This window comes from Dama dama, chromosome 33 (genome assembly GCF_033118175.1).
Source record: "Dama dama isolate Ldn47 chromosome 33, ASM3311817v1, whole genome shotgun sequence".
Taxonomy (NCBI): Eukaryota; Metazoa; Chordata; class Mammalia; order Artiodactyla; family Cervidae; genus Dama; species Dama dama.
The window spans coordinates 49,938,040-50,226,397 of NC_083713.1; the positions used below are offsets into that span (position 1 = coordinate 49,938,040).

General features: G+C 36.8%; 2 protein-coding genes and 2 pseudogenes across 8 annotated transcripts; 1 reads left to right on the forward strand and 3 right to left on the reverse strand.

The window, feature by feature from the left end:
- Window positions 1-21,870: 21,870 nt before the first annotated feature.
- Window positions 21,871-107,906, forward strand: ORC4 (origin recognition complex subunit 4). 5 transcript variants are annotated; one of them, XM_061135131.1, is made up of 15 exons: window positions 21,871-21,889; window positions 22,772-22,854; window positions 61,015-61,088; window positions 66,639-66,715; window positions 67,160-67,250; window positions 76,430-76,505; window positions 77,063-77,148; window positions 78,533-78,581; window positions 80,428-80,579; window positions 87,005-87,178; window positions 96,144-96,230; window positions 101,420-101,528; window positions 102,232-102,327; window positions 102,414-102,481; window positions 104,951-107,906. In XM_061135131.1, the coding sequence occupies exons 3-15, from the start codon at window positions 61,032-61,034 to the stop codon at window positions 105,137-105,139; spliced, it is 1,311 nt and encodes a 436-aa protein (XP_060991114.1). In that variant the 5' UTR covers window positions 21,871-21,889; window positions 22,772-22,854; window positions 61,015-61,031; the 3' UTR covers window positions 105,140-107,906. The 5 variants fall into 5 exon arrangements, with proteins under 5 accessions (XP_060991114.1, XP_060991113.1, XP_060991112.1 ...); XM_061135130.1 differs by lacking the exon at window positions 21,871-21,889 and having other exon boundaries at window positions 22,717-22,854; XM_061135132.1 differs by lacking the exons at window positions 21,871-21,889; window positions 22,772-22,854 and adding an exon at window positions 29,407-29,424.
- On the reverse strand, window positions 81,198-81,374 carry LOC133051387 (U2 spliceosomal RNA; annotated as a pseudogene).
- Window positions 107,907-107,908: 2 nt separating the features above from the next.
- ACVR2A (activin A receptor type 2A) lies at window positions 107,909-199,077 on the reverse strand. 3 transcript variants are annotated; one of them, XM_061135126.1, is made up of 11 exons: window positions 198,462-199,076; window positions 145,750-145,957; window positions 139,006-139,115; window positions 138,665-138,819; window positions 124,205-124,348; window positions 122,193-122,336; window positions 121,032-121,177; window positions 119,273-119,387; window positions 116,713-116,851; window positions 112,359-112,489; window positions 107,909-111,626 (listed from the first exon to the last, which is right to left on the reverse strand). In XM_061135126.1, exons 1-11 carry the CDS (start codon window positions 198,514-198,516, stop codon window positions 111,432-111,434), a joined length of 1,542 nt encoding a protein of 513 aa, XP_060991109.1. In that variant the 5' UTR covers window positions 198,517-199,076; the 3' UTR covers window positions 107,909-111,431. The 3 variants fall into 3 exon arrangements, with proteins under 3 accessions (XP_060991109.1, XP_060991110.1, XP_060991111.1); XM_061135127.1 differs by lacking the exon at window positions 198,462-199,076 and adding an exon at window positions 149,452-149,467; XM_061135128.1 differs by lacking the exon at window positions 145,750-145,957 and having other exon boundaries at window positions 198,462-199,077.
- Window positions 199,078-280,242: 81,165 nt separating this feature from the next.
- Window positions 280,243-281,296, reverse strand: LOC133051008 (NADH dehydrogenase (ubiquinone) complex I, assembly factor 6-like; annotated as a pseudogene).
- Window positions 281,297-288,358: the final 7,062 nt, after the last annotated feature.

Here is a 288,358-nt window from a genome sequence, read left to right on the forward strand (position 1 = left end):
AACTTTGTTAGGGCATCACTTATGGACTTCAGGTTTTTCTGCCAAGGAATTATTCTCATAGGGTGTTTCTGTTCCTCATAAATACTTTATTAATGTAAATTTGTAGATGACATATTTACTTATTTACATGTCTATTTTCCCTATTCACTCGGAACTTCTTTTTCTCTTTTTTCCATTTATTTTTATTCATTGGAGGCTAATTACCTTACAATATTATAGTGGTTTTTGCCATACATTGACATGAATCAGCCATGGATTTACATGTGTTCCCCATCTCGATCCCCCCTCCCGCCTCCCTCTCCATCCCATCCCTCTGGGTCTTCCTAGTGCACCAGCCCTGAGCACCCGTCTCAAGCATCCAACCTGGGCTGGTGATCTGTTTCACTCTTGATAGTATACTTGTTTCAATGCTGTTCTCTCTGAACATCCCACCCTTGCCTTCTTCTAGAGTCTAAAAGTCTGTTCTGTACATCTGTGTCTCTTTTTCTGTTTTGCATATAGGATTATCGTTACCATCTTTTTAAATTCCACATACATGCGTTAGTATACTGTTTTGGACTTTCTCAAAAGCAGAGCCATTTTCTTACGCATCTTCATACCCTTAGTGCTTGGGTAGCAAGAAGCCATGCATACATCAAGGTGTTTAGTAAAAATATTGGTTAGTTGAATTTCTGCCTCCCAGCTGGGCCTTCTGTAGGTTTTGAGGTTATTACCTGCCTCTAACCCCAGCCAAGCAGGAAGGAAAAAAATATCCAGACTGGCCATTGCCCAAGTTCCTTCCCTTTAAAAACTTCCCTTTTCTTTATACAAAATGTATTCTATTCTTTTTGGTTGCCTCATTCCAATCCAGGTCTGTCTGACTCTCTGCAAAGCCTATGTTCTTAATGATTACAATAAACCCAGGACATGCACCTATTATGACTTGGGCTGGATTTGAAAGTACAAATAAAAACAAAGCAAACACTTCATAATCTCAGGGGTAGATAGGCACTAAAAGTAGAGATAATTACCTTATATGATGATAAAAGATAAATGTGCATGCCATTAACTAAGAGAGAGTAAATTTATTCTGCTTGAGGAGGGTTAGGATGATACGACAAGAAGTGACATCTGAGTTAGGACTTGAAGTAAAACTACATCCTTTTGGGTTATTGGGAAGGGTAGCAGGCAAGGCAAGAGGCATTATACAGAAGACAGAACCTGAGTAAAGGTAAGGATACCTGAAGAAGCACAATGTAAGGTTTGAGAGGAATCAGATGAGTGAGCTGCAAGAAAAGATAACAGGAGGAGACATATGGGAGAGAAGACTGGAGGTCTAAGCTGAAGGAAAACAGTGAAGATAGAAGGGCTTTTGTGTCAGACTGAAAATTAGACTGTATATAAGACAAAATTAAAGGGCATCCCTTAAGGTTTTTAATCAGGGTAGCAACATAAGCAGATTTGTCTTTGGAACTAATTTTAGTAAAAGACAGAATATGGTCTAGTGCATACAAAGCCAGAGGTAGATGAATTAACTAAAGAGACTACTTACTATCATTACTGAGCCAAGGAATGAACTAAAGAAGATGCAATAGGCTTAAAACGAAGACAGAACTAAAGAGACTTACGGATTAGGACAGAAACACTCTATAATATCTGGTTAATCTAATGACTATAATGTAGAAAAGGAAAAAAAAAGCATGCTTTTTCTGAACCCTGATATCATCCACTTAATAGGTCTTATAATGATGCTTACTATCTATATTTATATACATTTTTATAAAACAAATTGTTAAAATAAGAATACTATGTGCTAATCACTTATTTGCAACTAAACTGCTCACCTGAGGTTTAGTAGGTAAACACTGTACATATCTTCTTTGGGAAAGTAGTATGACAAGGCTGTCAGCTACTTTCATACTACAGTATGACGTAGTACGAAAGTAATCATACTACAGTCATACTATAGCCATCGTACTGTCATAACACAGTACGACCCCACTTACTTAATTTACATGCAGAGTACATCACGTGAAACGCTAGGCTGGATGAATCACAAGCTGGAATCAAGATTGCTGGGAGAAATATCAACCCTGGATCGGCAGAGGACACAGCACTAATGACAGCAAGTGAGAGGAGCTAAACAGTCTCCTGATGAGGGTGAAACAGGAGAGTGGTAAAGGGGGATCAAAACTCAACATTCCAAAAATTAACCTCATGGCATCCAATCGCACTACTTCATGGCAAACAGATGGGGGAAAAGTGGAAGCAGTGACAGATTTTATTTTCTTGGGCTCTGAAATCACTGTGGACAGTAACTGCAGCCATGACATTCAAAGACGCTTGCTCCTTGGAAGGAAAGCTATGACAAGCTAGACAGCTAATTAAAAAAGACAGACATCACTTTACTGACAAAGGTCGTATAGTCAAAGCTATGGTTTTTCCAACAGCCACGTAGGAATGTGAGACTTTGGACCACAAAGAAGGCTGAGCACCGAAGAATTGATGCTTTTGATCTGTGGTGTTGGAGAAGACTCTTGAGAGTCCCCTGGGCTGCAAGGAGATCAAAACAGTCAATCCTAAATGAAATCAACCCCGAATATTCATTGGAAGGACTGATGCTGAAGCTCAAGCTCCAATACTTTGCCCACCTGATGCAAAGAGCCGAAACAGACCCTGATGCTGGGAAAGACTGAAGGCAAAAGGAGGAGGTGGCAGAAGAGGACGAGATGGTTAGATAGCATCACCGACTCAACGGACGTGAATTTCAGCAAACTCCATGAGACAGTGGAGGACATAGGAGCCTGGTATTCTGCAGTCCATGGGGTTGCAGAGTTCGACATGACTTAGCAACTGAACAACAACAGGTCTTCTTTATCTGTTTGCAATGAAAGCCAAACAGCAAACCAGGAAGGGAGCAATCCCCTTTAGGTGGCAAAGCTTTTCTATCCATATCACTGCCAGAGTAAAATATTGGCTAAAGATACGTTTAACTGGGTTGAGTCTGGATGATTGTTCTCAGTTATCTAGCTCTTGTCTCAGAGTTCTAGTCTGAAGTCGAGTCGAGGATCCAGAAACCATCCTCACAGGATTTCATCACTTAGGTGTCTTCCAAAACAAGTTACAGAGTTCAGATTCTGCAGTTTCTCAGCACTCAAGCACCCTGTGACCCTGATGTTTACAGATCTCTAGAGCAAGGCATAAGAATTTGAAGATAGTGGATCTTAGCCCTTACTAAGAACAATAATTATTAATACCTGCTGCACCTTAGCATCATCTGAGGAACTTTTAAAAATAACAATACAAGGGTCCCCCACTTTCAGAGACTCTTATTTAAATGTAAGAGGTTGCCCTGAATGATTTTAATGTGCACCCACCAGAACTATCTTAGAACTAGAAGAAGAGTATATAAAAGCATTGCTTTTACATGACAAATTGTTAAGGATGGGGTAAGTAATTAATAAGCTAATAAACTAATGAATTATATATGGTAAAGATTAAATTGTATGTCTTATGAAAACTGACAGTATTGTTTGGACAAATAAAATAGAAAAAACAACTCTTTAAAAATCTATGACTGTTTTTACTATTGCTTACAGTAATTATCTATTATACTTTCCTAATTATCATGAATTTCAACAATGATTATAAATACCATTAAATGTACATCAAATGGATTTCCCTGGTGGCTTAGCTTGTAAATAATCTGTCTGCAATGTGGGAGACCTGGGTTCAGTCCCTGAGTTGGAAGATCTCCTGGAGAAGGGAAAGTCTACCCACTCCAGTATTCTGGCCTGGAGAATTCCATGGACTGTATAGTCCCTGGGGTAGCAATCGGATATGACTGAGTAACTTTCACTAAACTATACATTACATTAACTGTTAGTTGTATTTAATCAGATGACAGGACTGTAGAAACAGAATCACAGGGCTAGATGCTTACCTCTAGATGTACTACATGCTCAGACTTAAATGGACATGAACTTACATATAATTTAGAAAAATTAAAGAATGCATTAGCTAGCAGGTTGCTCTGATTAAATATCAAACCAGACAACATCCCCTTATAGACTACTGAATTACCTGTTATTTAAGTGAGAAACAACAGCAGGTGCCCAAACTATCAAATATTTTGAAATATAACTGACAGGCCAGTACTCTTGTGTTTAACTGATACTCACATAATAATGTCTTTTTTTACATATGAAACTCGTTACTCTGTATACTATTTCTGGATAGAATCTACAAATTAATTTCAAAGTTAATAAAATAACATAATATATAGTAGTAACTTACTTGATGAAATGAACATATTCGGAAGTTAGATACAAATGGGGTACTTTTTCATTAGTTTAAGATTAAACTTTCTGAAATGCGATTTTATCCTCATTTCTCATTACTATTCAAGGAGCAGTGGCTTCTGACCTTTCAGCACTGAGTTTTCTTGTGTTTCTTTTCAGCCAAGGGTAGGAAATAATTTCTAAAAACCTTAAGTACATCAGAAGAGCTTTCTATTTAGAGGAACTCTTCAGTGAAACTTTTTCACCATTTACTTTTCCACCTTTCTATGTTCAATTTTTCATGTAACAAATTTTTAAAAATCTGGCACAACAATAGAGTGCAAATAGTATGTGTCCCTGAGAGACAAAACCACAAATATGTACCAGAAAAACAGTGAAGTTTTACAGGAGACATTACACTGTAACTATAAATGATGTATAAATATGAAGATACTTTCAGAAAAAAAATTTTTCTTATAAATTTAAATGTCTACATCATCATATTATATCTGAGAAAGAGATACAGTACTATTAGTTCTGAGATGACAGATCTAAGGTTGTAAAGCAGAATATGCATTTTTAACTTCCAGTTATTATTTTTGTCTGTAGTCTGTTGCACCATATTTCTCCTTTGCCATATGCATTGTAGGTGGGATGTTTCTTGTTGTTACTACATCTAGCTTTGCAGACTCAACTTTCAGTTTATTTATTTCTGAAACTATGATCCTACAATTGTGCTTTGCTATCCCTAAGTAATATCCTTTAAAAAAAACCCAAAAAAACAAAATTCAAATCTTTGTTAACCTAAAGAAATTAAATAGTAACACTGAAAATGTAATAAAAAAATTACAAGGAAACAAAGATGAAATATGTAACTTTTCCCCAATCCTTATATCATTTAATCAAAACCTTGTAAGTGACTGGAATATCCTTTAATAATTTATTACAAAGAATTTTTTTTTTTATCAGCCATAATCAGAATTAGTCTATAGTAACAGGTATTCAAACCAGTGTTAGATCAAAACCATCCCGGACAAACTTGTGCCTTTTATCTTGCACCATCCCTTGCTTTTCTCTTGCTTTTTTTCCCCCCAGAAACAAGTAAATTCAAGATAATTAAAGAAAACAATTTTATTCACTGAGAAAAAGAAAATACCCCTGAAAAGTTCTAGTATACAAGCACTTCAGGAATCACAGGACCAACATTTAAGTGTCTTCCAGGGGCACAGGACACCCTTTTGAAAATTTTGTACATACATGGATTTAGCAGAAACATTGAATGCAATGTTAAGGAAAACAAAAAGAAATTTCAAAAAATTTAAATAACATAAAAACAAGCATATAGAAATGAGCTTAAAAAGTACAGTTCATCATATTATATTAACTATATTCAAGTCTAAAGTGGCTGGTCAGAATTTCAAGGCATCTTATTTTCTTTTTTAGCTTCTTGCTTTAATCCAAGCGCCAAATATAATGGGGAGGAAGGGGACCTTGGTCCTAAATATACCACTTGCTATAGGACCTGAGATAAATCGTTTACCTATTCTGGGTCTCTATTTCTTAATAAAACTGAGAGGTTGAAAATTACATGCATTTATTATTATCACCTACAAGGTCTGTCTTTTACAACTCAACTGATATCTCCATTCTCTAAGTACCTGAGAGAACTGTTCTTTCCAGAGTTGATCACTCCTAAGCTCCATGGTCCCTGCCTGTCTTACCTATTGCTGAATATCTGCCTTACAGCAAGCAGTTAACATATGTAGAACATACAACTGAATGAATATTTATGCTTTTTTATACCACTACAAAAAACCCGAGATTGCTTCTGAGTCCTAGACCTCTCTTTACCTAACTGAATATGTAATATGAATATACAGACAATAACATACATCTTTTATCTCTTAGAGAAAAATTCCTGCTTCTGAAAATAATATTATATTCCTGAGTCAGGATTTGACGTCCCTTGGCAGCTGATATAACCTTAATAATATTCTAAAAATATCAATAACATTCTTATTTAAAGAGAATAATCCTTTTCACAAGCCATAACTTTTAAAAAGATTACTTTAAACACAGCAATATTTTTAGTAGAAACTTAAAAGTAGTTTAATCACATCAGGATTTACAAAATAATTTGAGTTTTCAAACTAGTTTATTAGATGATTAGGTTCCCTGAGTCTATGCCCTTAATAATTGGCAGAGTGAATATATGAAAACACCAAAAAGAGAGAGAGAAAACATTTTGCAGAACTTGTTTAAAATTTAGACATTATTTCACGTGGAAAATAGTAAAGACATTTTATCTTTGAATCTATATCTTGCTATTTTAAACATATATAGAGTTATATTTGTTTAGTTTTCTGAAATAAAAGTGGCATTTACATGAAAGTCCCCACAAAGGCTTGCAAAGTGTTAGAGTAAAACACTAATTTTAAGTTTTGTTACTTTTAAAGAGAAAATTAATAATAAATTATTTTACATAAAATACTTCCTAAGCAAGAAGCATCCTTCTATTATTTCTCTAACCAACCATTTACAATTCTCTCTTAAAGAGATGGTTTTGAATTTTCTGGTCATCATCATTTATTATTTTCTAGATTGCAACCAAACTGTTTATCACTTTCTTAAAATGATGAGTTATAGACACTATGCAATATTTTAAATGAGAAAAAACAAACATCTATTCTATTTAAAATGTTTCTCTAATATCATTCTAAAAAACAGAAAGTTCTTACAATCCTGCTGCTTTTCGAAAGTTCATTGTTCAATAATTTATTCTTTGAAACTTAGAATCACTTTCATAGAAACAAAATATTAAGAATGATGGTTAAATTTCTTGGGTGGCTCAGAAAAGCACACTGAAGTGATAGCACCAGCTATTTAAAGGTACTATGAGAAACAGGAGAGGTTTCCATCTAGCTCATCAAAGTTGGGGGGAGGAGGTAGGAGGAAGTCAGTTGATAACTTAAAAAAAGATACTTAACCCTTAAATGTCCTAAGGGATAGTAGGCCACCTCTTAGTTTTAATTAGTCTAATCCTACCTAAGACAAAATTTTTCATACAATCTTTCCAGTGAATCCACCTTAAGTAAGTTAAGTTCTAGTTACTCAGTCATGTCCGACTCTTTTTGACTCCAGGGACTGTAGCCTTCCAGGCTCCTCTGTCCATGGAATTCTCCAGGCAAGAATACTAGAGTGGGTAGCCATTCCCTTCTCCAAGGGACACAGTGATTGAACCAGGGTCTCCTGCACTGCAGGCAACTTCTTTACCATCTGAGTCATCTTAGGTAAGAGGACATTAAAGGAGACACAAGCCAATGAACGTTTTGAAGAATAGAATAATACATCTTTAATGTTAGTTTGCCAACTAGTAAGTTTGTTGTTTCAATATGTAACAAGGAGTAGAGATGTGTGGCTCAACAAACTGACACATGGATTATTCTGATTCTAATGTCAGTCTTCCTACTGACTTTAAAAACTGTCAGGTTTTAGAAGGTCCTGAACTTTATGTCTTTTTCTTTATGGGATATGACAGGGATTTCCAACCCCCATCCCCCACTCTCTCTCAATAATAGATTAAGAAGTAAAAATAATGTAAAGAATTTGGCAAATATAAAATGCTACATAAATGTAGATATATTTTTCAAGTAACTGTAGATTAAACTGAATTTGTCCTACCCTGCCAAATGAGAAATTATCAAATTAGACCCTTAACATATTAGTCAAAATTTTAGATACAGATAATACATATAATCACTATTAACACCTAACACTTATATGACACTCAATATATCTGAGGCATTTTTAAAGATGAAATATATTAATATATACATACATTCAAATCCTTACTCTACCACTTACTATGTAGCATTCTGTGCCTCAATTTCCTTATCAGTAAAATATGTATAATAATTGTACCCACTTAGGGTAGTCTAGAGAAGTGGCTCTTAATTTTTTTGCAATATTGTTGTTTTACTGTGCCATTGTAACATTGTCTATTTACAACTGCAATTAAGATCAAAAAATAAAAAAAGGAAATTTATTCAATATTATTTCACTTAATAAGAATTACCAAAAGCACAGCTGTGAGCTATCAGTAGAGAATCTACATGAACAAAATGTGACCATTTACTACCTCTATTACCTGAGTTCAATAACATTTATAAAAATACCCATTTTATTAACAAAGTACAGAAAACCAAAAAGATGAAGTAAATCAAGCCCTCATCTACAAAATTACAGAAAAGTCTTAAAACATTTTTAGGAGCCAATTTAAAAATTTAATGCATATATAATTTCAGAAAGATTCTAAAACAAGATTGCTACTACTAGAACAAGCAGAGAAGGAAAAGGAAAGGAAACTATGTTTTAGTGAATGTTCACAACATGCTAGGATTTTATATGCACTTGGTACGCTATCATTTAATAGTCACAACGCTCTGAGAAACTCCATCACTATACTAACTTTACAGACAAACTAAAGTTTGGAACTCTTAACAGTTCACAGTTGAATACTACAGAAGTTAGTATATGGAACCTGTGTTCAAACCCAGGCATGTTTCTGAAGCTCTAAAGGTTGTTTCCTATTTATAAAAAGAGTATAAAGGTTAACACTGATAACCTGTGAATACTGTGGTTAGAAGAATATAAAAACAACTATTAAATTCAATATTTATATGAAGGACAAATTTCATAATTATTCATTCCCAAAGTTGCAGGATTTTTACTAATAACAGAAAATGGTATCTGTCTCACTTTTACCCTCTTATCAGAAGTTCCAGGATAGGTACATACAAGCTGTGAAGAAATATGAGGAAACTTCCTGAAGTGTGTTTCTTGGAATGGTGCGTGACACAAAATAAATAAGCACTCAATAAATGTTAGTGATTACCACTGCAGTAAAAACCAAAACAAAACCTTCTGTAATCACATTATTAAAATTTTGATGAAGAAATCTTACTTGGGGGAGAGGGGAGTCAAACCTATTATCATAGAACTAGGGATCTTTGGAACAGACTTTGACAGAAAGAGAAGTAGAAAGTTGTATTAATAAAACAGAGGAAACACATAAATGACAGAATAATTCCCAAGTCATTCCCTGGTTTTGTTGATGACCCCTTAAGAGTTATCAGATAAATTTAGTAAACTGGCTTTTCAAACACTAGTAAGCTTTCCAAATACTTATGGCCTATGAATCATCAGTAATTTGCTAGACACTGTAGTAAAATAAATCAATGCTAGTGATACTGTCTAACCCTAACCCTAACCCTAACTCTTATAAAACATTTATAAAACTCTTATAAAACATTTAGAATGTTTTATAAATAAGTAAAAATGCAAATACATAAGTAAATAAACAATAAGCTCAGTTATACAGTTCTTAATTTTACATGTTTATCTGTTTTAAAAATCATACCTGAGAATGCCAGAAAGGTAACTTTAAGATCACCCGACTGGGGCTTCCCTGGTGGCTCAGTGGTTGAGAATCCGCCTAGCAATGCAGGGACACGGGTTCGATCCCTGGTTTAGGAAGATTCCACACTCCATGGGGTAACTAAACCTGTATGCTGCACCTATCAAGCCCATGTGCCCTAGAGCCTGTGCTCCACAAGAGAAGCGACCACAATGAGAAGTCCATGCACTGCAATGAGTGGCCCCCTAGATAAAGCCCCACAGCAACAAAGATCCAGCACAGCCAAAAATTAATTAATCAATTTAATTTTAAAAAAAGCTCACCTGACAAAAGATACATTGGCAGAATTCATCAACCAAGAGCAATGTGATGGCACCCTGTCTATTCAGCGAATGCTTTCATGTATTTTACCTTTTCCTTACAATGTAACACGTTTTGAGATATTTTGGTCTTAATAAAATTGAAGTAATTTATCTGTCTTTTTATAATGTTCTTAATACTTGGGGCATTTCACGAAGCTTTAGTTATTAATTAGATTGTTTATTAATACAGACAGAAACTGGTGTTCAAACAAGCTTCAAATTTAAACTTCAACGAGAAATGAAAATATCTTATTGACAATGTTCTAAGTTAAATGGAATATAAGAATTAAAAACTAAATTTCTTCAATTTTGTCTTTAAGAGTAGGACTTCAAGACAGATACACATTTTCAAGGGCCTGAAATAGTTAACTTAGAAATTTGTAACTACTTTTGACTGCTGAATTACTCTTAAAAAAATAAATATAGTTGGCATTGTATTGTTACCATTTTGCAATTCTACTTTTTTTGGCCATACTACTGGGTCTGTGGGATCTTAGTTTACCAAGACCAGGGATTGAACCTGTGCCCTCTAGAGTGGAAGTTCAGCCCTCTAATCTCTAGACTGCTAGGGAATTTCCAAAATTCTGCTTTTAAAAACATTGTGTTCCTATAGTGTTAACAAAAATATGTCAAGATTTGGAACATTTAAATTGTGAATATGATGTCTTCTACTTTCTCTTTCTTGGTAGGCTCCTGACATCACACTGTTGTATATCCAGGTGCCAACTGTGGGTCTTCTCAAGTTGTCCAGTTGAATATGACGTCATACGTTATGATTTCTTACACTAGCCTGGTATACTTGCAGACTTATTCTTTTTCTTAATTACTCAAACTTAGTCAATCATACCCAGAAGACTGTCTCAAGCATGTAGAGACAACAATTTTAACCCCCATTTTGCTTTTCTTTTCTAAGTTCCATCTAGGTACGTTTAGGGCATGATGTTATATTCACTACTTTTAACTGTTAACTCTAACAAAGGTATTTTAGGAGACTTAACCACTACAGCAATGGGAGAAACTGAGTTTTAAAAAGAAATAAAAATGAACTATAACAACAACCCTTTTACAAGTAGAGCTGACACGAACAAGAGGGGTTTGAACCAAATGGGTCCACTTAATCAGGGATTTTCTTCAATAGTAAATACTATAGTACTGCAAGATCTACGATTGGTTGAATCCTCCAAAACAGAAGAACCATGAATAAAATGACCAACTATAAATTATTCTCAGGTTTCTGACTGCTTGGAGGGTTAGCATCCCTATCTCAGAACTACTCAAGGGTCAACTGTGGTAGTAAGTTTTTTTGTTGAGTATATTAGTTTAAGTTTATATAGTAACTCTACAGATAAGAAAATCTTGGAGACTTCCCTGGTGGTCCAGTGGCTAAGACTCTGCACTCCCAGTGCAGGGGGCCCAGGTTCAATCCTTGATCAGGGAACAAGATCCCACATGCCCCAATGATGATTGAAGATCTCGCATGCTGCAACTAAGACCCAGCATGGCCAAATAAATAAATATCTTTTTAAAAAAAGAAAGAAAATCTTGGCCTATAACGTCCTGTAATTTGGCTCCTACATAACTCCTCAGCATTACTTCTTGCCATGTACTCTCTAGTTCTTAGCTTCTGTCACTCTGACCTTCATTTAAGGTTATGTCTTATGCTCTCCACCATCAGGATTTTTGAACAAACTGTTCCTTCCACAAAACATTTTTTTCCATCAAGGTGACTCAAATTCATCAAGATTTCAGCTAACTAAACACTTTCTTAAGCAAAACAAAAGCTTCCCTTGGTCTTACTTATTGATTAAACTATCCTTCTAAAAGCCCTCATATTAAATACCATGTACCTCTATACAGCAAATGAAATAGTTTCAATTTTGCATTAATTTATACAATTATCTGACCAATATCCTTCATTTCTAGGACTGAAGTTCAAAAGAGCAAGACCCATGTCTCTTTTCCCTTACTATTCCAGTAAGCACATAATAGGTGTCAACCCACATTTGTTGATGAAAGACATTAGCCAACTTCTGATTGAAAAAAAAAAGGATAAACACCAAGTCAGTGATCTCTACATAGTTTTGGAGGAAAAGTTATTATGACTTTTTGGATGGAACAAAAAACAGAGTCATATTTGATAGAACTTGCTAAAATTGCTATTCTTCAGGGAAAAAAAAGTTCAGTAAATGGTGGTAGGGAGTAGGTGGGATGTAAGTTACATGATGAGGCCTGCTGGAAATAAATCTAAATAAATCTTATAAAGTGAATGGAGAAAACATAAACTATATCTTTTTGTTATTTTTTAGTATTTACATACAAGATTTATAACTTTAATTGTATATTACTGATCCTAGGAGCCAACCTAAGTATGAATTTTAATTATGAAGGGAAAAAGAACCTCAGTATCCTTGGATAAAATTTTCCTATTTTAACTATGGTGTTAAATTTCCAACTCATATACTTGCTTCAGACTCTGACGTAATTACCAGTCATAGTTGCAAAGGACTATTTTCACTGTCTGATTTTTTTATGCAAGTTATTTTTTTTTCCCTATTTCTTTTCTGACTTGCATTCTGGGAAATAAGTTTTTAAAATATAAATATTATTTCTAATCACTATCCTAATTTACCAGGTTATTCTGAATTTCAATCCTAGCTTTCAAACTAGTAAAAATGAGCTTCCCTATCTCCTTATTCCATTGGAAACTTTGCCTTTACTTGAAATACTCTCTTCTGAAGATCTCTCCTCTACCTAAATTCTGATTAACTCAATGTCCTCCCAAGAAGTCCACTGTGACTTACTCTACAGAATTCTAATTTCTTCTTTACTCTGAGTATTTACTTACTCAGTTTGGTGTCATTTTACAAAGGTTCCTTAAGTGTTTTTCAAGTATAAGTTTCAGTCACTAAAAAACAAAACAAAAAAAAAGACTTAATCTTAAAAAACTTCTGTTTTATTTTTGTCTTCTATTCAAACCCAGTTGGCAAATACAGAAAACATCATAAAAATGTTAAGTGACTATGCCGTCTGTATTTTGAATGAACATAAAATAATTTGGATTACTGATTAAAATAACAAAAGCCCATCTTAGGTCCATACATTTTATCTTATCTGAGATCAAAAAACTTTCTGTCTACCACTTTTAAGACTTACAGTCTTCACTGCTTCTCCAGTTTATATTTTCCCAGGATAGTGAGAAATGCATTTTGCAGTAAGTAGCAAAATAAAAAACCAGTATAGATTACATCCACTGTTCCTGCCTCAACTGACTATGCTTTTCACCCTGTTAGGTAAGATTAACAGACCTAATTCTTTATAAAGCTATGATGATTGTTAGCTAATACTCAATTCTCTTCAAGGTAGTCATGTGACAGTTGATTAGGGGCTAGGACTGCAATTTTCCTGGGTCATTCTTTTTCTCTATCCTTTAATACATAAAATTAGCAAAAAAATTTAAAAAAATTAAATTCCATTATAAAATCAGTACATGCATATGAGCTGATTCTTAAAAACAAATCCAAGAGTTGTACACGACTTAGCGACTAAAGAGAGAGAATACTAAAGTATGCAAAACAGTTAAGAATTGTTCACCTTCCAGCATCCCACATACATACTTTCTATAAACTAAGGAGTCAATTTGGTACATATTTTTTAGAACATTTCTTAATATATTTACATAACTATAAAGCATATATTTTACACAACTTTTCATTTTATAAAAATATATGCAACAACATTGTGTTACATGTGTACAAATATATTTTTATATGTTGTATACATGTTAATCTTTTTTTTTACATAAATGGAATCATAATATGCACATTATTCTGTGACTTGGTTTCAGTTTAGCTTTAGCGATCTTTCCAGGTTTTTAGCCCACAAGTCAAATTTTGCATGACTGTTGTTAGCACTTATCTTTAGACATCATAGGTAGTATTTCCTAACTTCCTACCCTGTAATATTCCAAAATGAATGGATTATTAGTTTCAGTGCCAAGGAAAATGAGTAATGCAGCTTTTTCCATCATAATGTTGCTTATTTTAAGAGTGTTATAGCAAGTTTTCATTCAATTTAATATCATTTTTCATCATTCCCAAAATGTTTAAATCTATAAATTTATATTTTAATAAAAATATATGTATATACCAAAGAATATATACACTTAGTAAATCAAGGCTTAAAATTAATAAAAATTAAAATTAACTTTTATAAAAAGCAAAAGCAATATAATATAGCAAATCTGCCTAATTAGAAAAACTAGACACATACACAATTCATTGTCTGACTCGTTGTACAAAAAACAGAGAAGCTGCTGAAAACTGTTTTCAGAGAATTCTTACCAGCTTAAAGAAAACTTTAAAAACAGTTTATCATCATACTGAAAACACAGAAACCACAAACGGTAAGAGCAGCAGACCAGAAAAGCAATATGAGATTAAAATCTGTATTATGTGGATCTGGTCTCCTCTCATATATATAAGAAAACTGTAGTAATGTGACTGATAGTTTTGTTTTTTAACAGACCAAATAATACTATATTGTTCAAACTAGAAACAGGAGTCAAATCAAGTGGATAGCAAAATGAACACCTACTAAAAATTTACTAATCTTAAAAAAAGCTAACCTGGATCACTTAAATAAGATGTGCAATAATATAAGCTGTTAGGTTTTATTATCAAAAAGATTGTTAAAAGGAAAGGCTATAGTACTTGTAGAAGAAAATACAGTTCATTTTTACACTTCTATAAAGTAATTCAAAGTTAATACTTGCTAAATAAAAAGGGAATTCGTAAGGATTGGCATGATTTAGGAAGGCCGATGGCCACACAAAATCATTGCCATAATTACTGGTGGTATTTGTAGCTGGTAAGAGCTTTCTGATATACAGTGAACTGAACACTGTAGCTTTAATTGAAGTTTGAATGTTATAAACAGTTAGATGTCTGGCTCTGGCCTGCATTCTAATACCATCAGCAGAACAGAGATGGGAAGCATAAACAAACCTTTTAACTAGATTACAGTCTCCAAAATGGCCAAGAAATCCTTCTGCACAAACTCCAGTGTGACGAATGCAGAAGAAGGAAAATGACTTTGGAATAATGCTAAAAAACAACCTCTAAATTTCAGTCATTACTGGAATATGTATTTGATTTCTCCTATTTTGATGTTACTTAATATTCAGTAATGACAACTTTATTTATCATTAATTGAAGTTTGAATGTTCACTGTATTCACTGAATGTTCACTACAGTGTTCAGTTCACTGTATATCAGAAAGCTCTTACCAGCTACAAATACCACTGGTATGATAAATACCCAAATAAGTAAAAATCTTTTCTGTTTTACATAACATATACTTTTTAGATCAGTGTACTTTTTAGATCAGTAAAGGAGCTATGTAAAAATCAACACGTTTTGTTGAATGTGGAATACTTCCCTCTTCCAACACCAGTGAACCTAGATTATTATTTTTAGGTACCAGAGGTATTAAGAATGTATGGATTATATCAATCAGTGGTCAACAGAGTAGTAGATACTTCCAGAATCAAGGCGTAGAAAACAACAGCTATGAATACAAGGAAAAATCACAGAACTTAATTACAAGTTCTCTTAAGAAAAGGTTACACAGGTCAAGCCAAGTAAGAACTCAAATCAGAATTTTAACCAACTCTGAACTGTATGCTTTCCACCATGTATGGTATCATCAGTGATTTTCTTTTCTGTCTAGCTACATTAGAAGATAAACCTTAACGTACATTAAGCCTAGTTCACCCTGTGTCTATCTGAAGAGTTACACTGAGTCATTCCAACCTCTAAAATCTTACATGATATAGAAATACCTCAAAGAGAAATGCTAAAGAGTTAGAATCTCTACTTTCAACTAACTGAATCACCTGTAGGTTATCTAAAGGAGATTATTTAGAACCACAGATTTTTTTCACTCCCACCAATTATTTAGATTAGTTTAAAAGCAATAAATCACATTTATTATAAAGCTTCTTTCTGAAGAATAACAGATGACATAGAATAGTTCTATAGCATTTAAAAATATTTCCAAATTCTACTGGTCATAATGCATTGGTATAGTATTTATAGGATAATAGAGTTAATGTAAGCATACAGAATGAATTGCATTACTTAGGATGGATATGAAAGTTACTTGATTAATAAAATATAATTTTTTTAAATTATTTTTTTCTCCTAAAAGTAAAGGATATAAAAATCAACTTTGCTAGATGGATCTTAATTCAGTAGCTGCTTTAAAGAACAACATAATAATTTGGGCATCTAGAGAATCCAAGTCGTACATTCTTATACCAAAAAAATTTGACTTTAAGCAATACTAAAAAGAGTATGTTAAACTTCATCCTATATTCATCATGTAGTAATTATGAAAAATATTATAAGATAGCGGGTACAGAAAGTACACATATACACATACCAAAACATTAGGCAATATAAACTGTTTTGTTTATAGGTTTTCCATTATCAACAGTTATACAAAAATTTTTATAGTAAATATTCACTGGATCACAAATTGTTGAAACCTCCAAACTTCATGAAACAAAATGCTAAATTTAATTCCATGCAAAACAAAGGAAGTTCAATATCTAGAAGGTCTAAGTGTCATTTTTGCTGTATGATGAGAAGACTGACTCTATGTATATTTTACTTCCAAGTTGTACACTGGTCTGCATCTACGTTCCTTATAAAGAACTGGGTTTTTTTTGGTTTGTTTTCCTGTCCTTACAAATTTTGAGAAAATTTCCATTATCCTATCAACAAGCTACTGGGGCCATAATTTTACTAATGTTTACCAGAATACTTACTGAATGATAAAAATTCTTTACTAAAATTGTGTCTTTAATTAGAAAGTGTCATGAATTTACCATGATGGAATATTTTGCTGCTAATAGGACTTTTGTTGTTGTTTTATTACTAATAGGTTTCCTCATTTATAACATGGAGACAATGTTACAAAGTTCACAGGACCACTTTAAGGACTGACCGAGATTGATAATATTTTTCACAGTGCTAGTCAGTTTAAATAATGGTAAGTTTTATAATTATTACTAAAACAGAAAATTAAGAATGAATGTGAAAGAGATCAGAATTGACTGACCCTCATAAATCTATTTACCTTCACAAAATACTGTATCCAGCAGGGGATCCCCTCCTTTTTTTAACTGGTGAAAAAGTATTATTCTAAAAGGTATATAAGAGCAAAGGAAATTCAGGAAATCTCTAACATGCTTTTAAATTTATATATTAAAAACTATGACAGAACTAAGATACTGTTTTTTGTTTCTAAGAAATCATTCAACTAAGAACTCATTTTACTAAGGTACTAGAAACGATGTCACATATAAAGATTAAAAACTGCAACTCATTTAAAACTAGAACTGGGAAGTTTCTTATGAGGATATTGGAGAAATACATGAAGTACACGTTAAAAATTCCAAAACTCCTAAATGGTATGTGTGTGTTAGTTGCTCAGTCACATCCGACTCTTTGTGACCCCATAGACTGTATGTAGCTGCTCTGTCCGTGGAATTCTCCAAGCAAGAATACTAGAGTGGGTTGCCATTCCCTTCTCCAGGGGATCTTCCAGAGCCAGGGATGGAACCCTGGTCTCCTACATTGCAGGCAGATTCTTTATCATCTGAGCTACCAGGGAAGCCAATTAATTATTCCATTTTAATTAAATCATACTGACAGCTTAAACTACAGTAGAAAATAACTAAATGCTCAAAACGATAATGTACAATGTCTTCCAATGAACCATGAAAGATAACCTCTTATATGAGACGTAAAGAGAAAGTTACTTTAGAAGGAAAAAATGTTTAAGATTAAAGAGTTGGGTTTTTAGGATGGGTGATAATTTAGTAAAAAATATATACTTTAATGAATGGTGTTGGTCACCTTCAAAGAAAAGTATATAGTAATAAAATATCAGAAGTGATAGCCATATACACTACTGTTATGGTCTAAAATTACTGAATTATATACAGAATAGAAATCTCCAGAATACAATATTAAGTGCAAATTTTTCTCTTTAGTCTGTTCTAATAAAATACAGCAATAGCCTTTTTAAACATGCATTTTTCTACCTGGCACTATCCATTTAGTTCATAAAATTAATTTAGGTAGAAACATCAAATAAAGATATGACCAATACACCTGTGTAACACAATTAAGATACCTTCCACAAACTGTAGGGACCCATCCTTGTTTCTCAGATGCCTAGCATGGTGCCTGACGTACATTAGATACTCGATAAACGTTTAATGAGTGAATACAATCTGTTTTGCACGTACATTCAAAATACAGACAAGTTTGCAAAGGTTCATAAGTTGCACATAGGCTTTCTGGCTGACTTCCTGGGGTCCCACTGATGACTAGGAATAATCTTCATATCCACAGAAAACTGGAAAGTTGGTAACTGTCTGGGTAAGGACCGAAAAAAACAAAGGGAAACACGTCACCTAAGTTACAGTTGCTTTATAGAGCTGGTAAATGCAGGCTAATCATTCCAATAACCTATTCTGCCAGTTACTCAATGAAATGAAATTTAAGTATATCCAGAACATTCGCTAGTACACTCTTAATTGGAAATTTTCTAATCCCTTATTTAAAATAAATCACTTTTGTCAAACTGCATCCTGTACAGAACGTTTTCATTTCTTATGAGTACTATTTGTTAACAGGATTTAATTTGGCCACTAGAAAAAGTGAGAACCATAGTAAAGATAAAGAAAAAAAATCATGGTAGTGAATATACTGTAGCAGGAAGGAAAGGAAAAAGGAAGAAAATGAAGAAATTCTACATCTAAGAGTCAAGAAATTCAAATACGTTTAATTATAATATCAAATATGACAAACAACCATTAGGGCCTATTGTGTACTGAACACTGTGCTGTGGGGGATATAAATACTAACAAGAAAAAAAAAACTTAGTCTTAAAGTAGTTCATAGTGCAAGAATCATAAACAAGCATTTATAATACAATATGCATTTTTCACATATAGATATAGATATAGATAGATAGCTTAATACAGGAGTAAGAAGTATATTCACTGATTAACTAGAAGTGCAGGGGGGGAAATAACCATTAGGGAAAGCTGAAATAATTCTCAAAACAGTCACAATTGACAATGAGAGAAATCATTGTACCCCCTAAAAAAAAAATCAACAACAAATTACTGAATTGTAAATGGACAAAATTCCAGCTTTACAGCTATTTAATATTCTTAGAATATGACCCCATATAAAACCCTTAAGTGTCATGTGCATGATAGTTTTATTCCTGATAAAAGAAAATAAGATAGTGTAGCTTAGTGAATGTCAAGAGACCAGAGTTCTCTGGTCCATGTGCTGTCCACTTAAAGGCCTTAGAACTCTGTGTAAGCTTCCACAACTCTCTGAACTCCCGCAATACAGAAAATGAAGAGTTGGACAAACTGACCTCCAAGATACCACCTCCATGAAACTCACAACTCTAAAATATATCTTAATACTTAAGAAACAAGCCATAAAAAAATAAACAGCTTTTTAATTTATTATTTATTTATTTATTTATAAACAGCTTTTTTAAAGGTAAGTCATTATTCAACTTAAGAGGCAGTCTAGAATCTTTAAACCATATAGGGTTACCCTGAGGGTGGTAGTATAAGAAATGTTTTCAAACAAAAACAGAAAGTAAGTAAAAGTATCATAATCAAGCTATAAATTTTCTCTCAGCTGCCTACTGGGAAACTACCACCCCAATAACCTACTCAATTCACTTTACTTAAAAGTTATTTCTTCATTATGTTCTACTTCCGTCTTTTATGTTAAGGTTGCTGAGGTATTAAGGTGAGGACAAGAAATCCTAGGTGCATCTGAAATACTATTATTGGGAGACAAACTTGAACTTGGCACAGATTTCTGCCAAAGTACACCAATTACACCTCACAGAAAGGTAAGAAATTGTTCAAATTCACAACAGAAAGGAGAGAAATAGGACCATGTTCTTTATTGCTACAGAGCTTTTCCTTCCCCTGTGTAAATGTCTACTTTTGCACACAGTTGGTAATTAAAATTTTACAGAACAAGCTTCTACATATGCAATGCTTTCTTGTCTCTAAAGTGTAAATATATTGTGTTTTTGCTTTACCATCATGAAAATTAAAAAATTAAAAGTATTGTCTTTCCAATATTTGTGTCAAATATCCTTCTAGATTTATTTTTCTTCAATCCTTTCTAGTTGATCAAATTGCTGTTTTCACATTGCCAGTCTGATCACAAAATTGCTACTTTACAGGAGAATATTTTTTGCTGACATAAATTATGGGATCAGAGATACCAACGCAGTTATAAGAAAAGGGTGTGTATGTGTGTGCGTGTGTGAGAGAGAGAGAGATTGTGTGTGTGTGAATGTGTGCATCCATCTTTAAGGAAAGGATAAAGAAATGTACATATGAAACAAAATACCACTTTCTAATGTAAGCCCTAGTAAAAGGCCTACATCACAACATCACAAACATACTTTCTAGCATTTCTGAAATCAAATACAGTACTGAATTTGAAAACCATTCACTGAGAACATACCATGTAAAAATGAAAAATAGTTATTTTTATCAAGACTGTTCCTCTATAAACCTAAATCTGATTTATCTTTCAATTTATATCTCATTATATCTCACTACAATGCATGTACTAACTATACCATCATGATTTCCTTGACTCATGAAAACATTTTAGGAATTTGAATCCTTTCACATATAGTGAGCAATTTGGTTCAGTACCCCCCAGAGATGAAAAACTCATCTCAATTTACAACAGTAAATAAATAATTCAGTTAAAACTGCAAGTGGTACCAATCCAGCAAACTATTGATGGAGAGGTTTGGCCTTCCATGAAGTCAGAACAACATAAAAGTTTTCAATGGGGATTACTTGTTCAGACAAGTTACAAAGATTAGAAAAATACTCAAATTAATTATGAAATAGATAATATTCTCATCTTATGTAAAATAAATATCACGAACGTATATAGGGATAAACAATACCAGTGATATTTAACTTAAAGCATTTTAAGCTTTTAACTTTAATATGCTAATATATGAAACAAACATTAAACAAAAAAAAGCAATAATACAAGTCAAAACCTAACCAAAGGCCTCTATCAACCAAAATTTTTAAAATTTCTATGCAAGTCAGACAAAACGAAAAAAAAGGAAAATTAAACCCAGGAAGCAAAAACCAATCAAGTCTGTTCCAACACTGAAGTCAATATCCAAATCACATACAGAACCAAAAAGGGGAAAACACTCAGGTCTACAAATGGATAAGCAGTTCCGATACAATCCAGATCCCGACATTTTCCCACTCAGAAACAAATGCAGTGGAGCTTTTCCTAGGGAAAAAGGAAAAAAGCTCTCCAAATGATTTTTTTAAAGTGACATCTAGAAAGTGTGCCTCTTTCTGTCTCTCTCCCTGGCGCCTCATTGGAGGAAGGAGGGGGTTGTTTTTGTATTCTCCCCCACTGGAGCAAGACACAATCAGATGTTAGCTGGAGGAGAGAAACCACTTTTGACAACAGCAAATAAAAATAAAAAGTGCCCTTCCTGCTCTGACAGGATGGGCACCCACCTCACACACCCCTCCCCACTCCAACCCCTCCTTCACCACCCCCCCAGCACCACCCCCTCCCCACCCCGGAGCTCCACTGCGTCTGTGGTTTGGTGCTACTGTTGCCCCGGAGTTAAAGTCAGAGCCAGAGGAAGGCAATGAAGCCCCCACAGACACACTTACCTTTTCTGCCCCCCACTTTTGAGTGCCTTCCCTGGAGCTGTGGAGGATGACACAAAGGGTAATAAAGGGGGGGGGGGGGTGGAGGAGGAGGCGAAGGAGGAGGAGAGCTGGGGAAGTGGCTGCTCCTGGGTGTAGTGAGATGTCTCCAGCCAGGGCCAAGCAGCAGCAGCAGTAGCAGCAGCAGCAGCAACAGCAGAGAAGGGTCTGTGTTGCTAAGAGGCTTTTGGTCTCTTTCTCTCCTCTCACGGCCAAAGAGGAGGAGGATGGAGGGGGCTCGGGAGAGAGGCTAGTGGAGGGGTGAGGGGGTAGGAGTCGTAGATGGGGGTTTTCGAAGAAGAAGAAACTCCTTCTCCTTCTCTCTCAGGCTCAATCCCCCTCTCAGGTCTCAGGGCTGGAGGGTGGGGGAAGGAACTCAGCCGCCTTCCCCCCACCCCCCTCAATTCAAGGTTGAAGTGGGGTAAAATTAGTGTCCTGTCCCTTTAAAAATAGAAATAAAAGGTGCCCCCCCTCTGCCACTGCCTCTCTCTTCATCATCAGCTGCTGCTGCTGCTGGGGTCTCTCTGCTTGGGGGGGGAGGGGGGTTCGGGTAGAAGAGACGGGAGGCACTCACTGCGCATGTCCCTCTCTGACGGGAGGCTGGTTGGTTGAAGGCAGGAGGAGGGGGAGGGGAGGAAATGAGATGGTTTCCCAGAAGGCTCCGAGGCGATCGCGACCCGGAAGACATTGTAGCAGGGGGTAGAGAGGCGGGGGCGGAGAGTAGGAGGAAGTCGCTACTCTTTAACACCCCCAGTCCCCTCCTCCCTCCTAAGGGAAAGTGGAGGAACGGAAGTGGGCGTGGACGGAGGCGAAAGGAGATCACGTGCTTGGGCGGGAGAGGGGCGGGGTAGGGAGGCGGTGCCTGCGCGGGGCATGCCGGGAGTCTTGGTGAATTCGTTGGCAGCTGCAGGTGAAGCAGAGGAGAGAACGCTGCGAGAGGAGCCTGTGAAGCGATTCCCACCGTCTCCGGAATCTCGTTCTGCCCTGGTAAGAGATAACTTTTCCATGAGAGGTAATCTGGAGTGGACTCGCCTCAGAACGAAAGCCTTGGGCGCCTGTGGCGAAAGGCGAATCGAAAAGGAGAGGACGGAACGCTTTGGAGACTGGGAATGCGGGGAGGGGGGCAGGCTTGGCTAGGCCAGGCAGGCCAGAATCTAGGCGGGCTCCTTCCGTCTCGTGGCTTCCCTCTGAGCCAGCCGGTGGCGAATCCTGGACGAGCGTAGGGAGTGTAGATAAGCTCAGGAACCTAAATCTGTGGCATGTGTTGACTACACTCGGTGATGGTGAGAAATGTGATGGTCCAGGTGTAAGAGAGAAATGAGATCTCAGAGCCCTCAGCAGATGACTCTGTTAACTGCTTCTTCCCCTCAGAGTGGGGCACCTGTCCAGGGAGAGAAACAAGCTGTGTGAATTTTGACAACTTCTGTCATTGCGTGTATCGTTTATATTGGGTGTTACTACCACCAGTCCTTACTTCGTTAACCTCCCAGGAATTCTGGAGTGGCTTTGAGGAGGGAGCAAGCTGGCAGTTGGTTCTTCAGTAGAATTTCCCTCCGTGTCTTGCGTTGTTTCCGCAACAAAATGCCTGTGGCATTTCTCAGAAGGAGGGTATGGAATTGTGTAATTCTTGATATTGTGTCTTAGTTATCGTTGACAGAGAAGGGACATCATCAAAGTTTTCCCTTTCTGTAGTGTATATGCGAGATTTTTAAAAGGATGTTTTTAGTTTCTTTGGTTACTAGCCTCAGATTTAGAACCGTTATTTCTCAAATGCTACTGTTTTTGCTGGAAGTAATGTTTCTCTCATGTTAATTCAGAGTGTTTAAAAAAGACGGGTTTTCATTAATAATTTTTTAAGCAAAATAGCACCGTTTCTTTCTCACATTCTGTCCATACAGTCATAACTAAAACCATTACAGTCTTTCAGTTATAATTTTTTGTAAACGTGCATTGAAAGACTATCACTCATGTATGTATTTTTTTTAAAACCAAGACTATGAAATTCCTCATGTTTATTGTATTTGTATTACTTAATTCTGTAGTGATTTCTTTTAGGGTATGCTATCAGTTAAAGTTACTGCTTATTCTTCTTGTATGTTTTGACAGTGAATTTTGTTTATGCACCACTGGCTAGTGCTTTTACCACTTTATGTGTGTGCAGTAATCCTGTCAAATGGAATAAAAACTGGACTCTGGTGCCTCAAAGTTTTGTTTCTATTGAAACCAAATATATGACACTTTAGAACAAAAAAATTATAGCAGACCCATAAAAATGCTGTAGATAACAAACTTTAAATCGTTTTTTTTGTGACAAAATACTAAATGTGCAAAAGAGTGTACAAATCATAGTTATAAAATATAATGATTAGTTCTAATGATTAGTAAACAGAATGTGGGAAAACGCACAAGCCACAGATATACAGTATAATGAATAATTGTGAACACAGTATTCTGTATCAAATTAGAACATTGCAGAATTAGAACATTGCTGTCCCCTTCACTTTTATTTCAAGTATTTTTTAACCACCTTTGTCAGGATTCCTAAACAATATACATTGGTTTTGCCTTTTTTTTTTTTAATAGCCTGTATGTAACTGAATTACATGTTATCTATCATTTTCAGTCAGTCCTGTAGGTCTAGTTCATGTATTTTCACTGCTGATTGTAATGCTTATAAGTAAGTATAGTGTAGTAAGTCTTTTTGTGAACATACACAATTAATCTAACTAGTATTATGAACATTTGGATTGTGGCTAGTTTTTAGCACTTAGAAATAGTACAGCTCTGTGTAATCTTACACATGCATTTTATATATGTAGCATGCATTTCTGCAGAATGTAGATTATGCCAAACTTTTCAAAGTGAATATATCAATTTATACTCCCACCAACAATGTATGATAGATCCTTTTTTCTACAGTTTTGAAAACAGTTGGTAGTTTTTGTTTTTGCCAATCTGATGAAAGTAACTTTGTGTTATTATTTTAATTTGCAGTTCCTGATTGTTAATGGGTTTGAGCAGTTTTTCAAAAATTTATTGGCTGTTTGAGAATTGAATGTTGTGAGGCCTTATGTTCCTGAAATTGTCTTTACTGTATACTCTGTTAGTTTGACTGGGTGTAGAATTCTAAATTGGTAATGTTTCTTTTCAGATTTGAGGAGAAACTCTTAGTGTTTGATAAAAATTTGACTCCATTCTTGTTTTTAATGCTGCATTTCACTTTCTTCTCCCCTATGGAAGCTTCTGCAACCTTTTTTGTTGGAAGCTTATAGATTCTTCTCTTTGTTCTATACAGTGTTCTGAAACATCACAGTAATGTGAGATAATTTATGAGTCCATAGAAATTTATATGCATTTCATGAGTTCTTTCAGCCTAGCAACCTGTATCCCTCAGCTCTAAGGTTTCTGATTCATTTTCTGTAATTTTCTTACCTCAGTGTTTTCTGTACCTGCAATTAGACATTGTACTACTGGACCTATTTCTTTTCTCCCATTTTTCATTTTCCAGTTTTTTGCTTTACACTTTCACGGAAATTTACTTGATTTTTAAAACCTTGAGACTTTGATTTCTCCTATTGTTTTTTTGATTTTCAGTACCATTTTTTGATCTTTGTTTCCCCCCCTCCCCCGCCATGGCATTTCTAGTATTTATTTCTCTTTATGGATTGAAAGTTTTGTTTTGAGGTTTATTTCTCCCAGCACACTCTGTGTTTTCTAAGTTATTCTTTGTGTTGATGTATTTTAGTCTCACTTTAGAGGCTTTCCTTGGCTCTGTTGTGATCCTTGATTGTGTTCAAATTTTTGTAAGGAACATTGGAAACCTATTTCATGCCTCTCTTAACTTAGCTAAAGTTTGCTAGCTGTTGATGGTTCTCACTGTGGGAAGATTTGGCTGGGACAAATTTGGGAGGGAAACCCAGATATCAATTTTCTTAACATTTCTTTAGGTATTTGGAAGTTTTTTTCTCTTGGGCTAGTAAGAGTCCAACAAGGATTTTCTAATCTTCTGCTTCAGAGTCAGTGGTTCTCAGCTGTTTCAATATGATCTCCCCAAGATATTTGTCAATGTCTCAGACACACTTGGTTATCAGAAATGGGTTGCTACTGAAAACCACTAGATGCTGCAGGTGGTGTTGAACATCCTACAATGCATAGGGCAGCCACTTACAACGGAGAAAGTATCCAGTTCTAAAAGTCAGTTTTGCTTCTTGCTCCGAGGTATAAATAAGCCTGACTTCCAGTGCTCTGAGAACCAGGTGAAAACAGAGCTCAGGAATCTCAACATTCTTTTTTTTTTTTAAATTCTTTGATACTCTCACCTTCTACCATGCCTGCTGTCTCTTAGTGTAGGATCCTTCTGTATTATCCTCTCTGGAACCACTTGTCTTCTGATGGAGTGGAGTAAGGGCTTCTGCTTAATTTTGACCATTTAGTACTGCAGGCCTTTTGGAGATGGTTTTGTCAATGAATTTTAACCCAAACTAAAATACTGGCTATGTTATGTGTTTATCTTATTTGAACAGGATTGGCTGATGAGTCTAGATAGCTTTGTACATTGTACTAATGCTTTAATGGGAAAATAAGATATGAGTTGAACATTATAAACTAGGAGGTGGATGAAACCTGGAATAGATAGTTGGCTTCCCTGGTGGCTCAGATGGTAAAGAATCTGCCTACAGTACAGGAGACCCAGGTTCAATCCCTGGATCGCGAAGATCCCCTGAAGACGTGAATGGCTACCCACTCCAATGTTCTTGCCTGGAGAATTCCATGGACAGAGGAACCTGGGGGACTACAGTCCATGGGATTGCAACGAGTCAGGCATGAGTAAGCAACTAACACTTTCACTCTCACATTCCCCATTCTTTTATTTCAATTTGTTTCCCCCTTTTCACTCCTAGTGTGGCTTAGATAGTTATCTTCACACAAGCATGTGTTGACATTGCTAGTTTTTTAATAATAATTTTCCATTAATCTCACATAGTTCTCTTTCTCCCTCTTCACCTCCAATAAAGTCTTTGTCTATTGTATTTTATACTGCTTCTTTCATTAATACTGGAATTGAGATTTCTATGATGTTTTGTCTAATGAAGTATGAAGGTTGAAGTCAGATTTGGCAAGATTAAAATTCTAAGTGTGTTAGTTTTCTTTGGGCACACTCATGCACATCTTCAGTTTTCCTTAATCTTTCCACAGTGTATAAAAATAAACGCTTTTTATATGGATGACCCAGAAATGTCAACTTATACTGCTCTCTTAAAATAATCACTTCTCTTAATAGTTCCATATGTATCTACATCAACTTACTTTATAATGAGTAAATACCTAAAATATTTTCTCTAAAACCTGTTGGTTTATATTATGTCCAGGTGTGTTATAGCACCACTTTGATGCAATGTCTGATGGCATAATGTATTTAAAAAATTATGTTGAAATAATTTTATGTGACATACTTTTTAAAAGTTAAAATTTTGTTTTTACAGTTACTACTGATTACTTTGTATACTCAAATCGTAATATACATTACTTAAGTATGCAACATGATTACTTTTTAAGTTCCCAAAAATTAATATACATTCAGTGTAAAAGTAAAAAATGAAATTCATCTATAATCTCTACACTCATAAATAATTCTGTTAAGATGTTGATATATGTTATTTCAGTATTTTTTTACCTGTTTCTGTACATTTATTAGCAAAACTGGATTATAGAGTTTTGTTGTATACTTTTAAAAGAAATAACATTTAGCTAGCATCTTTCCACTGTATTACATACTTGTATAAAATAATATGATATTTATTTGCTTTATATTACAGAAATCTGCCAGCCTCTAGGAGCTGTGTTCCTGAATAATGCCTTGATCAGTGTTACTTCTCTTTAAAATAAAATATTAAAAGAATTCCACTTTCCCTATATAAATGCTCTTCAAGCATCTGATTTTTAAAAACAAGAACAAACAGATGAATTAATCTTAAAGTAACTTTAAAGTAGTTTTAAAGTAGCTAGCATTTCCCTTGAATTACCATTCATTGTTTTGCAAATATTCCTGTAGGGTCACAATCTGCTAAAGCAGATTTTGCCTGTACATTTTTTTTTAACTTCATTTTATAGATTATCTGTCTTACTGACTTAGACTGCCTTTGTGCTTACATTTCATTTTCACAAATCTTTTATAAGATTGTATTGCCACCTGGTTTTCACAAATTTTGACTTTGAGTGTGCCTTTTTTTCTTTCTTCGAAATTTTTTAACAAATATGGGGTTTTTGATTATAGAGTACAGTGAATTGCTATATAGCCACACTCACCCAGCTCATCTTACTATAACCTAGTTTCCTTTATTATTAATATCTTACCTTAGTGCGGTATGTTTGTTGCAATTGATGAACCAGTATTGATACATTATTGTTAATCAAAGTTCATAGCTTACATTAAGGATCCCCCTTTGAATTGAACAGTATGGGTTCTGACAAAATGTATAATGACATATATCTGCTCTGACAGTATCATACAGAATAGTTTAACTTCTCTAAAAGCTCCTGTGTTCTATGCTCCCATTCATGCCTTGAACTCTTGGCAGCTAATGATTTTTTCATGATCTCCCTAGTTGTGCTTTTTCCAAATTGTCATATAGTTGGAATCATACAGTGTTTACCCTTTTCAGGTTGGCTTTTTCCCTTAGCAATATGCCTCCCAAGTTTTTTCCATTTCTTTTCATGACTTGATAGCTCAGTTCATTTTAGCACTGAGTATTTCATCTGATGGATGTATCACAGTTTGTTTATCCATATACCCACTGAAGGACATCTTGGTGCTTCCAGATTTTGGCGTTTATGACAGAAGTTGTCATAAACATTCAGATGCAGGTCTTTTTGTGGACAAAAGTCTTCAGTTCACCTGGGTGAAATACCAACATTCCTGATTGCTAGATTATGTTTAGTTTTGTAAGAAACTGCCAAACTGCCTACCAAAGTGAGTGTACCTACCGTTTTGCATTCCTGGCAGCAGTAAATCAGAATTCTAATTACTTCATGTCATCCTAGCATTTGATACAAACAATCCATTGTTATGGATTTAGTCATTTTATTTATTTATTGGCTGTGCTTTCTCTAATTGTGGCAAGCAGGGACTACTCTTCATTGTGGTGTGTGGACTTCTCATAGCAGTGGCTTCTACTGTCGTGGATCACAGGCTCTAGGCGTGTGGACTCTAGGGTACCTGAGCTTTAGTAGTTGCAGCACATAGGCTCAGTAGTTGTGGGCCACAAGCCTAGTTGCTCCTAGACATGTGGCATTTTCCCAGACCGGGGATTGAACAGTGTCCTCAACATTAGTAGGCGGATTTTTATCCACTTCACCAATGGGAAGTTCTGGATTTAGTCATTCTAGCAGGTATAGATTGTTGTTTTAATATGCAGATCCCCAGTGATACATGATATTTCTGGAAGTATACCCAGAAGTGACATCTCTGGATCACATAGTAACTTTATTTTTACTTTTTTAAGGACCCTACGTACTGTTCTCTATACTGGCTGTGGAACTTACATTCCCACAAACAATGTAAGTGGGTTCCCTTTTCTACACACCATCTCCAACGTTTATTTTTTGTAGACTATTGTTCATAGCCACTCTGACCTATGTGAGGTGATAACTCGTTTTCCGTCACTCAGGTGTGTCCAACTCTGCAACCCCATGAACTGCAGCATGCCAGGCTTCTGAGTCCTTCACCATCTCCCAGACTCGTGTCCATTGAGTTGGTGATGCCATCCGTCATCATCTCATGCTCTGTTGTCTTCTTCTCCTCCTGTCTTCAATCTTTCCTAGCATCAGGGTCTTTTCCAGTGAGTCAGCTCTTCGCATCAGGTGGCTAAATATTGGAGCTTCAGGATCAGTTCTTCCAGTGAATAATAAGGGTTGATTTTCTTCAGTATTGATTGGTTTGATCTCTTTGCTGTTCAAGGGAGTCTTCTCCAGCACCACAGTTCGAGGGCATCAATTCTTCTGTGCTCCACCTTTTTTATTGTCCAGCTGTCACATCTGTACATGACTACTGGAAAAACTATAGCTTTGACTGTATGAACCTTTGTCAGCAAAGTAGTGTCTGCTTTTTTTCCCAAGGAGCAAGCGTCTTTTAATTTCATGGCTGCAGTCACCGGTCTCAGTGATTTTGGAGCCCAAGAAAATAAAATATGTCACTATTTCTGTTGTTTCTCCATTTATTTGCCATGAAGTGATGGGACCTGATGCCATGATCTTCATTTTTTGAATGTTGAGTTTTAAGCTAGCTTTTTCACTCTCCTCTTTCACCTTCATCAAGAGGCTCTTTAATTTCTCTTCACTTTCTGCCATAAAGATGGTGTCATCTGCATATCTGAGGTTACTGATATTTCTCCCCACAGTCTTGATTCCAGTTTGTGCTTCATCCAGCCCGGCATTTCACATGATGTACTCTGCATAGAAGTTAAATAAGCAGGGTGACAATGTAAAGCCGGGACGTACTTCTTTCTCAGTTTGGAACCAGTCTGTTATTCCATATCTGGTTCTAACTGTTGCTATTTGACCTACATGCAGGTTTCTCAGGAGACAGGTCAGGTGGTCTGTTATTCCCATCTCTTGAAGAATTTTCCACAGTTTGTTGTGATCCACACAGTCAAGGCTTTAGCATAGTCAATGAAGCAGAAGTAGATGTTTTTCTGGAATTCTGTAGCTTTTTCTGTGAACCAACGAATGTTGGCATTTTGATCTCTAGTTCCTCTACCTTTTCAAAATCCAGCTTGTACATCTGGAAGTTCTCATTCATGTAGTGTTAAAACCTAGCTTGAAGGAGTGTTAGCATTACTTTGCTATCATGTGAAATGAGTGCACTTGTGCAGTAATTTGAACATTCTTTTAACATTGCCCTTCTTTGGGATTGGAATGAAAAATGACATTTTCCAGTCCTGCGGCCACTGCTGAGTTTTCCAAATTTGCTGGCATGATGAGTGCTTTAACAACATCTTTTAGGATTTGAAATACCTCAACCATCACCTCCACTAGCTTTGTTCATTGTTATGCCTCCTAAGACTCGCTTGAACTTCACACTCCAGGATGTCTGGCTCTAGGTGAATGATCACACCATCGTGGTTATCTGGATCATTAAGATCTTTTTTGTATAGTTCTTCTGTGTATCTTGCCATCTCTTCTTAATATCTTCTGCTTCTGTTAGGTCCATACTGTTTCTGTCCTTTATTATGCCTATCTCTCCATAAAGTGATAGCTCATAAACTGTAGTTTGAATTTTATTTCTCTAACAGTTGACTGGGTTGAGCATTTTTTCATGTGCCTGTTGGCGATCTGTATACGTATTTTGGAGAAATGTCTATTTAGGTCTTTTGCCTATTTTTTGACTGGGTTTTTGTTTGTTTGTTTTGTGCTATGTATTTTGGAAGTTAATCCATTGTCAGTTCCATCATTTGCAAATATATTTTCTTAGTCCACTTGTCATTTCATTTTGCTTATGGTTTCCTTTGATGTTCAAAAGCTTTTAAGTTTAATTAGGTATCTTTTTTTTTTTTTTTTTTGCTCTTATTTCCATTACTCTGAAAGTGAAAGTGAAATCCCTCAGTTGTGTCTGACTCTTCAAGACCCCATGGACTGTAGCCTGCCAGGCTCCTCCGCCCATGGGATTTTCCAGGCAAGAGTACTGGAGTGGGTTGCCATTTCCTTTTCCAGGGGATCTTCACAACCCAAGGATCGAACCCGGGTCTCCCACATTGTAGGCACACGCTTTACCATCTGAGCCACCAGGGAAGTCCATTACTCTAGGAGATCCAAAAAATATTGTTGCTAATTTTATGTCAAAGAGTGTTCTGCCTATGTTTTCCTCTTTAACTCTTTTGAACTTATTTCGTATATGATTTTAGAGAATGTTCTAATTTAATTCTTCTGCATGTAGCTGTCCAGCTTTCCCAATACCAATTGCTGAAGAGACTTTCTCCAGTATATATTCTTGCCTCCTTTGTCATAGATTAATTCAGCAGGTTAATTGACCATAGGTGTGGGCGTTTATTTCTGGACTTTATATCTTGCTCCATTTACCTCTGTGTCTATTTTTGTGCTAGTACAGTACTGTTTTCACTATTGTATTTTTGTAACATAGTCTGTAGTCAAGGAGCACAATTCCTCTAAGTATTCTTTCTCAAGATTGTTTTGACTCTTTAGGGTCTTTTATGTTTCCCTACGATGTTTAAAATTGTTTATTTCAGTTCTGTGAAAAATACCATTGGTAATTTAATAGGGATTGAATTGAATCTGTAAAATGCCTTGGGTAGTATGGTCATTTTAACAGTATTAATTCTTCCATATCAAGAACACAGTATATCTTTCCATCTTTGTGGGTCATCTTCAGTTTATTTCATCAGAGTCTTATAGTTTTTGTAGTACAAGTCTTTCGCCTCTTTAGTTAGGTTTATTCCCAGGTATTTTATTGTTTTTGATGTGATGGGAAATGAAATTGTTTCCATTTTATTGACCTAAAATTGCTTGTAGTAGTAGCCTCTTATGATCTTTTGTAGTTTTGTTGTGTCAGTTGTAACTTCTCTGTTTTCATTCCTGATTTTATTAATTTGGGTCTGCTTTTTCTTGATGAATCTGGCTAAAAGTTTATCTCAAAGAACCAGCTTTTAGTTTTCTTTTTAAAATTAATTTGCTTTTTAAAATTAGAGAATAATTACTTTACAGTATTGTGATGGTGTTTGTCATACATCAACATGAATCAGCATTAGGTCTACATATGTCCTCACCCTCTTGAAACCATCTCCTACCTCCTTCCCCATCCCACCCCTCTAGCTTGTCACAAGGCATTGGTTTTGTGATCCCGTCATACACTGAACTCCCGTTAGCTATCTGTTTTACATATGTTTATGTTTCAATGTTATTCTCTCAAATCATCCCACTCACTCATTCTCCCACTGTGTCCAAAATGTCTGTGTGTCCTTTGATGCCCTGCAAGTAGGATTATCAATGCTATCTTTGTAGATTCCACATTTATGCATTAATATATGATTTTGTCTTTCTGACTGACTTCACTCTGTATAATAGGCTCTATGTTCATTCACCTCATTAGAACTGACTCAGATGCATTCATTTTCTTAGCTGAGTAATATTCCATTTTGTATATGTACCACAGCTTCCTTATCTATTCTGTTGATGGACATCTAAGTTACTTCCATGTCCTAGCTATTGTAAATAGTGTTGCAATGAACATTAGGGTACGTGTGTCTTTTTCACTCCCTGTGTCTTTTTCAGGTCAGGTTTCCTCAGGGTAGTGAGTTTCCCAGTAGTGGGATCACTGGGTTGCATGGTAGCTTTATTCCGAGTTGTTTTTTTTTTTTTTAAGAATCCCCATACTATTTCCATAGTGGCTGTATCAATTTGCATTCCCACCGACAGTTTAAGGGACTTCCCAAGTGGCACCTGCTAGTGCAGGAAATGTAAGAGATGCGGGTTTGAACCCTGGGTGGGGAAGATCCCTTGGAGAAGGACATGACAACCCACTGCTAGTGCAGGAGATGTAAGAGATATGGGTTCAAACCCTGCGTCGGAAAGATCCCCTGGAGAAGGGCATGGCAACCCAATTCAGTACTCTTGCCTGGGAGCTTCCCATGGGCAGAGGACCCTGGTGGGTACAGTCCATAGGGTCACAAAGAGTCTTACGTGACTGAAGTAACTTAGCAAGCATGCATGCACACAACAGTGTAAGTGGGTTCTCTTTTCTTCACATCCTCTCCAGCATTTATTGTTTGTAGACTTTCTGATTATGGTCATTCTGAACAGGGGGAGAGAATACATCATTGTAGCTTTGATTTGCGTTTCTCTAATAATGAGTGATATCGAACATCTTTTCATGTGTTTATTAGCTTTTGGAGAAATGTCTGTTTAGATACTCTGCCCACTTTTTGATTGGGTTCTTTATCTGGTATTGAACTGCATGAGCTGTTTGTATATTTTGGAGATTAATTCTGACGTTGTTTTGTTTGCTATTAATTTCTCCCATTATGAGGGTTGTCTTTTACCTTGCTTGTAATTTTCATCACTGTGCAAGTGATGAAGCTTTGTAAGTTTAATTAGATCCCATTTGTTTATTTTTGTTTTTATTTCCATTACCGAATGGGATGGGTCATAGAGAATCTTGCTGTGGTTTATGTCAGAGAGTGTTTTCCTCTAAGTGTTTAATAGTTTCTGGTCTTAGGTTTAGGAAAGAACCAGCTTTTAATTTCATTGATCTTTTCTTTTTTTTTCCTTTTTTTTTAACATCTGTACTTAATTGATTTCTGTTCTGGTCCTTACTATTTCCTTCCTTCTACTAACTTTAAGTTTTGTTTGTTCTTGTTTCTCTAGTTCTTTTAGGTGTAAAGTTAGATTGTTTGACATTTTTTTCCTGTTTCACAAAATAAGCTTGTATTACTATAAACTTCCCTCTTGTAACTGTTTTTGATGTATCCCATAGGTTTTGTTCCTTTTTTGGCCTCACCACACAGCATGTGGCATCTTAATTTCCAGACTTAATTTCAAACCTCTCCTTGCATTGGAAGGGCAGAGTTTTAACCACTCAACTGTCAGGGAAGTCCCCGGATTCCGTCAGTTTTGGATCTTTGTTTTCATTTTTATTTGTCTCTTGATATTTCTCAATTTTCTCTTTGGCTACATCAGTGATCTATTTGTTATATTTTCCTGGTTTTTTTTTTTTTTTTAAATTTTATGTGTGTGGTAGATTGTTATGTTTTTCGATACCTTGGAGAACTGGTCTTCTGTAAAAGACATCCTGTGTGTCCCCACAGTGCTCTCCCCTCTTCTCACCTAAGCTATATGTTCTAGAGTGTTCTCCTAAGAGGGCCTCATGAGTCCTACTGTTGTGCCAGGTTGAGTACATGGGCAGTGTGATAGGTTTGTTTCCCCTTAATCTGCTTGGTTGCTACACCCTACCTTGTTTGGATGTTGCTGGCTATTGTTTAGTGGGACCTGGAAACAAGGTGCCTGGTTGCAGACCTCTTAGGGGCACTGGGCCTAGTACCAACTCTACTGGGCAGAATCAGGGTCCCCAAGCTACTGGGACTGTTGCCCATCCACTAACCTCAACTAATCTGAGGTTAGTAGTGGGCTACTGGCAGACAGAGCTGGTTTCTGGAATTTGGCTGCAGGCCCCTGAGCTACCAGAGACCATTTCTAATCATTGTTTGGGCAGGGAGGGTTGGTTCCTGACACAGCTGGGTATGAGTCCAGGGTGTCCCAGAGTTTTCAGTTGCCTGCTGGTAGACAGGACCAGCTAGTTCCTCTGTAGGGTTTGGCTTACTGTAGGTGTGTTGTCGATAAGCTGCAGGGTTGTAGTTTTCTGGTCTCTCCCTGCTGATGGTTGAAAGTTTTCCAGAGGCTGGTGCAGATTTCCTGGTGGAAGGGCTGGTGCTTGCCCATCTGTGGGTCGGGCTGTGTCTTGGCCCTCTGGTGGGCAGGATCATATATAGAGTGATATCTAGAGGCAGCTATAGGCTCAGGAACAGTTTAGGCATCCTGTCTACTGATGGGTGGGTTTGTGTCCCTGCCCAGTTAGTTGTCTGACCTGAGGTGGTCCATCACTGGTACCTACAGGCTGTTGAGTGGGGCCAGGTGTTGGTGCTGAGTGAACATGACAGCCGCTGGCAGTCATGTTCATGCAGTTAAATGTTCCCACATCTGTCAGTTACCAGTGTCTTATGTCCGCAGGGTGAGCTTCAGCCTCTTGCTGTCTCTGGAGGAGACTCAGATCATTAAGTAGGTCTGACCCTGGCTCTTGTCAAGTTAGTGTTTTTGTGCTGGATCCCAATGTGCATGGTTTTTTGTATTCACCTTTCAAGAGTTCTCCCAGCCCTGTGGGGCTTGTTCAATTAAACCTGTTTGCCTTCAAAGCCAATGCTCTCCAGGCTCATCTTCCTGGTGCTGGACCCCTGGGCTTGGGAGCCGACATGGAACTCAACTCTCATGCCTGTGGTAGAACCTGTGCGATATAATTATTCTCCATTTTGTGGGTCACCTACCTGGGGGAAATGTGATTTGATTATATCGCAAGTCTGCCTTTTCTACCCATCTTGTGGCTCCTTCTTTATATCTTTAGTTGTATAAGATATTTGTTGGCAGGTTCCAGTCTTTTTCGTATATGATTGTTCCTGCAGTTAGTGTGATTTTGATGTTCTCATGAGAGGAGGTAAGCTCAGGATCTTTGTACTCTGCCATCTTTGCCACTCTCTCCTCCAAGTTCTTTGATGTTCAAGAAGGCATTTGGAAATGGTACTGCTTTTAAGACCCGTGATGAACACAATGCCACCAGGGGTTTCACTGTAGAGCTTGGATAGCAGACTGGTCTTACCATAGCCTGTGAAGCCTGTGTAGACCAGGTCATCCTCTGGGTATGCAGGCAGTAGTCCCTTGCAACAGAGTGCTCTAAAACAGAAGATTATTTATGTATGGAAATGCCTCAGTTATCTGGAGATCAGACATTTGGCAGTCTAAGTCTAAGTCTGGAATGGCTTCGAACTCGGACACACAAAAAGTGTTGTCATATATAAGTTTTGATTTTTCTTTTTTGACCTTTAATCTCTGTATTTTTTTTTAGCTATATTTTTACTATTCATTTTTAGTTTATTTCCATCATGGTATTAGAACATACTTTAACATGATTTCTATTCTTGTAAGTTTTAGGTGTGTATATGGCCCAGATTTGGAGAAGGGAATGGCAGCCCACTCCAGTATTCTTGCCTGGAGAATCCCATGGACAGAGCAGCCTGGCGGGCTACAGTCCATGGGGTCTCACAGAGTTGGACACGACTGAGTGACCAGCACATATGGCCCAGAATGTAGCTGGTGAATGTGATGTGTGAATTTCAGAAGAATATGTATTGTATTATTGGGGAGTTAATTACTTTATCAGTAGTAATGTCTCTTTATTCCCAGTGCTGCTTCTTGCTTAATCTAAATTTAATATAGTTACTTAAACTCTTTTTGGATTATTGTATGTCTTCTTCCATTTCTGTACTTTGTGTCATTATTAAAGTTGATTTCTTAGAGAGAACATAAGGTTGTTGCTTGTTTTTTTTACTTACTATTTTATTAGTCTATTTATTTAGAACATTGACATATAGAGTCATTACTGATATAGTAAATACTATTTAGCATATTTATTACTGCATTGTCCCCCCACCTTTGTTTTGTTTTGTTTTGCTTTTTTGACTGCCTCATATGCATGTGGGACTCTTCCCCAACCAGGGATCAAACCTGCATCCTCTGCATTGGAAGCACAGAGTTTTAACCACTGAACCACCAGGAAGGTTCTGGATTGTTTTTCTTATTCTTTGTTTCTTTTTTGTCCTCCTCTGCCTCTTTTTTAATGCCTTCTCTGGTTTTAACCAGGCATTTTGCATTCAGGTTCTTTTCCTCTTTCAAGCTATAAATTATACTTTCTAAAAACTTTTTTCAGTGGTTGCTGTAGCATTTGCAGTATAGATTTGTAAGCAATCCAGATACACTTCAAATAAAACTATACTCATATTGTTGAACAGGTAGTATAAGTGTCACTTAACAGAATGTTTCCAGTTCATCACTTCTGTCCTTTTTAACATTCTTTCTCTCATCATTACTACATTTTTAAGCATTATCAATTGTATCCTTTTTTTCTGTGCCACTGTTTTCATTTTTGGCATTTCTTTTTGATTCATTCTTTGGTTCCATTGCCTGTGTGTTGTTACCAGTTGTCTGTTTTTCTTGTTAGATCCCATAGGATGTTAGTCATAGTTGTTTTAAATTCCTAGTGTGTTTATTCCAAATTCTGTGCCATGTTTGAATATCATTCTGTCTCTTCAGTCTCTTCAATCTATATGTGTTTTTTCCTCCTTTTACTATGCCTTGTAATTTTCTATTAAAAGCCGTACTTGATGTACTAGGTATAAGAAACTGAGGTAGATAGGTCATTAGTGTGATAATTTTTGTTCCTTTATCTCAAAGGTAGGCTGTGTTTATTGTTTACTGTACCTGTAGATGTCAGAAGCTAAAATTGTGTCCTTTTATTTCTGCTCTTTTCTTTTAATTTCTTTAGCAGTTTCTTAAATAAGGTCTGAGAGTTGTTCTTTCAGTTGTAATCCTCTGTTAATGTACCCACTCCCTGTTGATATACTCTGTGACAGGAAGGGAAACATTTCATATTTCTGTAATTTGGTCTCACTTGTTTTGTGTGTTTGTCAGAGTCTGTGTGCCTAGGATGTGACCGTCACACATGCCTCTCAGCTCCCTTCCTCCACACCCCAACATAACACACATTAAGCTCTTTAGACGAGTCAGGAAACCTAAAAGGGGCTAGAGTTCTATATTTTTTTTCCTCAGGTCATTAAGGCTCTGGTAAATAGTTTCTTTTCGGGGCAAGCCCTGTTAAAGAGGACACAGTGCTCTTAGATGTAATTCAGTATTGGAACTTTTCCCTTACACCTGTTGAAGCAGGAGATTTTTCTCTGGTCTTGTCTGAGAACCTAGCAAGGTTCCTGGAGATAAAATTCAGGAAAGTTTGGAGACCTCCCTAAGACTGGGTCCTTTTGGAGTTTTTAACTTAAACTACATTGAGTCTCCAGCAGTTTGTCAATTACATTTTAAGTTTTCATACCTTGGATCTGGCTTCAGTGTAATTTATGTCTCCCAGCTTCTGCTCCAGTAAGCCGTCATTCTCTATATCTGCACATGTGTCTAATTTTGAAGGAAACAGTTTGTCTTATGGCCTTATTCTCCTATGGATCAACAGCAAGTTGTTGTTTTTTAGTTTGTTCAGCTTTTTTCTTGTGAGGACAAGAGCATCAACCTCCAAGCTCCTTCCATTCAGACGTAAAGGCTTGATCCTTTTTAAACAAAAAAATTGCATGTTATTGTTGCAGTTTCTAAACCAAATTCGTCAGGACTATAGTTGAAGAGCAGTTGTGTCTCATTGTGTTTCTATTGTGACTTAGTTAACTGATTTTCTACTCTTGGATATTTTACTTATACTGTTCATAGCCAGAGCTATATTAAACATTGTTTTAGCTAAGTATTTGTGCATATCTGTAATTGTTTCTTTTCAGTAGATTCTTAAAGTGCAGTTGCTGAACATAAAACAGTATAATTGTGACTTCTAGTAATGTGTGTTTGTAACATTATTGTGTTAGTTCCATTAACCACAATTTGACCAATCCTAAGTATTTGTCTCAACTGAAACAAAACACTTTTGTGTCCCAAAAATGGTATCTCATTTAATCTTTTTTACTTAGTTTTAATAAAGAGCTGCATTTTAAAGATATTTTATTTCCCTAACTTATTTTGTACTAATATTAGAATAATGCTTAATAATTTTGCCACTGACCAGTCAGTGGTAGTTAATAAATGGAATGTTAAACAATGAAACTTTACAGTTTACTACCTTAATATTGTTATAATATATTCCATTCATTAATCACTGAAGCAAGAGCTACTTACAGATGCTTAATCATACAATAAACTCTGATTAACAAATTTGTACGTTTCTATCAATAAACATATGTAATTTAACAAAGTAAGTAAATGTTTTGTTCCAATGGTTAAATTGATAGTGTGGTTACTTAAATTGAGCATTTTCAGTTTAAAGAAATCTTACAGTCTAACTTTTATTGGGAAGAGTGGTAATGTTTAAACTCATATATAGGCAACCACTTAAACTTGGATTAGTGAGTTTTTGTTGTTGCTTGTTTTCTCTAGAATGCTATTAAATATTGGTAGTAATAGTAGTGAATATATTGGGCTTCTGTGGTGGCACAATGGGAAAGAATCTGCCTGCTAATGCAGGAAATGCAAGTTTGATCCCTGGGTTGGGAACATTCCCTGGAGAAGGAAATGACAACCCACTCCAGTATTTTTGCCTGGGAAATCCCATGAACAGAGAGTCCTGATGGGCTACAGTCCATGAGATCACAAAAGAGTTGGACACAACTTTGCAAATAAACAACAACAGTGAACATATTGTTCATGATTTTATTTGCAAAACTGTTTATAGTGGATTTTTGGTACCTATCCTATGTCAAATTAAAAAACCAGGTTTCTAGCATTATCAAAGATGCTCTTATTTACATATTTGCTAATAAATATTTGAGTCAGAGTCTTTGTTTCTCTCTATGGTTTTTGTGTGAGCTTTATCTTTGAAAGTTTTTTATTCTTTGTCTGGTTTTGACTCTCCCTCCTTCAGTTCAGTTCAGTTCAGTCGCTCAGTCGTGTCCAACTCTTTGCGACCCCATGAACCGCAGCACGCCAGGCCTCCCTGTCCATCACTAACTCCCAGGGTCCACCCAAACCCATGTACACTGAGTCGGTGATGCCATCCAACCATCTCATCCTCTGTTGTCCCCTTCTCCTCCTGCCCTCAATCTTTCCCAGCATCAGGGTCTTTTCAAATGGATCTGCTCTTCACATCAGGTGGCCAAAGTATTGGAGTTTCAGCTTCAACATCAGTCCCTCCAGTGAACACCCAGGACTGATCTCCTTTAGGATGGACTGGTTGGATCTCCTTGCAGTCCAAGGGACTCTCAAGAGTCTTCTCCAGTACCACAGTTCAAAAGCATCAATTCTTCAGTGCTCAGCTTTCTTTATAGTCCAACTCTCACATCCAAACATGACCGACCACTGGAAAAATCATAGCCTTGACTAGACAGACCTTTGTTGGCAAAGTAATGTCTCTGCTTTTTAATATGCTGTCTGGGTTGGTCATAACTCTCCCTCCTTGGGCTTGATTAATTTGCCCAAGTGGCTCATAGAATTCAGAGAAACGTTTTACTTACTAAGTAACCAGTTTTTTATGAAAGGATGTAGCTGAGGAACAATCATTTGGAAAAAATACATATAGCAGGGTATGAGGAAGTGGAAGTGGAACTCTAACATCATCTCAGAATGGCCATTACACTCCCCAAATCTTCACATGTTCACCAACTAAGAAGTTCTTCAAAACCAGTATGTTTTGGGATTTTCATGGAGGAGGCTTCATTACATAGGCATGATGAACCATTAACTCCATTTCTCACGATGAATCATTTAACTCCTTTCTCCCTTCTCAAGAGGGAGGCATGGCCAAAAAATTCTAAGCTTCTAATCATGAATTGGTCTTCCTGCTGACTAGCCCTCATGCAGGACACGTACAGGAGCCTACTAAGTCATCTCATTGGAACAAAAGACACTCTTATTACCCAGGAAATCACTGGAGTTTTAGGATCCCTGTGTCAGTAACTGGTTTCAGTAACCAAATATTAAAGCAAAAAAATGCTCCTGGTGCTCTCATCACTTAGAAAATTGCAAGGGTTTCTGAAACTCTGTGCCAGAAACCAGGGATAAAGACTAAATTTTATCTCACAAATACTGTAAGCTTTTCTCTAAATTTTAGCTTGGTCATATCCTCTAGATTTTTTTGGCATTTTTTTTTTTTTTGTAGTTTTGCTTTTCTTTCTTTTTTCTGAAGAGGAAGTTTACAGTATTCATGACTGATTCTTAGTATTAATAACTGGATTATCATTACTTTTATGTTTTTAATAAATTCTGAAAGGGAGTGTGTTAGTTATTTGTTGCTGTGTGGCAAACTAAAATAGTCGCAATCAGTAATTGCTTAAAAAAGTATTTATTTTCCCACACAGTTTCTGTGGATCAGGAATTCTGGAACAGTTTAGATAGACGGTTGTGGCTCTTGCGTTATAGTTAAGATGTTAGCTGTAGTTGCAGTCATCTGAAGGCTTGACAGGAGGTGGAAAATCTGCATCCAAACTGGTTAACTCATGTGGTTGGCAAGTTACTACTGACTCCTCAGTTCCTTACCACGTAGACATCTTTGTTGGGTTGCCTGACTGTCTTCCTTACATGGCAGGTAGCTTCACCCAGAGCAGGTGATCCAGGGAAAGTCAAACCTTCTATCCTCAGAAGTCACCCTCCATAAATAATAGGTTAGTGCAAAAGTATTTGCAGTTTTACATTGTTAGAATTTGCCATTTAACTTCAGATACGCAGATGACACCACCCTAATGGCAAAAAGTGAAGAGGAATTAAAGAGCCTCAATGATGAAGGTGAAAGAGAAGAGTGAAAAAGCTGGCTTAAAACTCAGCATTCAAAAAATTAAGATCATGGCATCCAGTCCCATAACTTCATGACAAATAGATGGGGAAACAATGGAAACAGTGACAGAATTTATTTTCTTGGGCTCCAAAATCACTGCAGATGGTGACTGCAGCCATGAAATTAAAAGATGCTTGCTCCTTGGAAGAAAAGCTATGACTAAACTAGGTAGCATATTATAAAGCAGAGACATCACTTTGCCAACAAAGGTCTATATGGTCAAAGTTATGGTTCTTCCAGTAGCCATGTATGGATGTGAGAGTTGAATAAAGAAGGCCACTGGAGAATTGATGCTTTTGAACTGTGGTGTTGGAGAAGATACTTGAGGGTCATTTGGACCGCACAAAGATCAAACCAGTCAATCCTAAAGGAAGACAACTCTGAATATTCATTAGAAGGACTGATGCTGAAGCTAAAGCTCCAGTACTTTGGCCACCTGATGTAAAGAGCCGTCTCATCGGAAAAGACCCTGATCCTGAGAAAGATTGAGGACAGGAGGAGAAGGGGGCGACAGGATTAGATGGTTGGATGGCATTATTGACTCAATGGACATGAGTTTGAGCAAACTCAGGGAAGAACAGGGAAGCCTGGCGTGCTGCAGTCCTTGGGATTGCAGAGTCAGACATGACTGAGCAACCGAACAACAAATTGGAATACATTCTTAAATGTTACGTTATACATCATTTTAACATTCATTTCTTGCTTTATGTTGCTTGCTAATGACTTACTGTGCTGTACTGTGGTTAGTCGCTCAGTCGTGTTCAACTCTTTGTGACCCCATGGACTGTAGCCTACCAGACTCCTGTGTCCATGGGGATTCTCCAGGCAAGAGTACTGGAGTGGGTTGCCATGCCCTCCTCCGGGGATCTTCCCAACCCAGGGATCAATCCCAGGTCTCCTGCCTTGCAAGCAGATTCTTTACTGATTGAACCACCAAGGAAGCCCAATAATACTGGAGTTTGGTAGACTATCCCTTCTCCAGGGGATCTTACCAACTCAGGAATCAAACCGGGGTCTCCTGCATTGCAGGCAGATTCTTTACCAGCTGAGCTTCCAGAGAAGCCAAATGACTTATTACTTGCTGTTTATTTAATGTATTTTAGACTGTGGAAATGATGTTAGACAAGAAGCAAATTCGAGTTCAAAATGGTTCCTAAAGCAGTGGAGACAACTTGCAACATCAACAGCGCCTTTGGCCCAGGAACTGCTGACAAACATACATTGCAGTGGTGGCTCAAGAAGTTTTGCAAAGGAGACAAGAGCCTTGAAGATGAGGAGCAGTGGGTGGCTTTTGGAAGTTGACAATGACCAATTGAGAGAATCATGGAAGCTGATCCTCTTATAATTACTCTAGAAGTTGCCAAAGAACTCGCCATCAACCATTCTTCAATTGTTCAGAATTTGAAGCAAATTGGAAAGGTGAAAAAGCTTGATAAGTGGGTGCCTCGAGCTGACCACAAATCAAAAAAATTAACATTTTAAAGTGTCATCCTCTCTTATTCTGTGCATTAACAGTGAACCATTTCTCTATCGGATTGTGACATGCAATGAAAAGTGGATTTTATACAATCTGCAACAACCAGCTCAGTGGTTGGATTGAGAAGAAGCTCCAAAGCACTTCTCAAAGCCAAACTTGGACACACACAAAAAAGGATCATGGTCGCTGTTTAGTGGTGTGCTGCCGGACTGATTCACGACAGCTTCCTGAATCCTGGAAAAGCCATGACATCTGAGAAATATACTCAGCAAGTCAATGAGATGCACCGAAAGCTGCAACACCTATAGCTGGCATTGGTCAACAGAAAGGGCACAGTTTGTCTGCAAGACAGTGCCTGACTGTGTGTCTCACAGCCAACACTTCAAAAGTTGAATGAATTGGGCTATAGAATTTTGACTCATTCTCCATATTCACCTGACCTCTAGCTAACTGACTACCGCTTCTTAAAAAGCCTCCACAACCAGCAGGATGCAAAAAATGCTTACCAAGAGTTCATAGTATCCTGAAGAATGGATTTTTATGCTACAGGGTTAAACAAACATTTATTGTTGGCAGAAATGTGTTCATTATAATGGTTCCTATTTTAATTAATGAAGATGTGTTTGAGCCTATTTATGATTTAAAATTGAGAGTCCAAACCACAGTTACTTTTGCACCAATCTGATACCACAATAACCTGTTGATTATACTAGCCAACTAGTATGATAGTTTACTCAAAGCAGTTAATACTGGAAGGTGGTAACAGTTGGGGCCATTTTGGAGGCTAGTTAGAGTAAATAAAACCTTGCATTTGAGAATAAGATCTCTTCCTTTAAGGGGGCCGGAAAGTTATCTAGGGTACCATCTCCCCTTCTCAGATCTTAGTACCTACTCCATGTATCTCCTGATGCAGTTCTCATTTTACCTAGAGAGCTGTAAGTGTTGCCTTCAATTGAGATAAGTGGAGCTTCTGAGTATTCAAAGTCAGATATTGGTATACTTCTTTACCACCATTCACTTTCCTTGTCTTTGTGATCTGTGTCCTGCTGCTACTTTGTTTATTTTTTGGCAGCATTGCTTGTGGGATTTTAGTTCCCCATCCAGGAATCAAACCCGACCCCCAGCAGTAAGAGCACAGAGTCCTAACCACTGGACTGCCGGAGAGTTCCTCGTCCTGCTGCTACTTTAGATCTTACAGTTATTCTAGAGTTCTGCTGAGCAAACTTATTTCTTTTAAGTTTTCTTTTACTAATACTGGGTTGTAACCCCCTCTATCCTAGTGGATTTTTAGTTCATGTACTTTATATCCTATAGAAATTCTTCAACAGTTTGGTCATCTCAGGTTTTTTGCTTTCCAGATGGCATAGATAATGTCCTTTTTATTATTGTTTCTTCTGTGGCATTTCCAGAGGAAGTCAAGGTAAAGTGGTATACTCAGTCAGCTTGCTTAAAGGGGAAGCCTGTGGTTCTGAGCCTACACTTTTATTAAGTTTGACTCTTTGTTAGGCGGTCTGATCTACGTCCCAGGGGAGAAAAGACTTTCCCCTGTGTACGGTCTTGTGTTTTCTTAGAAAAGACTTTTTTAAGTTAACAGGTAGATTGTACCATAAATCCAGTGTTGGAGATTCCATGTTTGTTTACACGCTGCCTTTTTAAGGAATTATCTGGCTATCAGGAGCTAGCTCTGTCTTATTTAAGAATTAGGAAATGGATTGGTTAGGATGTATTTAAGTGTTTTTCAGCTGGAGTACTGAGTTCTCCCTGTAGCCAGTTAATGAAACTGGTCCTTTTGTTTATGGTTATTGGGCATTTTTTGTTTGAATGAGGATGAATTTTATTGTTTTCCTTACATCTGTGGTTAAGGAATAGTGTTTTCTCAGGAGAGAGAATGGTGTATACATGAGAAAAGTTGTATAAAGAATAATATCAGTATAAGAAACAGTATATTTGAACCTGGGCTTCCTTGGGCTCAGTGGTAAAGAACCCACTTGCCAATGCAGGAGACACAGATTCGATCCCTGGGTCGGAAAGATCCCCTGGAGAAGAAAGTGGCACTACAGTATTCTTGCCTGGGAAATCCCTTGGATTAAAGGAGCCTGGTAGGCTATAGTCCATGGGGTTTCAAGAGTCAAGAGGACTTAGCAAATAAACAACAACAGTATTTGAACCTGTTTGCTCATAATTGGTCATTCATTCGTTGTCTCACAGACAGACCTTTAACTTTGGGGGTAGGAAGATTTGCAGTAAAGGATAGATATATTGCACCCTAGTTCTTAACCTAGATTTGCTTGCAGCTAAATCTAGGAGTAAACTTTGTGTCTCAGTTTTCCCTTTGTGAAATGAGGGTGTTGTATTTATTGGTTTTTTGTTTTAAAGTAAGGCTATAACTTTTATGAGAACAGTTTGAATATTCTCTTGCCTTAAAGTCATTATGATAAATGGTTATTTTGCAGTACAAAGAATAACAAGTTTTTTTGCACATTCCCCTAGTTTAGAATATGAAAAGGATAACGATTTCCTCTGTATTGTATAATGTTGTATAAGAAAAAATTCTGTCGTTTTAAAACAAAAGAACAAACAAAACAAAAAAAATTTTTTTAAACATTCCATCCCAGAGGGATGGGATGGGGAGGGAGGCAGGAGGGGGGATCGGGATGGGGAACACATATAAATCCATGACCCGACTCATGTCAATGTATGGCAAAAAGCACTACAATATTGTAAAGTAATTAGCCTCCAACTAATAAAAATAAATGGAAAAAAAAAAAAAGGATCTTACTACAGTAAAAATGTTTAAACTCAAATTTTCAGCTGTTATGACAAAGTTACTTAAACATGCTCTTGGGATGGGGTAGGGGCCCTGTATATTCATTGTTGTTGTTCAGTTGCTAAAGTCCTGTCCAACTCTTTGTGACCCCATGGACTGGACTGCAGCACACCAGGCTCCTTTGTCTCCCAGAGTTTGCTTAAATTCATGTGCATTGAGTCAATGATGCTATCTAACAATCTCATCCTTTGCTGCTCCCTTCTGCTTTTGCCTTCAGTCTTTCCCAGCATCACCATTTCCAGTGAGTCAGCTCTTCGTATCAGGTGGTCCAAAGTATTGGATCATCACTTGGAAAACATAATTTCTTTGACCCTAATACTCAAATTGTAGGAATTTAGTCTCCTTTTATTTCCTGCATAAGTGAAAGTCTCATTAGAAATATATTTTAAGTTTTTAATATAATTTTAAGTTTTTAGGGAAAATGCTAAGAGTTTGTGTTCACATGGGTAATTCCTAGAAATTCTCGAGTGTTTTCTAAGACACTGTTGTTTTCAGTTTTTCCTTCTAAAATAATTAACATTATTAGCATTTGCTAATGAATTCACTGGGTTGTAACATATCATATTTACATAAATTCAACTGTGTGAGCATGTCAAAGGAAAAAATATATTAATAGTGGGGAGGAGTCTATTCATCATTTTTCTCAAATGAACATATACCCTGGAGTGATTGATCTCTCAAAAAAATGCAATGCTTCGTTATAAGTGGTTCAGAGCTTTTCAGATAAAATTTGCTTCTGTGTGTTCTCTCTTTACTCACTGGCTTTAGTGCCCAGGTCTTTCTTAAATCTTGAGTCCCATGATTGATACTTTTCTTTCCAAAAAAAAAAAAAAAAATTAGCTTTGATTCACAAGTTTAATTCCTCCCCCTATTTAGCACATTGCTAGTCAAATTCTATGTGCTCAGAGAATACAGACTACTGTTGGTGGTTGTGATTGTTGTGTCCGACTTTTGCAATCCCATGGTCTATAACCCGCCAGGCTCCTCTGTCCATGGGATTTTCCAGGGAGGAATACTTGCGTGGGTTGCCATTTCCTTCTCCAGGGGATCTTCCTAACTCAGGGATAGCACTCCAGTCTCAGGCACTGCAGGCAGATTCACTGAAAGATACAGTTATAATGTAAATCAGTGCCAGTAAAGTAATGTAGTACATTCCAAAAGCTGAAAGAGTTTCAAGATTGTTTGCAGACATATTTTATCTTTAGATAATGTGCTTTAAAGAGTCCTCCCAATATTACTTCTTTTTTATTCATTGTTTTACACTAGTGCAAAGTTATACTTGGCACTAGTGATGAGAAGTTGTACTTCTCATCATTCACAAGGGATGTTCCATGGTTAATAATCACAAAACACTGTAGTAACTTATAAATGCCTCTTTTTCCCCTGAAGATTTTACGTTATTAAACCTATGATTTTCCCAGTAGTTTACTTATTTTGTGACTGTTAATCTGCTGTGTTCCCTGAAACAACTCAATGGGCATATTGGATGTCAGGATTGTAATAGATACTTTACAAACAAACACATTTACTAAAATATAAATGTATACTATCTGTGCACATACATCTATGCATAGATATACATGTATTTCTGTTAGGGTGTGTCTCCCTGTATATACGTAGTTCCAGGCACACTGCTATGCAGTATTGAAAAGTCAAGAGTTGAGAGAATGGCTTTTCTGGAGGATTGCAAACATTTCCATATGGTTGTTTTTAAGTATTAAACATTATAAAATATTTTTCTTCCTTTTAATATTAGTGACGAAAGCAGCATGTCATCATATGATTAAATATTATTAAAACTTGACTCTGGGAACAAATGAGGAAAAAAAGATAAAATTGTCAGCAACTATCACAATTTCTTTACTATGGACAGGAATATCTAGAAATCACAAAAGGCTGTTGTTTTATGTGGAGTTATGCTTCAGCTCTGGGGAAATCTAGGAAACATCTTAGCAGAAACTGTTTCCCAACTTACTAAATCTGCATAATTTCATAGATAACATTTTCAGTCTGATCCCTTTAGGAATACTAAAAATGTATTTGATTGTCTGTTAACTTGGAATTTATACCTGTTTTACTGCATATTTCCTCCACCTTCAGCATTTCCCTGAACTCTATTTTAATCTTTACTTTGGTATAAATGCTCCAAGTGGAAAGAGATGTGAAAATTAATTCTAGCTGATTAAAAAATAGCTTAAATTTATTCTTATTAATACCTAAGTTTCATCTCAAAGAACATTAACAAAACATGGAAACCACCCACAGATTTCTTCTAAAATGCCTTTGTTTTATATTACTTTACTGTTTATCTTATCAAAAACATTTCTCTAACCAAAGAGAGGCAAAGTTTTAATCTTTTGTTCATTCTTACTCTACTTTGAAAAATGTCAGCGAGAGACATTAGATTAAAAAGTTGTAGAATTTGTGTTTTTTTAACTTGGACCTAAATTAGAGGAAGTTGATAGTAGTAGTATTTTCAGTGTTTTCTTCAGCCCTTATCGGAAGTAGAATAGTATTACTTTTTAAAAAAATGCACCAAGAGTTCTTGTCATAAATATGATCCTCTGCTGAAACTTGAGAGTTTTGCCCCCCACGCCAAGAGGTTATTCAAGAAAATAATGATCATTTGTATGCTTTTAATTTCAGTCCCATCTTCCAGTTTTGCAAAATGTTTTGTGGAAATTTCGTTAATAAATTTTATTTTTTCTAATGTAAATTAGTTGTTTTTGCAAACTCATTGGAAAGTGGTGTTTTTATATTTAATACACATACTTTTTATACACAATAATATTTTATAGTTAATTTTTATATACAATACAGTTTTTATACATAATACAGCATTTTTGACCACAGAATCAGAGATGAAAACATTGTTTTCAATGTTTTGAAAACAAGTGCTCTCTCCATAGTGCAAGTTTCTTTCAAAAAGCAATTTCTTTTCTCTATAAAGTATTTTTGTATGGGTTTGTTTGTTTTATTTTTGTTAAGCAGTGTGCTTTTATCAGGCAACCAATTTTCCTTCCAGGAAAGATCTGCAATTTATTGGAAAACACCTGAATCATTTTTCTTTCATTTAAAACATCATAACAGCACCTTAGTTCAACAACTCAACTGAATTTATTAATTCCATGCAACTGGGCCCAAATACTTACATTGTGTTAAAATAAGCTGAAAGTGAATAAACATGTGATGGTACTCTTGTAACTGCTGTTACTGATCTCCCTCTCTTTCCTTCGAACTCCTGGATTACTGGTAGTGACATGACATGCTGTGCTCACTTCAGGGATAAAGTGAAGATATTAATGTCATTTTATATATTAAATATGATCTAAATTTTATTTTCTATAAATATTTATATGTAAAAGTTATAAGATTTTCCTTCCTTTTTAAGATTTAATCGATCCATAAATTTGGAAGGTCCCCTGGAGAAGGGAATGGCTGCCCACTCCTGTATTCTTGCCTGGAGAATTCCGTGGACCAGGAGCCTAGCAGGCTATAGTCCTGGAGCCACAAAGAGTAGGACATAGCTGAGGACTGACACTTTCACTCATTCCATTGTATGTATATACCATATTTTGATTATCCATTTATCTATCATTGGACACGTGGGCAGGGTCCATGTTTCATCAGTAGTGAATAATGCTACTACAAATAAGAATGTGTTCTTTTCCTGTATACCCAGTTCTTTATATATACCCAGTAATGGAATGACTACACTATATGGTAACTAGAGGAACCGCCATACTATTTTCCACTGCCTGCAGTACCATTTTATGTTTTCAACTAGCAGTGCTAAGGGCTCCCATATCTCCACGTTGTCTTAAATACTTGTTTTCTGTTTTATTGTTTCTGTTTTTAATAGAGTAGTCAACCTAATGGATATGGTATCTCACTGTAGTCTTGATTTGAATTTTCCTAATAATTAGAGATGCTGAGCATCTTTGCATGAGCTTATCTGTATATCTTTCCTGGAGAAATGTTCATTCAAATCCTCTGCCCATTTTTGAATTAGGTTGTTTTTTTGTTGCTGAGTTTAAGAGTCTTATATGTATTAACTTTCATATATATATTTTTAATCTCTTATCAAATATTTGCAAAATGATTTGCAAATATTTTCTCCCATTCTGTGGGTTGCCTTTACAGTGTTAATAATTTCTTATAATAAACAAACTTTAAATTTTTCATGAAGCCAAATATATCTTTTTTTCCTTTTGCCTGTGCTGTTAGCATCATATCCAGACAAATACTGTAAAATTAAATGCCATAAAGTTTTTGTTGTTCAGTCGTCACTCAGTCGTGTCCAACTCTTTGCATCCCCATGAACTTCAGCATACTAGGCTTCCCTGTCCTTCACTATCTCCCAGAGCTTGCTCAAACTCATGTCCATTGAGATAGTAATACCATCCAATCATCTCGTCCTCTATCGTCCCCTTCTCCTGCCTTCAGTCTTTCTCAGAATCAGGGTCTTTTCTAAAAAGTAGACTCTCTGCATCAGGTGGCCAAAGTACTGGAGCTTCAGCTTCACATCAGTCTTTGTAATGAATATTCAGGGTTGATTTCCTTTAGGATGGATTGGTTGGATCTCCTTGCTGTCCAAGGGACTCTCAAGAGTCTTCTCGAACACCACAGTTCAAAAGCATCAATTCTTTGGAGCAAAGCCTTCTTTATAGTCCAACTCTCACGTCCATACATGACTACTGAAAAAACCATAGCTTTGACTATATGGACCTTTGTTGGCAAATTAATGTCTTTGGTTTTTAATAAGCTGTCTAGGTTTGTTATTGCTTTTCTTCCAAGGAGCAAACGTCTTTTAATTTCTTGGCTGCAGTGTACTTGGAGCCCAGGAAAATAAAATCTATCTCTTTTTCCCCTTCTACTTGCCATGAAGAGATGGGATCAGATGCCATGATCTTAGTTTTTTGAATGTTGAGTTTTAACTAGCTTTTTCACTCTCCTCTTCAACCCTTATCAGGAGGCTCTTTAGTTCCTCTTCCCTTTCTGCCATTTAGAATGGTGGGGGCTTCGCTCATAGCTAAGTCGGTAAAGAATCTGCCTGCAATGCAGGAGACCTGGGTTTGATTCCTGGGTCGGGAAGATCCCCTGGAGAAGGAAATGGCAATCCACTCCAGTATTCTTGCCTGGAACATCCCATGCATGGACAGAGGAGCTTGGCAGGCTATAGTCCATGGGGTCACAAGAGTCAGACATGACTTAGCGACTAAACCACCACCATCATCTGCCTATCTGAGGTGGTTGATATTTCTCCAGGCAGTTTTAAATCCAGCTTGTGATTCATCCAGCCTGGCATTTCCTATTATGTATTCTGTATGTAAGTTAAATAAACAGGGTGACAGTGTACAGCCTGTCACACTCCTGTCCTAATTTTCAACCAGTTGTTTCACCTAAGGTTTTAACTGTCATTTCTTGATTTGCATACAGGTTTCTCAGGAGACAGGTAAAGGCGGTCTGGTATTCCCACTTCTAAGAATTTTCCAGTTTGTTGTAATCCACACAGTCAAAGGCTTTAGTGTATTAAATGAAGCAGAAGTAGATGTTTTTCTGAAATTCCCTTGCTTTTTCCATGATCCAACGAATGTTTGCAAATCGATCTCTGGTTCCTCTGCCTGTTGTACACCCAGCTTGTACATCTGGAAGTTCTTGGTTCTCCTACTGTTGAAGCTTTAACTTGAAGGATTTTGAGCATTACCTTGCTAGTATGCAAAATGAGTGCAATTGTACAGTAGTTTATACATTCTTTGGCACTGTCTTTCTTTAGGATTAAAATGAACTGTGGCCAGTCCCATTTTCCAGTACTGTGAGTTTTCTGAATTTGCTGATATATTGAGTGCAGCACTTTTAACAACATTGTCTTTTAGGATTTTAAATAGCTCAGCTGGAATTCCATCACCTCCACTAGCTTTGTTCATAATAATGCTTCCTAAGGCCCACTTGACTTCACACTCCAGGATGTCTGACTGTTAAGTGAGTGACTACACCGTCATGGTTATATGGGTCATTAAGACCTATTTTTTTGTATAGTTCTGTGTATTCTTGACAACTCTTCTTAATCTCTCCCTCTTCTGTTAGGTTCTTGCTGTTTCTGTCCTTTACTGTGCCCGTACTTGCATGAAATGTTCCCTTGGTACCTCCAGTTTTCTTGAAGAAATGTTTGTCTTTCGCATTATGTTGTTTTCCTTTATTTCTTTGCATTGTTCACTTAAGAAGGCTTTCTTATGCAAACTGGAGTAGGTAGGCTTTCCCTTCTCCAGGGCATTTTCTTGACCCAGGGATCAAATCCAGGTCTCCTGCATTGCAAACAGATTCATTACCTTCTGAGCCGCTAGGGAAGTCCACTTTCATGTAAAAACCCATAAGTTTCATCCCCAAAATTGTCATTCCCAAACTCCCTAACATCATTTAAAGGGAGAGTCACCAGTTTCCCACTTTAGCCCACTGACTTTTCCTCTTAATATGATGCCTGGAAGAATCAAAAGTTATCTATACCCTGACTCACTCCAAACTTAACTCTTGGTTGAGATATTATTTCCTCTGGAATACTTTCTCTAACACCTCTTTGCAGTCTTATTCTGGGCAAAATCTGAGGGTTACGTGTCCCTGAAGTGCTATCTTCCCCTTTCAGGGAACCTGATTAGCACACAGTGATAAAACTAACTTTGTTTGCTTATGTTTGCTCGACTGGACCATGAGCTCCTTGGAAGAAAGACTCAGAAATCATATTATTTTGTATACAAATAAAGTACTGCAATATTGGCATATAATTGGTTTTTAAGAAAATATGTAATGCTTGAATGAATGTTAGGCAATGGAGAATACCCACAGGAAAACTAGCTGTTGAAAAAAGTAGACCAGTTAGGTTAAATCAAGTACTTAGCTAAATTTTAAAATATTGAGTAATCACATGTGTGCATACATGCGTGCTCATTCGCTAAGTCATTTCTGACTCTTTGTGATCCTGTGGACTGTATCCCACCAGGGATCTCTCTGTCCATGGGATTTCCCCAGCAAGAATTCTGGAGCCAGTTGCCATTTCCTTCTCCAGAGAATCTTCCCGACACAGGGATCGAACCCGCATCTTCTTTGTCTTCTACATTGCATCTGGATTCTTTACCACTGAGCCACCAGAAAAGCCCAATTACATGTCATGACCTGCAAAAAAGCCTGCCAAGTGTAAAAGAATAGTAAATTACAGAAATATTACATATATAATTATATATATTCATATATGTATAGGAATATATGTTATTATATAAATGTATATGTAAGTATAAATATAGATATATAAATAAATACAAATGATTTATACTTCCAAGTAAAATACATGTAGTAAAATATTACCGTGGTTTTATCCAGCAGTGGAAATTCAAACTGGTTAAAATATAGGTAATTTGGTTGCAAAATTTATTTCTTTTAACAGAGAGATCCCAAGATTAACAAAAGATAAAAGTTTTTTTTAATTTACAAACAACTTTAATTAGGTGGCATATACAGCTCTAAGTCTAGTGATGTAAGAGAAAGTAAAGTCAGTTATCTTTACAAAAAGATTATCAATTATTTCTTTTCATAATTTTGGATTGATAGTTTATTATTAACACATTAAAAAAAGATTAATGATACATTCTCCATTCCAGAATTAGGGCAGCATATTTCATATTTTATTTATACTGCCTTCAATTAAGACTTGAAGGATTAAAAGGAGTATCTGAAATGAATTTTGCATTTACTTGTCAAAATCTACACTTTTACTTGTTTTATTAATATTTACAAGTACACCAGACATCTTCCATTTCTCTTTAATTTTGCTGTGATTTGGAATACTGGCCCTGCTCATTTCAAAGTTGCAGTTACTGAATTCCAGTTTCAGTTCAGTCACTCAGTCATGTCCAACTCTTTGCGACCCCATGGACCACAGCACGCCAGGCCTCCCTGTCCGTCACCAACTCCTGGAGCTTACCTAACTCATGTCCAGCAAGTCGGTGATGCCATCCAATCATTTCATCTTCTGTCGTCCCCTTCTCCTCCTGCCCTCAATCTTTCCCAGCATCAGGGTCTTTTCAAATGAGTCAACTCTTCTCATCAGGTGGCCAAAGTAATGGAGTTTCAGCTTCAACATCAGTCCTTCCAATGAACACTCAGGACTGATCTCCCTTAGGATGGACTGGTTGGACCTCCTTGCAGTCCAAGGGACTCTCAAGAGTCTTCTCCAACACCGCAGATCAAAGCATCAATTCTTCGGTGCTCACCTTTGTTTATAGTCCAACTCTCATGTCCATACATGACTACTGGAAAAACCATAGCCTTGACTAGATGGACCTTTGTTGGCAAAGTAATGTCTCTGCTTTTTAATATGCTGTCTAGGTTGGTCATAACTTTCCTTCCAAGGAGTATGCGTCTTTTAATTTCATGGCTGCAGTCACTATCTGCAGTGATTTTGGAGCCCCAAAAATAAAGTCAACCACTATTTCCACTGTTTTCCCATCTATTTGCCATGAAGTTATGGGACCAGATGCCATGATCTTAGTTTTCTGAATGTTGAGCTTTAAGCCAACTTTTTCACTCTCCTCTTTCACTTTCATGAAGAGGCTCTTAAGTTCTTCACTTTCTTCCATAAGAATGATGTCATCTGTATATCTGAGGTTATTGGTAATTCTCCCTGCAATCTTGATTCCAGCTTGTGCTTCATCCAGCCCAGTGTTTCTCATGATGTACTCTGCATAGAAGTTCAATAAGCAGGGTGACAATATACAGCCTTGAGGTACTCCTTTCCCAATTTGGAACCAGTCTGTTATTTGTAGACTTTTTTGATGATGGACATTATGACTGGTATAAGGTGGTACCTCATTGTAATTTTGATTTGTATTTGTCTAATAATTAGTGATGTTAAGCATCTTGTGTGTCTATTGGCCATCTGTATGTCTTCTTCGGAGAAATGCCTATTTAGGTCTTCTGCCCACTTTTTGATTGGGTTTTGGATTTTTTTTTTTTTTTTCCATTGAGTTTGGAAATTAAGCCACTCCATAGGTTGTCTTTTTGTTTTGTTCATGCAAAAGCTTACAAGCTTGATTAGGTCCCATTTGCTTATTTTGGCTTTGATTTCTATTGCCTTGGGAGAATGAGCGAAGAAAACACTGCTATGATTTCCATGACAGAATGTTTTGCCTATGATTTCTTCTAGGAGTTTTATGGTTAGGTCTTAATATAAAAATCTTTAAGCAATTTTGAGTTTATTTTTGTGTATGGTATGAGGATGTGTTCTGACTTCATTGATTTACATGCAACTGTCCAGCTTTCTCAGCACCAGTGACTGGAGAGACTGTCATTTCTCCACTATATATTCTTGCCTCCTTTGTCAAAGAGATGTGTGAGTTTGTTTCTGGGCGCTCTGTTCTGTTCCATTGATCCTTGTCTGTTTTGGTGATGATAGCACACTGTTTTGATTACTGTCGCTTTGTAGTACTGTCTGAAGTCTGAGAGAGTTATGCTTCCAGCTCTGTTCGTTAACTCTCAAGATGGCTTTGGCAATTCTGGATCTTTTATGGTTCCCTATAAATTTTAGGATTATTTGCTTTAGTTTCGTGAAAAATGTCATAATTTGATAGAGATCGCATTATCTGTACGTTGTTTTGGGAAGTCACTTTAACAATATTGAGCCTTCCAATCCAAAAGCATGGGGTATCTTTCCATTTCTTTGGATCATCTTGAAGATTTTGGACACAGTGTTAAAAGACATAACTCTGTGACATCAACAACTGAAAAGGGTAGGGGTGGAGCAGTAAAGGAGCAAAGATGTTGGTATGTTATTTAAGTAACATAAACTAGAGTGTTACGCCTTTAGCACTTTAAAAGCAATCTCTATGATAACTGCAAAGAAAATACTTGTGAATATACAAGAAAAGAAATAAGAAAGGAATTTAAATATTTCCCTATCCCTCAAGGCTTCCCGTGTAGCTCAGTCCGTAAAGCATCTGCCTGCAATGCAGGAGACTTGGGTTCAGTTTTTGGGTCAGGAAGTTTCCCTGGAGAAGGAAATGGCAACCCACTCTAGTATTCTTACCTGGAGAATCCCATGGACAGAGGAACATGGTGGACTGTATAGTTCATGGGATTGCAAGAAAGAGTCAGACATGACTTAGCACTCTCTCTCTCTCTAACCCCCCAAAATCAACTAAGCACAAAAGTAGATAGTAATAGAGAATGAGAGACAAAAAAACTGTAAGACATGTGGAAAACAAATAGCAAGATGAAGGAATTCCTTATCAGTAATTAGTTTAAATATAAATAATGGGGAAATAGTGGAAACAGTGGCAAGTTTTATTTTATTGGACTCTAAAATCACCGTGGACGGTGACTGTAGCCATGAAATTAAAAGACACTTGCTCTTTGAAAGGAAAGCCGTGACAAACCTAGACAGCATATTAAAAAGCAAAGACATCACTTTCCCGACAAAGGTCCATATAGTCAAAGCTATGGTTTTTCCAGTAATCATGTACACATGTGATAGTTGGACCTGAAAAAAGGCTGAGTGCTAAAGAATTGATGCTTTCAAATTGTGAATACTCTTGAGAGTCCCTTGGATAGCCAGAGATCAAACCAGTCAATCCTAAAGGAAATGAACCCTGAATATTCAGTGGAAGGACTGATGCTGAAGCTGAAGCTCCAGTACTTTGGCCACGTGATGCGAAGAGCTAACTGATTGGAAAATACCTTGTTTCTGGGAAAGATTGAGGGCAGGAGGAGAAGAGGGCAACAGAGGATGAGATGGTTGGATGGCATCACCAACTCAATTGACATGAGTTTGAGCAAGCTCCAAGAAATAGTGAAGGAGAGGGAAGCCTGCAGTTCAACAAGTTGCAAAGAGCTGGACAGGACTGAGTGAGTGATACTTCCACTTCTGTGAAAATGGGGGTAAGAGTTGGAGATGAGAAGAAAGCTGGCATAGATTTCCAGTCAAGAAATAATGGTGATGTAAAGCAGGATAGAAGCAGCTAGTTACAGGAGTGGATTGGTTTTAGTTTTTTTAGGCAATTTAAATTAGACCAGTTATTACTTGAAACTCTGAAATTTAAAATTAGGTTTATTCTCCTGAGCAAAATGTAAGTTGAGAGGAGGATCTATCAGAAACCAATAATGTAGGAAGTATAAACTCTAAAGAAATAATATTAAGTAAGCTATTCTTTGGGATTATCCTTTTCACTGCTCCTCTTAATAGTAAAAATAAAATAGTAGCTTCTACCAAATTTTATGCACCTAAATAATTGTAGTCACCTATTTTTGCATTTGAGGACAATGAGTAATGACTTCATCATGCATAGACCTTCAGCTTCTTTTACACTTTGTGTCTAGTCCTATTTAGAATAGTCAGTAACATCATAGTATCAGACAGTTGGAAATAAGAGTCCCATGACCCACTGGTAAAATTTGAGGAGGAATTCAGTCAAACTTAATTTAATAATCTATTGGCAGATAATAATATTCTCTGTCATTAAGCAGTTGAAAGAAACTGTATAATTAGACTTTTATTTTTCTTAAACATTTTATTTTGAAATTGTTATAGACTCACAGAAGTTGCGAATATAGTTCATAGTGTTCCATAAACCCTTCACCCAGATTTTCTGTAGAGTGACATCTTATGATATTACAGGTCAAAACCATGACATTGACATTGGTATAACACTGTTAACTGAACTACACACCTTATTCAGTTCTCTCAACAGTTTTTACTTGTACTCATTTTTGTGTGTCGGTTTAATTCTCTGTGACTTGATCCCATGTGTAGATTTTTGTGACATTGCAATAATGATACAAAACTGTTTCATCATTACAACGAAAATTCTTTATGTAACTCCTTTTTATAATCATACTCATTCCTCAGTTCTGTTTCCTTGCCATCATGTATCTGTTCATCTTTATAATAATTTTGTCATTTCAAGAATGTAATCATGCAATATGTAATATTTTTAGATCAGCCTTTATTTTTTCTCTCAAAGCATAATGCCCTTGAGAGCCTTCCAAGTTATTGCATATATCAGTGTTTGTTTTTTTTTTTTTTTTGCCTCAGTTATAGTCCCTCAGTGTGTGGATGTTTTCATTTCTTTGACCCCATTAACTCATTGTAGGACATTTGTATTGTCTTCAGTTTTTTGGCTGTTCCAAATAAACTTGCTATTGAGACTCATATTGCAGATTTTCATCTGAGCATACATTTTCATTTCTGTGATATAAATACCCAAAAGTGTAACCACTCTGTCACACGGTAAGTGTATCATTGTTTATAAGAAATGGCCAAAAGAAACTTTGCAGAATGTCTGTAACATTTCATATTCTCACCAGTCGTTGTATGTGAGATCTACCTTCTCTTCATCCTTACCAGCATTTGGTGTTTTCTCTGTTTAATTTTTGCTTTACAAATGAGTGTGTACCTTGTTGTGGTTGCAGTTTGCCTTTTTCTAATGGCTAATGTGTTTCAGGTGTTTATTTGCTATCCATATACCTTCTTTGCTTGAAATGTCTGTTTATGCCTTTGGCCCGTTTTTATAGTTGGATCATTTATTGTTGAGCATCAATCTTTTGATTAATACTTAACTTTGCAGTCAGAATTTATGTACAGGCACTGAAGTACAGTGTGTATGTATGTTTCTTTCACGAATGATCACCAAATGATCATGTGTAACCATGTGCTTTTTAGTGACTTACCTGAATTATATTCAATGCAAGGAGGCAGTTTAGACACCTACCCTGTGACCTCAGACATTTTACTTAGCTCTACTGAGCATGTTTTCTCAGCCTATGAAATGGGGAGAAATATATTTTAATTCCATTAATACTGTGAAATAGCTAACATAGCTCTGAAAAGATAAGGTATATTGTCAAATAATTTACTTTTTATTGTCTAGGGGACAGTTGATCCATTGTTGCCTGTGATTTCAGTCCTTTTTCACAGTCAAGAGTATCTTAAATCAGAATGAAGATATAATTTCATGTTCCTGAAAGGATTTTTCCCCCCACACAACTCTGATTTAAGAGGAAAAAAACTTAGTAGGATAAAATTAAAATAATCAATGTAAAGATTGTCAAGAAAGGTGCCTTGAGTAGAGAAAAGGTTGCTAAAAGGTGCCCTAAGGCAGCTGAGAAAACCACTTTTCTCCTAAGAGGGAAGCTAAAGGAACCAAAACATCAGGAGAGTACTCTGTTCTTATACTCTATTCTGGCCTGGAGCCAGAATCCTTTTGGGACTTAGGCCTTGGCTGTACTGTAAGAGAGGGTACAGATTTGCTTGCTATCTGTCAAAGCATTGCTCTGCTGCTGTCCTGTAAAAACTAATTCCAAAGGTTGTTGTCTAAATGTCAGTATATGAAATTAGTATGAATATAAAATATATCACAGGCACATCTTCCTTCAAGTTATTGAAATTTGTACTTTTTAAAATCAGGTGGCTAAGTAGCAATTACATATAATCAAGTATATATACTTATAACTATGTATATAATTTATGTATTTTATATATGTGTGTGTGTGTGTGTGTGTATAGATAGATAGATAGATAGATAGATAGATAGATAATAGTTATGTATAATGACATATAACTAGATTGGGTTTAAATCCTGACTCTGACCTTCATACTGTTAAGGTTTTGGTCAGGTTACTTAACCTTTCTATGTCTTCTAATCTGAAAGAGGTATTAGGATTATTCTGTAGGATTATTCTGAGGATTAAATGAGATCATAAATTCAAAACACTTGTAACAATTCCTGGCTAAGTTATTATTACCTGATTAGTGAAGTACTTCTCTAAGGAAATTGCTGGTGAGAAAATTAGATCTTTTAGCTGAAGATGTTTATGAATATATTGCCCTCAAGGAGAATTTTACAGAACTTTTTTTTTGTTAGTATATATATACGTACACACACACACACACACACACACACACACACACACACACATATCATTCCAGCTAATTTTACAGAACTTTTTTTTTGTTAGTATATATATACATACACACACACACACACACACACATATATCATTCCAGCTAATGCTTGGGATTTTTAAGTATGCTCAGTTTGGTGGCACTGACAACAAAATTTTGTTTAATATGACATGTTTATGAATAAAGAGAAGTACAGGAAGTTCTGTATGTTTGCAGAAGAAACATTTTACCTAGTCTGTAATGACTGTGTATGATTGATGAGTGGAGCAAGAAAGCGAAGTTTTTCTGGAACAGATGATCCTGTGGGATGAATGTGGGGAGAAACAGTCTATACAAAGGAAGTGCATTAGTTGTTTTTTGTTTGTTTGATTTTGTTTTTTAAGGCAGAGAAAGGAAGCTGAATACTAGATTGAAAAGAAAGGTAGGACTAATTATAAGAGGCATCTAAAATGTGAAATGGGAATGTCAAATAAAGCTTTAGTTAGGCAAAGAGGAGCCGTTGAGATTTTTTTTCTTGTTTTATTGAGAAATAACTTACATATATCACTGTGTAATTTTAAGTTGTGCAGCCTAACGGTTTTATTTACATATTATGAAACGATGCCCTTAGTTAGTTTCAACTGAAAATTTTCAAAGTTTCAGAAATTTTAACATTTTTCATGTTTTAGAACTCATTTGAGTCTGTAATAGTAAATTCTTAATTTCTGTAAGCCAATAGTCCTTATATTCATGCTAAAATTTTTTATTATTTTTTAAAGGATTTCAGTTTGTGGAAATGAGCAGTCGTAAATCAAAGAGTAGCAACTTAATACAAGCAGACTACCTTTCACAGGTTAGTGTATATTTTCATTAATCTGAAGGCCTGTTACCATGCAAAGGTGATAAGAGAAACAGTTATCTTCTTAACTTGAATTCTCCCCTTATTATGTATGAAGAACCACTCTTTCCATTGTCAAGAGGAAAGTTTCTTTGCTGCTTCCTAATTTCAATCTCTATAAATTTTTGGATAGATGGAATCCTAATTTTATTCATGTCTTCCTATATGTTCTCAAGTTTCATTTTAGTTTAATACTATCTTTAGAGTTTTTCACTTTTTTAGGTAAGTTTGTTGAAAAGTATTTTATTCCTTTTGTTACTGTCATAAATGAGATTGTTTTCTTACTTTTATGTTTTATTTGTTGCTAGTGTTTCTAAATAAAATTGATTTTTCTATATTAATCTTGTATTCTGTAACCTTGATGAACTCATTTATAATAGTTTTGTTTTTTTTTTTTAGTTTATTCCTTTGGATTTTCTGTATATAAGATCATGTCATCTTCAAATAAATATAGTTTTACTTCTTCCTTTCCAATCTGTATGCCTTTCATTTCTTTTTCTTGTCTAATTGCCATGACTAGAACCTTCAGTATAATACTGAGTAAGCTAGCAAGAGCAGACCATTTTTTATATTGGGAAGATGTATTCAGTGTTTTACCACTGAGTATGATGTTAGCTGTGGGCTTTTGTGGACGTTAACAGGTTGAGAAGTTCTCCTTATATTCCTAATATGTTTAGTGTTTTTATCATGAACATTTAATATTTAAGTGTATACATCTCTTGAGGAGTCTAGTTGGGAATGGGTATGATATTTCTACACTAGCATAACCAGAACTACATGTTTTTAAAGCAAAAACTAAATGTTATTGACATTCCTTTGTAATACCTTACTTACCTTCTGTTTAAATGAAAATGTTTAGTTATGCTTTTAAAAATACTGGACTGGAATGGATGAATTTAACTCAGATGACCATTATATCTACTACTGTGGGCAAGAATCCCTTAGAAGAAATGGAATACCAATCATAGTCAACAAAAGAGTCCAAAATGCAGTACTTGGATGCAATCTCAAAAATGACAGAACGATATCTTTTGTTTTCAAGGCAAACCATTCAATATTAGAGCAATCCCAGTCTATGCCCTGACCAGTAATGCTGAAGAAGCTGAAGTTGAATGGTTCTATGAAGACCTCCAAGACCTTCTAGAACTAACACCCAAAAAAGATGTCCTTTTCACTACTACAGGGGACTAGCATGCAAAAGTAGGAAATCAAGAGATACCTGGAGTAACAGGCAAATTTGGCCTTGGAGTACTGAATGAAGCAAGGCAAAGGCTGATAGAGTTTTGCCAAGAGAATGGACTTGTCATAGCAAACACCCTCCTCCAACAACACAAGAGAAGACTCTACACATGGAGATCACCAGATGGTCAACACCGAAATCAGATTGATTATATTCGTTGCAGCTAAAAATAGAGAAGCTCTATACAGTCAGCAAAAACAAGACCGGGAGCTGACTGTGGCTAAGATCATGAACTCCTTATTACCAAAATCAGACATAAACTGAAGAAAGTAGGGAAAATGACTAGACTGTTAAGGTATGATCTAAATCAAATTCCTTATGATCATACAGTGGAAGTGACAAATAGATTCAAGGGACTAGATCTGATAGTCAGAAATCCTGAAGAACTATGGACGGAGTTCGTGACATTGTACAGGAGGCAGTGATCAAGATCATCCCCAAGAAAAAGAGATACAGAAAGGCAAAATGGTTGTCTGTGGAGGTCTTACAAATAGCTATGAAAAGAAGAGAAGCTAAAGGCAAAGGAGAAAAGGAAAGATATACCCATTTGAATGCAGAGTATTAAAGAATAACAAGGAGACATAAGAAAGCCTTCCTCAGTGATCAATGAAAAGAAATAGAGAAAAACAATAGAATGGAAAAGACTAAAGATCTCTTCAAAAAATTAGAGATACCAAGGGAATTTTTCTTGCAAAGATGGGCACAGTAAAGAACAAAAATGGTATGAACCTAACACAAACAGGAGAAGAGGTGGCAAAAACACACAAAAGAACTATACAAAAAAGATCTTCACAAGCCAGATAATTATGATGGTGTGATCACACACCTAGAGCCAGACATCCTGGAATGCGAAGAAAGTGGGCCTTAGAAAGCATCACTAGGAACAAAGCTAGTGGAGATGATGGAATTCAAGTTGAGCTATTTCAAATCCTAAAAGATGATGCTGTGAAAGTGCTGCACTCAATATGTCAGCAAATTTGGAAAACTCAGCAGTGGCCACAGCACTGGAAAAGGTCAGTTTTCATTCCAGTCCCAAGAAAGGCAATGCCAAAGAATGCTCAAACTACCGCACAATTGCACTCATCTCACATGCTAGCAAAGTAACACTCAGAATTCTCCAAGCCAGGCTTCAACAGTACGTGAACTTCCAGATGTTCAAGCTAGATTTAGAACAGGCAGAGGAACCAGAGATCAAATTGCCAACATCCATTGGATCATCAAAAAAGCAAGAGAGTTCCAGAAAAACATCTACCTCTGCTTTATTGGCTATGCCAAAGCCTTTGAGTGTGTGGATCATAACAAACTGGAAAATTCTTAAAGAGATGTGAATACCAGACCACCTGACCTACCTCCTGAGAAATCTGAAGGTCAAGAAGCAACAGTTAGAACTGGACATGGAACAACAGACTGGTTCTGAATTCGGAAAGGAGTACGTCAGGGCTGTATAGTGTCACCCTGCTTATTTAACTTATATGCAGAGTACATTATAAGAAATGCTGAACTGGAGGAAGCACAAGCTGGAATCAAGATTGCCAGGAGAAATATCAATAACCTCAGAGATGCAGATGATACCACCCTTATGGCAGAAAGTGAAGAAAACTAAAGAGCTACTTGATGGAAAGAGGAGAGTGAAAAAGTTGGCTTAAAACTCAACATTCAGAAAACTAAGATCATGGCATCTGGTCCCATCACTTCATGGGAAATAGATGGGGAAACAGTGACAGACTTTATTTTGGGGGCTCCAAAATCACTGCAGGTGGTGACTGCAGCCATGATATTAAAAGATGCTTGCTCCTTGGAGGAAAAGTTATGACCAACCTAGACAGCATATTAAAAACAGAGACTTGACTTTGCCAGTAAAGGTCCATCTAGTCAAAGCTATGGTTTTTCCAGTAGTTATGAATGGATGTGAGAGTTGGACTATAACGGAAGCTGAGCACTGAAGAATTGATGCTTTTGAACTGTGGTGTTGGAGAAGACTCTTGAGAGTCCCTTGGACTGCAAGGAGATCCAACCAGTCCATCCTAAAGGAAATCAGTCCAGAGTATTCATTGGAAGGACTGATGCTGAAGCTGAAGCTCCAATACTTTGGCCACCTGATGTGAAGAGCTGGCTCATTTGAAAAGACCCTGATGCTGGGAAAGATTGAAGTTGGGAGGAGAAGGGGATGACAGAGGATGGATGGTTGGATGACATCACTGACTCAATGGACCTGAGTTTAAGTAAACTCTGGGAGTTGGGGATGGACAGGGAGACCTGCCATGCTTCAGTGCATTAGGTTGCAAATAGTTGGACACGATTGAGTGACTAAACTGAACATATCTTTGTAAATAGTGCAAATCTTCCCCGTGCACCTAAATTAATTTCTATACATGTACATACCTGTTTAACTTTCATATCAACTCACTTTAGAATTTTGGAACCTCTGAATATTCACTACAGCTTCGCTTCACTTTTTCTCTATCTTGTATTTTATTCATACTTGTTTCTCTATAGACTTTAATGATGTTTACAACAAGAAAAACTCTGAGGTTTGTCTTTTGATTTGCAGTTATCTTATCTAGGGGGAGGAATACACACTATGATTAGTTGGATGTATGTTTGCTTCCTAGGTTTTTTATAGATATCAGCTATTTCCTATATAATAACGATATTGTATTATAGATTGGTATCTTCTTTAATCTTCAAAACAGGCCTGCCAGAATAGTGTATTGTCTCTTGGACACCAATCTTTCTATTCTTTCCACTTCCTCCTAAATGCTAAGTATGGATTATTTTATCCCCAGTGAATAATTTGCTTTGCTGTGCCTCTGGTACATATAAAGAGAACTCAGATTTTTTTCACTGATACATGAAGGATCACTCCCATACTGCATACTTCAGTCTGCAAGAAGCAAATAATCTTGGCAACCTCTTGTTTCTGCTGATGGAGCTAAATCTGAGATAACCTCCTAAGGTTTTTGTCACTGGACACACTCTTTGTTAGCAGCAAATGCAGAAAAGGAACAATTTTGATGGTCCATCTTTTTAAAGAATGTGATGGATTGATATTTCTTTTTTTACAGCTGTGTCTTAAGTCCTTCGTTTTAAGGCAAAATAAAAATTTAGCTCTTTAGAAGAATTTTAGTTAATTCCAGCGATTTCTTTTTTTATATCCTAGATGAGGATGACTTCTTCCATCTATTAGAGCATCTTCTTATATGCTAGGTTACTAATTTTTTGCAGATTATTGACTGTCATTTCTTACTAATATATATGCATTTTTTTTAGGCATAGATCATATTCTTTTAGTAGTTTTGTGCTCTGCATCTAATAGATCCTCAGTAAATCTGTGGACTTTTAAATTTCTTCTGTTTCCCCAGAATCCTGACTTCTATGAGAGGAACAGAAGGATAGGATTTGAGCTAAACCAGTTTAGATATGTTGGTCTCTAGGTGGCTCCAACAGTAAAGAATCTGCCTGCAAAAAAAAAAAAAAAAAAGAATCTGCCTGCAATTTTGGAGACCTGTGTTCAATCCCTGGGTTGGGAAGATCCCCTGGAAAAGGAGTTGGCAGACCACTCCAGGATTTTTGCCTGGGAAATCCTATGGACAGAGAAGCCTGGCGGGTTACATTCCATGGGATCACAGAGTCAGATAAGACTGAGTGACTAAACTCAAAAGACTGAGTTATGGTTCATGAGCATTATTAGATTAGATTGCATTATTAAATTCTCTCCTTTATTCCTTGACTGACATGTTACACAAAATGAGGTGTTCATTTATTGACATACATTAAAACAGCCCTCAAATTGCTGATGTAGCTAAAGTAACTAATATCTCTCATGTTGAAAGCTTCATAACTAAATTCTTATCCTTTCTCTGGGACTTGCTGCTGCTGCTAAATCGTTTCAGTCATGTCCAACTCTTTGCAGACTTATGGACCATAGCCTGCCAGGTGCCTCTGTCCATGGCACTTTCCAGGCAAGAACACTAGAGTGGGTTGCCATGCCCTCCTCCAGAGGATCTTCCTGACCCAGGGATTGAACCCACATCTCTTATGTCTCCTGCATTGGCAGGCAGATTCTTTACCACTAGTACCACCTGGAAAACAAGAACTGTTAATTTTACCACTTGGGAAAATGCCAGACCTCATGATGACAAGTTATTTAAGGAGAGCCGAATTGATTCATTAATACCTAACTCTAACTGCTATAAATATATTTACATGTTCATTTTTGATTGCATACATAATGTTTTCATTTTTATTCACTTTATTTTTATCAGGTACAAAGAATTTTACGTGAAAGATTTTGTCATCAGAGTCCAAATGATAACCTATTTGGAGTACAAGTACAATATAAGTAAGTTTAGCTACCCACTTGTCTGTTATGAAACTACTTATAGATACCCTTTAGGTTTTGCAGAAATTGCCATACACAGATTTTATCTTAAGGATAGCGAACATTTTTATAGAGGTGTGAAGCAAGAGTAGATATACATATTTCCATAATGGAAAAAAACCCTCTAACTTTCAATTTTGTATCGTTTCTGTCATTTGATATTATGGAGAGATTTCTGAGCTTGCCCCTAGTGCTCAGCAGCCAGCTGTGGAGTGAGAGTTGCCACAGTTGTTCCTATCCCATACCATCATAAAGACCACAATATTTCAGTCTTACTTGTTTCTTCTTGAGGTTTCTAGAGAATCAGTATTTCTGTTCTTCTCTGTAGGACTACTTTAAAAAGTATTACCTAGCAAATTATTTCAGCTTTGCTTTTTAAATTTTGGCCTTTTTATATCATTTCAGACACTTAATTGAGCTGCTAAAAAGAACTGCTATCCATGGAGAAAGTAACTCTGTTCTCATTATTGGACCCCGGGGTTCAGGAAAGACCATGGTAAAAGCTGTTGATTTCTGGCATTCCTTTGCTTTGTAGACATGTGATGATTCTTGTGGATAACATTGAAAATGTTTTTGATTATTGTCATCCTTGTGTTACTAGCATTTAAATCATAGAATATATGGAAAGCCTTTATAAAGTTAGACTTGCTTATTTGAGTTAAGTGATCTGTTTTTACCTTATTTTTCCTCACAGTAACAAATTTTCGAATGTTATTTGTTCCATTGTGGTCTTTGGTCCTTCAAGAATTTGTGATTGCCAGTGGACAAAGCAAAGTGGCATTTATTGAGCATTTTCCTTGTAACTTTTATTTATATTCTGTTATCTATTTTTTGCATTAACCCTGCAAGGTAGGCATGATATTGTCTCTATTTGTAGACTAGGTAGCTATCATATCAAGCACTTTTTTTCTTTTAGTTTATTGTGTAACCCTAACCCAGGCAAGTTTTTTTAATATATACATTCACATCTTCTAGAGTTCTCTTCTACTTTGCATCTTTATTATATTACTTTAGTTACCTCAAAAAGATAGCTCTTGCTTTTTTACCCATGTTTTCTCTTTTCCTTTCTTTACTCAGTATGTAAGACCACTTATGACTGTTACATTACAAATATTACTATGTAATTGTACAATCTGCTTTTGCTATATTCCATGCAGTAAATTTAGATTTCTCACTAATATGTTTTACTATGTATACAAGTAAAATTTTGTATTATGTATTATTTTATATTAAGTAAAACTAGGTAAAATAGAAATAGAATTATGTTTTTAGTTTTTAAGCAGTACACTTTGACTGTACATTATGTAAAGATTGGGAAATGAGGACTTTAGGATTTTACTGTCATCACCTGTTTCCAGTATTGTTTTTAGTACATAAATTGGGGATTTAGATCTAAATAATTTATTTTCTTTTCAAATTTTTTCATTTATTATAATCACATTTATGACAATATTTATTTTTGACTCTTTTTAACTTAGATCAGTCCTTCAACTTAGTCCTTGTATACAACCACTATTTCTTTATTCTTAATTTTTTTTATTATGAATTTTCTTTGTGTTCGACTTCAGTGCTATTTAGGGTAGTTTTTGTAAGAAAGCTTTGTGACTAATACACTTTTGAGCTATGAGACTATTATTAAAGCAACAACTCTATTAACAGTAGAAAAACTGAGGAAAGCTATGCACAGAAAGGTCATAGGTAATTAAATACAAATCAGTTTTAAACTTAGAAACATGTTTAATTTCACTCATAATCTGGTAAATTAAATAAAAATATAGTAATTTTTTCTATCAGGTTAACAAAAAGATCTGTAAAATTGATAATATACTGATATTCTTGCTGGTGGTGTAAATTAGAATTAGACAAAATCTAACCATATTACAAATGTGCATACCTTTTGACTCAGCAACATTTCTAGGAATTAATCTTTGTGAAATGGTATGTGTACAGTTAGTCATTACAGCAATGTTTATTAGTAGTGCAGGATGAGAAACAGTATAAATGACCCTCAGAATACATCCATCCATGTAATGGACTATGGTACTGCAGTAAAAAAGAATATGGAAATATTTGTATATAGTCCAAAACAAGGGGAAAAAGTCATATTGTTGATTTATCTGTAAACAAAAGTTCCCCGAAACGTATATATTTAAATTTTTATTGGAGTATTGTTGATTTACAATGTTGTGTTAGGTTCAGATATACAACAGAGTAAATCGGTTATACATATACATATATTCACTCTTTTTCGATTCCTATCCCATATAGGCCATTACAAAATATTGTGTAGAGTTCTCCGTACTATATGATAGGTCCTTATTAGTTGCCTATTTTATGTATACTACTATGTATAAGTCAACCCCAGTCTCCCAATTTATCCGTCCCTCCTTTCCGTCTAGTAGCCACAAGTTTGTTTTCCATATCTGTGACACTGCTTCTGGTTTGTAAATAAGTTCATTTGTACCCTTTTTTGTAAATATTCCACATATAAGTAATATCATATGATATTTGTCTGTGTCTAACATACTTCACTTGATATGACAATCTCTGGGATTACTCATGTACCTGCAGATGACATTATTTTTTTCTTTTTTTATGCCCAAGTAAGATTCCATTCAGTTTTCATTCCATTCCCAAAGAAAGGAAACACCAAAGATTGTTCAAACTACCACACAATTGCACTCATCTCTCACGTTAGCAAAGTAACACTCAAAATTCTCCAAGCCAGGCTTCAACAGTACGTGAACTTCCAGATGTTCAAGCTGAATTTAGAACAGGCAGAGGAACCAGAGATCAAATTGCCAGCATCCATTGCATCATCAAAAAAGCAAGAGAGTTCCAGAAAAACATCTACTTCTGCTTGATTGACTATGCCAAAGCCTTTGAGTGTGTGGATCATAACAAACTGGAAAATTCTTAAAGAGATGGGGATACCAGACCACCTGATCTATCTCCTGAGAAATCTGAAGGTCAAGAAGCAACAGTTAAAACTGGACATGGAACAACAGACTGGTTCTGAATTGGGAAAGGAGTATGTCAAGACTGTATATTGTCACCCTGTTTATTTAACTTATATGCAGAGTACATCATGAGAAATGCTGGACTGGATCAAGCATAAGCCAGAATCAAGATTGCCAGGAGAAATATCAATAACCTCAGAGATTCAGATGACACCACCCTTAGGACAAAAAGCAAAGAACTAAAGAGCCACTTGATGAAAAGGAAAGAGGAGAGTGAAAAAGTTGGCTTAAAGCTCAACATTCAGAAAACTAAGATCATGGCAGTCCTATCACTTCATGGCAAATAGATGGGAAAACAATGGAAACCTGACAGACTTAATTTTTTGGGCTCCAAAATCACTGCAGATGGTGACTGCAGCCATGAAATTAAAAGACGCTTGCTCCTTTTAGGAAAAGCTATGGCCAACCTAGACAGCATATTAAAAGGCAGAGATATTACTTTGCCAACAGAGGTCTGTCTAGTCAAAGCTCTGGTTTTTCCAGTAGTCAGGTATGAATGTGAGAGTTGGACTATAGAGAAAACTGAGCACTGAAGAATTGATGCTTTTGAACTGTGGTGTTGGAGAAGACTCTTGAGAGTCCCTTGGACTGCAAGGAGATCCAACCAGTCCATCCTAAAGGAAATCAGTTCTGAATATTCATTGGAAGGACTGATGCTGAAGCTGAAGCTCCTATTGGAGCTTGGAGTATTCTTTGAAGCCAAAGTATTCTTTGGCCACCTGATGGGAAGAGCTGACTCATTGCAAAAGACCCTGAGGCTGGGAAAGAGTGAAGTCGGGAGAAGGGGACGACAGAGAATGAGATGGTTGGATGGCATTACTGACACGATGGACATGAGTTTCTGTAACTCTGGGGGTTGGTGATGAACAGGCAAGCCTGGTGTGCTGCAGTCCATGGGGTCACAAAAGAGTCAGATATGACTGAGCGAGTGGACTTACTGAATATTCCCTTGCATGTAAATATACACATGCACCATGTCTTCTTTACCCTCTCCTCTGCTGACGGACATTTAGGTTACTTCCATGCCCTGGCTATTGTAAATAGTGCTGCAGTTGAGCTGAACATCGAGGTGTATGAATCTTTTCAAATGATGGTTTTCTCTAGGTAAACTCCTAGGAATGGGTTTTCTGGGTCATGGTATTCTATTTTTATTTTTTTAAGGAACTGCTATACTGTTCTCCATAGTGATTGTACCAGTTTACATTCCCATCAACAGTTTAGAAAGATTCTGTTTCTCCATACCCTCTCTAGCACGTATTGTTTGTTGATTTTATTGATGATGACCATTCTGACCAGTGTGAAGTGATACTTCGTTGTAGTTTTGATTTGCATTTCTCTAATAGTGATGTTGAACATCTTTTCAAGTGTTTTTTGGCCATTTTTATGTCTTAGGTCTTCTTTATGGTGTGCTGCAGTCCATGGGGTCACAGAGAGACACAACTTAGCCACCGAAAAATGTCAACAAATGTCTTTCTGAAATATTAAACAGTAACATAGTGGGTTATTTGTTGAGTGGGGTATGGGAACAGAGGTTAAGGCTCTTTTCACTATATATCTTTTTATGCTTTCTGAGGGGTGAACTGTATGACCATGCAGTCTATTTTTAAAACTACAGAGTGGGAAGTTGGTTGAAGGCAAGGGAAAAAATACCAGCAACCTAGTTAACAGAACAAATCACTAAACTCCTTCAGAACACATAAATACAAAAGAGATAGGAAGTTGAGTAACATGGAAAAATGTAAAAATATTTTAAATCAAAAATTATTTTTCATGTTACGTATAAATGACTGGGATTAAACTCTTACATCACTTTTTTTTTTCCCTCCCTTGAAATCCCATAGTTTATTCAAATTGTGTTTTATGGGAAAATTCCAAGGGCAGGCTTTTCTTTTCCCTTTATAAACTGCTGTTTCAGTCTGGATACTTTCGATTATGCTGTCATACCAACCCTAAATTTCAGTGTCTTGACACAGGTTTGTTGTTTGCTTTTGCTGTGTCCCCATTGTGTAACAGTTCAGTTCAGTTCAGTCGCTCAGTCGTGTCTGACTCTTTGCGACCCCATGAATTGCAGCACGCCAGGCCTCCCTGTCCATCACCAACTCCCGGAGTTTACTCAGACTCATGCCCATCGAGTCAGTGATGCCATCCAGCCATCTCATCCTCTGTTGTCCCCTTCTCCTCCTGCCCCCAATCCCTCCCAGCATCAGGGTCTTTTCCAACGAGTCAACTCTTTGCATGAGGTGGCCAAAGTATTGGAGTTTCAGCTTCAGCATCAGTCCTTCCAATGAACACCCAGGACTGATCTCCTTTAGGATGAATTGGTTGGATCTCCTTGTGGTCCAAGGGACTCTCAAGAGTCTTCTCCAACACCACAGTTCAAAAGCATCAATTTTTCGGTGCTCAGCTTTCTTCACATTCCAACTCTCACATCCATACATGACCACTGGAAAAACCATAGCCTTGACCAGACGGACCTTTGTTGGCAAGTAATGTCTCTGCTTTTTAATATGCTATCTAGGTTGGTCATCACTTTCCTTCCAAGGAGTAAATGTCTTTTAATTTCATGGCTGCAATCACCATCTGCAGTGATTTTGGAGCCCAGAAAAATAAAATCTGCCAGTAAGGGGGCACTATTCTGTGTCTTCACTCAGAAGAAATGGTGATGTTACCTCAGCATGTTCCTCCACTAACACCCCAGTGGTGGAAAGGAATCTTGATGGATCAGGGACATTCTTAAAGTTCCCACCCAGAGGTGCTACAGAGCATATCTCACACTTCTCTGACCAGAGTCACAGAGTCACACCTAGTTTCAAGAGAGCAGGGAAGTGCATTTTTACTAGGTACCTAGAAAGGAGGTTAACCAGAAGTATGGTGAATCTCACTGATGACCACCACAGCTAACTTGTTTGAGTTTATATGTGATTTTTCCTTGTCTAGATGCTTGTAGCACTTCTGTTTCTTAGCAGTGTGAAAGTTTCACAGATTATATCAAAGTGTAGGTCATAAAAACTATAACTCTGCAAATCCTCTTGATGTGAATTTAGGTCTTTCTTTAGTAAAAGGATGATTTTCCTTTTTTTTTCCAGTTTTAATTAAGTTATTGTTTTTGGAAAACACATTATATACTATTTTTGAAGAACATTTTTACATGATACTTTAATTCTTCAAAGAGCTCTATAGTGATACTCTTGTATCAGTATAGGAGAAAACGAGATCTAAGAAATTAGTACATTAGACCTGTTATTCCATCATTCACTGTGCATCTTGAAATAAAATGACGTACAACAGAGAAGTTGAATCTAAGTGATTCAGGCATCAAAGTGTCGAACCTAAATGTATAATGTGAACAGTTAATGAGTTAATTTATTCTGAACTTTCATCTTGGAAGTTTGTCTCTTAAGGCATACAGAAAGTTTACAAAAAAGGAAATAGAGCTAGTGACTGCTTACAAAGATGTATGAGTAAATACAAATTAAACCTGTATACTCCATTTCATTAGTAAATTGGCTAAAATAGATATATTTGTTACATAAAAAGGAAGCAGATTGTACAGAGCTCCCACATAATCTCTCTCTCACAGACACACGCTCATACACACACGCACACATGCACCCCGGCACAGTTTTCCCCGTCATTAACATCTTGCCTTACTGTGGTACATTTGTTAAAATTAATGAAGCTATATTGAAACATTGCTAATTAAAGTCCATTGTTTACATTAAGGATTCTACAAGTCTATAGGTACAACACCATTTTCTGGTGCTTTGAAATAATTTATCTAATGTGATTTAACTGAAGTATGAAAAAACCTATACATGGTATTCCATTATGGTATAATTTAATTTTTTCCTACTGCACTCCAATACTGAGAGGTCAGAAAGCTCAGAAGCATTGTTCAACTCCTCACTTAGGATTTGTTGTGTGTGGGAGTATCCCGAGATATAAAATAGGTTATTCTTAGATAAGAGTATTATTATATAATTAGTATAATTATATATATTATAGCTTAGTATAATCATGTGTTAGTAATATTATTAGTATAATTGCAGAAATTTGAACTTAAAAAATAAGATTGCAGTATATTGAAAATAATACCCTTAGCCAAACTATTTAAAATACAAAAATTGAAAATCTTCAGTTAAGTGGTAAAGATAACAAATTCTGTGGTTTGTTGTATTTCAAACATTTTATTTTAAAAATAGATATGTTTCCAAATGAGAGATTTGACTATGGAAAATACTCTTCTATATAGAAATTAGACTTGCTAGATGGTTAAAGTTTCTTCTAGTTTGTTTCTTCTGGTTGCATATTGTTGAATATTGTGTCCCTGAAAGTATTCGGGAATAGTAATAAAAGCATAAAAACCTCTGGATGCTGGCAGTTCAAGCAAACAATACAAGTATATTTGTAACATTAATTTTTAGCTACAAAGAATGTGGAAATGGGGTATCCAAATTGATTATGCTGGTTAATGTAACATAACCAAGTAAGGTTTTTTTTAGTATATAATATAATATAAAATATTGAAAAGATGACATTGTCTCCTTGGGGAAAAAAAAATCTGACTTATATGATTGTTAACCTAGCTAATTACACAGTAAATTTTAGCAATATCCAGAGTGGAACTAAAATTATTATTTGAAGACATGCTTGCCTAATATATTGAAATGATCATTTCAGACCACACACATACCCCTCATGAAAAAGTTTTACACTAATTCATGCAAGTCATAGTAACTTGATGTTAAAGTAAATTTAGTGGAAAGAAGGCTATAAACCTGTTCTAACTCTCCCCTTACATATGTAAGATGAAGGTGTTATTATTGACCCTGTTTCATTCTGCAAAGAATTTGAATGATTTTGAACAATTTATCAAATCTGAAGTGATTTTAAACATAAAATCAGAGCCAGGGAAATATAAATATTATGTAAGTAAAGTATCAAGAGGTAGGTGCAAGAACATAGCAGATTGCTAAGAAAATGCCATATAGGCTATATTTTGAGAAGCAAGTTATTATCATTTGGGGACTAAATCTGGTGATAGGATCTGACTTGATCCAACGACAGAGAAGTTCCACCTCATCTTCTGACAGTTTTCTCTAAGAATGTAACTTTTCTCTGCTGGGCTTTTACTTATAGTATGACAGTTGACATTTGAGGTTGTCTTTCTTTTTTATTTTTAAAGGATTTAGATTACCTGTGATCTGAGGTGGACTACCATATGCTTTAAATATGTTTGATATCCTGTTGTGAAATGTGATGATTTGAAATGAGGGATTTTGCTTTTTGTTGTTGTTGTACAAAGATATTGCAGTGACAAATAGAGGTAAAATACTGCAAATACAAGTAGTAGTTTGTTTTTCAAAAAGTTACCAGTTGTCTCAATGACTTTGTGGAATAATCCTTTTTGTCCTCATTAAGTTTGATGCCACTTTTGTTGTATACATAGCCTAATTTCCTGAGCTATCTATTTTGTGATAGTACCCTTCTACTTCTGTTTTTCATATTAGCAAGAATAATCATCATGCTTTCTTTTTAAAATCTTCTTGTTTTTTCTTAATTCTATTTATTTTCAAATTTCACAAAATATATGTAGTATTGATATGAAGAGATGTATATGATAATGCAGTATGAATGATAAGATGTCACAAATCAAAAATATAAAGAATGTTAAGTATGTGGCGTAGTTAAAAATGTGAAGCTTTACAATTGAACAGTTTAAGATGATTTAACACTTTCTGGGTATTTTTAGTAGTAATTACTATTATATTTTGGGCTTCCCAGATGATGATAGTGGTAAAGAACCCACCTGCCAGTGCAGGAGACATGAGACATGGGTTCGATCCCTGAGTCGGGAAGATCCCCTGGAGGAGGGAATGGCGACCCATCTCAGTATTCTTGCCTGGAAAATTCCATGGACAGAGGAGCCTGGCAGGCTACCGTCGTTGGAGTTGCAAAGAGTCGGACACGACTGAAGCAACTTAGCATGCACACACTTTAATTTGAAGTATATTGCTAGTAGTAATAATTTTTATTATTGTGAGATCTAAGGTACTTTAATAAGGGCTTTCTCTGCTTACCTAACAAATAACAAAGGCAACATCTTATATTTAGCTTAACTTCTTTGTATTTCTTTTTTGATTTTCATTTCAAGGTAACATGCAAAGTAATTCATGGTATTTCACAGAAATGGGTATAATGAGGGTAGATATTTTGCAGTCATTTAGTATTGTTCTGGTACTTATTTTCAGTAGCTTTTAACTGATTTCAATAATAATTTTGTAGAGTCAGTACTGTAGACATGTAATGAACTGACTGAGACATAAAGTTCTTAAATGCCTATAGTTTTATGTGACTTCTACTGCAAAGAAATATTTCCTTTGAAAACTTAAGGGTTATTTCTAAACATTTATTAGAAGTTTGGGTGGCTGACTGAGAGAATGTGGCATCAGTCCTGGTTCTGACATCTTACTAAATCAGACATTAGAAGTTCTAGTTGAACTTTCTGTCTGTAGAGAATCTGCAAATTTAATTGTTAATTTTAAGTGACAGCTGTTAATATTCTGTTCCTATTACTCATAGTTTAAAAAAGAATATGGGCTTATCATCTTTTACTTGTTATTAAATATTTCATAAACTTTTTAATATCATTTAGTTAATAAACCATGCTTTGAAAGAACTAATGGAAGTAGAAGGAGTGAGTGAAAATGTATTACAAGTTCACTTAAATGGTAAGTATGTTCTCATTTTGCCATTGGAATGATGTAAGCATATGAGCTTTTTACATTGTGAGACTAAATTTACTCATATATTTTAAATCTGCATTAATAACTATATTTTTAAAACTAAATCTTTGTTTAACAGACTTTTACTTTAGCACACTGTGCACAATATTTTTAGAAATTTAAAAAAATAATAAAGACACATAAGGTCTCATTTTTTTGTATTGATTTTCTTTTCTTTTTATTTATTTATTTTAATTGGAGGCTAATTACTTTACAATATTGTAGTGGTTTTGCCATACATTGATATGAATCAGCCATGGGTGTACATGTGTTCTTATCTTTTTTTAAAATAACACTAATTCCAAGGAAGATGGTTCTTGAAGTCTATTAAATGCTTTCACTATTAAATTTTAAAAAGGAAGTAATGTAAACTAAAAAGTTTTGACTTTTTCTTTCTAGTTAAATTTTTAAAAGCATTAAAAAACTTACTTGACTAGAATATAATCTGCATTGTATCAAATACTTCATTTTTATGGCCTACTTTTAAATGGGCTTTATTTCAGGACTGCTGCAGATCAATGATAAAATTGCCCTGAAGGAAATCACAAGACAGTTAAATCTGGAAAATGTAGTTGGAGATAAAGTTTTTGTAAGTATCATTTTCATTATTTTATTAAATAGAATTCAAAGGAAAGTCTGTATAGCATGGACCTGTTTATATTTTGCAAGAGTAGAAATGGTTCAGAGATTCTAAATCAAAATATACAAGATTCTTATCATAAGAATGTACAGTGCATTTATTCATCAAATCTTTTAAGTTTAGACTTTTTGAAGTAGATTTTATTGGTTATATTAGGACTTCCCTGGTGGTTCAGACAGTAAAGAATCTGCCTGTAGTGCAGGACACCTGGGTTCAATCCCTGGGTCGGAAAGATTTCCTGGAGAAGGGAATGGCAACCCACTCTAGTATTCTTGCCTGAAAAATCCCATGGACAGAGGAGATTGGTGGGCTACAGTCCATGGGGTCGCTAAAAGTCAGGCATGCCTGAGGGGCTTTCACTTTCACTTTTCATATTAGTTATAGAATAGTTTAAGAAATCAAGGTTTGTTTAAATATTATCTGAGTTGTTTCTTTGTTTGTAAGACAAATATTCTGATTCTCTACCTCTTGCCCTACCTACTTTGGAAATAATATTTCTTGACAGCATGTAATCATCACAAAATATGTAGAAGCTCTTTAAAACATATTATGTTATTTTATGTCAGATCTCTCAACTGGGAAACAAACAAGTGGGTTTCTTTTGTCCTTTACATCTCCTCTAGTTTAAAGTTGACTGTTTCTTTAAATTAAGAAATTTGAATGAAGTAAAAATTAAGGACTTCAGTGAAAAAGTATTTTAACAAGGCCTTTATCCACAAGCTGGAACATCTGGATAATGCATCTGCTACTCTATTAATTTCCATCCAGAATATTTAAATTGTACCAAAAAACGTATTGGCTGTGTTCCAAGTAAAGACAGTCAAATTTTATATGATATATACAAATTCTGTAATCTGCTCTTCAATAGAGAAACACTGTTGTATTGTCTAATGTTTGAAGCAGGTTTCTTCTTCCTTTTCTTTTGGAATCTCATTCAAATTTATGGTCATTTTTTTAGTGGTACAGGTTTTAGACTCGCAACAGACTGACATATTTGAAGATACAAAGTACAGTGAATTTCTTTTTTTCTCTGATTGTGTTTAGAGTATAGCAACTCTTAAAAACTACCTTTGATTAAATTTTTACAGATTTTATCCAGAAAATGTAAAATTTTGAACATGGCATAATCCCATTTTCAGTGTTATGCCATCTCTACTTTTATATTAAGGTTTTAGATTGTAAGCATACAAGAGATGGAGCTCAGAATCTGGCCAATGATTTTCATTTACTAGAAAAATAGATAAACTCTATACAGTGTCTGGAGTCATATAGCCCTCTTTTATTCTTTATTTTGCTAAACTTCTAGTCATGGTGTCTTGTTTTTGTTATTCAGGGTAGCTTTGCTGAAAACCTTTCATTTCTTCTGGAAGCTTTAAAAAAAGGTAAATATTAGCTTATCAATAGTTTAGCTTTATTTTTCCTTTGATCATATGCTTTATAAAAAATAAATATAAAAAAGAAATAATGACTACTGAAATCCCTATTAATAGTGATTATTCCAATTAACATTTTATTTCATATCTTTATTCACCTGTAGTATATCATTAGTATAATTTTTATAAGAATGAAATGCTTTTTATTTTATTGTGAGATGTACATCTTTGCACTTACTCATAGTATGTTGTAAACATCTTTCCATGTCTGTAAATATTGAGTGCATGATCATTTTTATGGTTCTCATATATCTCATTTTAAAAATATAAGCTATTTTAAAATTGTAACATAAAAAAATAAAATTGTAACTTAATAAATTATAACTTATTAATACCAGCCATCAACTTTTATTTCTAATTTTTATAAGTAGGAAGAAATGCTTAAATGATCATCCAGATTTCCTGGGGTAAATTTCAGTGAGTAGAATACTGGGTTAAAAGGTTTCACATTTAAAAGTATAAATATTAATTACCAAATTACCCCAGAAGATCCATTTTCTAAACATATTTTAAAGTACTTTTTCCCAGAACCTCAAAAGCAATTTTTTTTGTTTGCTTTTTTAATAGGAAAATATTTTCAGTTTAATTTTAATAATTTGGGTACTCATGATGTTCATATCAAATTTCAATTGGCCACTGATATTTCCTGATTTGTGTTTTTCCTGTTCTTTGCTTTATTTTGGTGGTTTACCTCATACTTACTATGAGAATTCCTGCACTCGTTTTTTTCTTTTCTTAATTTTGGTTTGGACTTTTCTAATGACTAGAAGTTTTAAATTATTTACATAGTCAAAAGTTTTCTTTTCTTCACACTTCAAAGACATTCACTTATATTTTTATCCAGTATGTACACTTATAATTCATAATTTAGCTGGAATTTGTTTTGGAAAGACGTAGAGATGGCTTCAATATACCAGTTCTCCCATTGTTATGTAATACTATATTTATCAAAAATGAAATTGCTGTCTTATGTAGGTCTGTGTCTAGACTTGTGAGTGGTACTTGTGGTTTTCATGTCTTTTAGATTAATGTATATGTTTTATTATCTTTTAGATGTATTATCCAAACTATAATATCTGATAATATTAATAATTAAAATAATTATTAATCAACCTTTTCTTACCAGGTTTTTTTTTTCACTTGTTTATGCAGATATAAAGCCTTTGACCTTAAGGAAATAGTGCTTGTTCTCCTAAAGCACTTTCCATTGCTGTAGTGAGAAAAATGAATCCAGAGTCATGTGGAAATTTTCTCTAATTTTGAAATATTGAAATTGTCATTAGTAGGAATTAAAGTAGCTTTGGTTAAACTTCATAGTGTTACCATTGTTTATAAAAATTATTTCCAGGGGAAGATTTACTTTGCATTTCTAACTAAAAGTGAGTCTGTTTTGAAGTGATAGTTTTATGACTCTTATATTTAATCCGAAAGTATTTTGGTCTATGTAGGTTAAAAAATCTTTGTCCATTTTCTGATGATAGAAGAATTATTTACGTAATTTAAAAAATAATCGTCTTCAATCATTTAAATGATTTTCTTAACTTTTCATCAGTAAAGCTACTAGAAGTCTGGTAATTAGACTGAATTACTTGAGGGCAATAGGAGCTATTTTGTCTTTTGAATAATTTTTTTGTTGAATAATTGTACATGCATTGGTAAGTGCCCTACCCAAAGCAAGTTAACAATGTACTTCTGTTGGATTCAGTTTCAGAAAATGAAATGTACTAAATAGTTTGGAAATTTAAGAAAGGTTGATATAGCTGCTTATTAGTAAAAAACTCTTATTTTCTCTTAGGTGACCGGACTAGTAGTTGCCCAGTGATCTTCATATTAGATGAATTTGATCTTTTTGCTCATCACAAAAACCAAACACTCCTCTATAACCTTCTTGACATTTCTCAGTCTGCACAGACTCCAGTAGCAATTATTGGTCTTACATGCAGATTGGTAAGTCTTTCTATTTAAAAAAAATTGGTTATAATATTTAGAAAATTAAAGCTTAATTACTGGCTTAGTTACTGTGTAGCTCACTAATGTATTTCATTAGTGCTTGGTGCATTTATGCCACTTTTTAACTCGAAACAAGGAAACATTTATCACACATGTTTGTAGCCTAATACCTCCCTCCATTTCACTCGGATTACTGAATAAAAAATGTGAAGTGAGATTTTGCTAATAAATATTATATAATTCTACATTAGTAAATAAAGAGAATGTTAACCTCACCACCATTTTATAAAAATTGCTAATGGTTTCTCATACTTTTTATATTTAAGATTCGTTCCAAATTTTAAAAGTGCTTGGAATCGGCTCAAAATGATATTAACCCAACTTTGTAGGTGCACATCTCTGGAAATGGAAGGGATTATTTCTGTCAGGTTATCATAGTAGTCAGTAGCTTCTTTGCTCCTTGGGAGATTTTAGAATGATTTTAATTCAAGTCTTAATGTCACTATCACATTACTTTGTGAAGACTCCATGCACATTAAACCTTGTTTAAACTTCAGACAGTTTATGTAGGTCTGTTTGTGTTTACTCTTTCTCTTTTTTAAAATTTTCCCTGGAAGTGGGTGTACCATTCTTGAAAGTACTGCAATACCTGATCGATGGGTGGAGTGGATGGAACAAACTCCGTTTCCATCTCCTAGTTCCAGAAATACATTTAATTCATTGTCCTCAGAATATGTATGAGATACTAAACTGACAAGAATATATACTACTAGGCAAACAGCCAAAAAGTATTGTGTTTACCTTCTTTTAATCTCCTTATATGAACTTTCTTATTGAACTCAGGTAAAACTGGTATTTAAGAGTCATCTTAATACTAATATGAGTCATCTTAATACTAATACTATGGCTGCCATGCATTCATAACTTCTATCCTCTTTCTTCCTTCATTTTTAGCAGGCTTATGTCAGGCCCTTCCACTTATTTTGCTTATCTACAGCTCCTTTTCTTTTTTAGATGTGAAGCTCTTTACTAACTCATCTTTGAACAGTCCTGCCAGTTCTGTTTCTCTGAAGTTCAGTTCAGTTCAGTCACTCAGTTGTGTTTGACTCTTTGCGACCCCGTGAACCCCAGCACTTCAGGCCTCCCTGTCCATCACCAACTGCTGGAGTCCACCCAGACCCATGTCCATTGAGTCGGTGATGCCAGCCAACCATCTCATCCTCTGTCGTCCCCTTCTCCTCCTGCCCTCAATCTTTGCCAGCATCGGGGTCTTTTCCAGTGAGTCAGCTCTTCGCATCAGGTGGCCAAAGTATTGGAGTTTCAGCATCAGTCCTTCTAGTGAACACCCAGGACTGATCTCCCTTAGGATGGACTAGTTGGATCTCCTTGCAGTCCAAGGGACTCTCAAGAGTCTTCTCCAACACCACAGTTCAAAAGCATCAGTTCTTTGGCGCTCACCTTTCTTTATACTCCAACTCTCACATCCATACATGACTACTGGAAAAACCATACCCTTGACTAGACGGAACTTTGTTGGCAAAATAATATCTCTGCTTCTTAATATGCTGTCTAGGTTGGTCATAACTTTCCTTCCATTAAGTAAGTGTCTTTTAATTTCATGGCTGCAATCCCCATCTGCAGTGATTTTGGAGCCCCAAAAAATAGTCAGCCACTGTTTCCCCATCTATTGGCCATGAAGTGATGGGACCAGAGCCATGATCTTAGTTTTCTGAATGCTGAGGTTTAAGCCAACTTTTTCACTCTCCTCTCACACTTTCATTAGGAGGCTCTTTAGTTCTTCACTTTTTGCCATAAAGGTGGTGTCATCTGCATATCTGAGGTTATTGATATTTCTTCTGGCAATCTTGATTCCAGCTTGTGCTTCCTCCAGCCCAGCGTTTCTCATGATGTACTCTGCATATAAGTTAAATAAGCAGGGTGACAATATACAGCCTTGACATACTCCTTTTCCTATTTGGAACCAGTCTGTTGTTCCATGTCCGGTTCTAATTGTTGCTTCCTGACCTGCATATAGGTTTCTCAAGAGGCAGGTCAGGTGTTCTGATATGCCCATCTCTTTCAGAATTTTTCACAGTTTATTGTGATCCACACAGTCAAAGGCTTTGGCATAGTCAGTAAAGCAGAAATAGATGTTTTTCTGGAGCTTTCTTGCTTTTTTGATGATCTAGCGCATGTTGGCAATTTGATCCCTGGTTCCTCTGCCTTTTTTAAAAAGAGCTTGACCATCTGGAATTTCACAGTTCACGTATTGCTGAAGCCTGACGTGGAGAATTTTGAGCATTACTTTACTAGTGTGTGACATGAGTGCAATTGTGCAGCACTTTGAGCATTCTTTAGCATTGCCTTTCTCTGGGATTGCAATGAAAACTGACCTTTTCCAGTCCTGTGGCCACTGCTGAGTTTTCCAAATTTGCTGACATATTGAGTGCAGCACTTTCACAGCATCATCCTTTAGGATTTGAAATATCTCAACTGGAATTCCATCATCTCCACTAGCTTTGTTCGTAGTGATGCTTCCTAAGGCCCACTTGACTTCACATTCCAGGATGTCTGGCTCTAAGTGAGTAATCACACCATCGTGATTATCTGGGTCATGAAGATCTTTTTTTGTACAGTTCTTCTGTGTACTCTTGCCACCTCTTCTTAATATCTTCTACTTCTGTTATGTCCATACCATTTCTGTGTTTATTGAGCCCATCTTTGCATGAAATGTTCCCTTGGTATCTCTAATTTTCTTGAGGACATCTCTAGTCTTTCCCATTCTGTTGTTTTCCTCTGTTTCTTTGCATTGATCACTGAGGAAGGCTTTCTTATCTCTCCTTGCTGGTCTTTGGAACTCTGCATTCAGATGCCTATACCTTTCCTTTTCTCCTTTGCTTGTCGCTTCTCTTCTTTCCACAGCTATTTGTAAGGCTTCCTCAGACAGCCATTTTGCCTTTTTGCATTTCTTTTTCTTGGGGATGGTCTTGATCCCTGTCTCCTGTACAATGTCTCGAATCTCCTTTCATAGTCCATCAGGCACTCTTGTCTATCAGATCTAGTCCCTTCAATCTATTTCTCACTTCCACTGTATAGTCATAAGGGATTTGACTTAGGTCATACCTGAATGGTCTAGTGGTTTTCCCCACTTTCTTCAATTTAAGTCTGAATTTGGCAATTAGGAGTTCAAGATGTGAGCCACAGTCAGCTCCTGGTCTTGTTTTTGCTGACTGTATAGAGCTTCTCCATCTTTGGCTGCAAATAATATAACCAGTCTGATTTCGGTGTTGATCATCTGGTGATGTCCATGTGTAGAGTCTTCTCTTGTGTTGTTGGAAGAGGGTGTTTGCTATGACCAGTGCATTCTCTTAACAAAACTCTATTAGCCTTTGCCCTGCTTTATTCTGTACTCCAAGTCCAAATTTGCCTGTTACTCCAGCTGTTTCTTGACTTCCTACTTTTGCATTCCAGTCCCCCATAATGAAAAGGACATCTTTTTTGGGTGTTAGTTCTAGAAGGTTTTGTAGGCCTTCACAGAAACATTCAACTTCAGCTTCTTCAGTGTTACTGGTCGAGGCATAGACTTGGATTACTGTGATACTGAATGGTTTGCCTTGGAAACCAACAGAGATATTCTGTAGTTTTTGAGATTGCATCCAAGTACTGCATTTCGGACTGTTTTGTTGACTATGATGGCTACTCCATTTTTTTCTAAGAGATTCCTGCCCATAGTAGCAGATATAATGACCATCTGAGTTAAATTCACCCATTCCAGTCCATCTTAGTTTGCTGATTCCTAGGATGTCAGTGTTCACTCTTGTCATCTCCTGTTTGACCAGTTCCAATTTGCCTTGATTCATGGACCTAACATTCCAGGTTCCTATGCAATATTGCTCTTTACAGCACCGAACCTTGGTTTTATCACCAGTCCCTTCCACAACTGGGTGTTGTTTTTGCTTTGGCACTATCCCTTTAATCTTGCTGGAGTTATTTCTCCACTGATCTCCAGTAGCATATTGGGCACCTACCGACCTGGGGAGTTCATCTTTCAGTGTCCTGTCTTTTGCCTTTTCATCTCTTCATGTTTCATACTTTTCATACTGTTCATCTGATCACACAGACCACAGCCTTGTCTAACTCAATGCAACTTAGCCATGCTTTGTGGGGCCACCCAAGATGGATGGATCATGGTGGAGAGGTCTGACAAAATGTGGTCCACTGGAGAAGGGAATGGCAGACCACTTCAGTATTCTTGCCTTGAGAACCCCATGAACAGTTTCTGTAAAGAGTAGCTTTCTATATCCTCCTTCCCCAGTACTTTGGAGCTTTTGATGTATGCTTTCATAATAAGCCTCTCTCAGACACGATCTGGCTGGTTCTCCACATATCTTTATTATTCTTTCTGAAAAATAGCAATGTAACACAGTGGTTAAAGAAGCATGTTCCTTCTTGCTAAAAGCTCTTCCTTTAGATGGAAGTAGCAATAGCAGATGCTGTTGTCCCAATGAGGGCCCAAATAAAGGGTTAGTGGCTCGTTAGCAAAGGCTCTTTTTTATTCTGTATGTTTAATTTTCCAACTGTGTAACTCTCCAAATGTGTGATTGAAGTCCATCGAGGTGTCCGTTTTTAGAATGAAAGAGCAGAAGGATTGATGGAGTAGTGATTTTGCTAGCAAATAACCTTGTCCCTGTAGCAGCAATTTTATTTTCACTATACCCTCTATCCCCACATTATCAACTTCTGTCATTACTGTCCACTATAAAAATATCAGTTAGTGTTCGTCTCTGAAATTCTTTTTTTGTTGTCGTTTAGTTGTTAAGTTGTGCCTGACACCTTGCGACCCCATGGACTGTAGCATGCCAGGCTTCCCTGTCCTCCACTGTCTCCCAGAGTTTTTCAAATTCGTGTCTGTTGAGTTGATGATGCTATCTGGCCATCTCATCCTCTGCTCTCCCCTTCTCCTTTTGCTTTCAGTCTTTGCCAGCATCATGTTCTTTTCCATTGAATCAGGTCTTTGCACCAGTTGGCCAGAGTTTTGGAGCTTCAGCTTCAGTACCAGTTCTTCCAATGAATATTCAGGGTTGATTTATTTTAGGATTGACTGGTTTGATGTCCGTTCAATCCAAAAGACCCTCAAGAGTCTTCTCCAGCACCACAGTTCAAAGGCATCAATTTTTTGGCAGTCTGCCTTCTTTGTGGTCCCACTGTCACATCTGTACATGACTACTGGAAAAACCGTAGCTTTGAGTGTACAGACTTCTATCTTTTCCCATTCCCAAGTTAAGGCTGTTAAATATGTTTGCCCAGTGTTGATTCCACTACCTTTCAACCACCTACCCAGATGGGTGGTCTGGAACTCCTCCTTAGTAGAAAATTAACGTATGGTATTTCTGAAATAACTTGTAATTCTCTTATACTGACACTGTATTTTTCTGTACCTATAAAAAAATCTCAGATTTTTCAGTCACCCTCCAACTTGAAGCCCCAAACTACTAATCTTTCCTGTGTTCCTTCTCACATTAGCCATGATGCCTTTAATTCTTCCCTATGTATCATTGGCTTCTTAACCTAGAGTCATCTGAGTAGATTTGAAATTCCATTCTGGCCCTTACCACAGCTTTTTATTTTTCTTATTTATAGCAAATTGACACTAAACTTGCTCTCTCTCTTAAGGGAAAATAGCACATAGTTTCTCAAGTGTTGCTATAAAAGAGCCAGGAGCGTTTATTTCACCGGCTGATGCTGCACTCCTGCCAGTGTCCGTTTCTGTGCTTTGTTTCTGCCCCAGGTGTAGCTTCAGCTTAATGTGTAGTTTAGTGAACTGACTTTTTCTTCATTATATATGCTGCTGCTTGAGTTTATTTGTTACATTAAACAACGAAAACAGTGTTATAAGTTTTCATGAATGTTAATATATTAGGTCTAACTACATTTTATTATCTTAATTTTTTTATATGAACGTCATAGACTATTTGAAATTCCTTTTTGAGACTCTTCCTATTACTCTGGCATATAGCTGTATTCACTATGGTTATAATTTTTTAGCAATTATTGTAGGTCTTGCAGTGTTAAAGATTAGCTGAGAAAAACATAATTAGAAAAGGGCTAATCAGGACATCATTGACATCACCAGGCCTACAAGTGCTTAGAAGAGGATTAAAAGTAGCTTGCATTAAAAATATTTTTAGAGCTTTGGTTTATTTACCAGTCACATTGTCATACCTGTACTACCTTGTAGTCCTAAGTATATCAAGGGAATAATTAAAGTCTTTAGAAGCTTGCATAAATTTTTTTTAGTGCTTAATTGTGTATTATAGGGTAAGCATTGCTAATTATAAGTGATACCTCAAGTCGTTATACCTGAAACATTGGTATAGTTATTTTAAACATGCATCTCATGGAGATTTTTGTTTGTTTTTAAGGATATTTTGGAACTTTTAGAAAAAAGAGTGAAGTCACGATTTTCCCACCGGCAGATACACTTAATGAATTCATTTAGTTTTCCACAGTATCTGAAAATATTTAAAGAACAATTATCTCTACCTTCGGTATTTCCAGAGAAGATTTTTGCCGAGCAATGGAATGAAAATGTACAGGTAATTTGGAACAAAGACATAAAGTAAGTTTTGTGTCTTGCTATACCATTTGAAAACAGTTGAAACTTGAAAATTTTTATAATCTGTAAATTAGCATAAAATTTCTAATATTACTGTGGCATAAAACTGCATTAATGTATACTCTTGTGTGTATTTTATTTTATAAAACAGTTGCAATGTCATACCTCCTGTTTTTTTTCTCAAAAGATCTTTCATGAGATTGGCTTTATATCTGTTTATATTTTAGATTACTTTGTTAATGAATTTCATCATTAAATATTTTCTTTATTTTACAAGTTTAGCAATATACTAACTTAGTAAGGTTCATACGTACCTGTGGAGTATGGATTTTTCTTCTCCATTTCTTATGAACAGCTTAAGCTTTTTTCTTCTTGGGTCTGTTAAGATGCATTTTAGACTTGGCACCTTTGGTTATATTACCTCTATTGACAAATCCCATCTTTGAGTTCTTGCATTTACTAACCTTGTGGACTCTGTAAATTTACTTAAGTTGATGAGCATAACTTGTGCAGGCTATTGTATTAACTAAGCATACTAGCATCCATTTATCTTATACTGACAAGTTTTAGTTATTAGGAAAAAGGGAGAGAACATATGTATGTGAATAGGTGATTAATAATGTGTTTGGAAAACAGTGTTCCTGAATAAATCTCACACATTAAAAATATGGGCCTTGTAGAAAATACTGGAGTCCTGGGTTTTGTAAGAATTGGCAATAACTGGTCTATAATATTAAATACTAATGTGTGAGGATGATTAGGTCTGCTTAGAATTACACAATCTATTGGAGGAGGAAATGGCAACCCACTCCAGTATTCTTGCCTGGGAAATCCCGTGGTCAGAGGAACCTGATGGGCTACAGTCCATGGGGTCACAAAGAGTTGGACACAACTGAGCAACTAAACAACGAACATAACACAGTCTATATTCATTGGCTCTAAAAAGATTGTTTTATGTTATAGCAATAATGGTAGTTTATATTCTTTTTACTATAAAATCTTTAATATCAGTACCAAATTAAAAGTGAGACTCTGCATTTATTTTGCTCTTTAACAATTTTTTTTCCCCATCTTTGTTGAGGTATGATTGACAAATTAGAAATTGTTTATATTAAAGTGTACAACTTGATGTTTTGGTATATATTGTGAAATACCACAATCAAAACTATTTAACATATCCATCACTTCATATAGATTTCTTTCTTTTCTCATTTTTTTAAAAATTTTGTGGTAAAACAGTTAAGTTTTATCTTCTAAGCAAATTTCAAGTACATACTACTATATTGTTAACTATAATCATGTTACTGCACATTACATGTGCAGAACTTACTCAGCTTGTATGACTGAAACTTGATTTTTATTTTGATTTTCAAATACTCTGCTCATGTAAGCGCTATTAATTTTGGCACTTTTTAAAATTAAAAGCTCATATAATAAAATTTAATCAGTGCTTAAGAATACATGGTAAAAGGTAGAATTTTCCCTTATGTTCACGCCCATCTTCCCTCCTCTCACTGCAAAGTAATTATTTGGTTTATAGTATTTCAGACCTTATGTACATGCTGAAGTTGTTTTTACATGAAGGATTCAAACCTGAAATGTTATTCTCTGGTTTATCTTTTTTACTTTGTTCTACCTTTGTTCTCATTGTTAATTTCACATTATTTTTCCTAATATAACTATACAGAATTTTATGTCAAAATAATTGACTGTTTTCCTTAAAACCCAGATATTGTGTCATGATATAACTAGTGAGTCTTCCCTTCTGCCTTCCTCCCCAAATTAATTTTCCTGGAACTCAGATATTTACTATGTCATATAAGTTTTTCTTGATAGTACATCTGACTGGAGGATTCCATGCTTCATGAACGCTTCATAGTCGGTGCTCTTCTGTTGTCTTTTTCCCTACTTGGGCGTGAAGTGCCTCGGAGCTCTGGACCTTTGGCCTGTGAATCCACCTTTGAGTGTGTCACAGACTTTCACCTTTTCTAGATCTTGAACTGATTGTCATGTTAACAGTAGTTATTTTTCTAATTGCTTTAGTGATCAGACGCAGTCTTTCCTAGTATTTAAATGTCTGTGATTTCCCAGGGCTTTTTTTATTCTTATCTCTGCTCACTTTCTTTTCCTAAAATGACTCCATAAGCCTGGATTGTACTGTCCTGTCCTGGATCTTTCTGTCCTTCCCTGCTGTGTTGCATTCTGAGCATCTTACAGTGGGTATATAAAGGAAGTGGATGGTGACAGTTTCTGTGAAGTATAACTTTTGATGACTCAGAAAATGGTAACCATGTGATAATAGAGTTGCTTGCCCTTATTTTTTTTTGTCCTTTGCTGAGCACTGAGTTAAAGGGCAGGATGATAGGAATGAATGTGGAAACACTCCAGTCCTCTTTTTGATAATTTTGTGGTTTTTTCTTTCTTAAGGTAGAACTGGTACCACTGGACTTTCTGTCTCTTAGCACTGATATTTTCTTGCCCCGTCCTAATCATCATTTGCCACCTCCCTTTGGCATATGCCCAGAAACAAAAAAACAACAATGAAAAAAGCCCAGAAAACTAAGTATACTATATTTTCTAGAGTTAAAACTGTATGTCTCTACTTCCCACTGGAAGAATATCGAGATTCAGGAATAAGTTCCAGTCTAATGGGATGAATTCTCGAAGCCAGGCTTCAACAGTACGTGAACAGTGAACTTCCAGATGTTCAAGCTGGATTTAGAAAAGGCAGAGGAACCAGAGATCAAATTGCCAACATGCGCTAGATCATCAAAAAAGCAAGAGAGTTCCAGCAAAACATCTACTTCTGCTTTATTGACTATGTCAAGGCTTTTGACTGTGTGGATCACAATAAACTGTGGAAAATTCTTCAAGAGATGGGAATACCAGACCCCCTGACCTGCTTCCTGAGAAATCTGTATGCAAGTCAGGAAACGGCAGTTAGAACCAGACATGGAACAACGGACTGGTTCCAAATCAGGAAAGGAGTACATCAAGGCTGTATATTGTCACCCTATTTGTTTAAGTTATATGCAGAGTACATCATGAGAAATGCTGGGCTGGATGAAGCACAAGCTGGAATCAAGATTGCCGGAAGAAATAACAATAACCTCAGATATGCAGATGGCACCACCCTTATGGTAGAAAGTGAAGAAGAACTAAAAAGTCTCTTGATGAAAGTGAAAGGGGAGAATGAAAAAGTTAGTTTAAAGCTCAACATTCAGAAAACTAAGATCATGGCTCTGGTCCCATCACTTCATGGCAAATAGATGGAGACACAATAGAAGCAGTGAGAGACTTTATTTTCTTGGATTCCAAAGTCATACAGATGGTGACTGCAGCCATGAAATTAAAAGACACTTGCTCCTTGGAAGAAAAGTTATGACCAACCCAGATGACATATTAAAAAGCAGAGACTTTACTTCGCCAACAGAGGTCCATCTAGTCAAAGCTATGGTTTTTCCAGTAGTCATGTGTGGATCTAAGAGTTGGACAATAAAGAAAGCTGAATGCCACAGAACTGATACTTTTGAACTGTGGTGTTGGAGAAGACTCTTGAGAGTTCCTTGGACTGCAGGGAGATCCAACCAGTCCATCCTAAAGAAAATCAGTCCTGAATATTCATTGGAAGGACTGATGCTGAAGCTGAAACTCTAATACCTTGGCCACCTGATGCAAAGAACTGACTCATTGGAAAAGACCCTGATGCTGAGAAAGATTAAAGTCAGGAGGAGAAGGAGATGACAGAGGATGGGATGGTTGGATGGCATCATCGACTCAATGAACATGAGTTTGTGTAACTCTGGTAGTTGTTGATGGTCAAGGAAGCCTGGCGTGCTGCAGTCCATGGGGTCACAAAGAGTCAGACATGACTGAGCAACTGAACTGAATGGGATGAAGTTTATGCTGTCAGTAAATATGCTATGCTAGTTGCTATAGTCCCCAATCCCTTGCTGCTGTTTTTAGTCTTTATCTTATTCAGGGAAGCTGTCTAGTCCAAGAGCATCTTTTTTGCCAAGAGCATCTGGACTATGAACTTCAGTTGAATAGCTTCAGTTGAAGAAAAAAAATTAAAATGTCAGCACCATGGCCAGAGGCATTGCCTGTAAATGGGGTTGTGCATTGAAGGAGCTATCCTTTCTCTCAGTGCTGACTCTCCAGCAAGTTTTTTCTAATTCCAGGTTTAAACAAAAAGCAGAGGTATAGCTAACAAGTCACCTATGAAATCACATACAAGAAATATCTTCATGATAGGCTTGAACCTAGACATCCTACCAACTTGAATGTTTGTTTTAGCCCTATGCAAATGCATAAGTAAGCAGGATAAACACCAACACCATCTCAGCAAGGCAGTGTAAAAAAAGTCTGTGTATAAAAGTATCTTAAGAGGACCATAGCTAATTCTCTTCAAAGGAAGTTCCCACAAAAGTGCTATAGCTAAGTTCAAGAAAGATCCCCTGCTGTCTTAACCTTTCAGTGAACAGAAGGTGAGAATGTTTAACGGGAACAGACTAGGAGACTTGGTTCCTATACTGCTGCCAGTGAGTTGTCCCTGGAGCAGCATGAATCCTGCTGTTCCTCTATAGCATTGCTGTTCCCCTATAACATTCTCCTGAGAAACTGCCTGTGACGCAAACTGCAGTGAGCATGTTAAGAAGTTATTTCTGAAACTGCTACTATTGTGCTTATTGGCGAAAAGGGACTCTACAGCTTCCATGAATAAGGTAAAGACTAAAAATAGTAGCAAGGGTTGGGGACTATAATAGCTAGGATAGTATATTTACTGAGAGCATAAAACTTCATCCCATTAGACAGGAATTTATTCCTGAATCTGGATCTTCTTCCAGTGGGAAGTAGAAACATACAGTTTTAACTCCAGACAATACAGTATGCTTAGTTTTCTGCACTTTTTTTCTTATTGTTGTTAAAGAATTCTTATTCCTTGCAGATGATTTTTGAAAAATTATGTCAACCTTAGCCAAGCCTTTTTTGTCTCTGTCAAGTCTGAATTTACTGTCCTTCCATCTAACCTAATCTTCAGTGCCAAATGAACCTCACGGTTCATTGATCCTTAATCACTGCAGTCACTGTTTTTAGTCTTTACTTTCTCTCTTAAAGGGCTTGCTGTTGTGGTATAAACAGGGTCAGATACCCTTTGGAAGTACACCAGATGAGCGTAAAATAATAAAGTAATGCAAATTAAAAAAACTTTTGGAAATTAACTGTACTCCTAAAATTGGTGACTTTTACCAGGTAACTTATAAAGTTGATATATTAATTATATATTTAGGTACTGCTTTTTCAAATGACCCTATTGACCTCTAAATTTCTGAAGCCATCAACCTCTCACAATATATCTTAATTTAGTTACACAAAGTATATAGTTTTATTACCACTTCCTCTTGAAGTGTGTCCCTCTTGTTTTCTTCCCCTGGTTTTATTGCTCTCTCTTGGATTCTGTTCACATGTTCAACATCTTTCTTAATCCCTTACTTTGCTCCTTTTTTTTTCCATTTACTTCTTAAATTTCAGTAATGCAAGTTTCACTTCTGACTATATCTCCCTCTTCACTCCTCCAAGGACATTCTATTCCCTATAGTTTCATCTTTACATTTTTTTGTATCCCCTCTACAGTCCTTCATCTCTATTTCTCACCAGGAGATTCTCCATAAGATGTGTCTTCTATAAATATTTTTCTTTCTTGTCTTCACACCACCGTGCTAGTTCAGACTCATTTTGTTTCCTATATGGAGAATTGCAGGTATCTCCAATTAAGCTTTGCTGCCTTTGTCTTTCCATACAATCACTCTGCCAGTAACAGAACCTCCGGATGTTGTGACTATGCGTCTTCTGTCCACATGCCACAGTCTCCCTGCAGTGCTCATGTTGTTCCCTGTAATTGTAATGCTCTATCTTCTTTGTAGCCTGTTACCTCATGCATTTTAAGCATTCGTTGTAATACTTTACCTTGTTTTTGAATTCTTCTCTGGTGGCTCAGTTCAGTTCAGTTCAGTCACTCAGTAGTTGTGTCCGACTTTTTGCGACCCCATGAACTGCAGCACGCCAAGCCTCCCTGTCCATCACCAACTGCTGGAGTCTACTCAAACCCATGTCCATTGAGTCAGTGATGCCATCCAACCATCTCATCCTCTGTCATCCCCTTTTCCTCCTGCCCTCAATCTTTGCCAGCTTCAGGGTCTTTTCCAGTGAGTCAGCTCTTTGCATCAGGTGGCCAAAATATTGGAGTTTGAGCATCAGTCCTTCTAGTGAACACCCAGGACTGATCTCCCTTAGGATGGACTAGTTGGATCTCATTGCAGTCCAAGGGATCAAGAGTCTTCTCCAACGCCACAGTTCAAAAGCATCAATTCTTCTGCACTCAGCTTTCTTTATAGTCCAGCTCTCACATCCATACATGACTACTGGAAAAACCATACCCTTGACTAGACGGAACTTTGCTGACAAATGTCTCTGCTTTTTAATGTGCTGTTTAGGTTGGTCATAACTTTCCTCCCAAGGAGTAAACGTTTTTTAATTTCATGGCTGCAGTCACCATCTGCAGTGATTTTGGGGCCAAAAATAAAGTCAGTCACTGTTTCCACTGTTTCCCCATCTATTTGCCATGAAGTGATGCAACCGGATGCCATGATCTTAGTTTTCTGAATGCTGAGGTTTAAGCCAACTTTTTCACTCTCCTCTTTCACTTTCATCAGGAGGCTCTTTAGTTCTTCACTTTCTGCCATAAGGCTGGTGTCATCTGCATATCTTAGGTTATTGATATTTCTCCCGGCAATTTTGATTCAAGCTTGTCCTTCATCCAGCCCAGCATTTCTCATGATGTACTCTGCATATAAGTTAAATAAGCAGGGTGACAATATACAGCCTTGACATACTCCTTTTCCTATTTGGCACCAGTCTGTTGTTCCATGTCCAGTTTTAACTGTTGCTTCCTGACCTGCATACAGGTTTCTCAAGAGGCAGGTCAGGTGGTCTAGTTATTCCCATCCCTTTCAGAATTTTCCACAGTTTATTGTGATTCACACAGTCAAAGGCTTACTCCAGTCACCTGGAATAACAGGCAAATTTGGCCTTGGAGTACAGAACAAAGCAGGGCAAAGGCTAATAGAGTTTTGCCAAGAGAATGCACTGTTAATATCAAGCACCGTCTTCGAAAAACACAAGAGAATACTCTACACATGAACATCACTAGATAGCCAACACTGAAATCAGATTGATTATATTCTTTGCAGCCAAAGATGGAAAAGCTCTATACAGTCAGCAAAAACAAGACCAGGAGCTGACTGTGGCTCACATCTTGAACTCCTAATTGCCAAATTCAGACTTAAATTGAAGAAAGTGGGGAAAACCACTAGACCATTCAGGTATGACCTAAGTCAAATCCCTTATGACCATACAGTGGAAGTGAGAAATAGATTGAAGGGACTAGATCTGATAGACAAGAGTGCCTGATGGACTATGGACAGAGATTTATGACATTGTACAGAGACAGGGATCAAGACCATCCCCAAGAAAAAGAAATGCAAAAAGGCAAAATGGCTGTCTGAGGAAGCCTTACAAATAGCTGTGGAAAGAAGAGAAGCGACAAGCAAAGGAGAAAAGGAAAGGTATAGGCATCTGAATGCAGAGTTCCAAAGACTAGCAAGGAGAGATAAGAAAGCCTTCCTCAGTGATCAATGCAAAGAAACAGAGGAAAACAATAGAATGGGAAAGACTAGAGATGTCCTCAAGAAAATTAGAGATACCAAGGGAACGTTTCATGGAACGATGGGCTTAATAAAAGCACAGAAATGTTATGGACATAAAAGAAGCAGAAGATATTAAGAAGAGGTGGCAAGAATACACAGAAGAACTGTACAAAAAAGATCTTCATGACCCAGATAATCACGATGGTGTGATTACTCACTTAGAGCCAGACATCCTGGAATGTGAAGTCAAGTGGGCCTTAGGAAGCATCACTACGAACAAAGTTATTGGATGTGATGGAATTCCAGTTGAGATATTTCAAATCCTAAAGGATGATGCTGTGAAAGTGCTGCACTCAATATGTCAGCAAATTTGGAAAACTCAGCAGTGGCCACAGGACTGGAAAAGGTCAGTTTTCATTGCAATCCCAGAGAAAGGCAATGCCAAAGAATGCTCAAATGACCACACAAATGCACTCGTCTCACATGCTAGTAAAGTAATGCTCAAAATTCTCCCAGCCAGGCTTCAGCAATACGTGAACCGTGAACTTCCAGATGTTCAAGCTGAATTCAGAAAAGGCAGAGGAACCAGAGATCAAATTGCCAACATGCGGTGGATCATCGAAAAAGCAAGAGAGTTCCTGAAAAACATCTATTTCTGCTTTATTGACTGTGCCAAAGCGTTTGACTGCATGGATCCAATAAACTGTGGAAATTCTCCTGGCTCAGTGGTAAAGAATCTGCCTGCCAGTGCAAGAGACACTGGTTCGATCCCCGAATCGGGAAGATCTCCCGCAGAAGGAAATGACAACCCACACCAGTAGTTTTGCCTGGTAAATCCCGTGGACAGAGGAACCTGGCAAGCTGCAGTCCATGGGGTTGGAAAAGAGTCGGACACAACTGAGTGACTAAACAGCAACAAATAACCCTTAGTCTCTGTTGCATTTACTTAATACATTTTGATCATCCCACTACTGTGATTGAATAAATTTTGTGGTAGCAACAGTTATGTTTATCTTTGTATCTTTGGAATTAACATAAAGGGAAGAGGATAAGGAGAAAATCAATAGAGTAGATATTTGTTTTTAATTTTTTGTTTTCCCCAAAAAGACCAGCACCTATTTAATAATGAATAAATACTAGATAGAGTTAATGAGGTACACCAACCAGTGAGGCACAATATTATATTTAGGTTTTAAACTGCATTTTCCTTAATTCTCTATTTTGATGTTTTTCCTCTAGGGTCTCTCAGAAGATAGAAGTGTGAGAGAAGTGCTGCAGAAGCATTTTAATGTCAGCAAAAACCTGCGTTCATTACACATGCTACTGGTTTGTATTAATTTTATTTATCACTCATTTTCTTTCACCAGGTAATTATGTTCTGATGGGAACTGGTTAAACCTCTAGATAAATTTTGGGAGAATTAATATACCTACTACATTAGGTCTTCCAATCCCTGAGTATGGTACATATCTTCTTTTATTTAGTTCTTTGATTTCTTTCATCATCATTTTACAATTCTCACCTCACAGATCCTGTAAATGTTTTCAGTGTATACTTAGTGTTTAATTTCCTTTGGAACAATTGTAAATAATACTTTGTTTTTAATTTTGGTTTTAGTGTGCTTATTGTTAGTATATAGAAATGTGATTTTTTTTGTGTGTTGATGTTATTTTCTTCAGTGTTGCTGAACTCATTTAAGATTTTTTTTTAATATAATAGACTCCTTGAGATTTTCTATATAGACAGTCTTGTCATTTGCAAACAGTTTTTCTTTTTACCTTCTAATTTGTATATCTTTTATTTCTTTTTCTTGTTTTTTTTGCAGTGGCTAGAACTTTTGCATTGAATTAGAATGGTGAGGGTGTATAATTTCCAAGCTTAGGGCAGAAGCTTTCAATCTTTTACTATCAAATATGATATAAGCTGAAGCTTTATAATACATGTTTATTGTTAAGTTATGGTAATTCCCATCTATCCCTAAATTGCTGAGAGTTTGTTGTGATTGCGTTGGACTTTGCCAAATGTTTATTTTTTGTGTCAATGAACATGATATATGACTTTTCTTGTTTAGCTTGTTAATGTTGAACTACCTTGCTTTATTTTTTTATTTTTGCCACTTCAAAATCTTTTTTATTGTAATGAGTAAATGGAGATCGAGTGCACACACTTAAGTGCATGAAATGTGCAAATCAGTTAACATGACCTAATTTTTTTTCATAGATATTCATTGTGTTATTTCTCACCTTCTAATATATTGGATCCAAATGTTGAACTAGCTTTATATGCCTGGACAAATCCTACCTGGTCATGGTCTTTCACCAAGTAATTATATCTTAAGTTTAAACAGTATCAAGAAAGGGGTACTTCATTGTTCTGCAAAGTAAACTTCCTTCACTGGAGTATTTGATAGTAGACTAATATTTCTAGAAAGTTATTTACTCATTGTTATGAAAGGTATAGCACATACCTTTCAAAGAAAATAATTTTGGTTTCATGAGTTTCTTTTTGGTCACTTTCATTTTATAATAATAATGGGTATCACTTATTAAATAGCACATAAGTCAGGTGACCGACCTAGTTACTTTGTTAGTCACTCAGTCATGTCTGACTGCGCGACCCGATGGACTGTAGTCCGCCAGGCTCCTCTGTCCATGAAATTCTCCAGGCAAGAATATTCACTGGAGTGGGTTGCCATTTCCAGCTCTAGTTATCACCATCATTATATCTCATTAATTAAATCTCATTATATAATTATCTAATTATGTCATCTAATTAAATCTCATTATATTAATTCTATTTTTTTGTTGTTGCTGTTTTTGGGTTTTTTTTTAATGTTTGCGTGTTTTCCCGCCTTTGAGGAAACCTATGTTCTTTGAGGTTAAATAACTTACCCCGTGTCACACAGCTAGTAGATAACAAACCCGGGATTCAAATCCAAGTCTCTCTGGCTTCAGGTTTATCCTGCTTTACTCTTCCATGGTTCTGCCAGGTGTTTGTTTTTTATTTTTACAGATTCTTCTTCTCTATTTCTGGTTTTGCTTAGGAAACTTAAGAGAATTTTCCTCCCTATGTACTTACCCTCTGATTAGCACATCCTCCTCCCATTTATCAAAACCATACTGCCATTTTCAGCAATAGCTGTCTTTTATCACAGAGGTATTACAGAGACTAAGAATTTTTAGAGCAGAGGCTTTAGTAATTTAGGTACCAGTGTTTACTAACTTCTGGTATTTGGAGGATACACACACACATATATACATAAACACATATCTCTCGTTGGAGAAGGGATAGGCTACCCACTACAGTATTCTTGGGCTTCCCTGGTGGCTCAGTCAGTAAAGAATCCACTTGCAATGCGGGAGACCTGGGTTCAATACCTGGGTTGGGAAGATCCCCCTAGAGGAGGGCGTGGCAACCTTGCCTGGAGAATTCCCATGGATACAGGAGCCTGAGGGGCTACAGTCCATGAGGTCACAAAATTACAGGACTGAATGACGAAGCACAGCAGAGCATACCTTTCATTCTGGAAAAATGTGTGGCCCAAAATTGTCAATATGAAAAGCCTTGTTTTGCTAGTTTCCTATTATATTTTTAATTCAAAAGAAAAGTTTTGGAATTGGAAGAAATTATAAAGAAAAGAAAGACTGAGATTAAATATAGTTTGGTAATTTTTCAATAAAAAATCAGGAGTTATACACATGGGAAAAAATACCCTCAAATGCATAGCCTAAAGTTAAGTTCAGGTTGATAAACCTAAATATATGTATAAAAACAAAGCTTTTTTTTTTAATTAGAAGAAAAATATATGTTTGTATACTTGAAGTAGGGAAAGATTTCTTAGAGAAGTTACACAAATTACAAGCTATAGGAGAAAAGACCATTAATGTTAATTACACTGAATTTTTTGTTAAATGTCTGGATACTGGAAGATACCATAGAAGTGATTAGGAGAGGGAAAATGCAATGCATATAATCATCAACACTGTCCATAATATATAAAGAGCTTCTAACAGTAATCAGTAAAGGAGCAAACTGTGAATGTGAGTGAATATGAATGAATGAACTAAGAATAATCTATCAGTGTAGAATCCCACATGATTTATAATTTGTAAAGATATTTAACCTCTCCAGTATTTAGGGAAATGGTGTACAATTTAAATTTTACAATTAACCCTTTTTTTCCTGCCAATTTGGTGGGTGTGAAAAGTTTTATGTCTGACAGTTATGGTGTCTGTGTTGCATAAGTTCAAGATATTTATATAAAACTTGAAAATTACTCTGTATTGTCTAGGAATACAAAGATATGTAGTAGAAGGATGAAGACATGCATGATTTTTTTTGAGAGTCCAACCAGGGCAAGAGACAGGGGCTTCAACTCTGTAAGTTTGTATTTCATAAGCTGAGGAAGTGGTCATGGATATTCATTATATTACTCTCTTGCCTATCTATATGTTGAAAATATTTTATAATAAAAGGACAAGGTAAGAGAAAGGGAAGGAGCTACTGGGTTCCTGGGTCCCTCCCAATGGGGAATGAAGGTTAAGGATTACCAAACTCTTTTGTTCAATTAAGGACACTGGGCCCTGGTTAAAAAAGGGACAGAGTTCAAAGCAACAGAAATAAAAACAAAAATAAACAAATGGAACCTACTCAAACTTACAAGCTCTTGTACAGCAAAGGAAATCCATAAATAAAATAAAAAGACAGCCTGCTGAGCGGGACAAAATTTTGCAAATGGTGCAACAGACAAGAGTTTAATTTCCAAAATACACAAACAGCTCATATAACTTAATAACAACAAAAAAGCCAACCCAATCGAAAAACAGGCAGAAGAGCTAAATAAATACTTCTCCAAAGAAGATATAGGGATGGAAACAGGCACATGAAGAGATGCTCAAACTCACTAATTATTAGAGAAATGCAGATCAAAAGTACAGTGAGGTACCACTGTACACCAGTGAGAATGGCCATCATCAAAAACTCTATACATAACAGATGCTGGTCAAGGTGCAAAGAAAATGAACACTCCTACACTGTTGGTGGAAATGTAAATTGCTCCACCTACTATGGAAAATAGTGCAGAAGTTCTTTAGGAAACTAAAATAGAGTTGCCATATGATCCATTAATCTCACTCCTGGGCATATGTTTGGACAAAACTATAGTTCAAAAAATACACACACACACAGTTTCATGACAGCGCTCTTCACAGTAGCCATCACATGCAAACAACCTAAATGACCATCAGCAGATAAATGAGTAAAGAAGAAGTGTGTACATACTACAGAATACTATTTAGCTATAATAAAAAGAATGAAATAATGCCATTTGCAGCAACATGGATGGACCTGGAGATTATCATACTAAGTTAGAAAGAAAGACAAATATCATATGCTATCACTTCCATGTGGAATCTAAAATATGACACAAATGAACCTATCTATGAGACAGAAACAGACTCACAAACATAAAGAGTAGATTTGTGGCTGCCAAGGGCAAGAGTGGGGTAGGTTGGGAGTTCGGAATTTGCAGATGTAAACTATTATATGTAGAATGGATAGACAGCAATATTGTACTATAAGAAGGGGGAACTATAGTCAATATCCTGTGATAAACCATAATCGAAAAGAATATGAAAAATAACATGTATGTATAACTGAATTAGTTTGCTGTATAGTAGATATTAACCCAACATTGTATATCAACTATACCTAGATAAAATAATTTTTTAAAAAAGGGAGGGAGTTTCTAATGTAAATGTTCCAACTATTACATTACATATATAATACTTAGACTAAGGAATTATTCATTGTTTATGTGGAATTCAAATTTAATCAGATATCATGCATTTTTATCTGCTGATTTTATCTATATGAACTAAATGCAGAGTCAGTTATATTTCAGTGAAAAATAAACTTTTTAAAAAAAATTTAGATGTTATCAAAATTACAAATAAAGAAACCTTCAAATGCAGAAGTTTTGTTGTTGAGCAGATAACTTGCTACATGAAAGCAACTTGCTCCCTGCTTTCCAGGAGAGTTGTTTCTGGGTATAATTTTATTTTTGTTTTTTTCTTTTTAATACAATTGAACATCAAAGTAGCTGAGTTCTGTCTGTCACATAAGACTAATCTGGATTGGTTGATTGGGTGGTGAGAAAGTTTATAGAAATCATAATTGTGCCTTTTTGTTCTGGAGCTTTGAATAGTGTTCTTATTTTTGGTCTCCTCACTCCTTTAAAAATTTTTTTTTTTCTTTTGAGGAGTTGTAATCAAAATAAGATATGCAAGTAGGAAGAGGTCGAGAGAGCAGCAAGAAGTTTTTAACGTTTTATTTGCATTTATACAGTTATGTGGCTTATGAATTGAAATATTGTATTTAAATAAAGCTAAATTTGAGAGTAACTTTCCCAAGTATTAATATTTATTTTTTCATAACTCTAAATTGTCTTGTTCAATAAAATCCCCCAAAATGCACATGTAAATATGCAATTCTTTTTCTGATCTGCATTTCCCTAGATGCTTGCTTTAAATCGTGTAACACCGTCACACCCATTTATAACTGCAGCAGATCTGATGGAGGCAAACCAGTTGTGCAGCATGGACTCGAAAGGAAATATTGTGCATGGTGAGAAACCTGCGTGATTGGTGGTTTTTAAAATAAGTGTGAGCTTATATAATAGTATACGTTTTGAAATTACAATTAACATTGGTATAGTGTTTTTATATGCAGAATATTTTTATATCTATACATCCTTTAACTCACTTCTCCCATTTAAAGTGAAAGAAACTTGATGCACCACCTGCCTTGCTGCATTGGAAATACAATTCTCAATGTACCAAGTGTTACTGAAGAGCATTGGCTTTTAGCCATTTGGTGTTGACTATCCCTTTTGAGAATCTAGTGAACTTTCTCCTCTCCAGGAAAAAGAAATTAGATGTAATTTCCAGGGGGTAGAGATTATGAATAATCGAGGGCCTTATGTGATTGAAAGTTATATAATAATTGCAGCTCTTGTCATGTTTGCTGTAGGCCATATGGTAAATGCTTGATAGTATTGTCTCTAATCCTTATAACAATCTCTGGAAGTTTGGAAAGATCTTTATTTTACAAAAATGAAAACTAAGCTCAGGGAGGTTGAATAACTTGTTTAAGATTATTCAGATTATAGTGACTGATACACATTTGAACCGAGGCGTGCTGTGTTGGCCTCTCCCTAACCCCTCAAAGCCAAACCCTTCAAACCTTTCACGTTATCCTCCTATTTGGAGGATTTATTTCAATCAGTACATAAAACTATACCTCATAGTTTGTTCCCCTTTTACTATAGGTCTGTCAGTCTTGGAAATCTGTCTTATCATAGCAATGAAACATTTAAATGACATCTATGAAGAGGAGCCCTTTAATTTTCAAATGGTTTATAATGGTGAGATGACTCATTTGGTAGTTTCTTTCTGACTATACTCCACTGCTTATTTGAAGGTACTAACAATGTCATTGCTTTCTGTCCAGAATTTCAGAAGTTTGTTCAAAGAAAGGCCCATTCTGTTTATAATTTTGAGAAACCTGTTGTCATGAAGGTAAGATTTTAATTTTTCTGTGGATAGGCTTATTGTTGTCTACTTTGATTGTATATATCATAGCTGCACTTTTATTAATTTTGAAACATTAGGTATTATCATAGGAATTTTATTCAAAACAAACCCCCCCCCCAAAAAAAAAAAGTCTAAAAATGAAATGTTTGAATAATTCTGAAGAATGCTGTTCTGTTTCAGTTTGTGGGGATATACTGCCCTCTCCTGTCTATTCCTAGCAATTGCATCCTGGAAAGGAACTACTCATTGAATTCTGCCTAAGACATAGACGAGCTTCTCTGATAGCTCAGTTGGTAAAGAATCCACCTGCAATGCAGGAGATCCTGGGTTGGGAAGATCCGCTAGAGAAGGGATAAGCTACCCACTCCAGTGTTCTTGGGTTTCCCTTGCTGGTAAAGAAACCGCCTGCAGTGCAGGAGACCTGGGTTCAGTCTGGGTTCAGAAGATTCCCCTGGAGAAGGAAACGGCTACCCACTCCAGTATTCTGACCTGGAGAATTCCATGGACTGGATAGTCCATGGGGTTGCAAAGAGTTGGACACAACTGAGCGACTTTCACAAGACACAGATAGAGCCCTATCATTTTGTACCCTTAAGGTTGGCTTTATGAAATCTCAGCAGTAAAAGGAATGAGTCATTAAGAAAATAAAAAACAATCTCATTGGTTAGTGAGGGTAGATAGAGACAGTTTTGTTAGGGCTTGGGTAAGGCATGAATTTCAAAACTTGAGGAAATTTATTCTAGTATACCATTGTCCACCAGAAACTTACATAATTAATTTTAGATATTCTAGTAGCAACAACAACAAAAAAAGGTGAAAGGTGAGATTAACTTGGACAGTAAGTTTTATTTAATGTACCAAAATGTTTAGATCTATAGTCAATATAGAAAGGTATTAATTAAGTTTTTTATTTTTTTTGTGTTGTCTTTGAAATTCTGTTTACACTTAAAGCACATTTTGATTCACTGATTAGTCATTGGAAATAATTGCTCTTTAGACTCTTTGAATTATTTGTTTATACCCTTATTTAGCCAAAGAAGTAAATTTACATTCTGAAATTGTTTCAAACATACTTAAAATTTTGTTAGTTTTTAAATTAAACTTTATAAAAATAGAGTTCCACATTTCAGATCCTCAAGAGCCCATTGAGGTTACATATTGAATAGCACAACTCTAGAGGACTTTATGGGAAGAAACACCTTTTATGAATTTTTTTAAGCAGTGCACCCATAAGTTTTTTAGTATCCTTTATAAGGGATTAGAAGTCAGAAATTTATTTTTTAGGGCAACCAAAAAAAAAAAAAATGAGATCAGGGCATTGCCATTTTCTTCAAAACAAAAGGAAAAAATACTTAACAGACTGGAGGTTGGTTTTCTCCTCCCGTCCTAATGATAGTCATAGTTTATGGGAATGTATTAGTGAAAAAGGTTAGCTGAGTACTTAAATTTTTACTAGTAGCTTGAGGCTGGTCATTTCTGCATTTTGATTAAGAAAGTATTTGCTACCTAGAAATATTTGAAGTCTCAATTTTATTCAGCCAATACCTAGAGCCTCTAGTATTTTCTCATTTTCAGAAATTGTCCGAACTATTTTTCTTTTCATCAGAAGAGTTTTTCTAGTTTATAAAGAATGTATTCCAGTAGTATTTTTCACAGTGAGGCTTAAGAATAGTAAGGTCAGTAATCTGTTTCAGTGTATCAGTATTTAATAGTTGATTGGTCCTAATTTAATGTTTTTTTTCTTCATATCCTAATAAAGTACCTAAAACAACGATCATGGTTAGAAAAGACATGGTACATGAAGGGCTAAGAGGAAGTGGACAATAAAGAGCCCTATTAAGGTGGGGAAGCTGGAAGAAAGGGACTTTCTGACAGGTCGTAGTGGTCTCTGTCAGACTTCTTAGGGAAGAAGGGGCCTGTCCTCTCTCTCCTCCATACCTCCACCACTGCTGAATCATTTTCATATAGGATCAGCTAGTGCTGCTAGAGGTCTTCCCTGCCGCCCTCTGTTTTTACAGCTATATTAAACTTTTACACAGCAAAGTCTAACAAAACAAACAAAATGTAAAGGCAGATTTGAGTAACCTGGGCCATTTTAACGTAGTCAAAAAGTAGTGGTCTTATCAGACTTTAGGTTCTTATAGAGAACCAGGAGCTCTGTTAACTTAAATACTAGGAAGAGATGACAGAATGAGGTGAGGAACAAAATAAGATTGTGCAGTTGTTTGTCCTGTTGACAGTGATGTAGGGACAGGCAGCTCTATACTGACACTGCCTCATGTGATGTGTGAAGTTTTTATGAGGTTGATGAGAATTGTTTTTTAACTTCACTGACATCTATTACATTTTGTTTCCTAGTACTCTGTTCTAAAACTGACTAAAATCCTAACTGTTTTCTGGCTTAATGTTATTTACTTCCCTTATTCAACCTAAACTATTTGTTTCATCTTTCAGGCGTTTGAACACTTACAACAATTAGAATTAATAAGGCCCATGGAAAGAACATCAGTAAACGCACAGAGGGAGTATCAGCTGATGAAACTACTTTTGGATAATACACAAATTATGAATGCTTTGCAGAAATACCCCAACTGTCCTACAGATGTTAGGCAGTGGGCGACATCCTCCCTAAGCTGGTTATGATTATAACCATGGTTTCAGTTATGGAGTTTCAGGCAGACTTCTTCTGAAGAACTAAAAGCTGTTGTCCTTTAACAAGATATGTTATTACCTTTTCTTATATTTATAAAGATGTATTTTTGTATTTATGGGAGACTGTTAAACATGTATCATGGCTGTGCCTTGCCTTTGAATCATATGAGCAGTTACATGATTGTAAGTTTTAATTTCAGTGATACATTGTTAAGTAACTGTTCAAAAAAATAAATATGACTATCTTAGGGATTGAAACATATTTTTATTTAACACTTGTAAAGTACTTATGTGGTACATTTGAAGAGTTCATTTCAACCCAGCAGCCAGATATTTTCACAAACTGTAAACAAAGCAGTAAAGAAACAGTGGTAAGAGTTGAAATGTAATGACTAATCTTTTGGTCCATTGGGAGGTGCTGCAGTTTTTCTGTATTCATGAAAATTTAAGATTCTCTCCCAGACCAAGGTCTTTTAGTTCAGGGGCCTGATCAGTTTGGCTAGAAGATGGTTCACATGTAAGAAAAAACCCAAAAGTTCGAACATTTTCTTCCAGGCTTCTTAAAATATGGTACTCATACCATCTACGGAAGAATCTTTTGTAGGATGTTTTTAAATACGATTCTTGGGCATGTTCTAGGAACTAGCATTTGTCTAACAAGCCCTTTAGCAAATTCCTATAAAGCCACTCCCACAAATAATGGAAAATGTATGACAGTGTTAACTAAATGTTTGTATCAAAAGATAGACCCCCCCCCCCAAAGGAATGTACCTTATAAATTCAGGAATCCATAAACTAATGTTAACATTGGTATGTGTTTAAAGTGAAATTTAATAAGCATTTGTGAAGTGTTAGTGACTTCATTTATTCAGGAATATTTGTCTGTTTTTTTCATAGAAGGGTTACAAAAGACAAAGTCCCTATCCTTGTACAGTTTGCAGTCCTTTTAAAACTGTCCAAGACCCTGATAATTAGTTACTGTTGTTTACAGGTAAGAAAACTAACACAGTAGTGGCCCTGTCCAGAGGATTGACAGACCCTGGAATTCAACTCATTTCGTTGATATCAAAGCTCAGTAATGTGTTCCTTAGTGTGTCTTTTTAACAGTATACTCTAAGAAACTATTTCCTTAAAGAGTTACTGCGTTTAGAATGGAATATGAGATTTCTGTGCATAAAAGTAGCTTTTCAGTACCTGCAGCCTATTCTTTGCATACATGGGCATTCTTAGTTTCCAGACCACTGTCATTTACTTTTCAGCTGTGTTTCATGAAAGCCAAGGCTTGCATCCTGGTCCTGTGCAATAGTCTACAGATTTTTAGGGGATATTTTGCCAAAATACTTACCATGGTCACATCACTATTAAGAAGCAAGGGTTTTTTGCACTTGAGCTAAAATTGTCCCTTAAAATTTTTTCTGAGCTGTTTTAGGGGAGTACCCTCTTGCTTTAAAACACTGACCACAAAAGCACCTCAAGAACTGGCTTGAAGACTGCAAGTTTTTATCCACTGAGGATGCCACTCAAAGGCTTGAAAGCCCTCATCCACTTACCTGGCTACGTAAGAGCTACAGAAAATCCATCACCATCAGTGAAAGAGCTATAAAACAAACTACAAAAAGTAGGTTAGCAACAGTCACACAAATGAAGCCTAAGCCTACATTTCAAAAGCAGTTTTTCAGAGGAAGAATGTTGTGTTGCCCTTTCCATATTTCTTACAGAGAAGCTAAAATATACTTAAACGTTTTAAAACTAACTTCATCTTTTAAATTGCTTAAACTATCATCAATAAAATAAAAACCAAATCTGAAAAGCCCTAGTAAAAATCTTTTAAGAATAACGTAAGCAAATGTGGCTTAAAGATATTTTCATTTACTAGAAAAGGAATGCAGCCTGTTAACCACACAAGCAAAAGACTGAAAACCAGCTGAGGCGGCACGTCAGCAGCATCAGTGGGGTTGTGCCTCCTGTGATCCCTCCAGGTGCCCAACCAAAGACAGAATCCTAAGGAAAAGTTTCCAGTTTTGTGGACAGGCAAATGTGAACGACACTGAGGAAGTGTGTGCTGTTTCTCCAAGCTTACGTCATAGTGCTGTGTGTACTGATTACGTCCTGTTAACTTTCTGAAGAAACAGTTTTGGTCTTTCCGTAGAGATTCCTTGCAGATTCCAGCATGGTTTGCATTTTCATTTGGTTTTAGAAGAAAATGCAGTTTCTTTCAAACCAGTGTAACCTAAGTGTTGGCCCTTCCTTCACCTTTTCCCTAAAAAACTGAGAATCCATTGGTGTGAACAACATTAAATGTGAGTAGGTGGGGCTCTTCCACCCCCATTTGCTTGGAAAGTCAGGGGATAAACCAAAATTCTAGTGTTTAGAATTTGCAACACTAAAAATGCAAATGAAAGCTTGCTTCCTTAGTGATCCCTCTTAAGTGGAAAATACCAGAATTCTTCCCTTCTGTTGGTAAACTGTAGTTGGGAAGTGTAATTTATATCTTTGATGTCTATTCCTTAAGTCACTTTTTAAGAAAAAGTCTGTATGAAAAGACAAGGTAACTAATGCCATTTAGCCTCTCTTAAAATTGGCAGGACCAACGTCTGTACTTTCACAGGAACACAGTCTGCTTACACAACAAAGGAGAGAAATGCCATAATCTGTCCCCATTCTTGCACATTCCAAGGTGTAAGGCTCACTATCAATTGTAAAGCTGCTGTTCCTGTCTTTAAGAATGTAACTAAAGAAAAACTTCATATGCAAATCATACCATGTTTATTTTTTTTATTTAACTTGGGAATGGAATGGGGATAGCATACATTTTATTTGTACAATATTTAACAATCACTTACCCAAGGTGGGGTTTTATGGGACTTTTTTTTTCTTTTTTGACTTTTTGTTAAATACTTGCAGAAAAAAAATAGCAAGTACAATTTGACAGTAGTACAACAACCTGTGCCCAAAACACTGACAAGAAATACAGAGTAAAGCTAAAATAATTGTTTACCAATATTTTGAGAGGTAACAAATAGGATATGGGTTGAGACTGCATAAAAATGTACTGCTGGTTGAATATCTGAGGTAAATGATGTTCAATCAAGATGCTACTTGTATCATTTTGCCCATAAATCAGTAAATAATTTTATGCACATTATACCAAATGTTCCTAAAAAGTAATATTTTAAAAAGGTAAAAAAGAGAAACTGGAAAATATCTGTGGCAAAGCATCTATTTTAAACAGTTAATCAGTTTATTCCACTAAACTATCATCTGGCCAGGATTTTTTTCCCCTCCTACCTGCATTTTACTTAAATGTAGCTGTTACACTACCTAAGAGTAAGGACGGGGGAAGAGTTTCTTTATACTTTCATGATTTATGATTCATCTTTAAGTTCTAAACTTTTTTCTTTCTGATTGTATTTTCAAAACATCACCATGAAGGACAGTGCAAGTTCATGGGACCAACAACTGTGAGGCACAGTCTCTGTTCTGGAATTCACAAGGTACCTGTAATAAACATTCAAACAAGAATCACACGTCACATGCTAAAAACTGCCTAGCATCTAAAATACATACAAGAGCGGTGCAGGGCATAGACTTCGAATACAGCCAAACACTGGTTAGTCCATCAGTCCTATGGCAGTTGATCATAAAGCATTCCTTACACGGAGATCTGGGCAAGGTCAAGAGTGTAAGTTAGAGCAGCAGTTCTGATGTGTGTCATAAAGGCAAAATACAAGACGAATCATAAGGAGCACCATACACATGAGGAAAAAATTATTGGGGTCTGCTTACCCCCAAACAAATCATTTTTCTTTCTTTGATCTTTTTCAGTATCCCTAAGCTTAAACTTTTTATTAACTTGCCCACTCTATGCTGACTGTAAACCAAATGTGAAAATGCCCTGCAAAAGAAAGTTTTAACAAGACTAGGTACAGGACAGGTAGTCACTGGAACATTCTTATTTTACTGCTTATAAAAATTATTTTTCTACCAATGTAGTTCTCAAAAGGATACAGGTTTTATTGTAAAATTGGTTAGCTAGAGTTAAGTACAATACCCGGGATTTCTAAAAATGTTTTCTAACATGAAGCGAAAACTTTATTTTGTGAATACCTGGTCTTATAAATGTAACTCTTTTTAAGTGTTCACATAAGCCAAACATTCATCATAATACTCCTTGTTTTCCTTTGATTTGACTTTTTTAACTTTTAAAAACAGGACTAAATGTTCAGAACAGGTAGAAATCAATCTTCAAGAGATGAACAATTTTCATGTATGAACATTCTCATTATTTTCCCTTCTTGATTAGTTTCCAGGTAGAAGCAAAACCAAGAAATTGAGAAGCCAAGTACTTTTTGAAATAAAGGTAAACTCAACACTGAAATGGGAATTCTTAGAAATACAACAAAGCCTTGGGTACGACCAAGAACACAAAGTTCTGTATGGTGTGTGGCACACAGACGACAATGCTGTTACTCTTCTTTCCCTCCCTGCTTAGAGTCTGTTGACCTATGTATTATTTATAAATAATATAATTTATTCCCAGAGATTAAGTGCACGTTTTATGTAAAATGTAGTGTACTGTGTGGTTAAATAGCCATTTGAAGATAACACATTCACAGTGAGCTCCTGATAGTGACACATAAAAAATTCTTTTATAAAATTAACATGAATTTTAAAATGACCTGACAAAAGTACATAGCATAATACTGACTATTTGTTGGTCAGTAACCTAATTAATGTTTTGCTTTGGCCTGTAAATTTGAGAAGGAATCCAATTATATTCTAATGTAATATTGTTTTGAAAAGCACTTTGGCACCTACTTATCAGTTCCATTTTTTCATCAAGGATAAGGCATGAACTATCCTAAATTAATATCAGTTAGTTGTAAAAGCAATCTGTGGAAGGAGGCTATGTTACCTATATCAACATTGGTTACCTCTAGATGTCATTGCATATTTTAAGTTATAAGTTTAACTTGTTATCCCTGATTTGTTTTAAAGCAGTAACATCTGAAATCTGTGCTTAAAGTTTAAATCTCTATCCTAGGATAATTCTTGACATATCACAGACATCAAATATTACTCTGACAAGATGGCACCAAGCAGAAATATAGTAATAAAGTTACAAGTCTCAAAGCAGAGAGTGAGGAATTCTGGGTAATGACACTTCCTGAGGTGATTCTAAAACAGTGATCAAGAATGTCCCACACACTGGTGAAAAGAAATACACTACAATTTTACATATATAAATAGGAAAAAAAATCTATTTTTAAAGAATAAAAATGAAGAGCTTTCCAGTGTTACAGCTCACTTAAAAAATTTTAAATCATGCTTTAAATTTTCAAATAGTCCCCAAGCACAGCACACCTAAAAAAATATGTAGCTAAGTATGCAATATTTTGGGAACTGGATATAAGATGAAGTTTTTTTTAAACATGGGAGAAAAGGGGGAAATACACCATTTTTTCATTTCAAAAAACAGCACTTTTTTTTTTCCCTTAAATCACAAGCTAGCACAAGAAAAGCTAAAACACTGCTTTACGAATGGCCACTTACTGTTGGCACTAAGCGTAGCTTACTTTTTTTCTTAAATAACACAGTGAATTTGTAATACCTTGTTACAAAACACGGGTCAATTTATTATTGAAATTTTGTTAGTGTTTTCAATTTTATAATTTAGCAACCGTGGAACTGAGGTATACCTTGTTGAGGGAGGTTAACGTAATGCTTGGAAGCCTCTTCACTGTACCCCACTTAGATGACTTTGTTTATGTACACAGAACAGCAGCACACTAAACATTCACAAGCTGTGTCCTATTGGCATCACAATAGTCATTTATAGAAACACAACAGCAAATGCAATAAAAACAAGTTACCCTTTTAAAATCTGAAATGAAGTTTTTGATTTAAAAAAAAAATAGCAGTAGTTCATTTAAGGAATTAGTGTCTTCAGACAGACATTAAGAAATCTGATGTCAGTTTTCAAACACGTGATTAGCTAGGTCCAAAAAGATCCTTGATTTGGAGAGGGCCACATTCTTCATGTACATTTTTTCAAAAGTTTCTTTATACAGTTTACAACTTTTCTCTTAGTCGCGTGTCCTTCATGTCTCTGCTACAGGCAATGCCATAAGTCTCCCAGAGCCACCTTTTGAAATGAGGGTCTTCTTTCTGAGATGTCCAGGAGACATCCTACTCATTTCACACGGAAAATAAACTGTAAGCAGTTTCATTAGCAGCTCCAGTTGAGAGTCCTGTTTCTCAGCGTGTACACATGATGCAACCATCATAGACTGGATTCTTTGGGAGGAAAGTCAACATTTGTCACCATCGTGACCACTGTTACAATGTCCTCTGTGGTAATGATATTTGTTAGTCTTTGCATCTGAGTAATTCTTTCACCTACACATCCAGCTGATAACCTGGCTTCGGCATCATGATCCCAACATTCTTCTATCGTTTCACAGAGCATTGCCATTCCCTAAAAAAAAACACATTTAAATATCATAGCAATTTTTGTTTTCTATTGGGAACTAGAGTAAAACTCTCATAAAGAAATTGCTATTCTTGTGGGTTAAAGAAAGTCTCAAGATTAGCCGAGTTTGATATTTGTCAACATTCACTTTCGAACATCTCATATGTAGTAACATGGAGAGAAGCACTGAGAGAAAACAGTATTTTTTTTTTAAAGCACTGGAGATGATCACAGCAGGTGATATGTTTAATTCCAAATATCTCTGATCACTGTCCACAAAGCAGGTAATTTAAATTTAAGCTAACCTTTGAACTGAATTCAAAACTAAGGCTTTGAGAAGTTTACCAATTTTTATTCTTTTCTTAGTTAATATCAGCATTTCTACCTTGCAGATTAAGTAGGAAAAAGGTTAGGAAGCCACACTTAAGGATTCGCTACTTGGCTTATCCACGTCTCTAGTCATATGCACTTGTCTCCCTTGGAAACCTTCCAAAGAGGGGACACACTGACACAAGGGCACGAAGCCAAGTGCCCCCTGCGGCTCTGCCTTGTCCGTCTCCCTCCCGAGTGAACAGACGTGGCCGTAACCGCACTGTTTCTAGGATCTAGTATAGAATATCTTGTACCAAGATCTCTGCCTCAGGATATCCAGAAAGAAGACGTGCAGAAATATAAATCATTCCTCTGATGAGCATTTTTTTTATTGGAAATTAAAGTGAAAAGCTAACTGTAACTTACAGCATGTTTCTGCCAATAATCTCTTAAAACAGGCCTCTTTTTTTTATGCACAACAACTTCCTGCATGTCTTCAAGAGAGGGATGCTGGCCAATTTCTTCCTCAAATGGCAGCATGTATTCATCTACAGGTCCTGAAATGTAAAAAAAGGGGGGAAAAGTCATTTTAATTCAAATCATCTTGCCTTCCTAACTGGAACAAGTTTTCTAAAACATATTCTTACCACCTTTTCCTAACTGTCATATGCTATAATGACAGGAGAGAGACAAACGCTCAACTGTAGTTACAACCACAAATGTTAATTTAGAAGAAATCAAAAAGTCTGTAATTTGGCATGTAACAATGCTAAGGATTATAAGGAGTTCTCCTACCTACTGCATAAGGAATACCTACCTCTGTATAAAGGACACAGGGAACCGTGGATATGTGCATATTAAGGATATAACATCTCTATAAGGTACCCACTCCTGCAGTTCAGATCAGACTATAAACAGTAGTGCTTTCATTGAAGACTGGGTTCAGTCCGTTATAGCCATCTTTATTCTGACATGCCGTAGCCCCCTACACAATCATACAAGGAGGTATGTACTCCAGAGGCACACCTCTGCCCTCACAAAAGCTGCCAAATATTTAGTTTAAAAATCACAAATGTACTGTATAAACAGGGTTCCCAACAAGTCAGAATGGTGCCTTCACAGAAAAGCAAGATTTATTCTACAATATAATTATTATTATTTTTTTTTTACTTAGGTCTACTCAAATACAGAAATTCAGTTAGTTATTAATAACTAATAATAAACACTTATGCTGACCAGAAGCTTTATATTCCATTTTATCTTCACAGAGGTGCAGGTAGCACTACCCTATTTTACAGATGATAAGCACAAAAAAAGTTCCATAATTTGCACAAGGGCATACAGCTCTGAAGTAAGAGAGCTGAATCCACCTCAGAATGACTCTAGAGTCTGTGAACCGTCTGCCCTTGATGGAAATTGGTCACTAATGAGCAACTTCAGTGACCAGATGTGTCTGTATATAGATAACAAACCTGTGCAAGTTCTCAAAACATACCAAACACTCCTGCATAGAATTTAACAGTGGATGATGAAGGAGGCCATCTAATTCAACCCTGTCTAACTGCACGAATACTTGGGGGCTGAATAGCCAGGCTCTGCTTGTGCACTTCCAGACACTTAGCATTCTAAGGTGTCTATTACCCTCGCTACTCTAAATGTGGTCCACAGGTCAGCAGCATTGACATGTAAGAAATGTAATTATTAGGCCCCACCCCAGACCTACTGAGTCAAAATCTGAATTTTAAGATTCCCAGGAGTTTGGTTTGCACATTGAAATTTGAGACTCACTGACGTAAACCATCAATGATTAACCATCAAAAAAATTTAAAATCACTACTTTAGCAATGTTCACACTGTCCCCTATAATTTCTGACTTGGATCAGAAAGGCCTCTCTTCAACTGAGTATTCCATAGCACCTGCAAGGTGTTTAAGAAATCTAGGCATCTATCCCTCTCTTATTCCATAAAAACTTCCCTGATACAAAACAAAGTAACTCCTCACTCCTCCAAACTCCAATAATATTTCCTTACACTTCTCAGGTATTAACATTTATCCATGGCTCAGCAGGTAAAGAATCCACCTGCCATGAAGGAGACACAGTAGAAATGAGTTCGATCCTTGAGTTGAAAAGATCTCCTGGAGAAGGAAATGGCAACCCACTCCAGTATTCTTGCCTAGAAAATCCCACAGACAGACGAGCCTGGTGGGCTACAGTCCATGAGGTTGCAAAGAGTTGGATACAACTGAGCACATAAACTCAAAAAACATTTACCTACATGGAAAATTCATACTTACCTTACTCTAGAATTGACTGTCCAAGATACATTTTTATCAACTCAACTGTACATTGTTTATCCCTCATAATACTATATCCAATTGGTTTGCTTCAGAGAGTTCATATTACTCAAATTTTAAGCAATATATTTCCCAGTAACATCTGCCATCTCACCCGCTTCTTTCTGCCTCCATAAATGCACATAATGCATTCATCTTCCACTTTAACCCAAACACACTAAAAAACCAGTTTACTCTTCTTCCTATAGACTTAAGCTAAAATTATATCCAAATTGCTTCAACCTTTCTTAGGTTCTGGATCCACTCCCACACCAATTTTGGAAGAATGAATGGCTGTTCATTCCTAACCACTTGTCCACTAAATTCCCTTTAAAAGCACCTTATCCCAATTCAAGTTTCATATAACAGAGGTAGTCTGTCATACACTGAGAAACTATTACAATACTCAGAAAATACTCATAGAACATAGGTTAAGATAGTTACACCTTTTAAAAATTAAAAAAAAAAAAAAAACAACATCAAACTAACATTGGTTTGCGGTTAGCAGTCAGAAAAGTTTACCTTACATTCTCATATCCCAAGAAGTGTAACATGATTGGAGAAAAGAGAGACCTTCTGAGGAGCACTAAAGACAGTACCCACAACACTATAATTCCTTCACACCAGGAATATAACATGCAGGTTTATAATCAATCAATGTGAAAATCTGTTTTAGAAAAGGATTTCAAAAACAAGGACTAGGAATCCCTTGGAACCAAGGTGATGGGCTAGAGAATGTAACTTATGTTTATAGTAATGTCTACAGTAGATCAGACTTTCAAAGCTTTAAAGAGGCAGAATCTAACCTGCAGTATAATGTGCTCAGCCAGAGAGGACAGAATGCTAATTCAGTCTGTTGCTGAGGTACATGCTGCCATCACACAAGTGCTGAATAGCCTCCCAGGACAATGTCTGGGAGGCCAAATCTACATGCAACTCTCACCCAAGAGCTGACTTTAACCCTTAGGTATCTTAGGACCCACATGACCTGACCAAGGTAGCAGCCCTCTCCCTGAATCTGGATCAGTTTAAAACTAGGCTCTATCACTCACCAATTTACAGCTAAAATAGACAAGCTACTTAATTTCTACTTAAAATTTGAGTGTCAAATTCCTCACATATAAAACTAAGCTAATACCTCCAAAGTTGTTTTAGGAAATAAGCTAAAGGTATGTGGAAAATTCTGAAAGAGATGGGAATACCAGACCACCTGAACTGCCTCTTGAGAAACCTATATGCAGGTCAGGAAGCAACAGTTAGACCTGGACATGGAACAACAGACTGGTTCCAAACAGGAAAAGGAGTACGCCAAGGCTGTATATTGCCACCCTGCTTATTTAACTCATATGCAGAGTACATCATGAGAAACTGGGCTGGAAGAAGCACAAGCTGGAATCAAGATTGCCAGGAGATATATCAATAACCTCAGATATGCAGATAACACCACCATTATGGCAGAGAGTGAAGAGAAACTAAAGAGCCTCTTGATGAAAGTGAAAGAGGAGAGTGAAAAAGTTGGCTTAAAGCTCAACATTCAGAAAACTAAGATCATGGCATCTGGTCCCATCACTTCATGGGAAACAGATGTGGAAACAGTGTCAGACTTTATTTTTTGGGGCTCCAAAATCACTGCAGATGGTGACTGCAGCCATGAAATTAAAAGACGCTTAGTCCTTGGAAGGAAAGTTATGACCAACCTAGACAGCATACTAAAAAGCAGAGACCTTACTTTGCCAACAAAGGTCTGTCTAGTCAAGGCTATGGTTTTTCCAGTGGTCATGTATGGCTGTGAGAGTTGGACTGGGAAGAAAGCTGAGCGCCGAATAATTGACGCTTTTGAACTGTGGTGTTGGAGAAGACTCTTGAGAGTCCCATGGACTGCAAGGAGATCCAACCAGTCCATCCTAAAGGAGATCAGTCCTGGGTGTTCATTGGAAGGACTGATGCTAAAGCTGAAACTCCAGTACTTTGGCCACCTCATGCGAAGAGCTGACTGACTCATTGGGAAAGACCCTGATGCTGGGAGGGATTGAGGGCAGGAGAAGGGGACGACAGAGGATGAGATAGCTGGATGGCATCACCGACTCAATGGACATGAGTTTGAGTAAACTCCGGGAGTTGGTGATGGACAGGGAGGCCTGGCGTGCTGTGATTCATGAGGTTGCAGAGAGTCGGACACGACTGAGCGACTGAACTGAACTGAACTGATGTGAAGTGCCCAGCAAAGCATCTGGCAACCGTAATGAATCAATACATTTCAGTACCTTTCCTTTCCTGCCCTCCTATCCCCTGCCTCCTGAATTTTCTTTACACTACCACTTCTGGGAGTATACTTAAAAACAGCTGTGCTTTATAATATTACCTTTGAGAGTAATCAACCCTTTTCATACATGTGTAGCAGGTACACACACATATATATCTTTTAAAAAATATTCGTTCCCTTACCATCTGCAGCAGTACAGCGAGAAGCCAGTTCCCACAGGACTAATCCCATGGCATACATATCTATCCTCAAAAATGCATCCCTTTGGAAGTTGATAGCACCCTCTAACACCTCTGGAGCCATATACCTTCGGGTACCCACCTGAAAAAGATGTTAAAAGCAAATAGCAATTACTAACTTTGTGAACTGACATTTTATCATTTGTAAAGAGAATCAAAACCAACTGTGGTCTACTATCAGGTAAGATAACTAAATTTTGACCACCAGAATTTTATTCCATTTCAAGTAACACAACAGCCAAGACCCCGGAAACGATGCAACCATGAATAGGGTGTGCTTAAACAAATAAAAGTACTATGCAGCTCTTAGAAAAACATGAGGTAGATCTATAAGGACTGACATGGAAAGAGTTCTAAAAATATTATAGGATGAAAACAGCAAAGAACAAAGCAGTGTATATACTAAGATCCCTTCGGGATACACTTAATAGATATATCAACGCATACTATGCCGGTTTACGCTTAGACTTTTTCCCCCTTCTGGAAGTAATCACAAACTGAACAATGATTATTTGTGGAGAGAGGATGGAACAGAGAAAAAAATCTGTTTACTTTTCGACTGTACACTGTTTGAAATGTATCCTTAAAAAAAAAATGCTCTTTTTGAGTATAACAATACAAAATATAAAACAAATTAGCCACACAAAGGATAGATAAACTTTCTAAAGTTCTATTTGCACAAAATCTATTTGTTTCTTCATGAATTCTGTCTTATATTCTTTACTGATATCAGTCCCTAACAATTTGCCATTTCTTATTAATGTTAACTATGGTTACCAAGCTAGTACAGCTGACTCTGGTTGGTGCTTGACAAAATTCATCTATTTTAAAAATTTCTGTGTGACTGGGTAGATCACAATGCACTTAAATTTTAGTAGGTCTAGGGAGTGGCCCAGATATTAGTATTTCCAAAAGCTACATTAAGTTACTGTCATCTACACTAGAAATTGGGCAATAACCAGTAAATACACATTTAACAAAGGTATTGAAAAAAAAAGTATCGCTCACTAAGACCCTAAAGTTCAAGTTCCTAATTCATTTACTAATAATAAGAACACTTTAAAGAGTAACTTTCTCTTTTTGGCTACTTTAAATAACTTTTAATTGTGCTATAAGCAAGCTTTTCCCAAAAGTATACTTTTCTCCCAAAGATAAATGTATGCCATCCAAAGTACTTCTTTTTTTATGAAATGATGATGTCATCTTTTTTTAGTGTAAAATGTCCTCTTTTATAAATTGATGATGAAAAAAGAGAAAAATCATTTTTTCCAGTATTCTTTGCAAAATATAAAATATGCAGTAACATGCATTTGAAATTTCCTGGCCCATGAAATCTAAAGTCAAGGAATCAGTGATGTATTATTTATTATTATGCATATGTGTAATTGTGTATTATTGTTATGTATTATTATTTTTATCTGTGTCATGTAACCCAATCATGAGGGCATTAAAAGATATGAATGAATCCCCTAAGTTTTTTTTTTTTTTTTTTTTTTAAAGGAAGGGATGGTATGTTAAGTTTATAAGGCACCAAAGGATTGAATTCTTTGGAAAACTTAAGTCTTAAAATAATCAGCTCAGAAGTTTGGTCCTAGACTTCCTGCACAATCTTCCATCTCAGCAATACTCCACAAAATTGCCTTCCTTCCAAAATGCATATGCTATCAACTTTCTAGAACTATGACTGTTGACTAAATTCTTGAATCATTAGTCGATACTGCCAAAATTTGTTGTGCTGTGTTCTTGGAGGCCAACAGCATACACTGGGAAAAAAGAAAGCTGAGAATCAGGTGATCAAATAATTTGCATAATTTCAAAGATGAAGCAATGATTAAACAAAATCATTTGGCTTTATAAGGAAATAACACCTTTCCGTCGAACTGTTTTGAAAACACCTTTCCTAGCCTCAGTTTCTGAGAATAAAACATATGGATGTTCTTTTCCTCTCTGGCCTTCCTTACAGGCTCCTATTGCTGAGATCTCTTGTGTAAACTTCGATTAACTGTAGCCCATCAGGCTTCTCTGTCCATGGGTTTCCCAAGCAAGAATACTGGAGTAGGTTGCTATTTCCTTCTCCAACGATCTTTCCAACCAGGGATCTTTCCAACCCAGGGATCAAACCCAGGTCTCCTGCGATGCAGGCAGATTCTTTACCATTTGAGCCCCAACTAGGGAAACCCCAAGTTAAAACTAGTGAGTTAATAATATTAAGAACTCCCTAAAAGAATGAGGCCTATTAATTTGTGATAGATTCTCCTTTGATTAGTTTTAAAAAGAGAGTTCTGTAACATTTGAATTGTTTTAGATGAATTCCTTGATCTAACTACCATATGAAATTATCTTCCTTAGCAAATTTAAAACTTACTCAAGACAGCTATTCTTGATTAGATGCCAATTTAATAACCACCACAATAATTTTAGACCAACTGATTCCAGATCAACCATCTAAGAAAATATGGGACAGGATTATTTTTCCTTAAGAGGTTATAGCTATCATCCTTACCTGTCCATGGGTATCACCTGCAGACTTGCCAGCCTCAAATTTTAACGCCAACCCAAAGTCAGCAATGCAGGCTGTCAGATTGTTTTTTAACAGCACATTTTTACTTTTGATGTCCCTTGCAAACAGAAAGATAGACAGAGTATTCAAATTCAGTTAACAACAATTTTATCTTTTAAATTTTTTTGACTGTGACTAGGAAAAAAAGACTATGTATGCTATAAAAAAAAGTATGAAATACAGAAAAAGGAGAGGGAAAAAAGCTTAAGTAAAGTCTCCATATAGCTTGAAGCACAAGGGTACAGTGACCAACTCCTATCCACTACAGGGACAATAGGAAGGAATTCTCTCCATAAAGCCATTTTATAAAGAGCTGCCATTCCAAAGGTACTGTCCAGCTTTCATGTTATCTATGTCACTCCAATCTACCAATCAAAAAATTGTTAAGATGATAAGCATATTTCAGTTTATAGTTAGAAACTCGCATTGAAATTTCAGTTTAAAAACCAAAATGAAAAAATTTTCAAATAATAGCAGGATTGGGGTCTTTTGTGTGTTGGCACAGGCTTACATTTTAAAATAGTCCCTTATTTTAATGGTTCTTATATTCATCAGCCTGGCTGTACAAAAAGCATCCCTAGGAATGTTTACCAGATAAAACATTTTCATCCAGCTGGATCCTGGTGTTCCGAAAAGAGTAACCATTTTAAGGCAATCAGCTCTCCTCTACACTCCAGCCTCAACTAGTTCATGCCAGAGATAACTATACCCCAGGCAAACACATCTGTGTCATAAGCGATGGTTAAATTTATGTGTGCAGACCCAGAGACCAAAGTGAGGCAGAGGACACAGACACCCACAGATGCTACAAAATCCAGTTTAGACTCAATCAATTTTTAGGTACCCTACTTAAAGTAACCTTTGGGGGTTCACAAGGATTATTTCCCACAGGACTGTGTGAGGCAAGCAAAAATCCAGGAAGAGGCAGTTAGGCTGTATGCAGGAAGATGAAGGGGAGCTACTTCAGAGGTGGAAGTCATTTAAGGTTTTCAAAATCGGAATTGAAATAAAAGTAATGCTTCCCTGCAACCTAAACACCACCTGATGTATTAGTTCCAAGCATCAGTTAATTTAAAACAACCATCTTTAAATTGAACATAAGATGGTAAACTGATCCCAGGTTCAAGGAAGTTAAATTATAGTGGCGAACCGAATCCCATGTTTAAAGGGAACTAATGTCTTCCCTTTAAGGATCTGACAGTTGTTGGGTCCAAGTACTATTTCTTCACTGAAAAAGGAAATTTAGTCAACCCAATTATTCAAATCATGCCTCCCATCACCTCAGCTTCGGTAATGATCACGTGGTCATTCAAAACACAACCAAAAATATATTCCAAAATCTCTCCTTAATTACATCCTCTTATACCTATTTATAATCATCTTTGAAGTAAATCATGTTTTGAGGCAAAACAAATTTCTCCTTTGAGATAAATACACTTTCACTCTTAACTATGTTTTAGGAAATAAGACAAATTGAAACATAAGTCAATCATTAACCTTTGATAATGATGTTAATATATATATACATCATCCAAAAGACTTCCTGGCCAATCTCAAAGCTAATTTGAAAAACAAATGAAAATCAAATGCCTCCGACAGCATGATTAAATAACTAGGGGGAAAATTTTGCCCAATGGTTTGAAAGTTTAAATAATAAACAAATACTGAATTACTGGGGAAAATAATATAAATTCAGCTCTACCTGTGAGATATGGCGGGTTTGTGGCCATCTTTTAGGCCAGGTATATCCTCATGTAAATATGCCAATCCTCTAGCCATGGTTTCTGCAATATGACACAATTCATTCCAAGAGACCACATTAGCCTTAAGAAAGTCTGATAGTGAACCCTAAAGAAAGGGGGAAAAAAAACAACTTATGTTCTTGATAAAAGCCATGTGTATATGGAGACTTTCCTTTTTACTTTTAAGAGGTTATGGAAGGCAACATATCTTTCCTTTCAGTGAATAATATCCAAGGTCCACTTCTTTCTGAATGGTTTTAAGTTTCACGTTAATAAATATTTGAAAGGAATACCACTAGTCTTTAAAGGTTTGCTATAAGCAAAGTCAGTCAATTTCTCATTTAGAAGACAAAATTTAAAAGAAAAAAAAAAGATTATTGGAAATCTAAAATTCTAGAAAATATTTTAGAAGTTAAAATATACTGACTATAGAGATATTATATCCTAAGACTAGGAGAACAAAAAATTAAAATATAAACAACTAACCTAAAGGATCTTCCTCTGGAGATCACTGCCAACCTTTTGGTTAACAAGCAGAGAAATAAAAGAGCCACTTTTTTCTGACAATGATGAAACTGATTGGCAAAAATAACCCAATGTCCTACTTCATTAATGTATACTTTCATACTAACTCTGAAAGTAGAAAAATCGAGGAAAAATAGTAAATGTGTTTTGGTGGTAACTACCCTACAAATTAGTGACAAATCAAAGATCAGATAAATTTCCTGACCCTACTTTTGTCACTAAGCAGTACTGATTAAAGAATTTTAAGAAACAAAATTCAAGTTGAAAAATGGCTTGTGTAATAAAAGTGGATGGTAAATGGCAAATGAAAACTACTAACCATTGGCTATACTAAAATAATTATTTGTAAGAGAAGTAACTGCAGCACAAGAAATCAGGGACAAAAGACTGGTATTCTATAAGTAGAGGGTTAGGTGAAAAAGTTGTCATCTTTGTTTTTCTATTAATACAAATTATTTTTAAAACAGGTTATTTATAAAGATTAACCAGTAACACCCTGTCCCCAGAGAAGTGAGTGACGGTTTTGTAGCCAGCATTAGGAAAGTAAGCCAACCCTGACTTTACTGAGTTAGAATGGGACGTATGGATAGCTCTACCTTTTCATGAAACGCTGTGATCAGCCACAGATCCACATCGACACTGGTGCCTCGCTTCTCTGCACCAATGAACTGCAGTATGTTCTCATGCTTCATTCCAGGCAGACTATAGACTTCATATTCATTCTGCCATGACTGCTTATCCTAGAGGTAAAAGAAAGAAAAATAAGAATGCAAAGAACACTTAGGCAAACAAACCATATCTAAGAGATTACTCAAGTGAGTTCTAAGAATTCTTTTTTAAAGGCTAGGTATTAAAGGATTCTTTGGTTTTCTTTTGTCCTATTTTTTAATAAAAGAAAACTCTGACAACAGGTAACAGCTCCATGCTAAATGCCTGCCCTGCCTCTTTCCCTCAAACATACTTTTCTGTGTCTCTAATTTGTAAATCTAGGAGTTATCAGAAATGCTGCACTTCTGAATCTTAAAAAAGGCAACATGTTCCATACGCAAGTTAGTAACTACAATGTAATTTCATCATGGTGTGAAGTCACCTATGTTATATTAAGAATAATCTGAGACATGAAATTCAGGGAGAATGACTTCATCTAAATAGAAAACAAATTTTTTCCGAAGACTAACAGTATGTCAAACATTCTTAACAAAATGTTTAGAATACCCTGCAGAGTCAATAAGAAAGCAATGGGGTATAAATATGCAATATAATAATTTGAAACACCACAGACTCACTTGTGCCTGCAAGTTATCCATGCCTCTTACGTGTTCTGTCTACTTACAAAGGATTAGTTTCTTTTCATAATGGGAGAATAATGAAAGAGGGAGGCATAATGGTTACGAACCCTCTGGATCCAAACTATCTAAGAATCTCTGGCACATTACATAATCATTCCATTTCCTCATTAGTAAAAAAGGGACTGTGGTATCTGCCTCACAGGGCTGTTGTTATATGTGTAATGTATGTTGTATTTATGTATGGGTAATACATGGATATATATTAATGTGTACTTACATATGCAAAGTACCTCTATCTGACACAATAGAACCATTTAATAAAATGTTAGCTATGGTTATTGTTGTTGTTACACTTAGGTTAATCCAAGTGCATCCTCACATGAAATAACACTCATTGGCCCAACAGACTTTTCCTCTGAGAACTAAACTATACTTAACAGTATCTGCATTGCTACCAAAAAAAAAAGGAACAAACTTCTTCACAGACTCTGAGAAACAGGCTTTCAAAGAGGTAAGAGGGCAAAAGTCTAGGTATATTAGACAAAGAAACTGAATAATTTTGGTATAAGGAAGATCCACTATATAGGTGCAGGGGAGGGGTGAAACCTAAATCAAAACACCCAGCCAGGATCCCAATACCACGCATGGCATTAGCCACAGGTGTGAAGAAACAGACGACAGGAACAAAGGAATCATCACAGATCTATACCACGAATGGAGCAAAACTAAAGGGTATCTCAGAGGTGTGAGACCAGGGTTTTATGAGGTTGGCCTCTAAAACAAGAACAAGTCAACAGTAAATCAATTATTTGGAGTCAGCTGACTGCCTCTGAAAATTCACCAAACAAAATGAAACGATTACATCAATACTCAAAAGTAGAACAAAATCCAATCTAATAGTAATATTGAATATCTCCAAACAGCAATTCTAAAACAAAGCACACTACTCTTTCATTATTCTGTTTGCTTTTTCTGATAATGTCAACGGGACATTAAAAATTAAAAATTAACCACTCAAACAATGAATTACATTTTTTAATTAGAATCATCTCTGCATTTCTGTACAACTTTTATTGGCAAAAACTTCTCCAATATGTGCATATACTGAAATTCCACCCCTCCAAACTAACATGACTGTTGTATGATTAATTTCTCAGATGAGAAGACAGACATAAAAGGGCTAACCATTTTCCCCAGTAGCACAAAACCACCCTGAAACATATGGCATGTGTTTTCAGACTGTTTCTGAGTTACAATGACCTAAACCAGTTGCATCTTTTAACAAATATATGCATATCAGAAAATTGAAATAAACATACCTGTATTGGAAATATTTTCACAGCCACATATTCATTGAGTAACTGGGCTTTCCACACACAACCAAATCTTCCCCTTGCTTTCACTTCTAGTAACTGTAATGGCTTCAAACCTAGTAATGGAGAAGGTGGGGGTGGTCCTGGGTCCTACAAACAATAATAGTATTATTTTAAAAAGCAGCACATGATACATATCACTTCTAAATATCAGGAAGAAGTGAGTATACTAAGGAATCAATTGACAAAAATGGTAAACACATACAAATGACATTAACTTCAATCTTGCCAAAACTGAGTTCTCAAGCATTACTAATTATCTATAGTGATCACAAAGCAAGGAGCTTGAATTCAGTTTTCATAATAACAATCAACACTATTACTCTGTATGTGTGTGTGTGTGTAGGCATGCACACGTGATTGCTACATATACATAGCAACCAAGAGAAAAGATCTTTTTGATCCAGTCTTATTAATTCTAAGATTTTTCTGTGACCTTCCAGGATACTACTAATAGTATCCCAATTTTATCTAGTTGATAACTCCTTATAGAGTAAGGATTTGAAAAGTAACAGAACAGCAAATTATGGCTATGCATCAAAAACCCGCTCCTCAAAATCTATTATTTCCCCAATGACTGTTTAGCTTCAACTCTTTTTCAGTAATATCAGAAATACTCACGGCTATTCTCAAATACATTACAAGTAAGTATTTCAAATACAAAGCACACATAAAAATATGTAAGTTAGTGTTGCTATAACCAAACGGCTCTGTTCATTCTAATTTTTCCACCCAGTAACACTTTATCCTTTCGCTTATAATTATTTCCCAGAACTGACTGAGACAGTATTTTGGGACTTAATGGCAAAGAAAATACAAATTATAATTCAGAAAATAAGTAGTCACATTAGATGATACGGTATGGTAAATGAAAGAGAAGTATACGGCTATAGTTAATTTTTAAAATGGAGCAAATATATAAATAGGAGTACAGCATCACCAGGAAATCCTCCTATACAAAGTGAAGTGGTAACCCTTTGCAGAAAGCATTCTATTAGTTCAATATCTGCAAATAAAGCATGAGGAAGGAAGCCTTTTGGAAAGCTTCCAGAGATGTTTGAAGGACTGGGTAATGGATACTGTAAGAAGTAACTAAAATTTCTGTGGCAACAGACTTAATGGCACTGGGTGGAGCCTAAGACACTCAGAAATTATGTGTCACCCCCTTCATCAATGCATGTCTTTCTGCCTTTACTCTCCCTTTAAAAACAAAACAGAACTCCTCTTCTAATGCTTCAAGACAGTGCTCCCTTTAGGCATTATTTAGCCCCTAAGTGCCACTCAAGATTTTTTAAAAGTTGACATCTACGTTAGAAAGACTCTCAGCAATAGAAACATTGCAGAGTATTGAAGAAAAAACAATGCAATTTCTTCTTCTGAAGTAGACAATCTTTCTAAAAAGGCTTTGCGAATTCCTATTTTAAAACAGTATGATAAACCAGAAGACTTACTGTGACCCATTCTAACATCAGATAATTTTTAAATATCTACAAAAGTTGCGTTTCCTTCACACATTCTAAATATGAAAGGTTAGTAGAGCTAAAGACTATTTTAGTTAACAAAGTGATAAGTCAAGGAAGTCAAATGCAAACCTTCCCGAAGTATGGCCCCTCAGTGGGAGGGGAAACAAGACTGTGATGTTCACCAGTATTAAACCCTCCCACCTTCCCTCATCCCCTGACTGACCAAGCATGTCTGTGATAAGAGATCCCACTGATAGGGACATACGACTTCTGTGAACGTGGAGACAAGAGGGCAAAAAGCTGAAAACCACTCTTCTAAAGGCAAAGGAATCCACTCAGTCCTCAGAATTCAAGAATTGCTGGATAAATGCATAAAGGAATAATTAGGCTAACTAAAGAGAAAAAGTTCAATTTGAAAAACTTTATAACTACAAGGTTAAAGTCAATGATTCCCTCATCTTTTAGAGAAAAGTTAGAAAAGTTGAGTTTTCAAAGCAGGGATGCCAAAATTAAAGCATGTAGATAAGAGCTGAAAGCTGATGAGGGAAAATAACCAAATGGGACTATATGTACCCATTAAGATTTGTAATAACTTTTATATAAACTGACTGATAATGTCTCTTTAGATAACATACACATTATCCATTCTCTATTCTAAAGAGTACCAACCATATGGATACGATTCAGTCTATAAAACAGGATTTAGATGACTTAATCCACATCTCAAAGTAAGAATATATTAACTGTTCAAAATAAGATTTTAATGTAATATTAAACTTAATTTTAGGAAACAAAAATTTCCAATGCCTATGTTTAGAATTCAAAAAAAAAAAAAAATCACTGGATGTTTCCCAAATGTATAGATAAACTTTACAAAGTCCTTGTTAGTTTTCAAGACTCTACTTACAAAGTTTTGAAGCTACCATTATTTCGGTAAGAAATCTTAGATCACTCTCTTACTGATATTACCACTATGGTCAACATTATATATTAACAGCCTGAAATATGCCTTGTCAAAATTACCTTAAGAAGCTTAAACTGACAAGAACACAGGCCAATTTTCAAAGGGTGAGAAAAAGGTCCAAAAAGTCAGCACCTACAAAATGTCAGAACTTTTAGAAATATGTGGTTTTCAACAATATTCTATAATTCTTGGAAAGGTCAGGTTTAAAAATGAGAACTCTGTAAGATTATAACTATAAAATCTACAATACCAATCAATGTATCTTTTTGCTTTTCTAGTAAAATATTATTAGAATATTCTTCTAATTCATACTTTTCAGCTCTTCATTACATTTATAGGAAGCTTTAATAGCTTCTCTTATATCAAGCTTTTATTTATCCTATAATCTAAGAATATTAAAAATTATTTTCAATTTATTAGCATCATTTTACTAATTTATAACACTTGATTCTAGGAATAAAGATTTATACCTTTAAAATACATGAACACCTTGGGAGACAAATTCAAACTTAAACTTCATAATGACAGCATTCTGATGTTACCCATAAAACACAGCCTTGCCCTGCTTCTGAGAAAAGCCACTTCTGGAGGGGCAGCTGTAAGGACCACAGAATTCCTGAAAACTCCCTAGGTTTCAGTTCTCTCGCAGCACCTATGCTATTTTGCCCAGTGAAAAAGATACGCCTTAGAACATGGCTCTGATCACATCTCTTCTTTACCCCATTTGTATGTGAAAATTAAGGCAGCAGAAGACATCAGGCTGAGAAGGCGCATGGAAACAACAGGGGCCACCACTCCAGCACCACTACCCAGCATCATCCCTTCAACCAAGAATGTATAAAAGATTAGAAGTGAAAAAAAAAAAAAAAAGATTAGAAGTGAGGAGCTGTAAAGCGGTCTGCAACCACTTTACTTATTCTGAGTTCTCCACATGAAAGGCGAATTCAAATCTAAATAAAAGCCTTAAATTTCTAGACAGCGAAAGATCAAGTTATAATTCCTCTAGCCAGTCCATTTACTAAAGATGCCAAAGATGCAATAAACTACCTGAAAATACAGATTTCACATTAAAAGATAATGGGTTCAACGAGAAAGTCAGCACCTGTTAAAATATGAGTACATGCTGACATTAATGACATACTATAAAAATTAACCAATCCAAGGTTTTAAGGCTAAAAATTTAGCCATTAGGTGTTAACTAAAACAATTGCTTCCACATTTCACCTTAGATAAGTATAAACATTGTTAACAATTCTTTAAAACCCAAAACTAATGCTATGATAAAATAAATGTTTTTAATATTGTAAGCGGAAAAAACTATAACATAAATTTATAAACTATAAAGGATGCACAATAAAGCAACAACAACAAAATCTAAGAACAAAATGTTTAGTATGCATCCACAAAGTTCCACAGTCGTAAAACAAACATCAATGCATCTTACCTCTATCATTATATGAAAGGCGTGCTTGTGAAGAAAAAACACAGGCAAAAGAAATTACGATTTATATCCAGAATGAAATGAAAAATGACACATCAGTTACAAAAGTGAAGGAAGAGGAATAATGATTTCATTTTTTAAAAGTTGGCAATGATCCAATGCATCATATTTTAAAATGAGAACTAGGAACACTTTCCTTATAAACAGAGGAAAGCAATATATTCTTTAAAAAAATTGTGGACATTATCAGATAAGAGGTATTATACAGATGACTCTAGTATGATCCCAAGTTACTTGATCCAACAGATTTCAAGCCAGAAAATAAACTAAACCGAAAGTCTTAAATAATTTTTGCATTTTTCTAATAAGTTTTAGGGCCTAAACTGTAAAAGGGGGGGTGGGGGGGAAGGCAATTTAAGAAGCTATGGGTTGGAATTGGAGTGTGGACACCAGAGGGCAGTATTGCCTTTAACAAAAACTGTAGGAGAAGCGCAAGAAATTTTTATATAGCTAGACTTGAGTTTCTCAGTTGTCTTCAGAATCTAGAATCTCCAACTTTCTTAACTACTCCATTTCCTTTAATGGAAGATAGAAAAATCCTTACAGTGAGACAGAAAAACATTTCTGGGGTGTGGGTCTGTACAACATAAATAATACAACTAGGGTAAGAGCGTAAGATTGGAGAGGAGTAAGATCAGAACTGAGTAGATCACAGAGACAGACCAGGCCACCGTTAACTATTTACCCAGCCACAACCAGGGTAAAGAAGGTAAAGAGGTCAAGCAAGTGGTGGCCCTGGGAAGAAATCCACGCATTCTCTTCAGATGCAGGACACTCAGGTACTGAACAAGATTCTCACTTTCCTAGTCATCCCAAAATAAGGCCCTAATTTAAAATCAAGAGAAATACTGTCACAGGTGTAAAGAAAGGCTTCAAATCCTTCCGATCACTGATTATATTTCCCCAGTTTCCAACATTTCCACAGAAAACAGCACTGACGAAAAAGATTTGACAATTTATGTGTACCAGTTGCTTAACTAGTTTTTCTTGCTTCTTGATTTTCTCCTGTGATAACGATTCAGAATTATTTAATAATTCACCTAAAAGGCTTAGCTAATCCCACTATCAAAACATCTTCTCAGTACTCCAGAGTAAAATTTATCCCTTGAAAGGAATACATGCCAAATAAGTAACTAGACTGTAGCGTCCCAAAGCTTAAACATCTCTCAGTTTTTGTTTCTATACCAGTACTTTCAGAGACAAAGATGTCACTGTGCAAGCAGGTGCCGTCCACACATCTTATCAAAAAGTTTACCTTTGCTCAATATACCTCTCAATAAATGAATATTAGAATAAGCTATAAGACAATCCAAGCAAAACAAGAGACACCAAGAACAGGCCTCAATAGGAATCGCCCCCCACCCCAAAAAAACCTGACTAAAACACACAAACAGATGAAAAGCAACTGAACAAAATAGTATGGATTCACAACTTGGAAAATGAAACCTGAATACCATGCACTGCGACTGGAGATGAGAGTGAAAACAAAATCAGCTCATTAACGTCAAGTAATCAGGTTGCCAGATGAGAAAGAGACTTGCTGCTGATTCCTTAAGGGAAAAAGAAATTTAACTATTGACAAATATCAGAAAGGAATGAATAATACTTCTGTATTCATTCAACAAATCTTTACCGAGCACCTAGTCTGTGCCAGGCACTGGTTACCCAGGCTCTCCTGACACTTACTATACAGTGTGGGGAAGAAAAACTAATCAAAGACTCTTACTAATTAATGTATAATCATAACATAAGAGCAATAAAAAGGAATTTGGTTACTGTGAGCATCTATAAGGAGAAACCTAACAAATACTGGGCAAAGTGAAAAAAAGATTTCCTGAGGAGAGCATCTCTGAGAAATATAATGTAAGTATGAGAGGGAGGCAGATTAGGTAGAAAAAACACAGTACTGGGACACATCCTACTTTCTGACTCGTGTAGCCAAATGGTTACTGTCCATTTAATGAGAACTAGGTTTGAGAGAGAAGCTCATTACCATTGTCTATTAAGTGCTTGGAGATATTTAAGTGGAGATATTCAATAGGCAGTTATATATACAGAACCAGAATATAAAGAACTCTTTCTGGAAAAATGGATTTTACATACTAAAAATAAAAATATAGGAAATGTACTATAAGTCTTCTCTTACTATTTAAACCATTCCAAGATTTATATTTAGGCATACTTTTTAAATAACTCACTCAACAACTTCTTCGGACCATCAAGAAGAATTGAGTACTCTTTAAGAAAAGTATTTAAAAATCGACAAATTTGGGACTTGTCTCCTCTAATCATCTAGTTATCTTACATTTTCTAAGAAATTTTACAATTGCAAATTTTAAAAAGGACTACTGCCAAGCTGACAGAAATAGAATATGTAAAGAAATAATATAGCATGTGTATCAGGACAAATGTTTCTGAGCTAGGGAAAGCAAGACGTTATACATTAACAGATCTGATAATACTGACACTGTCAAATGCACAGCCAAGATTCTATCCAATCAGATCTTCAAAATTTCTCTGTGACATATCAACTCCTACTTTCCAGTTTCTCCTCATCTAACTCTTTCCGAAAGTAAAGACAGACCAAGGTGTCTGAATGAGGATTTTGAATAAGCTCCCTAAGAAGTGATTAGCTCATCAGCGAAGCTAGCACTGGGGTTATAAGTCTGAAAGAGATATTACAGCCATGCCCATTCTTCTGGCTGCTGCTTAGAAGCACCAGGTTTACTACTGTGTACAGAAGGAATTTTATTTTTATTTAGCATTTGTATTCTTCAAGGAGAAAAAGGAAAAGGACCATGCTATACAGTAATAATTGTGATATGGTAAAATTGATATGTTGATCTGCAAGGCAATATATATAGTCACTGTAAAAAATATTTGAAACTGAATTTATATACTCTAATCCCTCCCTCTATCTGACTTTAGTTTTTTATGGACCTGACCTAATAATTTATTGAAATAAGGCATTCAATTAAAATTAACTCAATGGATAATACTCAGACATAAATGCCCAGGCTTTGCCCTCAGCAGACTGACTCTAGGCCAACTCACCTCACTTATGCATGCCTTGATTTTCTTATCTCTAAAATAAACATAATAAAACAGAACCTACATCATCAGTATTGAAAGATTACATGAGCTAATACGTATAAAGTGCTCTGTACAAGTGCTTGACACAGTACTCAAAATGAAATTTTTCCATTATTTGAAATTAACTTCAAAGTACTGACATACATGTATGTGTGTGCGTCTCAATACTTTGAAGTTAATTTCAAGTAGAATGATTTCAATAAGTCAGTTTTGATGTTGAAATCAACAACTTCAAAAAATTCCTCCTCGGGAGTACAATTTTGAGGTGGCTGGCAATTAACAGCTAACACTTACTGAGCACTTAAAATGAGCGCACCATCCCACACGTGGCTCTTCTCCCCAGCACCACAGAACTGGAATCCTTTCCTCCATCTCTGCCCAAATTTACTGGGGCAACTCCCTTTTTACTCTCTTCACCCTTCCTTTCCAAGCTGCAAAGTCAAACAACCAATCAACCAACCTATTTTTAGTGCACCTACATGTTAACTGTGGGCTCCAAAAAGGCCAGCAAGGACTGGCCCTGAGCCACTTAATACTACGCATCAAGCACAGTGTCTGGCACACCCCACACAGTGGACACCCAGCAATAGGTGAACAGTTCAGCAAAAATAAAACCAACCAATGTGAACACCGCCCAGCCTACCTGATGCAAACAGCTTTCACTAACAAATGGACTTCTTCCTTTTTATTATCCCAAATTAACAGAAAAAGGTTTGACAGCAATGAAGTAGCTAGGAATGATGGATCAGATTGAGGATGAGACTCAGGAAATAAAAATTACAGAGAAAAGCAAACTCACTTCTTCCTACCTACCATCTCCTTGGGCAGACAAGGAAAAGCAGATATTAGGCACTCTGGTCTATATGCAACAGCCCCATTTGCAAACTGGCAAATGGGACGGGGCCCTCCACAGGCCAAAGGAAAACTGATCTCAAGATTTTTTAATTTAGTATGTCATTTTTAAGAAATAAGGTGCTTTGATTAATTTTATTGTGCAGCTTTAACTTGTCTTAAGGTTTTGATACAGACTCCCCCTCCACCTGCCCCCCAACCCCCCAACACTTTCACTTCTTCTCCCCTGCCCTTCTTTTTCGCTTTTGGACATGGAATTTCAGCCAGTCTCCAAGTGGATCTGTCTGTACATCTGTAAGAGAAATAACTTATACACACCTAGAGCAACACTTTGTCAAGTTGCAGCATGTCTATGGATAATTTATGACAGTTCTCCCTACAATTAGTTTAAAAGTATACATAAAAGTTGTAATTTAGGTTATAGTACAAAAATAATGAACACAGACAGCATTTCTAGTAGCCCGGTACTACTTTTTAGGCATGAACGGGGGGAAAAATATGCTCAAGAGTATACAGTAGCATTATATCACCATATTTTAAATATCCTAAAATAATATAATTAAAAACTACTTGTGAAATGTAAGTTCTAGCCCTTAGCAGAAACCTAACACAAACTCTAAGCCAATAAAACATCAATTTTCGGTATTTCATGAGCATACCTTATGCTGCACTAAACTTCACTTAAACCATCACTCAGTCAGAACGAGACACATTAGAAAGTACTGAGCTGAACTATCCTCGGTACACTGTTAAACAAAAGGAAAGCAACTACAGAATAACACTTTATAGTTTATAAAAAAGAAAAGTACATATTCAAACGAGTGAGGTTAGAGAAAGATGTCAAAAGATACACACCAACCTAAAACTGGTATTTCAGTAAACTGCTAAAGGAAAAGGAGGAACAAATGATTCTTTCTTTTTTTGGACATACTTCTTTCTGTATAGTTTGTATTGCTATAACAAGCAACCATTTGTAATTAACTTTTAAATAGAACAGAAGGTGAAAGAGAAAAATCAAGAGAAATGTGTTCATAAACCTCCACCATTTAGCAATCAACCTATTTCAAGATGCACTTCTACAGATGTAATATTTATTTTGTAAGTATAACTGAATATTAGCATATTAAATATTCAATAAAATTCGGTAAACTCCCTGCATTCTTCCAAAATAAGGGAGCAGCACACTTTCTTAAACAGACTTGGCTGGATACTATTATGCTACCCCTTTAGTATCTTCTTAATTTTAAACATATATAGACTCAGCAGGAAAATCCTACAAACCATCGTCAGAGATGGCTTGGTTTCCTGGCGGATAATAATTTGACATAGCATGAAACATCAACTTATCACTACTTTAATATTAAGGTCAACAGGATTATTTTGTATGCTCAACTCAATATTCTAAACATCTAAAAGCCTTTAGTCCTTATCAAAACCTAGACAAAATGTCACGATGCCAGGACTGAAGAGACTGGTGTCATTTAAAAAGTACCAATGTTGCAATACTCTAGTTCTAATACTATAGCCTTAAAAAATTAACAAGAAGTTAACTTCATACTTTCTTAAAGGCAAGCAATTTCTAGCCTCTAAAATGCATTTTCTTATCAAGTGGTATTGTTTTATTAGCACATAGATTTTATAAGCAGAAAACTTAAGCTTACATATGATTATAGAAACAATGCAAACAGTTTTATTGAAATCACATTAACTCTAATCACAATAAGAGTTCTTAATAATAAAGTCAGTGCATCAATTCACTCATATTTGTGACTCACTGGTACAAAAAAAACAAGTTCGCATTCAGTTTACTGACTGGAGATCATAAGAGCATCTACCTACACGTGGAAAGACAGTTTCAGGACAGGTAAAAGAAATGTGACCCAGGTGATGCAAATTAAAAGGATGTTTTCACACCTGTGATCACAGAAAATTGAATAATGGCACCCTTTTATAAAAGCTTGAAATACTTCAACTTATCTTATCCCCAAGAAACATGGTCCCAAGATTTACCTTAAAGTAAAGCCCTGAAGCACCTCAAACATTTATGAAACAATTCCTGAATATACTGCATTATCATCTTAGTATAACAATAAATGAAACAAAGTCAATTCAGCAATTCATTACTTACAGAATGGTTATTACTTAGAAATACTGTGTGAGATGCAGTAGTGATTATAATATATACCTTGTCTTTAAGGAGCTTATAATCAAGTATGAGAATGGAACATGCTCACAAGTGACTAAAACCTTTCTTAACCAAGGTTATTCACGTGAATCACAAAAAAGAGAAACTGACTTGAGCACTAGTTTCTCTATCCTTTCAAGGATGGCACATAACTAATAGCCTTCTAGATGTATATGATGGATGGCTTAGGGTGTTAATGAGAGAAAATAATCAAAAGGCAAAGTATGGAAGACCACTGTCAGACTCCACACTTTGTATTCTTGCTGCTGGAACACTGAGAGCCTTCAAATATCTTTAAGCACAGAAGTAACACAACTAGACATGTACAATGTTATTGTATAGCAAAGAGTATAGATGGAGAGAGAGAACTGGAAACAAGACCAGCTACGAGACTGCAGAAATAATCTCAGCCTCCCGTGTAAAAATGTCCTGAAAACAAGAGGATCAGAAAGGATGAAAAGGTAAATAAAGCGGACTTTATAAATAACAGGGCTAGGAGCAGAAGTAGCTATCTCTAAGGCTTTCATCCAGGATGATGGGGGAAGACAGTGATAACGTGAAACAATGTTAGAAATATAGTGGTTACAGGTTATAAAGAAAGAAGAATAGTTTTATTTTTTTTAAGCATGTTACTTTTTTTACACCTTTAACTATGATAGATCTATTTTAGAATATTTTTTATTTTAAAATAAATTAAAACCATCATTAAAGACTAGATTTTAAAGCATGTATATCTCTACATCACTTCTTCAGAATAAAATACTAACAAAATCCTAAGAAACTTTAAACAACTTCATGTCTTGGAAATAAAGAATTCCACCATTTAACAACCAGAAACCAGCTTATTAAGAGATTCATTTAGATATATCACTTAGTCCTCTAGAATATCTCCACAATACTCATCTTTTATCCCCAAGGAGAATAAAAGACTGAGATCAGACCAATGAATGAGCACAGTATATGTAACTATAGCTTGTTCTGCTGAGAATCACTGTAAATTCTCTTCAAATGTACTTCTTATTGTAGGAATGATCCATCAATAAGCTATCACCAGTCTTTAGCCAACGCTTTAAGAAAAACTTCCCCTAAGAAAAGGAATGATAAATTTTGTCTAAAAGTGTTTGAAGAAACTAGAGGGAAATGCACAATAAGAATGTAAGATCTTTCCCTAACTGGTCCTGAAATTAAACTTTGAATATGGAGACATGAATATGGGGTAAAATACAGAAGTCAGCTTAAGACTTCAACTATGTAGTACGTTTCCCCTACCTACTTCTCCTACCCCTCAAATAAGTCTTGAATAACTAGGGCATTGGCACCATCAACTCAGAAACACAGACTCTTCACCTGAGACCCAATCTATCTTCATAAACCCTATTCTAAAATGTGTGCTAAACAATATTTTAATGGAAAACACATGAATATGCCTTTCTATTTATCTGTTACTTATTTACTTCCACTTCTGTCCTCTGTGAGACACTGTGTTCATGTTATTGCTCCTTTTAGTAGTCACACTATTTAACGTCCCAAAGTGGGAAAATAGCAGGCAGAATGATTTTGAGATGGCAGGGATGTTCACTGAATTATCTGAGGCAGCAAAAGCATCTGCTTTCTGAAAAAAGAGAAGAACAGGATAAGCAGTAAGAACGAAGATTTAGTGTCAGAGAGTCCTTGGTTCATATTCCAGCTCTGATACTTGTGAGCTTTGCTATGTCTCAATTTCTTTATCTACAGAATGGGCATTGTAACACTACATAAACAACCGTGTGAGGTAAGACCGGATCAGTGCTTCCCACACCTGGCTGGTCACCAGAAGTGCCTGGGAAACTGTTATTAGAACCATCATATCTCAGGCCCCGTTCCATACTTTCAGGGGTATGGTCCAGGGGTATTGTTTTGTTTTTCTGAACAAATTCTAAAGATGTGAACAAATTCTAAAGATGATCCTTACATACTAGTTACAACTGGAAATCAAGGGAAAGTTTTACGTATTTTTTATAAATATATAAAAATATAAATATTTTTATAAATATAAAAATTTTACTAATTTTTAATATTTTTATATAATGTATATATTAAGACATCTATGTAACTTATCAGTAATCTAGTATACTATAAATGTACAATTAATGCTTGATACAACTATCATTTTTTGAAGGAGAAATAAAACTGAGCATTTTGTGACAAGAGGGCCACTAAGTAGTCTTGCAGAAGGAGTTTGCATAAACCTCACCAAAAATGAGATAGCATGACACTATACTGTTTGAGATAGTGAAAGAAGACATAGATGAAGTTCCACATTGATGACAATGCTCCTTTTCCACAACACAGTTCATGACAGTAGGAAAGTATAAAGTCAGGCATGTCTTGTATTTTCCACAACGAAGTCTGACCATCCCAGTCATTCCATCTCAAAACCTTTTTAATTTTATTTCTTATTTCTCAGTAATTCATACAATTCATGCAAACTGTATGTATGTACAGAACAACACAAGCACTAAATAAATGTGTACAAAAATATTAACGACTGAAAAAATACCTAAAACCCACAGAGGTAGATGACACTCATTGAACATTCCTAGTTGTCATTTATAAATAAGGAGTCATCTTTCCTTTTTATAAGTCCAAACCCAATATTTCTAAATAAAGTGGCCTCAGGTATAAGATATTCACACTTTTAAATAAAAATACCCAACCAAACTTTTTTTTTTAATGGGTGCATTTTATTTTTTTTTTTCATTTATTTTTATTAGTTGGAGGCTAATTACTTTACAATATTGTAGTGGGTTTTGTGTCATACATTGAGATGAATCAGCTTTTTAAGCTAGTATTTTATATAAATCAATGTTATCTATAGGATTACATTATTATTTTTAAAGTTTTATGATGAAACTTAACAAATTTGTTTTTAAATGTAGTGTCCAGTTTGTTTCTATTGTATCACAAATCCAGGGTAAATTCAGATACTATTATAGTATGAAACATTCTTTCTTTGAAATGTAGATATTAAATAAAAAATAGTTACCACCAATAAGAAGGTAAAGTGTGGAGAAAGTGTATGGACATTTGAAGTAAACTACATATATTTATTAGGCACTATATTTTTTAAATTTTAAAGTATTTTTAAAAGATGATTTTTAACAAACCCACAATTTATCTACTAATGTTAAAAATTAAAATATTTCAGCTATACAAAATATATTTATGTTTATATGTTTACTTAATTTATTAAATAAGGAATGTTACCTTTAGGCTTATTTCTCCATATATATATTTTACAAAGATTACAAGGATCAATGATCTAATGCTAACAGATTGGTTTAAGCACCAAGAAAGGAATATGTTATGTAAATAAAGCTTAAAGGGAAGAAGTTGTTTTGGTCATTAAATTATAGGACTTAACCATTTTCTTCTACCAAGTTTTAACCGTTAATCCTACTGGTATTTTAGAAACAAAGTTAAACCAAAAGATCCAGAAGGTGGAGGTAATGTGATCTTAAAAGTCAAAGAAACACAAATTAAGAGTTTAAAGACACCTCAAGTAAGTAAACCAAAAGTTACCACTTCCTGTCTGCCTGAAGAATATTAACTATTTATATTAAAAATCCTTATAACACACTGAATCAGCTGCCATTGTTCTCATAATAGAGAATGAAGAAAAACTTCGTGAATTTATTCTGACTACCCACAACACCTATATTTTCAGATATTTGGTGTTGAGGGAAAAAGAATCAAGGGCATTAAAAAAGTTTTCAGACTTCAGTTACACACTTGATATGCTGAAAATAAAATATATTTACTTGGAACTACAACATATGATGAGAAATGCTGCCCTTTTGCTCCTCTTCCCTAGAACGACATTTTTCAGGTGTATCCTCTTCATGCCTGTGTGAAACCTCTTTATTCCACATTCCTGGTTACATACTGAATTCTCCTCCGTGATTAAAAGAATGTTTTGGCAAGTCTTGAAAAAGGCACAAAAACTTAGGAATGGAGGAGAAAACAGAAGGGGAAGAAAAAGTTCCAATATCACTTCTCCATCATCAATTACTTCTCAAGAAACACAGCAGAGTGTACCCTACATTCATAAGTACTATAATCACAGTAAAACTCTCCAAAGAAGAACAGGAATGGGAATACTGTTCATTCTACTCCATCTCAAGGCCTAAGTTTAGGATATAGCAAATTAATATATTTGCAAAAGTAGCTATAGTTCCCATGACAACAAACATTCAAAAATTAACTCTAAAGGAAAATGATTTGTAACTACCTACTGTGGTTTCTCCACTGGAATATTTCTTTAAAATACACAGTCAAAAACAGCAAGAAGTATTAGACAATAACTCACCTGAGTTGGGACGAGCACAGGAGGGTAAGCCATCTTATGATGCCTGTACACCCAGAACGCACAAATGACAATCCCCGCAATTAACATAAGTGGCACCAGAGAATAGAGCAAGATGTTGTAATAGGGAGGCTTAGGTGTTACTGGATTCGAAGTAGCTGTGGGAAAGAGGAAGAAAATCATTCAGACTTGGTCAATGAAATTCCACAATAAATATTTATTATAGTGCCAAATTGTAGGAGAAAAATAGAGGAGGAGAAGGTGGGAGTAAATTATTCTAACACAAACATGCTTTGTTTTCAATCTACTAGTTGAACAGACTTATGTTTTCCCTGTGAACTTACGCTGTGTGACCTCCATCTCCGGAAAATAAGAAAACCTTTCGTTACACATATTGCCCTCACAGCAACAAAAATATACTTCAGGGCTATCTTTTTTTTCTATACAATCAGTCCTATAAATAAAAAGAGAAGAAATAATTAAAACCAACATTATTACTCTGAATCTACAATAGGTGTTTTACTAAAGTTCTTCTCAGAGATAAAATAATGCGTAAGTCATTTATAGTCAACTTTGAGACTTTTATTAATATTCAACAATCAATTCTTAAAAGTCAAAAATGTTCCTTGAAACCAATTATGATATATCATCAGGAAAAAATCCAATAGCTGATTTTATAACAATCACATTGGCTCCATGAAGTGACTTCTTTAATTTGGATTTTAATGATCAATCTAAAGCAACCATCTTTTTATTGTTTTCTTTAATTATTAGAAAAACTTGAAGAGGAACATAAAGTCAATGAAGAAATTTGGTCTAAGAGTGCTTTATCCTCACAGGAAATAGAGCCTTTCCATTTTATGAATACAAAAGCTGAACACTATATGTAAAAAACTGTATGTGTGTGTACACACATAAACATACATACATACACACACACACACACACACACACACGTATACAGATAAATGAGCTTCCTTGGTGGCTCAGACAGTAAAGACCCTACTTGCAATGCAGGAGACCAGGGTTAGATCCTCGGGTCGGGAAGATCCCCTAGAGAAAGGAATGGCTACCCACGACAATATTCTTACCTGGAGAAATACATGGACAGAGGAGCCTGGCAGGCTACAGTCCATGGAGTCTCAGAGAGTCAGAAATGACTGAGCAACTAACACTTTCACTTTCACTTCTCATACATATAAATGCACAGGCACGAAGTAATCCTTGCTCATATCTCATGGCAGAACACATTTCAACATCAGAGACTTAAATCAGCCTTGGGAATTAAGCCATTTGTGCAGCAGAATTAAATTCCCTGAACCCAATGAACAGGGCTAAAGATAAACAAGTAAAGAGCAATCTGTAACAACAAAAATAGAGGCCCGAGAAACTAAAAAACTGACTAGATTTAGATTCATTTAGAGAGGAGAAGGAAGGCAGCCTTCTCTATAGGAACTGAGTTACTGAAAAGACAGAGATTTAGCCTCGATATCAAATCCTAATCAACCACTAAAAAAATAGTTATACCTAATTTTTAAAAGCAGATATTTAAATTGCTAATAATATCAGGTATACTTAGACATATATTACAAATAAACTGTAAACTTTTACAATGGTTGTTGAAAATAAGGTTGAATTTAATTCTAAAGTGAAGAGCCCAAGAAATTTCAGGGAGAAGGCAATTTTACCAAAATCAAACTTTGAAATAAAATTTATACCAATATCTATTTAGTAGAAAGTAAAAGACAAATGAAAGCTAAATTTTTAACAATTTATATAGAGAAATATATAAATTCAAAATTTAACATTCAGAATTATGCCTCAAATTACAGGTTAATATAATTAAATACTAGCCTAGTTAATGCAAGGAAATTACTTTTCACCATTCAATTTCATTCTTCATTTTCCCCGTCTCTTCCTCCATATTTTGACATTTCTTCAATCTTCTTTTTCTTACTCTTATTTATCTGACTACTCTTAGTATTTCCTTTTTAATCAAATTCAGAATGTAAAAACAAAAATTCACATTTATTTAAATTAGCACTTAACCCTTAGAAGCAAAGCTGGTGTAGTAACTCTGACTCTAAGAGCAGGCATTTGCACTGACCAACTCACCATTATCTAGCAAAGTTTAATCCCAAGCAATACTGGTTTTAGGTGAGAAGCCGGTAGCTTTTCACAATAAAAAGAACAAAGATCCTTGAGCTCAACTAATTACTAAAAGACAGTCTTGAATAAGCTTAAGTTGAATGGTTCTATGAAGACCTACAAGACTTTCTAGAACTAACACCAAAAAAAAAGATGTCCTTTTCATCACAGGGCCTGGAATGCAAAAGCAGGAAGTCAAGAGATACTGGAGTAACAGGCAAGTTTGGCCTTGGAGTACAAAATGAAGCAGGGCAAAGGCTACCAGAGTTTTGCCAAGTGGACACACTGGTCACAGCAAACACCCTCTTCCAACAACACGACAGATGACTCTACACAGGGACATGACCAGATGGTCAGTACCGAAATCAGACTGATTATATTCTTTGCAGTTGAGAATGGAGAAGCCCTAAACAGGCAGCAAAAACAAGACTGGGAGCTGACTGTGGCTCAGTTCATGAACTCCTTACTACAAAATTCAGGCTTAAATTGAAGAAAATAGGGGGAACCACTAGACCATTCAGGATGACCTAAATCAAATCCCTTATGATTATACAGTGGAAGTGACAAACAGATTCAAGAGATTCGAGATGGTAGACAGAGTGCCTGAAGAACTGTGGATGGAGATTTGTGACATTGTACAGGAGGTGGTCATCAAAACCATCCCCAAGAAAAAGAAATGCAAAAAGGCAAAATGGTTGTCTGAGGAGGCCTTACAAATGGCCGAGTAAAGAAGAGAAGTGAAAGAAGAGGAAAGATACAACCATCTGAATGCAGAGTTCCAAAGAATAGCAAGGAGATAGGAAAGCCTTCCTCAGTGAACAATGCAAAGAAATAGAGGAAAACAATAGAATGGGAAAGAAGAGATCTCTTTAAGAAAATTAAGAGATACCAAGGGAATATTTCATGCAAAAATGGGCACAATAAAGGACATATATGGTATGGAGCTAACAGAAGCACAAGGTATTAAGAGGTGGCAAAAATACACAGAAGAACTATACAAAAAAGATCTTAATGACCCAGATAACCACCATGGTGTGATCACTCATCTAGAGCCAGATATCCTGGAATGCGAAGTAAAATGGGCCTTAGGAAGCATCACTATGAACAAAGCTAGTGGAGGTGATGGGATTCCAGTTGAGCTATTCCAAATCCTAAAGGATTATGCTGCGAAAGTGCTGCACTCAATATGCCAGCAAATCTGGAAAACTCAGTAGTGGCCAAAGGACTGGAAAAGGTCAGTTTGCATTCCAATCCCTGAGAAAGGCAACGCCAAAGAACGCTCAAACTACCAGAATATTGCACTCACCTCACATGCGAGCAAAGTAATGTTTACAATTCTCCAAGCCAGGCTTCAGCAGTACGAGAACCAAGAACTTTCAGATGTTCAAGCTGGTTTTAGAAAAGGCAGAGGAACCAGAGATCAAATTGCCAACATCTGTTGGATCCTTTAAAAAGTAAGAGAGTGCCAGAAAAACATCTCCTTCTGCTTTACTGACTTCCCCAAAGCCTCGGACTGTGTGACTACCCCAAAGCCCACAACAAACTGTGCAAAATCCTTAAAAAGATGGGAATACCAGACCACCTGACCTGCCTCCTGAGAAATCTGTATGCAGGTCAGGAAGCAACAGTTAGAACTGGACATGGAACAATGGACTGGTTCCCAATTGGGAAAGGAGTATGTCAAAGCTGTATATTGTCACACTGCTTATTTAACTTACATTCAGAGTACATCATGTAAAATGCCAGGCTGAATGAAGCACAACCCAGAATCAAGACTGCCAGGAGAAATATTAACAAGCTCAGATATGCAAATGACACCACACTTATGGCAGAAAACAAAAAGGAACTAAAGAGTCTCCTGGTGAAGGTGAAAGAGGAGAGTAAAAAGGCTGGCTAAACTTAACATTCAGAAAACTAAGATCATGGCATCTGGTCCCATCCCTTCATGGCAAACAGACAGGGAAACAATGGAAACAGTAACAAACCTTATTTTCTTTGGCTCCAAAATCACTGCAGATGGTGACTACAGCCATGAAATTAAAAGACACTTGCTCCCTGGAAGAAAAGCTATGACTAACCTAGACAGCGTATTAAAAAGCAGAGACATCACTTTGCTACAAAGGTCCGTCTAGTCAAAGCTATGGTTTTTCCAATAGTCATGTAAGGATGTTGATAGTTGGACCATAAAGACAGTTGAGCACAGAAGAACTGATGTTTCGAACTGTGGTGCTGGTGAAGACTGTTGAGAGTCCCTTAGACTGCAAGGAGATCCAATCAGTCAATCCTAAAGGAAATTAGTCCTGAATATTCACTGGAAGGACTAATGCTCAAGCTACAGCTCCAGTACTTTCGCCACCTGATGCAAAGAGCCAACTCACTGGAAAAGACGCTGATGCTGGGAAAGATTGAGGGCAGGAGGAGAAGAGGACGACAGAAGATGAGATGGCTGGATGGCATCACTGACTCAATGGACATGAGTTTGAGCAAACTCCGGAAGATTGTGAAGGAGAGGGATGCCTGGTGTGCTGCAGTCCGTGGGGCTGCAAGGAGTCAGACATGACTAAGCGACTGAACAACAAGTTTTGAATAGAGATTATCCCCAAACTTCATTTTTCCCCAACTTCTTTCTCCTTAGCTTTTTTTCAAAATTGATATATAATTGGCATATAACATTAGTTACAGGCATACAACCTAATGATTGAATATTAGAGTATATTGTGAAATGATCACCACAATAATCTAGCTAACATCCCATCACTACACAGTTACAAACTGTTTTCCTTGTGAACAAAACTTTTAAGATTTCCTCTTATAGCAACTTTCAAATATACAATATATTAACTATAGTCACCATTACCCCACATTCTCTATTATAGCCCTAGGACTTACTTGTTTTATAATAGAAAATTCATACCCTTTTGATTCCCTTCACCCATTCTGCCCACTTCTCACCCTCAGCCTCCAGCAACCACAAATAGTTCTCTCTCTATATATATGGGTTTGTGTATGTGTGTTTTTTTTTTTTTCTTTTTTAAGATTAATATACAAGTGAGATCATGTGGTATTTGTTTTTCTCTGTCTGACATTTCACTTAGGATAATGCCCTCAAGGTCCATCAGTATTATGAATGGCAAGGTGTTCTTTTTCACAGATGAAAAAGATTCCATTGTATATACAAAGCGTATTTCCTTGATCCATTTATTCACTGACAGACACTTAGGGTGCTTCCACATCTTGGCTATCGTAAATAATGTAGCAATGAACGTTGTGGTGCATTTATCTTTTCAAGTTTATGTTTTTGTTTCCTTTGGACATATACTCAAAAGTGAACTGCTATATCATTGCTATTTTTAATTTTTTGAGGAACCTCCATACTGTTTCCCCAGTGGCCCTACTTATCCTTTCATAATAGCAAATATCACTTAATGATCACCTCTGTTAATAAAGAAGTTAATAATCAGAAATACAGCTGAAATGTGTAATTTCAGAGCAGTAACCCTTGGCAAATTCACAGATGCAGAAATACACCCTAACTACTAAGTGGTCATGTATGGATGTGAGAGTTGGACTGTGAAGAAAGCTAAGTGCTGAAAAATTGATGCTTTTGAACTGTGGTATTGGAGAAGACTCTTGAGAGTCCCTTGGACTGCAAGGAGATCCAACCAGTCCATCCTGAAGGAGATCAGTCCTGGGTGTTCATTGGAAGGACTGATGCTGAAGCTGAAACTCTAATACTTTGGCCACCTCATGAGAAGAGTTGACTGACTCATTGGGAAAGACCCTGATGCTGGGAGGGATTGGGGGCAGGAGGAGAAGGGGACGACAGAGGATGAGATGGCTGGATGGCATCACCGACTCGATGGACATGAGTTTGAGTAAATTCCGGGAGTTGGTGATGGACAGGGAGGCCTGGCGTGCTGCAATTCATGGGGTCGCAAAGAGTCGGACACGACTGAGCGACTGAATTGACTGAACTGACTAACTGTAACTATGTACCTAAATGACTATTTTAATTTCTCACCAAAAGTGGAACTAATTCAATTTTCATGAGTTTATTCAACACATTTTACTATTAATCACATATGGCCAATCAACCACAGATTTACAGTAATCAATTAAAATCCCTGCAAGTAGATCAGGACATAGCTAGATTCCATGAGTGTATTAGTTATTTTGGCTTCAAAAAATCTGGTTATCTAGGATTTTTCAGCTTCTGCAGTCATCAGCACCCACCCACAGTGAAACTCTGGTGGCCCGGGCTCAACATCTAGGGACACTTTACAGAAAGATCACAGGCAGTCAGTAACATACCCACTGTACCCCCTGTATTTTATTTCCAGTACAGAATAAAACAATTTAAGCAAAATCTTTTAAATAAAATGTAGCTTTCTATGAGGACTGTGTTAGTTCTGATGTAATTCTGAATGTCAAGTTAAAATGTCCCTTGGGATAAAGAACAAAGGCCTACTCTGCAAGGAAAAAAGGGGAAAATGTAGTGAGATCAATTTCTTCCAGATACATAAAGAGGGAAACTAAAAGGAAATTTAATACTATGATTAAGCTTTATTCTCTTTCAGGATAGATTTTCAACAGATATACTCTCTTTTAAAGCAATTTTAAAAATCCCTTTTCATTAAAACTGCTGTTTAAAAAAAAAAAAAAACATAATCCTACAACATAGGGAAATAAATGTTTCTTATCTAAAGTTTTCACTACTTGGTAGATAATTCAAAGTTACAGAAGATAAAACATAAATATGCTGTATTTGTTTTGTTACTTTAAAACATGCATTTTGTCATCAACATGTTATAATGATCTTTATACTCTCATCTTTAAAGAGAAGCATTTAGGTGAAAATTCATGCATTGATCCTTCCCCTTTTAAAAAAGAGAGAGAAGTGAAAATTATTCAACACTATCATAAACAAAATGCCTTCTTACCTGTCATAGCAGTTGATATCATCCAGCCAACAACCTTGCTTCACTATTTCAATGGAACCAGAAATATTCTTCCATGTAGCAAAACAATGCCGCCGTTTATCTTTGTCACCATAACAGGATTCAACACCAGTGCGATTGGTTCTATCTCTTTCCCAATTAGCATTATAGAAAATACACTCCTGAGTTTCTGATCTACCAAGTATAGCACCTATAAGATAATAAAACAACAACTTAATATAACTCTATTTGTTCTTACACTGTCTCCCAGCATACCAAATTTCAGATCTTCCTAAAATGTCAAATGATTTACTGTCTTACTGTTATAATATTGGGTTTAGGTTTTCAGGTCCATCTTTGTATTTTAGGTTTAATAAACATAGTAGAAAGTGACCAAATAAATCACGTTTTCTCTGTAAAAGACCAGCTTTACTTAAGAATGTCCTTGATAAAAAGCAGTAACATTGTTAATTTTCTTAAATTTTGACCCTTGAGTCAAGACTTCTTCTCAATATTCTGTGTGACAAAGTGGTAACTAACAAAAGCACGTCTGCTGCACACTGCAGTACAATGTCTGCCTCCAGAAAAAGCCCTTGCATGACTGAGTTGTGAACTAAACCAACCATGGTTATTCAGACTTGAGTATCTGGCAAAAAAGTTCTCAAAATTAACCAAATTAAACCTGTTACTTCAAGAAAAACAACTGACAGCATGCACTGCCAATGATAAAATATGAGTTTCCAAGCAAAATTAAGAATTTTGGAAAAACTCTATCAAACACCACCATTAGCCTGACACCTTCCCAATATTTAAAGAATTTTCTGACGAGGTCATTAGTAATATTAACAAATATGACTTTTAAATACAGAATAATAAGATGTGCCAACATTTAAAAGTTCTATATAATTCAGAGAACCAATATTTTCCAGGAGAATTCTGTGTGACATTTGAAAAACACTCATTGGTTTTAAAAAAAAAAATCCATTCAATGTTCAAGATAGCCAAATAGACTCTAGCATTACAGAGGACAAAAAGTTCATTAGTGGTTTCAGATTCCACACTGTACTAACTTTTAAGAAACCATCTCTTGCTTTATATGGAAAAGTGAGAGAATTGGAATACCCAAAATAATTCTGAAAAAGATGTACAAAGAGAACTCATACTACTTGATTTTGGGCAGTTTTTTTGGTCATGCCACACGGCTTGCGGGATCTTAGTTGCCCACCCAGGTATTGAACCTGGGCCATGGCAGTGAAAGAGCCTAGTCCCTAACCACTGGACCACCAGGGAGTTCCCTATACTAACTGCTTTTAAGTCTGACACTAAAACTTCAACAATCAAGACAATGCAGTCTTAGTAAAAAGACATGCACCTAGGGGACAGAACAGAGAATCCAGAAACAGACCCAGACACATACGGTCAACTGATACACAGCCAAGGTGCCAATGCAATGTACTTAGAGAAAATAGTCTTCCAACAACTGATGCTGGAACAACTAGACATCTATATACAGAACAAAGAACTTCAACTCATAACAACTTCTAGATCATACCATATACAAAAATTAACTCTAAAAATATCATAGACCTAAAATAAAACCTTAAACTATTATTATATAACTTCTAAAAACAAGAAAAATCTTGTGACCCTAAGCTATTAACATGAAAGATTTGTTAAAATACAAAAAAATAGGAGCTACAAAAGCAAAAATTGGACTTCAAAAGCTGAACTTCATTAAAATTGAAACTTCTCTTTGAAAGCTAAGGAAAAAAACTCAGACTGGGAGAAAATAACTTCAAATTATATACCTAAAAAACAACAGATATTCAGAAAATACAAAGATCTATCACAACTCAATAATAAGAAAACATATTACCTAATTTCTAAAAAGTGGGCAAGAGATTCAGACAGACACCTTATCAAAGAAATATGAATGGGAAATACTACATAGAAAGATACTCAGTATCACTAACCAGGGAAATGCAAACTAAAATTAGATCTAATATTCATTAGAATGACTAATATAAAAATAAAAACATACAATCTCAAGTTTTGGGAAATATGTAGAGCAACTGCAACTTCCACACATTGGTAGTGGGGATGCAAAATGGCCCAGTAACTCAGGAAAAAGTTTTCTTACAGTGAAACATGCATCTACCATACTACACAGCAATCTCATGCCTAGGTATTTAAGAAACGAAAACATATATCCATGCAAAAATCTGTAATTTTTAGAGTGGCTTTATTCAGAATCACCAGAAACCACCCAATATCTAGCACTGATATATGTAAAAATAAACATCTGTACAAAAAAATAATAAATGAACTGGTGACAGCTGCAGCTAAACGGATAAACTGTAAACATATTATGCTAAAAACAAAAATGGACTGAAAAGGCTACACACTGTATGATTCCATTTACCCAATATTTTGGAAAAGGCAGAAGTACAGGTATGAAAATCAGATCAGAAGTTAAGAGTGAGGGGAGAGGGCTAATTACAAAAGGGTATAAGGAAACTTTTAGAGGTGATATAGATATTCCACATTTTTATTGTGGTGATGGTTATATAATTCATGAGTTATTCAGACTGCACAGACTTGTGTATCTAAACAAAATATATTTTGTTCTCTGCAATATATACTTCAATCAACTTGACATTAGAAAACAAAACCATCAAAGAAATTACCACTTGTTGAGTTATGGTATACTATCAAAGAAAAATATCCACAATTATCTTAAAAAGCTATTAAAATACTCCCTATTTTTCTAACTATATCTGTGTTTGGCCAGATTTCCTTCATGTCAAAACATCACAAGTTTTTGCATCACAACAAATTGAATGGAAAAACAGATACAAGAATTCAGTTGTCATCTACTAAAACAATTATAAAGAAATTTGTAAAAAATTTCTCTAGTTTTTTAGAAAATATTTTTCATAAAAATCTATTCTTTTGTTAATATATAATGGATTTATTATTGACACTTTTAAATAAATATTTTTTAATTTTCTGCCCTAATTTCTAATACGATGATATTTATAGATATAAACCACATAAAAATCATCTTGGGCTAAGAAAGAAGTTCTGAGACCACAAACTTTCTAAAGTATTTCTTTTTAGAAACCTGTTGAAAAAAACAGCAAATTAAGTTTCCTCTTTTACTAAATAACCCAAAAGCAAACAAGCACTACCTGTATTATCTCGTAACAGAGACTGGCAAACTTTCTCTGGAAAGGGCCAGACAGTAAATATATTACGCTTTGCTGGCCTTACGGTTTCTTTTACAACTACTCAATTCTGCCAACGCAGCACAAAAGCATCCATTGGACAGTAAATGAATGAGCATTGCTACATTTCAATAAAACTTTACTAATGGACACTGAAGACTAAATTTCATGTAATTTTTACATCACAAAATATTCTTTAAAAAAAAAAAATTCCCCCACCATTTAAAAATGTAAATAACATTCTGAGTTCACAGGCTGGATCTGGCCTACAGGCTCTGTGGTCAGCTATCTCTTGAAACAACATCCTAATTTCTAGATGACTGGACTTTTCTTTTGCCTGTTTTGTTTTGCTGGGGGCGGGGGGTCTTCTATGAACTACCACTTGTATAACTCACATAAAAAACCACTATTAATTATTTTTAATTTCCAAAAGAAGACTCCACAAAGGTACAGAACATTTAAAGTAAACAAAACTAACCGCCAAAAATGTACATTGCCTAGAACAAAAAAAAAATACAATAGGTTTCATCTTTGGTGTCAATTCCAATCAGTTAAGAGTGGCTGTCAGAAGCAATGTACTGAGAAAGACGTTGAGGTAAAGCGCCTTGGAATTAGTATAGAAGGAGCGGGGGAAAACACCAGTTTCATTTCTTTGCCACCTCTGGTCTAGAAAAAAGATAAACAAATGATTACTTTTTGTTTATTTCTTTTAAAACTTCTCAATATTTAATGATAAGTTAAGATTTCAGAATGACTTTCTAGACCTAGACTATCATTTGATATTACTCACAGATAGAAAATTGCTTATGGAAAAAACTGACAATTTTGCCAACCCCCTCCCATATCTTCAAGTTGATTCAATAATCAGTCTTTATCCCATCATATCTCTTACTGACCACTAAATACAATAACATAATTGTAAAAATAAAGCAAGTTACATGTATTGTTATGTTCTTACACTCACCTAGTGACTTTAAAGGTGCACTTCTAAAAAGGATGGTAAAAGTTACCTATATTTTCTAGTTTTTAATAGCATTTCACAATTTAAGGTTTTCTTAAACTGTTAATTTCTACTATAGGTTTATTCTAACAAAGTAATTACAAATAGTTAATACAATTTTCAAAAGAAATAAATGGACATAAAAGGTCTATTTGCAGAGTTTATTATAATGGTTCTTAACCTATGATGTGCATCAGAATCCCCCATGTGTTTTCTCAAACTCATCTTTGAGTACCATTTTCTATGCCCCAGGAATGAGTAGCTGAAAAGTACATGAGGTCAGAAGCGGGGTATATAGATATATAGACACTATGTGTATGTTTCCTTTGCTTCTTTTGGCAAAGACTCACTGGTGATCTAATGTTCCTTCCCAGTTAAGTATTGGCTTAGAAGACTGTGAACTGAACTTGGAATTTAGTTTACACACTATGACCTTGAACAAGTTACCAAACCTTGCACTGCTTTGGTTCTACATTTGCTTCAATCTCCCTAACAATTCCAAAATTACTATGGATAATTCTGTAGTTTCATAAATCATACTCAGGCAAGTTATAGCAAATCAGTAAGTCTATCACAGAATCAAGTATTAGAATTATTTTTCATAAATTATTTCAGATAATAATTCTATTTCCAACCTACTGCTTATACATCATGATTGATACTGAGAATTTCATTTTTTCCTACCATTTAAAAAAAGAAAAAAGGCAATACACAGGACCTAAAATTTGTCAAAACAGCCCTGTAAAAGTCATACTCAAATCTAAGACACTCCTCCAATGAGGAAAAAGTAAATTTTATCTAATGTGAATGCATCTGAGAACAACAGGGGTTCTATTTTTTAAAAGCATGAAGTATTAAAATAATACACCAGCATTAATTTTACACAATCTCTTTCAGAACCAGATGAAGAGGGACTACTTCACAACTAGTTTATGAAGCACGTATTACCTTGATACAAAAATCAGTCAAAGACAGAACAGAAAAGGGCAAACAGGGTATACAGACCAATATACCACTAGGACAGCAGCACCAACTCAATGGCGATGAGTTTGCACAAACTCCAGGAGATACTGAAGGACAGGGAAGCCTGGCCTGCTGCAGTCCATGGGGTCACAAAGAGTTGGACACAACTTAGTGACTGAACAACAACAACAAATGAGATGAAAAAGTTCTCAACAAAATTTTAGCAAACAAAAATCCAAAAAATATATTTTAAGTAATGTACCACAACCAAGTAGGATCTATTCCAGGCATGAAGGCTAATTTGATATTCAAAAGTCAATAAATGCACTCAGTCAAGCAAACAGACAAAAAGAGAAAAATCATATGGTCTATTGATAAGTCTAACAAGTATAGAGAGAAACTTCCGCAAACTGAGAAAGAGCACCTACCAAAAAACTTACAGCTAACATCATACTGTATGGTGAAAGACTGAATGCTTTCCCTCTAACATCAAAAAGAAGGCACTGATGTCTACTCCTACCACTTTTATTTAACATAGTATTGAAAGTTTTAGCTACTGTAATAAGGCAAGAAAAGAAAAATTAAAGACATACCAATTGGAAAAGGAAATATAAAACTGTTTCTATTAGCAGATAAAATGATTGTCTATTCAGAAAATTCTAAGGAATCTTCAAACAACAACAAAATGCTAGAATTAGTGAGTTCAGTAAGGTCACAGAAAACAAATCAACACACAAAAATCAATTATGTTTCTTTACACTGACAATGAACAAGCAGAACTGAAATTAAAAATTAAAAGTATTAGTTACTGTTGCTCCTAAGAAAATAAAATACTTACATATAATTTAATAAAGAATATATAGGATTTGTATGATGAAAATTATAAAATACTGATGAAAGAAATCAAAGACGACCTAATCACTTGGAGAAACACACTGTGTTCATGGATTGAAGAGTCCACAAAACCAAGATTTCAAGTCTTCTTAAACTGATATATTCATATTATATATATTCATATACACACACACACACACATATATATAAAATATACAATTCATATTAAAATCTCAGCAAATTTCTCTGTAGACAAGAAAAGACCTTTTTCTAAAATCTGCTGAAAAATAATAATAAAGAGAGAAATCATTCTTCCTGATGTTAAGGCTTACCACATAGCTGCAGTAAATATGACAGTGTGGTACTGGTGGAGAGATAAAACACAAAAATCAATGGAACAGAAGGAGAACCCAGGAACAGACCCAAACAAATATGCCCGATTAATTTTAACAAATGAACAAAAGAATTTCAGTGGAGGAGAGACAGCCTTTTCAGCAAATGGTGCTGGAGGAATGGATATAGTTCAAGCAAATATTTCTTTAATGCCCTACCCTTTGCAACCTATCATCATCCTAATCATTTCTGAAAGCCCAGCTCTTGCAAAAAGTTTCCCAGGCTAAATCTCACATGCGACAATTTTCAAGTTTTATCATCAGGACTCCTGCTTCCCTCCCACAAAATGCACACTACTTGCCATCTAACATAAAATATTTTAGTTCATATTTATTCACTGTTTCAGATAGTTGTTTATATACGCCTTTTCATACATTAAAATGTCACTTGGTCTAAGACTATCTTACTTGCCCTCCAAACATTTGTTGCTGTTCAGTTACTAAGTTGTGTTCAACTCTTTGCAACCCCCTGGTGGCACCACATGAGGTTCCTATGTCCTCCACTCTCTCCTAGAATTTGTTCAAATCCATGTCCATCAAGTTGGTGATGTTATCTAACCATCTCATCCTCTGCTGCCCACACCCCACCGCCCCCGTCTCTTTTGCCTTCAATCTTTCCCAGCATCAGGGTTTTTTCCAATGAGTTGGTTCTTTGCATCAGGGGCCAAAGTATTGGAGTTTCAGCATTAGTCCTTCCAATGGTATTCAGGCTTGATTTCCGTTGGGACTGACTCATTTGATCTCCACGCAGCCCAAGGGATTCTCAAGAGCCTCTCCAGCACCACAATTCAAAAGGATCAATTCTTCAGCTCTCAGCTTTCTTTATGGTCCAACTCTCATAAATCTATACATGACTACTGGAAAAACCATAACTTTGACTAGACTGACCATTGTTGACAAAGCAAGGTCTCTGCTTTTTTAATACACTGTCTAGGTTTATCATAGCTTTCCTTCCAAGGAGCAAGCATCTTTTAATTTCATGGCTACAGTCCCCGTCCACAGTGATTTGGCAGCCCAAGAAAATAAAATCTGTCACTGCTTCCACTTTTTCCCTTTCTATTTACCATGAAGTGATGGGACCTGATGTCATGGTCTTAGTTTTTTAATGTTGACTCTCAAGCCAGCTTTTTCACTCTCCTTTTTAACTCTCATCAAGAGGCTCTTTAGTTCCTCTTCACTCTTTGCCATTAGAGTGGAATCATCTTTATATCTGAGGTTGTTGATATTTGTCCTGGCAGTATTGACTCCAGCTTGTGCTTCATCCAGCCCAGCATGTTTCATGATGTACTCTGCATAGAAGTTAAATAAGCAGGTTGACAATATACAGCCTTGGTGTATATTCCATTCCTGATTTTGAACCAGTCCACTGTTCCATGTCTGGCTCTACCTGGTGCTTCCTGACCCACATACAGGTTTCTCAGGAGACAAGTGAGGTAATTGGTACTCCCATCTCATTAAGAATTTTCCACAGTTTGTTGTGATCCACACAATCAAAGGCTTTAGCACAGTCAATGAAGCAGAAGCAGCTGTTTTTCTGGAATCCCCTTGCTTTCTCCATGATCCAACGATTGTTGGCAATTTGATCTCCAGTTCCTCTGCCTCTTCAAAACCCAGTTTGCATATCTGGAAACTCTCGGTGCACATACTGCTGAAGCCAAGCTTAAAGGATTTTGAGCATTACCTTGTTAGCATGTGAAATCAACACAACTGTATGGTAGTCTGAACATTCTTTGCCACTGCCCTTCTTTGGGACTGGAATAAAAACTGACCTTTTCTGGTCCTGTGGCCACTGCTGGGTTCTCCAAATGTGCTGACATATTGAGTGCAGCACTTTAAGGGCATCATCTTTGAGGATTTATAAATAGCTGGGCTGGAATTTTGTCACTTCCACTAGCTCTGTTCATAGCAATGCTTCCTAAGGCCCATTTGACTTCACACTCCAGGATGTCCGGCTATAGGTGAGTGATCACACCATCATGGTTATCTGGGTCATTAAGACCTTTCTTGTATAGTTCTGTGAATTCTTGCCACTTTGTCTTGATCTCTTCTGCTTGTTAGATCCTTACCATTTCTGTCATTTATTGTGCCCATCCTTGCATGAAATGTTCCCTAGATATCTCTAATTTTCTTGAAGATATCTCTGCTGCTGCTGCTAAGTCGCTTCAGTCGTGTCCGACTCTGTGCGACCTCATAGACGGCAGCCCACCAGGCTCTGCCGTCCCTGGGATTCTCCAGGCAAGAACACTGGAGTGGGTTGCCATTTCCTTCCCCAGAAGTTATCTCTAGTCTTTCTCATTCTATTGTTGTCCTCTATTTCTTTGCATTGTTCATTTAAGAAGGCCTTCTTATCTTTCCTTGCTATTCTCTGGAACTCTGAATTCAGTTGGGTGTATCTTTCCCTTTCTCCCTTACCTTGTTTTTCTTCTTTCCTCAGCTTTCCTTCAAAGGGAAACAGTACTTAATGAAAGACTAAAATGTAAAAATGTGATATAACAACTGAATTTTAAAAACTCACCAAGTACTACTGCACCCCCAACTCCTCTGAAACAAGTAGATGGAATTAAAGACTCTTTTACAATTACAATCTGTTTTCTCATCTGACTAAGATGAATGCTTCTTTTTCAATTTTTTGGCCACACCTTGTGGTATGCAGCATACCTGATCAGGGATCAAACTCATGATCCCTGTCATGGAAGTATGTTGTCTTAGCCACTGGACTTCCTGGGAAGTCCCGAGATGATGATGATAAGGCAACCAGCCTTATCCTATCATAATTTTCCTATATGCACCCAACAATAAATGTAAAGAAAAGAACTATTTTGACAACTTACATTTCTGAGGCTCACTTCTGGAAAAGTAGTTTAATACTGTCTGAAACTATCAACAAGTCATTGAGAACAGAATATCAATAGGCATGCTACTGAATGTCTTCCTTAAGCTTGTACCTCCCAAACGCAATTTAGTTCGCCAGGAAGGATTAACAAAGTTTCAAAATTAATAAATACAACATAAAAGCAATTCTTGTTTCTGCTTCACATGACACTGCTTCCTATCACTCTAGGGGTAGAACACATGTCCAAAGAGAATCGTCTATGAAATTATGCTTTTAACCCAAAACATTAGATAGTACAAATCAAGAAATAGAGTTGTTAAAAAATATTATACAGAAGAATCATTTTAAGCAAATAACTGGGAAATTCTAGTATAGCATCATCCCTCATGGTACCAAGAAAATCTTATATAGATTATAAGATTATTATATATATAATCTTACATAGATAAATGTATACAGCATTTTATTAGTTCAACATGTATTTTTTAACAGTTTCCCACTATGTTAAATAGTCATCCAACAATCCAGAAACTTGCAAGTTACCTACCATAAACGAATACCATACAACCCTCAATATGATGGATGTCTTAACTTTTACCAGTGAGAGGATATTTTTAAAATCTTTTGACCAATTTGAAATATATAAGCCTTTGCATATCTGTATGAAAAGCCCAATATATATTTTAACTCATTAATTTACTTTTATCAATGTTTTAAAATCATGAAGCACAAAAATTTTAAAAACAACTTTGTTCAAATTTCACATATATCTTTCAACAAATGTCATCTCATTATCTTCTGCCTGAGTCATTTAAAAGTATCAAAACTTGAATTACCTTCATTTCCATTTAAGTTGAGAAGCAATACTTTTTGAAGTCATACAGAATATTGTCACTGGAAATACTTTTCCAACCCACAAACTTCCATTCACATAATGCTAACATAGTGTTTTTTCCCCATTGTTTTATAGTATATATTATGATGTTCATAAATTACTTACAACATTGCTCTTTAAGGTGAGACCTTTAAAGACTTTTTAAAAAAACCTTTGTGAATTCTTTAAAATGAATTATGACAGTAAATCAACCCTCCTCAAGAATAATTTGTCTAAATTCTTTATTCCCCTTTTACCTCAGGAAATTTCCATAAACATTCAGAACTAGTACTTACTGACATCATTTCAAGACTATCTTCTACAAAACATTATACTTCTATTCAGAATATAAATACTGACAACCTCAAAATATTAAAAAAAAAAAAAACCTTGCAAAGTCTCAAATATAAAATGACTTTTTTCTGACAATAATCTTTGTAGAAAACTTTGCTTTTATATTGAACATATTCAGATAAAATGATCATATGCTTGTACTGTAAATTAAAAAAATCAAGATAAGGGCTGTCGATAAATGGAATAGTAATTTGCAGATGATAACCTGGACCTTCACTAGACTAAGAGCTTCCAGAACAAGCTCCATTATCACCAATATCTAGCACAGTGAGTGAGAGTTGCTTAGTCATGTCCGACTCTTTGTGACCCCATGGACTATCAAGTCCATGGAATTCTCCGGGCCAGAATACTGGAGTGGGTAGCCTTTCCCTTCTCCAGGGTAGCACAGTACAGGAACTCAATAAACACGCACTAAATCAATCAATTCACAAGGAAATGAAAAAAGAATGTTTTATGGAGGAAACAGGACTAAAGCAGGACTATTAAGGCAAGCGACAGAACTGAAATAAACAGACAGAGAAGATCATGACCAAATAAGCAGGGCTGTGATTAATCAGTGTTTGACAAGCTTTCTTTCACTAAACATGAACGTTCCATAATCTTTAGTATTGGGTATAATCAAGTCAGGTTTGCAAGACATTAAAAGTTAAGAATGGAAGTGATATTTTTAAGATTAACCTGAATATCGGTAAACTGTTAGAATGGAAACAGTCTGGAAACTCAATAAAACTGAAAAGTCTGTAATATCCATGCTTACCGATGACCATAGATATCAAAACGACTGACAAATTAGATCAAGTTTTTGCTTTCCATAGTCTCTTATTTGGTCTAAGTATAAATAAGATATAAGTGATCTGAGTTAAGTATTTGGCAGTATAAATGTTTATCTTACACTATCTGACAAAATAAAGCCTTATTTCATTTATATTTACCCTATGATTCTCTTTGTTGCTAATTCTCCTCCTGGTATTTAGTATTATCTTACTGTCATGAAAAATATGCATTATCTGGGATAAGCAAGATACCTTCAAAGACAATGCACAACAGAAAAGTAATTTTGCTTATAGCCACTACATGGGTGGGCCATCTATAAATGCCCAGATCTCAAGATTAAAACAGTTCTGTGTAGTTCTCTGGCCTCATTCAAAACGTGAATTACATCAAAACAGGTACAAGTAGATATAAGTATTACACAGACTGCACAAAACAGATTTCTGATATTTGATGTTCATTTTGGGGGGAACAGGGGGATCACGGTGCTACAGATAGAGGCCAACACTCCCATCAGAATAAAAGGACTATTTTTTAAATTGCACAGTATTTCCCTGGTGGTAGCTAAAACTCTGCCTACCAATGCAGGGGATTGTTAGATTGGTTGGATTCCTGGTCTGGGCAGATCCCATATGCCACAGAGCAAATAAGCCCATGCGCCACAACTACTGAGCCTGCGCTCCAGAGACCAGGAACCACAGCTGCTGGGCCCAATCGCTGCAACCACTGAGGCCTGGGCGCCCTGAGCCCGGCCCCTGCAGCAGGGAAGTCACTGCAGTGAGAAGCCTGCGCGCCACAACCAACAGCAGCCCCAGTGCACCACCACTGGAGAAAGCCTGGGCGGAGCAACAAAAACCCAGTGCAGCCAAAAGTCAGTCAATAAAAATTTAAAATAAAAGTCAACTTAAAAAAATTAATAAAAATAAAATTGCACAGAAGCCAAAACTGGTTATAAATTTAGAACAGAGATAAAAGGTAAATTCTCAAAATCCAAACAGATATCCTTAGATTAAAGAAAAACAAACACATACATAAACAACGGGCTTCCCTGGTGGCTCAGTTGGTAAAGAATCCGCCTGCAATGCGGGAGACCTGGGTTCAATCCGTGGGTTGGGCAGATGCCCTGGAGGGCGTGGCAACTCACTAGTACTCTTGCCTGGAGAATCCCCACGGGCGGAGGAGCCTGGCGAGCTTTAGCCACAGGGTCGCCAGGAGTCGGACGTGGCTGAGAGAGTAAGCAGAGCGCGCGCACACACACACACACACACACACACACAAAACACACACACACACACACACACACACAACACAAAGCCGTTTCTATTAAAACAACCTACAAACCTCAATTATTCTGAAAAGACACCAGGGATATTAAGGGGTTTTGGTGCTTTATTTACTTGGAAGATGCAGGCTTTCTTTTTAGTAAATCATCAAACACTGATATAAAAATGGATCACTTTGGCGGCTATGAAAATAATGTTAAATATTGCCCTTGAGTAATCAATAGTATTAAGAGAAACTTAAAAGAAAAAAAAAATCATCAGAAAAGTTTTCATCAAGTAACATCTGGCAACATAAAACCAGTAACTGAAGAAAATTAGCAATAGTTATTAGAAGTTTAAATAGCAATACACTTCTATTAATGGAAAAGAATGCAAACTAAAAACACACTATGATATTAAATAACAGATATATCACTTAACTAGCCTTATCTCAAAAATCACCAACGGCCTTCATATTTACAGATAAGATTCTAAGTACGAAAAAAGAAAAATGTAAAATTCTTATTTATTACTTCTCTGTTATGTAACTTCTTTCCCACTAAAACTCATATTAAATTTGTTTTTATGCATCTATAAACACATCAAAGGTCTTCTGGTATCCTTTCTTTTCTATATCAATAAACATCACAGAGGACAAATTACCTTCCCTATTTGGCTGCCATGGACTGTTTTTAAGTATTAGGAAAAAAAGTCAAGTCCAAAATGCCCCAAAAGACTTCTGATAAACAAGTCAGAAATATGAGGAAGCAGAATAAACTTTCAAATAAAATTTCTGCAAGACAACACAACATGTTAGGCCCTGTCAATCTAATTTTTTATTTTTTAAACTAAGCACCTTCCTACCACCAATCACTTCCAAAGGATAACACAAACACTTTATGGCAATCTTCCCAGAATTTTTTTTTTTTTTTTTTGCCTTGCCTGTTATACTCTGTACTTAGTACTATCAGTCTGACAAAAAGTGTAAGATTCTGCTCATCTAGCTTAAGTAATATAAACTGAAAACACAACCAACATGGAATAAAATAAAAATATAAACACTGAACACTGTGAAACCAGACAGTGTGTGCATACATGTGTGTGAAAAGGAGAATAAAAGTAGAAGTCAACATTTAATCATTGGTTATCTAAGGACTCCAAAATCACTGCAGACAGTGACTGCAGCCATGAAATTAAAAGACGCTTGCTCCTTGGAAGAAAAGTTATGACCAACCTAGACAGCATATTAAAAAGCAGAGACATTACTTTGCCAACAAAGGTCCGTCTAGTCAAAGCTATGGTTTTTCCAGTAGTCATGTATGGATGTGAGAGTTGGACTATGAAGAAAGCTGAGCACCGAAGAATTGATGCTTTTGAACTGGTGTTGAAGAAGACTCTTAAGAGGCCCTTGAACTGCAAGGAGATCCAACCAGTCCATCCTAAAGGAAATCAGTCCTGAATATTCATTGGAAGAACTGATGCTGAAGCTGAAACTCCAATACTTTGACCACCTGATGCAAAGAACTGACTCATTAGAAAAGACCCTGATGCTGGGAAAGATTGAAGGCGGGAGGAGAAGGGGATGACAGAGGATGAGATGGTTGGATGGCAACACTGATTCGATGGATATGAGTTTTAATAAGATCCAGGAGTTGGTGATGGACAGGGAAGCCCAGCATGTTGCAGTCCATGGAATGCAAAGTTGGACACAACTGAGTGACTGAACTGAACTGAGCGCATATAAGGAAGGTTTTTCCAGTAGTCATGTATGGATGTGAGAGTTGGACTATAAAGAAAGCTGAGCGCCAAAGAATTGATGCTTTTGAACTCTGGTGATGGAGAAAACTCTTGAGAGTCCCTTGGACAGCAAGGAGGTCAAAACAATCAATCCTAAAAGAAATCAGTCCTGAATATTCATTGGAAGGACTGATGCTGAGGCTGAAACTCCAACACTTTGGCCACCTGATGCAAAGAACTGACTCAATGTGAAAGACTTTGATGCTGGGAAAGACTGAAGGCAGGAGGAGAAGGGGATGACAGAGGATGAGACAGTTGGATGGCACCACCAACTCGATGGACATGAGTTTGAACAAGCTCAAGGAGTTGGTGATGAACAGAGAAGCCTGGTGTGCTGCAAAGAGTTGGGATCAAAAAGAGTCAGACACGACTGAGCGACTGAACTGAAATTGAGTGCATATAAGTTATGTTTACACTATACTTTAGACTATTAACTGCACAAGAAGACATGACACAGAGACATGCTGTAAGCAAATGTTGTTGGGAAAATGGTGCTGATAAACTTATTTAAAACCAGGGTTTCCACAAACTTTCAATCTGATCGGTTCAGTTCAGTTGCTCAGTCATGTTCGACTGTTTGGAACCCCATGGACTGCTGCAAACAGGTCTCCCTGTCCATCACCAATTCCTGGAGCTTGTTCAAACTCATGTCCATTGAGTCAGTGATGCCATCCAACCACCTCATCCTCTGTCATCCCCTTTTCCTCCCACCTTCAGTCTTTCCCAGCATCAGGGTCTTTTCTAATGAGTCAGTTCTTCGCATCAGGTGATCAAAGTATTGGAGTTTCAGCTTCAGCATCAGTCCTTCCAATGAATATTCAGGACTGATATCCTTTAGGATGGACTGGTTGGATCTCCACACAGTCCAAGCGACTCTCCAGAGTCTTCTCCAACACCACAGTTCAAAAGCATCAATTCTTCAGCTCTCAGCTTTCTTTATAGTCCAACTCTCACATCCATACACGACTACTGGAAAAACCACACCTTTGACTAGACAGACCTTTCAATCTGTAAAATATGCTCTATCCACACAGTGCGATAAAGCCTGTATAACCAGTCAGTAGTTAAGAAATTCAGTTATCAAAGAGTAAAAAACAAGCATGATAAATGGAGCACTAACAGTTTTCATCAAGTATTAAAGAAATAGTAGAACACAGACATTCTAGACTAGCCTTCTTGTGAAAGCTTTCATATAAACTCCTAGAAAGCGTTATCACTCACAATTAGTCTACAAATTTTATCACCTTCACTAATATAACTTTCATCTGAAATGTAATGTTTACATTGAAAACAAGGTATGTCTACTTCAACAATACTCAATACCTGGTAAGATTTCCTATCTATATGAATGACTTTTTACAGTTTGGGGACTGCAGGATCCTAGTTCCCTGACCAGGGATCAAATCCCCACCCCCTACAGGGGAAGCCCCAAGTTTTAGCCACTAGACCACCAGGGAAGATCCCTATATGAATGATATAACTATTTTCTAATAAGCCACCACCTATAACCCATTAACAAAACTAGAAAAACACCTCTTTACTTAACCTAATAGTAAAAGTAACTTTTTACGTTCAGGAGTGTAACCGACAATCCTGGAAATGTAGAACTTAAGAATAGTAAATAAAGTTAAAACTAGTGGAAGGGGGTTAATCTGCTGATACATCCTTGCTTATGTCCTAAAAAGTTTAGTAAGTTTAAAAGTCCTGTTAGCCCAACCTGAATGCCATTCCACCATTTTTTCCAACATCCTCCCACCCAGAAATGTTTATATCCATCATTTTCGTAAGGCCAAAAGATCCAAAGAACCCTAACAACTATTGGGGCTGTTCCTAGTCTTTTATTTGTGAACCATTTAAACATGAGGTTAAAAAAAAAATTCTTACTAGTAAGTCACTGTAAGATACCAAAATAAGACTCAAAAAAAGTTCAAATATAGAGCACTTTTCTCCAAGTTAAAAGCTACCTTCCCTGTGCCAGAAACTAACTAAGGCCACAGCTGGCCAATGTGTAGCTTTAGGGACACCTGAGAAGTGGAAATTTGGGTTCAGACAGGTATAGCAGAAAGCAAAGAAATTCAGAGACACGAAAGCTTTAGTAGTAACACTACTGTTGTTGCCCTTTTTCATACTCAGAAATGTATTTGAGCACTGAGGAGATGGAGAAAGGGCAGGAGCAACGAGAAAGAAAAGGATGGAGACAAAAAGCAGTTAAAAGGACATGGGGAACAACTGCATCCATCTGAGTTGCTCTTGGTTAAGCAGCTGGCTGGCTGGTGACTCAGGGGTCAACAATTCTAATCCAAGGCCTCCACTAAATCTGAAAACCAATTCCTGGTGGAATTTACACACCCTCTTCCCGTTTAGCACTTATACCCACCTGCCCTGATTTTCAATGAAGAACAATTTTGCTTTTTAAACACAAACCAAGAGCAGGGAGTTCCTTTCTGAGCCCAACAGGAACTTAAATATTCAGTAGGTATTAAAAGTTTCCTAAGTCTGATGAAGAGAATGGAAATGATAGGCTGATGAAAATTATGCCCTGTGTGCTACACAGCCTAAGACCCATCTTTAATACTAGCATTTTTCAAATATAAAGTAGCACTTACAGCATATATCTAATGCTTGAGAAAAGGTTTGGGAGTAAATACCTAGGAGAAAAGAAGCAGCACTGGTGTAAGTAAAGAATATGGGTTTTATCAAATCAAGTTTTAATTTTTTGATTAGTCTGATATTTAGGAATTTTAAATTTGTAATAAGCTATTTCATTCATTATACCATACAGTAAAGAGGGAAACTAAGAAGCCAGGAAGGGAGACAAAAATTGAGATATATTACAAGAAAAACAGAAGTAAAAGTGAGTGAGCAGATTGTTCAAGAAACAGGAAAAGACCGAAAACTGAGGATGGTTCACGGGAATAAAGGCATTTAATCCATTCAAGAAGTGAATGCTGGTGTTGCAGATCTTGCTTGCAGGAGCCTAGTACTAGGCATACAATAAAGCTCAATAACTTTTCTTAACAGAAGTAATGGACACTGCCTATCTTATTTTCTGCTTCTCTGTTTATTTTGCCACACAATCTAAAATTTCCACTAATTGATGATAACATTTTTTAATCTCTGAAACTAACTTTAAAAGGAAGGCTAAGAAATACAGATTCATTCAAGATCCAGCCATATCCTATGATTTCCTGTCTTATAAAAATGTTTTCTGTGTTATTAAACAGCTTTAACCGGCAGGTGGTAAGTTTGTCCCTTTATCTGTGTTAACACTATCTTGAGTTCTATGGAAAAAACGTACACAAACACATGTGGAGTTCTGATGTGCAACATTTTTATGTTCACTTTCAAGCTGGAAACATACTATTCCTAATTTATGTTGTGCAGCCAGTGCCTAGAATTTATGCCTCTGGGGACAACAGGAAACAGAGCCATGTTTCTCAAAGTATGAGCCATGTACAACCCAAATCTAGTGTCTTGTACAACCAAGACATTGATTTCTGGCCCCAGTCCAAACCAACTAAATCAATTTAAATTCTCTAAAAGCGTGTTGTCTGGTCAACACACTGTATGTTTAAAAATCATTTAATAAATATTTCTACATATTAAATTATGTGTAGGAATTAGGGGACACCAAAATAAGCATGTTTTAAAAGCATGAAACACTATAACCGACACAACATAGATACCTATTAATAGTCTGCCCTCTCTAGAAATGGAAAAAATGGGGGATTAGATTTTATCCCCAGAAAATACCCTAGCGGTGGGAGTGGGTTTCTTTGTTGAGAGCAGAGGGTTTAACTGATGGAATAGAGAATGGAAGAGTACAGATAATCTCTAAATAGGACAATCCAAACAATTAAATCACAAAGATTGTTTTTAAAAAACTATTCCAATATTTGTAATTTGTAATACTAGGAAATATTATTCCTACTATTAAACACTTTAATTTGTAAATTTAAAAATCTAGAACAGACATTAGTCTTCAAGTTATATATTCACTAGTTTGATTGGCTATAATCCTACTGGACCTCCAGGCAACTAATAAAAGCAAATAATCAAACAGAAATCAGGGAAATAAAAATAAACTCATTATTTTTTTGATAAGAACTTGATATCAAATACTTAGTACTGTGACTCACCTAATACAGAAATCATTGTAGATTTATAGCTAAGAGTCACTGCAAATAGACATACACATACACAAATATGTATTATAAATTACAATACCCTTATGTAATATGTACTATATATGACTCCATTAATTAGTTGCTCAGTCATGTCTGACCTTTTGCAACCCCACGGACTACAGCCCGCAATGGTCCTCTGTCCATGGAATTCTCCAGGCAAGAATACTGGAGTGAATAGCCATTCCCTTCTCTAGTGGATCTTCCCCACCCAGGGATTGAACCTGGGTCTCTTGCACTGCAGGCAGATTCTTTACCATCTGAGCCACCAGGGAAGCCGATAAGACACCACAGGAGTCTAAAATTTAATTATCTTTTCATTTAAAGTTATTTTTACAAACTGAAAGATATCGTATTGTTTCTCACAACAATCCTACAGGGTAAACAGGAATAGATATCATTATTCCTATCCACTCCTACTCTAGGCTTATAATACAATGAACAGATTCATACTTGAACCGAAAAAGATCTCCGAATCATTCTTTCTGGTGGTTCTCAAACTAGATGTTGTGTACATCAGCTATACCTGAGTGCCAAAAAAAATTTCCTTGACTCTACTCTCAGAGACTGACTCAATGGGTCCAAAGTGGAGATCAAGAATTTGCAATTTTATCCAGTACTCAAGGTGATTCTAATGCTGGGAGGTCCTCAAACCAGAGGTGGAGAAACACTAACTCAATTCCGACTGAGTTCCAGAAAAAGTAATTAGGTCACTGTGGTCAGTTTCTCTTCATTTAATAGGAATTACACTTAAAGAAATTTCTCATCAGCTATTAATGAAGAGTTTTCACCAAACTAAACTCGGAAAACTGCTTTAAGGGGTAATCACTTAGAAGATGTGGCGTAAGCACGTATTCCAAGAAAACATGGTATTAACTCTTTTTCTTCCCTCTGGATATTCTAAACTTAAGAGGAATAACAGGAAGATGTAACATGCTGGCCGAAGTCACTGAATACATAATCTTATTCAATCGATGTAATTCTATGAAGTAGATGCTATTTCTGCCCATTTTATAGATGAAGAAACTGCAACTTGGATGGTTTTAATTTGCCAAGAAATACAAAGTTAAATGGTCAGGACAGGACCAAAATTAAAAGTATGAGCTCTTAACCTCACTTATATACTGTGGCCAATATCCCTATCACTAGGTCCTCTTATTCACTCCCTAAGCAATAAATTTTGATATGGTATTCTGCATAATCTTTCATTTGCTCTTAAATTACTAAAAACTTCACCCAGTGCCTATTTCATAAAAATCAATCATTTACTTCAGACCCTTTCTTTCTACTGTATGAGTGTAAATCATCCTCCCCTGCCTCCCTGTTACCCACACCATATCTCTGCAATTAACTTTACCTGTTGATCTCAATGGTTTCTCTTTGGATGTCATTATGAGTTAACTACTGTACCGCCTTCCTCTAAAGTAAATGACATGGCCTACCCTAAAAAGCCCTTAGCTGGGAAAGGTTTTTTCTTTAAAATGATAATCAATTATTTTGTTCTTCTTATTGAATACTAGCCATTGTCAAGTCCTGCCATTTCCTACTTTTATCTTTCGAATCAAGGCTGTTTTCACCTTCCAGCTGGTTTCCCACCATCTACCAAATTTCTGTTTCACTCTAACTTCTAAATGTGACTCCCCCCTGAAATTAAATACAATTTCATACAAAATTACCTACACCAGGTCTATCTTAGAGACTCATGTTTGCTTCTCTTATGCCTCCCCCAATTTCTGGACATCACCATAATTTCACCAAATACTCTATACCTGAGCTATCTAATATAGCAACCACAACCATGTGTAGTTACCCAGCACTAGGAAAGATCACTAATCTGAATTAAGATATGCCATGAATATAAAACATACACTGGATTTCAAAGGCTTAGTACAAAAAAATTTTATAATTTTCTTATTGATTATATGTTGAAATAACATTTTAATATAATGCATTAAATAAAACATTAAAATTAATCTCTTTTTAACTTTATTTTAATGTGGCTACTAGAAAATCTAAAATTATATTTTGTGGTTCACAGTTATGGCTTGCATTATATTTCTTTTGCAGCATGCCAGACATTCTACCATCCTGAGCTTGATTGGCCCAATGCCCTCATTATAACACATGCCATATGCTATCTTCTTAGAACATACCCACTCTATCTGTTCAATCATTTCCTAAAAACTATAACATTTAGTTTATTTTATTAAAAAAATTCAAAACAATGTTTTATCACAAATAATATACATGTACATTTTAAGGAACACCATCTGGAAATGAAGCTACCATGATTGTCTCCAAAGTAGGAACTACAAGTTAGGTATCAAGTAAATGAGCATTCAAAGGCACATAAACCACTCTGCCTATCCTAAAAATAGTCCCCTCCTATACCTGAAAATTGTTCTTGGGGATTTTTTTCATTGCTTTCTCTCTTTTGTACTTAAAAGGTGCTCCCAAGAAGTAAGGCAATGGCTATCTCTGATAAAGGAGAAGGAAAAGCCTAGAAACCACAGACAGACGACAATAACTTATATCACTAAAATATCTATATGTAAAGTCAGATGAGTAACATTTTGTGAGTTAGAAGATACATTATTAAGGAAGAAAATATGCAAAAGAAAGGATGCATTTAACAAAAATCTGTCACAAATCCTGCTCAATCAGATAACGTGGAGATAGCAGTATGTGGCTCAGACTACTACCATAAGCACCTGGCAGCACTCTGTCAAAGGAAGAAGTCACAGCAATACTTCTGTAATTGTATGAGCCAAGAGATGCCATCAATGACAACTTCTCTGAATTTGCAGAAATAGCAATATTAAACCAAAAAACATTAGATGAAAAACTGTGGCAGTCTGTTAATGTCAGACTGATAAAGAAACAAAAAACAAAAGAGAGGTTTCTCTTGAGGAATATCCTGAAAATATAATAGGACAGAATGTAGACTACCAATGCTTTAAATCAACTACTTAACATAGCGTGGAATCCAACTTTCCATTAAGATGTAACAAGCTTTTTTACATCAAGTATATTTTACTTAACTGGGCTTTACATAATGTGTCCAACGTGGAGAAATAATACATGACTCTTTTCTGGCAGGTGCAGAACTGGTAGGCAGGACACATTTAAGAAGTTAGCTATCAACCATTTAAATCTCACTGGACACAATACATACATAACAAGCCATGGCCTCTGTGTTTCCCACGCTACTCAGAGGAGGGAACTGAAGGCATGTGATCAGGTTTGCTGCTACTGTTTGCATCACAGAGCAAGCGATCTGCACCAGTAAGAGTCTCTAACACAGCAGCCATTCAACAAATTATTTCTCCCCAACAAACAAAATCAAGTTACAAAGAATGTAAATGGGCAGTAACAAGAGAAGAGAACGAATAGAAAAATAAGGATGTCAACTTGAGGAAGAGCAAGAAGATGGCAATGTGAGCAGTGTTTTAAGATGATCCCAAAAAACAGGAGGCAAGTTTGCCTTTAAAATGAAATCTTAACAGATGGTTAAGTAGGGGACTTAGTCCTCAGAATATTTATAAAACAAGTTTTTCAATACATATCTGCTCAATTCCACTGATACCAAAAAGACAGTACAAGGCAGCTGTTCCACGCCTCTGCCTGCTAGGACTGACCTGCAGCAGACAGCACAGCTTTTTACCTTTTTCTTTCACAAAATATTGATGTATCAGCTGTCAAAATTTATTTATAATTAAATATACTATATATAAATGCACAGGCACCCAGGTTAGATATTCTGCAAAATTTCTTAAGAGTGATAAAATACAAATTTTTTTTTTTGCATGTACCTTTTTTAAAATCTTTTTGTTGAAAGACAATTGCTTTACAGAATTTTGTTGTTTTCTGTCAAACCTCAACATGAATCAGCGATAGGTATACATATATCCCCTCCCTTTTGAACCTGCCTTCAATCTCCCGCCCCACCCCACCCCTCTAGGTTGACACAGAGCCCCTGTTTGAGCTTCCTGAGCCATACAGCAAATTCCTGTTAGCTATCTATTTTACATACGGTAATATAAGTTTCCATGTTACTCTTTTCATATATCTCACCCTGTCCTCCCCTCTCCCCGTGTCCGTTAAGTCTATCCTCTGTCTATTTCTCCATTCAGTTCAGTTCAGTCACTTAGTCATGTCCAACTCACTGCAGCACACCAGGCCTCCCTGTCCATCACCAACTCTCAAAGTCTACCCAAACCCATGTCCATGAAGTCAGTGATGCCATCCAACCATCTCATCCTCTGTCATACCCTTCTCCTCCTGCCCTCAATCTTCCCCAGCATCAGCATCTTTTCCAATGAGTCAGCTCTTCACATCACGTGGCCAAAGTATTGGAGTTGCAGCTTCAACATCAGTCCTTCCAATGAACATCCAGGACTGATCTCCTTTAGGATGGACTGGCTGGATCTCCTTGCAGTCCAAGGGACTCTCAAGAGTCTTCTCCAACACCACAGTTCAAAAGCATCAATTCTTTGGCGGTCACCTTTTTATAGTCCTACTCTCTCATCCATACACGACTACTGAAAAACCATAGCCTTGACTAGATGGACCTTTGTTGACAAAGTAATGTCTCTGCTTTTTAATACACTGTCTAGGTTGGTCTTCCCAGGAGTAAGCGTCTTTTAATTTCATGGCTGCAATCACCATCTGCAGTGATTTTGGAGCCCAGAAAAATAAAGTCAGCCACTATTTCCTCTGTTTCCCCATCTATTTGCCAGGAAGTTATGGGACTGGATGCCATGATCTTAGTTTTCTGAATGTTGAGCTTTAAGCCAACTTTTTCACTCTCCTCTCACTTTCATCAAGAGGCTCTTTCGTTCTTTTTCACTTTCTGCCATAAGGGTGGTGTCACCTGCATATCTGAGGCTATTGATATTTCTCCCAGCAATCTTGATTCCAGCTTGTGCTTCTTCCAGCCCAGCGTTTCTCATGACGTACTCTGCATGAAAGTTAAATAAGCAGGGTGACAATATACAGCCTTGACGTACTCCTTTTCCTATTTGGAACCAGTCTGTTGGTCCATGTCCAGGTCTAACTGTTGCTTCCTGACCTACATATAGGTTTCTCAAGAGGCAGGTCAGGTGGTCTGGTATTCCCATTTCTTTCAGAATTTTCTACAGTTTACTGTGATCCACACAGTCAAAGGCTTGGCATAGTCAATAAAGCAGAAGTAGATGTTTTGCTGGAACTCTCTTGCTTTTTCGATGATTGAGCCAATGTTGGCAATTTGATCTCTGGTTCCTCTGCCTTTTCTAAATCCAGCTTGAACATCTGGAAGTTCACGGTTCACATATTGCTAAAGCCTGACTTGAAGAATTTTGAGCATTACTTTACTAGCGTGTGAGATGAGTGAAACTGTGTGGTAGTTTGAGCATTCTTTGGTATTGCCTTTCTTTGGGACTGGAATGAAAACTGACCTTTTCCAGTCCTGTGGCCACTGCTGAGTTTTCCAAATTTGCTGACATACTGAGTGCAGCACTTTCACAGCCATCCGGTAAATAAATTCTTCAGTACCATTTTTCTAGATTCCATATACATGTGTTAGAATACAATATTTATCTTTCTGTTTCTGACTCACTTCACTCTGTAGAATAGGTTCTAGGTTCATCCACCTCATCAGAACTGACTCAAATGCATCCCTTTTTATGGCCGAGTAATATTCCATTGTGCATGTGTACCACAACTTCTTTACCCATTCATCTGTCGATGGACATCTAGGTTGATTCCATGTTCTAGCTATTGTAAACAGTGCTGCAATGAACAATAGGATACATGTGTCTTTTTCAATTTTGGTTTCCTCAGGGTAGGTATATGCCTAGGAGTGGGATTGCTGGGTTCTATGGTGGTTTTATTCCTAGCTTTTTAAGGAATCTCCATACCGTCTTCCACAGTGGCTGTATCAACTTACATTACCACCAACAGTGCAAGAGTGTTCCCTTTTCTCCACACCCTCTCCAGCCTTTATTGTTTGTAGACTTTTTGATGATGGCCATTCTGATGGGTGTGAGGTGATATCTCACTGCAGTTTTGATTTGCATTTCTCTTAATAATGAGCAATGTTGAGCATCATTTCCCGTGTGTGTTAGCCATCTGTATGTCTTCATCTGTTTAAGTCTTTTTCCCACTTTTTGACTGGGTTGTTTGTTTCTCTGGCATTGAGTTGTATGAGCTGCTTGTATATTTTGGAAATTAATCCTTTGTCAGTTGTTTCATTTGCTATTATTTTCTCCCATTCTGAGGGTTGTCTTTTCACCTTGCTTACAGTTTCCTTTGCTGTACAAAAGCTTTTAAGTTTAATCAGGTCCCAGTTCTTTCAAAATTCTTTATTTAAATAAAACTCTGATTTGAAAAACAGACCAAATTAAATTATTTCGTGATGTCCCTTCAGATACTTAGAACTTAGGTATTAAAATGCAAAGAGAGTGATTAGCAGAAGGTAAGAGTAGGAAAAAGCTAATTTAGCAATTTAGTAATGAGGTACTAGCTTGTTGGCATTTACTCAACAATGACCAAAAAGAAGGAGAAAATGTCTTAACAAATTCTTAGTATCATAAAAATTCACAAGTGTAAGAATTAGAATGTGCAACACTGCAGGAGAAACACCTCTCCATGTATAAGCTCTAGACACAGGAGGGGAGTTCCAAATGAGAGATGGATGGATACCCATATCTAAGTGCTCAGAGTATGCAAAGTGTAGGGAAACACAGTAAAAGAAATAAAATAGTCCTTTTCTGCCCTTGGGGAATCTGCAATTCACTCTGGATATTACATATATAAAAATTTTAGAAATTATTTAAAATAACTTTTTGCTTAGTTGCAAACAAAGTACATGAGGAATGTGAAGACAAAGTGATAAAAAAAAAAAAAAAGGATTAATCTGAAAAGGCTTCACAGAAGCAGCAGTTATGAAAAAGATTCTAGATATATTTGGAAAGTAAAGATACCTATTGAAGGAAGGGGGTACTCAGGGAAAAGAATGACACAAATGCAAAAAGCAGCCTATACTGAGAAACAATGAAAAAGGAAGCTCATTAAAAGGGAAGAAGGAAATGTGGAGTTTCCCCAATACAGTGAGTGGATTAACAGAAGTAAGAAATGAGAAAACCCAGGCAAAACACGTTTTGCAACTAAAAGATGTATGATAATTACCTATGATCCTATGGCATCTATTACCTACCTATTACCCATTACCTATGGTATCAGACAGCCCGCATGGTGATTTTACAGGCCAGCAGGCCTGAAAGAGTAAAGGGTGAAACTGTGTCCTAAGCAGCTCACAGGGTACTAGACAGTGAAGAACTGTACAAAGTGTAACAACTGCTCTCAAGTTACAAATGCGCGAACAAGAAAAATCAAAATTGAACAGAAGTGCTTGTTAAATTCAGTACTCTGGCAAGATACACTTTTACTCAAGAGACTAACTCAAAAAATGCAGATAGGCAGTTATCTGAGATTAAAAGTACATTTTTGATTAAGCAAGTGATAGAGATCACCAGATAGAATATTAGAGGCCCATACTTAATGTGATGCTCTGCTAACATGAGTGAGAGTGACAGTCACTCAGTTATGTCCAACTCTCTGCAACCCCATGGACTACAGCCTGCCAGGCTCCTTTGTCCATGAATTCTCCAGGCAAGAATACTGGAGTGGGTTGCCATTTCCTTCTCCAACGCTACATGAGAGCACCACAATGACTAACAGCCATGTTTGAATATTGATGGTTTCATTATACTTCAGACATTTTTCACCCCACTAAAAACTGTTCTTTGCTTTGATAAGAACACACACTGACACCCTCCACACATACCCTCCTCTCAAACCCACACATTCCCCCAAAACACACCTTCACACTCCCCCCGCTCCGCTCACATCCCTACACTCTCTTGCATACCATCGTATCTCGACACACGTGTCCTCAACACACATCTTACTCTCACATGCCCCACGATACCTTCCCACCCCTACACACGCCTTCCTCTTACACACCGCTGTGTACCTTCCCAACTTCCACACACCCTCACATCCTCTCCTCTCACACATCCCCACAAGCTTCACAAAACCACACAGTTCTCACACTCCCCACACCCACCGTCTCCTATACTCCCAAGCACAGCCATACCTCACTCAACACAAATATGCTTCCTCACTGTTCATCCCTATTTTAGCTCCATCCCTTTCTACCTACCTTCACCCTTTCCTTCCTCAACTCTAAGCCCTACACACAACCACTTTCCCATCTATCTAAATTTTAATTTATCTAAGGCTCACTGAAGTCCAGTTTCCCTTATGAAGTTCTTTGGGATACATTTACCTTTTGATGATTTTTTTTGGTCTTGAATTTCATACTCAACTGGTTTTCAGCTGTTTTCTCATGCAACTTAGCATTTAAATGTAAACTCTATGGTAACATTTACTGTTGATTTATATATAGAATTTTCTCAACTACAGCATAAGCATAGGTCACATGCTTCGTTTTCTCTACAGGAACACAATAAGGGGCACACCCCTTTGAATGACTGTTAACCCCTATATGCTATTCCCTTCTTTGACCTAATCTTGTCTAACAGTTCCACAAAAACATTCATCCCTGGATTTGTTTCCACAATTTCACAGTATCACACTGGAACACAACTGTAAATTGGTCACTGCTTTAAGGGGATTTACAGAAGGTGAGAGTCAACAGTTAGGCACCCTATGGATGATGCACAACCGAATCTAATATTTTCACAAACAGTCTGGAAAGGCACAGGTAAAGCAATACCTCCAGACTTACAAATTTCAGCAAACAATTCTGGGAAGCAAGTTACCATGCGAAAAGGAAGCAACTTTAGAAAGTTGTCTTGAGGGCAGAAATTTGTAGTATTAGAATATTAAAGGAATTAGTATTTTTCCTTTAATATTAATTAATATCAAAAATATAGAAATCTAATACTTCCCCTTTAATATTAACTTCTAATATTAAAGGAAAATAATGTAAACTGCCCTTATTAACTGATGGCCACTTTGAGGGGGGAAAAAAACAGAAGTAATCATGGATAATTTTTTAAAATGTTAAAATAACAGAAAACAGTAATACATCCCTAACAGGCAACATATTGTAATCCTTAGGAAAGGAATTTTTTAAAAAGCAGAAATTTCTAAAACTGCACAAAATAGACAAGTTATTCTACATGGATACTTCAAGAAGAAACAGAGCTTTTACTCAGAATTCAAGAGTTGGTGTTACCTCTCAATTTAAAAATCCACAAAGGTTGTTACGGGAGAAAAAGGAAAATAAAAATCTTAAAAGAATAGCAGCTAAGGCTTTATCTCATCTGTACCCAAGTTAGTTTTTGAAGTTTATTTCCTATTACATTTTCTACCTTTTCTTTTCTGTCCAAAAGAAGTATTCAGCCTATCTATAAATATTTATTTACCATCTCAATGTTCTTACATTATGCTGGTCACTCGGTATTAAATCTTCTTCCTCATCAAAGGCCAGTTGTTGAAATCCTACCATTCTTCTCAGGTCCAATCAAAGGCCACCACTCCCACATACAATTCTTTTTATATCTAATCAATGAACATGAGTTGAGCACCAACTCTACCAGCACTGAGGCAGGCAGCAAGAACTGAGAGACAAATTGGACAAATTCCTTACAAATCTAATGTAAATAGAGGAAACTGGAGCAACGTCGGTAGTTTAGGAAGTATAATAGTAAGTGGACGAACAAGACGCTATGGGAACACAGAAAGGAGTACATCACAGTTTGCTAGGAAAGAGCAGCCCCACAGGAATTGCAGGAAGTAGAAAATGAGTCTGGAGGCAAAACAAAACAAGTATGTGGGGAGAGGGGAGAAAAGAGTTTGGTAGGTGAAAGAAAGAGTTTGGCAGGAGGGGAGAGGAGAGAGGAATTTTCTTAGTGTTACAGGATCAAAGCAGAAGATGGTGGTGAGAAGAAGTCAAGTTGGAAATGAAGAGTTCCAGAGGGTATTACTGTTTTTATGTCCAATTCTTTTGACATCCCATGGACTGTAGCCCGCCAGGCTCCTCTGTCCATGGGATTTCACTGGAGAGGGTTGCCATTTCCTTTTCCAGGGCATCTTTCTGACCCAGAGACAGAACCTTTGTCTCCTTCGCTGGCAGGTGGGTTCTCTACTACTGAGCCACCAGGGAAGCCCAAAGAGTGTTATAAATCATGTTAACAAGCTTGATGTTAAAAATCCTGTGTAGGTGATGATGTCAGTGCAGGGACTTAAGCTGTTGAGCGTCCGGTTCAGATCTGCACATTCACGATAGATCTCACTATCTATCGCCTCCATGGTTTCCAGCACAGAGCAGAGAAGACAGGTTTGCTTTTTCCCTGGTGCCTCTCTGTTTGCTGTTTGGAAGTGGGGGAGAGAAGGGTCCATTTAAGAGTTCAGGCAAGGAACAGTAAGGGTAGAACTAACATACTGGTGATTGGAACAGGCAAGCAAGAACAGATCCAACAAATACCCAGAAGATAAAAATTTCGTGGGTTTGGCAGAACACTAAGAAGCAAAGCACTGAAGATGGCACCCAAGTATCTGGCTCCAAAGGTTTAAATTTTAATCTTCCCCTTTCCATAAGCTCTCTCCTGAGCCAGCTCCTCAAACACATAAACATCTCAACTTCAGCTTTCTTTCCATCTCTTTACATCCCTGCTCAGCCAACATCTCCTAAAGAGTAATCGACCACCGCCAAACCTATTTCCTTATCCACAATGTATTCCCCATCTTCTTCTACAACACTATTTTTGTCTCCACCATTCCACTGAAATGTCTCTTGCTACAGTTACAAATAATCTCCAAATTAAAAAATCTAGTGGTTAACTTTTCAGGTTCTATCTTATTTGACCTCTCTGGCACTGTCAAATATTTCCTCCATCAAGATTTCTTACAGTGACACTATGCTTGTTTTCCTCCGACCTTTCTGGCCACATTCGGGTCTCCTCTACAAGTGTTTCCTTGTCCTTTCCCCCATCCTGAAAGAGTATTTTCCAGTGTTTGATCTTTGGTTTTCTTTTTTCTTTCTCCTGCCAAATTGAGTCATGCCTGTAAATCTACTGGCTAAAAATGCTAATCCTTCTCCAGCTTAGATCTGTATCATCAGCTACTCTATCAGAATGAGCCACATGTACTTTGACCTCTCTCTGATGAAAATTTAACGCATCTCTTTATGCTAAATAGCACTAATCTGACGAAGCACTCTCTGGCTCAAAACGGCCCTTCCACAGCCTTCAGCATAAAGTTAATGTGGTGTGTGGCAAGTCACTTTAGTCATGTACGACTCTTTATGATCTTTATGGGCTGCGGTCCACCAGGCTTCTCTGTCCATGGGACTCTCCAGGCAAGAAAACTGGAGTGGGTTGCCATTTCCTCCTCCAGGGGATCTTCCCAACCCAGGGATCGAACCCATGAGTCTTGTGTCTCCTGCGCTGGCAGGTGGGTTCTTTACCACTGGAGCCACCTGGAATACTCCTTCAGAAATCAGGTTCTGACCCCTGCCTGTCTCTACATTCTCACCCATCACTGTGCCACCATATCCCGTAAGATGCCTTGGGATCTAGGTCTCACGAACTAATTCCGGTTCCTCAAACATGTAATAATTATTCATGTCCCATATAAGCTGTTTCCTCTCCCTCTGTCTGGCGGCTCCTGGCTCCTTTGGTTCCTTTCCACTTAAAGTACAGGGTCTGACAGCATGGCATCACCAGGAGCTTATTAGAAATGCAGACCCTCAGGCCCCACTCCAGACACAATGAATCAACATCTGCATTTTAATATTATCTCCAAGTGATTCACATGCCTATTAAAGCCTGAGAAGCCCCACGTTAACTGACTCTGTGCGTGTGTGTGTGTGTGTGTGCGCGTGCGTGCACTCAATCATGTCCGACTCTTCGCAACCCCATGGACTGCTGCCCACCAGGCTCCTCTGTTCATTGGATTCTCTAGGCAAGAATACTGGAGCAGGTTGCCATTTCCTTCTCCAGGGAATGTTCCTGACCCAGGAATCAAATTTGTGTCTCTTGTATCTCCTGCATTGGCAGGTGAGTTCTTTACCAGCTAAGCCATCAGGGAAGCCCTGAAGTACTATGACCACTATTAAAATATACAACAGGTATCACAGAAAAGGGCAAATCTGGCATACATCACTTTCAGAGTCTCAGTTTAGTTTATCCCCTCACACACACTGCTTTTGACTGAGTAGTAAAGAACTTTGTAAACGACTCTCTTGTTCTTACAGTCCCCTCTCTCCCTCTGGACTTAATACTTCAGACCATTTTGCTGGCACAGACACTGACTTCACTGACTGGACAATTCTCACTCTCTGTGCTGAGGCTTTACATCCTCAGACCTTGAGGTTTCCATAACGGCTGTCTCATCACCAGAAAGCACATGCGCCAGACTTCACAACGTAAACAAGTCCTCCCACTTTATTCACCTGGTAAAATCCTCAACATCTTCTGATTATCTCAAGCAACGTTGAGGGAAAACATTACCTGACTCCCTCCAAACTGAATTAGGCTATCTTTTTCTATAGTCCCAGGCACTCTAATATAATGTGCTACATAATTGCTAGTTTACTAATCATTCTCCTCCAACCAAGTTGTGAGTTCTCTAGAACAAAGACTGTATCTTATTCATCTCTATATTCCCAGTTCTGACATATACTTAGTATTTACTGGATGACTAATAATTAAGTCTGGAGCTCTGGAGGGAGATCAAAGTTAGAGATTTAACTATGGACACCTATATTTAGTTACAAGCCAAAGAACAGAGATGGGATTACTTCAACAAGGAAGAGTATATAGATGAAGAATTCCTTGGGGATTGAACTCTGAGAAACACAAACTAAAGGGATGGGCAGATTGAAAACTGACGTGTGAGGAGCTACAGTCAGAAACACTGAGAAAGTAAAATGGACAAAAGAATTTCAGGAAGGAACAGGTAGACAATAGGATCAAAGTTGCAAGAAAGTCAAGTAGTAACCGAATATGGATAACAAGAATCCTTTAGATTAGGCAATTAGAAAATCATTAATCTCTGAGGGAATTATTTCACTTACTTTAGGATAACAAGTCAAGAGAAAGTAAAACGTAGATATGAAGCCAGTGTAGAACAGAAACTTCTAAAGACAGAGGAAAAAGAGAGACTCTTTCATTTTAATGTATTCAATAAATATTTACCGAGCACTGGACACTAGGAATGCAGTGATTAACATGAGAGCCATAATCCCTATCCTCATGGTGCTTTTATTTTAGCAGCAATAAATTCAGAAAGAAAGCCAAGGCCTCAAAAAGACTAGACCAAGTAGAATCTGAAAAGATTCCTCACCGAGTGAAGCCCTAAAAGAAAACCAAAGCCACCCCACCTCCCCCACGTCAAAAAAGAAGAGAGAAGCATCTGTTAGTGCCTAACACCATTAATTTTAATAATTAACACATGAAATGTTTTCTATTACATATTCAGTTTCAGAATGCGCATTATGTTTAGAGTGTAAGGTTTATCACCTCCAAAGTGACTCATTTCTTAGACAGTCAACGACTCCATATTCCTTTTGTAACCTCCATAATAACTGGCATACTAACCTAGACAGTATATTAAAAAGCAGAGACATTACTTTGCCAACAAAGGTCCGTCTAGTGAAAGCTATGGTTTTTCCAGTGGCCATGTATGGATGTGAGAGTTGGACTATAAAGAAAGCTGAGCTGAAGAATTGATGCTTTTGAACTGTGGTGTTGGAGAAGACTCCTGAGAGTCCCGTGGATTGCAAGGAGATCCAACCAGTACATCCTAAAGGAAATCAGTCCTGAATATCCAATGGAAGGACTGATGCTGAAACTGAAACTCCAATACTTTGGCCACCTGATGCAAAGAACTGACTCACTGGAAAAGACCCTGATGCTGGGAAAGACTGAAGGCAGGAGGAGAAGATGACGACAAAGGATGAGATGGTTGGATGGCCTGACTGACGCAATAGACATGAGTTTGAGTACGCTCCAGGAGTTGATGATGGACAAGGAAGCCTAGGGTGTTGCAGTCCATGGGGTCGCAAAGAGTCAGACACAACTGAGCAGCTAAACTAAGGAACACACAGTAGGTACATCTTAAATGACAAATAATTTCAATCATAGCTACATGGATTCAGGATACAATATTTAAGTTTTCCTATAAATCCAGTCACTTAAATTCAAATCAAATCACTATGGCTTTATTAATTCTACCACTCATTTGCCATCTTTTAGTCCTTATTCCTAGTTTAAGAAACACAGAAATAAGGGATTTCCTTTCTTTTCTATTCTCTTCATCATCTTTCAGTTTCCTGCAAGCTAACCAATAATTTAAAAGTTACAGTAAGAGAAAACTGAAGTCCTTGGATTTGGAAAAACAAAGTATATCTTATTATTATTAATATTATTTACCAATTTGTCTTAATATGAATGCAGGCAAAGGAATCCCAAATCCAAATACCAGAAACACTCATACTTATCTATCTAACCCATTCTTCCTTACCCACCAAGCATAGGTAACAGGCACCAAGTCATTAACAACCACTATCATTAAATTCTTTTTCAAATGTGAGTCAAAAACAACCTTGGATTTCTTGTTAAACATGAGCAAATCTCAATTAATTCAACCTCTCTGAATCAAGGTATAATTTTTAAAAGATGCATTTACTTTGAACCTTTGATTCACTAATTATCCAAGTAATGATCAGAGCAAATGAATTCTGACCTAGTTCTGATTCTGGTTCACTCTACAACCAAAAGGAACAATTCTATTTCTCAGCCTTTAAACAGCTGTGCACAAACAATTAGTTTCATTTAAGAGGTGGAAAGTTCTGCTCTATCAGCTACAGTACCCATAATATATTATCAAAAACTCAATTTGATAACTCAGCATTTTTAACTGCCTATCAGGTTTTGAGGGGTACCACAAATAGCAGCTGCTGTTAGGGTGGAAGGGGGGGAAGGAATTCTGGCAGAATAGATTCAAAGTAAGTCACACTGCACTGGAATTGGTCATTCCTGTTTTAATAAACATTTTAGAATATTTGATTCAACAGAATAATAGAATTAATCCCTGCAGACCTTTGCAGTATTGTCTCTGCTACTTAGTTAGGCAAGTCACCGAGTCTCAGTTTCTTCATCTATGAAATGGGGATAATACTTATCTTGTAGGGTGAGTAACACATATTATCACTAAAACTTAAAAGTACTTAGCCCAGAGCATGCAAAAGGCAATGGCTATCAATAATGGTGTTTTAACAAACGATAATCTTTGTTTTATATAATGACTGAGCTATAACATAACCTGCCAGTTACAATTTTGGCTGAAGAAATGCAATAATGTAAAACTGTGCAGGCTTCCATGGTGGCTCAGCGGTAAAGAATCCACCTGCCAATGCAGGAGACACTAGTTCGATCCCTGATCTGGGAAGTCTCCACACGCTGCAGAACAATTAAGCTCATGTGCCACAACCACAGAGAAGACACTGGCAGCCCACTTCAGTACTCTTGCCTGGGAAGTCCCATGGATGGAGGAACCTGCTGGGCTGCAGTCCACGGGGTTGCAAAGAGCTGGACATGACTGAGCGACTTCATTTTCACTTTTCCCTTTCATGCATTGGAGAAGGAAATGGCAACCTACTCCGGTGTCCTTGCCTGGAGAATCCCAGGGACGGCGGAGCCTGGTGGGCTGCTGTCTATGGGGTCGCACAGAGTCGGACACGACCGAAGCGCCTTAGAAGCAGCAGCAACAGCCACAACTACTGAGTCTGTGCTCTACAGCCCAGGAGCTGCAACTACCGAGCCCATGTGCCCCAACTACTGAGCCCATGTGATGGGACTACTGAAGCCCTCAACACCCCAGAGCCCATGCTCCACAAGAGAAGCCACTGCAATGAGAAGCCAGCACACTGTCTCTAGAGAGTAGCTCCTGCTCACCGCGGCTAGAGAAAAAAGTCTGCGGCAATGAAGATTCAGCACAGCCAAAAATAAGATAAATATAAGTATTAGAAAAATGTAAAATTGTGATGCACATGTAATGGAACGTACCTAATAATGACCCATTAGGAAAACAATTTTAGCCATTCTTCATCAAGAGCAAAAGTAATTAATAAAAGCACTTCTGCAGCAACCAAAGGCAGGATTTACCTGCAAATTTCCTTCAGCGATAATTAACACGGGTGAATTTATGGTTGCCATCAAGCTATCCAAGCAAGAGTAAAACCACCTCTGCCCTGGAATCAGAGCTCACTTTAGTGCTTCCTACTGCTGTACTGCTACTTCTGGCTCCTCCCTTTCCCAGCATCAAGCATGAATTTCTCAAAATATGGTACAAGGATAACCTGCAAAGTAACTACCTCTAGTATAAATAGCTGCAAACATTTCCTCCTCTAAGGGTGGGAGACAGCAGAGGATACTGAGGCCAAAGTTGGTCTTTACTTTTCAAAAAGAACACAGAACTTAAAAAATCAGGGTTTACGTTTTAGCTCCACTGGTTAGTGACTTCAGACTAATTCTACTATCTTAGAATCTGAACTAAAACAAAAAGAAACATGAAAACTATCTCAAACAGGTTCATAAAGTATCAAATAAGAACATATATGAAATCACTTAGAAAACTTTATAAAGCATTAAGAAGAAGGGGCTTCCCTGGTGGCTCAGTCAGTAAGAATCCACCTGCAATGCGGGAGACCTGGGGTTCAATCCCTGGGTTGGGAAGATCCCCTGGAGGACGGCATGGCAACCCACTCCAGGATCTGTGCCTGGAGAATCCCCGTGGACAGATGAACCTGGCAGGCTATAGCTATAGTCCATGGGAAAGCATCAAACAAGACTGAGCGACTAAGCACAGCACAGCACAAGACGCAGCTCGTCTCCCAGAAGTGATGATATTCAAATATTGAGAAAATACAGCTAGGTACATTTTGGAAGCTACAGGTATCCCCTAACACACCCACTTCCTCTGTCTTTGCCTCATTTGGGGTAAAAGGCTTTGAGGCTCTTATTTGGGGATATACCACTGAATGACGCACCACTCCGCTCTACAGTTTTCTGAAAGGATCTCCCCAGATTTACATACGAAACAATCTTACCACCAAATTACATAACTGGAAATGTCAGTACGGTTGCCCCATGGTATTGGAGGGAGGACTGGTTCCAGGACAAGGATACCAAAATCCAGGGTGCTCAAATGCTCAAATCTTTTATAGAAAATGGTGCAGTATTTACATATAACCTGTACATCCTTCTGTATATATCATCTCTAGACTACTTATAATACCTAATGCAATGTAAATGTTGTGAAAATAGCTATAAATATAACATAAATGCTATGAAAATAATTGCCAGTGTGCAGCAAATTCAAGCTTTGGTTTTTGAAACTTTCTGGAATTTTTTCCTCAAATACTTTTGATCCCCAATTGGTCAAATTCATGGATGCAGAACCCATGGACAGGAAGAGTCAACTGTATTCTTCCCTGAAAATCAGCTGATATTTTAAAATTAAACCAGAGTCCAATAAACATATAAATAAATTTAACTGTTATAAAGAAAAAAACTACTGTATCCTAAACAAAAGAGTGTAGCTATCTGCCAAATGTCAGTTTCTCACTAAATGTACTAGGATGCCCTCAGATTTTAGATTATAATTTTACTATATTGCACTTATTCATAGTCAATAAATAGTTTAAAGCTATATACTGTGCTGGACAAAAGCAACAAGCAGCATTAGCAACTATTTTTCTTAAGACTTTTTTTAGAGCAGTTTTAGGTTCACAATAAAATTGAAAGGAAGGTGCAGAAGTTTCCCATATACTCTCTAACCCCACACATGCATAGCCTCCCTCATTATCAACATCACTCACCAGAGTGCTCCACTTGTTACCAACCTACACTGACACATCACAATTACCCAAAGTCCATGGTTTAGGGTTCACTTTTAGTAATGTACATTCATTCCATGGGTTTCATCAAATATATATGACATATGTCCATCATTATAAAATCATACAGAGTATGTCTACTGCCCTAAAAATCCTCCATTCTCTGCCTAGTCATCCCTTTCCTCCCACCCAACTCCTGGCAACCACTCATCATTTTACTGTCTCCATAGTTTTTCCTCTTTCAGATATCATGTAGTAGTAATCATACAGTTATGTAGCCTTTTAAGACTAGCATTTAGTTATATGCATTTAAGTTTCCTCCATGTCTTTTCATGACTTGAGAGCTCATTTATTTTAGTGCTGAAAAACACATCATTGTCTGGAGGTACCATAGTTTATCAATTAACCTACTGAAGGACATTTTGGTTCTTCCAAATTTTGGCAATTAGGAATAAAGCTGCTAGAAACATCTACATACAGGCTTCTTTCTGTGTGAGCATGTTTTCAATTTCCTTGGTAAATACCAAGATGCGTGACTGCTGGATCACATAGTAAGAAGATTTTTAGTTTTTTAAGAAACCACCAAACTGTCTATCAAAGTAGTTATACCATTTTGCATTCCTACCAGAAATGAATGAGAGTTCCTATTGTTCCATATCATTGCTAGCAGTTGGTGGTGTCAGTGTTTCAGATTTTGGCCATATCTAATAAGTGTGTAGTGGTACCTAGTTGTTTTAAATTCCATTTCCTTGCTGATATCATATGCTTATTTACCATCTGTATATCATCTCTGGTGAGGTATCTGTCAAAGTCTTCGGCCCATTTTTTAACTGGGTTGTTTGCTTTCTTCATGTTGAGTCTTAAGAGTTCTTTGTTTACTACAGATAACAAGTATTGTGAATATTTGTGAATATTTTCTCCCAGTCTGTTTTATCTTTCAACTAATATTTTTGAGCTATTCAGAATGCTTACTGTAACACCAGACTTCATTCAATGCACTTTACTATGTTAACTCACCTACACTTTATAACAACTGTATAAAGTAAACACCATTATTATTTCCATTTTCCATATGAGAAAACCATAATACAGATAGGTTAAATAACTTGCCCCTAGATCACAGAGACAGAAAATAATGGAGCCAAGATACATGATCTGTCACTCTGGCTCCAAAGCTCTTGACCTACATCGAACACTAACTTAGCACTACAATGAATGAGTCTAAAAAATTCCAGGTCAGCTGGAAGACAGACACATTAGCTGGAAATTATAATACAGAACATTGTAAGCAGTACCATCGAGGTAAGAGAAAAGGCTAAAAATATTGGTAAGGCTAAAAATATTAAGTCCAAATCTTCAGGTATTACCAGTTGAAACTTTTTCTATATAAAATAGTACTTCCCATTGCAAAATCAAGAATCTCAACTCAGCCTAAGAACACTTTACAAGTGTTTGTCATTCTTCCATTCAATTAACCAGGTATCTGTCTGCTATGATTTTGTTACATTTCTAATTAAGAACAGCAGCCCTCCTATCAAATCTACCTCTTCCCAGGTTTAGGTAGGTTTATTCACTAAGTCATGTTGAACTCTTATGACCCCGTGGACTGTAGCCCACCAGGTTCCTCTGTCCGTGGGATTTCCCAGGCAAGAATACTGGAGTGGGTTGCCATTTCCTTCTCCAGGGGATCTTCCCAACCCAAGGATTAAACTGGGGTCTCCTGTATTGCAGGCAGACTCTTTACCAACTGAACCACCAGGAAGCCCCAACCTCTTCCCAAGACAATTCCAAATCAAGTTAGACATCACAATCAGCATAAATTTGTCACCATACTTCCTAACTCAACACTAAGAGAAAGAGATGTCTTAAACATGCCTTTTGAAATTTAAGTACTTAAAAAGTCTAGTTAACCAAGTACTGCTTAAGACAGGTTGTCCTTTAATGACTTAAAAAGAACTATTCTCAATTAGCATATCAAAGCTACAAGTCTTCAAAGTCAAGATTTCTGCTTGTACCACAAGTAATAGCAGGTCCTTTTCTATCTATACCGACTTACACACTGCCACTTGGGAACAGCCAATTCACCTGGATGACCAGGTGGCCCAGCTACTTGGGTTTCCCTCCTCATTCTCCTCTCAGCTAAAGACAAGATTATGTTATTCCTCCCCACTAGAAACTCTTGCTGTTTCTAGTATGAGTCGGAGCCCATGTTGGTGGTGAGGTATGAAGGAGCAGGGAGAACAAAGGAGAAAGAAGAAAAATTAAAGGTAAAATGACAGACCCCCTCTATTCTAACACATCATGTCATTCTTCATATAGTTCCTATTTTCTTCCAGTGGCCCTGTCCTAATACTTAAATCAATGTCTCAAGAAATCTGGTGAGTTGCCAACAATTGTGATGATTTTCCAACACAATGGAAGTCATACACAGCTTCTTTCCTTCTTTCCCTACAAGGAAAAACAACGTGGTATAATGAATGAAGCAGATATTCTTAAGCAAGATAAGAATACGTGTTCGAATCTCAATTGTGATGCTTATTAGCTGCATGACCCTGTTTTCTCATCTGTAAAACAGGTAACCACCTCATAAGGTAACTTTACCAGAAACACACTGTCCTAAGTGGTCAAGAGGCTTACTTTATATTTTTCACTTGGCTCTCACATACAATAAAAGGAGAAAAGAGATCTCGGGATCTGTACCTCAAACCCTTAGAACACAGGTTTTCAAACATTCTGATCACCAATCACAGTAAGAAATAAATACATTTTCACTGTGACCCAGTTCATATACATACACATAACTAAGGTTTCACAAAGCAGTACTACTCTTACTGTGTGTGATTCAACTTGATATTTTCTTTTTCTCTCATTCTTCTTTCCCTGCCACCTTTCTCCCACCTAACCATATACACAAAGCTTTTTGGTCTCGTGACCACACCACCCTACTAAAGTCCCAGGGAGCAGGGTACTCGAAATGAAGAGAACAGGGAAGAAGGAAATTCTGTTAGTGCCGGGGACAGTCTGTGTTTCTTCTGGTCCAGAAAGGAATATTAAATCCATATTCCCTCAGGGATAGTGTTATTCCCAGGGATAAAGTTGTACTGCTGGAATACAGAACACTGAAGGTAAAACAGGCTTGTAGATTGGTCTGGGAATGTAACCAACACAGATGACAATGATCCTATAAGAAAGTGCTTCCTGGGTTCCAAACAAAGTTTTTGGAACATAATGTATTTCTTTCTAAGCTGGGGGAGGGTGCTACTTACACAATATGCTGCACCAGGGCTTAGTGAACTATTGCCAGTGGGTCAAATCCGCTTTGCAACCTGATTTTGTACAGCTGCTGAACAATGGTTTTTACATTTTCAAACGGTTGAAAAAAAGAATACACTACTTTGTGACATATGTAAATCATATGAAATTCAAATTTCAGTATCTATAAATAAAGTTTTATTGGATCACAGTCACACTGATCCATTTACGTACTGTCTATGACTGCTTCTGTGTTACAACTAACAGAACTGAGTAGTTGCAAGATAGATTGACTAAAATATTTACTATCTGGGCCTTTACAAAAAAGTCTGTGGCCCCTATCCTAAACATTTGAAAGCACTCAATATTCATTCACAAATATTTGTTAAACACCTATTAGGTGTCAAACACTGAGGAAACTACCGTAAATAAGTTGGATATGATCCGATCCTCCTCCTAAGTACTAATGGAAAGCAAGTGGGTAAAAAAATGCTTGGAGGAATAAGAAGCAGTTGATTTGCTGTAGGAAACATCAATCACTGTAAGGAATGGCTCTCCCTCTAAGATTTTATAATCGGTTGTTCACAGAGTCAAATCCTTTATTCACAGAAGAATTAGGGTGAAAATAAATGTCTACTGATGAAGAACCACAAGTTCTGAATTAAAAGTGTTATTGTAGTTCACTTGAACCTTTCCTACTGCTCTCCTTGAAAGAAAATCACTGTATTAATTACAAATGCTTGGGAAAGGAAATGGCAACCCACTCCAGGATTCTTGCCTGGAGACTCCCACAGACAGAGGAACCTGGCGGGCTATAGTCCATGGGGTTACAAGAGATGGACACGACTTAGCAACTAACCCATTTGGAATAATATTTTGAAGTTTTAAAATGTCCATACACATGTGTGTATACATATACATATATATATATATGGCATGAGTGTGTTTACGTCTATAACCTTTGATCCTTACTGTAACCTTGTGAGGCAGAACTATAAACTCCATTTTACAGATGAATAAACTAAGGTTATGGAATTTTCCCAAGTTCACATGGTATATCACATCATGATAAAGAAAGACCCAACATCCAAGCCTTCTCCCTACAGAGTGCTTGTTTTTTCTAATATACCTGTCCCCACACTGCATAATTTTGAATTTGAGATGAAGAACCTACGGGTTCTTGTTTGAGAAACCCATTCTTTTCAAGCAATAGCTACCCTTGTACCAACAAGACTGCCTCTATAACTAGTCCTTACTAAGTAACCACATGTTCCAATAGCAGAAATTCTACAATTTTGTAACAGACTAGGTTCATCTACTCTTAGGCTCTCTAGCTTAGTGAGCTGGTATCTTTCTATATCATGGAAATACAACTAGATATTAATCATAAAACTACTGCTTAATAAGTGTTGCTAAATATATGCTGCTAGACTAAGAATTACAATTTTTGATAGAGGGCTATTTTTTAAATGAAAGATCAGATCTGTGGATGAAAGATCAAAACTACCTTTCACTGATTCAAAAAGAAAAAATATAACAACATTCTTCTCTGACCCTAATCTTTTCATTTTATTTCATTGTTCAGTTTGAACAGTTTATTCTTCAGAAAAATCATCTGATAAGGTAGTTAATGGAGAAAATAGCACGTGATAGTCTGTCAGGTCCTCTCGGGAGTTAAACTCTCCTAATTTAACTGCTTCTATTATTTCTAGCCCCCTCTGGTAAGAGGCAATCTCTATTTACATTTTAACAAACAATATAAATAACAATTTATTCCCTAATTCAACACCCAAGTCAGGTATTATGTATCTCTAAAGAACTAAGGAAGAGAATGTCTTAAAAGGCTACCTGGAAAGATTTGTTATATAATATTTATATGGAATAAAAGGGTGATTATTTAGAAAGGCATTTTATTCTTCCGAATGCCTACTAACCAAATTGCTTTTCTACTACCATGCCTATCTTGAATAATTAATATCTTGTAACTACCCTTACTCATTTTTTATCGTTTTCTTTTAGTTTTGACTTATCATTTCTCCCCAAACCATTTAAAAGTGTATTTACATAAGTTAATTTCAACTCTAAGCTTAAACAGAAATAATTAGCAAATTCTACACACGAATCTTGCTGTGTGAAACTATACTACCAAGTAGCACAAAGCCTAATTACTTTATTTAAGGTAATAATAAATAAAGTCACCTGTAATATTTACAGGGTGAATTAATAGAAGAAGGTGGCTAACCAAAGACAGACAGTTAGCTTTACCTACATCCAAAATGAAAAGAAAAGAAATGAAACCAAATGAAGAGAGGCAGCCACCATTATATTTCTAAATGCAGTGATGTTTAACGTCTCTTTTGGCTTTATCTCTGTGTAATAATGCAGTTTTTCCTAGTCAAAGATGATGCTGCTGAACTTCTGCCAATATAGTTGATTGTGCCAAGCACCACCTCCCCCTCCCACCAACAGTACAGGCTTGAAATCTTTCAGATAAAAATATTCAAGCTAACTACTTAACAGAGGCAATGGCCCTGAGTAAAAATCATAGCCCATAGTATTAACTATTTATCCCCTCAGTTTTTATTGTAAGATCTTGATAAGCAGTAAAGATATCAAATTCCTAAGAATTAAGATATAAAATATGCTGGTTTCTGCTCCTGAATCTTCAGTCATGTCAACAATACAGTATATTACATGATAAAACAATCAAAAGGTGATATTCTTAAAAAAAAAAGAAAAAGAAAAAAATAGACATTTGAAAAAAGAAGTAAAGCCAAAGTTCCAGAGAGAAATAAAAATGGTGAGTAAGTAAGTAAGTAACTAGCAGATGCACAGACTCTAAAGACAGGAATTTGCCACAAAAAATTCAGTAATCTCTGGCTTGTATTTTGTCTCTTTTTGAGTTTTTGGGGAGATGTTGTATTCAGTTCTCATATGCACAATAAGCTATCCATTTTTCTTAAGTAAAAAGCAGGGGGGAAATGGGGTAACTAGTAAAATAACAGAGTAAGACAAGTGTAGGCAACAACTAGAATACAAGGCTAGAAGGGATCTTACAGAGTCTCTCTAGCTTAGGCTGGCGTTAACAGTCTCCTAACTGGTCTCATCTTCTCACTCCTACACACCTTCAATATACTTTCCAGACAGCTGCCAGTGACCTTAACAAACAACACAGGTCAAGCTCCTCCTTAAAACTCTGCTTTTTCCACTGCCCTTTGGATTTCAGTCTTTCACAGCTTAGATCAAAAGCCCTGCATGATCTTGTCCCTATCAACCTCTCTAGTCCCATCCTTGCACCCATTTCTCCAGGCAGTCAGTCAGATATTTACTGAGCTTCTACTCTGTGCCAGAAACCACGCCATGCTCTAGGGATACTGTGATGAATAAGTGAGAGAAACCCTCTCTCATAGAATTTACACTCTAGTAGTGCAAAGGACAGATGATAAATAGGTAGATAAATAAACTTGAGTAATTAGAGATTGTGATATGGGACATGAGGCAAAATAAAGTTACCTTCTCAGAATCCTGTCAGAGCACATATGACAATTCTTAATTATTTTATTCATTTGACTACTTACTTTTGACTGTAAGCACATTATCACGTGTGTCTTGTTCACTGCTCCATTTCAACCACTTAGCACCGCCTAGCGTGTAGTTCAACATTTATTTGTTAAACAAATGAATACTTATTTCATCCTCTTTAATTTAGTGATGAGTAAAGTCTTCACGGTTGCCACGGTCAAAAAAGAGTCAGCAGGAAAACAAGAATTTAAATGAAAGACTCAAGTTTTACTCCAAAATATTATACCACATTCAAAATACTCACCTCAAAACTCTGCTAAGCATGTTTTGAAAGCTTGTAGCTGGTACCTCAAAACTGACTTGAGAAGCTTCCAAGACTTTATATGAAGTTTTAAAACACTTAATGTTTAGGTGAAATTGCCTATGAGAAATATTTTAAATTCTAACAAATACAGGTGAAGGTTTACACCAATGCTTCCTTTTAATGCATGCTAGAACAACAAGAACTTAAAGAACTCTTTATAAAAGAACTATGATAGCTGAATGTTCTAAATATTTCCTGGCACCTATTTGGCAGCATTACTGGTATCTTCTATGGCTGAATCATTTAGTCAGAATATTATTTCATATTAACTTATAAGTAATTTACCAGCAAATTTAAAAAATCTCCTAAAAACTAAAACTGTATTTTAAATGTTTTACATACTACATTTTTTAAAATAAGACTTTAAAATAGGTTAAAAACTAACATGTACGTAAGATCTACTATGACTCAGCTCCTGTATTATATGGCACATTATTTCATTTACTACATCTTGGTTTACAAATTAAAAAATATTCTTTGACAGAAAACAACAAAATTCTGTAAAGCAATTATCCTTCAATTAAAAAATAAGTAAATATAAAAAAATTAATCTCAGAGTTTTAGAAGCTTGCCAAGATCTGAAAATTTGCCCATGCCTCTTCCTCTTGAAATAATGCCTTGGAACAAGCTTGAATTACAATGTATCACAAAGATGTGAAGATCAACAGGTTTTTCCCAGGACAGGGCTCATTTCTATAAAACATAAGGCTAGTAATCATTAGTAGGAAAATTTTTTTCTTAAAGCTTTAGATAAGATAGGCTTATTACTATAATATGTAAAGATGATTCATTTTAAAAGTCCTTCAGATAATTATCTCATTGCTTTACAATTATTTTTGTTCAGCAACATTAGAGAATAAAATGATTCCCAACATGATTACAATTACTAATACCAAAGAAACTTTTATCTAGTCCAAAAGAAAGGTATTGAAAAGGTTCAGGAAGCAGGCCTAAATCACATATACCAACCTCAGAAAAGTTTCTAAAACTACACAGTACAATTTACTGTGAAGAAAATGTCTCACACAGATTTCAAAGAATATAATCTGAATGACCAGTATGAGCATCACTGCAATTACTGGAATTTGACCATTATTTAAATACAAACAACATATTGAGCTACCAGAGCTTAGAATTAACCTCACAATGGAGACATACCCACCATACACTGTACTGTATGTAAGAGAATAATATATGCTCTCATATTTTTATGTATTCTTATTTTCCCAAATCTATAGTTATATTTTCATTCATGCTTATACTCTAAATCCATCTTTCACTACAGAATTTCTTTGGTTATGAAAGTGCTTCCTATTTTCTTCTGGGTTGTTATTTCTTTACCAATCTTATTTAGTATTGCTGCGATTCTACCTAATCTCTAAGCTGTTTTTCTGTTCTATATTCCACATACTATAAGTATTTGGGATAGTCATCAGGATGTCTATCATCCACTCCTACCTCTTCTTGGTTTTAATAACTTTTCACCTGGATTTAACACCCTCAACTGAGACTGTTCTACTTCAAGCAGTTATAAACATTTTTCCACCACAGAAATTAGATTTAGTCAAATTTAGTCAAAAATTCCTCCATCTCAACTTGTCTACCATCCACAATCAGGTATACTCACAAATGCTTTCTATATTCCAGATACCATTTTGTCCCTGTTCCCACATAATAAGACAAATATGCTTCTCAACCTCCTGCCAAGGTATTTTTTTTCCTATTATTAGGACCTATCTCCTCCAGCAAGTCTTTCCTAAATGAAAAATTTGAACTACTCAAAATTACAATATAATTTTGTTTTAGCACCTTTGTGTGTGCATAAGTCATCCAGGTAGTTCAGAAGAGAAATGAGCTCAGCCATGGCAGGTCTACCTTCTGCCCTGGGACCAGTTTTCTCTATACTCTGTATGGAGGCACAAGTTCTCCATTGCAGATTAAATAATGAGCATATTTTTCAGTGCACACGTTTTTCACTGCACATATTTACTTATGCAGTTTCCTTCTCTACTGCAAGTACTGGGTGGAGCGAATAAAACCAGTATTTGGGGAGAGCTCAGAACTCATTAGTGGGTCACTGAATTAATTAATGGGATCATAATCAAAACTTTGTTAATGAAATAAAATGCAGAAACAAACAAAAGTGTTCTGCACATAGTAAGTTCATGAAACTTCTATTTCTGATGCATATACCTATTTACGTATAAGAGAACTGAGTCATGATGCAATGTGTATTTCTTACTGTTGGTTATGGTCAAAAAAGCTGAAAGCCACTGAATTCGAAATACTCTAAGATGTCTTTTACATCTATACAATTCAAATTATATTAAACAATTTAGTCTAAGGATCAGAGACACAACATTTAAAAGGGGGGCAGAACTTAAGGATACTCAAAAAACAACCAGCAAAATCACTTTTTCTAATAAAATGTCATTATTAAACTCTACCCTTAGAACTAGATTCATAAAGCTTTTACAGTAGGAAAAGAGTTTAGAGATCATCTAATCCAAGCTTATTACTTTAATACATAAAAGGAAAACTCAGGCCCAGAAATAAAAACATTTCACTTCATAAAGTAAACATTTGCTAAGCACATACTGGATACCAGGTTCTAGGTGAGAGTCTATGAATAAAGAGAAGATGTCTTCGAAGAGCTCAAAGTCTATACTATGTATATGCAAGCAAATATTAAGAGTAAGTACTGGAATCAAGGTCATTTATAAAGAACAGAAATTAACTAATTCACTCTAGGTTAAGTGGCAGAGAAATATTTTTTTTGAAGAGGTGGTACTTATCAGTCTTACAACAAGAAGTTAAACAGATAAAGGAGGAAGAAATAACATGTACAAAGTTACCATACTAATACACAATAAAGAACGACACACTCAGGAAACTCTGTGTTGAGTCTGTATACCTGGAGTATAGGGCACACGCTGAAGAGGAGCCACAGCAGAATACCTAGCATTTATGTGACATTTAATCTTGAAACCACTATGTGAGGTAGGCACTATTAATATTCCCATTTTGTAGATGACAAAACTGAAGCACAAAAGGTGACATGATCTGCCCTAAGTTAAGTTGTGAAATGAGAATGTAAAGCAAGAAAGTCAAACTCTAGAGCCTATACCCTTCTCTCTGTGCTTAGTCACTCAGTCATGTCTGACTCTCTGTGATCCTTCAGATTGTAGCCTATCAGGCTCCACCATCCATGGGATCTCCCAGGCAAGAATACTGGAGTGGGTTGCCATTTCCTCCTTCAGGGGATCTTCCCGACTCAGGGATTGAACTAGTGTCTCTGGTGTCTCCTGCACTGCAGGGAGATTCTTTACCTGCTTTTAGAGAAAAGAGGCAGGATTTAAATGATAAAGGACTTTGTATGCCAATCTAAAGACTTAAGATTTTATGCTAAAGGTGAAGAGTGAAAGGTTTTAAGCAGGAGTGACATATCCAGACATTTTTTAATGAGGCTAATCTGGCAGCTAAGTGGTTGGACTGGGAGAGGAATCAGTGGCAGGGAAATCAGTTATAGTCAGAAAGGTATGTAACAAATTCAGGTAAAGAAATGACAGTGGCAGTGCTGGCACCAGAACGCAAGTCTACTGACCAAAACCACCTTCTTGTCCAGTATCCGGAAGAACCTCCCATTTTTCCCCCCTAAGTCACCACGCTAATAGTTTAAGAAATCCAAACTCAGAAACAACAACACATTCCTTTCAGGTCCCTTTAGTAAACAAACCATGATCACTAGAAGTGCTGCATTTGTGAAAGTGACTAACACAAATCCAGTTGGAGAATGACAGAAAGTCTATTGCTATCTGAAGTTTTCTTACCTTCTTGACTTTTTCTCCTTCCTCTATACATTATTCCTGGAACATTCATGTTCAATAGTCAATTTGAAATCAATGTTCTGTCTAGACATGCCTAGTATAACCTAACAGAATTAAATCTACCACAGAGGAAGTGTAATGTGGTCCCACCTGTGGCAAAAAATATACTCTCTGGTCTGGTCAAATTTTGGCTTAAACAAAGATGATGAATGAACAGTAATAAGAGATAGACTTTTGGAAAGCAGCAAGAGTTAAAGAAAAACAAAATATTAAAAAGGTATGTGAGTAAGAGCAATGTAAAGTTCAAGCCATTTGATTTCAAGAAGTAACACCAGTCCCAAGTGTGTGCGGTATTCCAGAAACCAACAAATGAAAAGAACAGTAGAAAAGACTATCTGATCAATTCTCAAGCTTTCTAAATCTGAACTGTTTTCATTTAAACCAAGCTGAGCCCTCTTGAGCCACCCCTGATACTAAGTAACTGAGTAGGTTCCACAAGTAAGCAGCCTACAGTACAGGGGCAGCAGAGGAGATAAACAAGAGTGGAAAGTAGAAAGGGAATCACAATGAAAGGGAATGGAAGAAATGATAAATTACAGAATATGGAATAAAACTGAGGAATACTAGTAATCTCAGTATCAAATGTTGCCAACCTTACCTAACTGACTGAGTGGCACCATAACAATGGCAACATTAGGGAGCATGAAAAGACAAATTTGAGTCACAAATTTATGAGACACCAAAGATGAGAAATGAGAGTAATGACAAAAATAAAAAAGCGATAAAAGAGTTTTAGCATCTAAAGAGACAATTTAAAGATTACTAAAATCTCATTTGGTTTAGTTATGCTTTACTTCTCATGAAACAATGAGTCCAATGGACACAAAAGATGAAAATGTCAGCTAGTACCAGAGATATGTCTAGGGAAGTGTGTTACAAAGAAAAGTATGAGATTTGTACGCTTTTTTTGTGAGAACAACTTCAGAATTTTTCCTCTCTATGGTGTATAGCATATTTACTTTAGTAATTTTTACTTTATTTTACTTTAGTTTACTTAATTTACTTTAAGTACTTCACCGTAATTCTTATCCTGGCTGGCTAACTTCCTTAAAACCAGAGTTCAAAACTGGTTGATCTCCAGGTGATCTTATCCAAGTGATAAGATAAACACTTATTAATTATGGTCAAATTTTAACCTCAAAAAGGACAAGGATCTGCAACAGATCATAGAATACTACTTAGTAGTATAGCCTAAATGAGTCTAATGGTAACCAAAATCCAGGTAACAGATTCTCAAGAAAATTATGTAATTAAGAAATCACTTTAAAAGTTTTTTAAAATTAAAAATTTGCTAGATAAAGGATATATTCTTTCAAAAAAAAAAAAAAAACTTAAGGTGTAAATTCAGTTTTTCCATTTAGGGAAGATGTAATAGTGAAGATATTTCTTCCATATGAAACTTACAAAACTTTCAGGCATCATATTAATCCATCTCTTTTCTTCTCCCTCTGCCACCCTCCCTTCCTCCCCCTCCTCCTTCTATCTCTCCATCTCTCACACCCCTGAAGTCACCACATCATTCAGTGATTTCAATAAGGATAGGAGGAAACAGTCTTAAAGATGATTATTAAGAGCAAAGAAACTACTGGATCAAAAGCAAAAATAATTAAACTTGATAACTTGACCAAGCACTCTTCATATCCATGAATATACAGTCTTCAAAAGTACTCCATCATAACAAATGATTGGAGACAGTTTATTTGTAACAGTCAGCAAAAGTATTTTTATTAAAGTACAGTAGGATGAAATAATAAATATATCTATAGTCTATTCTCCTAGTAATTCTCATTTTTAAAGATAATGAAAAGATGAAAACTCTCAATACAAGGTCACCTGGAGATCAAAAATGCCATGCACTTGTAAAATTGAGATGACTAACTGTGGGAGGGACAGCAGAGACCGTTTACTGATATACTAATGCTTTTTAAAATTTAGAATTCAGAAAAGGGCTTCTCACCCTGAACACTATGGACATTCTCAGCCAGATAATCCTTTGTTGTGGAAGGCTGTCCCGTGCATCACAGGGTAATGAGCAAGCACCCCGTCCCCTACCCAGTAGATGCCAGCACACACCCTCTCCTCCCCCACAGCTCTGACAGCCAAGACTGTCTCCAAAGGGCCCCTGGGGAGAGCTGCCGGGCTGGGGAGCAAAAGGCACCCGAGCTTGAGAACTACTGGCTTATAAGCAGAAAAAATGAAATGAAGGGAGGGTGCTGTTTTGTTTTTCTGCTAGTTAATGTTCCAAGATAATATATTTGAATCTGATCACAGACTATATTTAAGAGATTCTGCCTTATAGAAAACAAAAGCATTTAATATCTATCGTTAGTCAAAAGTTCAGAAGAGTTCCAGAAGATCCATTGTACTCCAATGACCCCTCCAATCACACATACATGCACATATCCACACACACCCACACAGTATTGCCATGCTGAACAGAAGAAAATGCACAAAACTACTTTATCTCCATTTCTTATTTCATTAAATATATAGACCAGGCTGTTTCAGTTCCCATAGAATCCAAAGGAATTCTCAGCTTATTCAATGCAACTCAAATACCACAATAGCTGCATCACTCTAGAGAGGATAAACCTAAATCCTAGAGCAAGTATTAAACTCTTCCTCACATTTCAACAAATTTGGAGAATGATACAAATTAACCACAATGCTTGAAAAACAAAATAACTAAGAAGTATTATTTGAGTTTTGAAACAGAAGCTGAGTAAGGATAAGGGCAATGAAAACATTCAAAATCAAAAGGAATCTGAAGGCATTTCAGGATGAGGGCAAAACTCAAAAATACTTCCCCCAGAATGAAAGGAGTGAATTATACACTTGGCCATATCCTCGAGGAACAGTCTACATAATCCGTCTCCAGTATCCACACCATGCGATGGAAAATGAAAAATCCAAGTCCACAAAATATTAAAGAGAACAGTAAACATCCATCCTAATCACCTGAACTACTACTCTTCATTTGATTTTTAAAAAATCAAATGTCCATAAACAAACAAACAAAAAGACAACTTTGGAAATGTTTTCTCATAAAAATAGCCATCCTCATGCTTCCAGCAGGCCAGATTAAATATTACACAGAAAAATCAATTAGGAAAAAAAAAATATATAATAATCCTCTATGTGAGTGCATCTGATGCATAACAAAAGACCTTTTAAAAAATCAGACATTTTAAGTATTAAAAATATTCATGTATAAATATGGACTAAAGCCTTTAAGATTTATTTCAATTATCTTCAACAGAATTATATTTTAAACTAGGATTTTTTTAAAAACCTATTCAACAATACTTAATTAGTTTAAAGTAAGTGCAATATCTACGTACTCTCTAGTAACAAAATTACTTTATTGGAAAATTTTAGCCCTATTAACCTCCTGACTCAGTGAAAATAATCCTACAAGAAACTAATGCTCAGTTCTTTTTACTCTCAAGCCAAGCAGAGGAAGCTGTAAGGTCTGCAGCGACAGCCTGCTTTTCCAGAAGTAATACCTTGAGACTGCTCAAGAATAGCCTCCTTCAACAATTAGTGTGACTCTGGTGGGTTTGGGAGGGAATAATGTCCACAATTCCTTGGTCAGTGGCCATGATGCCCCTCCTCCTCAAGGGCAGGAGATCAGAAAAAGGAATATGAAAAAGAGGAGTTCACCAACCAGAACATATAGGGGCAGAGGAAGAAGAGTACTAGAGGAAAAATAAAAACTACATGGTTAAGTTATGTCACAAAAAGCAAGAGATTTAATGTTATCTAGTATTCATTCATTTCAGAGACACCATTGTTTATCTTCCTCCCCAAACCCTGCACAAAAAGAACCGTCAGCCTGCCTTAAGCATGTTCCTTCTTCCATTTAAACAGACATGATTCTTTTGGTTAATCTCTGGCAATGATCGCCATTTCACAAACACATTCAGCCCACCCGGAACTGATCAATACCACTACAGACATAAGACTAGACTTTATCCATTTATTAACCACAAGGAAATGTACCATTCAGCAAATTCTATACATTACAAAAGATTCTATTAAAAAGGGGGGCAGGGAGGACGGATGGACACCGACACACACACACACACAAACACACACACCACAGACGTACACAAAGAAAAGACTACCACCCTCTAATTTCCCTGTGGCAAACGAGATAAAAGACATGGCCATGAAACCTGTCAATTCGTTGTCCCCCTATAATTCAATCTCACAACGTAGTAACTGAATATTGAATTTTATGATAAATATATCCACTGCCACTTTAAAATTGTTTCATATACAAACTAACTCTCCTCTTACGTACATCTGCACACCTTTGAGCTAGATGCTGTATTCATTTACAGAATTTCAAATACAAAAGCCTAGATAGTTTTCCAACCACTGGTTGCAACCACAGAACGTTCTCACAAAATCAAAATTTCAAATATAAATGGGCCAAATTCTTCTTTCAACCCTGGGCCAAAACCCATTTTATGACTACAATGTACCTGACAGTAAGTACCATTTCAAATGGGCTGTTCTAAACCGAAAACAATGCTCCAACACAACGCGTTTAAAATAAGTATTCCGTAGGTAAGCAAAATCTATGCCAGAAAAGAGCACATAAATGGTGGTTGAAAGCCAGCACATTAGCAACACACAGTGGCATACCTCTTCTGCACTGGGTTATTGTTAATACTCCAACAACAACTACAACTATTTTTAACACTGCTGGACACTGAAGTTGCAGAAAACGTGAGGGGACACCCAGATGAAATTGCTGATATAATGCATTGTTTCTCACGGTCAAAATCAAGTAGCAACTGACTTGACCTGCCGTGATAGTCACTGAAGCACTGATTAAAAGATGTTAAAAATCAATCAATCAAACAAACAACAACAAAACACCCTTATTTTTGGAATATGCCACACTAAAAAGGACGTTTTGGAATACGCCTTTCGGGTCTCAAACCTTTGCATAAATTGTCACTTGTGGTATTTGCGGCTTAATTGCAAGCCAACCAGCGCTGTCATTCAGCGTTACGGCCACAAACCATGACTTTCTCACTTTCACAACAACAGAGCAGTCACTCTTATCAGTCGCCAACCAAACTCGAAAAGAGAAAAATTCATGGAGGTTTCCAGATCATAATCAGCCCGGGAGGGGTCGGGGGGGAGGGCGGCAGCCGAGGGGCTCGGGGTGGGGAAACCTCCCCAGGCTCCGCTGGAGCTCGCCGACCCGACAACAACCGCGGCCTCCGGCAGCGGCGGCAGCCCAGCCGCGCCGCGCTCCATGCACCTACCTGAAGAACAAGAGATAAGAAAGACGGCAAACGCCAACTTTGCAGCAGCTCCCATTTTCCCGAGGCGCCGGGGAAGCCGTAGGAAGTTCTCGCTAGATATCCAGTTCCCTGGGTCTTCCTCGGAGACAAACCTCCTGGTGTAAAATCAACCGTCATAAAACATATTCGGAAGCCCCGACCAAAAAAACGTTCACGGGGTCAAAAAAAGAGAAAAAAAATAAAAAATAAAAAGAGCGAGCACAACAATAAAAAAAAAAAAAAAAATGCACCACGGGGGGAAAAAACCGCCACACACAAGCACAACACACAAAACCAAACAACGAAAAGCCAACAACAACAAAAGCGGGTTTAAATCACTGTCAAAATCGCTGTCAGCTCCGCTCGCCTCTCGGGTCTCTCCGAACAAAACGCCAGGCTGAGGCGACGAGGAGGCGGCGGCGTCCGCTGCCGCCCGGACAGTCCGGGAACCGAGCTGGGTCCGACGTCCGGACCGACCTTCAACCCGGACACCCAAAGTCCGCGGACCACTGGCGGCCGAGCTCGCGGCGGTGGCGGCCGAGACGGCGGCGGTGGCGCGGAGAAGCAGCGGCGGGCGGCTGCGATGGTGCAGGCGGCGGCCAAGTTCTGGTCCAGGCTCTGGCTCCGGCTCCGGGCTCCAGGCTCGGCCGCGTTTTCGGTCCCCTGGCCTCCGCCGGCCCCGCCCCCTAAACTTCCGGTTCCGGCCCGAAGCTGGAAGCCAGGCACGGCGAAGGAACGCTCGGCAGCGGCGGCGGCGGCGGCGGCGGCGGCGGCAGCGGCGGCCGGGCGCAGCGCGCGTGCCGGGCCGTGAGCGCGAGGAGATTGTCGGGGAAGCGAGGCGGGAGCGGGGGAGGGGTAAGAGAGCGAGGGCGGGGCCGGCAGGAGGGCGAGGAGGCGGGGCGGACGGAGGCTCTTTACCGCGAGGCCTCGTCGTCCGGCCTGCTTGGCCTGCTGGGCGGTGGGGCTCGAATGGCTGGCAAGTGAATGTTGTTGGGGTCTCGAGTGCATGGTTACCTGATCGTGCTCCACGGACCTTTCAGCGGAGCGCACGCCCGAATGGTCAGGGGAGCCCGAGAGGAACAGGACCCGGGGCGGGGCGGGGCGGGCGTCTGCGGCGCCCTGTCTTTCCTCTGGGGGGACGCCTCGTCCGCTCTTAGATCCCGGGCGCCGGGAAGCCGGGGTGGGACTGGGTCCTCCGCACTTGCCGACCTGCGGGAGCTGGTGTTTGTACCCCCAGTGGTAGTAGTGCGTCCTGCCCCTGTGGCTTTTGCTTTATGCATTTTGTATTTCGGTTAAAAGGGAAGGAAAAGGGGTTGGGAGGCGGGTGGAACTCGAGGAGGACGGGTATCCACCCGGCCAGGATTTCCACGGCAATTACCGTGATGTGCAATGTGAATCCATTCCCTCCTTCCCTTTTGTACACAAAGCATTGTTGAGAACTGTTCTGCGTATAATAGGTTCTCAAATATCTATTACTCGCTGAAGAGAAAACCTGCAAATTTTGATCGACATATTTGATCAGACTAGTGTTTACTTTTTCGAATTTTAGTTCGTTTCGGGCTTATTTTTACCCCTGAATCCAAGTTGATTTCTTAAAAGATGCTATGCTAGGCACGGAATGGGATCCAAAATGTAGAAGTAGGATCTCTACCTCAGGGAGTGCACAGTAGTTGCTGTAGTCGAAGCTGGCTACAGAATACAAACCGAAGAGAGTATTAAAGGTACCAGCTTTGTTATTTACCACACTTCAGCGAGCTCGGTGTAGGTGCAGGTCTTACGTCTGCTTCCCCGTTTTATGCCAGCGTTCAGTGTCAAGCCTGACGTGATAGGTGCTTAATGTCAATAATGGTATAAGTGACTAGCGAATAACTGCCTTTTTCTTAAATACAATATTCCCACATGTAATCTACAAGTTTTGGTGTTTTATTAATAAATAAAACATCTCTTTTATATGGCTAATTCATGTTGTACTTGTGATTTACTAATTCCCACATTTCCCCACAAAGCCAAGCCTTCTCCCTTGTATTTATAGTGTCTTATTTTTCTCTTCCTCTAAATTACTGTGTTTCTGTTAAGTTCATCCTGTAATTACCTGCCCATTTCTACAACTTGTCAAGGTTATTAGTAATCACTGTGGCTCTTTAAACCCTCTCCAAGATTTCCAGTTCTCAAGTCCTGATGCTCAGAATTTGAATGATATTGTGCAACAGTTAAGAAAAGTCACTAGTTGGGCTTCAAAGTGTCTAAATGGTCTCATATTATGTAGTTCTTTGGACTTTATGAACTGGTCAGAGGAATAAATAGAAACCTTCCATTCTCTGATTAAGATTTGCCACTAACTTTTTTAGAATGGAAGAGTGTATTTTATTTAGTTCATTTCAGGAATTTGATGTTAGTTATGCCCTGAGTCAGGCCCCACTGTTGTCTTATCTCTGCATCACCTCAGTGTTTCTTAAATTGTGAAACTAGAGCAAGTGGAATAACAGGAATGACTAGCAATAGGACTAAAACTTGAAAAAATATTCCTTATCTTACCACCCAAATTTCCAGTATAAGAATGCAAGAGAAGATGAAAAATATTTTTCCATAATATGAAAAATGAGCAACAAGTCAAAGTCTTCACTAGACTATTCTTTAATAAAGAGTTAAAATAGCTCCTTGGTAGAAATTGTTAATATCCAGTAACAATAGTTATCCATTTTGTTCCTGAATGTGTGTTCATTCCCACCCTCTGCATTAAAAAAAAAAAAAAAATCTAAAATACAATAGAAACCAACAAGAATCTACTGTGTAGTACGGGGAACTATACGCAGTATCTTGTAATAAGCTGTGTGTGAGTATGAATCACTTTGCTGTATACCTGAAACACAACATTGTAAATCACCTGTATTTTAGTAAAAATTGTTTAAAACCTAGGAATAATGAAAGTCTTCTATTTTATGTTGTTTCTAAAGACATAGCTATAGCAATTAGATCAACAAACTAATACCAGGTATCAACTTAATATTGACTATTTCCCAGTTCACACGAACCAGAAATTCATTTTTGGCTAGTTTCTTTCATTTTTAGAAATATTTAGTTTGTAAGTGCAAAAAATTTAAAAAAAAATTTTTTTAACAGAATAAGACTTGAGAGTATGACTAATTCCCACTTGAATTCCAAAGCTTAAAAAGAAGATCGAGGCAGCTGCAGCTAACACTACTGCCCCTCTTTCCTTCCTATTTTCTATAATCACCTTTTCTTATCTGCGAATCCAACACTTTCCTAACAATGCAAGCTGAACAAACTGGATTTAGGAAGGAAGGAAAGAAAAGGAAAAGGAAACATGAAAGGAATTCTGGTTTGCCTGAGCTTTAGACAATTATGCGTTAAACAGCTTTAGCTAACATCACTCAAACCTGATACCAAGGCTTACAATCACTGCAGTGCTAAGAATTTCAAGTCCACAGTCCTGACAGAAGTTCAATTGAACTTCCAGTTCTTCCCAACTGGAAGACACTCAAGAAGCCAATTTACCCTAGAGATTCAAGTGTGTGTTGACTGGATGAGGAAATAGGTAAAAGAATCGAACACTGCTTCCTGAACAAAGTTGATTGTTTCATATGCTTGAAACTCACAAGGCTCAAAAACGTATAGATTAAATCTCCAACTCCAAGGTAAGGCTGCAACTGAACTGGGCTGGAATTGACCTTGCCTTTGAGACTGGGTACATTGTGAGGAAATTCACCTTAAGCTCTTCACCTGCCTTTGGATATACCAACAGCCACAAATAAGGAAGACATGCCAAATTTCTCTTTCTTCATCTTCAGGAAGATGACAAAATCCCTTTGGAGAAAGAAGGATATTGGATTCGCCTTCTATGAAGGATTTTAAAGTACTTCTGCTGCTTTCACCTACTGTAAAAATCTACTCCTATGTTCAAATAACATGGACATTCCTGAAGTGGCACAAGTAATGAATTTGTTATATACCTAAGCTGTAAGTCATACTACAAGCAGAACAAACTTAGTAACTTGATAAGTCAGAGGTAAGCAGATAATAATCTTATCTTCCGTGAATATTCTAGCTTTTGCTACTGTAACTTTCCTTTTCTACATATCCATGGCATTGCATTGTGCCAATCAGGCAAAAGACATGTACTGAGAAGAATAAGGATGTGGAAATGGCTAAGGGACAAAACATTAATAAGACAGAATGTTTTAGGTCAGGAAAGTGAGTTAGAGGAGTTAAGAGAAACTAGCTATGATGGAAATAAGGTATCCAGCACTTTGATAAAAAAAAGCTATACCAACCCAGCTAGTAGTAAAATCTCAACAACCAACTGGTTTCTCTGTAACATCCTAGGGTGGTGGTTGAGTCGCTAAGTCGTGTCTGACTTTTGTGACCCCATGGACTGTAGCATGCAAGGCTCCTCTGTCCATAGGATTCTCCAGTAATTCTGGAGTGTTCTCCACTCAAGTATTCTTGAGTGGATTGCCATTTCCTTCTCCAGGGGATCTTCCCAACCCAGGAAACGAACCCAGGTCTCCTGCCTTTCAGGCAGATTCTTTACCAACTGAGCTATGAGGGAAGATCATCCCAAGGATAACATTTGACTTTTTCTCCCACTGTCACCTTGTTCAAAATCTGGTAAATGTGTGGGAAATAGAACAGGTTTAAAATTTAGGAATGATTTTTTCCCCACCCTCCAATTTATATTCATGACAGGGGACTTACTTTTCTCTCTTATTTCTAATAATTTTCTATTTTATTTCTAAATTTTATGACTATTTTATAAATGCTACAACTTTTTTATTGCTTACTTTTTAAACTATTTTATTTCTAGTAGTTCTCATCTATTATTATATTACAAAGAATAGTTGAGGCTTTGAGATACACTATGTAAAGCAATGCCAAGGACTTAAGTCATTCAAGTTGAAGTAAAACAAAACTACTCAAAGTGAAGTTCTCAAACAGTGTTCATCTCAAACTATTACTGATCTTCAGTGAGACTAGCATAGACATTGACAACAATCGTTTACATTTTGTAGAAAACTGACAGAATAATTTTACTTCACTGAAGGTAATAATAAAGGGCTTATATTTTTTATTTTTATTTTTATTTCATGTTTTTAGTCATTAAACATAACTGTATTTTATAAAAAAAAAAAAACTCATAGATTGTAAATTTGGCAAATACAATTTGAAAGGCACTGAAATAGAGAATAGGCTATAAACCCAAGACTTTCTCAAAAACAGTGCCCTTCCTCCATTTTGACAAATATTTAAAATTTAAATAAGACTTTGATGCTTAGTTCTAAAATAGTCCTAAAATATTCTATAATGCATGACTACATAAGAATCATTTTCACTATATTGTCCATCTTTATTCATTTATTTGACATAATTATTACATATAAGATTTGTGTGAGATGTTGATTGTATAATGATAAATGAAATGGATATAATCTCTGCCCTCATTGAGCTTACAGTAACATAAAGAAGACATAAAAATAGCAAGTAAGCAAATAATTGTCAAATGGGAAGGATTATTTATAAAAATTGACAGGATGTTGAGACACAGAACAAGAATGGTAGATATGAAGAGAGTTCTTATATAAGAGGATGATTCAGGAAGGACTTACTAAGGAAGTGGCATTTAAACTGAAACCTACAAGATGAAAAGGAGATAGCTATGAGAGGAGCTAGTTAAGAAGGAACAGTATGTACAAAATCTACAATATGTTCAAGAAATTGGAAAGGCTCTTGTGGCAGTGAAAAGAGTGTACGAAAAAGGAGAGAGAGGGAAACAGGCCTCAGACTGCAAGATCTTATAGGTCAAAATAAGGTTCTTGGAGTTTATTCAAAGCGAAGCATCAAGCCATTAGAGCATTTTTTAAAATTATTTTTTAGTTGAAGGATAATTGCTGTACAGAATTTTGCTGGTTTCTGCCAAATATTAACATGTATCAGCCATAGGTATACATAAGTCCCCTCCCTCTTGCACCTGCCTCCTATCTCCTTCCCATTCTGTCCCTCTAGGTTGTTAGAGAGCTTGAGTTTCCTGAGTCACAGCAAATTTCCATTGGTATCTATTTTACATATGGTAATGTAAATGTCCTTGTTACTGTCTCCATATGTCTCACTCTCTCCTTCCCACCTCCAGTGTCCATAAGCCTGTGCTCCATGTCTCTCCCATTGGAGGATTTTAATTAAGGTAGTTATATGGTCTGGTTTATGTTTAAAAGATTACTCTTGCTCTTAAGTGGAGAACAGGTTGCAAGAGATTATCACAGAAAGCAGCTAGTTAGAATGATGCTGCATTAAGCAGATTATGGTACCATGAACTATTATGGAAAGGGGTAGACAGATTCAAGATGTATTTTGGAATCAACAGGATTTGCTGATGAACTGGATGACTCCTACTTTTCATCTCCAGCAAATGAGCAGCAATAGTTTGATTTGTTGCTTTGGGCAAGATTTAAGGGGAGAGATACATTATAGGGAAGGGAATAGAGACATTAATAGTGGAAGGTTTCAATTTTAAAAGTGTTAAATTTGAGATGCTGTGAGACATACAAATGGATATGTAGTGTAAGAAATTGGATGTGGATAAGTGAAGTTTGGAGGGACATGCAATCTCAAAGATATAAATTTGGGAATTGTCAGCACTCAAATGGTATTTAAGGCCATGGAAATGAATGAGAGCCTCTAAATAATGAGTGGACAGAAAAAAGAAATCTAGCAAGTAGAGGATTAAAAGCCAGGAAAGGGGATGAAAAAGCAATAGAGATGAGATAAAAACCAAGACAGAGAGATGTCATACATGAAAGTGTTTTGTAAAAGGGAAATAGCACTAGTATTAAAATCTAGAAAGACATAAATAAATTTAAGAGTGAAAAAATAAGGGCCATTGAATGTGGCATCATGGAGAGAATAGCTCCCCTTGACAGTGGTTTCAGCAGAAGCCATATTGAGGCAGGAGGGAGAAGAAAGGGCAAGCAGAAACAGGTGAGCTTGTAGAACTGAATACTGAAGGGTGATGGTATTCTCCACTGAGAGCTCTAAATTGCCTCAAATATTGATATAAAGCAAGGTTTTCAACTCAAAGTGGAAGGGCCATGATGAAAAGTTACAAAATCATCCTAACTGAGGTTAGAGAGAGAAGTATTAGGGTAAAATTGCCAAACTTAAGCACCCATTTGATGTTGGAGATCATATTTATCACGACTCTAGTCTGCCCAACTGTGTAGTTACTTCCCAGAACACATCATCATTGGCAGGCACAGAAAAGGCAGATGATTGAGTTCTTAAATGGCTGGATTTAAGTAAGTAATTTTAAGGAAGAGAGAAACAAGTTATGGGAGTTGTTATGGTAGTCATTGGAACAATGAATAATGGAATTTGAGTCATTTAGTCTAGAATAGGCTGTTGTGGATAGAAAGAAGCGATAGGTATAATGGATTAGAAGGCTGACACCACTCAGAGCAATCATTGCTTCCTGGCAGATATTTAAGCAAGTGAGCTAGAAGGATAGCTCAATAACCTCAATAACCTCAGATATGCAGATAACATCACCCTCATGGAGGAAAGTGAAGAAGAACTAAAGAGCCTCCTGATGAAATTGAAAGAGGAGAGTGAAAAAGTTGGCTTAAAACTCAATATTGAGAAAACTAAGATCGTGGCATCTGGTCCCATCATTTCATGGCAAATAGACGGGGAAACAATGGAAACAGTGAGAGACTATTTTGGGGGGCTCCAAAATCACTGCAGATAGTAACTACAGCCATGAAATTAAAAGACACTTGCTCCTTGGAAGAAAAGCTATGATCAACCTAGACAGCATGTTAAAAAGCAGAGACATTACTTTGCCAACAAAGATCCGTCTAGTCAAAGCTATGGTTTTCTAGTAGTCATGTATGGATGTAAGAATTGGACTATAAAGAAAGCTGAGTGCCAAAGAATTGATGCTTTTGAACTGTGGTGTTGGAGAAGACTCTTGAGAGTCCCTTGGACTGCAAGGAGATCCAACCAGTCCATCCTAAAGGAAATCAGTCTGGTATATTCATTGGAAGGACTGATGTTGAAGCTGAAACTCTAATACTTTGGTCACCAGATGTGAAGAACTGCCTCATTGGAAAAGACCCTGATGCTGGAAAAGATTAAAGGCGGGAGGAGAAGGGGCCTACAGAGGATGAGCTGTTTGGATGGCATCACTGACTCAATGAACATGAGTTTGAGTAAGCTCCAGGAGTTGGTGATGGACAGGAAAGCCTGGTCTGCTGCAGTCCATGGGGTTGCAAAGAATAAGACACGATTGAGCAGCTGAACTAAACTGAAGTGATAGTCTAAGGATAAGGATTCAATGTGTTGGAGGGGAGCTGTGAGGACAGTGACCAGAGATTTACCATGGCAGTGATAGAAAAAAAAAAGTCACTGGAAATGTGGAAATGAGAAAACTGGGTATCAAAGAGTCCAGGAACCTGGATGGGATATTTGTAAGAATGTTGAAAGCACCTAGAATGGTGACAAAGATTATGCTGGTAAGTAAAAGATGATGCTGTTAAAGTGCTGCATTCAATATGCCGGCAAATTTGGGAAACTCAGCAGTGGCCGCAGGACTGGAAAAGGTCAGGTTTCATTCCAATCTCATAGAAATCTATATGCAGATCAAGAAGCAATAGTTAGAACTGGACATGGAGCAACAGACTGGTTCCAAATTAGGAAAAGAGTACATCAAGGCTGTATATTGTCACCCTGCTTATTTACCTTATATGCAGGGTACATCATGAGAAATGCCAGGCTGGTTGAAGCATAAGCTGGAACAAAGATTGCCAGGAGAAATATCAATAACCTCAGACACCCTGATGACACCACCCTTATGGCAGAAAGTGAAAAAGAACTAAAGAGCCTCTTGATGAAAATGAAAGAGGAGAGTGAAAAAGCTGGCCTAAAACTCAGCATTCAAAAAAAAGGAAGATCATGGCATCCAGTCCCATCACTTCATGGCAAGTAGATAGGGAAACAGTAACAGACTTTATTTTCTTGGGCTCCAAAAAACACCTGTAATGACAGGTGGTGACCACAGCCTTGAAATTAAAAGACGCTTGCTCCTTGGAAGAAAAGCTATCACCAACCTAGACAGCATATTAAAAAGCAGAGACATTAATGACCAAGGTCCGCCTAGTGAAAGCTATGGTTTTTCAGTAGTCATGTATGGATGTGAGAGTTGGACTATAAAGAAAGCTGAGAGCCGAAGATTTGATGCTTTTGAACTTTGGTGTTGGAGAAGACTCTTGAGAGTCCCTTGGACTGAAAGGAGATCCAACCAGTCCATCCTAAAGGAAATCAGTCCTGAATATTCACTGGAAGGACAGATGTTGAAGCTGAAACTCCAATACTTTGGCTACCAGATGTGAAGAACTGACTCTTTGGAAAGGACACAGATGCTGGGGAAGATTGAAGGGAGGAGAAGGGGATGACAGAGGATACGATGTTTGGATGGCATCACCGACTCTGTGGACATGAGTTTGAGCAAGCTCAGGGAGTTGGTGATGGACAGGGAACCCTGGTGTACTGCAGTTCATGGGGTCGCAAAGAGTCAGACACAACTGAGCGACTGAACTGAATTGAACTGAACTGAAAAATATTAAGACTTTGAGAATACCAAGGTGTTACTTGGAACTGTTCAATGACAGCATTCCTCAACATTATCTTAACAAAATAAATTATTTTTAAAGAATATCATATATATTCTTACTTAATTTTCATTACAACTTTGTGAAGTAAGTAAGTCGCCTTGGTAATATTACTACTGTTTCATAGATAAGAAAAAAACCCGAGTCTCAGAGAAATTACAAATATATTAGAAGCAGGTAAATGGAGGCACATGGTAAAGAGAGAGAATTTATTGTTTTCTATTTTAAATTAAATTCAAGTTTATCAAATAAATTAAGGATAATTTATTAAATATTTAAAAGCATTCTTTTTAAGGTTACCTTTCAATGGCAGTTTTCCAAGTATATTTTAACTTTCTCTGTATACAAAACATTCAGTCTTCATAGTTTCTCAAAAGCATTCACTGCAAAGTAAGATGAAGTTCCATTCAAATGTGTGATTTGAACATTTCCCTTCTATAATATGGTGAGAGCATTTAAAACAGTCTGTGCTGAGATGAAATTATGATAAAAATTAAGAATAATTATTACTAAAACTCCATTTCTGAAAAATTATAAATAGGAAAAGGAAAATAATAGATGTGAGTTTATTGTTATTACTGTGTATAAATGTGAATTTTTGCAATTGACAATAGGGAATAGTATATGTGTATAATATATAACACCTTTTACAATTTAAAAAAAACAGTGGAGGAAAGAAAGATCATTTTTTTTTCTCTATTTAAAAAATATTTAAAAAAAAAATATTTTTGTTTTCTCAGGCTGAACTATATGGGATTTTCCTACCTGTTTAAGCACGCAAATTAAGCAAAACACTTAACTGCACTTTATTGTGCTTCATTTTAACTTAGATCAGAAAAATTTTAATCAAAGCACTACTGAGGCTTCAGGGGAAACAATTGTAGGAATGTTTGTAGTAATCTTAACTGGTCAAAATATGTTACATGCATTTTTTCACATTCAAAATCAGTTATTACTAGCTACTCTTGCAAATAAGTGATAATTTTATCTCATTTCTCAGGTGAACAAATACAAAGGTTAAATAGCTTGCCCAGGGGCACAAATTGAATCAGTAGCAGAAGCAGGATTATAACTCCAAGTGACTGACTCAAAGCTTAGTCCAGTGAGCCATAATGTTTCTCAAGTAGCAAGCATTTTAATTGTCCCTCCAAGCAGGAAACAGAGCTCTAAATGGAGCATGTCCCATCCAGAAGGCCTATGGTACATAGTAGAGAGACCTACTTCTCTTATTAAAAAAAAAAAAAAGCCACCAAATTGTTTTTCTACCTCACCTTTTTGTAAGGAGAATATATGTTATACATTCAAAAAGTAATGAAAAATATGTTATAAAAACGCACTACATTTTGTACTTTGAAACCAAAAAGATGTTTTGTTTTGGTTTTTCAATACTGACATTAGACCTGGGATACACAGAACAGTGAATTTGCAGTATTAGATAAATACCTACATAACTCAGGAATCCATCTTCCCTTTGTGATTTAGGCTAACCATAGAAAAACAGCAATTATACAAATTTTATTTAATATTTGAATAGATGCTTTCCTGACTTATTTTCTAATTTCAAGTCCACCCTAGTACATAATTTTTCTGACTCAGTTTTAACTTTGCAGTTTTAAAACCACAACTGAGAAGACTATGCTGAAAGTAGAGATTAAGGAAAACTGCAGATTGAAAGTAAATGGTTCAACTTCCACTTCTGGCTATGATAGAAGAGCTTATACTACTTTAACTCTCCTATTGAGAACAACTATTTAAAAGTATGTAAAGCAATTGTATGAAGTCACTAAACAGGAACTAAGGAGGCCAGTACTGCTGGAACCTCATCAAAGCTATGGTTTTTAGTCTAGTCAAAGCTATGATTTTTCCAGCAGTCATGTATAGATGTGAGAGTTGGACTATAAAGAAAGCTGTGCACTGAAGAACTGATGCTTGTGAACTGTGGTGTTAGAGAAGACTCTTGAGAGTTCCTTGGACTGCAAGGAGATCCAACCAGTCCATCCTAAAGGAAATCAGTCCTGAATATTCACTGGAAGGACTGATGCTGAAGCTGAAGCTCCAATACTTTGGCCACCTGATGTGAAGAACTGACTCATTGGAAAAGACCCTGACGCTGGGAAAGATTGAAGACGGGAGGAGAAGGGGATGACAGAGGGTGAAATGGTTGAATGGCATCACTGACTCAATGGACATGAGTTTGAGTAAGCTCCAGGAATTTGCTGATGGACAGGGAACTAAACTCAACTGGGGGAACCAAGATCCCAGAGTGGAGAAAACTATAATGAATATAATGAGCTCCACATTCACCTCAAAATTTCACTTATGTATTTGTAGATTTGTGGCATCAGCAATAGAGGCTAGAAAGTGTCAGCCTGGACTTATGGCAGTCTCGCTGGGGTAGGGAAACCGATATTAAAGTTTGAGTCTAACAAAGTGATTAGAACTTGAAAGACTAAGATCCAGAAGTTGAGAAAACCACAGAGGAGGAAGCCCAGACTTCTGTGCAATTTCCTCTTACAGAATGTGCTGTCTCCTAAACCGTGCAGGGTAACATGTGGAGAAACTAAGTGTAAAGTAAAGCTTAGAGGTAAAAGAGTGAGCTGAGATTTTTGGCAGTCGTGGAGAGCTTAAACGAAAAAGATGAAAATTTGGACACCATCAACATGCAAGAACCAAAGTAAACACTTCAGGATTTCATAAGAAAACCAAGAAGTCTACTCCTTAAACGTTAAAGGCTATGCTTTAAGAGTTAGAACAAACTGGAAGTTGATGAGGCTAAAAAGTCTAAAATCCAGCCTCAGTTGTAGGGATGTAATAAGTCCATACAATACATGACTACAGCATGTAAATTCCTTTCTGGAAAAAGATAACTTCGTGTAGAGTCTTTGCAATTTTTCACACAGTGTTCAGCATTCAATTTAAAGCTTAGCAAGTGTGTAAAAAACAGGACCAAATGGAAATGCTAGAACAAATTACAAGAACTAAAATTAAAAGATGAGTTTACAATGGATTAGGTACATCAGAGAAAAGAATAGTGAATCTAACAGAGAAAGGTGTCCAAAATGTTTAAATTTAAGAATAGAGACTAAAAAAGTGGAAAATACAGGAGAATAAGAGCTATGTGGAACAGAGTTTAAAAGTCTGATACACTGATAGGAGAGCATGAATTGAACAAAAGCAACATTTTATTTTGTTTTATTTTTATTTTTATTTTATTATTATTATTATTATTATTTTTGTCATACATTGATATGAATCAGCCATAGATTTACACGTATTCCCCATCCCGATCCCCCCTCCCACCTCCCTCTCCACCCGATTCCTCTGGGTCTTCCCAGTGCACCAGGTCCGAGCACTTGTCTCATGCATCCCACCTGGGCTGGTGATCTGTTTCACCATAGATAGTATACATGCTGTTCTTTTGAAATATCCCACCCTCACATTCTCCCACAGAGTTCAAAAGTCTGTTCTGTATTTCTGTGCCTCTTTTTCTGTTTTGCATATAGGGTTATCGTTACCATCTTTCTAAATTCCATATATATGTGTTAGTATGCTGTAATGTTCTTTATCTTTCTGGCTTACTTCACTCTGTATAATGGGCTCCAGTTTCATCCATCTCATTAGGACTGGTTCAAATGAATTCTTTTTAATGGCTGAGTAATATTCCATGGTGTATATGTACCACAGCTTCCTTATCCATTCATCTGCTGATGGGCATCTAGGTTGCTTCCATGTCCTGGCTATTAGAAACAGTGCTGCGATGAACATTGGGGTGCACGTGTCTCTTTCAGATCTGCTTTCCTCAGTGTGTATGCCCAGAAGTGGGATTGCTGGGTCATATGGCAGTTCTATCTCCAGTTTTTTAAGAAATCTCCACACTGTTTTCCATAGCGGCTGTACTAGTTTGCATTCCCACCAACAGTGTAAGAGGGTTCCCTTTTCTCCACACCCTCTCCAGCATTTATTGCTTGTAGACTTTTGGATAGCAGCCATCCTGACTGGCGTGTAATGGTACCTCATTGTGGTTTTGATTTGCATTTCTCTAATAATGAGTGATGTTGAGCATCTTTTCATGTGTTTGTTAGCCATCTGTATGTCTTCTTTGGAGAAATGTCTGTTTAGTTCTTTGGCCCATTTTTTGATTGGGTCATTTATTTTTCTGGAATTGAGCTGCAGGAGTTGCTTGTATATTTTTGAGATTAATCCTTTGTCTGTTTCTTCATTTGCTATTATTTTCTCCCAATCTGAGGGCTGTCTTTTCACCTTACTTATAGTTTCCTTTGTAGTGCAAAAGCTTTTAAGTTTCATTAGGTCCCATTTGTTTATTTTTGCTTTTATTTCCAGTATTCTGGGAGGTGGGTCATAGAGGATCTTGCTGTGATTTATGTTGGAGAGTGTTTTGCCTATGTTCTCCTCTAGGAGTTTTATAGTTTCTGGTCTTACATTTAGATCTTTAATCCATTTTGAGTTTATTTTTGTGTATGGTGTTAGAAAGTATCTTAACAGACCCATCACAAGCAAGGAAATCAAAACTGTAATCAAAAATCTTCCAGCAAACAAAAGCCCAGGACCAGATGGCTTCACAGCTGAATTCTACCAAAAATTTAGAGAAGAGCTAACACCTATCTTACTCAAACTCTTCCAGAAAATTGCAGAGGAAGGTAAGCTTCCAAACTCATTCTATGAGGCCACCATCACCCTAATTCCAAAACCAGACAAAGATGTCACAAAAAAAGAAAACTACAGGCCAATATCACTGATGAACATAGATGCAAAAATCCTTAACAAAATTCTAGCAAACAGAATCCAACAACATATTAAAAAAATCATACACCATGACCAAGTGGGCTTTATCCCAGGAATGCAAGGATTCTTTAATATCCGCAAATCAATCAATGTAATACACCACATTAACAAATTGAAAGATAAAAACCATATGATTATCTCAATAGATGCAGAGAAAGCCTTTGACAAAATTCAACACTCATTTATGATTAAAACTCTCCAAAAAGCAGGAATAGAAGGAACATACCTCAACATAATAAAAGCTATATATGACAAACCCACAGCAAGCATCACCCTCAATGGTGAAAAATTGAAAGCATTTCCCCTGAAATCAGGAACAAGACAAGGGTGCCCACTCTCACCGCTACTATTCAACATAGTGTTGGAAGTTCTGGCCACAGCAATCAGAGCAGAAAAAGAAGTAAAAGGAATCCAGATAGGAAAAGAAGAAGTGAAACTCTCACTGTTTGCAGATGACATGATCCTCTACATAGAAAACCCTAAAGACTCTACCAGAAAATTACTAGAGCTAATCAATGAATATAGTAAAGTTGCAGGATATAAAATTAACACACAGAAATCCCTTGCATTCCTATATACTAACAATGAAAAAACAGAAAGAGAAATTAAGGAAACAATACCATTCACCATTGCAACAAAAAGAATAAAATACTTAGGAGTATATCTACCTAAAGAAACAAAAGACCTATACATAGAAAACTATAAAACACTGATGAAAGAAATCAAAGAGGACACAAACAGATGGAGAAACATACCGTGTTCATGGATTGGAAGAATCAATATGTCAAAATGGCTATTCTACCCAAAGCAATCTATAGATTCAACACAATCCCTATCAAGTTACCAACGGTATTTTTCACAGAACTAGACCAAAGAATTTCACAATTTGTATGGAAATACAAAAAACCTCGAATAGCCAAAGTAATCTTGAGAAAGAAGAATGGAACTGGAGGAATCAACCTGCCTGACTTCAGACTCTACTATCAAGCCACAGTCATCAAGACAGTATGGTACTGGCACAAAGACAGAAATATAGATCAATGGAACAGAATAGAAAGCCCAGAGATAAATCCACGGACCTATGGACACCTTATCTTTGACAAAGGAGGCAAGGATATACAATGGAAAAAAGACAACCTCTTTAACAAGTGGTGCTGGGATAACTGGTCAACCACTTGTAAAAGAATGAAACTAGAACACTTTCTAACACCATACACAAAAAAAGCAACATTTTAAATACTGTTGGCAACTACTTTTATAAAACTCATGGAAGAAAGGAAGTCTTAAGTTCAAGAAGCCCCATAACACCACAGGAGAAGTACAAAGAAACTATACCCAGAGTATCATAATCAAACATCTGAAAGACAATGATAAAAATAAATGTTGAAAGTAGTCAGAGGAAAAAATATATATATACATTACTTTCAAAGGAGCAAAAATAAGATTTAAGTCCACCTTCTCTGACAGAAACAATGGAATCCAGAAGACATCTTTAAAGTTGTCTTAATGAATGGTAGCTTTAAAGTTCTGAAAGAACATAACGCCAACTCAAAATTCTATACTCGTAAAATAGCCTCAGAAGGGAATGTGAAATAAATATATTTTCAGATAAACAAAAGAAGGGAGAATTTGTTACTACTAGATCTATTGTAAAAGAAAATCTAAAAGAATTTTTTTCAGGTTTATATGTGGAACTGCAAGAAAAGATTAAGAACACAGGGAAGGGTACATTAGTAAATCTATACAAATAATAGTAGTAATATATGATGTAATTTAAAATATATGCAGAATGAAAATAAATGACAACACTAAAAGTGTTATCCAAGAAGTGTAAATACACTACTTCAAGGTAGATTGCAACAAGCAAAGGATGAATGTTGGAATTTCTTATTTATGATAACCAACAAAATAAATAAATCACTAACAATCTAATGAAAAGTGAAAATGAAAGTGTTAGTCACTCGGTTGTGTCCAACTCTTTCCGGCCCCATGGATTGTAGCCTGCCAGGCTCTTCATCCATGGAATTCTCCAGGCGAGAATACTGGAGTGGGTAGCCATTTTCTTCTCCAGGGAATCTTCCCAAACTGGGGATCAAACCTGGGCCTCCTGCATTCCAGGAAGATTCTTTATCATCTGAGTTACCAAGGAAGCCCAATAATCTAATAAATGTGACAAATGGAATAATAAACATTTGATTAATCTAAAAGATGATGGTACAATATGAAACATATAGTAAGAAGGTAGATTTGAATCCAAATACAGCAAAAATTATACTTAGTTAGATTAACACTCCCATTAAATGAAAAAGATGGTCAAAGTGGACAGAAAACAACAGCCAACTGTATGTTGCTTATAAGAGGTACACCTTAAATATAAGGGCTCTTAAATGTATAAAGTCATCACTATGAAAAATATAACATGAAATAATAACCAAAAGAAAACAGTGTAAAACTATACTCATATCAGGTAAAGCAAATTCTAGGGCAAAAAGTAATATTAGAGAAGAAAATGTGTGCTTCATAATCACAAAGGGATCAAGATTATACATTTAATTTCTTAAAATAAATTTTAATATACTTCACCTAATAATAAAGTCTTAAATATGTGAATAATGATGTTACAGAGATTAAAAATATTTCAGTAGTTTGTGTCTTTATTGTCCTTTGTCCATTTCATGTTGGTTATCTAATTTGTTGACATACAATGTTCATAGTGTTCCATTATAATCTTTGCTATATCTGTAAGATCAGTATAAATGGCCTAGTTTTCATTTCTAATTTTAGTCATTTGAGTCTTCTTTCTTGGTTCTTTAATTTTTTTGATCAATTCAAAGGATTGACAATTTGTTGATATTTTCAAATAATCAAGTTTTAGTCTCGCTGCTTTTCTCTATTTTTCTGTTCCTTGTTTTATTTATTTCCTCTCTAATCTTTGTTTTTCCTTTCTGCTTATTCTGGATTTAGTTTGCTCTACTTTTTCTAGTTTGTTATGGTGGAAGATTTGGTTATTTATTTGAGATATTTCTTTTCTTTTATCTAGGCATTTATAAGTTTTTCCCTGAGCACTTCTTTCACTGCATAAGTTTTAGTAAGTTGTGTTTTCATTTTCATTCATCTCAAAATACATTCTACTTTTCCTTGTGACTTTTAAAATCTATTTATTATTTAGGAGTATGTTATTTAATTTTCACATATTTGTAGCTTCTCAAATTTCTGTTATGCATTTTTAATATTAAACTGTGTCCAAAGAACATATATCCTATGATTTCAATCATTTTAACTTTATTGTGGCTTGTTTAATGGCCTAACATATGGTCTACCCTAGAGAAATATTCCATATGCACTTGAGAAGAATGTGAATTTTGCTGTTGCTGGATAGAACATTCCATGGATGTATTTTAGGTCTAGTTGTCTTATACCATCATACACTTTTCAATTTTCTTGTCGTTCTTCTCTCTTTCTGTTCTATCCATTATTGAAGGTAGGATATTAATGTCTCAAACTATTGTTTTTGAATTGTCTATTTCTTTCTCAAATTCTATAGGCTTTGCCTTATGTATTTTGGAGCTCTGCTGCAAGGGGTGTATATATTTTAAATTGTTACATCATTATGAGGGATTGATCCATTTATTATTATAAAATGCCCTTCTTTGTTTCTAGTAACCATTTTTGTCTTAAAATCTATTTTGTCTCATATCAGTATACTACTCTAGGTCTCTTTTGGTTACTAGATCTCTTTGATTACAGTAACCAAAGAGATTGTTTTCCTAGTCTTTTATTTTCAACCTCTTTGTTCTTTGAATCAAACATATAGACAACATAAAGTTGGATTGCTTTTTAAAATCCATTTTTCCAATATTTGTCTTGCTTCAAATGCTTAATTCATTCACATTTAATGTAATTACTGGTAATGTAGGATTTACATTTACCATTTTGTTATTTGTGTTCTGTGTCGTGTCTTTTTTCCCTTTCTGCAGTCTTTGGGTTAGATGTTTTCTAGTGTATTACTTTAACTCCCTTGTTTTTTCTATTGTATTATTTGAGTGTTTTAATGGTTGCCATGGGCATTACTATTAACATACTAACTTAAAACCATCTACTTCAGATTAATACTAACTTAATTTCAATAATGTACAAAAACTCTGCTCCACTGTAGCTCATTTTCTCACCCCAATTTTTGTGCTATAATTGTCATACAAATTATATTTTTATATACTAAGTTCATCAATATGATTTTATAATCTGTGTGTATATCTTTTAATTCATATAGGGGAACAAAAGCATTACAAACAAAAGTACATTTTTACTTTATCTTTTGACAATTTGATTATGATTTGTTTGTATCAAGGGATGAAGCAACAGTATGGAGATTTCTCTAAAAACTAGGAATAAAACTACCATATGACACAGGAATCCCACTACTGGGCATATACCCTGAGAAAACCATAATTCAAAAAGACACATGTACTCCAATGTTCACTGCAGAACTATTTACAATAGCTAGGACATGGAAGCAACCTAAATGTCCACTGACAGATGAATGGATAAAGAGGTTGTGGTACATACATACAATGGAATATTAGTCAGCTAGAGAAAGGAACAAATTTGAGTCAGTTCTTTTGAGGTGGAGATTTTTCCCAGTGGCTTTGTGTGTGCTTGTGTTGAGGCATGCCTTCAGTACTCTGGCATTTTATTTCTTCCTTAGTCTTCACTCCCTGTTTGCACAGACTCTTGGGTTGTGCTAGAGGTGAGAGAATAGAGTCTTCTGTGGTTTTTCTGGGGCATACACACAGCCTTGTATATGCATGTGGCCTTCTAGGTCCCTCAGGAATATGTTGAAACTTTTCAAAGCCCACTATAGACATCTGTTTTCCAGAGTTCCCTTTAAAGATTTTTGGCAAGCCTCTTACTTGTCTCAAATGGTATCTCTGTTTTAAACAACTGTAATGTTAAACAACTGCTGCTGAATGTCTTTGACAGTGCCCTGGGGACAGCGCTCTCCTCAGTGACTGAGCAAACTCTGGGTTAAGTAAACTAAAGACAAGCCTCATGAATGGGGCTTTTCCAGGAAGTTTTCAGACAGGTCAAATACTAACAATTGACAGGACTTCTGGGGATCTCCAAATCCATTCTGCCCCTTCACTGTCTACTAGGGTGCTTTTCTCAGCTACCACGGTGTGAGGCTGCTTATTTTCAAGGTTACTCTGGACCTGGGGAGAGGGAATCAAAATAAAGCAAGTTAAAATGTCGCAAAGCTCACTGTATCTATACAATTAAATTGTTTTTCTTGAATAAATTGCTCTTCAGATTGCTTCAAATCTTTGGCTTATTTCCAGAGGGCTGAAAATTTTTATTTCAACAATTTTTAGTAGTGTTCTCGTTGTTTTTATAGGAGAGGAGATTTTCAGAGTGCCATTCCAAAAGGGATTCTGTTTTGGTATATTCTTAAAGTGAAATAACATACAGCAATAAAAATAATGAACAACTGCTTCATGCAACAACAACTATGACTATCATAGAAATAAGGTTAAGCCAAAGAAGCCAGACACAAACAATACGTACTGTATTATTTCATTTGTATGAACTTCTAAAACAATTAAAACAAATCAACAGTAATTAAATTCAGAATAGTGGTTATCTGTAATAGTTTACTGGAATGAGGCATGAAGGAATATTCTAGGATGTTGATAATGTTCTATATCTTGCCTTTGATGGTGGTTACATTGGTGTATTCATTTATAATACTAAAAATACTAAATATTCTTTGAGCAATACACTTTGTGAACTTTATTGTATGAATGTATTCTTTCATAAAATACTTTTAAAATAAATGAAAGTAAATAGTTAACCTCAGGCCTATCTTTAATTCTTAGATATAGATTCCCTTGCAGAGTTCTATGCAAAGAGTAAAAGGTTTCATTTTCAGAGTTAAGAAATTTACATATGTGCCATTCAGATATAAGAATAATTTGTTTTTAAAATTACTTGTTTATACTGATAACAGAAGCCTGTATATCTGCAATGCTCTATAGTTCTTATATTGCTTTCACATATATTATCTTATCATCTGTACAACTCTTGAATTTGGAAGTCAAATATTATTATTTTTCCTATGAGTAGATTCAGATATATTTGTGAATACTTAAGATTGATACTTTATGTATCTTATTATCAGATGATTATGCTTCTGTGGTATTGGAGAAGACTCCTGAGAGTCCCTTGCAAGGAAATTCAACCAGTCTATCCTAAAGCAGATCAGTCCTGGATGTTCATTGGAAGAACTGATGTTGAAGCTGAAACTCCAATACTTTGGCCACCTCATGTGAAGAGTTGACTCATTGGAAAAGACCCTGATGCTGGGAGGGATTGGGGGCAGGAGGAGAAGGGGATGACAGAGGATGAGATGGCTGGATGGCATCACCGACTCAATGGACATGAGTTTGGATAAACTCCGGGAGTTGGTGATGGACAGGGAGGCCTGGCGTGCTGCGATTCATGGGGTCGCAAAGAGTCAGACATGACTGAGCGACTGAACTGAACTGAACTGAACCACACTTACATTTTCTTTAGAATATTAATATTCACGAACTTATCAGAACTAGATGGGTGCCCAAGGTTTTAGAATTCTCTATTAAATCATGATATTAATCCTTGATTCTCTAGGTAATCCCTGGATTATAGGAATAGACAGAATTTTAAATCTTTTGTTTTAAATCTCTCCATGAGATACAGGATATTTGTCATTCAGCTCAAACATATCTTTTGATGAGATTTCACAATGCTCACTCATTAAAATATCACATACTTTTTATAAAGAAGTTGTTCCATGATTATACTAAGTCTGTTTCTGCAGCATGCTCTACTCAAATGTAAAATGATTGAGTACCATCTATGATTCCTCTCTAGATATTTGAGGAATATTAAGAACTATCCTCACATTAATGATCTTTTTCCTACTACTTTTAGGCTTTCCTTCTGTCACTCACTACACATATTGATTGAACTTCTCCCCATCAGGAAGAAATGATCCTTGTCTGGTCATTCTAGCTATGCTATAAAGCTCTATTCTAGAAAACAGCACTCTGTTTAAGAACTGGTCAGTGATCAAGATAAAGATTTTAGTATTTTTTAATTGTTTTAGATATATCATGATTATCAGATAATATTCTGTCATGTTTATGTAAATCTCTAACATATATTTCTTTTCTTTAGGTGATTTAATTTGCATTTGTCTCCACTAAAGGTCATTAGATTTGTGAAGAAGATTTTGAATTTAATCATGTTTTCTTAAGTAATAGGCATGCCAGCTACTTTTGCATCTTTGGCTAGTTTCTTAAGTATATCCTCAACATAAATTCTGAAATCACAAATGAGAATAATAAATAAAGCCAGACCTATGAAGTTGCTATGCATTTGTGGATAGCCACTATAAAGCCTTAATTTGCTTTTCAGTCAAATGAAGAATAGCACACAAGTGAGAAAGGGCTATTATAAAGAGAATAAGGGGCTTGAGAAATTTATTTATGCTTTTGCAATTAAATTCCAAATGGCTGATGAAATGCCATTCAGATCCCAAAGAGAAAGCAACTTTTTAGCTGGATTTTCTACCCTTATCTTCAACAAAAAAACTTACTCCTCAAATCCTTAAAGATTCAAGAGTGGGGCAAGCGATTTCTCCTCTAAATATTTCTCTACAGCCAGATAACCCTTTTCTGGCTCTAAAATATACCTTTCCCATTATATCTACCAAAATACAGTATACCCAATCTGTTCAATTCCACATCTGATATTACTATCCTTTTGGACAAATTAAGTTAAAAAAAATAAAAAAAATATAAATAGACAAAGTGAGTTACTGATAAAGATATTGCTTCATTAGCTCAGTACAGTCTGAAAACACTAAGCCATCTCTCCAAGCTATCTCAATTCTTTCATTTATTGCTCTCTCCTTGAGTCCAAACCATTGAAATCAATGCCTTTTCTTTCTAGTTCAGTCAACCCCATTCTCAAGCTGAGGGAGGATAAACCTTTTTGGAAAACTGTATCCTTGAAGGTGCAGGGTCCTTTTCTGCCTGGATCAGTTTCGGGCTAAAACTACAGTCCTTGCAGGCATCTGAATGTTCAGTGTGTTCAGGGTCATTGGGATCACACTCACAGGGGTCCCATGATAGCCTTCTTTCTTTTAGCCTCTTTCTTTCCTTTAGCCTCTTTTCCTTCTTTCCTTTTTCTGGATATGTGATAATATGCAGAGATTGCCTGAGCTCAGCTTTTCATTATCAGCCCTTCCTGAGTTTGTTCTTTAGGTTCTTTTTCTATGTTCTTTACCATCTGGATCTAGAGTTTCAAAAAAATATTTCCTCATATCACCCTTGTGTTAGCCACACCATGGTCCCCTCTTTCCTCCTCTAAACATATGCAAACAACGTCAACGTCTTACTTGAGTGGCCCCCAGTTTCCAGCTTTCAGGGATTACCACCACTTTGCTATTATCTCTGCTTTTCTCATCAAATTATTAACTACAGTAAAGTATTAGTACATTTCACCTCAATTATACTTTAATATCTCTCTCTGGACATAGATCCAATTTGGAGGATGATGCCAAGGGTAGTTTATAGGATATCTGATAAGATGGACCACACAAAAAGAGATTGAGAATGCACTTAAAGGTTTACTCATTTTAACTTTTTGTTAGAGCAAATGTTCAAAATACACCAAAGGAGAGGAATATTATATTGAACTCTCACATATCTATCACCCAACTTCTACAATTATCATAGTTATTTTTTTTAAATATCTTTGGCCACTGTATTATATGAAAATTGCTTTTTTAAAGATTATTATCTCCCATGACCAATTTGTTTTTTATTCTAACTCCAGTCCTGAAAGCAAACTAAAACACAGGTGGAAAAAGTGAGAGGAAAAAAAAATTGAATACAGTTCTTTTAATTTCAAGAATATCTCTTTCATATTATTGTTACCATATAAAGCAAGTTGCAACATAAAATGTCTTAAAGGTTCCCCCTGGAAACAATGGCTGAAGAAAATTCTAGATTATTGGAGTTTGCTTTTCTCTTATCACACTAGTGTTGTCATAGTTACCCTACACTGTATTCTTCAGTGAAACCTCTGGACAAAAGATTGAATCAGTTTCAATATAGGCAGGTTAGGGTCTGTGGATATATATATATGAGGAAGTAGTAAAAGCTACAGCATCACATCAATAAGAGAGAAGCTTCCAAAGAGCTAAAGTAGTCTGGTTTATAGCACCTCTGGGTAATGGAAGAATTTGACAAAGTTACAAAGAGTAGTTAGCCATCACTGTGTTTCCAGTGATTCATATGATGACAGTGAATCAAATGATAATTAGTGGAAACCTGCCATGAGGATGGTTTCCTTCATATCCTTATTGATGATAAAAGAATTCAGAGCATACTGTTAAACTCACAGGGAACTGAATTAGGTGAATAATATCCTAAGGCCCAGAGAGAAATGACCTTGAAAGTTGGTAAAATGTTAGTGTGAAAACAGGGTGTGAAATCAGAGGTGACAAATAGAAGGTGAGGTTTAAGTACAGAGACTCCCTTAAATTCAGTTTGAAAGAGAATTTTTCCACTTCCTTTTGGGAGGTCTTAAGTTATGAGGGTGGAGTCCTCATAAATGGCATTAGTATCCTTATAAAAGATGTTCCAGAGATATCCTCAGCCCCTTTCTCCACATGAAGATACAATGAAAAGTCTGTGATCCAGAAAGGATCCTCAACCAGTCAGGCTGGCATCCTGGTCTTGGAATTCCAGGTTCCAGAACATGAGAAATAAATTCTTTCTGCTGTTTATAAGCAGCCCAGTCTGTGGCATTTTGTTATGGCAGCCTGGATATACTAAAACAAGGAAAATACTGAATGCCATTTTTTTTTGTCCTTTGGCTTTTTGAGGTTGTTTTGTTTTTGTTTGTTTGTTTGTTTGTTTGTTTGGTATGTTTAGAAAAGATTAAAAAGAAGAGAAAGATTTAAAGGAGGATACACTATATTTGGGCATAATTCCCTTACTCTTAGGAAAAGGAACAGAAGTAAGTAAAACATGTATTCTACTTGGTTCTCTGTCTAATGTGTAGCTTTGATGGTGTACTTTTCAGGAGAAAGAGACCACTGGCAATGAAGAAGATAGTTTTATTTATTTGCCTGTTAATTTGGTGAGTTTTTGGTTTTTTAATTGAATCATAATTGACACATAATATTATATTAGTTTCAGTAATAAAATATAGTGATTCCATATTTATATATGTCATGAAATGATCACTGTAAATCTAGTAACCATCTCTCACCATACAAAGTTATTATAATATTATTGACTATAATCCCTATGCTGTATATTACATCCCCATAACTTATTTATTTTATAACTAGAAGTCTGTACCTATTAATCCCTCTGACCTATTTTTCCCATCCTTTGCCCCCTACCCCCTCTGGCAACCATTGGTTTGTTCTCTGTATACATGAGTCTGTTTCTGTTTTATTCTTTTATTCTGTTTTTATGTTCCACACATAAGTGAAGTTATACAGTATTTGCCTTTCTTTGACTGACTTACTTCACTTGGCATAATACTCTCTAGGTCTATCCAACTTGTTGCAAATGGAATGATTTCTTTCTTTTTTTAAACTGTTAAGTAATATTCCATTGTATATATACCACATCTTAATCCTCCATTCATCTACTGGTGAACATTTAGGTTGTTTCCAAATCTTGGCTATTGTAACTAATGTTTCAACAAACATGGGGGTACATATCTTTTTGAATTGGTGTTTTTATTTTCTTCAAATAAATACCAAGAGCTGGAATCGCTGGCAGTTGCATTTTTAATTTTTTGAAGAACCTCAATACTGTTTTCCACAGAGGCTATACTAACTTACATTCCTACCAACAGTACATTAGTGTTCCCTTTTCTTTACATCCTCCCTAAGAATTGTTATTTGTTCTCCCATTCAATAGGTTGCCCTTTTGTTTTGTTGATGGTTTCTTTTACCATGCATAAGCTTTTTAGTTAGATGTAGTCCCATTTGTTGACTGTTGTTAGAAGATAGTTTTAATTGACTTTCCACTCTCCCCAGCAGCAAATGGTTGCTTATGACGAGGGCCCTAAAGAATGGCTCCTCTTGGGAAATAAAATCTTTTCCTGGTCCTGTGACATAAAATGTCATATGTTCAGTTAGTTCAAATTATATATGTATGTATGTATATATATATGTATATGTATATATATGTATATGCATATATGTGTGTATATGTATATGTGTATGTATATGTATATATATGTATATGTGTATATATGTATTTGTATATATATAAAGGTATAGAGTGAAAGTTTTGCTCTCACCCTGTCCATCATTTACATAAATCTTACACACACATACACAGAGTTCCATGCATGGATGCTAAGTCACTTTAGTCATGTCCGACTCTTTGTGATTCTCTATGGGATTCTGGAGTGGGTTGCCATGTCCTCCTCCAGGGGATCTTCCCAGCCCAGCGACTGAACCTGCATCTCTGACGTCTCCTGCATCAACAGGTAGGTTCTTTAGGACTAGCACCACCTGGTATTTCTGCCTATTTTCTATTACACTGTTGGTCTTTTATTATTATCCAGTAGTTCTTCACAGGTTAAGGAGATTATTATTTGTCTATGATATGAGTTTCTGTTTGTAATTTACTGACATTGTTTATAGTTTATATATTGTTAAATTTATTATTCTCTTTCATGGGTTATACATTTTGAGTCACAAAGATCTTTTCCACTGAAATACTAAAATGTAACTTCTTCTAATATTATATGCTCTCACTATTTTGTAGGAACATCTTTCATTCATTTGAAATTTATTCTGGTTTTACTAGAGTAAAGGTATGTACTAAGAATCCAAGATCTTTTCCTCACAGGCAGTTGGCCATCATTTATTGAGGTGTTTACCTCTTCCCCACTGATTAGAAATGCCATAATTTTCATAATTGCAGTATGCATTTGGAATTAGTTTTTAACTTTGTATAATATTCTATCAGTCGTTTTGTGTAATGATTAACTAGTACCACACTGTTTTAGTGTTCAGGTCTTTATGTTTTAATATCTGATAGTGCTGGATTTAGAAAAGGCAGAGGAACCAGAGATCAATTTGTCAACATCCTTTGGATCGTAGAAAAATCAAGGGAATTCCAGAAAAACATCTACTTCTGCTTCATTGACTACACTAAAGCCTTTGACTGTGTGGATCACAACAAACTATGGAAAATTCTTCAAGAGATGAGAATACCAGATCACCTTACCTGCCTCATGAAAAATCTGTATGCAGGTCAAGAAGCAACAGTTAGAACTGGACATGGAGTGATGGACTGGTTCAAAATTGGGAAAGCAGTATGTCGAGGCTGTATAGTGTTACCTTGCTTATTTAACTTATATGCAGAGTACATCATGTAAAATGCTGGGCTGGATGAAGCTCAAGCTGGAATCAAGATTGCTGGGGGAAATATCAAAACCCTCAGATATGCAGATGACACCACCCTTATGGCAGAAAGTGAAGAGGAACTAAGGAGTCCCTTTATGAAGGTGAAAGAGGAGAGTGAAAAAGCTGGCTTAAAACTCAACATTCAAAAAAAGAAAAAAGAAAATCATGGCATCTGGTCCCATCACTTCAAGGCAAACAGATAGAGAAACAATGGAAACAGCAAGAGACTTTATTTCCCTGGGCTCCAAAATCACTGCAGACAGTGACTGCAGCCATGAAATTAAAAGATGCATGCTTCTTGAAAAAAAAGCTATGACAAACCTAGACAGCATATTCAAAAGCAGAGACATTATTTTGCTGACAAATGTCCATATAGTCAAAGCTATGTTTTTTCCAGTATTCATGTATGTATGTGAGAGTTGGACTATAAAGAAAGCTGAGCGCCAAAGAATTGATGCTTTTAAACTGTGGTGTTGGAGAAGACTCCTGGGAATCCCTTGGACAGCAAGGAGATCAAGTCTGTCCATCCTGAATCAGTCCTGAATATTCATTGGAAGGACTGATGCTGAAGCTGAAACTCCAATACCTTGGCCACCTGATGCGAAGAGCCAACTCATTGGAAAAGATCCTGATGCTGGGGAAGATTGAAGACAGGAGGAGAAGAGGACAACAGAGGATGAGATGGTTGGATGGCATCACTGACTCAATGGATATGAGTTTGAGCAAGCTCCAGGAGTTGGTGATGGACCCGGAAGCCTGGTGTGCCGCAGACCATGGGTTCACAAGGAGTTAGACATGACTGAATGAGTGAACAACAACAAATCTGATAGTGCTAATTTGCCCTAATTGCCCTTTACCCCTCAGTTTCCTGCCTATTTCTGATTAATTATTTTTCCATATAAACTTTATGATAATTTTTACCTTATGTTAAAAACCTCACTGTCAATATTTTTCTTATTGGGCTCATGTTGAAATTATAAATTAACTCAGAAAGAACTGACATCCTTTGGTATTTACCAACTAGGTACATCTTCCCTTTGTACAAAACTTCTTGTATGTTTCAGTCGTGTTTTAACATTTCTTATTAAGTTTATTAATGTAACTTTCAATTTTTCTTTTTAAATGGGTACTTGAATCTATTATATATTCATGCCATTTGTTGTCTTTTGTATATTAATTTTGTGCCTCGCTACTTGGCTAGATAGCTTTTTGGTTGAGTCTCTTGGGTTTTCCAGGTATTTAACTATAATATTTAGCAGAATGAATCCTAATGGATGCTACGGAGGAGAAGAAATTGTGCTTTTCAGTTTAGTGGATGGAAGTTCTTTCTGACAAATCTCAGGAAGGACAAATATGGACAAAGTGTGGACTCTTTGAAACTCTAGACCAGTCCAGATCTTGCCCAATATTCAAAAGCTATAGAATCATTTTAGGAAGAATATACTGGAATAAGGATTGCTTTAAAACAAATAGTTCATTATTATCTTAATCTCAGTCATCATAATTGTCATCACATCTTATATTTAAATATCACATCTCACAATTCAATATCAATTTAAATATTGAAATTAACTAATTTTTTTCAACTAGTTAGTTGAAAAAGTTAACTAATATAAAGCTACTGATTTGTTGCCATCATTGTTATTACCAAAAATTTCAAAGATATCTCTAGGATATCCATGTAAGATTCAATGTAGTTTAATACAATATGGTAAAAAAAAAAATCCAGTTGTATTCAACTAACTGCCCACAAGTCTTACAGTAGAATTTGTGTTTAAGTAGTTTAAATGAGTTGCTTTGTGATGGGCATGGCAAATTCTCCTTGCTGAATTGACTAAATCCTCCTTACTTCACAATGGTCTCCTCTGTTGATCTTTAGGGCATGGTGTCTCATCTGTTTAGTTTGGCCTTTTATTTGATTTTCATTGACTTTGTGGCCAAGCCTGTTTTCTTTGGTTGATATGTTAACTCAAATATGTAGGTGAACTCAGCCATTTAGGAGGGACATGTAATTTTTAATAATAACACATATTGTATTTGACAATAGGATACAATTTTCACTGGTAAATGGAGAAGCAAATGTTTGAGTTTTGAGTAATAGCTTGCTCTCTTTAAAGGAATTGTCCAACTGTCTTTTGCAAGGAAACACAGACTTCTGATTGCTAAATTCCTGCCAACATTCTTTCCCCTATATATATCATTCAATCTTAGATCAGATAAATAGACCTTGAAGTCTTCTTATCCCAGTCTCTGCTGGGATATTGGCACATTTTAGAGCTAGTTTCTGGAGAGCTGCAGCTATCACCCAAATCTTAGTATTAAGCTGGCCAAATAACATTTGGTTATTGAAACAAAGAAATTATAACTCACTATTCTGTGTGCATTGAGAGATGTTGTCCTTTGGAATCAATACAGGGCTTCTTTTGGATCCAAATATGAATTAATTATATAGATGTTCCTTTAGAACCTGTTTATGTAGAGACCATCTAGGATGTTAGAATGTATATCCACTTATTTCACAGGTCTTCTGATTTGCTAACATAATTGAAGTTTCAATACTCAAAAGTCACTCATGTAACGGTTTCTTTTATTGAGGTGGTTTTGATAAATTTCCGGTACCTACTTGCAAATGCTTCAGAAGAACATTTCCTTGTGTATGGCATGTGCTATGACTTTTACCCTCTTTCTTTGACTTTTCTGAATTATTTTTTTTAAATAGTAGTTTTCAAACATCTTTCAGAGAAAAAAAGAGTTGGAGAAGAGCAGAGGTAAAGTCAACCCCATGTTTCTTCACATGGCCAGCAGAAGGGCAAAGGAAGACCTTCTTTACTATTTATGAGCCACCAAAATAAGAGACCTCTTTAGTAAAAAGATCCCTAATTTTATTTCTGGCAGCCTTGGATTATCTCAGTCATCTGGTGCAAATTGATAACAACAAATCAACAGACAAGAACATAAAACAATTTCCCATCCTTCAGCACAGTGGGAGTATGGGATGGCTGGTAGGGTTAGGGAATTGGGGTTTTTTGTTTCTGTTTTTGTTTTCATTTTAGCAGGTATTAATGAAGGTTGTATATAAGATTACTTTATTTCCATAACTTCTCATATATTTCTTCCTTTTCCTTTCTTACGTTGCAAGATTTGGCTTTACATCCAAAGCTCTTTTTGCCAACTTTGTTCACGTTTGGCCTGGTACTAACCACCTTGCTAGACTGAATGCCCACATGGACGGTTGTGCTATAGGCGTCTCCTGCTGTATGTGTTCATTGTAGATGACACATGTCTTCCTGAAAACTTGAAATACTTTGCCAAATTGTTGACCTTTGTAATATCCTTGTACAGCCTGAACGTCATCATCCTTTCAGATGCACATGGATTGGACATTGTACTTCTGTCTCAGCTCTTTGGAAAGAGGGAAAGAAATAATGTGAATGTGGGAAAGTCAGTTGGAATGCTCTTTATGGTTCTTGCTCTTGTCTCAAGTCACAAAGGGATTAAGTCTCATTTTTGGCTGTTGCCACTTCAGTGATAACCACAACAGGGAAGGGAAGATGGCATCTTAAAAGAAGTTTTTCTAACTATAATCTGTTTGTCTGTTTGAATGCTCAGTTCTGCCTGTCTAATCTCTGCTCAGGCTTTTGCCTGACCTACCCAATTTTCTTCCTTTGAAAAGCTGGGATTTATAATTTTCACATAGTTGGAATCCTAGCCAGGCATTTAGTTGCCCATTTTTAAATGAAGCTTTGGTATAATCTTTTTTGTTGCTGTTGTTGGTGGTGACTTTTTTTTAAGTTTAAAGAGGCATGTTGGGTAAAGAATGACCAGCATATCAGACTATGAACCCATATTCCCCATTTATTGACTAGTTACACAATATCTCACCAATAAGTTGGTTTAATAAGACCAATAACATAGGACCTGCTCTGTAAATTTACTGACATCACACTTATAAAATACCACCTGGAGCCTAACACATGGATAACACTCTATACATATGAGATTCTTTTAAATTTATTTGAGGTATTCTAATGCTTATTTATTTTTGTGAAATAATTTATGTTACATATATACTTTCATTCATTCATTCATCAAATACTTGTTGCATACCTTCTTTATGTCAGGCACAGATTTAAGAACTGGAAATATGTAGTAAATATTTAATATATATTAAGTTTATACAAGATTTTGCATTCTTATGGGAAAAACAGACAATAAACAAAATAGACATGCAAAATATATGTCAAATGATAATAACTACTATGGAAAGGCAGTTGTGCCCTGAGCAGGTAATGCTTGAGAGGAGACAAAGGAGGTTAGAGAGAAAGCCATGCAGACACCTAGGGAAGAGAATGTAAAAGTTAATAGACAGTAACCTCAATTAAGATACAGTTTTCTATTTTAAATGTCAAGGGGGTACTATTTTGCCCTACTACAATAGCAGAGCCCACCAAGAAGAGGAAAATTTTTTCTTCTTGCCTGGAAAGAGCTTAGCCAACGAAAGAGTGTCACAACTCACTCAGTGAAAACTCTCAGTTTCTCCAGTGGCTGTTCATTTACCACAGCCCTCCCAACTTTCTTTTCTCTGTTATAAAAGAGTTCTCTTCTCCTTGGGGAGACTTTGCATGTAGCTTACCACAGTTGTGGTTCCTGAATTGCTCTTCTTTGTTGATCCTGAATAAATGCATTTTTGCTGCAGAAATAAGGGGTAGTCTACTGTTTAAGGTCAACAGAGGGGATGGTAAGTACATTATCCTGTGGCAAAGAGGTCAGTGTGTCTGGTGTGGAGTCGCAGATGTGGTCAGATAGAGGCTCTGTCATGAGGAACCTTCTAGGCTATAAATAAGGACTTCAAGTGTCACTTAGGGAAAGTGGATCCAGTAGAGGGGTATGAACAGAGAAATGACCTGATCTAAGACTTTAAAAGAAAGCACTCAGGCTGCTCTGTTAAGAAAAGACTATTAGAAGGACCAGGGCAGAAGTAGGGGAGACCAGTGAGGAGGCTACTGCAGTGAATTGCAGTTCCTGGACCAGAGTCGTAGACAGCAGGGGAAACAATGAAAAGTGATTGGAAGCTGGATGTAGTTTGTATATAGGGCTGATATGACTTCTTGAAGGGTAATTGTAGGGTGTGGGGGGAAAAAAAGATAGTAAAACATGACTCCAAAATTTTTGGCCCAAGAAACTGGAGTTGTTAGTCACTGACAGAGAAAACTAGAACCTTAACATATTTGAGATGGAGGTAAATAAGGAGATCAGAAGTTTGGATATGAAAAATTTAGGATTAAAAGGCCTATTAGGCTTAGAAGTAGAAATCTTCATTTGGCCTATAAAATTATGAGACTGAATGAGAACTACCAGGGAAAGAGTGTATGTAGAGAAGGGATGAAGTCCTGGGCCCCTTTAGCATTAAGAGGTGCTGGAGATGAGGGGGAAGTATCTGATTTGCAAATATGTTGCTTGTAGGGAAAATGTAGAGGAATACAGTTTGAGGAAATTTATCTATATTACATCTTGCTTCACAATTCAAACCCTAAGAGAGTGAGGTATTGGCTACCTAAGAATCACAAATATTTCATATCTATTGCTTAAGAAGCATATAAGTCTAGAAATGGTCAGGGAATTTGTTCAGAAAGTAGATAAAAAAGTAATTGCTACACTGGAGATACTAAAACAACTATATAAAGTCTACAGCAAGCATCAGTAAATTACCTGAGATATTCAACACTTTATTAATAAATGGGCTTTGTGTTAAATGATTTTGCCAAACTGCAGGCTAATACAAGTGTTCTGGGCATGTTTCAATTAGGGTGGGCTAAATTGTGATGCTCAGTAGGTATATTAATATGTTTTAGATTTATGATATTTTCAACCAGTCATGAGTTTATTGGGACGTAAACCTACACTGTAAGTTGAGGGAGATCGGAGATCAGATAACTTGTCACTAGATATAGGGAGTTAAAATTATCATTCTAGCAAAATAGTCACTCCCTAACTTACAGTTTTTACCCCTTCCATACACTGTCTCCATTAATTTCAATATTTGCAGCCATTCTCTTTATGATTCTAAAATTTTTTTACTACAGACATCTCATGAATATATATTTAGTTCAACTATATAAGTAGTTAGTAAGGTAAGGTAGTCTAAAGAAAATAAGTCACAAATTTAAAATATTCAGGATGTGTAAAGTTATATTGAAAATGATCTTAGAACAAACTTGATAATCTATTAGGAATATGCCAGTCATTTGCAAATATCCGTCACTTCTAAGTTCATGTAGTTTTTCTCAAGGACTGTCAACTGTCCCCTAATATTGATCTTCTCCTTCTTTCTTTAGAAAGAGAACTCTCAACATTCAGCTGAGCACAAGCCTGCTCAGATAAAAACTATGTTTCTCAGTCACTCTTGCTGCTATGCTTGGACGTTTATTTTAGGGTCTACCAACGGTATGTGAGCAGAATGCAGCCACACTGGTGAGAACTGCAAAAACCATCTTAGACCAGGGATGAAAGCCATGACTTGAGAATGGTAGAACAACAAAGTAGTAAGTGTCTAGGTCCTCAAGATCACAGAGCTGCCATATGAGTCCTGGACTGCTTGTGATTTAGCTTTTACATGAGAAAGAAATTAATGTCTATCTGTTTGAACTATTGTTTTTTTGCCTTTGGCTTTTCTTCTTTTCTCAGATATTTGTAAGCCTTCCTCAGACAACTATTTTGCCTTTTTGCTAAAGAGAAGCTAAAGGCAAAGGAGAAAAGGAAAGATATACCCATCTGAATGCAGATTTCCAATGAATAGCAAAGAGATAAGAAAGGCTTCCTCAGTGAACAATGCAAAGAAATAGAGGAAAACAGTAGAACAGGAAAGACTAGAGATCTCTTCAAGAAAATTAGAGATACCAAGGGAACACTTCATGCAAAAATGGGCACAATAAAGGAGAGAAATGGTATGGACCTAACAGAAGCAGAAGATATTAAGAAGAGGTGGCAAGGATACACAGAAGAGCTATACAAAAAAGATCTTCATGACCCAGATAACTATGATGGTGTGATCACTCACCTAGAGCCAGACATCCTGGAATGCAAAGCTAAGTGGACCTTAGGAAGTATCACTATGAATGAAGCTAATGGAGGTGTTGGAATTCCAGTTGAGCTATTTCAAATCCTAAAAGATGATGCTGAGGAAGTGATGCACTCAATATGCCAGCAAATTTGGAAAACTCAGCAGTGGCCACAGGACTGGAAAAGGTCAGTTTTCATTCCAATCCCAAAGAAAGGCAATGCCAAAGAATGTTCAAACTAGCACACAATTGCACTCATCTCACACACTAGCAAAGTAATGTTCAAAATTCTCCAAGCCAGGCTTCTGTTCAATAGTATGTGAACTGTGAACTTCCAGTGCAGTTCAAGCTGCACTTAGAAAAGGCAGGGGAACCAGAGATCAATTTGTCAACATTCCTTGTATCATCGAAAAAGAGTTCCAGAAAAACATCTACTTCTACTTTATTGACTATGCCAAAGCCTTTGACTGTGTGGATCACAGCAAACTGTGGAAAATTATTCAAGAGATGGGAATACTGGACCACCTGACCTGCCTCCTGAGAAATCTGTATGCAGGTCAAGAAGCAACAGTTAGAGCCGGACATGGAACAGCAGACTGGTTCCAAATCAGGAAAGGAGTACATCAAGGCTGCCTATTGTCACACTGCTTATTTAACTTATATGCAGAGTACATCATGCGAAATGCTGGGCTGGATGAAGCACAAACTGGAATCAAGATTACAAGGAGAATTATCAATAACCTCAGATATGCAGATGACACCACTCTTATAGCAGAAAGTGAAGAAGAACTAACAAGTCTCTGAACATCAAAGAGGAGAGTGAAAAAGATGACTTAAAACTCAACATTCAAAAAAGTGAAGATCATGGTATCTGGTCCCATCACTTCCTGGCAAATAGATGGGGAAACAGTGGAAAAGTGAGAGAATTTATTTCCCTGGGCTCCAAAATCACTGTAGATGGTGACTGCAGCCATGAAATTAAAAGATGCTTGCTTCTTGGAAGAAAAGTTATGACCAACCTAGACAGCATATTAAAAAGCAAAGACATTATTTGCCGACAAAGGTCCTTCTAGTGAAAGCTATGGTTTTTCCAGTAGTCATGTATGGATGTGAGAGTTGGACCATAAAGAAAGCTGAGTCCTGAAGAATTGATGCTTTTGAACCATGGTGTTGGAGAAGACTTTTGAGAGTCCCTTGGACTGCAAGGAGATCCAACCAGCCCATCCAAAAGGAAATCAGTCCTGAACATTCATAGGAAGGACTGATGCTGAAGCTGAAGCTCTAATATTTTGGCCACCTGATGCGAAGAGCTGCCTCATTGGAAAAGACCCTGTTGCTGGGAAAGACTGAAGGTAGGAGGAGAAGGGGATGACAGAGGGTCATGGCAGATAGTTAGATGGCATCACCAACCTGATGGATGTGAGTTTGAGCAAGCTCTGGAAGTTGGTGATGGACCCAGAAGACTGGTTCGCTGCAGTCCATGGGGTTGCAAAGAGTTGGACATGACTGAGCGACTGAATGGATACTGATTGTTTTTTGGCCTTTGTCACAGCAGTCAGACTTGTATCTCAATTTACTCATGGCCCTTTTAATAAAGGCCAATGTGCTAAAGTACAGTAGAAGTTGCATTTATTATGTGTTGATGGAGAACACACATAATGACAAAGTGGTACTATAAATGCAACAAGATTTTAAGTGAATTTTTAAAAATTAATCACAGCTATGTACATTTGAAAAACATAGGTGAGATATATTTCTTATTCACTCTACTGATAATGCTTGGACTGGCATGTGGATGTAAGGACTCTGCCACACCCCTTCCCAGCACAAGTATTTGAAGTCCATGGACTTAGGCTTTCACAGAATTGAATATGAGATTAGGCAGTAGAAGAGCTAGCTCAGAAGATTCAAGTAAAATCTGAAATGCCAGGTCAACTATATGGCTGTAGACAATAACCAGGTACATGAAGAGAGCCGAGGCCCAGAGTGTCCAGCATCTAGAGTAGACCCTGTGGGAACCTCCTCGGCATCACTTTACTACTTTCCTATCACAGAGCAGTCATCTCACTTGGCGGGTGGGGTGCTGGGTTGAATAGTGTCCCCCTAAATTCATGTCCACCTGGAGCCTATGAATGTGACTTATTTGGAAACAGGATCTTTGCAGATATAATCAAGTTAAAATGAGGTCATGCTGGACTAGTGATCTGTAATACAGTGGTTGATGTCACTATAAGAAGGAAATTTAGACACAGACATAAAAATAATCATCATGTAAAGATAGAGGCTGAGATTGGAGTTAGCTGTCACAAACCAAGGAACACTAAGGATAGCCAGCAACCACCAGAAGCTAGAAGAAACAAGAAAGAATTCTTTCTTAGAGTCTTTGGAGGGAGCATGGCTCAGCAAACACCTTCGTTTTGGACTTCCAGCCTTCAGGATGATGAGAGAATACATTTTTGTTGTCTTGAGCCACCCAGTTTCTGGTATTTTGTCATGGCAGGCCTACAAAAGTAATACAGTGGGATTGATCATACCCTCAGTCGCAAGCTGGAAATATATTCATGTTTGACAACGAAGCAATCCTAACAGAAGAGATGCCTGCTGCATTGCTGAAGCAGAGTCTGAATGGATCCCCACTTTGCAGGTGTTTACTTTTTAGTTGCTGGATAAAGAGAGGTCAGAAGGATTCCAGGCTGATGCAGTGAGGAACACCTGGGGACTTAGAGCACTGGCTACTTATCACCTGGTTTAGAAGCATTTCAATATTTTAAAAACCTATGGAGTTATATCAGCATGTTCCAGGCATATGCCTTGGTTTGTCTTTCCTTCTTGCCACTACAGGTGATTCAAGAGTTGCCCATATTGGACCAATCAAAATGAGGTTCGGGACTTTTATTCTTTGACGGGGGAAAACATGCCCTTTCTCAGGAGATATAAGTGGGAAACATCCCTGGTTGCTGTAATCTGAAATTTGCAACCTGGAAAGAAACAGGCTAAGGGTAGAGTCAACAATCAAAGAAGGAAAATGTAAACAACTGCAGCCAAATCATTTGAAACTCTGATCATTTGCACCTGAATCTCTCTCATCCTTTGAACTATTAGTTATTTGAGCCACTAAATTTGCCTTACTGTTTCTGCAAGTTTGAGTTGGTTTTTCTGTTGTTTGTAACTAGAAGCATGCTAACTGATAAAGTCCCTGGAACTTTCTTAGCAGATACTTATAAGGTCCTTCTCTTTGAGACATCTTATTTGATGTCCACTAGTGTAATTATTTTCTAATTACCTTTTACCTTGGTGTTTTGTTAATAAATGAAACACCAGCCAGGCTTTAAGGAAATAGCACTGTGATGAAAGACAGTAGTCATCAATTTTATAACTGAATCCTTATTTTAGAATACAACTCAAAAGCAAAGGGACACATGTATTCTCTCACAAACACACCTGCAGTTTCTCTCACTGCATTCCATGCCATACATCGTAAGAACTAACTTTTACTATAGATGCAATTGAGGGACAAAATGATACAAACAAAGGGGTGAGAATCTGCAATCTATGGGGAATAGTGGAAAAATAAAGGGAAGCATTAAATCAAAGAAATATGGCTCTATGAATCAAATTCTTTTTTATAACAATAACTGCAAAATAAATCAATGGTAGTGCAAGGGCCAATTTAAATACAGAGGCTAGCAAAGGAAAGGAGATGGAGAAAGATGAATAGAGGCAGGCAGGGAAAAATTATGAAGTTTAAACTCCTTTTCCTCTGTGTAAGCCTTCAAAATAAATCTTTCTTTTGCAGGGGCCGTTTCAAAAACAGGGCTAAGAAGGGGCAGAAACAAAGCACCAGCGTCCTCTGCAGCTCCTTAAAAATGAACAATTTGAGTTAACTCAATTGACTTATGTTACTTTGAATTACTGTTTGTCTATTTGCATACTGAATTTGAGGTTTCTTGCTTTATACTCTGCAGTTACTGTCTATACATTGTTAACAATAAATATTAGAAAATGTAGTTCTGGATTTAGCCAACACTTCAGTCAGCATTGATTGATTTTGAAATTGAATTATTGCTTTCAATAACATTGGAAAAGAATTTTAGAAAGGAAATGGTGAAGATGAGAAAGTAGCTTTTCCCAGTATGTAGTTCATGTTAAATTGCTGGTATGTGAAGAATACGGAACTGAGATTTTATCAATACATGCAGTACCACACGTTTCCTATTTTAGTTGATAATTAGTATTCAGGTGTGCAGCTAAATACATGAAATTAAATGCTAATGCTGTTGCATTTGTGATTTAACATGTTCAAGTTGTTACTATATACAGCATTACCCTGTCTAGGCACATGTATAATTGTTTTTTCTTTGTAATCATACTATCTTCATGTATTCATTTCATTCAATCTTCTAAGGGCGTCATATGAATAAATCTTGGTTAAAAATATCATTACCTTCTATAGTTTAGAAATGAAATAAGAGCTCTCTGAGAGTCATTATTAAAAGGCTTGAAATGAAGACTTAGTTTAATTGGCACACTAGTATAGAAATTTTAGTATTTTCCTATATTTTGTTTCACTTAATTTGTGATTAACAGCTACATAAAATTGAGAAGCACCTAATGGAAGTAGTTTTACAAATATTGCATGCCATTTTATTGTACTTGCCTTATCAAGTATTTTTATGTTAAAAAATTTCAAAGTTAATGTCTTAGGAAGTAACTAGCTACTTTAGTTAGTTAGATTTCTCTTCCTTGAAGAAAATTACTATAATGGTTACTTTTGCTAAAATGCAATTACTGTCACTGTAACAATCAATCATATTTTTATATAAGAAATTTTAACAACTTTGGAATGCATTAAGAAAAGTAAATGAAAAAGACTCAGTGTGAAGTAAGACTAGACAACCAATCTCCCTGCACCCTGACATTTGATGTGAAAAAAACTCAGTCACCTTTCTTAAGATTCGTTTTAATGCCTTACCTAAGACTGCTGCCAAAGTTTCACAATATGTGTGTGTGTGCTTAGGTGCTCAGTCACGTCCAACTCTTTGTGACCTCATGGACCCTCCAGGCTCCTTTGTCCAAGGGGATTCTCCAGGCAAGAATATTAGAGAGGGTTGCCATGCCCTCCTCTTCAGGGGAGCTTCCCAAACCAGGGATCAAACCCAGGTCTCTCGCATTGCAAGCAGATTTCTTACCATCTGAGCCATCAGAGAAGCCTATTTTATAATATAATAGTAAGCAAGCTTCTTAGAGGTGGGCTTTCCAGGTGGCTCAGTGGTAAAGACTCCGTCTGCCAAGCAGAGCTGTGGGTTCGATCCCTGGGTTGGGAAGATCCCCTGGAGAAGGAAATGGCAACCCTCTCCGGTATTCTTGCCTGGGAAATCCAATGGACAGGGGATCCTGGTGAGCTACAGTCTACGGGGTTGCAAAAGAGTTGGACACAACTTAGGAACTAAACAACAAGTTTCTGAGAACATCACTGAAAAATGCTATGTGCATTCAACAACTAATAGCTATTATTGTTTCTGATGAATAGTTTACTCCTAATCTGTGAGAATCTGTAGTCCTCAAATTTTGTGAGTTAAACGAAAAGGCATATTTGAAAAGGTTTAACATTGTTATATTCTTATAGATGACAATGTCTCCACATGAAAAGTGAAGGTTAGAAAATACAAACTGGACCAGTTCTCAGCTTAGTTGAGGTCAGAAACAATTTTTTTCTTGTTTCAAAGTATCATGTGGTCACATGGAGATGGTATTTTTTCCCCCCAAAGCACCTGTAATATCCTCATGAAGACTGAATAATAAACATACCTGAGAATGTGTTGGTCACTCAGTTGTGGCCGACTCTTTGTAACCCCATGGTCTGTACCAGGCTTCTCTGTACACAGAATTCTCCAGGCAAGAATACTGGCTTGGGTGGTCATTCCCTTTTCCAGGGGATCTTCCCAACCCAGGGATCAAACCCAGGTCTCCTACATCGCAGGCAGATATTTTATCATCTGAGCCACCGGGGAAGCCAAAATTCTAAAAGTCTCCTCGTGAAGATAGAACACTAAACATACATGAGATTACTGCTATAAAAAATTATACTCCTCACAGAGTATTGGGAATATAAAAACAGATGACTTGGTCCATATTGTTATTTAATAATGTGTATTGACATGATGAATACGTTTAAATGGGACATTAAAATATACTAAAGAAAAATATATTGTGGGTAAAATAGACTATTTTATGTAGCTATTGTACTAAAACACAAATTAATGTCTTGTAGTATAGGCAATCACACACCTGTTCTCTCTTCTAATCCTCTCTCTCCTCCTATTTACCCCCATGTCTGTTTTGTCTTTGTCTCCCAATACCTCCAATGATACCTCCATCCAGTTAGTCTCCAAAACTGGAAACATGAAAGGTATTCTGATTCCTCCCTCTTTCTTAGCACCTTCATTCAATCCACTACTACTAGTTTCCATTTGAACTTTGTAGGGTGTCTAGTTTAGCTCCATGTCAGGTTTCTCTGAAATCTCTATAAGATCTCTGTGTAATCAGTCCCTCCTTTGTCACTGCCCCTTTCCCCTCTTTCCAGAGTTATCTTTCTAAACTCCATGACATAGTTAATCTGTAATGTCCTATAACAATGGATGCTGTCTTTTCTTCCTGGAATACCATTTTCTAGGGCCTCTGATTAGAAAATGACTGTTTCTCTATCAGGATCTTGGTCTAAAAGGCTTTCTCTGACACTCCAGGCAAAACAGAACACTTCCATTTCATAGTGTTTCTTGAGCTTTCCTTCCCTCCATATTTGAGCTTCTTGAGGGCAAGGATATATCTTATTCTTTTTGGTATCGCTAGTACTAAGCTCAGCACATGACAACACAGTGGGCTCAAAATCAGTGAAGAAATGAGAGAATGAAGAAATCCTTTAGTTATGAACCAACTTCAGTGTTATCACTTACGGATTCACATTATGTCTGAAAACAAAGCCACTAAGAAAAATGATAATTTTAAGACAAGCTATAAAAAATTAGCTTTTACCAATTTACCTCAAAGTAAAGTCCATTACAATTAAAGGTCATTCTTCATTATTAGGTAGCCTCTCCATTCTTATGGATTCTTTTGTTTTGTATTAAAAAATATGAGCTGTGCATGACCAATGGGTAACAGCTGCATGCATCATTATTTGTTAATAAAAAAATTTCAAGCCAAAGCAAAACATTCCAGGAGAGCTGCTGGACAGTCGATTTCTTTCATTTCCTTCAAAGCTAAAGCTGGCCATAAAGTTCATCTGGTGGTGATGTTTTTAATGTATTTTAAATTGAGATAGCAGCAGGCCAGTGCTATCTATAGAAAACTGCATTTGGTTCTATTGCCAATATGTGCTTTTTTTTTTTTTTTTTCCTACACTTCATCTGTTATCAGAGAACTAATAAAGGTGCTTATTTGTATTATGGTCATACTTTCTAGAAAAGAGAAAAGAATAATATAAACTTCAACATCTTCTCTATTTCAATTAACAAAGACCTTATAATTCTTTGATTTAAAGTACATTTGCATTAATCACTTTAATCTGGCCAGGAATTCTGTATTATTTCAGGAATGACTCCTCCTTCATTCTAGGGGTTTGGTGGAAATGACAGCCTCAGTGTCCTGCCAGCTTCTGCTGTGGGAGTGGGCAGGAGATCCAAAACTGTTCAATCATAGTATCTCATCCTTCTGTCTTACAGTGTTTGATGCAAGTGGTGGGCGTATGACCCAGACAAGGCAACTTGGAATCTTTCGAAGTGTGTGTGTGTGTGTGTGTGTGTGTGGCTGGTGGGAGGAGGAAAGAAATAGCTTATTTATTTTTTGCATCTCAAGATGTAAAGACACACATGTGGGAAATACTGGCAGTTATGTTTTCTGACACGTGGCACTAGCCTGCTTAGAGTAGAAAAACATGGACTTTACACACAAAGAGAAGCAGAGATTAGCATAGTTGAGAGATGCTGAATAAACTCTAATGATATTTTTTGCATCCCTGAACCTAGCCATTCCTGAAGTGAGAGCTATTCTTATATTTCCAGGTATACAAGCCAATCAATTCCCTTTTTTCCTTAAGCTTTTATGAGTTCTTGCAACCCAAATAGTATACATCAGAGTGACATTATGATGAAAGAAAACCTAAGTGTTATGGCTGTTTATGAAATGTCAGGCCTAAATAAATAAACTCATGATCTGTTTATTACTGCATGGGAAGAAGCTTCTAGACATGAATGCTCTGACACCTCTCTAGAACACTTGAAATTTCTAGCAAATCATTTCATTTCATACTTATTGTTAAATACAACTTTTACTTAATTCACAGTAAAAATCCTAAAGTGGTGTGATGGCTTTCCCCATGTCAATTTCCCCACATTCTCTTCCCCATGTGGTTCCAGGTTAGGGTTGGTGTTGGTTTTCAGTCGCTCAGTCGTGTCTGACTCTTTGCGACCCCATGGACTGCAGCCCTCCAGGCTCCTCTGTCCATGAGATTTCCCAGGCAAAAATACTGGAGTGGGTTGCCATTTCCTTCTCCACCAGGTTAGGGTTAGCCACAACAGAGATACGAGTGGGATTTGGCACCAAAATGTAGCCATTTCTAGGCTCCAAGTATTACTGCAGGGCAGGTGCCGTTGGACTCCATGCACATTGTCACAGATCTGCTGCTGGCAAGGGGCAGCGCGTGGGCCCATGGCACTTTTAGCTCCCATCAGATTCTGCTTCCAAGAATCTCAGGCCAGGGGCACCTACAGCTCTGTGGTACAGGATGCTGGCTTATCTCACAAGCTGTCCAAATCATTGGGACTGGAGGCAGCGGCTGATTAGGTGAACTTCCAGTTTTTCCGCATAGGCTGGCCCTGGTCGCTCTACTTCATGTTCATCTTCTTTTCCTGACTGTTGATACTCCGGCTCAGCACCAGACGGCAAGGGAGCAGGCATCCATGATTGTATAAGGCTAATGCCTACAGTAGTGGATTTCAGGTTCTCTATCACTCACATTGGCTATGACTGTCTGATGTAACTCTAACTAATAAGCAGTCTGGTTTTTGTTGTTCATTTCTAAAGCGATCTGGGAGTTTCTCTATTATTGGAAAACAACACTGATGAGGTTGAAAAAACTCAGGCTTTATGTGCAGGCTTTACATGCTACCTTTGGCATTCGTTATCTGTGTGTCTTTGACCGATTTTATTTGATCTCTTGATGCCTCAGTTTCTTCAGCTATCAAGTGGGGAAGAGTCTACCAATGGGACTGCTACTAGGATACACAAAGAAATGGGATTTGTTTTACCACTAGACTACTATTCATTATTGCAGTCTCATCATCCTGCTCAAAAATTACTATATGGTACCTACTCCATAATCTTTTCTAAATTGATGGATAAATAAGCATGTGCTTAATGTTATACTCCTTGTTCTTTATCTGAGGAGGTATAATAGAGTAAATTACTGCTCAGATAATACTTAGTCTCTCCCCCTTCAACATCTCCAAGAGAAAAATGTATTTCCCTCTCCTGTTGATGTTGATCTTAGCCACGTGACTGGGCCCGTGGGTTGTTAGAAATATGAGCAAAGGTTTGACATATGCATCCATACTAAGATTTTTTCACTTTCTCTTCTGTCTCCTTCAAGAAAAGAATTCCCCCAAGTAGACACTGCTCCTTCAGGCTGGGCCTCTGATGGAGACCAGGAATGAGAGCAATTCTGGTCCAGTCTGAAAAAAGACACTCCAACCAATCCACAGATACATGACTAAGAATTAGTGCTTAACTATGACTTGAGTACTTAACTATGACTTGAGAATTTTCTACAGAACAATTACTGACTGATACAAAGAGGCTTAATTGTAAAGATAGGATATATATTTATAGATTTAGCATGTAAAAGAAACTTTAAAATTAACTTGAGTCGATGTGCCTATTCAAATTAGATAGATTTGAACAACAGTTTAAGACTCTCTTTGGCCAGATTAATCAATCCACTAACATAGTCCATAAGTATCAATTCTGGTTATGGTCCTGAAATAGCTGAAATGGGCATTCAAAGAGCATAAGACTTGGCAGCTATCCTTGAAGAGTACAAAAATATGTCTTTTAAAAAAGCGAGAATCTTATTTAGAATAAAAACAAAAAACCTTATCTCAGAGCCTTGCAACAGGCTCAGTAGGAACTTTGTGTTGCTTATCACTTGGACTTGTAGAAAGAATTCTGCACTACCTACAGGCTGTGACATTGGAGAAGAAAGTCAACTTCATTTCCTCATCTTTAAAATGAGGATAGTAATAGTTACCACCCAATAGAGTTGTAAAGCGTAACCGAAAGCATGAATACAAAGCTCTTAGCACACCATCTGACACCTAATAAGTGACCAATAGAAGTTAGCCCTTGCTATGGTTGTTATTCTTGTGAGTGATAGAATGTTTGGGTAACAAGCCAAGCTAATTCTGCCATTCTAAGCCACGATGAAGGAAAATGTATATCACAATTTTTTTACAACTATTATTATGGAATCTATTGGATCAGATTTAAAATTTCCTTTCCTTGAGTAAGGAATCCAAATACTTTTCATTACCTTTGCTGTTCATTTATGAATTATCTACTTTTTTCTTATTTTATTTGTGAAGACTGGATCAAGGAAGGTGTGATCTGAGCCAACGGCAGTAGAACAATAATAGGCTAGTACAGAGTACATATTTTACTATTAGGTTATTTTAGTTTATTTTTTCTGGCAATATCCATTCCTATCTTACCTTTCTTTATTCTTAGCCAAAGGTTGAACATACCCAATTTTCAGCCTGGACTGGACTTTGTTTGGTATATCAGTGTCTCTTCCCCATGGCCCTTGTGACTGGTTCAGAGTTAGGCACGTGATCCAACCTGGATCAAAGAGATTTAAACCCAAATTTGTATTGGACTGTTGGAGCCTTTCTTTTCTTGACTGGCATGATATTAAGATGTCATCTTTGCAGTGGCCGTAGATGGGGCCACTAAAGGGAAATGTGGAGGTGGAGAATAAAAACAACAGCAAGGAAGGTAAAGTGTGGAGCAGAAGACAAGTTGGCTCACAGGTAACATCCCTTGGACTGCAAGGAGATCGAACCAGTCAGTCCTAGAGGAAATCAATCCTGAATATTCATTGGAAGGACTGATGCTGACGCTGAAGTGCCAATATTTTGGCCACCTGATGCGAATAGCTGACTCATTAGAAAAGACCCTGATGCTGGGAAAGTTTGAAGGTGGGAGGAGAAGGGGACAACAGAGGATGAGATGGTTGGATGACATTACAGACTCAATGGACATGAGTTTGAACAAACTCTGGGTGATAGTGAAGGACAGGGAAGCTTTGCATGCTGCAGTCCATGGGGTCACAAAGAGTTGGACACAACTGAGCAACTGAACAACAACAAAAACAACATCCGTGAAGCTGCCAAATTCAGCTTCACCTCAAGTCAGAACTTCTGCATTCAAGCTCCTCAAGCTCTGTTTAAAGACAGCTTGAGTAGGGTTTTCTGTTATACGGGACAGAAAGAGTAATGTACCTATATGCCACACATTATTTACATGCCCTGTGAAGAGCTCAAGTGATCAATAATAATGGTAAGCTTTTTTAAAAATATTTTTTTTAAATAAATGAAAGTTTTGCTTTAGCACTGTGACACATTCAGCTGGTTGTCCATTTCTCACTATTTTTTCCCCTGCCTTTTGACTTTGGGTGAGTAGCACACTTTCAAAACACTTAATATATAAGATCAAAAAAGCAGGACAAAAATTTCTATATACATGTACATGCTAAGTCCCTATAGACGTGTCTGACTCTTTGAGACCCCATAGTCTGTAGACTGCCAAGCTCCTCCATCCATAGGATTTCTCAGGCAAGAATACTGGAGTGGGTTGCCATCTCCTCCTCCAGGGGCTCTTCCTCACCCAGGGATAAACCTGCATCTCAAGTCTCCTGTGTTGGCAGGCAGGTATTTTACCTCTAGCACCACCTGGGCAGCACCTCTATATACATACATAATACATACATACATAATATGTGTATAATTCTATATGTAGTATGTTCTCAACTATGTAGACATACATAGGAAAATATTACTTTCATAATCAAAAAATAATAAACATTATTAAAAGTACTTCTTCCTACCATGGCACTATTAATATAGAATGCTGTCCTTTTTAGACATGAAACACCTCTTTACTAACTAGATGGTCCTTGTGATACTTGTGTTATGCTCATTTGTCACACAATCATTTCACTTAGCAACTAGATTGTGATCAAACATTACAGCACATTAATCCCCCAGTGAGACAAGTTAGAATATAGTGTGCCCTACTGTTTTGTCACATTTTCCTCTTTTTATTATAACTTTCTTTTAACATCACCAAATTTGGTGCTTTTATCAAAATGATTGACTCCTAAATTGGAAGATTTGTCTGATGGTTAGGCTCCATATCTTGAGTTAGAGAGTTTTGCTTAAGATTTACAAGAGCCAGTGAGTGGTGTTATCACCACCAGTCTTACATAAAACATGTATCAGTTACAAGGTTTCCCATTCCTGAAAGTGTAGTTCAGAAACAAAGAGAAAGTGAAAGAAAGCTTTTCCACTTTTGAAGGTAAGTGTGTAGTAGTGTAGTAGTGATTTTCTATGTGCTCTCTAACCATTACTAAATTTTATTTTTCTTATCTTGACATTTACCTTCAACAACAGTTGTCCTTCTGGCGAAGCAAACAAAATGAGTTGTTCAAAGTGGAGGGCTAATAAAGATGAAATTAATTTAATAAGAATTTTGGAATATTATTGACATAGTTGATTTGTAAGCTCTATGACTAATTTTGTTGCTTTTAACTGTCATGAGAGTATGTTCATACTTCCAGGAGTACAGATGAAGGGATGGAGCTGTTATCACGAGAGAAAAAAGTAACAAAAGGGTATAATGCGTATGTCTTCCAATGAGCGATATAATAACTAAAGTGTTTTAAAAATTTGAGTTATTTTCTAATGCCTTTGACCATATATAGCTTCTTAGTGCTGAGCCTTTTACTCTTTTAGTTGCAGGGTTGAGGGGTTGTGGTGAAAGAAGAAAGAAAAGCGGAAAACAGCCTTGAGAATTTGCTCTGTGCTGGTTCCACAAGGAGGTGAGAATTCTGTAGCTTTCTCAAAGTTGGCTTTTAAAATTCTGATGATACAATGGAGCCATTGTATGTAATATTGGTGACAGAGTTAAATTTACATTCATCATTGAGGTGTTTTCGGTGTTTTAATGAATGAGCTACCATTATTTGGACTAAAGTATAAATCTAATCCACAGTAAAACAGATTATCACAGGATGATACTTACTTTGATTCAACCTAGATGTTAAGTCATGTATCTTGACACATTAAATCATAGCAAATGATCATTTCCTTTTCTGTCAAGATGTTTATACTAACATACTCAATTATGGTGGAGAAGGAAATGGCAACCCACTCCAGTATTCTTGCCTGGAGAATCCCATGAACAGTCCATGGGGTCATAAGAGTCGGACACGACTGAGCAACTAAACCACCACTCAATTAAAGACAGGATGATACATTTCTATCAAGATATTTATAATAATATACTCAATTATATGATATTCTATTTTCTTGCAAAGATTCATAACAAGACTTAGATAATATGTGCATGGAAAAATGCTTATCAAATATCCACTGAATTTATTATAATATTTGAAACAATATATGTTGACCAATAGTAATATTTTTGTTTCCTTCCTAATAAAAAGAGTTTGCTTCACTTGTTCTTAGCTTATATCACACACACACACACACACACAGGCACACACACAAATCCTTGGGTACTTTACATATCTAAAGAATAAATTTTACATATGGCATTTTTTTCCCACTCAGTGTTAAGTTTAACAGTTGTTTTAGAAGTTATTAACAGATAAATTGACAAATTAAAAATTCAAAAATTTAACCGTGGTTAGTGGCAAAGAATATTTTTAATATATGTGCATTTAAAATAATTATCAAGCATTAAAATCCATATTGAAAATATGAAATCTATCATTGTTTTCCCTAAATCTGTAATGGTGCCAGAACTTTAGTTCATTTTCTATATTCATAATTAAATATGTTTAAGACTTCTTAAGCGGCCTAGACAGATTGTATCCTAATAATGGTCCATGGGCCTTTAACTTACAATCTGTTAAAAACACTTACTCTCAATGTGACTTCAGTAGTATACTTTAGAGCATAGACTCTGGAGCCAGGCTGCCCAACTATTTAACCTTGTTCACATTAGAGCAAATCTTCTCTCAGTCTACTCATCTGTGAAATGGGGATCATTGCATAACTCACTATAGGGCTGTTAGCAAGATTATATAAGCTGATAAATGTAAACCATTAAGGATTGTGTCTGGCACAGAGGTTTGATAAATATTAACAATTTTGATGATTTTATTATCCTCTCTCAAGGGTTGATACAAAACAATCCAATTTATATTACTTTATGCTTTCAAATCACAGTATGTCACACCAAATATACATTAAGAGCCTCAAGCCCTGTATTATTCTATTTAAATGAAAATTTCTGAATATATTATGAATACTTTCAATAACATTTTCTATTGTATTCTGTAAAGAAGACAATTAATTAGTTAAAATGAGATTTTCCTCATTGGTGTCACAAATATTCTGATAAACTCAAAATAAAGTATTTAATATACATGTTAAAGGAAGCATATGTCTAATATAAGAACTTTCTTTCTTATTTCCAAGGTGATGTTTAATTAGTTAACGTTTGAAAAGTGCTTTGCAGATTTTAAGTGCTATATAAATGCTAAATCTTCATTGTTAGTAACAAAAGATTAAGTTAGAAAGAACACATCAAGAATCTTTTACAAAGGAACGATATTCTATTGTAACTTTTGCTTTTCAACTTTGTAGAAAACTGCCATTAAAGTTTATTCTCCTAAAAGATAAAGCGAAGTACTCTCACTGGAAATCTCAATGCAATTAACCCAGTGACAAATGGTGGGACTTTGACTAAGCCACTCAAAACCAGTGCCTTTTACTTTCATTATCACTGAAGTGAATATAATCGTACTTAATCCCTACCTGCTTAATGCATATATGAAAATAAATATTCTTGTAAGGTAACAACATTAGCTTTGAGCTCTCTGAAGGACAGTGCAATTTATCAATGCTACGATTGTTGCTCAGGGACACCACATTCCCCAAGTGTTCTGTGCTAGGGTGTTGAAAGAGGTGAAGAGTCTTTGCCTTCAGCACTGATTGCAGAGCCAGGCAATCATGGCCTCAGTGACCCTCCATTCCCTCATAAGGGCAAATGGGAGAGCTCAGCAAGCTGGAGAATCCCTGAGCTGCAAGTGCCCTTAGAGACCACCTAGTCCAACACTTTTATTCTCCAGACAGCAGTAAAATCCACTTTGAAAAGAAGACTGTAATTGAACACTATATAGGGGTGAATTGTGTGGTATATAAATGACATAGCAATAAAACTGTGTTTTGTTTTTTTTTTAAAAACCTGTGTGAGCAACTGTGTTGTTGTTGGGGGTGTGTATGTGTGGTGTAAATGTCTATTTCTTTGGCCAGTCTCTCAACTGAGCGGCAAATCTGCTTTACTCACCCTGTTCTCATTCTATCTGTGGTCTTTGATGGATTGTAGACTGCAATGATGTTGGTCAGACAAGGACTCCAGATGATCTCTTCTTTCTTAAGATCTAATGGCAAAGAGTGAAGAGAGGTTATTTAGGCTCTTTGTTTTTTTTCCCCAAGAGACTCTGAGAAGGTCTTGTTTACACTTCAAACTTTCCTTTCCACACTCAGTTCCTTACTCGGTCTCTAGCTGTTGGTTTCTGACATTTCATCTAGGAGCTCCATGGAGTTCTTCATGGAGCATTTGGAAACGAGAAGAGACAGTGGGATTGTTGCAACCAGCTGGAGCGGGGAACAGAGATGATGGTAAATGCCTTGCATGGGCAGTTATATGTATGAAAGAACGATCCTATCCCAAATGACAACAGTGTATGTAATGAGAGACATTACAGAGGCTAGCTTAAGATTTTGGTTTCTTTTTTCTATATTGATTCTGGAGTTGTCATTTTTACTCAGAACTTACCATAAGTTCAAGCCAGGTCTTATACCTGGTGATTTGAATGTGTACATACATGTATTACTCCCTAAACTCCTTGACGCTCTGAAGCTAACAGTACAGCTGCTGTGTGAGCTAAACAATTTTCCTAAGGCAGCTGAGAGGTAAATCTTGGGTACAGACCCTCTATTAAGGTGGAGTTGAGTCTCCCTGCTTCTCGGGACCAAGGAAAGAGATGTGATTGACTGTGCTTCCCCCGTTGTTTAAAGAGGATCTAAGGTGGCTTATATATAATAGGACAAAATATAGAGGAAATTTTAGGGTAAAATGAAAGAAGAATATGAAAACAAGACTCAGTCTGAATTATAAAAGCCTGGAGAAAATTTGTGGGATCATTTCTAACTAGAAGGAGAAAACTAAGTAATTCAATTTTAAGCTAATAGAGAACTGATCAAAATATTTTATATAAATGACTTGTCTTTGTCTTCATTTTTTTCCATAAGATGGCAATATATATAATTTTATCAACAACGTGTGTAGTTTTATGTAAGCATATTGTTAATCTCAGTGCTCAGGAATGCATATATCCCAACATCATCTTGTAAATGTATGAGTTTTCTGAGATTGGATTACATCATTACACCCACATAAATATGTAAACGTCATGCTGCATTTGTTTAACACAACAAGACCCAGTTACTAAAACATCCTTTGTTCCTTTTGTTTTCCACATGCTATTGTTTAGAGGAGTGTTTTGGTTATAAGCACATAAGACATTTTTAAAAAAATAAATGATAATTTATTTTCTTTATGAGGATGTGGGTAGTCTGAAGGACTAGAAAAGCCACTCTTTCAGGCTTAATGTTTTCATTTGCTGAGAGATCTGCAATAACATTCAATGAGTTATTGGAAGTGGGTACATGGTATCTTTTAGTGTTCAAATAGCCAGGGTTGAAGAGGTCCTTTCTTTGTTTTTCTTCCTTTCTCATGTTCTCACATATATGTACAGGCCATAAACAGATCCTATTGACTCAGCCATAAATGGGGGTGGGTGGACCTATGATAGTCCTCTACCTATTTTCACCACTTCTATTTGTGAATCCATATTCCAGGTCAGATTGAGAAATACAAGGAAGACAAAGCTGACTAATTCTCATTCAGAGATGTAGCCACAGAACTTCATTCTTCTTCACAAAAAGGCATATATAAAGATGTGCTTCTTGGTGATTTTGCATGTTCCTTTAGCATTTTTGAAGCTGGAGAGGTTAGATACAGAACAGATAAAAGTACTAAGGAGAATTTGTACAAAAACACTGTCATTGGTTTATCAAAGCGGTTCTATTGCAATGAGCTGAAAAATATCATTGAAACTAGTTTTTTTCTTTTTAAAATACCTTTTGTCATTTATAATAAGATTTGAAATTGCTTTTTTCCCTGTAATATAGTAAAGATGATGAAAAGGTTTCTAATCACAAAAAGACTATTAAACAGACTTTTTTAAAAAAGCAGACTACAGGGCTTTGTTTGTAAGATTCACAAACACGTTCATATTAAGTAGTTTGTGGAAAAGTTGTTCAAATGGGAAACAAAAAGAATAATAAAAATTTACTTCATTTTTGTGTGATAGAGGAAAATAGAGCTAGGAACATTTGCAGGTAATCAGTATGCCATTTTAGTCTTAGTTCTGCAATTAACAATTTATCCTTTGATGTGCTTTGAAATACTTCTAAATGGGAAGGCATGTTCCATAAATAAATAAATAGGCTTACTCTACTTTTTTCATTTTGCTGTCTTATAGTGAAGACCTTAAATTATTTTTATTTAAAAAATTAAATAAAATTTTGTGAAGCTTGATTTACCACACATTTAGAGTGAATTATTGTGAGAGAATGCTACTAGTTTTTGTCTTTTTCTTCTTTCTTTGCATTGATCTCACCTGCAGTGTGGGAGATCTGGGTTTGATCCCTCGCTCGAGAAGATCCCCTGGAGAAGAGAGTGGCTACCCACTCCAGGATTCTTGCCTGGAGGATTCCATGAAGAGAGGAGCCAGGCAGGCTACAGTCCATGCGGTGACAAAGGGTCGGACACGACTGAGCAACTAACACTTTTTTCACTTTTCTTAATGAAATTTGATGGTTATGATGCTCAACCTATCTCTTCTATTTAAATGCATTTGTGTTTATATGAATGCATGCATGCTAAGTTGCTTCAGTAGTGTCCGACTCTTTGTGCCCCTATGGATGGTAGCCCCTGAGGCTCCTCTGTCCACGGGATTCCCCAGGCAAGAATACTGGAGTGGGTTGCCATGCCCTCCTCCAGGGGATCTTCCTGACCCAGGAATTGAACCCGCATTTCCTATGACTTCTGCATTGCAGGCAAATTCTTTACCACTGAGCCACTGGGGAAACTCATTTATATCTATGTAGTTAAAAGGGAGGAATGAATAATTTCTTGTATTTTCAGGAGTAAGGAATTATTGAAATTAGAAAGACATTTATATCTTTGTGTTCATATCCATGGTTGATTTTTTGATTATTCTCCAGATACTTTGTTCCATCTCAGTATGAATTATCTGAATGATTGATTTTCCATAATTGGCACAGGAAAATATTTTATGATGGAGTAGGGGAAGATTTCTCAGCATTTGGGCCTTAAGTGGTATGGGGATATTTGAGTATAGGTGAAGTTTCCTCTTCTGTTCTTGAGATGAATGAACAAAGACAGACAGGTTCCTGATATCAGTATTAAAGGATATTTGAGTGGCAATAATGCACGTGGTACTACTGTGCAAGAGTGAGCCAAGAGAATCAACAAGACATGGTCTCCAGGTACTTGAAGCTCGTAACCTAAAAACACCACCTGCCTGTTCCCAGCTATTTCTCAGAGGCGGTCAGAGCCTGCCTGGACTACTTTCAGGACTTGGGCCATAATGTTTGTGGTCCTACCAGCCAGCAAACTTGCAGAGAAGGCAGATGCTTGAATCTATTCATTATATTTTTTACCAGGTTAACTTACTGTTAAACAGAAAGTTGTCCTCTAAAGCATAGTTTGTTGTCATCTCTCTTGTTAAATGCTAAATCCAAGAGCAGTTCTTTTGTTGTTGCTTTTTGTATACTTTTTGTATAAGTAGCTGGTCAACTTCCCTGTAATCATGCTCTATAACCATAAAGCTATACTAGGGATACAAGACTTCTACATTAAATGATTTATGTAGATTCCATGCTTTATGCTCCTTTACTAATCAAATCAATTTTTCCCTCTTCCATTGATGATATTTTACAGAACCAGGATTTTGTCCACGGTATAGCATATGATTTCATCATTTGAGGGACATCTAAAGTTCTTCACAACCCACCCTCCTACTTTCAGGGGTGCCTCACTGACTACAATTTGCACCAATCATCTTAGATGTCATGAAATTGCAACCATGAAACTACTGCCATGTTTAGCATCAGTATCTTACTGGAAATGTGCTTATCTGATTAAGTTTGGATAACTGGGGGTGGAAGAAAGGACAGATAGTTTTGTTGGGAAAGAGATGAGGAAAACTGAGATTGCCTATGGTCACAGGGCTTCTTCCAGGCAGATCTAATCTATGAGCCCAAGGCAGCCCTGCTACCCTGACAGTGGGAGGAAGATGCTATAAGTTTCTTTCTATTTCACGTTTTGATTAGTGAAGGCTCTATTTAGTGCATGTGTGCTCAGTCTCCAAGTCATGTTAGGCTCTTTGCAGCCCCATGGACTATAGCCTGCTGGGCTCCTCTCTGTCCATGGGATTTCCCAGGCAAGAGTACTGGAGTGGGTTGCCATTTCCTTCTCCAGGGGATTTTTCTGACCCAGGGATTGAACCTGTGTCTCCTGTTCAGCAGGCGAATTCTTTACCACTGAGCCATCTGGGAAGCCCTCCCTATCTAGACACCACACCGAAAAAAGATCTTCCAACTTATGACACTTGAAGAAGTAAATAAGCACACAATTCAGGCAAACATTAAGCACAAAATAAAATTTGAAAGCCCCAGAAGCTTAGAAATATAAAAATATGCTTTAATCTAAGTCTATTGAGCATTAAAAATGTTCTATAAGGAAAGTCTAAGGATGGTATGCCAAAGCAATGTTGTAAGTAGTGATTTCAGATAGATGATAGAGGCTTGAGGTCAGCTGAAATACACAGGAAAACTTATGAGTTATGTGGAGGCCACCTAAGAGATTTGAGGAACTGGTAGGATTTAGATAGGTAAAGATGATAGGCCAAAAAGAGCATAAGCAAACACAAGAGAATGGATTTTTTCTTGGCATGTTTTGTGGAATGAAGGATGAGAACAGCAGAGTCTTTTATGCTGGGCAGCTCAGGTGGGAAGGGCCAGTGTGTAGCAGTCATGTCTGAACACGTGGTTAGGAGTTTGTACTTGATGGTGGTGTCACAGAACAAGTGATATATGTATAGTTAGAAGCATTTAACATAGTCATGCTCCTTATAATTCACCTTTCACTTACAGTTTTAGTATACTTGATTACCCTGTGTAATCTGTGAAAACTACACTGGATGTAAAAGCAAAGGGTGGAACGAGATGACTAGTATTTATTACATGCCTGAGAGGCACTGTATATATTCACATTTTTCAAAAGATACTATTAGTTATTAACTATATGACTTACTCAAGTCAATCTCTCTGTGACTGTATTTAATTGTAAATAAAATACGGACAATAATATCCCTACAACTATGTGTCTACCTATCCACCCATAGATCTAATGGACTGGGAATTTCTAAAGTGAGAGTCTCTTCTGTGCTTATTACGTATAATCAATTCAACAAATATTTGTTCAGTGGATACTTAAATGGGCTATTTTGAGGACCAAATGAATTATATAAAAACTAAGAAAAGTCAACAACAGAGTGATACATAAACCAAGGGGGAAAAAATCCCTTTCCTCTGCTTCCTTCCCCAGTTCTTTACTAAAATTACACCAATTCCTGGTCTGAGTAGAGAATCATTCCCACCTCAGATTCGCACTACCCAACTTGAGCTAGGCCACTCTAGCAAAGAGGCTTACATGGGCTTACCAAACCCATTTCCTTTTTATCCCTGGCAAACAGCTAAACATTTCCTTATCTCTCCTACAATAAGGTGCGTCTATGTGCCTTAGTTCTAGCTTATGTCATGGTGGTGGACAAGACACAGAGGCACAGCCCCTACAGTTTCCAGAAAATGATCCTGAGACCTCCTGCAAGATTCTAACATTCTCTGTTTCCCCACTTGCTGGCTGGATGACACCCGGAGACTTAGAAGTCATATTAGTTTGCTAGGATGGCCATAACAAAGTACTATGGAACTGATGGTTTAACACAACAAATTTTAGATTTTCCATACTTCTGGAGGTCAGAAGTCTGAGATTAAGGTGTCTACAGAATTGATTCTTTCTGAGGTCCTTAAGATAAGAGTCTGTTCTAGGCCTCTCCCCTTGGCTTATAGATCGTTGTCTTCTCCCTGTGCCTTCATGCCATTTTCTGTTTGTATGTATCTATGTCTAAATTTCCTCCTCTAATAAGAATATAGACATATTTAATTGTGCCCACCCTAATAATCTCATTTTAGCTTAATTACACTGTAAAGACCCTATCTCCATATATAGTCACATTCTGAGGTTACAGGAAGTTAGTATATAAATGAATTTTGGTGAGGGGGGCACAATTAACCCCGTAACAAAAGTCGTCATGTCCTAGTTGGGAGTATCTAAGCCCCCTCTTTGTCCCTAAAATGCTATGACTATGACCTGAACTCAAAACCTTTTTAACTTAACTCACTAAGATGTTGTAAACAGCTAGGATATCTTGACTAGTACAGAAATTGATACCAAGACTGGTGCTGTAAAATAAAAACCTAAACTATATGGCATTGGCTTAGCAAGGGGAGTAGGTAGCAAAGAAATCAATATTAAAGGCTGAAAAAAAAGACAATCCATGTTATATAGTAGCAAATGGTTTGATAAAACTGTCATCACTTATGTTTTGGGGGCAGATGATGTCTCTATTGAACAAATAGCTCTAGAGGAAATAGTTGGAAAGAATCAAACTGTCAGTGTATATTGACTTCTGCTGACTAATTTCTGAAAAATATTTCAAAATATAGATAAGGTCAGGAAAGAACTGGCCACTTAGCAAGAAGAAATTAAAATAATAGAGCCTAGAAATTTGGGGCCTTGAAGAGTTGACAAAGATGACCATTACTAAAAGCCTCAATCAGCAGAACATAAGATTAAAAAAAATTTTTAAATTAATCATATTTAAGCACTTGGTAAAGACCAAATTAATGATGTGACTTTCCAACCAAGCTTGATGGCCCTAACTGCCATTAAAATGATTCTGCAAGGTGTAGAGTGAGGAAAAGAAGAAATAAAGTATACTTGAGAATTATGTCTAGAAAAAATTTGGAGGGACGTTTACTTAGCTAATTGATGAACACGAATAAAGTAGAACAGAAACATGCTGTGCTTTTGAGGGAACTATATTACCAAATTAACTGCAAACCGCAAGCTTGGATTTAAAACAAATATCGATTGTATAAACAGTAAGACAACTCTTGGGTTCCCCAGTTGCTCTAACAGGAAGCAGCTGGTAAAAAGCATGCAGTTTGTAAGAACAGACTATTCCAAGGTACCCATTTCAGACATGGCCAGAGGAGATGCTGGATAGTGAAGTAGCTCCCAGATGGTAGAGACAGTGGCCATGGATAGGACAGTCAAAGGAGTTCTCCCTAAAAGTAGAATCAGGGTCTAAGAACATCTTCCCCACTCCCCACCCCACTTTAGGGTAGTAGGCCCTCAGAGGTCTACCCAGCAAGGTTTTAGGATTGCTTTAAATTGTGTCTGTTTCCTCTTCCTAAATGGGAGTGTTTTAGTGGTAATTATATGCCCATCCCACCACTGAATTTTGGGAGTATGTATGCTGAGAGGCAGATGATTTGTGCCTTTTTTTAGTTCATAGTTTACAAGAACTTGAGAAATCCCATTTGGACCAGATGGACAGCCTGATCTTTACTCAGAGATCCTTGTGTTTGGGCTAGATGCAGTGATTGAACGGGAACTGGGGCTGTCTCTCAGGGGAGGCAGTGATTTTGTTCTGTGTACTGAAAGAGGGGGTAAAATAGGTATGAGGTGATCTTCTTGGTCAAGAATGTGGCAGAGACATTTTCATGCCCTTACCAAATCGGTTTTATTTTCCTACTGGCATGCAGCAAAACGTATTCCCAGCATTTCCTGCAGTTAGTTTAAGCACTATAACTGACTAGTGGAATGTGGGGGGGTGTGTGTGTGACTCTGCCACCCCTTGGACTGTAGCCCACCATGCGCCTCTGTCCATGGGATTCTCCAGGCAAGAATACTGGAGTGGGTTTCCATTTCCTTCTCCAGAGTGTAGGTAGAGGTGATATATACTCCTTCTGGGTCTGACCTCTAAATGTCTCATAAATCCTCCATAATTCCTCTTTCCTCATCCTCCTCTTGGAGGAAGCCAGGGTTGTCTTGACACCAAAGCTGAACAGTGGGGTCCCTGAGTGGTTACATGGAACAGAGTCAAGCCCCTTGCTTACCCTAACCTTTTGCTCTCTCTAAAACTCCACTAACCCTCATTGGACTGTGACATAAGTGAGAAATATATACAATGCTATTGTGTTAAGCCATTAAGATTTGAGGGCTGTTTGTTAAAGCAATTGGCATAGTCTGATGGACAGACACTTGACATTGCTAAATAAATCTTTTACTTTTTCTTATTTTACACCTTCTCACATTCCTCACAATTTCCTTTTCACTGAGCTCATAAATTCAATGGAAGGACAAAAGATACAGTCAGCCTACTCTCAAATTTAAGGCCCCAGTTGATCCCAACCCCCTCAGTCTCAAAATATCCAAATTCTCTTGAGAAGTCTTGTGTACAAATTTCAGTAATACAATTTTGGATGACCCTAAACCCATCTCTTCAGTTATGACTTCTCTCCTGAATTTCAGATCTTAATTTCCAACTGGCTACAGAGCATCTTTCCAAGATCAGCTTGAGTTTGATTTTTAAAGTAAAAAATACACCACTACACTCATCATCTTTGTCTCAAAATCTGGACCTCCTTTTCCAGTTAATGGGGTCACAAGTCTTCCTGTAATCTAGCTAAAGGCTTGAGTCATCTCAGCCCCTTCCAGCGTTTGATCCTTCATCTCCACTCTAATACCTGACTGTATTTCTTTGCTGTCTCATACATATTCCAACCCTGAATATTCACTGGAAGGACTGATGCTGCAGCTGAAGCTCCACTACTTTGGCCACCTGATGCGAAGAGCTGATTCATTGGAAAACATGCAAATTCCTTAATTTAGCATTTAAGGGTTCTTATTTCTTTACCCAAATCTAACCTTTGGTCCCTACTGTGTGCTCCAGCCACATCAGTCTTTTCTATATTCCCTGTCTCCACTTTAACATCCCCCATTACTGCTACAAGGTGCTAACAAAGGTTCTCAATTACCGTCAGTTGTGTCTACCTCAGGATCACCAGAGAACATAAAAAAACGTATATTCCCAGGCCACACTTTTATAGATACTTTGGCCCTTTTAATCTGTTTCATACCAACTATGCAATGCAAAAAGTCTCTATTTTTTTGGTGGGTGGGGGTGGAATAAGAATTTATAAAATTGCAGGAACTTTAAAAAAAAAAAAAAAAGTTTCTTTTCCATCTCTTCCATTTCTCTCTCTTTCTCTTTTGCTGCAGGAGCTTTAAAAACAGTTTCTTGGGTGTTTCAGGGCTGAGTCAGAATTCACAGGGTTAGGGTTTCCCTAGGCATTTCTGATATGCAACAGATTTGGGAGCCTCTGATATGCAAGTTGAGAGTAACAAAAAATAGAATATTATTAATAAATAAAAGGGAAATATTATGAAATCAGGGAAGATTTTGTTGAGTCAATATATTTACAAAAAACTAGATATAATAGCATTTACAGTTTGAAAAACAAAAGTCCCCTTATTGTATAGGATCTTCAATCACTGGGAAGAATATGAATCCAGATATACCTTGCTTTGATTTACTGTGCTTTACAGATGCTGGTTTTTTTTTTTTCCCCACAAATTGAAGTTTTGTGGCAACCCAGTGTTGAGCAAGTATTATCAAACCAGGCTCGATTGCCTAATGCACAGCAAAGCAAATGCTGAGATGTTGAGGTTGGCAACAGAAAGAGCAGAGAGTTTATTCATGAGGCAGCCAAGCCAGGAGATGGGAGGACAAATCTCAACTCTGCCTCTTCAAAGTTGAAGGGATATTTATGGGATAAAGCTGAGGTGTGGGGAGTGTGGGAAAAGATGACTGAAAATAGGAAAAAGATAAGATAATCTTCGTTCTGGGCAGGTATATCTAAATTTTATGTGACTCACATTCAAAAGACGGCAGTCTTAGTACTTTCTGAGGGTGGAGTTTTTGGCCCTCTGACATCAAAAGGTCACCAAGAGGAAACTCACTCATGCCCAGTTGAAGGGTCCATGGTCCTAACCAGTTTTAACAGTCTGGAGCTTAAACTGGGCATCACTGGCTCCAGTTCTTAAAAAACAATTGAGGAAAATAATTAGTTGTTTAGGCTACAGTACTTGATGCTTAGAGAACATGCACCTTTTTTTTTGTAGCAGAAGTTAAAGGACCTTAATCAGTGAAGGCAGGTTACAAGTTTAACGGATCTGATGATTACCCTTAGTGTCACAAGTCTTTCAGCACTATTTTTCCAATGGCATTTGCTTACTCGCTCACTTTGTGTCACATTTTAGCAGTTCTCCCAATATTTCAAACTTCGCATTTTATTGTATTTGTTATGGTGACCCATGATCAGTGATCTCTGATGTTACTATTGCCAAAAGATATGACTCCCTGAAGATGATTAGCACTTTTTAGCAATAAAATACTTGTCATAACATAAGATGATATGACATGGTGAGTAGCACTTCATAGTAATAAAATATTTTGTCATTAAAGTATGCACATTGATTTTTTAAGACAATGCACATAATAGACTACAGTATAATGTAAACAGCTTTTGTAAGCACTGGGAAACCAAAAAAATTGTGTACCTCACTTTCTGTGATACCTGTTTTATTGTGGTGGGCTGGAACTGAACCTGCAGTATCTCTGAAGTCTGCCTATAAAGGGAAAGTGACGTCTTTAACATAGGTAAATCACTAAAATATGTACTAAACTGCACTATGGTAAATGTCATATCTCGCAACAAAGAGAGCATATGTGCTCTGGGAACCAGCCCTCTCAGAAGACGAGACAAAAGCGCACTGACAAGTGACTGAAGCAGGAAGGCAAGAGGAGGCGGGATGACAAAGGCGTTTGTGTCCAGCTGGCTACGTAAGCCAGCTAACTAGCCTGTCAAGTGGGGAAATGAGAGAAAGGACTCCATTCTCTCTGGCCCAGACCTTATGTTTCTGCCCTGAACGAAGAAAGAAAGTAAAACAGCAATTGTATAGCTCATAATAACAAATGAACAGAATGATGGTAGAAAAGACGGTGACTTGCTATAACGACTCTATGATGAGTCAGCCTCTCTATTCTGACCTCGACTTATGAATAGGAGAATTATATCCATTTTGCTTTTGTTCTTGTGTTTAGTAATCAGAAAGCCATTGGATGCCATTTGGTAAATAATTAAAGGTAAAATGTAACCACCATGGAATGTCATATTTTGAGATACAAGCAAACGTTTGTATACAAAGTGATTTTCTGTGATACTATTTCTCTTTAATGATGAGGATAATGATATCAAGGAATTCTGAATCTTGAAAAGGGTTAACAACATAGTGTTTTGAAACAAGATCTGATCTGTTTTTCAAACTGTGCTGTATTTAGAGATATATTTAGTTTTGCAGATGTCTTGAATCTATCATTGGAATTGGACTTTCCCATCAAAACCAGACATGGCTTCAGTGCTATTTGGTGGGACCATTTTCATTTTGCCTTCCACCGTGAAGTGGCACAGAGCTGATGTAGTTCTTTTTTTGTCTGACCCAGAGAAGTTATCTCCAATTGATTGCACAAGAGAGGGTATAGAGTTTTATTTGGGGATTACCTCAACTGAGAAAAGTCCTCTTGAGTTGTATAATTAGGCCAGTCTCAAAGTTTTTAAGAAGTGTAGAAATAGGAATTTAAAAACATGATTCAGAGATTAATTTATATTTCTTTCCAGAGAAAAGCTGTTGAAAATGGGAGGTGGGGTGGGACTAGGATGTGATGAAAAAGAGAAAAGTTATTTAAGATTCTGGTGGTACAAGATTTTATAATGAGCCTCCAACCAGTCAAGGGGTGGGAAACCAGGATCTGAGGAACTCAAGATTATATCTGGGGTGGGAATAAACAAAAACAAGGACCATTCTATTTTAAATTGGAGGCTGAATTTTTAAATACTCTAGGAGTCATTGAGTATGGCAAAAAAGCCTCACACATATATCATCTAACTGAATAGATGAAAAAATATCATTCAGGGTAAAATGATTTTCTATTGCTATTGTGTTATTTTGTCCATTTTTTTCCCCAAAGGTGTGATTTACATAACAAAGTTAGCGAAAATTTCCAGGCCTAATTATCACTTTCAAAATAGAACCTGGAAATCAGCCATTGGTAACTGAAGATTACAGATTGTTTTTTAAAAAGCAAATCTTGAGTTCAGCTCAAATTTTACCCTTAAAACTGGATTGTATTATTTTGCCACATCAAGTCAAATGCCTTTTTGGCATCAAAGAAAGCAGCTCCCAGGATAATTCATAACTCAAGTGCAGTCAATTTAGGCTATACTAAAGCTTTAGCTTTTTTAAAGTTTAAAAAAATAAAAGACAATATAAAAACATATTGTTTAGAATGACAATTTGCCTGTGTGGTATTCTACACAGTCCTTTCTACTTTGTAAAGACTTTTTTTCTAAGCTCTATTACAGGAACAGTAAAGGAGATGGTAAAGAACATGGGATATTGGTTGGGTTGCCTGAAGTTATATTCTGGCTGTGTCACTCCCCAGCTGGGAGTCCGTGAGCAAGTTTTGAAACTTCTCTGTGTCTCAGTTCTTTTATCTGTAAAAGGGAATAATAATAGGACTTCTCTCATAGGGTTTGTTGAGAGGATTAAATGAATCAATACCAGCAAAGCACTTAGTGGCTATGAAGAGAAAATATTCAGTATTTATCATACTCTAACACTCTCTACATTGAATTTAGGACTAATTCAGACTCCTGTGTGCAGAAGAGTGAAAAAACTGGCTTAAAACTAAAAACAAAAAAACAAAGATCATAGCATCCGGTCCCATCACTTCATTGCAAATAGATAAGGAAACAATGGAAACAGTGACACACTTTATTTTCTTGGACTCCAAAATCACTGCAAATGGTGACTGCAGCCATGAAACTAAAAGATGCTTGCTCCTTGGAAGAAAAGCTATGACAAACCTAGACAGCATATTAAAAAGCAGAGATATTACTTTACTGACAAAGGTCCGCCTAGTGAAAGCTATGGTCTTTCCAGTAGTCATGTATGGATGTGAGTGTTGGACCATAAGAAAACTGAGCACTGAATATTTGATTGCTTTTGAACTGTGGTATTGGAGAAGACTCTTGAGAGTCCCCTGGACCTCAAGGAGATCAAACCAGTCAACTGTAAAGGAAATCAGTTGAATATTCATTAGAAGAACTGATGTTTAAGCTGAAGCTCCAATACTTTGGCCACCTGATGTGAAGAACTGACTCATTGGAAAAGACCCTGATGCTGGGAAAGATTGAAGGTGGGAGGAGAAGGGGATGACAGAGGATGAGATGGTTGGATGGCATCACCGACTTGATGTACATGTTTTGATTTTTGGCAAGCTCCGGGAGTTGGTGATGGAAAGGGAAGCCTGGCGTGCTGCAGTCTCTGGGGTTGCAAAGCGTCAAACATGACTGAGCAACTGAACTGAACTGAATTGGTGTACAAAAGAATACTTATCACCTCTGTTATACATATACAAAGCTAGCTGAAAAAACTTTTTAACATAGAAGTGTGTTAAATTGGTACAAAAAGAGCTTTCAATGTGAATATGATTTAGTAAATATTCTTTCAAAGCTAACTTAGACAATATCAGTAAATATAGGCTTTTATATTAAACTTTTCTTTGATAAGATTTTTTTCCCCCTAAAATATTTGGATAGCAGCTTAACTTCGTTGTGTAGTTTGGTTAGTAAATAATAAATATTTTCTGAATTTTTATGAAAGACAAAGCACTGTGTTAATGATTAGGGACAAAGGGGTATTGATAATTAAGGAAGTCACACATATAAACAAAATACACACTAATACTACTCTAGGGGAACTTACCTATTTTTGGTAATTTTATCTCCATCACAAACCTTGGGAATCCAATATGCTTTAGGCTGTACCATGAGAGAGAAACTTTTTCTGCTGAAGTAGTGAGGTTTGGGGGTTCTCTTCTATGGTATCTGTAATTGTTTAAGTTAACTAATAAACTTAGGTTCTGAAATCTCTAGTAGGACTAAGAATATGAGATTTGGATCTGCTTTTGAATCCAGTAGTATTGGTGGGTCTCAAGAAATCCTGCCTAAAGAGCAGAGCAAATAAAACTCTTGTTCATATTTTAGAAGTGTGTTGAGGATCCACTGCATAATATCCACTGTATATTACCTGTAGGCGCTAGGTAAGACACTGGGGATAAAAGGGAAAAATAAGACATGGTCTCTGTGTGCAAGGGGTTCATGGACTAATAGCAGCAGCAGTGACAATAATATAACTAACATTTATTGAGTAATTTCTACAGACCTTGCTTTCATTATTTTCTCCATTCCTCATTAAAACTCTTCTAGGTGACCATTTTGAAGATAAATAAAATGGGACATAAAGAAATGAAGAAACTTAGAAATGTTTCCATGTATTGATATGACTACGATATGTATATGATATGTACTGATATGATTATATGATTATTGATATGATTTGTATATGATTATACAAATAAAATATAATGGGATTAAAACAAATTGAATTTCTAAAATTCCTAGGGCATACTGGGCATTGTGTTACATTATTTAATCCAAATAATGTCACACTGTCTCTAATCTGTTTAGTTCTGTCTGACTCTTTGCAACCTTATGGACTATAGTCTGCCAGGCTCTTCTCTCCATGGATTTTTCAGGCAAGAATACTGGAGTGGGTTGCCATTTCCTCCTCCAGAGGATCTTTCCAACTCAGGGATTGAACCCAAGTCTCCTGTGTTTCCTGCATTGCAGGCAGATTCTTTACCTGCCGAGCCACTGGAGAAGCCCCAATGTCATATTTAATCCAAATAATACAACCACAAAGGTGTTTATAATTATCTTCAAGACATAGAGAAGGCTATAAGAGTCAGAGAGGTTAAATTCCCCTAGATCACTCAATTTAGCACAGTAGAGTAAGAAATCCAAATCTGCATCTTTCTAGTTTCAAAACCCAGGTACTCTCCCTACATCAAGTGGTCGGTGCAAGGTTGGGAAAGGAGAGAAACTGCAAGAAACAAGGCCAGATCATGGTGACCTTGTGGGTGATGACTAGCCATCAAAAGATTCTGGCAGAGGAATATCAGATTTGTGTTGAAGAAAGAGAAGTTGGGTAGCATTTAGCATTATCTTTAAAAGTTTCCTAAACGACAGTTGCTATACTGTTTTCCTTGTTAACTTAAAAGCATCACCAAGATGAAGGTTATGAACAAGATGCTTCATAATCCCTCTTACATTTTGGCCTTTAGAATTTTTTGTACTTTCTCTTTCCTTCAAGAGATAGGTCATGACTATCCAGTCTTGAGTCTAGATTCACAGTTTTTATGACAGTGTCCACTATAGTCCTACACCCTTTACTGTGTGTACTTATTACATTTTATATTTTCCTTTCTTATTTACACCTTGACATTGTCATCTAGATTTGACTATGGTTGATATTCTCAAATCAGTGTGGGAACAGAGGTATCCATAGTGTACCATGAGAGTGTAATAACGTGGAATATATGTTGATGTGATGGAATAATCAGCGCTGTATTGTTTACCCAGCAATGTATAGTACTGAAGAGGCAGAGGGACCAAAGATCAAATTGCCAACATTTGTTGCATCATGGACAAAGCAAGGGAATATCAGAAAAACATCTGCTTCTGTTTCATTGAATACACTAAAGACTTTGACTGTGTGGATCAAAACAAACTGTGGAAAATTCTTAAAGAGATGGGACTATCAGACCATCTTTCCTGTCTCCTGAGAAACCTGTATGTGGGTCAAGGAGTAGCAGTTAGAACCTTACAGGTAACAACTGACTGGTTCAAAATTGGGAAAGGATTACCAAAGACTATATATTATCACCCAGCTTATTTAACTTATATGCAGAGTACATCATGGGAAATGCCAGGCTACATGAATCACAAGCTGGAATCAAGATTGCCAGGAGAAATATCAACAACCTCAGATATGCAGATGATATCACTCTAACGGCAGAAAGTGAAGAGGAACTAAAGAGCCTCTTGATGGGGTTGAAAGAGGAGAGTGAAAAAGCTGGCTTGAAGCTCAGCATTCAAAAAATTAGGATCATGGCATTTGGTTCCATCACTTCATGGCAAATAGAAGAGGAAAGAGTGGAAGCAGTGGTGGATTTTATTTTCCTGGGCTCCAAAATCACTGCAGTTGGGGACTGTAGCCATAAAATTTACTTCAAAGATGCTTCTTGGAAAGATAGCTATGACAAACCTAGACAGTGTATTAAAAAGCAGAGACATCACTTTGCCAACAAAGGTCCATATATTCAAAACTATGGTTTTTCCAGTAGTCATGTACAGATGTGAGAGTTGGACCATAAATAAAGCTGAGCCCTGAAAAATTGATGCTTTCGAACTGTGATGCTGGAGAAGACTCGAGAGTCCCTTGGACTGCAAGCAGATCAAGCCAGTCAGCCCTAAAGGAAATCAACCCTGAATATTCATTGGAAGGACTGTTACGGAAGCTGAAACTCCAATACTTTGACCACCTGATGAGAAGAGCCGACTCATTGGAAAAGACCTGATGCTGGGAAAGATTGAAAGCAGAAGGAAAAGGGGTCTGCAGAGGATGAGGTGGCTAGGTAGCATTGCTGACTCAATGGACATGAATTTGAGCAAACTCTGGAAGATATTGGAGGACAGAGGAGCCTGGTGTGCTGTATAGTCCATGGTGTTGCAAAGAGTTGGATATGACTTAGCAACTGAATAACAACAGTGACAACATTGTACTAAGTAAGAGTTAGGGCCCCAGACAAGAACTCCCTGGGTAAGAATCCGGCCCTCCAACTTACAAGCTGTGAAGCACTTTGTTCAAGGTCGTTTAGCTAAACAAATACCTGGAACAGGGTGAATCATTTACTCTAACAGAGAAACATACACAGAGAGTACAATGGAAACTCTCTTTGAATGCTTACAATGCAAAAAGTATGCTAGGCATTATGCTGCATGCTTCACATATCTCACTGCATTTAATAAGAACATGGAAGACCTTGTACAGCTCCATACTTTACATATATACTTTTTCACTTAATGAGACTATGAGGGACTTGGAAAGTAGGTATTATTTCCTAATGTTGACTTCTTTGTGCATTACTTTTCTTGTCTTTATAAGGATAGTGATGGTAAGTGCGTCTAAGGGGTATTATGAGGATTAAATGAAATAATTCAATACTGTGCTTAGAGTAAACTCTCAACCAATGTTAACTGTTACCTGAGGAATCGAAGAATGATTTGAAATAAAAACTTATGGCCATTGAGACAGAATGATAAAATATCAAGGGGCCATATTCATATAGAAGAAGAAAAAGAAAGAAATCCAGCAGAGAGAAAATAGAACCATTTTTCCAGCTGGTTTATTAGATTAAAGTAGAGCAAGCTGACTAGCTGCAAAAATTGTGCTGTGTATCTATGACCACAAGTATAAAAATAGTACTGGTTTTTAGATTTTAAGCATCTTTGATAATTTATTGAAAAATCTTATAAAATGAATACTTTAAGCAATTATATGTGCACTGATTAAACCTCAGAAACTAAACTTTAATGAAGGAAAATCAGCTTAACTCTTAAGTGTACCAATCTAATGGAATCCAAGTCAGAAACTGCTAAATTTAAATTCTATGAAACTGAAAAATACACAGATGAAATTGCCTGTAAATATCAACTGGATGTCATTTTGATTTCTTAACCAGTTATATATATGTAAATAACCTTAATTTGCATAAAGAGAATATTAGATGAAAATGCAACTTTACCAGGAAAAACTTATAGGAAAATAATCTGTAGAAAGTAGAAGAGACAGTGTTCATCAAAATCAGACTGAAGTGAAAACTGAGTGCATGAGCTCTCAGACACAGCATTCCTCCAGTTCAATATTAGAGCAATATTAAAATTTTCTTCTACTGAACACTGAAATGATCCTTGACAAATCTAAGTGGCCATGATGATCAGTTTTCTCACGGTGAGGCATGGTCCAGTGAGGGTTGTGTTTAAACTGGTCTTTTTTTTCTAATAGTTTATTGGGTCAAAAATACCTAATCACTTAACCTTCATTCTTGTGAGTACTCAATAGCTATTCCATTCCCGATATACTGGTAATTTTAATTTCTTTATTCTTTTGGTGTCCAGTCAAAGAGAAAATTCCAGAGATGAATTTCAAGCTATATTTTATAACTACTAAGGAAAATTTGGGTTCATTTTCTTATTTCAAATAATTTTTTTCATGGAGTTGGATTTCTGTGCTGTTTTGCATTTAGAGCTGTTCCTGAATACAGAATCAATTTGGGAAAGGATGAAATCCCAGAGTTTGGAAACTAAATGGCTGTTTATATGATGGAGACAATGTAAATCAGGAGATGGTTCTCAGTTAACACTGAAAAGTACTAAAAAAATGAAAAAAAGGGAAAGGTTCAGGAGACCTCTTAATGAAGAACTAACCTCCCACCCCAGCCAGGTAACATTTAGGAATGACAGAAACTAGAGATGGCTGGTCTATATTGCTTTGCCTTTTTCCTATCATCAGCAGATATCTGTTTAAACATGGTGGTGGAAAGAAGGTTGGATGAGTGTGTGTGTGTGCACGTGCACCTTTGTGTGTGTGTAAAAGAACCAAAGCAGGGCCTGGGGAAAGGGTTCCACAGGGACCTTCTTTTCTGAAGCTTTAATTCTTAAGATGTGTCTGCATGGTGTATCTGGCTCTCAAGGAAAAAGTCCAAGTTGCTGGAATTTTAATATTTGTTCTACCTCTGTTTTTATTCTCTTTTCAAATTCCACTAATCTTTTAGGAAAGAAAATTGCTGAAATCTATGCAGTCTGCTGGGTTATTCTTGCGGAAACTAAAAAGTTAGTGTGGCAAGGGAAAGGAGATCCATTCTATCCATTCCTCTCCAGGTTCCAGTAATGCTGAGTTTTGTGTGAAGGTCTAGTGCTGAAGGGCACCCCAAAGGGAAGCCCTCATGAAAAGAGCAGCCCCTGGAGAGGAGGTGGCAGTAAGAGCAGGCTGAGACTGCTCCCAGAGGACACAAACCACCATTTTCGTGAAGGAGGAGGTAGTGACTCCAGGAACTCCTGGGATCCATCCCCACCATCATTCCTTTACCTCCTTCCCTGATATATTTTCTCCATTACCCTTATCACCATTCTCATATTATATACTCAAAATTCATGAGGGCAGGGTTTTTATCTTTTATGCTCACTACTGTGCATCCCCGGTCTTAGAACAATGCCTGTGTCTACTGGTCACTCAGTGAATATATGAGGAATGCTGATGCAGATGACAAATGAAAGCACCCATTCCCTCCTGTCTGTGCCCACAGTATCCAGTCTTAGTCTGAGCCGTCCAGTCCCACGGGAGCAGTCACATTTGCACAGGTTTCGTATACCACAGGGAGAGTGTAGCACCGCCAACTGTTTCCTTCAGCAAGTTTTGCTTTATGCCTTACCCTGACACCCTTGGTCTTTCAGAATCCTCTCACCTGCTCACATACCACCTATTATTTGCTAAAGGAATGTGTCTGAGTTATTCTGGCTTACCCCTTCATTGATCTCAGGCAGAGGTGCTACTCCTGGAACCATAGATAGGACTTCTTTTTTGCTGACTTCCTGAGACTTTTTCAAATGCTGCTTTCACCAATTTTGCATTTGTCATCATCATCTTGGACACCTTCCACATCGCTGCTCTCCCTCTCTCTCAGAGACAATGGCTGGTTCTCTGATGCTGCTTTTGGGAAAGAAACAAGCACTCCAAGCTAAAAACTGTTTCTAGAAGGGCAGGCAGGCTTCCCAGGTGGCACAGTGGTAAAGAACTTGCCTGCCAATGCAAAAAGCACAAGAGACTTGTGTTTGATCCCTGGGTTGGGAAGATTCCCTGGAGAAGTAAATGTCAACCCACTCCAGTATTCTTGCCTGAAGAATGCCATGGATAGAGGAGCTTGACAGGCTACAGTCAATGGGGTCGCAAAGAATCTGACATGATTGAATGACTGAGCACACACACAAAAGGGCAGGCACCTGAATTCTATAATCTCCCACTCTCATTCTGATAACTTCGGAACTGAGAAAAAAGAAATCTGGCCAGGGCCATTAACAGTTCCTTGCCTGCTGGTACATTTGTGAGTGAAACAACATCAGAGGCTTCCTCCTTCAGCACATCATTGCAGCTCTCTCTGACCCCTCTGGCCCTTTGCTGTCTATTGCAAATCTTGTACTTGGAACTAATTATGGTTCTGTGCTTGATTCTTGGGTTTGATTCTTGGGCTGCCTGGTCCAGGACCAGGACTCTTAGTTCTCTTTAACCATAGCCTCAAGCTAGTTCTGCTTATTTATTTTTATTTTTCCTCACTGCTGCTACTCTTGGAGTTGGAGAAGTTGAACTCAAAGGGTTTCTTCTCCTGCCTTTTCACTCCCTATTGAGGATGCTTGGCTTCTACCAGAGTAGGGATGAGAACGAGAAGCCAAACATCTTAACCCTTGTGTAACAGAGCACTGGCTCTGCTGATGACAGAAATACAATTGACTCCAAGGAGATTTAGACAAACACTCCACAGACCCGTGACACTCACTGTCATCATTGCTCTAGGCCAACTTTCAGCAGCTGATAAACCTTCCCTTTTCCAATCAGACTTAGGCTGTGGAACCATTTTCCTAAAGCACATGCACACTATCTAAGGAACTCTGTCTTTTCTTGTCCAGGACAGCATTAGATTCCCACACAAATTAGAGGGCTGGGAAAGTCTAGAGGGGTTTCTTTGGGACTCTGTTTGTCCTTGGAATAAAGCACCGTTCACAGCTAAGCTTTCCCCACAGGGACACTCAACCTTGGAGAACTTAGTACATATTTGGTATCCAGGGGGTAAGTAAGGAGGAATGTTATATTGCTCAATCAAACAGCAGCTTCAGGCCAGTTAGACGAAGGGGAAGGTGGGTAAGGTATTGCTTATACACCACGTGCCCACTTGGAACTCTTGGTGTCATCTTGGCTGTGATATCAACAATTTCCTATTTTTGTATATAGAAACAAATGCAATCTTTTGCACAGTTATTAAGTTTTAAAATATTTATGGGCCAACATTTATTGGAGTACAATGCCTACTCTATCCACTTTGTTGGACTAGGAGATGGGAGTGCTAAAGCTTCTAATGAACAAGACCTATTTCCTGCTTTACCAACAGTTTACTGTCTTGTAGGGGAGACAGATAAGTGCAGAAATAATATAAAAGGGTAAAAGGGGGGCATGACAAGCAATGAGTATGGGGTTTGAGAATGGAAGTAGCCAGCAAAAATTTCTAATTTTGAGCATTAATGTTACAGTGCATGTGGCTTTTATTTCTTTTGCAAAAGGAAGAATAAAAATTCTGTGATTTTAAAATAAGATTATTAAGTTGAACTACTTTCAACAACTTAGAGAAATTTGGATATTCATGAGAATAACACCTTTCTAAAAGAAATAAAGTTAATTTTCTACTCTTCTGCAAAGGAGGTCATTAATTATACATTTTAGATTTCATCAATTTCAGTTAGATGAGACTAACATTTTAACTAGATGTCAAAGAGACATAAGGTATTAAGTTAAATACACTGGATGACAATAAATGGTTATTAAAATATATAATTCTGTTATTCTAATAATTTTCTCACTTGGGTGTCTCATTGAAGGCTTCAGTTTCACATTTAGGCAGTCAAATCAATGTATAGCAATTCTGTGAGCTTTAAACAAAAGCTTGCAAACCATTGAGTCATTTCCAGATTAAGGACAGATGGATGGTGTTTTTTTTTTTAGCACTTAAAAAAAACAAAATCAACAAAAACACTGGCATCCACAGCAGTAACTATCTATCTGCAAAAGAATCAACATACTTCTTATCATGCTCCCACTAGGAATTTACTATTTTTGAAATAGGAACTTTATCTTGAAAAAGTTTAATGCATGTGATCCTGTGTTTTGGTTATTCTCATTGCCAAAAAATGTAGGAAAAGAAAGAAGGAAAAGCTAAGAGTGCTAGCTGTTTGACTTGCTTAGTGATTTTCCCAGGTTGCTGTTCTGTGTTCATTATCTACTACTTTTCAAAAATTGCCCTCTGTTTGGACAGCCCCCTATCAAGATAAACAGGAGAGGTAGCACCATGCTCTCCCCAGTGCTTCATGGATAGCCAGAGCCATTTCTCATTTTTCACATTGTCTTCTGCTCACTTGGCTGAGATTCACACATGGAGAATTGTTTCTTTTTAAAATTCTTTTTTTCTTCAAGAATCCAGTGAAAACTATTAATCAATTTTAATTGTTTTTATTAAACCAGTGTGGAAGAGACAGGGGGAGCATTTACTTTCTAATGAAAATTTAAGTTAATCGTTTTCTAGAATATAGTTTGGGGATTAAAAAGTTACTTTAAAACCTCTGAATTCACACATTCGGAGGGAAATCTGAGTGGTCAAATTTGGATAATGGTGTGATGAGAGGCTGACACATGTGGGTTGCATCTGTCAGACCCTGCTTTTCTGTCCTACGGTCTATTCTATAAGCACAGCAAGGCAGTAAAGAGGAGTGAAGGGAACTGTACCCCAGCAGGTAAGATGGTAAGTTAGACTCATCTTTCATTTTGGTCCTGCATGAAATACTCAGGCTACTCATACATATTTCCCCTGTATTTTTGCCATGTATTTGTATTTGTTCAGTGTCTGGGAGATTTGTTCTGTCCCTGTTACATTTTGAGTTCTTCAAGAAGTATGGTTACTATCTTCTGCTTCCTGTTTCCCCACACAGAATCTATTTCATCACACCACATATGGTGGCTGTTTAATAATTGTTAACAGACTGACCATTTTTCTCTCAGTAGCTGATTGAAATTGGGTTCTCAGTGTTTTTTTAATCTTCACTTTTTTCTATGCAAAATCAGTGACCTTAATCTGTAGTGTGGTACGCAAAGAAAAAGGATCACTAGAGTTGACATGAATTTGAAACAGCGAAGAAATGGGTGATCCAAATTGAAGTAAACGACATGGAGACTTTATGCTTAAAAGAAGCCTCTGCTTTGTAAGTGGTCACTTACAAAACAATTGCCACTTATTTTTTGTTTCCAATTATGGACTTGATTTTCTTCTGAGTGGCTTTGAAAGAGCTGAGGAGATAAATTCCCAAATGAAGGGGCAAAAAAAAAAAAAAAAAAAAAGACCTTTTAGTATTCTTTAAGAGGAAAAAAAATTACAATTTTGTAGGTTTTGGAGAGCTTCTCGTCTTTTCCTTTTAATTCTGTCATCTTTTTGCTTTATTAGAAAACAAGTACCCATCTGTTTTTTATGTGAAAAGAAAATGTTTCTTAATTGTGTTTATATAAAAGCCAATAGTCCCAAGCAACACGATTAAGGCAATAAATAAATGATTTCAAGAAAGTACTTATAAAGTACACTACCCTTCAAGTTTTCAGTTTTTCTCAAATTCTCAAGTTTCTTGGGTAAAATTCTTCTTGATTTCCCTATTGCTATTAATTTTCATTGCAATAATTGCTGAAAAAGGAAGGTCAGTAGGAGAAAAGTGAATCATGGCACAAAAGAGAAAATTTTAAGCAGTTACCTGAGCTAGGGCTTATCTTTCAGAAGGGCAGTTAGATAAATGCAGAGCCAAAGGAACTAGTATTTAAAAATCCATTTTAGCCATGTCCTCACAGGAAAAGACTATGTCTAGACAGCATGGTCTATTAGTCGGGTCAGAAAAAGTTAGATTTTTCAATGTGATAGAAAAATTTCCCCACATTATTATACTGTAATACAGAGTCTAGAAATATCAATTCTAACACATGAAATAGTTGAGATAATCCCTCAAACTTTCACTGGTTAAATGTTTCAGTTCAACTCTTTGTTGGATGGTCCTTGTTGATTCAGTTCAGTTCAGTCACTCAGTCATGTCCGACTCTTTGCGACCCCATGAACTGCAGCACACCAGGCCTCCCTGTCCACCCACCAACTCCTGGAGTCCACCCAAACCCATGTCCATTGAGTCAGTGATGCCATCCAACCATCTCATCTTCTGTCGTCCCCTTCTCCTCCTGCCCTCAATATTTCCCAGCATCAGGGTCTTTTCCAATGAGTCAGCTCTTCGCATCAGGTGGCCAAAGCATTGGAGTTTCTGCTTCAACATCAGTCCTTCCAATGAACACCCAGGACTGATCTCCTTTAGGATGGACTGGTTGCATCTCCTTGCAGTCCAAGGGACTCTCAAGAGTCTTCTCCAATGCCACAGTTCAAAAGCATCAATTCTTTGGTGTTCAGCTTTCTTTACAGTCCAACTCTCACATCCATACATGACCACTGGAAAAACCTTGGTGATTAATTCACTTGAATACACTACTTTTAGTGCATATAGTTTAGGGCTTCCCTGGTAGCTCAGTGGTCAAGAATCTGCTTGCTGATGTAGGAGATGTGGGTTTGATCCCTGAGTGAAACTAGAGAAATAAATGGCATCTGAGATGGGCGTGAGCATTCTGAGAATTAATCCTCTGTTAATCGTTATTCTATTAACTAACAGATACCGTGAACAGGGTATGAGGTACACTTCTGAGAATGAATAGAGATTATCTCAGTCTTGGTGAAGGCCAATAGAGAAGAAGCCTTAGATATCTTTGAATTTGACTAAGGGAGAACAGAATAGATTTTTCACTATCTAGTTGAGGAAGTGGAAAGGAGACCTGAAAGTAGAAATGGGTCACCCACGTATATGAGGTTTAAAAAGAAAATGGAATTAAAAAAAGAAGAGAATAGAATGTATTTTCAGCTTCCTGTGTCCATATTTTATACCTAGCAATCTTGAAGAGAACTTTTTTTTTTTTAACCTTCAGTTGGTGTTTCAGTATGAGAAGCCAATAACAAAAGCAATAAATCCCATCCTCATTCCATTCTGAAGTCCTGGTTTCCTTTAGCTTATTAACATGGCTTAGGAAACCCAGTAAAATATGTAAGGTTATTGATGGTGATGGTGTAGCCAAGACCAGTATATAGTTTAGCAATAATACATGTGTATATCGTTCAGCATGAATTAATAGTTGTATACATATACTTAATTTGTGTATTCAAGTGTACTTCAAGTTCCTCTAGATATACTGATGGCCAATATTAAGAAAGATTAAAAAAATTATCAAATTCACACATTTTCTCCATAACACATGGTTAATTATACAGCTGAGGGATCAAAGTCCTATGCTATGAAAGTATGTTTGCTTTTTACACCAGGGAGCCAAGTTCAGCAGCACTTGAGGAATTTAAACAGAAACTGTTTACTAGTCAGAGGCCTGGTAAAGGACATAATTAGATAAATGCCTAGGGAATAGAAAGACAAGCAAGGGCACAGTCCCATCAACTTTTGCTAATAGTTCTTTTTCCTTAGTGCCTTCTACATGGGTTCCATCTTTCCTCTGTAAATTGGTCAGTTTTCGTTGCAAGTCAGAGAATTTACTCTGGTTAGTTTGAAGAGAGAGAGATTTATTAAGGCAGTTCAGGTAACGCACACATTTTCTGCAGGAGCCATCAGACCAGGTCTGAATGTAACACATTCTTAAACAATAAACTGCTGCAGGATGGTTATTACCGGGAGTACACTGCTGCCACCCTCCACCGATTGCACTTGGTGCCATGTGTCAGACACCTTCTGAAGAATCAGATAGTACCACTCCACATTTGCCAGAAGATCAGTTTCCCCACATGTGGCCACTGGTTCATGTTGCCACCTTCTATGCTTTACTTCTGGAGTCTTCTATGGGTGTATCTGCTTGGCACAACCAAGGTCTGATGCTTGTACTGTAGCTGCAAGTGAGACTGGAAGGAGCAGTATTTCTACTGTGGCAGGGATAGATCCATAATATGAGAACCAACTTAAATCCTGAGAATGTTTACAAGATATCAGGCAGCTACAAATGATAAAGTTCGAAAGGCTATGACTAGAGAAACTTAGTGAGGACACATTTATTTCAGGATGAGCTAGAAATTAAAATTAGGTGGCACATTAACAGGATGTGCTGACTAAAAGTTGGAGGGTAAGATCTTTTTTGACTCTTGATATGTAGGATTTGGACAAATTGTAATTTCTAAGTTGCAAACATCCAAAATACCTAGGGATAAACCTAGCATGAAATATGCATAACCTATGAATAAAGTGACAAAATGTGCTGAGAGGCATAAAAGAAGACAAAGAATGGGAAGACATCTTTTCTTGGCTAGAAACAATCACTAATATTAAGAATTCCATAATCTCAAAGTCAATCAAATGGTGACTGTTGCTGTTCAGTCACTAAGTCATGTCCTACTCTTTATAACCCCAGGGACTGCAGCACACCAGGCTTCCCTGTCTTTCACTATCTCCTGGAGTTTGCTCAAATTTATGTCCATTGAGTCGGTGACACTATGTAACCATCTCATCCTCTGTCGCCCACTTCTCCTCCTACCCTCAATCTTTTCCAGCATCAGGGTCTTTCCCAATGAGTTGGCTCTTCACATCAGGTGGCCAAAAGTATTGGAGCTACAGCTTCAGCATTAGTCCTTCCAATGAATATTCAGGATTGATTTTCTTTAGCATTGACTGCTTTGACCTCTTGTAGTCCAAGAAACTCTCACATCTGTACCTGACTACTGGAAAAACTAACTTTGACTATACAGACCTTTGCTGGCAAAGTGATGTCTCTGCTTTTTAATATGCTGTCTAGGTTGGTCATAGCTTTCCTTCCAAGGAGCAAGTGTCTTTGAATTTCATGGCTGCAGTCATGGTCCAGAGTGATTTTGGAGCCCAGTAAAATAAAATCTGTCATTGTTTCCACTTTTTCCCCTTCTATTTGCCATGAAGTGATGGGACTGGATGCCATGATCTTAATTTTTTGAATGTTGAATTTCAAACCAGCTTTTTCACTCTCCTCTTTCATCCTTATCAAGAGGCTCTTTAGTTCCTCTTCACTTTCTGCCATTAGAATGATATCTGCATATCTGAGGTTGTTGATATTTCTCCTGGCAATCTTGATTCCAGCATGTGATTCATCCAGCCCAGCGTTTCTCAAGATGTACTCTGCATATAAGTTAAATAAGCAGGATGACAAGCAGGCTGACAGTCTTTTCATACCATTCACGGATCACAGCCTTGCCATGGCTAAGGGATTTGGATAACTCAATGAAGCTATGAGCCATGTCATGCAGGGCCACCCAAGATGGACAGGTCATAGTGGAGGGTTCTGACAAAATGTGGTCCACTGGAGGAGGGAATGGCAATCCACTCTATATTCTTGCTGGGAGAACCCCATGAATAGTATGTAATGTGTGAATGGTAACCTTAGTCGTAATTTCAAATGGGATTTTTTTTTTAAGAGAACTTGGCTAAATGATTCTAAAGATTTCTTACCTAAAGATAATATTGATCATAGTATCTCCAACAATATTGTGAAAAACATAATAGTCAATAAGTGTAACAGCTAATAAAATTCTGAAAAATAAAACTGATGAAGGGTAATTTTCTCTAGTATCAAGGCATTAGTAAGTAAAGCAATGTGATTTTGCTAGGACAGGAACAGACAGAGGATGAGATAAAACAATAAGTCTAGAAGGACACTCAAGTTAGAGGAGGAATAAAATATATGATAAAGATGACGATATCAAAAGATGGATTCTTTAATGAATAATGTTAAGAAAACTTGTCATTCAGAAATGAAAAAGAACTCACTATAGTAACATAAAATCCAAATAAATTAAAGATTTAATGTAAAAGCTAAAGCATTGAATTAAAAGACAAAAACCAAGTGTGGCCAGTATTACACTCTTGTGGTAGAGAAAGCCTTTTACCATCACATACACACACAGACACATAGACACACACACACACATGCACACACTCTCCCTCATATATACTCAAAAAAAATTAAGATATTTAAGTATAAAAAAACTTTTTAAATCGATTACAGCTAAAGAAGCCATGAAAAACAACAGGAAAAATATAAAACAAATTGGGATAACTATTTGAAACAAATGTTTGAGAACATATCTGAAAATAAAACCAGGTGACAATACATTCTTGTGTTTATGGAAAACAGTTTTCAATCTTTTCACGCACATGCAACATATATGGACTGACAATCTGTGTCTCTTCCATAATTTAGTCCATTTATAGAATTGTCACTGGCTGCATGTTTTATAGAAACTAGTGAAGCTATGCTGAAAATTTGTTAGAGTTGGTTAATTCATCTGGCAAATTTTTAAAGTTCAAGGAATATAGTTGTTTTTTAAAAAAGAGTTTGTTGTCTGGTGTATTAAATTAAGTTTTCTATATTGACTATGTTTCCCCTGAACAAAAAACAAATGTTTAGATAAAGTTGCATTTCCATAAAAAGTAATGGAAAGTCTGCTAGTATTATGCAGACTCTTCTGACTTCTTTTGCTTCACTGGATCTGAGGAAGAGAAGGCAGGATTTTTAAAGGGGGGATTGTGTTCCCTTCAGATTGTTATTCTAAATCTGACTTGATGGCAGAACCCAAAGTACATCATCTCCCAGAGAAAGCTAGCTGCTTGCCAGACTGCTCTGTTACAATTGAACTGTAAATGGCTCACATCAGCACATTCTGTCAACTTTATATAAACCCCACTTTATGTAACGTGATTATAGATCCCCTGAACACTGCTCTGTACCTGCAGCTTGCAAACTGATTCTCTTGATATTTTCTATCAGCTATGATGACCAGGAAAAGCAGCATGGGCTGGTGTTGAGAACATTGACAGCCTGGAAAATCCCATGGACGGAGGAGCCTGGTGGGCTGCAGTCCATGGGGTCACGAAGACTCAGACACGACTGAGCGACTTCACTTTCACTTTTCACTTTCATGCTTTCATGCTTTGGAGAAGGAAATGGCAACCCACTCCAGTGTTCTTGCCTGGAGACTTCCAGGGATGGCGGAGCCTGGTGGGCTGCCGTGTACGGGGTCACACAGAGTTGGACACGACTGAAGTGACTTAGCAGCAGCAGCAGATGCCTGCTTCGTTTCATTTTTTTCTAGAAGTCTGTTACCCCATGTTCAAAAGGGAGTAGGTAACTGAGTCCTTTCTTCCATTTACTCCTAAACTTTACTCCTTGATCCCTGTATCTATCACACCCAGAGATGTTTTGGGGCTAGCTTACATTGACCATAGGCCATGAGCACTTCATATGAAGAGTGAGTAACCCATGTGGTCAACATGCCTGTCTGCATAATGTGATTTATCCAGGAAAGCTTCACTCTCCATGGCTCTTTGATGATATGATCCACTCTTGTCCCTGACAAGGCTGACTTGATGGCATGAAGAGCTCTTGGGAGTTTCAGTTCAGATCAACAAACATTTATTGAGCCTCTGTTGTGTGCAGGCCCTGAGTGAGACATTGGGGATGCCAAGACATATAATGCACGATGCCCCTTTTGTGGAGGTAACAGTGGGAAGACAGAGAAAAACCTGAGTTTCAATGTAGTATGATTAGTGCTAAGACTGCTGAATGCTGCATAAAGGGGGGGGGGGGGGGGGGGTACTTAGTTTAACCTGGAAAGTTAATCCAGGAAAGGTTTCTTGCGGAAATGATGCCTGAGCTGAGTCTTGAATATTGAAAAGAATTGTATAGGTAGGAAGGGAAATTCATACAAAAAGTACAGCCTGAAAAACATAAAAAAGATGTGAAACAGCATGGGCACATAGGCAGGGAAACTCCCAGAATTCAGAATTCCTGGAAGGAAAATTTTCAGATGTGGGTGGGAGATGAGGATGAAGAAGGAAACAGATGTCAAACTGAGAGGGAACTGGATGATGTATAATAAAGCCCAACAATAAAGCCTTTATTCTATAGGAAGTGCTGAGTCTTTTATTCCTTGCTTTCTCTCACACTCACCCACATTTATTCCTTCAGCAAATCTTCTTGATCAGATATGCCAAATTTGACTACCATCACCATCCTAGTGCAAGCTACCAAGGATCACAGCAATAGGTCCATAGTTATAGTGGAAATAAGTCTTCCATTTCAGCTCCTCTAAAGTCTACCCTTTTCACAGAAGCGAGAGTGGTCCTTCTAAAATATAAATCCGATAATGGCATTCCCCAGTAAGTGCTCAAACCTCCCACGGCTCCTTCACATCTAGAATAAAATCTATATTCTTACCAAGGCCTGGAAGGCAAGTCTTTACTTGAATTGGCCTGTGCTCTGCTCCCCACTTTGCCTTCATCTTCCTTCCACACCGGGTTCCAACCTCATAGGCCGCCTTGATGTGCTGGAACATGCAAACACCTCTGTGACTCAGCCTTTTGCACTCATTAATCGCTCTGCCTGGAGTACGCGTGCTAATCACTGTCGATCTGTCTCACGGCTGACCCTTTCCCCTCACTCCCTTCTGCTGAGAAATGACCCTCCTGACTACCCTTTCTAAAATATCCCCACCTCCATCACTCTCTCTTTCCCGCTACATATGTCACTGTGGAGTTGTCTTCTTATTGTCTGTCTCACTCACTCACACTGTGAGTGAGAATACTGTATTCCCAGTGCAGGAGCATGAATTGATGAATGAATTCAGAACCATTCAACACTTGGGAGTGAAAGGGTCATTTGCGTATTTCAGACAAGCCACTCTGGCTGCACCATGAAGAATGTAGGTAAGTGGATATATTCGGCGTGGGGAGGGGGGTAGACAGGAATTCGAGAGACCAGTTTGGAAGTTCCTGTGTTAGTCTAGGTGAGCAGTATAAAGGACTGAAGTAAGGCAGTGGTATTTGGCATGAAGAAAGAGGAGATAGATTTGAGAAGTGTTTTGGAAATAAAAATTGGCCAAACATGATCAAATTACATCTGGGTCTCTCTTCAGATTCTTGGCTACAAAGGGGATGCTAAAGGATGCTGGAACTGGCAGTGGTCCAGAATGAAAGGGAGCAGGATGATGTTGCCTGAGTGCCTTCTGAGACCAGTGCTTTTCCATTTCAGCATTTCCCTGGATTAAAACTGCTAAGGCATTCATGTGTCCCTTGTGTAGCACATAGGCATTGTCTTGCTGTATATCCCTATGACTACAATGAGTTGGATGTATTTTTGGCACCAGATAGATGTTCAATAATAGTTTTAATGATAGTTTCTACAGCAATTGGGTTTACCCTGGAGGCTGCCCATCTCTCTAATGACTAGGGCCAAGCCAACTTATTTTATAAGATCTGGCAAAATTACAGTGTGAACTGGTAATGCCGTGGGCTGTTATACAAATTATACCAGGTCTGTCTCTGAGGAACTTATCCAAGCCTCTGGAGACTTCAAGAATACTAACTTCAAAGGAAGTACGTGTTATTATAAATACTACAAACCAGTTATCTAGCAAAACAAGAAGCAGACCCACAGTGCCTCACTTGTAGAAGTGTTTGATCTACTTGAAATTTCTGAAAATAAATTTGAGCTGTTGAAATTGACATTTTTCAATTAGAAATTGTGGTAGAGTGTCACAATTTTTTTTTTCAAAATGGTTTGGGAAAGTTCTTTTTAGCTTGGGAAAATTTATTATTTTAGCCAAGGAAAGAATTGTGTGGCCTCAAATCTATAAACTTTCTATCCAAGAGAGATTATGAAATTATTTTGGATGATTGAGACAGAGGTCGTTCCAAAGAAAAGGTTTATCACATGGGTGATTTAAAACACTACTAAAATTGCCTTTCTAAGCAATGACCTAGAAATCTGACAATGTGATAATGAATTCTCAAACAAATAAAACAAACAAACACAAAAATCACACTGGAACATTTCACAATTGGCAGGACAAAAACTGGCAACAGCTGACTTCTGGAAAAATGAATTGAATCTTATAGCATTAAAATGAGTTTGCGGACTATAACATGAAGTCAACACTTCTGTGAGAATTTTGGAATGCTCAATTTCCCACAATCTCATCATTTTTCTGCCTGACAATTGTAATTATTCTTCACCAACTTGACAGTCAAACCTGCTTCCTGTAGTGATAATATACCTGCTACCATCCTGACCATATTAGAGAAATGACTTTTTCTTTGATAGGTTTGTTCATTTTGAGCCTAACTTTCTATGTTATTCTAACCACTCTCTTACATTATTCATTAACTAATTGCCATCCATATCCCGTTTTTTGCTTTTTTAAAATATCTTTTTCTCCATGAGTGAATATACAAAGATAATGGAAGTAAAATATTCTTCTGCTGTAAAGATGGGTGGAATAGATCAAAATCTACTTGTCGGATTTTCTTTAAATAGTCCTCCAGAGCAACCGTCTGCGCAAAAGCAGGAAATGCTTTCACAGGAACACTTTCGTGAAAGGACCTAGCATGCTTTAGGTGCAAGTGTGCCTGGCTGGCAATATCATACACCACATCTCTCACATTTTCATTTTGGCTCTTTTGTAGAAAATCCTCTTGTGAAACACCATGCAGCATACAAATACCCATGGGAAGGAACAGCTTTCTTCTGTTACCATGACAGGGTGTTGCTCTCAAGCAAGTGACAATGCCTTGTGTTTTTCCAATGTGATTTGTGGCATGATCTGTATGAAGATCCTTTATACCCAATATTTCTAGTGTTAGATAAAGAAGAGAGCTCTGAGTGTTTTTAGCATAATTTCCTAGTTCCTGAATGTTATGATATACTTTGTCATCCAAATTCTTTCCTCTTTCATCAGTGATTTTCACAAGCCATCTTTTAGTCAGATTATGTTTTCTGACAGCCTTCCATAGTTCAGTGGCCACACGCTGATGTGGTGGACTGTCACAGTATAAATCATTCACAGTTTTTTTTTTTCTCCTCCAAAACTGCATTTGCATCAGTCCAATTGTTTTCTCAGAGACAGAGTCCTTAACTAGCCTGAGCCAATTCCACATTGAAGGCTCTCAGTGCAAAAGCAGAGCTTCTGGATTCGGCAGGGAGAAGCAGGGAGCATAAACAGCCTTCATAATCTTGTTTCCGCAGTGACTCCAAGCAGTAGTGGCCAGTGCCTGAGGTGTCAGGTCTGCTGGCCATGGCCACACTCCGCCTGGAGAGCTGCCAGATGCGTGCCCACAGGCCCAGGGGCGGCCAGCGGCAGGACAGGTCAGGGATGCCAAGCTGTAGCGGTCCCCACGTCAAGCCTAGCGTAGAGACCGCCAGGACACCCACTGCCATCCGTATTTCTGACAGTAGTTTGCAACTTCGGAAAAAAAAAAAGAGATATAAGCTTGTCTCCCTGATTATAAAGAAAAGACTACTTCATTTATGCCACATATTAAAGCTAATTAATTACTGAAGAGAGTTACCACATACTACTTCAGAAAACATTGGACATTATTGTATGCTTCCAAAACATCTAAGGTCAAGAAGTAATCATGGATTTAATGAATAAGACATTGTAAAAGAATCTAATTCTGAACAGCTTGAGAATATATGGATGGGACACTAAGGCCAGGTCATATGCTTTAAAAAAGAACAATAATAGTTAGAATAATTATAAAGCAAAAGTGCTTGATAGTTATAAAAGTTATTGATTTGAAATCCATTTACTTAATTATTAATTCGATAAGTTTTTACTTCTGAGAAGGTGACATTTGAGTAAGACTTAAAGAAGGTGGTGGAGTGAACTTTGCAGAGATATAACCCAAGGAAACAGTTTTCTAAACAGGAGGAATTGCCAGTGCAAAGCCCTTGAGGAAAGACCACACCTCGAGTATCGGAGGAGGGGCAAGGAAGAGCATACATGCTGCGGGCTGGAGCAGAGCAATGCACTAGGGGCAGGGGGGATGAGGTATAGGGTGACAGGATGCATACAGGCCAATGTGGGAATTCTGATTTAAGTTTTAAAGATTCAGTCTGTCTAGTATATTGAGAATAGGTTGTAGGGGGCATATGAGAAATTAAGGAGACTCTTTCAGTTCAATTCAGTTCAGTTTAGTCACTCAGTCATGTCCGACCCTTTGTGACCCCATGGACTGCTGCATGCCAGGCCTTCTTGTCCATCGCCAACTCCCGGAGTTTACTCAAACTCATGTCCATTGAGTCAGTGATGCCATCCAACCATCTCATCCACTGTCGTCCCTTCTCCTCCCACCTTCACTCTTTCCCAGCATCAGGGTCTTTTCCAATGAGTCAGCTCCTCACATCAGGTGGCCAAAGTATTGGAGTTTCAGCTTCAACATCAGTCCTTCCAATGAATATTCAGCACAGATTTCCTTTAAACAGGAGACTCTTTAAGGGGATAATATAGGATGGTACTTTTGACAGGTGGCAGCAGTGAAAGTGGTGACCAGTGATCAGATTCTGGATGTATTTTAAAAGTATAAATTCTTTACCTCTGTTGGGTAGATTGGCGACATGAGAGAAAAATGCAAGGACAACCCTTGGAGTTTTAGTGAGCAACTGGAAGGAAAGAGTTGTCCTTTCTGTTAGATTTTTAGGAACGCTGTAAAAGATTACCACAAACTGGATGACTTCAAATGACAGAAATGTATTCTGTCACAGTTCTGGAGACTGTAAGTTCAAAATGTTAGTGCTGGTGAGCCTGCACTGCCTCTGAAGGTTCTAGGGGAGAGTCCAGTTCTGTGTCTCCCCCAGCTCTGGTGTCTGTTGGCTTTCATTGACACTCCGCGGCTGTACTGTCCCAATCTCTGGTTCTGTGGTCACACTGACTCCTGCTCTCTGCCTCTTGAGGTGCTTGTCTTAGGCCCACCATAGGGTAATTCAGGATGATTCCACCACAAATCCTTACTGAAAGTCTCCTTTACTAAATAAGGTAATGTTCACAGGGTCTAAGGATTTTGGGGGGCTCATTATTCAACCCACTACACCATTCATTAAAATGAAGGAGATGGTGAGAAAAGCAAATGAGGTGAGATGGAGGGATGTATATAATTTTAATTTTTGCTGAGAGGGCACCTGGTGGCTGCCAGAGTTGTTGACTCAAATAATTAGTTATTATTATTAAAGATATTCATTATATTGGTCATGTAAAAGAAAAGATTATAAAATCCCTATAAAAATCCAACATTCTGCCCCAATGTAGCTATTAGCTTCATTCTTCATTTAACATTTTAACTCAAGTTGTTAAAACAAGTGAGTTGTTCACGTTTGAATTTTATTTCCTCTCCCTTCCACCAATCTGTGTTTTATTTAAAAAAAAAAAAACAAAACCATTTATTAACTATTTGGTGTCTAGAATGTGCAATTCACCATGCTAGGCAATTCAGATTTGCAAAGATAATTAAGAAATAATTTCTTTCACTAAAGAACACACAGATAATAATTTGGCTCAGACTAGTCTTTCCAATACACACACATTCTGTCCTAATGTGATTTAGTATGCATATAGCTTATTTACAGTAGGTATTTGCCGTGTGAGAACATAGGTGGCTGGCTTTCCTTTGGTAATTAAGATTTACAGGGGTCACAAATCCAACTGTTTCTTTCACACAATCTCTTTCCCTCGTTACATTGAGAAGGTTTAGGCAATCATAGATAGTGAGCTGTAGGCTCCAAAAGTGCTTCGAAATGCAGGAACAAGACACCAGAATGAATACATGGTGGGTGGAATCAGTTTATTTGAAGAAGCTTTTCCTAGAAATAACCCATCCTACACTCTGATTTGGAGAAGAGAGAGTTTGCTGAAGAGACAGAAGTGCCGGAAAACAAGCACCATAAAATGTATCTAATGTAAAAGAAACTGTAATCCTGGAAATGGAAACATGTTAGAGACAAATGATACTTATGGAGTTGAGGAAAATGAAAGTTGGTGCATAATTTCAGTGTTTATCCCTGACTGTTCAACAGGGGCAAGAGACTATGTTTTACATCACTAGTAATCATGACTAGATCTCTTGAAAGGTGATGAATTCTCTGACTTATTGGATAGCTTGATTTAAATAGTTCACAGGACTGTCTAACCTCCTTTGCAATGAACCTGGGCTCCACAGATGGCAGACTGTGATTATAGAGGGCTTGGAGGGCAGTGCCTGACATATAATATAACCCCTACAAAGATTAGCTGTTATTATGGATTATTATTTTATTTTCCTGGCTACTTTATTATTTCTCCCAGTGTGATCAAACTGTTGGAGGTGAAACTGAGTTTGTAAACCTTCTTGGCCCAGTCTAGACTGTGAGGATTCTGGTCAGGATGTGATTAGTTATTTATAACCACTCCTGAAGGTGAGGTTAACCAGTTCTCTCTTAATATTATGACAAGAATATTTCCTCACACTGAGTTCATATTTGTTAGTAAGTGTCATGTATCATCACCTAATGATTGTCTGTTTAATCACACTGAAACACTGTTCTATTATGCCCTTCTTTCACAAACACCTTTCAATAGGTCAACAGTACCCTCCAAATAGTCTAAAATCCTTAAAGCAGTATTTAAGATCTGCTTGTTACCATTTGATTCTGAAGTGATTCCAACTTACTTTTCACATCACACAACTATTTTATTTCCAGGTGACCACCAAAATAGATTACTAATCATTCCTCCTTTATAAATGTATGCTATCCTGCCTCTATGCCTTTACTTATGTACTTCCCAGAGTGATCCAACTTCCTACAGTTACTCATCTCTTATTAGGCTCCTTATTGTTGCTCAAAGGCCAGCTCAAAGGCCGTCTCCTCCACCAAACATTTCCAGTTCCCTCAAGCTGGAAATGACGGCTGTAAAACACTGAAGTTCATGGGTCTACTTTTATAATGTTTGCCATTTCACAGTAATTTGTCTACACGCGGGAGATGCAGTGTGCTATCACAGGAAGGAGCTACTGCTCCTTAGATCCACAAGTACTGCTTATTAGTTTTATAAACCTAGTGAATGAAAGTCAGTCAGTTGTGTCCGACTCTGTGACCCCATGGACTGTACAGTCCATGGAATTCTCCAGGCCAGGATACTGGAGTGGGTAGCCATTCCCTTCTACATGGGATCTTCCTAACCCAAGGACTGAACCCAGGTCTCCCAAATTGCAGGTGGATTCTTTACCAGCTGAGCCACCGGGAAGCACTTAATAAACCTAACCATTCACATAAACTCTTGAGCTTAGCTTCTTCATCTGTAAAATAAGAATAGTAATATCTATCCTATCATGTTAATGTGAGGATTAAATGAGATTGTACATGTGCTGTAAAACTCTTGTTCTAGTTCTTTGCACGTTATATGTGTGTGTGCGTGTGTGTGTGTTAGTTGCTGAGTCGCGTCCTACTCTTTCGACTCCATGGACTGTAGCCCGCCAGGCTCCTCTGGCCATGAGGATTCTTCATGCAAGAATACTGGAGAGGGTTGCCATGCCCTTCTCCAGGGGATCTTCCCAACCCAGGGACTGAACCCAGGTCTCCTGCATTGCAGGCAGATTCTTTACCCTCTGAGCCAATTTATGTTTGAAATGATTATTTTATTGCTACTATTATGTTCTCCACTACTTATAGTCATTTAGAGGGCAGGGATCATGCAGTCTCATTTCTCTTTATATACTGTTTAGCACAGCATCTTATATATAGGCTGTCCTTTGCTAAATTTGTGAGTGTATGTATATCAGTTTTGTCTCCTCTGCTATATTATACATTTCTGGAAGTCAGAGACAATGCCTTGTGCACTATAGTAAAACTGTTTAGTGCCCAGTTAATGGCTGGTGTAACATGTATACACCCAGGTAGGAATAAGACCTGTTTAAGTACCTTCTGCTGGAGTAGGAAATGATAACCCACTCCGGTAATCTTGCCTGGAAAATTCCATGGACAGAGGAGACTCGTAGGCTACCGTCCATGGGGTTGCAAAGAGCTGGACATGACTGAGCACACACACACCCACTTGCACCCTCTGCTAGGAATGACACTCCTGCCCCAGTCACTTTGAGCAACCCAATCTTGACTGCAGTTGTTACTTTGAGTCTTGAGGATCACTTCTTTCAGACAACATTCTTTAATAAGGTTTGAAGAAATTGGGTGCAACTGAAAATAACTGAACCCAGATAGCAAATTAGTACTATTATACTTAAAACTAAGTTGTGCTTGAATACGTGCCAACAAATTACAGTGAGTATTGAATGTTATTCTGATGGTGACATTCATCTCTTTACATGAGGGAACTGGTGATATCTTAGGTAAGTGTGGATCAGTAAAATATCTTTGACCTAGTGGTGGTCCCTTTGTATGGCTCCTTTTGTAAGTTCTGCACTCTCCATGTCAACATCTTCCTGCCTCAGAATGGGCATGCATTGACTTAGACTCAGGATTAGGACATTTGGTTGTTACATTTACAGTTGCTTAGAACAGCCTTTAACTAGAATTTTCATAAATCATTTCTTTAGGTAATTGCATCAGATGTAATTTGCATAAAATGCATTATTGCATCAAATGTAAGGAGAATTCTTAGCATCCCCTATATTCTACAAAATTCTTGCCTCCTTTTCGGCAAGCACTGCTGCAACTCGGTTTCTCTGAGTTTTTGGATTTGCCCTATACTGAAGGACTGAAAACATTTATATATTTCCATGGATTTTTGACATAATGAAGCAGCCACTGGTTGGATTCAATAATGAAAAATAATGTTCTGTTGTGCAGAAATCATTTCTATGGCTTTCCATTTGTCATAGAGAAATATCTCCTAAGCCTACTTATAATTAAAAAAAATTAAGCACTGCTTGAGCTACATGTCACTGTTATATTCTCAATACTTATTGAGTAACTTTGGAGTTCATTCAACAAGCTGAAATTCCAATACTTTGGCCACCTAATGAAAAGAATTGACTCATTTGAAAAGACCTTGATGCTGGGAAAGATTGAAGGTGGGAGGAGAAGGGGACGACTGAGAATGAGATGGTTGGATGGCATCACCAACTCAATGGACATGAATTTGGGTAAACTCCGGGAGTTGGTGATGGACAGGGAGGCCTAGCGTACTGCAGTCCATGGGGTTGCAAAGAGTCAGACACAACTGAGCAACTGAACTGAACTGAACTTTGGAGTTAATAGTACTATTCTTACAGTTTATAAGATGTCTGAATCCTAACAATAACAAAATTCCTAAATACTAACTTATCTAAATTCATAGTATCTGAAAAGTGTCTTGTGACAGTCATGTAACCTATCAAGCTTCATCCTCACAAATGAAGCTTAGGCAATTCTATATCACTATGAAAGTGGAAAGATTACAAACTAATTGTATTAAGTCTGGTTATAATAACATTATCAATGTGTGAAGGAGTAAATTCAGAGATGAACCTGAGATGCTAAAAGGAAATTAATAAGAAATTTGAAATCCCTTAAAGTTTTTCTCTGGTGGATTGCTCCACAGTTTCTCTTAATTCTTCATCACTTAGGTGATATATGTTCCTTATGATTTTGCAACATTAAAACCACCTCTCCTATAGATATTGTAAGTTATTTTTAGTAACAAAACTGGAATTTTGTTTGGAAAAGATAATTTTTGAAAGAGAAGGGAAGTTATAATTCAATCATACTTTCACAGCTGGATAGAAATTAATTCAGTTGCTGTTAGAAAAATTAAGTGCTGTAACATTTTTTTCTTTGAACAAATGGAATTTTAGCTTTGATAGTCTCTAGACTCACTTGTCTTATTTTAATAAATAGAAGAAACTGAGAGATATTCAAAGATACACAGGGCATTTTTTACTACTTTTTATTCTTTCTATAATTCTTTTAACTGTAAAAATTATGTCAGAAAGTACTAGTGTTATGGACTGAATGTTTATATCTACCCCAAATTCATACGTTGAAGTCCGAACTTCCAATGTAACTGTATCTGGAGATGGGGCCTTTATGGAAGTAATTAGCGTTACATGATGTCACGAGGATAGGGCCCTGAAGATGAGATTAGTGCCCTTGTAAAAAGAGACAGCAGAAAGCTTGCTGACTCTCTCTATACCATGTGAGGACATGAGAAGGTGAATGTCTGCAATCTAGGAAAAGAGCCATAATTAGAAAAGCAACCATGCTGTTAACTTGATATTGGAGTTTCAAGCTTCCAGAATGGTAAAAACAAACAACAAATTTCTGTTGTTGAAGCCACCCAGTCTATGGTATATTGTTATGGCAGCCCAAACAGACTAATATAAAAAATGGGGAGAAAAAAAACACAACTTTTTTTGTAAACATGGCCAAACTTTGCTATTTTCCCATTCATTTGGTGTTGCTGCAAGTTCAGACATTGCCTTAATGAAGTACAATTAGAAGGTAAGAAGGAAAAGAGAAACTCAGCAGTGC

Excerpts from the sequence above, each read along its gene's own strand:
- ORC4 (XM_061135131.1), top strand. The coding sequence starts at position 61,032 with ATGAGCAGTCGTAAATCAAAGAGTAGCAACTTAATACAAGCAGACTAC. Across the intron at positions 87,179-96,143 it reads AATGGAATGAAAATGTACAG|GGTCTCTCAGAAGATAGAAG; the intron begins GTAATTTGGAAC and ends TTTTTCCTCTAG. Across the intron at positions 96,231-101,419 it reads GTTCATTACACATGCTACTG|ATGCTTGCTTTAAATCGTGT; the intron begins GTTTGTATTAAT and ends GCATTTCCCTAG.
- ACVR2A (XM_061135126.1), bottom strand. The coding sequence starts at position 198,516 with ATGGGAGCTGCTGCAAAGTTGGCGTTTGCCGTCTTTCTTATCTCTTGT. Across the intron at positions 139,116-145,749 it reads GATATCAACTGCTATGACAG|GACTGATTGTATAGAAAAAA; the intron begins GTAAGAAGGCAT and ends TTTTATTTATAG. Across the intron at positions 121,178-122,192 it reads TCACAGCGTTTCATGAAAAG|GGTTCACTATCAGACTTTCT; the intron begins GTAGAGCTATCC and ends CCCTTTCTTTAG.